The following is a 288,358-nucleotide window of genomic DNA, read 5'->3' as shown; positions in this document are numbered from 1 at the left end:
TGGCTGTTTGTAGATAAGGCCCCTTTTGACACTTGCAGAGCAGGTCCTAACATGCTGATACCTCTGAAAGCTTTCCTAAGTGTACATGCTCCTTTATGGGACTTAACTGAATTGTTTTTGACTAACCTATTTTGAGTCAGACTGTACATGCTGACCTAGCAACTCCTTTACCTTTTGGCATAATCAAAGAATTTAAGTTTTTTTTAACACTAGCTCTATTTCAAAAACCTAAATTTTACTGAGGTAAGTGCTAGGCAGCCTAGTTGTGTGTGTGTGTGTGTGTGTGTGTTTAATAATTTCTTTCCTAGTCAAAGCTTCTTCTCACTGGACAGTGAGAAGCTCTGTCCAGAGCTTCTGGAAGCTCCCAGAATGAGCTGGAAACTAGGACATGTTGAATGGAAGAGAAGCAGAGTGTGCAATCACTGGGCTCATTCTCTGATGTACATGAAGACACCTCAGTTTAATCAGCTGAAGCGCCCATTAGTTAATGAAGAATTTGAGTGTTCTGAAGAGCTGAAGGCAAGACAAGGCTGGGGCAGGGGCCTGGTTTTACTTATTCATCACTCAACAAATATTTGCTGTCTGTCTAATGACTGGGAATACCAATAGGAGTCAGGCAGTCATGATGTATTGAGGAAGACAGACAAAAATCAACAATATGCCAGGTGCTATGAAAGAGCCACGGTTTGCATGTTAAGGGGCCTGGGCTGGACTGGGAGTACCGCACACGCCAGGTCCCAGAGACTGAGAAGAGAGGCAGGCACATTTGGAGAGCCTCCCCACCCACCACCATCTGGTGGTTAAAACGCAAATAAAACATCTTTAATTTAAAACTTAGCATTTGAATACGTTGCAGACTTGACGTCCTTGAGTTTGAAATGTAAAGAATATGTGCTCAGAGATGGAGTTTTTCCTGCTGATTCAGAGGAAGCCAGCTCTGAGCCCCACGACAGCTTTTGATCTAGGGAGTAATCACTGTCTGTTTTCTCTGTAATCACAGAGAATTTCAGCAAAGCCTTTCCTGAAACAACCATAACCAATTTTTTTTTTTTTCAAAAATACTCCCTGCATTTCATGTTCTCTGTTTAGGTAATCTGCATAGAGTTTTTATATAAAAAAAACCTTGTAAAATAACTATTTTATCTATTTTACAGAAAAGAAAATAGAGATATAGGGAAGTTAACAATAACTTAGTTACTCAGCAAGGTTTGGAATAAGGATTTTGGTCTGTGACATACTGCCTGTTTATAAATCCTTGCTCTTAGTCATATTAAATCTGCAAAGATTACAATGTTAGTCTAATTTATCAGTGCCTAAGATCTTCCTGAATGATGTCTCTATGTGGCTTCTAAAGTACTTTAAAATTCTTATCTCTAAGTTTTTAAGAATAAGACATGTAAATAATTTTTTTTAAGGAAATGAACAAGAGGTTAAGTTCTAACTCAGTAGGATGAGTTTTTATTCTGATTTTTTTTTTTTTAATACCAAAATGTGTTATTCTCTTAGACTGCAGAGGGACTTTCCAAAGGGGAAAAAAAAGTGACTTACATAATATTCAACTTCTCTTCCAATCCTAAGATTCTTTTATTTTGGTAAGAAAATTTGACATTTCTGTCACTGATGTGAACCAAGGGTGGACACTGTTGCATAAGTGTGATTGTCTCAGCCGAACACATTCTTGACTGAGACAGTCCAGGGGAGAAATTCCTTCTGAGGACCACACCCCAAATATTGCCTTGAATTTAGAAGCATACCCATCCATTTTCTCCACAGGTCGTGTAGAGGTTAGTGTGCATTTCTTGGTTTCTAATGTTCTGCTGTAAGGATCTGATTTAAAAGTTCATTTCCTTACACACCAGGAACAGTGTTTATAGGTCAGGCTCCCAGACTGTGAAATCCTTGAACTCTCTAGGAAATATCCTGAGCAAGTGATTTAACTTCTGGCTCCCCAGGTCTTGAATGGGGCCTTTGGAAAATATGGAACACAGAGAAAGCTCATTTCTCCAACAGCTCATTTTATTTCTAGACTGAGGAGCATAGCTGAGAATCGTGATAACTTTTGCCAGTTGTCTTGCTTCTTGCTTACTACATTCTTTCACTGCTTCTGCACAGCACCACTGAATCCTGAGTTTATCTGCTTCCTCTGCTCCCATGCTCCAGAGAATAAACCCTCTGGTAAAGCCATAACACCTGGCAGATCTCGGCCACTACAGACAATTGGTCTCCAGTCTGAGCTAGGTGCTCAGAGATTCCTGTCAATCCTTTTACTTTTTCAGAGTTGCCTCCCTCTCCCCTTCCTTTAATGATTTCCCAGAACCTCACCAGACTCCTTCTGATCCATTTTAATGCTCTCTTCCCCTGTTTCCAAAGATGACCTTGCTGTCACTACTCTGACGACCTTTAGGTCCCAAGTAAGCTATCAACTACCAGCTAGGAGCTCACATGCTCCCTCCATCCACATCTATACCGGCTTGCATGTACTGTTTTCTTATCTCAGAGGATGGCTTGCTTCCTCTCAAGTCCAAGTCCTCTCGGCCACTAACCTAAGTCAGTGACCTAAATCAATGACCCTTCGGCCACTTGGAACTCTCTGGATTTTATTCCTACAGTCATTGCCCCACCCTCCTCTTTCTCCACTCTTTCCTTCTCCACAAGTTTCTAAAAATGTAAACTGGCTTTGAGGCCATTTCCCTCTGGAACCATCATCAAATCTCTCTTTTCTTTGAGAATTCAAAATTCTCAAAGGAGTAGGCTGGACCCCTAACTTGGCTTTCCTATCTCATACAGGATCTGGCTTCGGAACTCACCATTCATTAACTGCTCTCACTAAGGTCACCAAAAATGACCTCATAACCCAAATGCAATTGACCCTTCTTAGTCTTTATCTCCAAGGCTCTGTATGTTGCACTTAGCAAAGCTGACCATGCTTTCTTTCTTAAAACACTCTATATATTTCCTCCATTTCTCCAACACTATGTCCTTCCAGTTCTCTCCATCCCAGCCTGGTTCTACTTCTCTTCTACATGGGCTCCCCTCTCTCTACCACCACTTAAAGGTTTGTTGAACGCAGGATTGGTGTTCATTAAGAGTGACGATTTTTGAGTTAACTTGTCTCTTACTGTTTGTGTGTCCATAGATTCTTAACCCCTCTGTGCCCCAGTTTCCTCGTCTTTTAAAATGGGATTGATAATATTTCTCATTTATCTGAGAGTTAAGTCAGATAACACATGCAAAGTCCTTAGTGTGAATTTTTCCTTTCAAAGAGAAAGTTCAATTGTTATGAGATAACTTAATTATATAAATAAGCATTCTGAAATAAAATATTAGATTTCTAGTTTTCAGTAGTGGCTCACCAACATCTTATCATGTTTTAGGTTATTCTGACTGTAAATGTCCTAGGAATTATTTGAAAAATGAAAAATAAAAAGTGCTTTTCTGAATTTGTCATGACAGCCAATTCAAATTTTTAACTGTTGAAGAACATCTAGCAAGATTAGGGCATCTAAGACTGTTTTAAAATAACTAGATTCTTGTTTTGATAACTACCAAAGACTTCTTTTTTTAAAAAAATAACTGTGTTAAAGCTAAAAAGAAAATTCAAAAACATACAAAATACATTGTAATTTTTGAATTGCTCACAAAATTTTTATTCAGCTGTCCTTATAATTAAAGTGAACTAATATTTGATTTAAAAAAAGGTAAGTTCAAACTTTATTTCTGATAAGTTAATGCAATTTCCAGAGACATGTTGACTTCTGTATACAAATAGGATAATTATATATAACTGAACTAAATTGATTCAAAGCAATTTATTTCTAGACTTATGTGTGGAGGTTATCATAAATTAGGGCAAGTTAGTAGATATTTATTTGGTTATTCTAGAAAATAAAAACCAATGTCAATATTTTAGATTTCTGATATACATTTTCCTCCCAAATCCCAACCTATTTTTGATCATAAGTTTACAGACTCTTCTGAAGGTGCATTAATCCTTTAGAATGTTAAGATATTGTTCAGTGAATCTTTAAATTCACTAAAAAGTGAGTATTTTGGTTCTGTAAATTTTGTGATTTGAGTATCAGTTCAATTTGACTAGGCAAAGCATTACATATTTTAGGTACTATGCACATTTTAGTCTTGTTTGGGTGACCAGTTTTCTTGATTTGCCCAAAGACTGTCCTGGTTTTAGCACTGCAAACACCTTGTCCTGAGAAATTCCTTAGTTCCAGAAAACCAGGACAACTGACCAGCCTAGGCTCAGTGAATCTACCAAGGAGCCTGACCAGAATTCTCTCCTTGTTTCAAATTAAAAAAAAAAAAGCAAAAATAAAACCATGCTCTTTGTCAATTTGTGTGTCCTTAATTAGAAATATTTAAAGACATTGATTTCATGTTGTGGGGAGCTTAGAAAGATTTATTTATATGGTTTATTTCATGTCTTTTTTTTCTTATAACCTGCAATTTGATGTTAAAAGTAAACATTCTCAGATTAAAATGGATTGAGTTGAGTCTACCTTTTGAGCATCAGATGTCTAAATAGGTTCCATGTCTGTATCTAGAGCCTTTTCATCTTTACCATCCACTCAGTACTTAGAATTTAGGATTAAAGACTGTGAATATATTTGTATATGGTTATACAGGGCTGTAGTAATATGAGAGTGGGCTTCTCAGGTAGTTCAGTGGTAAGGAATCCGCCTGCCAACAGGGGAGACTCAGATTCAATCCCTGGGTCAGGAAGATCCCCTGGAGAAGGAAATGGCAACCCACTCCAGTATTCTTGCCTGAAAAATCCCATGGACAGAGAAGCCTGGCAGGCTACAGTCCATGGGGTCGCAAAAGTATCAGACACGACTTAATGACTAAACAATAACAACAGTATGAGAGAAGATTCAACTCAGCTTTTTACGGGAGATGATTCACATTCACCTTCTTACAGCTCACTGACCCACTGTGAGGTGCATCTTTTACTCCCTCTGTAGGAGGAGACAGAAAACTGCATCAGTTTCTAGGATATCCCCCCTTTCAGGAGAAGCAATGAAAACAGGCAGCAAGGCAGGGCCATTTAGTGACTTCCTCCAGCCATCTCTGTTTCATGGTGCAATTTAAGGTGGATGAATGGTTCACTCTGGGCTCTAGGCCAACTAACCGGCCCTGGAGAAAATCATTCTCACACCCACGCTTGACACACACACACACCCTTCGATTCTCTTTCCTGCCCAGCAGCCCCCCAAATAAAATCCTTCTACTGGAGGAGGCAGCCGGTTCTTTCATTGCAGTCTCTGGGCTACAAGAACCAAAGAGCAAAATGGATGTTTTGCTCTGAGAACTGGCACTGAACAGAAGGAAGGAAATGACTACTCCAATTCAAGCGTGTTTTACTCGCAGGAGAAGTGGGGACACAGGAGGCACAAAATTGGCTGAGGAATCAGTGGGAAAGTCATAAATTTTGTCTCTTATCCCAGCAGCTAAGATTCTCCCTTTATAGTGCCACCCACTTCTTTTTCTCTTTAAAAGCGTTTGGATAATGAACAGTCACTTTCTAAATTCTTAAGTTCAAAAATCTCTCAGTGGAGGAAGAAAAAGGAGTTTTGAGTAGATCTCGAAAGTCTGGATGTATCCCTTCAGAACATGCTCAGAAATTTTAAGATTCACACACACCTGGTGAATACACTGTCCTAACCTAAAGAAACTGGCAGCAAACAAATCTACAGTTTCTTACCTCTTTGTTACTTTATTTTGATACTTTGTTTTAAAAGGTCAACTCATAGTTTCTATTTGTTTTAAAGAATCGCCTATCATTGAAAGAGACAATGAGCAGTAAACACTACTGTGATCCACTTATAAAAACAATGATCCAGTTTGACCTGAACCTAAAGATGAAGACTCAGTTAGATCCAGATGGGGGGCTGTCTTCAGTCTCCTGGCATGGACTTATCAAAATGTCGGCTTAAACAAAAAGTTGTTGTTATTGGTGGTGGTGGTGGGCTGTTCTACAATCAGGATATTTAAGAGATATAACAAATAGAATGTAGATCCTTATGCCTTGATTCTTGATTGCGATAATGATACTGTCACTAAAGGAGAATTCCTTTGTTCTTAAGAGCAACATGCTGAAGTATTTTGAGCAAAATGTCTTGATGTCTTCAACTTATTTATTTTTTTCAATCAGTAAAGGCAGAGATGATTGAGAGAGTAGGAGAGATAGAGTGAGAGTGAAAAGAAGGCAAAAAACTCTAGCCTAAATATTGATTTGGAGTTCATATTGAAAAATTCCCTATTGCTTGTTGCTCAGGCCAGGCAAGTCCACAAGTTCACCATTTGGCCTCAGAGTATAAATCTGGCTACTCTGACATCTTATAAAGATCTGTCTTTAGTCTGGCTTCTATTAAAGTTTAAGCTTACAGGAAGAGATTTACTCTCTGAAAAAGTGTGTCAGAGGAATTTCTTACAGATGTCCCTTACAAAGTATTCCAAATTTGTTTCTCTCAATTAATTTTTCAATCAATTTCTATACCCACTTCATTATATTTTTAATTTAATTTGCAAATAAAATGGCATTTGCATTTTCTTGAGTAACTGTCCCTTCAGTTACCACTCATTTCCTTTTCTAGAATCTCAATTATGTTATGATACATGCTGCAATAATTGCATTGTAAGAAGTCATGAACCATGATAATAGGAAGGCTATTCATAAAAATCCCCTCACTATCTACTTACACTAAGGGCTTGATTCTTAAATTTGAAAGAAAAATTCCATGATTGTGTTAGCTAGCGGAGAATCTTTGTGCTTTAATAGGCCCTATAGCCCATGTACATGTGGGCATGTACACATGTGTGGTTTTGGAACATGGTTTTAAAGCAAGTCTTTGGGGCATCTTACTTTAAAAATATCAAAAGTAGTTTGATATAAATTCACATTTTTTAGGACTTCCCTGGTGGCGCAGTGGATAAGAATAGCCTGCCAATGCAGGGGACATGGGTTCGATCCCTGGAAGATTCCACATGCCACTGAACAACTAAGCCTGTGCGTCACAACTACTGAACCCCTGCTCTAGAGCCCTCAAGTTGAAACTACTGAAGCCTGCTTGCCTAGAGCCTGTGCTCAGAAACAAGAGAAGCCACTTCAGTGAGAAGCCCTCACACAACAACTAGAGAGTAGCCCCTATTCTCCGGAACTAGAGAACGCCCTCGCAGCAACAGAGACCCAGTGCCGCCAAAAATAAATAAATAAAATATAGCAGTGTGTACGTGTCAAAAAAATAAATGAAACCTTTAAATACAATTCACAGTTTTTAAAGACTCCTCAGTCACACAGCCTATGGAGTGGCATAGAGTCGGACACAACTAAAACGACTGAGCACATGCATACATACAGTCACAAATTTGACCATTCTGCTCTTTTGCTGGGTCATCATTTTTGAGCATCTGACAATCAGCACCTGGGTCCCAAAAGACCAGTTTTCAGTAGCCTGTTGGCAAGTTGAATAACTTCAAAATTCTGCCCCAATTCTTTGATACCTTTGAAAGATGCACCTCTCTATTGCACAGTCTTTTGCCACTTGCACTTTTTTCTCAAAAAACATCCTGTAATCTATTTCAGCTGGAACTTTAACAGTGCTGTGTTGGGCACTGTGCTGTGCATTGTAAGGAAGAGATGAAGAAGTAAGCTGTGCCCTCCTGGTTTCCAGGGAGAATGGGATTCAGCAGGAATAGAAGACATGTGTATACTCTTACCTCAGCTAGAGTATGGACATCGCATATGCAAGTCACAAACAAAGTATTGTCCTGGCTTCCTTCTTCATTATTCTAGCATAACGAGATGCTCCTTCCTCATGGTTCAATTCCTCCCCGCCCCCCCTCTGTTTCAAGAGTATGGCAGCTGCATAATATGTTGTGGTTATCAGCCCAGAGCATACATTTCTTAAGTCAATTCCTTGACATTCATAAAATACCTTTAGTACCTATCAAAGTTGTGCTATATGGTAGAGTTTTGAAAATTATCATTACCTAAAATGAACGGACGGATGGAGAGGTGGTAAATGTGTGTGTACTAAGTAACTTTAGTCATGTCCAACTCTGTGCGACCCTATGGACTATATTGAAGAAGGAATTCATAGGGCCTGGACTCCATCTCAGGCCTGTCTGTGCTGATCGTGCTAGGCTGCCTCTCCAATGGACTCTGAACTCTGTGCTTAGCGCCTGTGGGAATGACAATGGAAGGATAAGACCCCCTCTGGGCAGGGGAATCTTGAAGATCACATCCAGGTTACTCATTGCCTAAGAGAAAACAGACACTAATTACCCCTGCCATCGGAATGTAACCACAGGCTTATTGATTATTAACTGTTTGAATGATGGGGTTATTGTGCCTTCCTTTGTAAGCCTCAAGGGATTTGGCCTGGTGGGTTTGGACACATACACATGGGGTATAAGAGATTTTCACCAATGCTGGTCGGGGTCCTTGGCTAAGAGGAGACTCTGCCTTGGGCCCACCGGTGTAATAAACTGCACTCCACTATCTGCATTGTGCTTCTGAGTGAGTTTGTTTCCCGGAAAGCATGGCTATAACAATATAGCTTGCCAGGCTCCTCTGTCCATTGGATTCTCCACGTAAGAACACTGGAGTGGGTTGCCGTGCCCTGCTCCAGGAGACCTTTCTGACCCAGGGATGGAACCCACGTCTCATGTCTCCGGAATTGGCAGGTGGGTGCTTTACCACTAGCGCCACCTAGGAAGCATGAGTTGATGAATCATCATCAAAAAAACCCAGATGTCCATAAGATTTTCTGTGATCAGACTGATATAAGTTTCAGGGTTTACAGGCCTTTGCCTTCAATCTCTTACTGATTTTGTTCTGTAAACTCAGGAATAAAATCACCATGATGAGGACAATGAAAAGGAGTTTAGTTGTCTCATTTGTATCTTGTACTATTACTCTTCCCTTGTCATAAATTGTATACCAGAGCAAATCTTCATCTTTACCACCATGACCTTAGAAACTAACTTCTTCACTTCTACTGAGTACTTGCTCAGTTTCTGGCCCAGTTTTATAATTTTCTTATCAGTTCCCCCAAGGACAAACTCTGACCTCAGTCAGTAATTCATTTCTGGGGACACAGAAATCATCTCTGCTAGTTCATAAGGAGATTATAACCCAGTCAGTGCTCATTAGTAAGTGGAAATAAAGACTAGGTTCAGTGGACATACCATTCCCAGTGCTATAGACTTGGAAGAGCTTTTAAACTATAAGGAGCTTTGAGTCTATTGATTACTTGGACAGGAAGAAGAAGGATTAAAACTCACTTTTAAACTGCTTGGGTTAAGTAACATAATTTGTATGATATTGAGACAGCCTAAATTAAATATCAAGAGGTTAAACTATTGAATGACTTATAAATCCTGGTACTTAATACAGTGAGTAGATGGTAAAGTAAATAAAGAAAATGTGCTTTTTCTTAGTTGAGTAAATGTTAAGTAAATGGCAGTAAATATATAAATTCCACTGGTAGTTCTGCCTCTTCTTGGTATAACCATTTCAATGATTAGAGTGGCAACTAAATGCCAAAATGATAGGTGATTTCCATACATTATCTCTAACTCATAGTACTATAAGGTAGATGAGGAAACTGGGTCTTACAGAGGTTAAATAACTTTCCCTGGTCACACAGCTAAGAAGGGGCTCCCAGAAATCAAAGCTAGATCTATCTCAATCCATGAATAAAATATTTACATGGACATAAATCAATAAAATGAATGACATTGACCTAGTCAAGGAATTTAGTTGTAGAAGCTTGACAGTGGTTTGTAGTTACCAGATAAAATCAGATATTCTAGCCTGTGGACCAAGAATGTGCCTGCCATATCAGTGAACAAAGGATGCTGCCATCAAGCCAGCAGTCACAGAAGCCACTCCAGACTATGCATCCTGAGGGGGATTCATGATGGAGGAAAAAAAAGAAGATAGAGGCCCTAGATAGCTAAGGTGCATATCAAAGGGATGATTTCAGTGAGTCCAGACTCTCTTCTCTTACACAGAAAGGTGCTAAATTCTTTAACTTGAGATGTTTGGTTTTCTTTAAGAGTAATCTCTGATGTTCTGACTACCTGTATTTTTTTTTTTTTTTTTTGCAAAAACTCCTCTATGTCCTGGCTTCTCCCATATCTCTTTGGAGCAGTTCCTGGCAGTGATCTGAGAGGCTATTTTCCAGGCTTAAGTCCTCAGAAAATCTGCCAAATAGAACATAATTCTCAACTTTTAGGTTCTCTGTGTGTGTTTTTTCCCAGTCAACAAGCCTTTCCATGGTCTGCCACTCGGGATTTGGCCACCATTTCTCTCCATCTTACTTCAACAATGCTTGCCTTGATGAAAATCGCAATATCAGTTTTATACACCTGAGTGAACTTAAGGATTTTTTTTTTTTTAACTTGTCTCAGGGACACTGGAAGTTTTAGATTTCCTCTAATTGTTAGTAAAATGTTTTAACCATGTTACAAGAATCTCTGATATAAGTTAACAAGAGACGTATTTTGTAGGTCTTCCCTTCACGGGAAATTGAGGAATCTACATAGATCATACCTCTATGAAGCTGATGCTGGCGAGGTGCTCATGATAAAAAGATGAGCAGTAGCTGCTCTTGTCCTCATGGAATGTATAGTCTACCAGGAGAGCTGGATTATCAATGAATATGTGTGTTGTGCTAGAGCTGCATTATCAATGAATATGTGTGTTGTGCTAGTAGCTCATTCATTATCAATGAATATGTGTGTTTGCGACCCATGGACTGTAGCCCACCAGGCTCCTCTGTCCATGGAATTCTCCAGGCGGGAATACTGGAGTGGGTTGCCATTCCCTTCTCCAGGGGATCTTCCCAACCCTGGGATCAAAGCTGGGTCTCCTGTACTGCAGGCAGATTCTTTGCCATCTGAACCACCAGGCAGGCCCTTATAAATGAATAATCATGTTCAATAATTTGATCACTTGGTAGCAGTACATATACAATGTTAATAATTATATACTAGAATAAGTGCTCCAAAGGAAACAAATGAAGTTCAATAAAATAGTTTATCAAAGGCATAAGACTTAAGCCTGGGCTCAGGGGAAGCTTTTCTGGAGAAGTAATGTTTAAAGGAGGGAGGAGCCTTTCAGGCCAAAAGAGCATTTCATCAGTGTGTGCTCTGGCACTGTGGGGAGGGGTTTTGCACATCATAGAACTGAAGGAAGGACCTAGTATGGAGAACAGAGGAGAGTGATGAGAAGTAAGACTAAAGAGGCAGACAGTGTCCAGACACTGAGCAATGCATGCTTTGTGGGCCTGGGTAAGGATTTTGGTCTTTATCTTGGGCACAATAGGGACCCACTGAAGAGTTTTAACCAAGGGGCAGGGAGTGGTGTGTGTGAGTAACAGAAGGACTGGAAGGGGAGCAGAGTAGATGCAGGCTCGCCAAGTAGGAGGCTGTTGTCAGCAGTTGGGGCCAGGGATAAGGGTGGCTCAGCCTGGGGTAACAGCCGAAGTGGTGGGAAGTATGTCTAGCTGTGAGAAGTGAGTGCCTTGGGCAAGCACATGCAGAGAGGAGGGGCAATCAGAGGTTTGGAAAGTTTCTGTCTGAACTTGTCTGAACATGATACTAGCAGGGGTTTAAAATTAGGGGTGCAAATGACATTTTGCTTGGGTTTGCCCTTCCTGGTAGTTATTCAGAAACACGAGATAAATATTTAGATTATGAGAAAGGATAAAAAAACTTCTCTCTTCTATAAACCCATCTCATTCCGAGGGAGAGAGAAATTGATGATTTTATTTAGTCCCTTGAGCAGTGAGGGCTGTGGTGGGTGGGTGCTCACAGTTAGGAGATTGAAGCTTCATCTAACTCTCAGAAACTTGGTTGTTCTGAACTGTCCAATCAGCCTGGAGCAGAAAGGAATGGCTATAACAGCTGAAGCGCAGAATTTGTGCTCAGTTCTCCCATACCTAAGGGACACTCATGCCTTTACACTGTTACCTTTCTTTGAAAAGGGACTTCAGACCATTTCTGAAAGATCTGTAGAGATCTGAAGGCTCAAAAGCAAGTCTTTTTTGTAAAAATTCTTCCAGTAAACTGGTGGCCAAAAACAAAACTGCCCATTCCCTTGATATAATTAACTTAAAAAAAAAAAATCATGCTGGAGCCCTCTCAGTCTTTTGGACTGAGGAACCAGAGGGTAAGAACCAACACAGAACAAAATGACACAGTGGAAGTCCCCTCTCCCTTCTTTTCTAACACCCTTGCTCTTTTCTACATTGAGCTTCTGTGACTCATATTTCTTTTCAGACGCTTGTTTCCTAGGGACTGAATTCTTACTTACCTACTCCAGGAGTCATCCTATGCTGTTATTCTCCCCAGAGTAGTTTTTACAAGGCCCTGCCTAACATGTTAGGAAAAAATCGTATTTGGAATCATGGTATTTCAAGCCCTCTTCTAATGCAGAGTGCTTCTCTGTAGCTAGTCAACTCCTTGCAAAGAAGGTCTTGCCAGGGCTCACTAGTATTAGGTACTAGTTGTGTACTGACCATGCTCTAGCACAGATTATAATCAACTATTACATTGAAATTCACCCAGTAGTCAGTTAGTAGTAGTATTGATGATTTGGTGAATTAAATCTACATATTAAAATTCTACTTGAATTTCAAAATCTCTCCCCCCACTGACCTATGAGAACTGCTGACAATCTCAGCTAACAACCCTATGTGTCACGCTTCAGTATTATGTACTGTCTCCTCTACTTTGACCTCACTACTGCAGAGAAAGGATCAGAAGTTAGGCACCAAGATGGAAAATAGGAGCGGATGGACAAATATAGGCTGTTGAACCTTGAACAGTTAATGCCTGATAATGTTAGAAGAGCAAATAAAACAGACATGCATGAAGATTTTCTTTTTATATGTACATATACATAACTCAGTCGTCTTAGAATTGTATGCTTTCGGATTTGATTTTTTTAAAAAGCCAAAACAGAATGCCTTTTTGCCTGTTCTCTGGGATGCCAAGAAAAGGGATTAGAGATTTTTTAAGTTGATTTCCCCAAGTGAGACAATTTCTTGTCTAATTTTACCCTGCCATTCTTAAAATCATCATCCTATGAATCTCAATGCATTTTAACTGCATAAGTGCACATCTCTTGGTTATATCTTTTTCTAATATTCACAAAACCTCCCGCAAACAAATTGGTTTCCTTGCCATCGAGGTTGGAAGAAAAAATATTTCAGTCTGGGGCTCTAGTTCCCATAGAGACGCGGTAGATGGCAGTGTGCAACGGCAGATTCCCACCTCCCGGCCTTGCAGGGGAAACTGACTGGGAATAGATGGAATCTCTGGACAGGAGTGTTGTTCTTTCCAGCCCAGGCAGAGGAAGAGGTCGTCTTCCTAGGAAACGATTTCTCCACAGAAACTTAGTTTTGCTGAATCAGTAAACTGAAGTTACTTGAAATACTTTGACACCAAAGAATCTTAAGCTTCTTTAATTTAAGCCTGAAAAAAAATCTGCACTTCAAAACTCTTCTTCAATGCAAGGAATAATCTTTCAGTTATATGATGTGCTGACCTAACGGTGCTTGGTTTTTACTAATCCCTGAACAAGATCACTCTGGGCAACATACAGATAAATCCTCTGGACATTTCATAAGCACAAGCTGGATATACTTTGTGATTTGACTTTTCAGCATCCTGGCTGGACTGATTTGAGCATCAGTATATACCTTCAAGGCCATGTTTAATTAGGTGACTGTTCTTTGATTATTTTAAAGCATTTTTATATTTTTGCATAATAGCTCCTGTGAAACTTAGTGATTATTTTCCAATAGCCTAAAATATTTGTAAGAATTAAAATTTTTTATTACAGAAGAGAGGAGTCTGGGATAGTTTTGTTGAAAATTTAAGACTGTGATTACTTCATTAATAAGCAAATAAATCATTTCTAATATGCTTCTCATTTTAAACACTAGCTGGTTACTGGTCAATACCAGTAACGTATTTTTTTTTTAAGAGAATTTCCCTAGAATAGAAGTTTTTAGAGGAAAGGAAAGATATTATGCATAAATTGTGTACAGCACTGTATTACATTGAAATTTAATAATTTAAGTAGATGTGCTCATGCTGTCCCACCCTTTCTTCCTATCTGGATTTGTGCTCTTGAATTGGGAGCTTTGCTGTGACCTCCATTCTGCAGTGAATGTGGTTGCCTGGCTTTTCTCACTTGGACTAATACGCTACATCACATTTCTTTTCCCAGACTTCCTCGTCCATTTAGAGTTCAGACCTGTGTCCAATTACACAGCACCCTGGAACTCCTCGCTTTGGCTTTTCCTGGCCTGACTCACTCTTCTGGCTCCAGTTAGGCTGAACTGCTAGATCTTCTCAAGGTTTGATTCCATTGGCCTTTGGATTCCAGAGTTGTGTTGTCAATTGCAGGAATCTCTTTTCCTCAGTGTCTTTAACATGATCTTTTGGGAGTTGCTTTTCCCCTTCCTTAAATGGTGGTGTTGCCCAGGGTCCTGCCCTAGGCCCTCCTGTCTATTCTTCTAGGCTTTCATTTACATGTCCATGCTAACACCTTCTAGTTCCAAGTCTGCAGAGCCTTCCCTTGAGATTCAGAACTTAGATGCCTCACATCAATAGAGGCACTTAGATGTCCCCCTGCCACCAATGGCAGGGCCATCACAGCAGATAGTAGTACATTATTTGTGGTAGAAGTATAAGTGCATGTATGCTCAATCGTGTCTAACTCTTTGCGACCCCATGGACTGTAGCCCACCACACTCCTCTGTGCATGGATTCTCCAGGCAAGAATACTGGAGTGGGTTGCCATTTCTTCCTTCAGGGGATCTTTCCAATCCAGGAATCAAACTGGCATCTCTTGCATCTCCTGCATTGGTAGGCGAATTCTTTACCACTGCGCCACCTGGGAAGTGGTAGAAGCACATGAATCAATAAAGAAATTCATTACAGACTATCAATCCATAATACTTATTGGACACTTCCTGTGGCAGTCATGGATAATTGGAATTATTTTAGGATGGGAGGAAAGCTTGGTTAGAATATAAAGCTATATCAAGTACCTCCAGTCCATTCACGTAGAATAGATTAGTTGACATTGCTTTCAATGGTCTTTGATGCCATTTTAAGAAATGAGCATTAATAGGTATGAAGATTCTGAAAAGAAGATGTCTAAAAACAGACCAAAATATGCTGTCCTCTGTTATCTATATATAGATGCAGTTTAAAGATATTTGAGTAACCAGTAGTCCGGCACATACCACAGACCATCTTGTCTGCTTAACAATATTATTTACTTTCTCATATATTTGTCTTACTTCCATTAATTGTGCTGTAACATTTGGGGCACCAGCAGTATCCTTCCTACTTGAGGGTCACCTCAGTATTTTAACAATGTGTGTGTCGCACAGATAGCAGATGCTCACTGGATGTTTGTGTGTAAAACTTGGGATGTAGCTGGCTCTTCTGAAGGAGAGTTATTTTGGTTAGTTTATTTGGACTTACCTCATGACGACGGGCAGCACAGCGTGTTATGTTTATAGTAACTGAAACATTTGACTGTATAAGGCATCCTGCGTTGTGTACATAAAACGGGGCAGTCTTTTCTAATTAGTCATTGCCATTTCTTGTCTTGCAATGATCTGAGGAACTCTAATAGAACTGCAAAAAAACTGAGAGCCAATGTCCAAGCAGGAAGGACACTTAGACGTATAGACAAGCCGATAAGTCACACCTATCACTTCAGTTAGATGATAAACTGTCAGAAAAATGAAAAACATGGTAGAAAATATAGCTGGGGTCCAGGGTTTTCAATCCCTGGGTAAAGTCTGATGAGATTGTCAAGATAGCATGGATCCATATAGCTCCAGAAACTAAAAAAAAAGAAAAACTAGGTTAGCACCTATTTTAAATGACCCTCAATTGGATTGGACTGTATGCATAAAATATACCGATTTTAACAGGGTAGAAATTTATTTCTGTCTCCTGTGAAAGACACTGCTGCCTGTTGCATACTAAGTTGTTTCAGTCGTGTCCAACTCTTAGTGACCCTGTGGACTGTAGGCTCATCTGTGCATGGGATTCTCCAGGCAGGAATCCTGGAGTGGGTTGCCTTTCCTCCTCCAGGGGATCCTTAGTCTTTTACGTCTCCTGTATTGGCAGGTGGGTTCTTTACTGCTAGCGCCACCTGGGAAGCCCCATGAAAGACACCAGAGATACTTAATTCAGAGAACTTTAGTAACACACCAGGGTCACACAGTTTGGTGATGGCAAAACTTTAAATTCATCATCTGAGAGGTTCAAATGATAACCGCATCTGCCTTCTGTACTGCAAAGATTTAATACTAGAAAATGTGACATACTTAGAAAAATGCCTGGCAACACAGTAACAGTCCTAAGTGTTAATATTATTAGGGACCTTGGATGAATCAAGAGATCACATCCATAAGTGAAAACTAACGCTGTGATAACTTACTTGTAGGAAGGATGCAGGGTGTTATGAGAGGATATAATCGGGGTTTCTGGAACTTCTCTGGTGGTTCAGTGGTAAGACCCTACACCTCACTGCAGGGGGCACAGTTCCATCCCTGATCTGTGAACTAAAATCCCACATGGCTGGGTGTTGGCCCAGTGGCCGGCTGAAACTGGTTCTAGGCAGAGAGAACTAACCTGTTCTGAATCAGGAGGGAGTATGGGGAAGGACTAAAAGGAGAGTTCGTGGATTCTAGAAGATGAGTCTGGAGAGAGGGGCAGCTTCCAAGGGGACATAGTAGGGATTTTGGTCTGTAACTGAAGAGCAGTCGGCCTGCTTATCCAAAGAGGATGCCTGGAGGGTGATTCCAGGTGGATCCAGCCTTATTCATGAGCCTGATTGTTGGTCTCTGACCTCTGGGAGGCTGGTAAGCCCCTGAGCTGGAGGGGACTGTGGGCAGGGCTCACCTCACTACCTGAATTCCCTGAGGTCCAGGTGGTGCAGCTCTAGGCTTTAGAAGAGATTTGCAGGCTGCTTTCAATAATACGTTGAATGTCAGATAGTTAGGGGAAAAGGAAATTTATTTTGACTTAAGACTTCCTCACCTACACAAAAATATTTCGACAGCCCTAAACCAGAGGAGAAACATATGGATAATCTGAAAACACTTATGTTTGGCTCTAGAAGTTGCAAAGATAAACAGCCCCAGGGGCAGGGTTATGTGTATGTCATTGTTTCTGCAAATTCAGACTGACTCCCTCTGGCCTCTGCAAACTCACACTGACCCTTGCTCAGAGTCTGGGACCTACAGGGTGACAGGAGAGTGAGGCCACTAGGGGTGACTAAGCAATACTTTATTTGAAGGCAGGTGTCTAAGGTCATTGAAAGTTACATGGAGACCCAGACTAGAATTTAGTATTTTTATAGGTAATTTTCTGTAGATAAAGGACTCTGTGGCTAGTTCTTATCCAGATAGGAATAGATCTTGTGAATAAAACACATAAACATTATTCAATTTTTTTCTCAATATTTTTGAAAATAAAATCAGAGGTACAAAAATTAAGAGGTCCTGAATAATACCTGAGTAGAGGTTATATTTTATCAAATATATAACTAAGGAATCTCATCATCCTTGCCTTTTTTTGTAGAGTCTGTCCTTTACAATAAGTGAACATTCTGTATATTCTAAAGTGCCTAAAATATTCTCTTCGTGGAGCTTGCCAGGTCTGCAAAGCCTGGTTCCTTTTGAAGAGGAGAGCATGGGCGCTCCATTAGCAGGCTTTGGTGGCATTAATAATTCAGAGAAGTGTCCTCTGTCTTCTTTCAGATACACAGAAGGGTCCAGTATAATGTATCACAGGGGAACAGGGGAACAGAGAAGCGAGGAGATGAGTCCCACACCAGGGGATGGAAGCTAATTGTGAAAAGCTGCCCCACTACAGCTGCTGCCTTTTGAAAAATATAAACACGGTTTAAGTAAACACATCATCATCTTGTAGGAATGTTAGACAGGCCTGACTATGCCCCCTCCCTCACCAAAGGCTGCGTCTTATCTAACTAGCATATGTGAAAGTCGATTTCTTTTTTAATCAGGAAGCTACGGAAACAAACTCATTTTGTGATTTAATCTTAATTTGTAAGCACTAATGATAATTAAAATTTATTCTAAAAATTAAAAAAAACTTCATGTACATTTTTGATGTGTTGTCATGAGAATATTAAGATATTATAGATAAGTGGTTCCAAATATTTCCAGCACGTGAAAATTTAAAAAATGACATTTTCCCCTGAACTCAGCATTATGGTGGTAATGAAAAATCTAGAATCAAAGTATTTCTGGGGAAGAAATATTTCTTCCAGCATACCAAGCCTCAGAGGCAGCAGTGAGTCAGTGTATAATCAAGCCACATTTGGATCTGGCTGAAAAATGTATGTCAATGAGAGATGATGCTTTTTGTCATAGTTAAACATCTGTTGGGCCTATTAAATGTCAAACTCTGCTGTAGAGAACAACTTGATTTGGCATCATCATCGCAGTTAATAATTGAAATAGAGAGAAAAAGAAAGAACCCTCATCATAATTGGGCAAAGGTATGAAGATGATTCATATTTAAATACATAATATGAATTAGTTCTGAGATTACAGAAGCCACACAAAAAGATGGTTAGGTTCATCATTAGGGTCTTTGGTTGTCAAGAAGCTGAGATTTGGGGTTTCCTCTTAGAGTCATGAAATTTGTTGTAGAGCAATGGTCCTTCAATAATGGCCAGAGGATTCCTGACCATTAGAGTCCCTATTAGGGCATCTAATACTAATTAGGGCAAACTCTTCCCTTTCCAACTAAAATCTGTGGGAAGCCAAATTTTCTTCACATAGTTCAACTAAAACAACATATGACAACAGATTGCAGAGGCAGATATAAGGATTCATCAGTCTTCTGTTAAGCAGGAATTACAGAGGTTTGCAAACAAAACAGTGGCCTTCTTCTCACTAATTACTTTTTTGCTCCAGAGGAAAATGTTATTTTTTATAAAACTGTTATTTATGTTAACATATAGTAGTTTTGTTATCTTAAATGAATTAAATATATTCTTTTAAATTTTCTGTTTTAATTTCTAATGGTGTATATATGCAGAAATAGAATTCACATAAACACAAAGATTTTGAGATTTTGAGGGTACTCAGTCAAGTTTAAGAGTGTGAGAAGTCTTGAGATTAAGATTTTAAAATTTTGAGACCCATGGCTATAGATTTTCAACTCATGAAAGTGAAATCAGTGACCAGATAAATTGCCCATGGCAACAAAAATTCATTGACCTTCCAAATCCTACATTTTATTTTTCATTAATTTTTAAAAATTGCAATATAGTTTATTTACAACATTGTGTTTCAGGTGTACAGCAGAGTGATTCAGTTATATATATGTATATACATGTGTGTGTGTGGATGTGTATTCATATTTGGTGGTGGTGTTCAGTTGCTCAGTCATGTCTGACTCTTTGTGACTCCATGGACTGCAGAATGCCAGGATTCCCTGTCCATCACCAGGGATTGAACCCGTGTCTGCTGCATTGGCAGGAGGATTCTTATCCTCTGTACAACTAGGAAGTGAAGTGAAGTGAAAGTCACTCAGTCATGTCTGACTCTTTGCAATCCCATGTTCTATACAGTCCATGGAATTCTCCAGGCCAGAATATTGGAATTGGTAAGCCATTCCCTTCTCCAGGAGATCTTCCTAACCAAGGGATTGAACCCAGGTCTCCCACACTGTGGGCGGATTCCTTACCAGCTGAGCCATTAGTCCTATATATATATATATAATTTTCTTTTCAGATTATTTTCCATGGTAGGTTATCATCAGTTCAATTCAGTCACTCAGTCGTGTCTGACTGTTTGCGACCCCATGGGCTACAGCATGCCAAGCCTCCCTGTTCATCACCAACTCCTGGAGTTTACTCAAGCTCATGTCCATTGAGTTGGTGATGCCCTCCAACCATCTCATCCTTTGTCATCCCCTTCTCCTCCTGCCTTCAATCTTTCCCAGCATCAGGGTCTTTTCCAAGGAGTCAGTTCTTTGCATCAGGTGGCCAAAGTATTGGAGTTTCAGCTTCAGCATCAGTTCTTCCAATGAATCTTCAGGACTGATTTCCTTTAGGTTTGACTGGTTTGATCTCCTTGCAGTCTAAGGGATGCTCAAGAGTCTTCTCCAATACCACAGTTCAAAAGCATCAATATTTTGGCACTCAGGTTTCTTTATAGTCCAACTCTCACATCCATACATGACTACTAGAAAAACCACAGCTTTGAATAAGTAGAACTTTGACAGCAAAGTAATGTCTCTCCTTTTTATTATGCTGTCTAGGTTGGTCATAGCTTTTATTCCAAGGAGCAAGTGATGGGAATACCAGACCACCTTACCTGCCTCCTGAGGAAAGAAGCAACAGTTAGAACCAGACATGGACCAATGGACTGGTTCCAAATTGTGAAAGGAGTACATCAAAGCTGTATATTGTCACCCTGCTTATTTAACTTATATGCAGAGTACATCACGCAAAATGCCAGGCTGGATGAAGCACAAGCTGGAATCAAGCTTGCTGGGAGAAATATCGATAACCTCAGATATGCAGATGACACCACCCTTATGGCAGAAAGCAAAGAAGAACTAAAGAGCCTCTTGATGAAAGTGAAAGAGGAGAGTGAAAAAGTGGGCTTAAAGCTCAACATTCAGAATATTAAGATCATGGCATCCGGTCCCATCACTTCATGGCAAATAGATGGGGAAACAGTGGAAACAGTGACAGACCTTATTTTCTTGGGCTCCAAAATCACTGCAGATGGTGAAATTAAAAGACACTTGCTCCTTGGAAGATTATTATAAGATATTGGAGAGAGTTCCCTGTTGCTGTTGTTTTAGTTTCTAAACCATGTTCTACTCTTTTGCAATACCATGGACTGTAGCCCACCAGGCTCCTCTATCCTTGACATTTCCCAGGCAAGAATGCTAGAGTGGGTTACTAGTTCATTCTCCACTGGGCTTCCCAAGTGGCTCAATACTTAAGAAAGTGATAAGAAACAAACCTTAACATAAAATCTTCAACTCTCACAGATCTCAGACAAAGAAAAGAGGTTACCTGTGATGCTACTAGGGCTTTCCCGGTCGTCCAATGGTAAAGAGTCTGCCTGCAATGCAGGCGATGCAGGAGGCTCGGTTTTATTCCTGGGCCAAGAAGAGCCCCCAGAGAAGAGGATGGCAGCATTTGCTGGGATAATCCCTTGGATGGAGGAGCCTGGTGGGCTATCGTCCATGGGGTTGCAAAGAGTCAGATACAACTGAGTGACAGAGCATGTGTGCCTGTAGTTCGTGTCTGTTAGTCCCATACTCCTGATTTATCCATCCCCTACTCCCTTTCCTCTTTGGTAACCCTATGTTTGTTTTCTATGTCTATGGGTCTCTTTCTGTTCTGTAAATAAACTCACTTGTATCTTTTTTTTTTTTTTATAGATTCTACATGCAAGCCTTTTCATATGATATTTGTTTTTGTCTGACTTCACTTTGTATGATAATCTCTAGGTCCATCCATGTTGTTGCAAATGGGATTATTTCATTCTTTTTTATGACTGAATAATATTCCATTATATATAGCTTTAGATACACACACACACCACACCATCTTAAAGCAGTCATCTGTTGATGGGCACTTGTGTTGCTTCCAGTCTTGACTATTGTAGATAGTGCTGCTGTGAACACTGGGGTACATGTATCTTTTTGAATCAGAGTTTTCATCTTTTTTGATGATTGTGTCTTAGCTCTCCTTCATTGTGATTTTCGTTGTTCTTTCTACTTCCAGTACAAACACTGCATAATTTGTTGTTTAAACTAGAAAACTCTTAAAGTAAAAGAAGGTTCTGGCAAGGCAACAGGCTTACCTGGCTGCTCTCTCTCTTATCCTGTTTAATAGCTACCCTCCAAGAGTGGAATTGCTGAGTCCAAGGATATGAACATGGTTCTAGATCCTATTCATTAACAGTTGTACCAGAGATGTGATTACAGTAGGCAAGAATTGGTTAGATCTCAGCAGTGCATTTTTGTATTTGATCTCTAAAATGTTTTACTTTTTGAAGTTGAACTCTGAAATTGGATAATCTTATTCAGATGGCAGTAGGTTTGCTAGTTTAGAGGGTAACTGTAGAACTGTGAAATTTGGCATGTGATTTCATGCCATCATCTTGTCCCAGAGGAGTGAGTTCACTTGATTAGGTTTGGAGCTTAGACAATGATCCTGATTGTGGGCGGGGACTATGATTTAGGTACTGTAAAAAGCCAGATTGTCTGAGCTCAAACTCACTTCACCAGGAAGTCTGGAGAGAGCAAAGTGCAGACTTAAGAACTTCAGGGCATCAGCTGCTGCTTCAGTCATGTCCGACTCTGTGCGACCCCATAGACGGCAGCCCACCAGGCTCCTCCGTCCCTGGGATTCTCCAGGCAAGAACACTGGAGTGGGTTGCCATTTCCTTCTCCAATGCATGAAAGTGAAAAGTGAAAGTGAAGTCGCTCAGTTGTGTCCGACTCCTAGCAACCCCATGGACTGCAGCCTACCAGGCTGCTCCGTCCATGGGATTTTCCAGGCAAGAGTACTGGAGTGGGTGGCCATTGCCTTCTCCTCCGGGCGTCAGCTGAAAGCCTCTAAATCAGTGTAAACAATCACTTCTGCTGGGTTGTTTTCACTATACCGTTTCTCTGTCATTGGCTGTACTTACCTTTTGAATACCCAAGAATAGAGTTGCATAATTGAGGAAATTCCATACTGTTTTCTGTAGTGGCTACACTAGTTTACATTCCCACCAACAGTATACATGGTGTACCAACAGTACACACCCTTTTCTCCATATCCTCACCAGCATTTGTTGTTTGTAGGTTGTTTGTTTGATTTGTCTGTTTATCACAGTAGGTACTTGTTCATTATCTATTTTAAATGTAGCAGTGTGTACTTGTCAATCCCAAAGCCTCAATCTATTACCCTAACCCCCAATAACCATAAATTCATTCTCTAAGTCTGTGAGCCTGCTTTATAAATAAGTTTGTTTGTATCATTTTTTTAAGATTTTGCATGAAAGCAATATCATATGATTATTTGTCTTTCTCTGATTTCATTTAATATGATAATCTCCAGGTCCATCCATGTTGCTTCAAATGGCATTTCATTTTTTTTTTTTAATGGCTAAGTAACAGTACATTGTGTTTATGTACCACATCTTCTTTATCCATTCATCTGTTAATGGATATTTAGGTTGCTTCCATGTCTTGGTTATTGTAAATAGTGCTGCAATAAACATTGGGGTGCATGTATGTTTTTGAATTATGGTTTTCTCCAGCTGTATGCCCAGGAGTGAAATTGCTGGATCATATAGTAGTTCTATTTTTTTTTTTTTTTAGCGAACCCCAATACTGTTCTCCACAGAGACTGTACTATGTTTGTAGACTTTTTTGATGATTGCCATTTGAACAGGATCCTTGAGTTCAATCCCTGGGTCAGGAAGATCCCCTGGAGGAGGGCATGACAACCCACTCCAGTGTTCTTGCCTGGGAAATCCCATGAACAGGGGAGCCTGGCAGACTACAGTCCACAGGGTCGCAAAGAATCAGACACAACTGAAGTGACTGAGCACCCACACATGAGGGATATTGTGGTTTTGATTTGCATTTCTCTGATGAGTAGGTATGTTGCGCATATTTTCATGTTGCTGTTGGTCACTTTTATATCTTCTTTAGAAAAATATCTATTCAGATTCTCTACCTGTTTTTAAAATTAGATTTTTTAAATTGTATGAGTTCTTTGTATGTTTTGGATGTTAACCCAAATATATAAACCAGTTATATATATGTGTATGTGTGTGTGTGTGTGTGTATGTAAACTGTTATATATATAACCCAGATATATAAAATGCTCTCTCCCATTCAGTATGTACCCCCTTTTTTATGGTTGCATTTAGGTATGGAAATTCTTTTTTTTCAACTGCAAGTGACTTTCAAAGGAATGCTGTTTAGGGGTGAAGACTGCACCCCTGATTCCTCCAAAGACCCAATGGAGTGAAAAAAAAAAAAAGACCCAGCTGAGCTCAGCTCCCATGGAGAGAAGCTGCAGTCAGAGCAGACAAGACTTCACCCAGAAGTCTCCAGAAAATGTAAGCTTTCCCCCATGAAAAAACAATGTCCTCTGTCCTATTTCTCTTTCTTGTGATCACTTAAATTTTGGATAGTTTTCCTTATGGACAGTGCCTTTGCTATGATTCTCTGGTGGTTTAGTGTTATTTTCATGTATAAAGTATAGAAAGATTTATATTATTTAATTTTTGCATTGGATTTAGGTATATCCTGATTACTGAAGAGCTGATCATGTACTGAAGGCTCCTGATCACCCCCAGAAGATAATAAAGGGCCATTTTGGCTCAGTTCTCCTGAAAAGTGAGCCTTAGAGACCATGTCCCCCCATCTGCAAGAGGAAGCAGTCTGTCCAGTCTGTCAGGAGATTTACCTCAACCCCATTGCTCTCTCCTGTGCCCACACTTTCTGCTTTCATTGCACGCAAACTTGGATGGGAGAACAGAAGGATCTGAAATTGATCTTTCCTGTATGCCGAGTTGTCACTGAGAATCCTCTTTTGGAGGCATGGAATATTAGAGAACTGATTCTTCTCATGGCCCAACATGGTTCCCAGTTGGAAGAAGGTCTGCATAGGAATAATGAGTACCTGAAGTTCTGAGAGGATGTAACTCTGGACTCAGACACCACCAACCCCTTCCTTGTCTTCTCTGAGGACCTAAGGAGTGTCCAGTGTGGGAAGATCTGCCAAAACCTGATGGAAGATCCCCAGAGATTTCTACAGGCGTTGTGTCCTGGACACTCCATGTTTCTCCTCTGGCTGCCATTACTGGAGGTAGAAGTGGGGAAGAGTAATGAGTGGGCTCTGGGAATCTGCAAAAAATCGGTCGACAGGAAGAGGAAGAGTGATTTCTCCTCTGAACATGGCTTCTGGGTCATCAGCATGAAGGCTGGGACAATATATACCTGCTCCGTCCCAGAAATCAGAATTCCTGCAAGCCCTTGCCTTAGCTGAGTCAGAATTTTTCTAGACATTGAGTTGGAAGAAATCAAGTTTTTTGATATTGGCCATGATGCCCTCATCTATATCAACAGTAATATTTCCTGTTTGGAGCCTTTGTGTCCATTCTTTTGTCCTGAGTTGCCCAGAGAAGGCGGTAATGCTGCCCTCCTGACCATCTGTCCATCAGAAGTTCATCCCTTTCTAGACTCCTCCAGTGAGATGAATGAGATCTTCCATGTTAAAAACATCAGAATGACCAAAGAAGAGGCAATTTGGTAGACTTTGTTGATAGGCAATTTTTTTTTTTTATTTGGGGTTGTATTTTGTAATATACCCTTGACGCTAAATAATTTTGGGACTTCAGAAGGGTGTTATTAGGCACTTTAAAGCCTCAGATTTTTAGCCTTTACTTGGGGATAATTCTGTTTCTCAGTCAAATATCTGTGATGATCAGAGACTGCACTGTACATTTATTTTGTAGTATATACAATGGGGAGTTGTAGATTATAAATTAAATTATCACATTCTGTGGAGAGAAACAGTGTCTTTTTCATTATTTAATACCTTTACTATAGTAAAATTTCTGATAATGATAACTGTCTTGGGAAAAAGAATGAGACGCCAGGATGAGATGTTTTGACATGAAATTCAAATGTGAGAGACAAAGGTACTGGGAAAGAAAGAAATTTTTCTTTTTTACTTTCTTGAAAAACAGAACCTTTCACTGAGGTAGATATCACTAGTGGTGATTCATGTTTGTTCTAATGCATGCTGTGTGCTCAGTCATGTCTGACTCTGTGACCCACTGGACCGTAGCCCTCCAGCCTCCTCTGTCCATGGGATTTTCCTGGCAAGAATACTGGAGAGGGTTGCCATTTCCTCCTCTATGGGATCTTCCTGACCCAGAGATCAAATCTGTGTCTTTTGTGTCTCCTACATTGCAGGTGGATTCTTTACCACTGAGTCACAAGTGCAGCCCTTTTTTTCTAATTGGAATGCTCAAAATAATTGGTGTATTGGGTGGTTGTCAAAGTGGTATGGTATATATGATGGCCAAAGAGGTGCCAATAGGGTCAGTCAGAGAGTATCAAGTTTTGTAACCAAGCAGGACCCCATGGGCCTTTCTGGGACAAACCCCTCCCCTATATCATTTGCTTTAGCTCCTCTCTGAAGTGTGTAGATAGTAGTATCTGATGCACATTTCCAGAGTTGCTTTATGGATGCTAAAATCCCTAACAAATGGAAGAAGTTAACTCCTTGATGACCATGAACGTATAGCCCCCAGGCCTGCTATTACCTAAGGATTGATAATGTTAATCCCAGCGACCCTACCCTCTTATCTCACCATCAACCAATCAGAATTGTGCAGGAGCTGATCACAAGCCCTGGGATGCTCCTTCCTCACCTGGCCTTTAAAAATGCTTTACTGAAACCCACTGGGGCTTCTGGTATTTTGACATTAGCTGTTCTGGGCTCCTTGCTTGATGTTCTGCTATAAATACTGCACGTTCCTTCTCCACAGCCCTGTCAGTGGATTGCCTTTACTACACATGGGTGGGCAGACCCAAGGTTGGTCCAGTAACAGTTTCTCTAAGATTATGAACTTTCTGGAATCGATTATGTAAGGAGAGAAATGACTGTTTAGAATGTTGAGTCCTCACACATCCAATCTGAAGTTTGTACCCCTCCCTCTCCACGACACCCACACTGTCCTAGCCTGCAGTTTCCCACACCCCAGTCTTAAATGCTCATGATGGCTCCTTTTCAAACCATTCAGGTGCTTTCAGGTTGTTGTATTTTTAAAATTTTACTGAGTCAGCCACTTCCAAGGTCACTTCTGTCCTAGAAGAGCTGGGTTGGGACATATTCTGGACTCTGCCTTTGACTTCTTTTCCAAAGAGACCCAGAGACCCAGAATTGTTGTAGGAAGAGGGTCCATTCCAGGGACTGAGAGTGGGCTCTTGTCTAACACTTGGAAATGAATTATCTGAAAAGACACAAGTACTGACAAAACAAAAGACTTTACTGTACTGAATAGAGTACACTGGTACAGTAACCTTATTTCAAGCCCAGGATGTCCTGAAGCAAGCATAAAAGCAGCAGCGGTATAGCTGGTACTGCTGAGAAGTGCCAGGTAAGAATGATGGAACTTGCTATGCAACACAAGGAGCTTACTAATGATGAAATTGGAGACTCAGAGAAATGATGAGAGACAAGAGGAGGAAGAAGTAACTGAAGAGCCAATGAGATTCCTGATGCAGGAAGCAGAAACGGGAAGAGGATTTTCCTTATTTGAGGAGGCACTATTGGTTTTTGGTCCACAGGACTGGAACGCAGGACAGTACATGAAAGTTGTAGCAGCCGTTCAGAGTGCAATCCAGTGCTACCATGTCATCTATAACAAGAAAATAAGAGATCTACTACCCAGACATCACTGGATTGGTGTTTGTTTTTTTTTTTTTCTCCCCAAGAGGGTAGATAGAATTGAATCCAGCAAGGAACCAGGTCCTGTGCCATCAACGTCAGGAGTGAGTGAAATTTCAGCTTGCTCTGCATTTCCTGTTGCTGATGATCCTTTAGCTCTACCATCTCCCGCCTCTACCTCCTCCAGTCAGTAACTCTTTTCGCCTGTTCCCTCGATGCCAGCCCCTGTATGCCAGCTATTGTACTGTACTACTGAATTTTTCAGGGTACTTTACTGTAAGATGAAAAATGTTTTCTTATTTTTTGCATGTTCATTTTTTATGTATTATTTGTGTGAAAAGTATTTTAAACCTATTACAGAATAGTACTATATAGCCTCTTATGTTAGCTTGTTGGACTTCCCGACAAATTGGACTTAACAAACGCATTCTCAGAAAGGAACTCATTCCTATGTAGGGAATTTACTGTATTGGAAAGGGGTGGCGGCCGGGAGGAGAGTGGCAGGATGAGGGAACCCAGGAGAACTGCTCTGCCACATGGCTTACAGACTCAGGTTTTATGGTAATAGGGTCAGTTTCCGGGTTGTCTCTGGCCAGTCATCTTGTCTGGCCCATATTTGATCTGACTCAGGGTCCTTCCTGGTAGCTCTAGCATCTCTCAGCCAAGACGGATTCCAGTGCAAAGGTTTCTAGGAGATTGGTAGGACAATATTATGGGCTGGCATCTCCTTCCTCCTCTTGGTCCCTCCTGAATTCTCCCGGTTAATTTCAGTGGCAGCAACATGTTCTTAATCAGGAACTCCTATTGTGAGACAACTCCTGCAATTGGTTATCATTGTGTCTGGCCAAGGTGGGCAATTTTGGTAAATGGTTCCCTAACAGAATTGTCACTTTGTGTTTCTTTCTAGTTCCACTGGGAGTGAGGAACACCTCAGTTTGGGTGTTCTGTTGCTGTTGTTATTGATCCCTGTGATTTTATTTCAGGGGTCTCTTTGCCCTTCTCTGACATGGAGCATGGGTGGGGACCACCCCAATCCACCTTAACAGGTGTTTGTAATATTGAAACAAAAGTTTTCTGAGATAATAACTATGATGGGTGATACACTATAATTTTATTTTATTATATTATATTAGAAAAAATGCTGGCCTCACACTAAATTTTATTTCACAACTCACCAATAGGTTAGAACTACTATTTGAAAATCTGGGAAAGTCCCTGGCTATTCATGTCTTTGAGTGCTAAAGAGATGGCAGCCCCAGTTTGCTAGGACTAGAGGTTCTCTCTAGGACCATTTGCTTTAAGGCAGCAGTCCCCAACCATTTTTTTGCACCAGGGACTGGTTTCATGGAAGAAAATTTTTCCGTGGACTGAGAAGAGAGGGGAGAGGTCTGGGGATGACTCAAACACATTACATTTATTGTGCACTTTATGTCTAATCTAATGTCACCATTGATCTTACAGGAGGTACCAGTGCACAACTGGGAGGTTGGGGACCCTTGTTTTGAGGGGCTTTCTAGCTCTTCTTGAGGGGCATTTAAGTTCCAAGCTTTCTTTCATCTCAGCTAAAGGAACTGAGTGATTTTTTTTTTCTTCTCATCGAACATTCAGGGAAAATGCCAGTGGCCCATGATTAGCCTGTTTCTTTTCTCCTATCTGAATCACTGTGGCCCAAGGGAAATGATGGGGCTGGGTCACATGCTCATTCTGTTGCCAACTGGTATTTATCCTTAGCAAAATATTTCACATTTCCAGCTCTTCAGTATGTTTATTGCTACACCTCTAATCGCAGCCTCACACTTAGCCCATCTGGATGGTTGTGACAGCCTCCTAACTTCTTGCTCCACTCCTGCCTTTCCATAGTTCACTTCCATTTGGGCACCAGAACAATTCTTTTAAACTATCCATCAGGTCATTCCTGTTTTAAACCCTGCAAGGACTAATAGGTCAGTGAGAACAAATTCTCTCAGATGCCCTCTCCAAGAGCACTAGCTTTCTTTCTGCCAGAGCCAGCTTCCTGGTGTTCAAACCTTATTTTTGTTACTTTCAGTTATGTGATTTTTGGACAAGTTATCTAACTTCCTAACTTCTTCATGCCTCAGTTTCCTAATTAGTAAAGAGGGATTAATAAGAAACCCAGGTTTCAGGATTATTGTGATGGTTAAATGAGATAATTCACCCCGATTGTTTAGCCCTGGGCCTTTCTTGTAAATTGTGCTGTTTGTAGCCAATTAGAAAGGAGTACGTCAAGGCTGTATATTGTCACCCTGCTTATTTAACTTATATGCAGAGTACATCATGAGAAATGCTGAGCTGGAAGAAGCACAAGCTGGAATCAAGATTGCTGGGAGAAATATCAATAACCTCAGATATGCAGATGACATTACCCTTATGGCAGAGAGTGAGGAGGAACTAAAAAGCCTCTTGATGAAAGTGAAAGAGGAGAGTGATAAAGTTAGCTTAAAGCTTAACATTCAGAAAACTAAGATCATGGCATCTGGTCCCATCACCTCATGGGAAATAGATGGGGAAACAGTGGAAACAGTGGTGACTTTATTTTTCTGGGCTCCAAAATCACTGCAGATGGTGACTGTAGCCATGAAATTAAAAGACGCTTACTCCTTGGAAGGAAAGTTATGACCAACCTAGATAGCATATTAAAAAGCAGAGACATTACTTTGCCAGCAAAGGTCTGTCTGTTTTTTCCAAAGGCTATGGTTTTTCCAGTGGTCATGTATGGATGTGAGAGTTGGACTGTGAAGAAAGCTGAGCACCGAAGAATTGATGCTTTGGAACTGTGGTGTTGGAGAAGACTCTTGAGAGTCCCTTGGACTGCAAGGAGGTCCAACCAGTCCATCCTAAAGGAGATCAGTCCTGGGTGTTCATTGGAAGGACTGATGCTGAAGCTGAAACTCCAGTACTTTGGCCACCTCATGCGAAGAGTTGACTTATTGGAAAAGACCCTGATGCTGGGAGGGATTGGGGGCAGGAGGAGAAGGGGATGACAGAGGATGAGATGGTTGGATGGCATCATGGACTCAATGGACGTGAGCTTGAGTAAACTCCGGGAGTTGGTGATGGACAGGGAGGCCTGGCGTGCTGCAATTCATGGGGTCGCAAAGAGTCAGACACGACTGAGTGACTGAACTGAAGGGCAGAGGTGGAGTCAGTTTGGGAAATAGAACTCTAGTTGCCTCAAAAAGCAGTAGTACTATGAGGATAATTACAAGTCTAAATCTAATGATAATTCTAGGATAATATCAATCAATTATTATTGCATCTCCCATCTCCCCTCCAACAGCCCTCCTCAAATTTCAGCTTTCTAGCCCTCAGTCCATACATCACCTTCTGGGAACCCTTAATAAAATACCTCCCCAAAAAAGCTTTGCTGAAATCATATCCTCTACTCTTCCCCTCCCCCCCACCCTCATTTTCCTCTGCCTCTCCTATACTATTTCTTCAAGGAATACATTGTATAAATATAATGTTCCTTCCACCACATTTTCTTGAACTATACTGATGAAGTACCAAGCTCAGTCTGCCTCAATTAGCATAAATGACTAAAGCTGCATGCTAGGTGGGGAAGAAGAGCTAGAAAAGGCCAAGGAGATGGAGGGAAAGAAGTGTGAGGGGTGGGCTGAGCTCCATCCAAGTGAGGTGTAGGAGAACTCAATCCTCCCCATCTGAGTCAGAACAGAGAAAAACTTAACACTATCTTCAGTTTCTATTTGGAAAGAAGACTGGTCCCCCAGCATTCCTAGAATGAGGTTGATTTGCACAGCTTTATTTGGCCATAAAGGCCCAGATAATGTAAGTGGCTGGAACAATGGTTCTCAGTTCAGTTCAGTTCAGTCACTCAGTTGTGTCCAACTCTTTGTGACCCCATGAACTGCAGCACGCCAGGCCTCCCTGTCCATCACCAACTCCTGGAGTCCACCCAAACCCATGTCCATTGAGTCGGTGATGCCATCCAACCATCTCATCCTCTGTCATCCCCTTCTCCTCCTGCCTTCAATCTTTCCCAGCATCAGGGTCTTTTCCAATGAGTCAGCTCTTTGCATCAGGTGGCCAAAGTATTGGAGTTTCAGTTTCAGCATCAGTCCTTCCAATGAACACCCAGGACTGATCTCCTTTAGGATGGACTGGTTGGATCTCTTTGCAGTCCAAGGGACTCTCAAGAGTCTTCTCCACACCATAGTTCAAAAGAATCAATTCTCTGGCGCTCAGCTTTCTTCACAGTCCAACTCTCACATCCATACACGACCACTGGAAAAACCACAGCCTTGACTAGACGGACCTTTGTTGCCAAAGTAATGTCTCTGCTTTTTAATATGCTATCTAGGTTGGTCATAACTTTCCTTCCAAGGAGTAAGTGTCTTTTAATTTCATGGCTGCAGTCACCATCTGCAGTGATTTTGGAGCCCAGAAAAATAAAGTCAGCCACTGTTTCCATTGTTTCCCCATCTATTTGCCATGAAATGATTGGACCGGATGCCATGATCTTAGTTTTCTGAATGTTGAGCTTTAAGCAAACCTTTTCACTCTCCTCTTTCACTTTCGTCAAGAGGCTTTTTAGTTCCTCTTCACTTTCCGCCAGAAGGGTGGTGTCATCTGCATAGCTGAGGTTATTGATATTTCTCCCGGCAATCTTGATTCCAGTTTGTGCTTCCTCTAGCCCAGTGTTTCTCATGATGTACTCTGCATATAAGTTAAATAAGCAGGGTGACAATATACACTTTTTTATCTATTTGGAATCAGTCTGTTGTTCCATGTCCAGTTCTAACTGTTGCTTCCTGACCTGCATACAGGTTTCTCAAGAGGCAGGTCAGGTGGTCTGGTATTCCCATCTCCTTCAGAATTTTCCACAGTTTATTGTGATCCACACAGTCAAAAGCTTTGGCATAGTCAATAAAGCAGAAATAGATGTTGTTCTGGAACTCTTGCTTTTTCGATGATCTGGCGGATATTGGCAATTTGATCTCTGGTTCCTCTGCCTTTTCTAAAGCCAGCTTGAACATCTGGAAGTTTACGGTTCACGTATTGCTGAAGCCTGGCTTGGAGAATTTTAAGCATTACTTTACTAGTCTGTGAGGTGAGTGCTATTGGTGGTAGTTTGAGCATTCTTTGGGATTGCCTTTCTTAGGGATTGGAATGAAAACTGACCTTTTCCAGTCCTGTGGCCACTGCTGAGTTTTCCAAAGGTTCTCAGTCTTGGCCTCTCCTTACAGCCATGTGATGAGCTGGAATGGTTAGGGGAACCACTGACTGAAACCCCCACCCTGGCCAGGCACCACAGTAGCCATTTGCAAGAGTTATAAGATCCTGGTAAGGAACATGGAACTAACAAGCCACCTTCAACCAGAAGAAATCAGGAAAGGTCAAAAGGAGACAGGAGAGTCCAGTCCATATGTCCTCCCAGAATCCTTTTCACTGGAATCCATCTTGGCTGAGCAGTGCGCACATCAGGAAGGACCCTGAGTCAGATGGTTGGCCAGAGACAACCCTGAAACTAATCCCATCACCATAAAACCCAAGACTGAAAGCCATGTGGCAGAGCAGTCCTCCTGGGTTCCCTTACCCTCTTGATCTCCACCTGGGTACCCCTTCCCAATAAAGTTTCTTTCTTTGTCAGCACGTGTGTCTCCTTGGACACTTCATTCCTGAGTGATAAGAGCCCAGTCTCTGAGCAGTGGAAAGAGTCCCCTTCCTGCAACAGGATTAGATCAGTGTGTTAACAAAACTCAGATAACATTATGAACATTCTAACCCACCACTGACCCTCTTCGTGTTGATCACACTGTTTTCATCAATTATAATATCTCGATAATAACCCAAAATGTGCATAAAAATAACTGTTCACCATAATGACCCAAGCCTGTGTTCTTCTTAATTGGTTTTAGGACTTTCTGTAATAAAAAGACTCTTGTTCAAGCCCTGCTGCACCAGCTGTTTTCCATAGAAAACAATTAGGAAAAGCAGTGAGATTTTTGGGCTTCCCAGGTGGCGCAGTGGTAAAGAATCTGCCTGCCAATGCAGGAGACACAGGAGATGAGCGTTTGATCCCTGGATCAGGAAGATCTCCTGGGGGAGGAAACGGCAACCCATTCCAATATTCTTGCCTGGAGAATCCCGTGGACAGAGGAGCCTGGCAGGCTACAGTCCATGGGGTTGGAAAGAGTTGGACACGGTTTAGCGACTGAGCACGCAGTGAGTGTTCCTGCTTCTTACGAGGTGACTGTCTCTGGACAGCCCACACACGCTGGCTTAGAGTTCAGTGAGTGCTGTTCTTTGTCATTCATAGATGGTGGATTCCGCCCAGGCTCTAACACGTATGTAACTTCCTCATGGCACACTTCTAAGAACCTTTCTTAAGAAACTGCTGGCTTTCCTTCTTTGCTCACTTTTTGGTCTCTGCTTTCATCCTGCTGCTCTCCTCTCTTGGACCAAAGTGGTAAGGGGCTGCCTCAGGGTCAGAGAGAAAGAAGCCCGTGCCCATGAAGTGTGCAGGGAGCCCTGCTGGCTACAGAGCCTCTCTGCTTGCTTTGCGACGTCACCTCTGGCTTGATGTGGTACAGAAATAAACAGCTTTCCATTTTTAGGCCTGTGTTCTGATGTGATTTCTTTTGAATTATGATTCCTACTCATCCTGTGTGGAACATATGGGATCTATGATATATTGAGTAGTTCAAAACCAAGTCACACAGTGGCCAATGTGAACTTCCATGCTGGTTGTTTAGTCTTAGAGGGATAAACTAAAAATATTACTTTATTTTGTAAAAGGCTTATTTATTTTTGGCTATATCGACTCTTCATTGGTGCAGGCTTTCTCTAGTTGCAATGAGTGGGGACTACTCTTTCTTGTGGTGTGTAGGAGTCTCACTGAAGTGGCTTCTCATGTTACCGAGCACAGGATCTAGGGCATAGGGGGCTTCAGTGGTTCTGGTGCTCGGGCTTATTTGCCTTGCAGAATGTGGAATCTTCCCAGACCAGGGATCGAACCTGTGTCCCCTGCATTGGCAGGCAGATTCTTAACCATTGGACCACTGGGGAGGCCCCTAAAAATATTACTTTAGATAAAAATTTGATGGGTGATGTACATTCCTGGAACAGAAGGAGCCACTGATAGAGTCAAGACCCCCTTTCTTGGGGCTAACATTTACTCCAAGAGGCCGCTGAACAGAGTGCGTTGAAAGCGGTTTTCTGGAAGACCCAATCCCACCCAGCTGAGAACCAGTCCCATCCGATGCTGGTGAAAGCTTATCTGTGGGAGCCCAGGGTGACTTCCTGCTCACACTTGTCCTAAGACACATTTCTGAACCAAAGACCACTGCTTGTGCTAAGATGCCTCTTTCCTGACTTCTCCTTGGAGTGGCTTGTTACCCTACTTTCGATACTTGGACCCGTGTTGTGTGTGTGGGCAAATTGTGTGCAATAAACCAGGTGATTCCTGAATTGGATGTGGCTGCATTTCCTTTAGGGCTTCCCCGGTGGCCCAGTGCTAAAGAATCCATCTGCAAGTCAGGAGATGTGGGTTCAATCCCTGGTTCAGAAAGATCCCCTGGAGGAAGGCATGGCGATGCACTCCAGTATTCTTGCCTGGAGAATCCCATGGACAGAGGAGCCTGGTGGGCTACAGTCCATAGGGTTACAGAGTGGGCAGGACTGAAGCGACTCAGTATGCATGCACACACGTGTTTCCTTTAACTCCAATCCCAGGATTCTCAATTGGCCTCACTTCTGCATCTGGAGACAAACATGCTCTCATTTCTGTGTTCTTGCAGCTCCTTTATTCCTGACTCATACTATGGGGTGCCAAGGTCTTGTGACCTGGTGGTGATTGATTCATGGGCATTGTCTAGAGGACCCCTTTCCCAAGTGCCTGTCCTGAGACCTGTGGAGCAGCCCCAAATGCTCGTGTCTACTTTGTCCTGTCTTCCCTTGCACCAGGATTTTTCAGGCTCACAATCTGCCCTTAGCTTCCTTCTTCTCTTTTCTGACCAGCTTCAGTAACTGAAAGACAATGTGTAAAGTGTTCCTCAGCTTCCTCTTTTAATGGAAAATTCCAAACATGTACAAATATAGAGGGCAGAGTAATGATTCTTCATGTCCTTATCACTCAGTTTCAACAATTACCAGCAAATGTCCAAATCCTCACTGGATCTAAGAGCCAATCTCACTTATCACTTTGTGTGAGATAAATCTCTAAATTTATTAGAGATACTCTGTAAGTATCTCTAAATGAAAAGCACTCAAGAAAATCATGATACCATTATCATATATAAAATGTCAATCATTCCTTAATATCATCAAACATCCAATCAATGTTCGCATTCTCCCTCTGACTCAGCTCTGAGAGTTTCACTTTAAGTAGTGCCAGATATCCTGAGCTGCCTAAACTATGGAGTCCCTGTACTTTCTGTATCAAGGTTTCCAACCTCAAAACAAGAAGGCACTTTTTTCTATTTTTTTTTTGTTGTTGTTGTTTGTTTTTTTTAAGATATTGAAGAGAAAGTCAGGACCTTCCTTACCAACTCCACCCTCTGCCCTGCCCCAACCACCGTGTCAATCTAAAGCTTGCAAGGGGCACCTGGGATCCTGTCACAGTGACTGAAATGTAGCTTCAGGGGGATCTGTGATTTTAAAAGTTCCAAATTCTGAATTTGTATCCCCTAGAGGTAGTTTCTTTTCTTTATTTAAAACATTTTTGGCTGCGCTGCTCAAGCATACAGGTATTTCTCCAACCAGGGATGGAACCTGTGTCTCTGCATTGGAAGCATGGTGTCCTAGACACTGGAGTACTAGCCACTGGACCACTGGGGAATTCCCTACAAGAGGTATTTTTTTCATATTCTGACACTTGTTACCTTTTTAAAAATCAGAGAATAAAAGCACACAGTACAGTATTCAAAGAGGTGCAGAGTAAAATTTTCTCATGACGCTCTTTTCCCCACTTACCTCATTCTCTCCACAAACAGCTTTGGTCACCAATTACTTAGGGACTTATCTACAGGTCTTATAAATGTACACATATATATTCTACAAAAATGTTCATTTAGTATGTACTTTTCTTTGTACCTTGCTTTTTTCACTTGAGAGTAGTTATGGAGATTTACTTTATGTAGTCTTTTCCCAGGACTCAGATAATGAGGGCTTCTTGTACTGTGTATATCAACTTAGCCAATTTCTGAAAACAGTTTTCAATCATATTTGTAACACTGCCTTAAATTTTTTCTAGGAAGTCACTAGCCTTTCTCACAACAAAATGCATGGCACTGTGACTACGATCAAAAAACCGTTAGAATGTCTAATTACTACAAAATACCAACGGAAACAGACGGACCTCAGGCCCTATCTTTCAAGTAAGAAATATTTTTAAAGCATGGATTATTGGATATAATAAAAACAATGTTTTGGTAAGCCCCTAGAAGAGGCTGAAGTGCCAGGTTTATTAAAGGACATGATTGTGGGCTCAGGTAATTCTCTGGAGACCTAAATGAAGGGCAAGAAACAGGAAGTTGACAGTAATTTCTTAGGGAAAAAAAGATGATGATGCTTCACTCTACTGGACTCTGAGGATCCAGTTTGTGGCCAAAGGAGGAAGCCCAGTATAGGGCAATGTTGGTGATCCTGAGCGAGGCTAAGTAGAATCAGAATGAGAGTGCAAATCTATCCTTAAAGATGTTGATGTTTTTTAAGACTTGGCTTGAGTGGAGAGTCCACAAAACAGGCAGAGTAGGAGGTAGCCTTTGACTTGTAAGTAATTAGCTTAGATCCAGATATTCCAGATAGCCTTAGAGGAGGAATTTTGAATTAATCTATGAAGATTGTTTTAAAGGTGTATCTATTCACTGTTTGTATCTGCAAGCTAATGAACTAAAAAGAATATAACTGAGATTCTTTTCCCTGATTAAAACAGACCAGAATCTTGGAAAGCTAATAATATCTTTACTGTTAGTAATATATTGTTATTTAGTCATACATTTTATTGCATATGAAACATATATCTTTTCTTCTTCAGATATAGCACTTAATAAACCCATTGGTTGCATTCTTGAAGGGAAAAAAAACCCCAAATTCTGGTTTTAGAAATCACAAGCAGATCTTATCAAATATCTGTCTGCTCTATCAGAAGCACAAACACTTCTCATCAAGACTTTTTAAGTTCAAAATGAGTTATATTTCCTTAATGTTACAAATTGAGGCAGATCAAGTACATAAACCCTTACCAATGGTTGCCATATATTTTTAAAAACATTTATTTGTTCATAAATGCTGAAGCTCCATTTTAGCTTATTATTTTTCTTTGATGAAAATGGCAGAGATGATGAACCAGTGACATATGAACTTCACAAAGCATGGCAGAGTTTTAAAAAAATAAAGTGGCTTGTCCCATTTGTCTAGATTATTTTCTAAACATCCACTCATATTCTCTCATGCCAGTGTAGTTTTGCTTTAAATGAGTGTCTGTTGGAGAGCAAGTGGGAGTGGCTGTAAATGGGATTATGGAAGGCATGTTCCCCGAAGAGAATTGGTGGATCAGGAGGGTTGGTGGGGGTGTTGTGGGAGGGTACCTGGGCTGGAAGAAGGTCAGGACTAATGAAGAAAGAGAACCCTAGGTAGACAGGAGAAGGTGGTAATTTATTGATACATGCTGATTAATATAAAGTTCTTTACTTATCCATGAAAAAGTGAAGGTGATACTGTCAGTCTCTTAGTAGTGTCTGACTTTTTTCGACCTCATGTAGCCTGCCAGGCTTCTCTGTGCATGGAATTCTTCAGGCAAAAATACTGGATTGGGTAGGTAGCCATTCCCTTCTCCAGGGGATCTTCCCAACCCAGGGATCAAATCCGGGTGTCCTGCATTGCAGGAGGATTCTTTAATGTCTGAGCCACAAGTGTTTTGTTTATCCATAAGCAAAACCAACTTTTGCATTCCAGTCCCCTATAATGAAAAGAACATCCTTTTTGGGTGTTAGTTCCAGAAGGTCTTGTGGGTCTTCATAGAACCATTCAACTTCAGCTTCTTCAGCATTACTGGTCAGGGCATAGATGTGGATTACTGTGACATTGAATGGTTTGCCTTGGAAATGAACAGAGATCATTCTGTCGTTTTTGAGATTTCATCCAAGTACTGCATTTCGGATTCTTTTGTTGACTATGATGGCTACTCCATTTCTTCTAAAGGATTCTTGCCCACAGTAGTAGATATAATGGTCATCTGAGTTAAATTCACCCATTCCAGTCCATTTTAGTTTGCTGATCCCTAAAATGTCAACATTCACTCTTGCCATCTCCTATTTGACCACTTCCAATTTGCCTTGATTCATGGACCTAATATTCCAGGTTCCTATGCAATTTTGCTCTTTACAGCATTGGACTTTGCTTCTATCACCAGTCACATCCACAGCTGGATGTTGTTTTTGCTTTGGCTCCATCCCTTCATTCTTTCTGGAGTTATTTCTCCACTGATATCCAGTAGCATATTGGGTACTTACCAACCTGGAGAGTTCATCACTCAGTGTCCTATTGTTTGCCTTTCCATACTGTTCATGGGGTTCTCAAGGCAAGAATACCGAAGTGGTTTGCCATTCTCTTCTCCAGTGGACCACATTTTGTCAGAACTCTCCACCATGACCCATCCATTTTGGGTGGCCCTACACGGGTGGCTCATATGAGTCTTGGGTGGCTTATAGTTTCATTGAATTAGACAAGGCTGTGGTCCTTGTAATCGAATTGGTTAGATTCCTGTGATTATGGTTTTCAGTCTGTCTGCCCTCTGATGGAAAAGGATTAGAGGATTATGGAAGCTTCCTGATGGGAGAGACTGAGGGGGAAACTGGGCCTTGCTCTGATGGGTGGGGTTGTGCTCAGTAAATCTTTAGTCCAATTTTCTGTTGGAAATCAAGATGTTCTAGAACTAACACCCCAAAAAGGATTTCCTTTTCATTATAGGAGTGGAATGCAAAAGTAGGAAATCAAGAAACACCTGGACTAACAGGCAAATTTGGCCTTGGAGTACAGAATTAAGCAGGGCAAAGGCTAATAGAGTTTTGCCAAGAGAACGCACTGGTCGTAGCAAACACCCTCTTCCAACAACACAAGAGAAGACTCTACACATGGACGTCACCAGATGGTCAATACCAAAATCAGATTGATTATATTCTTTGAAGCAAAAGATGGAGAAGCTCTATATAGTCAGCAAAAACAAGACTAGGAGCTGACTGTGGCTCAGATCATGAACTCCTTATTGCCAAATTCACACTTAAATTGAAGAAAGTAGGGAAAACCACTAGACCATTCAGGTATGACCTAAATCAAATCCCTTATGATTATACAGTGGAAGTGAGAAATGGATTTAAGGGACTAGATCTGATAGAGTGCCTGAAGAACTATGGACAGAGGTTGGTGACATTGTACAGGAAACAGGGATCTAGACCATCCCAAAGAAGAAGAAATGCAAAAAAGCAAAATGGTTGTCTGAGGAGGCCTTACAAATAGCTGTGAAAAGGAGAGAAGTGAAAAGCAAAGGAGAAAAGGAACGATATACCCATCTGAATGCACAGTTCCAAAGAACAGCAAGGAGAGATAAGAAAGCCTTCCTCAGTAATCAGTGCAAAGAAATAGAGGAAAACAATAGACTGGGAAAGACTAGAGATCTCTTCAAGAAAATTAGAGATACCAAGGGAACATTTCATGCAAAAATGGGCTCAATAAAGGACAGAAATGGTATGGACGTAACAGAAGCAGAAGATATTAAGAAGAGGTGGCAAGAATACACAGGAGAACTGTACAAAAAAGATCTTCATGACTCAGACAATCACAATGGTGTGATCACTCACCTAGAGCCAGACATACTGGAATGTGAAGTCAAGTGGGCCATAGGAAGCATCACTACAAACAAAGCTAGTGGATGTGATAGAATTCCAGTTGAGCTATTTCAAATCCTGAAAGATGATGCTGTGAAAGTGCTGCACTCAATATGCCAGCAAATGTGGAAAACTCAGCAGTGGCCACAGGACTGGAAAAGGTCAGTTTTCATTCCAACCTCAAAGAAAGTCAATGCCAAAGAATGCTCAAACTACCACACAATTTCACTCATCTCACACACTAGTAAAGTAATGCTCAAAATTCTCCAAGCCAGGCTTCAACAGTACGTAAACCGTGAACTTCCAGATATTCAAGCTGGATTTAGAAAAGGCAGAGGAACCAGAGATCAAACTGCCAACATCTGCCGGATCATCGAAAAAGCAAGAGAGTTCCAGAAAAACATCTATTTCTGCTTTATTTACTATGCCAAAGCCTTTGAATGTGTGGATCACAATAAACTGTGGAAAATTCTGAATGAGATGGGAATACCAGACCATCTGACCTTGAGAAACCTGTATGCAGGTCAGGAAGCAACAGTTAGAACTGGACATGGAACAACAGACTGGTTCCAAATAGGAAAAGGAGTATGTCAAGGCTGTATATTGTCACCCTGCTTATTTAACTTATATGCAGAGTACATCATGAGAAACGCTGGGCTGGAAGAAGCCCAAGCTAAAATCAAGATTGCCAGGAGAAATATCAATAACCTCAGATATGCAGATGACACCACCTTTATGGCAGAAAGTGAAGAAGAACTAAAGAGCCTCTTGATAAAAGTGAAAGAGGAGAATGAAAAGTTGGCTTAAAACTCAGCATTCAGAAAACTAAGATCATGGCATTTGGTCCCATCACTTCATGACAAATAGATGGGGAAACAATGGAAACACTGGCTGATTTATTTTTTTGGACTCCAAAATCACTGCAGATGGTGACTGTTGCCATGGAATTAAAAGACACTTGCTCTTGGAAGAAAAGTTATGAGCAACCTAGATAGCATATGAAAAAGCAGAGACATTACTTTGCCAACAAAGGTCTGTCTAGTCAAGGCTATGGTTTTTCCAGTGGTCATATATGGATGTGAGAGTTGTACTATAAAGAAAGCTGAGTGCCGAAGAATTGATGCTATTGAACTGTGGTGTTGGAGAAGACTCTTGAGAGTCCTTTGGACTGCAAGGAGATCCAGCCAGGCATCCTAAAGGAGATCAGTCCTGGGTGTTCATTGGAAGGACTGATATTGAAGGTGAAACTCCAGTACTTTAGCCACCTGATGGGAAGAACTGACTCATTTGAAATGACTGGGAAAGATTGAAGGTGGGAGGAGAAGGGGACGACAGAGGATCAGATCAGATGGTTGGATGGCATCACTGATTCAATGGACATGAATTTGAGTAAACTCCGGCAGTTGGTGATGGACAGGGAAGCCTGGTGTGCTGCAGTCCATGGGGTTGCAAAGAGTTGGACACAACTGAGTGACTCAGCTGAACCGAATAATACTTTTATTTTAATAACTAGGAAACTGAGGCAGAAAGAGGTTAAATAAGTTGCCTTGTTGTTGTTTATTCACTAAGTTGTGTCTGACTTTTTGTGACCCCCTTGGCTATATAGCATGCCACACCCCTCTGTCCATGGGATTTTCCAGGTTAGAATACAGAAGTGGGGTGCTATTTCCTCCTCCAGGGGATCTTCCTGACCCAAGAATTGAACTCAAATTCCTGTGTCTCCTGCACTGGCAGTTGGATTCTTTCCCACTGAGCCACTAGGGAAGCAATAAGTTGCCTTGCCTTAATTAGTCTCTTTTCTTCAAAAAGGACCAAAATAGACTCTGGAGCCAAATGGTTGGGTTCAGAGACAGTAATCTTAAATACAGATGTGGGCCCACATGGTGGCCGTTTCCTTCCCCCAGCTCTTGGTTAGCATCTCTAGCTGATGAGGACATTCCCACTTTCCAAGTCCTGACACAGAGTTCCAGGAACCCATTAACATTTAATTAAGTGAAGCATTCAGGGTGCAAGCTATATCCCTCTAGCTTTTGAAGCATCATAATCAGGAAGAGGCTGCTGGTTGCTATCACTACTATTTCACATTGTTACCCAAGTAGAGGCCAAATAACTGAATTATAAGCAGGTCTGTGTGGGGTGCCGCTTGTCCCAGTTCTCGGAGCCACGTGTGCTTCTTTTCCTAATGCGTGCTTCTGGGTTGGTGATATTGTTGGGGGAGTGTTTAATTTCCTCGGTTCTGTCTTGCTGCAGCAAAAATTTGAAGTGATGGATGGACCAGTGTTATAGCTCTGTTTTATTGTCAAGCAAAGGAAAATACTCCTCAAGGCGTGAGGCTGGGCCAACCCAAAAGACTCGAAGAGAAGAGAAGCCCCCAGCTCAATATTGGCTCCTCTTTTTATGTTTTTTTCTCCTCCCCCAGGCCTGCCATATGTAAATTGGGCTAGCCAGGAGGGCTGTTTGATTTACCTGAGGTCCTCACACTGGTCCTCGGACCTTCCTTTGTTCTATTTTCGAGGACTTTTCCCTTCTTTGTCTTTTAGCCACCGCAATTTTGGACTGCTTTTTCCTATTCTAACTACCTAACAATATCATGATGTTGATATTTATTTATTTATTTTTTTTTGGAGACTCTGTTAAGCATTTATCAGCACAGCACTAATTATAAGCTAGTAATAAAGCTAACTATTGAAAAGAGATTAAAACTGTCATAACTTAGAGAACATATGATTTCATATATTGAAAACCTTAGGGAAGAAAAAGCTTCTCAAAATTAAGGAGATTAAAAAAATATATACAGGCCAGACTACTGATCCAGGCTTTGGAGACAGACCGTGCCTCCTTTGTTGCTGACTGAATTTACAAATAGAAAGTTTGGAAAAGACAGCATTGATGATTTCTGTATTATGGAGAAGACCAATCCATATCAAGAAAGGGAAAAAAAGCCAGTGTCTAGTGAGATGGTTGGATGGAATCACCAACTTGATGGACATGAGTTTGAGCAAGCTCCGGGAGTTGCTGATGGGCAGGGAAGCCTGGCATGCTGCCGTCCATGGGGTCGCAAAGAGTCAGACACGACTGAGCCACTGAACTGGGTGAGCGAGAGAAGTGGGAAGCAGTTATCCTGCTGGTTTCAAGTACCTGGTTCAGAGACCCAGGGCTGACTGCATCTCAGTTTAGTTTGCTCGTGGTGCTGTCATGAGATGCTACCATGTCCTTCCTCTAAGCTCCACTTTTTGTCTAAGACACTTCAGTTTGGGGTTTCTTTCATTTCATTTCTAAACCAGATTGCCTAATGAAATAACCTGTTGTTGTTGTTAGTTGCTGGATAGAGTCCGAATCTTTGTGACCCTATAGGCTTCAGCCCTCCAGGCGCCTCTGGCCATGGGATTTCCCAGGCAAGAATACTGGAGTGTGTTGTCATTTCCTTCTCCAGGGGATTTTCCCGACCCAGGGACTGAACTTGTGTCTCTTGCTTGGCAGGCAGATTCTTTACCCCTGAGCCAACAAGGAAGCCAGTAAAATCAAACGTTCTTATGTAATCGATGAAGAAAAACCTCTGTGTTCCCCACACTCTTTTTGCTGAGACAATTAACATTTTGCATAAGAAGACTTTACCTGTCTGAGATCAATATGGCTCTTCTAACACCCTCAGTGCAGACTATTTCCCCAAGTTTTCTGGCATTGTGTATCTCAGTGTTATATACAATTATTGATTTGTGGTGAGAAGGTTTACCAATGAACTTGGGGGACAATGCTCTGATGCTAAAAAGGGACCTGGTTTTAAAAAATACAGATACCGTGTAGTGATGATAAGTGACTGGCTGCTAGCCGATCACTCTTCATCAGCACTTGGCTGGAAATAGTGAGATTTCTCCTTTCTGGTTCTCGTTTCATTGTTGGCAAATTATACCTTCCCCTCCCCCACCATAAGCGCAGGTCTGTGACATCAGAGAATTTCTTCCCCACACCTCGCTTCTTGGTCCTGTATCTAAATATATCTCAGGTGCATACAAAGGCTTCTGGTTCAAGTTCATGGGCCCAGAGCACATGTTACCTTCTCTTGGAAAGATGAGAGGGAAATACCAAAAGGTGGAATATGTAAGAAATTTGAGAATGTGGAGCTGGAAACTGATGAAATAAAATTTATATTTTATAGCAAGGCAAGAAAAATTTAAACAAAAATTTTCTCTGCTCCTTTGGCCCTCTCCCCTCCCCTTTATTGTGTACCATGCATGTGCATTAACCAGACCTCCTTAGAAGATAATCTTCTTTCTTAATCTTATTAAGGGTCATGAGGGTTATAATTTCAGATTGGCTCAAGTGAAACTTTTCAATTCTTTCTTAGATCTGCTGTTGACCGATTTTGTCAACATATGCATGGTGGTGGTGTTCAGTTGCTCAGTCATGTCGGATGCTGCAACCCCATGGACTGCAGCGTGCCAAGCTTCCCTGTCTTTCAACAACTCCTGGAGTTTGCTCAAACTCAAGTCCATTGAGTTTGTGTGTGGTGTAGCCAGCAGGAGATCAGAGATAGCCACCAGAAGACCCCTGATGTCTACTCCCAACTTGCATTCAGGACCAGCACAGTCCCATTGAGTCCCTAGCTGCTTAGTACTCTCAAATGTTCTGGAGAGTTCTCCTGATATCTGGATATGTTTTTTTTTTTTTGGATCTCATTGTTTTTAAGTGATGATTCTAAAATTTTTATCCAAGAAGTTTTCATTTAAGACTTGGAGTTTTGAGGGGCACTGGTGCATTTGCTAGGCAGGGACCTAGGGGAATTTGGGCAGGAGGGCCGGGGAAACATAAATGGCTGGGTTTTTGTTAAATTTGCCTCAAATTGAAAAAGTAAGTTGACAAATGGTCTAAAAACTATTGCTAGTGAAATGAGAGACTAGATTATTCACTCTAAAGAACAAGGGGCATTTGCTCCTTCGGGCCACAAGGTATTCTCAGGTGACTGAGAACCTACGCAATTATCTGAGGATCAATCCTCCTAACATGTAGTGGTTTTTTTTAAAAAAAATTTTATTGAAATGTAGTTGGTTTACAATGTTGTGTTTATTTCTGCTGTATAGCAAAGTAACACAGTTATACCTATACAGTCTTTTCATACTCCTTTCCATAATGGTTTATCACAGGCTATTGAATATATTACCTGTGCTCTACAATAGTACCTTGTTTATCCATCCTATATATAATAGTTTGCATCTGCTAGCCCCAAACTCCCAATCCTTCCCTCCCCTACCCTCTATTTCCTTTGGCTACCATGAATCTGTTCTCTACATCTGTAAGACTATTTCTGTTTCATAGATATGATCATTTGTGTCATGTTTTAGATTCCACATATAAGTGATACCGTATGTTATTTGTCTCTCTCTCTAATTTACTTCACTTGGTATGATAATCTCTAGGTGTATCCATGTTGCAGCAAATGACATTATTTCATTCTTTTCAATGGCTAAGTAATTATTCTGTTGTGTATATATATGTGTGTGTGTATACACACACACACACACACACATGTATGTGTATATATAAACACCCTTTCTTTATCCATTCATCTGCTGATGGGCATTGTTTGTTTCCATGTCTTGGCTATTGTAAGTAGTGCTGCTATGAACATAGGGGTGCATGCATCTTTTTGAATTATAGTTTTGTGTGGGTACATGCCTGGGAGTGGGATTGCAGGATTATATGGCAACTCCATTTTTAGTTTTTTGAGGAACCGCTGTACATTTTCCATAGTGGCTGCACCAACTTACACTCCCACCAATAGTGGGAGGGTTTTCTCCACACACTCTCTAGCATTTATTGTTTATAGACTTTTTGATGACAGCCATTCTGACTAGTGTAAGGTGGCACCTGGTTGTATTTTGATTTGCATTTCTGTAATAATTTAGCAATGATGAGCATTTTTTCATGTGCCTATTGGCCATCTGTATGTTTTCTTTGGAAACATGTCTATTTAGGTCTTCTGTTCATTTTTGATTGGGTTATTTGTTTTGTTTTTTGTTAATGACTTGTAAGAGCTGTCAGTATATTTTAGGAATTAAGCCCTTGTCAGTCACATCATTTGCAAATATTTTCTCCTAATCCATAGAATATCTTCTTGTTTTGTTTATGGTTTTCTTTGCTGTGCAAAAACTTATGTTTGCTTGGGTCCTATTTATTTTTGCTTTTATTTCTATTGCCATGGGAGACTGACCTAAGAAAGCAAGATATAACTTCTGACAGAGAATGTTTTGCCTATGTTCTCTTCTAGGAGTTTTATGGTATCTTGTCCTATGTTTAAGTCTTTAAGCCATTTTGGGTTATTTTTTGTATATGGTGTGAGGGTGTGTTCTAGCTTCACTGATTTACATGTGGCTATCCAGTTTTCCCAATACCACTTGCCAAAGATGTGCAGTGGTTCTAGAGGGGAATCCCACTACAACTATTCAGCAAATACTGCTTGCTGTTCCAGGAATGCAGGAGGTAAGGCCTGATCATCCAGTGCTCTGAGTCACAGGGAGTTTAGACTGTTGGAAGGAGAAACTGAGCCATGTAAGAGATTTGAACCGACCCAAGTATAACTCCTTGGGCAGCTAGACTCAGAAGCAGCACATGTGTGATCTACCACCAGATCATACCTCATATCTGAATTAGACTACCAAATTAATCATGGGAAATTGTGCCTCAAAGGCCAAACATCTCCTGGACAAAAAGCCACCTATGGGGATACCAACTAGGTTTATGTATGCTTGTATGTGCTTACTTAGTTGGGAATGAAAGAAAATCCCACCCTGAAATGGCCAAGATAGGCCTTTTTGGAATTCAAAAACTGATTTTTGCGTGTACAGTTAAAGCCAGCAGGAGGTAAATTCCTACTGTGTCAGTCAGCCTCCTGGATCCCTGTCTGTAGGGTCTACTTGAAATAAGAGTGGAAAGAGTGTTTTCTCTTTTCTAAAATTAGGCCAGCAGGAGAAAATATTTGTAGGGCAAGCTTCTTGGATCCTCTGAATTGGAAAGACTTCTAAATTGTGGAAAATTTTTGGAGAGCTCTCATCTTTTTTTTGTTCTTTGTTTTAATGTGCATTTATTTGTCAGTGATGCTGAATTTTTCATGTATTTTTAAATTGCAGTACAGTTGATGTACAATATTATACAGGTTTCAGGTGTACAACATAGTGATTCACAATTTTTAAAGGTTATATTCCACTTATAGTTTTTATAAGATGCTGGTTATATTCCCTGTGTTATACGATATATCTTTATAGCTTATTTATTTTATACATAGTAGTTTATGAGTATATTTTATTACCTCAAAATTAGTTATCTGGCCATTCACAACTGCAATGCAGTCTGGAAGGTGTGCACTTCAGCTTTTCAGTCGGTGCTTAATGAAAGACAATAAAGGATGCCATTGACAAAATTTAGGAATAAGTGATACTTCAGGAGAGGATCTATAAAATATTTAGGACTAAAAATTAATATCTTTGTAATAAGAGGGTAAATTCCTATAAGGAACAAGAAAAGAAACAAAAAAAATGTCAAGGATTATGATTGAGCTACCTTAATAGTTAAAAATACACTGATGAGATATTAACCTCCCACCAATAATAAAATACAAATTAAAAATCTGAGATACTGTTTAGAGAAGAGAAAATACAGATATGCATGCATGTTAAGTCACTTTGGTCATGTCTGACTCTTTGCGACCTGGTGAACTGTAGCCCACCAGGCTCCTCTGTCCATGGGATTCTCCAGGCAAGAATACTGGAGTGGGTTGCCATTTCCTCCTCCAAGGGATCTTCCTGACCTAGGGATCGAACCCACATCTCTGATATCTCCTGTGTTGGCAGGCAGGTTCTTTACCACTAGCGCCACCTGGGGAACTCCAAAAAACACATCTTCCTTGATGTGAACTCAGGCCTTGGAGATGAAAGCACTGCATCCTAGCCACTAGACCACCAGGGGACTGTGCAAAATATAGATGGATGGGTATCAGATGCTGATGAGGATGTGGGGAGGTGGGAAGCTTCAGCACTGCAGGGGGTCATGTAGTCTGTACGGTCACTTTGAAAGCAATAAAATGATAACTTCATGGAATTAAGTATTTACTGTATAGTAATTCTATAGTATTAATATACTTCAAGAGACTCTTGAGAGTCCCTTGGACTGCAAGGAAATCAAACCAGTCAATCCTAAAGGATATCAGTACTGAATATTCATTGGAAGGATGCTGAAGCTGAAGCTCCAATACTTTGGCCACCTGATGCAAAGAACTGACTCACTGGAAAAGACCCTGATGCTGGGAAGGATTGAAGGCAGGAGGAGAAGGGAGTGACAGAGGATGGTTGGATGGCATCACCAACTCAGTGAACATGAGTTTGAGTAAGCTCCGGGAGTTGGTGATGGACAGGGAAGCCTGGCGTGATGTAGTCCATGGGGTTGCAAAGAGTCAGACATGACTGAGCGACTGAACTGAATACTATAGTAAGTTAGTAATAGTAGTAATTACTATATAGACTTTCAACAGTAGGAAACCCTCATAAGAGTGTACCATGAGATTTTTATGAAGATGTTTAACACAGCATTATTTGTGGTAGCCAAAAAAGCAGGGACTGATTAAGTCAAATTATTGACCTATACACATCAGTCACAAGGAATCGCCCAAGTAGATGTTTAGCCACATGGATTAATCTCTAAAAAATAAGTTCTGTAATCCTACACTGTTATGTAACTTAAACATACCCAAACAATAATATTTTTTTAAAGATTCTCACCCGTACATATACAAATAAAAATACTGAAGTTGGATTGAAAGTACAAATATTTAATATTTTAGGCTGGGAGCATATGGAAGGGGAGGGGAAGTAGATTATATGGGATGAAGGGGATAAACCTCTAAAATAAAATAAAGAATAAATGAAGATAATGTGTCATGAGTTGATAGTATGATAAATCCCATTCTGCATGTCTGACATCTCTAAAATAAACCAGTTACTCTTGAGAAAGAGGAAGGTTTGACAACTTAAGATCTGGTTTGCTGGGAGCCAGGAGGTGGGTAGGTGTGGAGCAGTCTGCCACAGATTACCTCCCCTTCTGTCTTTCAGCAGTCAGGTGCATCCATGTGCATTCCTCACTGGCCTCTACAAGCATCTGCATTAAGGCCTCTACTCTACAGAACTTTGTTCCAGATGCGGCTCTCAGGAGCAGGAGACCTCGTGGCTACAGACCAGTTATGTAAGCATAACACGGTAAGTTAGTTTATCTTAAAAGTTCTTGCTTTGGTGATGAGTTCCTCCTGGGCTGAGAATCCCAAAGACAAGCAGCTCAAAAGATGTTACATGCTCTGAAGTCAATATTCTCCCTAGGAAGGATCCCTCAGAAGATCTAGACAGAGGGATGATTTTAAGCAAGGTCCATAAAGAAACTTTTACGAGTGCACCCATCATTAGTAATTCAGGTAAGAGACCTGTGAGGAGCATGGACCAGGTGAGCATCTTATCATCTCTGACTCTTCTATTCCTTGGAAATGGTCAGATTTTCAGTTCCTGATTAAAGTTTCCAATGTAGTTTGCTGAAAATATGCCAATGCATTCTAAATCCTGCAGGTTTTTGTCAGAAAACAGCAGTTTTTCCATCCATGACTTTCCTTGATTACTAAGGATGTTCTATATTCAAATAGCTGATTACTTGAGACAGTCTTTAAAAATTAACATCCTTTGGTATGAAGTACAGAGATAACTCAAAAGCTTAATATAAAAAAAGAGATACTCTTTGTATAGAGTTTGTAACCTATGGATGAAAGAACAAATTTATCTACTACATTCATAACTGATATGTAACAGGTACAAAAAATTAAGAAAACTGTAATAAAATGTCCTATTTCAGGTGAAAGTAAAGTCAAAGGAAACCCCAACCCCTCCATACACTGGTCACCTGTACAGAATATTTATTTCATCCCCAAGGGTAGTGCTGGTAAGAAAAGTGATGTGAGTGGACTTCATTTTATTGAATTGCTTCTTTGTTAACAGAGACCAACAGCCAAGGGACATTTTGCCAGAGAGTGTTAACAGAATTTTCTATCCTGCATTTGATAATGTAGGAAAAATCAACCAGAACTGGACCTGTGCTTAGTTATGTGTAGATCTGGGCACATTAGGAGTTTCTACCATTTTAGAGAAACCAGTTTTTGTATTTAACCCCATTTACTACCATCAGAGTACCTACACTAGAGATCAACGTGCATTGCAGATAAAATCCACTGCTTTGACAATCCTGGTGAACACTAGTTAGTCCACATAGGTAGCTGGAGTACTGACTTTGAAAGTCTACTCCTGAGCTACTAAAATAAATGATACAGCTTCTAATAGTTTGTAGTTGCTGCCAACGGTGATATGAATGGTGAAAAATGCGGTGTAGGACTAGATTACAGTACTTTGTACTATCTTTCTCCAAAATGCACTAGGTCTCGTTGAGGGTGGCCACTGCTAAACATGGAATAAGTAAAGCAAGTTAGGTCTGGAAATTTTGATTGATGGGGAAACAGTGATAGTTTCAGAGATTTCTAGAGTTAATATTGAGAGGGGAAAAGAGACCAGCCCTACAGAAGCAAATAAGTCAGTTACTACCATGAAGTGAAACAGGTTGAGTTTGTACAGAAATTTCGGTTTCATACTCCTAGGGGGAGAAAAAAAGAGTAACATTGAGTGTGCTGACAGACTGTGGGAAGATGTTGTATTAAACACATAAATTTCAGTTGAGGAAAAGATAATATACTAAATGATATTATGAGCATTAAACAAAAGTGCTATTGAGAAATGTCCATTTGTATTTCCTTAATAATGAGTATCAGCAATCTCAGCTGCCCAGATTACATGTTTGTCTCTACCCAACTCTCTCTATGGAAGGCTGTGTGGTGTCACAGGCAGACCAATCTGATGGTAGGTATCTCCTCCACTCTTGGTAGCTGTGTGATCTGTCTATATTGTAAGACATACAGTTAAAAGCTCACCCTATTGATTGATCACTGACAACTAAGACTGCTTTTGAGTTAGCAAACTGTAGCAGCTGCCCTGCTCTGATACACAGCAGCAGACAGACAAGGGCAACTATTGAAAAAGGCTGAGCTCTGGTGGTCAGGCAGGACTGCTGCTCAGGTTACATCTCTCCTACCTGGTTACTGATCTGAGATTCATCTCTACTCCTTCATCTTTTCCCGGAAGTGGGGATTGTATGTGTGTATGTGTGCAGGTGATGTCAGTAAATCATGGTATATGTGGTGCCTGTCACATTTATCCTGAGGTTGCCAGCTCTTAGATTAAAAATTACCCTGCCATTGGACTAAGGTAGGTAGTTGTTGCTACTTCCCCACTGGCCACTCGACCCACTAAATGCAAATCGTCTGTTTTGTTTTTTGAGATCCCTAATACTGACTGCTTAATTTAGGAGGCCCATTTGAATGAGTTTGGAGGATTGGGGTAGATTGCTTTTAATATCACTAATTTGAGTCATCCTCAATGAATTGGAAGGAGTGCACACTCTAGTGGACATTTTCAGAACTGGAATAGCCTGTCTGTATAAAACAGGTCAGGATTGGGTCAGTTCACGTGGGCAGCATTACACACTCTTGGCACCCTTTCATCTGTAAGTTAGTGGTTTCTGCCTTTGCGGTAACAAAAGGAGTCTGAAAGCTTAACCACAGGACCTGAAGAATGCAATGACTGGTAGAGGCGGGCATGCACGTGTGTGTGTGTGTGTGTGTGTGTGTGTGTGTGTAGGGGTGGTAGAGGGTTTGCTGCTTCACTCCACTGCAATTTGTGAAATGTTCGGGAGCCAGTTGCGGAGGTGGGCAGTTTGGAGAGAGAGAAAAGTGAGTCACAGTGTTTGGTTATCATGGCATTAAAGATGCAAGAAAAACTGATTGTGAAGGTAGAAAGATTCTCCTAATTCTTATTTTATTAAAATCTCTTGGTTCATTGAGAATTTCTCAAAAATGTGACATTAGAAGTACTAGAATATAAAGTTTTCCCAGTAATAGTATTTCTCTTGAATTGTCACAGTGTTTTTTAACTTATTTAATGTCATAGTAAGTAAATATATATATATATAACTTTTCATTGTTAGCATGAATTTTATCATTCTTTATATTATACAACATCAGTTGTCAATGCAAATATAAGACCATTTAACTTGTATGCAGAATCCCTGAAATTCCATAATTTGTATTTCATACAGGCATATGTAATTTGCTCTTAACAGATGACATGAAAAAAAATAACTAAATTTTATTTTACTTCTTGATAAATGCAAAATATGGGCTATTCTATCTTTACCTTTTCCCCCTTAACTTCCATGTTATCATTTTCAGCGTAAGTGGTTGGTTAATACAGGGAATTTACACAAATAAGAAAGGGCACGACAGGGTTTCTCAGTTTTTAATGTTTCTCAGGCCACCATTGCCTTCTTTCTGAGCTGAGAATGGAACGGGGCAGTGGCCTTCTGGGATTGTCAACACCTCCACTTACTCGGTCACGGATACAACATGCTTGCCCTGCTGGACTCCGACCACTGCGGGTCCACTGGAACATTTCACTTGTGGGGATGGAGAATGCCATCTGTGAACAGGGCAGCTGGAAATGGTCTATGTGCAGACTGCATGCATCTGTGCTCACCCTCCACTGTCCTCTCGGACTTCACTGACGAAACCAAAGTATGAAGATAATGGTATTAAGAATTAGAGATGGTGACACCAGAGCATTACGCCAAGCACAGAGCTCTTCTGAGCATGGCAAGCTGTGTGATTGTACTGGCCACCCATCCATGAAGTCAGTCCTGCGTACAGCAGACCATTTATTCAGATGACACCCTAAGATTTACACAGTTTCTCCCTAGAGTAGCAGACCTTTCAGGACATGGTGCTTAGTCAAGGGGAACCTGGGACAAAATATCAATACCACCCTTAGACTAGCTCCTTTATCCCAATAGGATTTGCTATTGTTGCCACCATCATCATCATTTTTCATAGTTTCCTTGTTTCTGTTCTTTTTATTTTGGAACTCCTATTAGTCACATACTAGATCTTCTGTACCGAGTCTCTGATTTTATTACCTTTGTTTATTTTAAATACAACTTTCTTGGAGAATTCTTAAAATATTATTTTGATTCTTCTATTAATATTTAAAAAAATTATTTTCTTTATTTTTGGCTGTGCTGGGTCTTTGCTGCTGTACAGATTTTTCTCAACTTGCAGCAAGTAGGGGTTACTCTCTAGTTGTGAAGCACACAGCTCTTGTGGCTTCTCTTGTTGTGGAGCACAGGTTCTAGGGCTTGTAGGCTTCAATAGTTGCAGCTCCTGGGCTCCAGAGCACAGGCTCAGTAATTGTGGCTCACAGGCTTAGTTGCCCCATGGCATGTGGGATCTTCTTGGATCAGGGATCAAATCTATGTCTCCTGCATTGGCAGGTGGGTTTTTTTTTTTTTTTTAATCACTGAGCCACCAGGGAAGCCCTCTTTTATTAATATTATTTATTGTGATTATCACATCATGTCAAAGATTTCTATCTTAGTCTCATATGGATACAACTGGTTTCATTGACACAGGATAATTTCTTATATTGCTATGTTATAAGGTATGGTTAAAAGGTGGACCCGAAACCAGACGATTTATACTCAAATCCCAGCTCTGTTATTTACTGGTTGTGTAAACCTGGACAAATTACTAAATTTTCTCATCTGTAAAATGGGCTAAAACCTTCATCAAAGGATTGTTCAATGAGTTAAAAGCGCTTAGAACAGTGCTTGACCCAAAGCAAATCCCTCCATTAGCATCTGCCATGCCACTCTTATTATCTGTCTGAGGTTGTTAATCACAGGATTAATTTTTTTTTTTCCTTTCCCTTTCTTTTCTTCCTCTGGCTTCCTTTTGTTTAATTTGATGCTCGTCTCAGACATTTGAAGAGTTCCTCAGATCTGATGATCCTGGGCTCTCTGTGCATAGTGAAGAGTGAGTCACTAGAAAGTGGATTGGAAGTTGCGTATGTGTGCGTCAAGGTTCTGACTACTGGGGTTCACTGTAGGATTCACAGATTGTTGAAACTGCCTTTTTGTCAGAGGATGCCAAAAACCCACTCTGTGGGTGTCTTCTGTCTCAGGCTGTTCAGTTTCTTCAGAGAAGAATTCTGCTCACGGTAAAAGGCTTTAGAGTCTGACAGTTCAATATGTATATTTTCATTAATCTCTGTTTCAGTCTTACACTTTGCCATAGTCATTGCCTCCCTCAGTCTAGACCCATGTTGCTTAGGTTTCCTCGAAGAATAAATCTTCCAGCTTTTCTGGGGGAATTACTAAGGGGTTACCTGTTCTGCTTGATTGGAGAAGAGAGCTGGCAAATCCAGTAACTCCCTGTTTAGATTGTCATTAAATCCATCTATGTTCCATTTTGCACCTAAACTTACCTGGCATCTCACCCATGAATCTTTTGTGGGTGCTGTAGTGTGTTTGTTCATTTCCTGTCTGTATTCTCTCTTTATAAGCTCTTAAAAGTTTTTCAACTCTGCTAAGTCAGTTTCTACCACTCCATCCATTTTTCCATCCTTGAAAATTTTATTAAAATCTTTCCTCTGCAGTTGTTTGGTCTTTGATTTGCTTTGCCTTTTGGTTTCTATCTTTTTATCTCCCTTAACTATCACTTTAGTAGGGTTAAAGGAGAAAGAGGAGACTAAGGTTAATTTGCCATGTTTAACTAAACTGAGATGGTTGGATGGCATCACCGACTCAATGGACATGAGTCTGAGTAAACTCCAGAAGTTGGTGATGGACAGGGAGGCCTGGCATGCTGCAGTCCATGGGGTTGCAAAGAGTCGCCCGTGACTGAGCAACTGAACTGAACTGAACTGAATGAATTTTAAAAATACTTATTTGTTTATTTGGCTGCCGTGAGTCGTAGTTGCAACAAGCAGGATCCTTTGTTTCAGCATGAGGACTTTAGTGTGGTACAAGGCTCAATAATTGTGGTGTGCAGGCTTCAGAGCATAGGCTTAATTTGCTCCACTGCATATGGGATCTTTAGTTTCCAGGTATATGGGATCTTAGTTTCTGGACTAGGGATCAAACCCATGTCCTCTGAATTGTAAGGTGGGTTCTTAACCAGTGGACCACTAGGGAAGTCCCTGAAATGAATTTTTTAATAGAAGGTTTTTATTGTGTGTGTGTGTTTGTATTTTTCTTGTAGTAGGTATATAGGAAGTGCCAAGGAATCAGATATTGCTAAGAATGCTGGGTCTTCTGGAATATACCCATTCCATTTTTCCTTTTGGCTTGCTACTTTGGAGTGAGACAGAGTTTGTGGCAATTTATCAAATTGTATTGTTACCTGAAGTTCAGAGGCCTCAGATTACTGAGTCCATGGAGAATTATCATTTTTTTTTTTTTTGGTTGAGCCCCTGCAATGCATGTGGGATCTTAGTTCCCTGACCACGGAGCAAATCCACAGCCCCTGCAGTAGAGGCACTGGAAGCAGAGAGACTTAACCATTGGACTGCCAGGGAAGTCCTCCAGAATAATCTTTCTTTGGCAAAGCTGTATTGTCTGTCCCTTTGTTTCCTGTCAACTTTCAGATGAGTCAGGTTGTCTGTGCCTCGATTTGATGAATGCTGAAAGGAGTACCCAACATCCTGTGACAGTGATGACAGCATTTCCCACCATGTTGCCCAAGGCTCAAGCCTCGGTAATTACTTGGTCTGAATCCAAGAGATAACAGATAGTAGTTTAACCGATTGCTTCACAGCCTTCAAAAGGTATGCCTATTAATGAAAGTGTACATATCAAATTGTTGGATTGGAAAGCTCTGACTTTCAAAAAGATACTCTCTCCCACCCTACTTGGTCAACATTTAAGGTTCTGTCCCTATAGGAACCAGACTCTTTTGGTTGTAAGTTGCCGTGTGTATGTGTGTGTGTGTGTGTGTATGCATGCATGCATGCATGCTCTTACCTTAGTCATGTCCGACTCTTTGTGACTGCATGAACTGTAGCCCTCCAGGCTCCTCTGTCCATGGGGTTCTCCAGCCAAGAATACTGGAGTGGGTTGCCATGCCCTCCTCCAGGGGATCTTCGTGACCCAGGGATGGAACCCATGTCACTTAAGTCTCTTGCATTGGCAGGTGGGTTCTTTACCACTGAACCACCAGGGAAGTCCCCAGGGAAGTCTAAGTAACCATAATCAGGCTTAAAATCACCTCCCAAGATCCATGGAAGAATTGAACAACCAAATTTCAGAGAAGTAGCTGGTTCTCACAAGCCCCCTGTGCCCATGGATTTGAATGCCATCAGGATGTAATGTTTCTCATCTCTGATGAGAGACAGAGAGTTGAATATAAGCCATAAATAGTCCATGAATTTTCCATATTAAATTTTCCACTGACACTAAAGACTGACCTACTTTCTCAGTTTCAGTCCAAAAAAATCCCCAAGGAGGAATTTACCTGGCCCAGCTTGAATGAGTATCATCTGGTCTAGTCAACTGGGGCCCTGGAGTGAAGTCAGGTAAGAGCGTCATCTCCCAAGGGGCCATGTGGATGGGGTCTTTGTGGTTACAGAGGCACATCCTTGGAAAAGTAAGAGCTGGGGCAACAAGAGAATAGCTTAGACATTCACCACAAACTAACCTTGAGTTTTGAGCAGAATTTTCTCTTAGTTCAAAATGCATGTAATACTGTGCTCCATATATAAATCAACTTAAAGATTAGAGGCAAAGGGAACTTGTCATTTCAATTTCAAACCCTTAACTCTTTTTTAGTCTGAAATAACCCACTTATAACAACAAGGCTAATAGCTCACTTTAAGATCAGAAATCTGACAGCACTTATTGACTTTGACACTCTCCATAGGAAAACTCTTGGAGTATCCACGACATGAATTATAAGCAGGAGAATCAAGAATATCGCAACAAAAAATACTTTTATCATAATAGACCTCAATAAATATTTTGGATATTGGTGGTAGTGAAATGTCCAGCCTGGAATTAGAATCAATTCCCTGGTGGCTCAGATGGTAAAGCGGCTGCCTACAACGCGGGAAACCCGGGTTCGATCCCTGGGTCAGGAAGGTCCCCTGGAGAAGGAAATGGCAACCCACTCCAGTATTCTTGCCTGTAAAATCCCATGGACGGAGGATCCTGTTAGGCTATAGTCCACGGGGTCGCAAAGAGTCGGACACAACTGGGCGACTTCATTTCACTTCAGCCACCAATTACTTTGCCGACAAAAGTCCGTCTGGTCAAATCTATGGTTTTTCCAGTAGTCATGTATTGATGTAAGAGTTGGACTATAAAGAAAGCTGAATGCTGAAGAATTGATGCTTTTGAACTGTGGTGTTGGAGAAAACTTTTGAGAGTCACTTGGACTCAAGAAGAACAAACCAGTCCATCCTAAAGGAAATCAGTCCTGAATATTCATTGGAAGGACTGATGCTGAAGCTGAAACTCCAATACTTTGGCCACCTGATGCAAAGAACTGACTCCTTGGAAAAGACCCTGATGCTAGGAAAGATTGAAGGTAGGAGGAGAAGGGGACGACAGAGGATGAGATGGTTGGATGGCATCACCAACTTGATGGACATGAATTTGAGTAAACGCTGGGAGCTGGTGATGGACAGGGAGGTCTAGCATGCTACAGTGCATGGGGTCACAAAGAGTCAGACACGACTGAGTGACTGAACTGAACTGAGCAATCAAATAAGGCACCAAAGTGATTTTTAACAATCTGATATATATATATAATATACAATATATGTAATATATGTATAATTATATACAATAAAATTGTGTAAGTTGGAAGTATACATATGTGTATATATGTGTGTATGTACATGTATACACACATATAAATTATACATATTAGAATGATTTAATAAAATTACATAAATTGAAAGGGAATATTGGTCCATTTTTTTTCAGCATGTACAATTCATCAGAGGTAGTTATCAACGTCTTTCAAAGGACTTGACACAAACTTGAATTTGACATAAAACTGAAACCTTCCATCAGTTTGTTACCACTCTGTGACATTTACATTCTGCTTGTTTAAAAATTCAAGAATTCCACTTTACATTTGAGGGCTTGTTTTAATTAAACCCTAAGACTGAATTATACTTCCCTGCAATCTGAATATATGGAGATTGAATTATTTATTTTGTGTATCTGAGCAGATACCAGAGACCTAATTTACTGCTGGTAATGATATTCAATCATAGATTAGCACTCTGAATATGCAAAATTTAAACACATGTTAGTAATTGTTGAAAGTCTCTTGAGACTGATTTTAAAAAGTAAGAAAGCATATTTTGAGTTGAAAAATGCAAGTTTTAAAAACGCCAATGTAGAACAGTCATAACTGTACCCTGCTGTTATAATTGCCTCTACTTCAAAATTCCAGGAACTCTAACCCCAGCTGTAACCATCATGACTATGGGGGCTTTCTAGGACAGACCTCTCCCCCATATTTTCTGCTTTAGCTTCTCTCTAAAGTGCCTAGATAACAGTATCTGATGCACTTTATGTGAGGTGTTTTACAGATGCTAAAACCACCACCAAATGGAAGAAATTAAGTACTCGACCATGAGGATGCAGCCCCTAGACCTACTGGCACCTAAGGGTTGATAATGTTAACTCCTATGACCCCACTTTGTTAACCTCACCATCAACCAATTCGATGAGCTGAGTAGAGAGCTGATCACACACCCTGGGATGCCACCCTTCACCTAGCCTTTAAGAGTGTTTTGCTGAAACCCATGGGGAGTTCAGGTGTTTTGAGAACTAGCTGTTCTGGACTCTGCTTGGTGATAAATGCTGCATTTCCCTTCACCACAGCCTGGCGTCAGTACATCAACTTCACTGTGCCCCGGTGAGCGAGCTCAAATTTGATTTGCTAACATGACTATAGAGAGTTGTTTGATGATTTCAAATAATTTCACCTATGCGTAAAGTATAATAATTTGTTGCAGAATTAGGTACATTATTTTAAAAATTTTATTTTGAGACATTCTTCTTAGTATGATGCATTAGTATTCTCTTTTTTTTGGAATGCATGTATATTTATGTAGATTGGATTGTATATTTGTCTAATATAAATGGAGATGATAGAGTCATTAAGATTTTCATTTCAATTCACACTAAAATCACTGAAATCTGAAACATTCAGGGATGAAAGAGAAGGTGGATATGAAAATACAAACATGTGAAGATGTACCTTCTCCCTATTGCAGCATAAAGTTAGTGGCTTTCTAGTGACCAAGGAAAGAAAGGAGAGATTAAGAGAGAGGGTGGGAGTACTGCACTTTGCCTTCCTGAGTGATATGTAAGCTATGTTAAAGCTGACGGACTTCAAATAAAGTAAAAACACACCAGACTGTGGAGGGAGAATTCCAGAGGGAACGACCTGGAAGGGATAAGTAACGTGAGCAGGTATATTAAAGAATTATTGACAACGATTTGCTAGTGTCCCTATCCTTAGCCAACTGTATGGGTATAGAAAAAACTAGGCTAGATGAGGCAGAGTGTGGATTAACCCATGTACTAAAGGTGTGAAAATATACTATTATCCTATGTTGTGAGTGCTGGATGCTCAAGGCCATTTAATTGGTTTTCCGAATTAAGTTTTAGGAGTGGGTATTATCAGATATTTGACACAAGTAGATGTACAAGACAAGATGCCTTAGAGTATTTCCTGTGCCCCAAGTTTGTGGTGACAGAGAGTGACTGAGGATATGGAAGATTTGGTAATGACAGTGAACCTTGATGGTATATAGGTATTTGGCATGGTTTTGGGGACAAAGAATTGATGCTTTCAAATTGTGGTGCTGGAGAAGACTTTTGAGAGTCCCTTGGACTGCAAGGAGGTCAAACCAGTCAATTCTAAAGGAGATCAACCCTGAATATTCATTGGAAGAAATGATGCTGAAGCTAAAGCTCCAATACTTTGGTCACCTGATGTGAAGAGTTGACTCACTGGAAAAGACCCTGATGCTGGGAAAGATTAAAGGCAAAAAAATTGAGCAACAGAGGATGAGATGGTTAGATAGTACCACTGATTCAATGGACGTGAGTTTGTGCAAACTCTGGGAGATAGTGGAAGACAGAGGAACCTGGTGTGCTGCAGTTCATGGGGTCTCAAAGAGTTGGATACGATTTAACAACTGACAACAATGGCTTTGAAGGAGCCCAAGCAACACCTTCTTAAGGGAGTAAATGTCCTATATCAGTGAAATATGTGAGCTGAATATCAGCAGGAATAAGCACTCTCTTGAAGATTTTTACTCTCATCACTGACCTTGTTCTACCAAGTTCTATCAGGGGACTACACCATTTTTAGAGTTTAATGGGTGATAGAAGTGATATGTAAATAGCTATGTCCAGATTTCCAAGCTTCTCTATCTGATTTGACTCAAAGTTAAATGCAGATGGAGTCCCTGCTGCAGGACTGGGGCCTTAGGTGACCCCAAACAATGAAGGAGGTGAAAGACGACCAACTCAGAGACTTGAGGTCCAAAATAAGAACATGCTATGGTGAATCAGCCACTCCTCCAGGGAAAAAAAGGCACCTCAGACTTGACCTTGATGGTGTTTTCCTGGTATCACACACCTCTGGCTGAGTTGGCGAGTGGCCATGAGGCTTCAGTGGCAGAATGCTCCTGGTTGCCCCAGAACCTCCAGCAGAGGACAAGACTGGAACAACCTGGCTCTATTGTTTCATCTTCACCTCACCAGGAACTCAGGGATATTCAGCAGGATCTCACCATTTTGCTTCCCTCTGATTCCATTCAATTCCTTTTGACTATGCTGGATGGGCCTTAGTGCCTACTTGTAATGAGAATGGGGTGGTCTATACCTAACCTCTGCCAAAGGAGCAGGGGAATATTTATCAATCATCAAGACATTACTAAAGCAGATTTAACAGTCTCTCCTACTACCTCCAAACCACCACCCTGCCATTCAAAAAGAGAAAAGGAGAACAAGAAAGGGGAACAAAAGCAAAGAGGGAGGCTTGCATTGTTTACATCGTATGTGTGTAGAAACAAATTTTAATAAAGTATTTGATTTCACTGCACAGAAAACTAGAACTGTCAATCAGTTTATTGTAAGAATGTGTGAAGAATATCATTATTAAGGCCAATGGAACCGACTGAGAAAATAATTAGGCATTTATGTAAATTGGATTGCCACTCAAACATACGAGACTGAAAGAAATTAGGAATATCGTTTATGCCCCTGTTCACTGCCAGCTCTTTTGCTTTGGAACACAAAATCCATTTAAAACCTAGTTTTCCCTCTTTCTACTTGGGGCAACTTGTACCAACATTTAGGGGTTAATTAGTAAAAAAAGTCACTTGGAGGTATATGATAACCCTATTAAGCAACATAAGCCTATAAATCCCTTTAGTCCCCTGCAGTTCCAAACCCTATACCCCATCATTCATGGTCCCATCATTATTTCCCTTCTTTATAAACTTTTCCTCCATTTCTGCACTTCTCACTGTCTCAAAACATGATTATCATACATTTTCAATTGCTAATTATATGCTGATGGGAAGGTGGAAACCATTCAAACAGTATATTAAAGAGCAGAGACATTACTTAGCCAACAAAGGTCCATCTAGTCAAGGCTATGGTTTTCCCAGTGGTCATGTATGGATGTGAGAGTTGGACTATAAAGAAAGCTGAGTGCTGAAGAATTGATGCTTTTGAACTGTGGTGTTGGAGAAGACTCTTGAGAGTCCCTTGGGCTGCAAGGAGATCCAACCAGTCCATCCTAAAGGAGATCAGTCCTGGGTGTTCACTGGAAGGACTGATGTCGAAGCTGAAACTCCAATACTCTGGCCACCTGATGCGAAGAGCTGACTCACGTGAAAAGACCCTGATACTGGTAAAGATTGAGGGCAGGATGATAAGGGGATGGCAGAGGATGAGATGGTTGGGTGGCATCACTGACTCAATGGACATGAGTTTGAATAAATTCCGGGAGTTGGTGATGGACAGGGAGGCCTGGCGTGCTGCAGTCTATGGGGTTGCAAAGAGCTGGACATGACTGAGCGACTGAACTGAACTGAGTTAAAATATTTATTTGTAAGAATCTGAGACTTTCTCTAATGATGGAGATTTATTACAAGGTTACCTGTGTGGCAGTAAGAGAGATGGGGCCTCACAAGACTATAACAGCCAGGTCACAGGAAAGAAATGGGAGCTGAGCTTCATCCATGATTTACAGAGCTCATCCTAGAAGGAAGGGTCCTTTAGGATTCAAGACAGCTCTGGGGAACAAGTATTATTTCATGGCCACTCATTGACAGTTCTTTAATTTTCTGTTGAGTTCCCTCTGATTTTACTATTCTGCTTAATTACCATTCTCGCTACTCTACTTGTATCTTTACTCCTTGGTGTACTTGCTGCTTATTCAGTGATTCTGTGTGTGTGCATCGCTTCACTCGTGTCCAACTCTTTGCAACCCCATGGGCTGTAGCCCGCCAGGCAGCTGTCTGTGGGATTCTCCAAGCAAAAAAATACTGCAGTGGGTTGCCATTTCCTCCTCCAGGGGATCTTGCCAACCCGGGGATCGAGCCCACATCTCCTGCATCTCCTGCATTGCAGGCGGATTCTCTACCCACTGAGCCACCTGGGAAGCCCCATTCAGTGTTTCTGCTTACTTATAATTTGGCTTCTTTATGACTCATCTGCTTTATGTCTGCTTTTGGTGCTTTAAATGCCCATATACTAGCTATAACGCTTTCTATATTTCACACAAAATTTCCGGTACAATACTTTGATTGGGATAGTTAATCACCATGATTACCATTGGGCAGAGGCTTCAGATGGGCTGATCTGTTATGAGGTCCAAACAGCTCTAGCTGATGTGCAGGATTACTCGGGTAGAGAACAGAGTCGACAGGGGGAAGAAATCCCAGGACTGTTGCCTCAGCAGATCGGATGCTCGGTGCTCTCCTTTGTAAGGCTGTTAGAATCACAGGCACCGTTACTCACCAGTTTATATTTGTAGAAGTCAGATTTTAGCTAGAAATTTGTACAGGTAAAATTCCTTATAACAAAAACCTTCATATGAATATTCTCAGACTTAAAAAAGATTATAGTGCATTGATAATTATGTGGCTTAATAAAAGCTAATTAGATTCACAGCAGATTTGATCTCTCCTCCCTCCCTTCCTCCCTACCTGCCTTGCTTCCTTCCTTCCTTTTCTTTCCTCTCTTCCTTTCCTCCCTTATTTATTTTTGTCTCTTTGGGCCTTAATTTAGAATTAACTTCATAAATGTTGTATATAGTTGTGAATTGGTTGTTCATTATATTTATTATTATTTTTTTTTTATCCTTAAAGTCACTCATTGCAGCCAAGAACCTGCACAGAGCTAACTGATCTCTATTAAATTTTCTAAGCCAAGGCTACCACCATAGTTCTTTGTTGATGGCTGTTAAATGATGGTTCAATTTTAAAGTATTCAAGACATGTCTAGAAGGGTCATTCTCTATTTTTTGTATGAAAAAAATTCTCCACTTTCTGTATGAAAAAAAATCCAGCATTCTAACAACACAATTTAATAATTTTTTTTAAAGTAAAAAAGGAACATATTTGAAAATATTTTTAAATATAAAGTTTTATATTTGTCTTACATTTGTCTATCCTGCCTATCTAATTATATACCACTTATAATCTCTACTTTTAAAAATTGTAGCCAGTTAAACATGGGTTGAAATTACAGATTTACTGATTATTGTCTATATTTTTAGCAAAGTATTAGATTAGTGTTCCAAAGCTCTATTTGTAAAATCAGGATAATAAATTTATAAACCTGGATTGGGTAGAGAGGGAGGTGGGAGGGGGGATCAGGATGGGGAATACATGTAAATCCATGGCTGATTCATGTCAATGTATGACAAAACCCACTACAATATTGTAAAGTAATTAGCCTCCAACTAATAAAAATAAATGAAAAAAAGACAAAATCAGATTGCATTATACATTAAACATGAAAATCACCAAAGACAGTATTCTGGTTCATTACAGAAATTATTCTTTTCTGCCATAACACAACCATTTTATTTTTGCACACACTTATTGTGGGCTCTGCCTCCTCCACAGCTGGGAGAGCACATGATTTATTATCAAGAAGAGAACATTCTGAGAGTTAAAGTGACTGCTATTGATTTAGTCCAAGAGACTGTATGTGAAATGGGACTGTCAGCAACCTGTGTGTGTAGTTACCCTATTCATGCTCTCCTTGTTGGTTTGGGTTTGGAGCCCAGGTAGTTTTTCAAGTCTTCAGAAATCACAGATTTTTATTCCCTTGGAATCTTGGCAATAATTTTTCTTCACTCTTCTTTAACCTTTTTATATCCTCACCTCCTGATTTCCATCATCAATCAGTATGATGATCTACTCTTAATTCCTTACCATTCATGTGAACTCATCCATCTTTCAGAATAAGCACCTTCACTCAAGTATTTGAAGTGACATTGGAGAAAAACTCAAGACCGTAAGTGAGAAGTGGCTTCTTCACTACTTGCCCAATAAACCTCTTCTCCCCCTAACACTAAGAAAAAGAAAATCTCAAAAAAGGAAAGTGAGTCTAAATTATTTAGTTTGCATGAGTATGAATCTAATTTTATAGAAACCATAGATTGAATCTATAATTTTTATAATATGTGACATTGCTACTTAGAAAACATATTAGACTATATTCAGTTGAAGGATGGGAGATGTTATTTTCTCATTTTGGGGGAAAATACTTTGTAAATAATATTCTACAAAAGATAAGAAGCCCATCTACCATATTTCTTTTTTCTCTCTAAAGGCTTCTAATATTTGAAAAATTGATAGCATTTTGTGACTATAAAATTGACAAGAAGAAGGAATAAATAAAACATTCTTACCAAAAATAGTTTATCATCATATATTCAAATTTTTCTTCAAACTGGAAAACTGGGTAGAGTTCCAAATCATGGGCTGTATGAAATGAGATACATGGTATGTGTTTTCTAAGAATGCTTAGGTCATCTCTGAAAGCCATAGTTTTATAAATTAATTAAAAGGGAAGAATCCTTTTTCAATATTTTTACCAGGGTAGAAAGTAAATATTGAAATGTGAATTAAATCGGAATTCTTCTATTTGACCAAGTTTCAAGTTACCCAGTGATGGACTTTTACTTAAAGATGATACAGTTAATTTCACCAGCAAAAAAGATAGTCTAAGACTGAAGCCCCGTGTCCCCTTCTGCTGCAGTTTTACCAGAACTAAAGGTCAGTAAGGCAACCAGACAATATTGCTGAGAGCCTTCTATGAGCAAGGCACTGTGATTAATTCAGGAAAGAAATAAAGTCTTTTAGAAGAAACTCACTAAAATAATTCTGTGTATTTATTGAAAGATTTGTATATGTGAAGGTCATACTTCCTGGTTTAACTTAATAGTTATTTCCAGGTGTGTCACAAAAACCAAACTAGGATATTTATGAATTCTTACCTTGGGCCATTGGGTTCAGCAAAAGAAGACGTAGAGGTGTCCTAAAAAGGAGATGATTGCCTGTCACCCAGGAATGTGTGGAAGAAGTGAAATATTTTCCTTCCCAGGTGGTGCTAGTGGTAAAGAACCCGCCCAGCAAAGCAGGAGACGTAAGAGACATGGGTTTGATCTCTGGTTTGGGAAGATCCTCTGGAGAAGGAAATGGCAACCCACTCCAGTATTCTTGCCTGGAGAGTCCCACGGACAGAGGAGCCTGGCAGGCTACCGTCCACAGGGTTGCAAAGAGTCGGACATGACTGAAGTGACTTAGCATAACCCACATCAAACTTAATATCTCTTGTATCTGATGTGTGTCACAGGCCTTAGAACTTCGGGCTAATTTGCCTAACTAATTCACACATTGTGAAAGGAAGTCAAACATGTAGAAATACTCTTTTATAATAGACACTGCTACTTAAAAACTCCAGTGCGCCTCATTTTAAAAAGGACCTGCTGAGATTCTTTTGAAGTGTGATTATTATTATTCAATTGAAAATGCTCTTAAGTTTTTATGAATTTGTAAAATGATTTATCAGCCTTGTCTATGGACTGCTCCAGATGTTGCTCTCCAGGCTGTAATTTTTATGAGTCTACTTTATAGGTCAAAGAACTGTGAGTCTGGGTGACTAGTTTCAGCCTCAAGTCTAGAGAGGTGATACTTAATCATTTAGAAGGGCAGAAAAGCAATGAAATGACCATTTGAAAGTTTTGCATTTTAATAAGTGTATGAGATATAAATACAGGTGACAACTAGCCCAGGGCACCTATGAACTAGGCATATTTCCTTAAAGGTCTTTCATCTTTTCTTACTTAAAAAAAAAAACAAAAAAGAACCCCAATAAGGCAATAAGCAATGTCTTGTGATTGAACTTTAACTTGAGGCTCCACTGCATCTTCTTATTTCCAGTTTAACCTAAGAAGTAGGCTTCCATCCTGAGGCTCTGATGCCTGGGGGAAGTGAGATGTAGAGCCTTCTAAGCAACAGGAATAAAAGCTGAGTCATGGATTCAGTTTGAATTAATCCATCGATCCATTCATCCAGCAAACAGTGAAAGAACACTCACAGGGCATTGGGACCCTGCTCCTGCCCTCCAGTAGTGAACATTCCTTCAGCTGGAGGGAGAAGGTGACAGGGGACCCCAGTGACGGTAAAGAGAAATGGCAGGAAAGTATTAAAGAGAGGCAGCAGGACTTTTGGAAGACCATCTAGGTACTTTCCACTGTAAAATAAGCAGGTCTGGGTAGAGGTTAAACCATGGATTTTGGAGTCAGATGTGAGTTTGAATTTTCCTTCCTTAACTTCCAATGCCCATGACCTTGTTCAGGTTATTTAGCTTCCACTATTTATTACATAGCGGAGAAGGCAATGGCACCCCACTCCAGTACTCTTGCCTGGAAAATCCCATGGATGGAGGAGCCTGGTGGGCTGCAGTCCATGGGATCACTAAGAGTTGGACATGACTGAGCGACTTCACTTTCACTTTTCACTTTCATGCATTGGAGAAGGAAATGGCAACCCACTCCAGTGTTCTTGCCCGGAGAATCCCAGGGATGGGGGAGTCTGGTGGGCTGCCGTCTATGGGGTCGCACAGAGTCGGACGCGACTGAAGCGACTTAGCAGCAGCAGCATTTATTTCATAGGGGCTTCCGTGGTGACTCAGACGGTAAAGAATCTGCCTGAAACTTGGGAGACCTGGGTTCGATTCCTGAGTTGGGAAGATCCCCTGGAGGAGAGCATGGCAACCCACTCCAATATTTTTGCCTGGAGAATGCCCCTGGACAGAGGAGCCTGGTGGGCTACAGGGCTTGCAAAGAGTCGGACAGAACTGAAAGACTCACTTGGACATAATGATAATGACTTTGTAAGGTTCAGGTGGTGATCAGTGTTATCCTGAAGGACTTCAAAGCTCTGCATGTTAAGAGTTGTTAAGAGGTAACTGTTAATTTTATAGTTTTACTTAAGACTGCTCAGTGGTTTGGATTATTTCTTGACTGGGGCTAAGAATTGGATTCAGGGTGATTTCCCTCACTAGTTTGCCCATAGCAGCTCTTGAGAGTCCACTGTGAAGTTTCAGGAATTTTACGAGCCATTCGTTAAACACAGTCATCTTTGAAACTGGCCATGGTGGAAGTATTTACAAGATGAAAATCAGCGAATGCCACAGGTCAGAGCTCCCCGATGTCCTTGATTTATCAGCATATGATTGCAAGTGAATTTCAATCCTAGTAGATCTATGGGGCTCTGGGTGGTGGTGGGAGCTGGGGCATAGGGTGAAGTGGGGAGAGAGCCTCCATATAATTTAGGTTTTTAAGTCCTGTCCTGAGGGAATATACCAGGGTCAAAGGTGAGGCCAGAATGAGATGGAAAATGTGGGAGAATAAGCCTTCTCTTCATTTAAACTTTTATGTAAGGCTTTGAAAGCACTGTTTAAATGTCATCGTTATTGGTACATTCTGGAGTTGAAAATCACAGCCCCAGAACAGCCCAAATGTTTGTTCCTTGATAGCAGCTGTTTTTAATATAATTGAAAGGAGTGGTGCACACATGTAGTAATAATATTTATAAACACTTCTTCTCTGCTAGCCAGATCCCTGCAGTAAATAAGAGTGTTCAGCGTGCCCACGTAGCACTCTGGTCAGTCTCCCTCCTGTCTGCTTTTTGAGTTATAGCAGAAGGATCTTTAATAGTTATGAAGTATTTAAAATCCAGCCTCACTCTTATTATGGAGAAAGTATTTCTAATACCCCGCCTGATTGCTGCTGCTTGAATTTAATCTTGTTTCTTCTCTCTTTACCTTGATTAGAGATGGGGAATAACGGGGCAGTCACCTCCTTGTTTTATTGAAGCTAGTGATGCTGCATTTAAACCCCCTCAAATCCAGACTACCTTTAGTCTTTTAAAATTTCTCCCTTAGTACTGTTATGTGAACTTTTCAACTACCTAGATTTACCTTCTGTAGTCTTTGAGTATTTTTTTTTTCTTTCTCTATTTCTTCCCTGGATAATTCCTATCACTTCTCCAACCTAAGTCCTGCATTTGGGGCCCCTCCCACCCATATATTCATGCAGTAGAGCCCCATGTGATGGATCACTGGCCCACTGATTCTCTTCTGCTGTGCATAGCCCTGCTCATTTCTGATGAACCTCCATGTACCTCTGAGGTTAGGAGCTAGGCTGTATATTTATAGCTTCTTTATTTAATTAGTCTTCTTGGTTTTGCAGCTTGCAGCTATTGAGTTCCAAACCTTAGTGACCAATGATGTGTTAAGCCATTGAAAGTCTCTTAATTTTCTCCCTGAGTGAACCTGGCACTCCAAAGTTTAGAGTTATTAATGGTTGCTCTGTAAACTACTAAACCGTGCTTACTTGGCAAAGAAGACATTTGTGGGACAGGGTAAACACACTGTTAACATTTCAAGGACTGGGTTTTCTACTTGCTGACAGCTGAGTGCCAGTGAAATTGGAGATAAGGTGGAAAACTGCCAAAAAGCGTTTTCCCAATCTTAAAGGGAAGAATCTCTCCACACCCATCCTTAGATCGTTCTGTCTGATGCTTTTTGCACGACTTAACCTTTCTGGAATGTAGAGAAAGCCCCTGGGAAAAGAGAGGAGACCCTTAAATTAACTGACATTGCTTCTGCTATTTGGTTAGATAGGCATTAAAAACTAAAATTAAGTTTAAATAAAGACAAAGGTAACATTCAATATTTAGCAACCATATAACACTGGTACCAATCCATCAGAACAGCTGTTGGCTTAAAAATCCTGGAGTCCTCCTGCTGTGAAATCTCTTAAATTGTTGGAACATTCAGATGGCTAGGAGTTTACGGAGTGTGGCCTAGGATGGCAGTGGCAGTAAAGGGGTGCACTTGAACCGGGAACGAAGCATTTCAGTATTTAACATCTGTTCTGCCTGTGCTTCTGCATAGCAGCTCAGTATCAAATCTGGTTAAAAACATAAGCTAAGTCACATTGCTTGCTCATCTAAGTTATACGTTGATTGATACATGCTGCTTGTAAATTCAAATTTCCTTGAATGCAAATTTTTGCTCTCTACCTTTTTTCTCTTTTGTCAACATGTGTTTGATTTCTCACCACCATTACTATTTATTTTTATTCTTTAAACAATGACTCATGTACATATACACATGAGAACAGGAAAACTACATCATTGATGATCGTAATGAACTCTTCAGATTTCTTTTAGTTTTGATGTAATTATTTAAATCACTGAACATATTTCCATATTAAGGGAGCAAAAATATTTGTTAAAAGACATGGTAAGAGGTAGTATTGATAGGCTTACTCTAATATATCAGATTATTGTTTGACTGTTTTAAAAGAGACCAAATAATGGTGATTAAGTAAGATAGAAGTTTTTTTATTGTCATATGCGTGGGATATGAGGGTGTTCTACATGAAGTACCCAAGGGACCAAAGTCCTTTTTATCTTGTTACTCTGTCTCTTCCTAAGACATTGCCCTTGTTTGTGTGGCTGAAGACTGCTCATGCACTCATTGTCTATGCTGCAATTTTTTATCCACAGTAAAGAGGAAGGGGAGGTGTCTTTGTCTGTTCCAGCTGCTATAACAAAATACCACAGACGGGGTGGCTTATAAATTGAAATGTATTGCTCACAATTCTGGAGGCTGGAATTCCCAGATCATGGTGCCAGGCATGACTCTCTTCTGGGTCCCAGATATCTTATTGTATGCTCACATGGCAGAAGGGGCCAGGGGGCTGGAGGAGGCTCTTTTGTAACAGCACTAACCCCCAAAGAATACAAATGAACTTATTCACAAAACAGAAGCAATCTCACAGACATAGAAAGCAAACTTATGGTTACCAAAGGGAAACGGGTGTGGGGGTAAATTAGGAGTATGAGATTAACAGATACACACTACCATATATAAATAGACAAACAGCAAAGATTTACTGTGTACCACAGAAAACTATATTCAATACCTTCCAATAACTTATAAAGGAAAATAATAAAAAAGAATATATAAATATATATAGATTATGTGCGTATATATATATATATATACATATACACATATTTGTGTGTATGTGTATGTATGGATGTGAGAGTTGGACTGCGAAGAAAGCTGAGTGCCGAGAAATTGATGCTTTTGGACTATGGTGTTGGAGAAGACTCTTGAGAGTCCCTTGGACTGCAAGGAGATCCAACTAGTCCATCCTAAAGGAGGTCAGTCCTGGGTGTTCATTGGAAGGACTGATGCTGAAGCTGAAACTCCAGTACTTTGGCCACCTCATGCGAAGAGTTGACTCATTGGAAAAGACCCTGATGCTGGGAGGGATTGAGGGCAGGAGGAGAAGGGGACGACAGAGGATGAGATGGCTGGATGGCACTCACCTACTTGATGGGCATGAGTTTGAGTAAACTCCGGGAGTTTGTGATGGACCGGGAGGCCTGGCGTGCTGCGATTCATGGGGTTGCAAAGAGTCGGACACGACTGAGCGACTGAACTGAACTGAATATACTGAATATATATATATATATATCTGAATCACTTTGTTGTACACCTGAAACTAACACAATATTGTGAATCAACTATACGTCGCTTAAAATAATAAATTAAAAGAACACTAATCTCATTCATAAGAACTCCATCCTCATGACCTAATCACCTCCCAAAGACCTTCCTTCTAACACCATCGCATTAGGATTCAACATGTGAATTTGGCATTAGGAATCAGCATGTGAAGTTTGGGGGGACACAGCCTTCAGACCATAGCAGGAAGGTCAGCAATGACTTTGAAGACCCACACTCAGAAGTTATACACACTGCTTTTTCTCCTAATCCATTGGCTATAGCTTAGTCACCTGGCTGTGTCTAGCTGCATGGGAGTGAGGGAAAATAGTCATATTTGAGCAGCTATATATGCAGCTAAGACTCAAGGGGTTCTGGATTCTGGGGGACAATTAGTAGTATCTATCACATTTATGAAAACACATTTACTACTATCCTGGTCCATTGCTACTTGTAAAGGCATCTGATATAATACATGGAATCCCTTTTCCTCCTGCCTTCAATCTTTCCCAGCTTCAGGATCTTTTCCAATGAGTCACTTGTCCGCATCAGGTGGCCAAAGTATTGGAGTTTCAGCTTCAGCATCAGTCCTTCCAATGAATATTCAGGACTGAGTTCCTTTAGGATGGACTGGTTTGATCTCCTTGCAGTATGCTTATCTACTTTTAAATTTTTCAATAGTTTTCTTTTCCAAACAGACATTGAATTCATTATCTTTTCTTATTAGATATCCTCTGACATTCTGTGGTTCCATGTTATTGTATGGGTTCCCTTTTTGAGTTCTGGCAGTTATTTGCTATAATATTTTGTTCCTGATGAGGCTGTGGGGGTTAAAATATAAAATATATATAAAAATAATAAGATCTTGCACAACTGCTGCTTTACTCAAGACAGGGGTATTTGACAAACTTGTGGAATTTTAAAAGAAGGCACATTCCACATAGTTTACCTCTGAGATGTATATTCACTAGTGGGACCAATTGTGTATTGTTACTTACTTAAAATATCTAACAGATACTACTGAGACCCTTGTATACAGTGGTGACAACCATGGACCATCCCCTTCTAATTTCTAATGTATGCATCCTTTTTACATCTCTATTTTAAGAATTCTGTGTCTTGTGTGTCTTTCACTGAAGCCTATCTCAAGTCTCTACTGGAATTACATCAAGTATAGAAGACCAAACGAGGCGGATATTAGGGAGAGTCTCTCTTTAACTTCCTTGTTCAATATCCTCAATCAGTCACAAGCCCTGAGTTAACAGAAAGAATTGCAAACCTTTTCTCCAGCTTTCCCCCTGGTTTGATTCTTGCTGTCTCTGAATCTTGGTGTGTTCATTTGTCAAATAAAGTTAAGATTGCATCTTTTTTTAAAAAATTTAATTATTATTTTTTATTTATTATTTTTTTTCCATTTATTTTTATTAGTTGGAGGCTAATTACTTTATAATATTGTAGTGGTTTTTGCCATACATTGACATGAATCAGCCATGGATTTACATGTGTTCCCCATTCTGAACCCCCCTCCCACCTCCCTCCCCATCCCATCCCTCTGGGTCATCCCAGTGCACCAGCCCCGAGCACTTGTCTCCTGCATCCAATCTGGACTGGCGATCTGTTTCACACTTGATAATATACATGTTTCGATGCTGTTCTCTCAGATCATCCAACCCTCGCCTTCTCTCATAGAGTCCAGAAGTCTGTTCTATACATCTGTGTCTCTTTTTCTGTCTTGCATATAGGATTATCGTTACCATCTTTCTAAATTCCATATATATGTGTTAGTATACTGTATTGGTGTTTATCTTTCTGGTTTACTTCACTCTGTATAATGGGCTCCAGTTTTATCCATCTCATTAAAGTTGATTCAAATGTATTCTTTTTAATAGCTGAGTAATATTCCATGGTGTATATGTACCACAGCTTCCTTATCCATTCGTCTGCTGATGGGCATCTAGGTTGCTTCCATGTCCTGGCTCTTATAAACAGTGCTGCGATGAACATTGGGGTGCACGTGTCTCTTTCAGATCTGGTTTCCTTGGTATGTATGCCCAGGAGTGGGATTGCTGGGTCATATGGCAGTTCTATTTCCAGTTTTTTAAGGAATCTCCACACTGTTCTCCATAGTGACTATACTAGTTTGCATTCCCACCAATGGTGTAAGAGGGTTCCCTTTTCTCCACACCCTGTCCAGCATTTATTGCTTGTAGACTTTTGGATAGCAGCCATTCTGACTGGCATGTAATGGTACCTCATTGAGGTTTTGATTTGCATTTCTCTAATAATGAGTGATGTTGAGCATCTTTTCATGTGTTTGTTAGCCATGTGTATGTCTTCTTTGGAGAAATGTCTGTTTAGATCTTTGGCCCATTTTTTGATTGGGTCATTTATTTTTCTGGAATTGAGCTTCAGGAGTTGCTTGTATATTTTTGAGATTAATCCTTTGTCTGTTTCTTCATTTGCTATTATTTTCTCCCACTCTGAAGGCTGTCTTTTCACCTTGCTTATAGCATCTTGTGTGACAGCCTCAGATGAAGTCAAGAGTTACTGTCCATAAATACAATGACATGCTTCTTCACTAGAAAGTGTCTCCAACCTGGAGGATTAAAAAAAAAAAAAAAAAACAACCTAGGAGGTTAAAAAGAGAAGAGCCAGGCAGATGAAGTAAGAAGAGACCACTCAGCAATTTTAAAATTGGACGTACATTCCAGGCATGGAAAAGGTTACAGACTTGATCTCAGAATGAACATTTATCTTCCTGTAGAACTCAAGGCACACAGGAGAGGTGTGAGAAATGTTATTGTGTCTATAAGGGGATATATATTCTGTCACTTTCAGGCAGAGCTTGATGTTGATACCTAGAAAATTTGCAGAATGTATTATTGAATATTGGGTTTACAAGAACTTAGAATGGTGTTCATGACTTCTGGATCAAGATAGCTAGTTGAGACACAGATTTCCCTCTTCTACCTTCCCAACTTGTACTGAAATTAAAGAAAAAAAATGTAAGAAAAAAAGACAGGTTTCTGAGAGTGCTGAAGAAACAGATGCTAGGAAAAGACAGAAATATAGAGAAGGTTGCTATAGATTCAAGGGCTGTCTTTTTCCATGAGATTTTCATAGGGATACAAGCTTGAAATCAGCAAGGGTAAGGACAGGAAGTGGGGTAGAGATCTAGTAGTAACATTAATTAGAGGAATTTAAAAGAGTTGCACCAGTCATCTGCTCCCTCCCCACCCGCCCCAGTCATCTGTTTTCTGTGTACAAAATGCCTGCCTATTATGTTTCTTTCCTGGATAAAACCCGAGAGAATAGCACCTTCCAAAAAAAGTGGGTGGGTGTTTGTGTGTGTGTCAGGGGGAATGAAGTTTAACATAAACTTTGGAGTCAAATAGAAGAGATGGCATTTGGTAACTTCACAGACATTCACCATGGATAGAGAAGAGAAAAAAGAATATAAGGAAGCCAGTGACACACAGGAGTAAAATAACCGAAAGTACTCTATTTCCCAGAATAAAGTCTTCCTTATGTTCTTTCCAACTGTAATGGAAGCCATCACACTGCAGCATTTCTGCTTATTCATTTGCAAAGCTGTAGAATTAACATCTCACTGAGAGGAGCCTTCCCATCAAAAGTAATTTTTGAAACTCTCGAGGAATTCTATTGCACCTCCTATATGTCGTGAACTGAATAGTGTCCAGCCACCCTCCAATTCATATTTTGAAGTCCTAACCCTGAGAACCTCAGAATGTAACTGTATTTGGAGACAGAGTCTTTGAATTAAGTTAAAATGAGGTCATTATGGCGAGCCTGAATTCAATATGACTAGTGACCCAAGAGGAGGAAATTTGGAGACCTAAAACTGGAGTGAAGATGATGCGAAGATACAGCATGAAGGTAGTCAGTTGCAAACCAAGGATAGAGGCCTCAAAATCAACTTCAAGGACTTCCCTGGGGGTCCAGTGGTTAAGAAGTCACCTGCCAATGCAGGGGAACAGGTTCAATCCCTGGTCTGGGAAGATCCCTCATGCAGAGGGGCGAATAAACCTTGCACCACTACCGAGCCCATGTGCCCTAGCGACTGTCCTCTGCAATGAGGGAAGCCACAGCAAGGAGAAGCCCCACACAATGAAGAGTGGCTCTAGCTTGCTGCAACTAGAGAAAGTCTGCCGAACATAGCAACGAAGACCCAGTGCAGCCAAAAATAAATAAATATTTAAAAAAACCCAACTTCCAACTTCTATCCTTGGCAGATATTGCTTTAGTCAAGTGATCAAAGTATCATTAACGAGAGACCAATATCAACCCCTCCTGCAATCTCCCACCACCATATGCAAAGTACTAAGAAAAATAGAACGATTCTTTCTGAAAGTGTTTAATCCATATTCAATTGTGAGGACAATTCAGACAAATCCATATCAAGCAGCATTCAGCAAAACCATTGATATAAGGAAATATCAACATGAGGCAATAACACTGAGGCAATAACTATTCTTGATGAAAGAGGATTAAAGGGTCAGTGAAACGAAATCTAGTATGTGGTCTTTGACAGAGTTCTGGGTCATTATCAGGATAGTAAAGGTTATTGGATATGGCTCATATAATAGATAATGTTATTAACATTTCCTGGTGATAACTGCATTTGTTTATTATAGGATAATGTCTTTGTTCTTAGCTGATACAATCTGAAGTATTTGATATAAAGGGTATTGATGTTTGTTAGTAATTCTTAAAAGGCTCCAGCTATAAGATATATATATGTATACACACATATAAACATACATAAGTGTGTGTATATGTGTATGCATATAAATAGATATAAAACAAACGTGATGAAATTTTAATAATTAGTAAATCTGGGTGAAGTGTATAAATGGTATTTCTTACGGTATTCTCGCAGCTTTTCTGGAGGTTTGAAAATGTTTAACATAAAATTGAGGGAAGGTTTAAAAGCTAACTCTTGGTGTAATTAGAGTGTTTAGTTGCTTAGTCATGTACGACTGTTTGCAATCCCATGGACTATAGCCTGCTAGCCTCCTCTGTCCATGGGGTTCTCCAGGCAAGAATACTGGAGTGGATTGCCATTCCCTTCTCCAGGGGATTTTCCTGACCTAGGGGTTGAACTTGGGTCTCCCACATTGCAGGCAGATTCTTTACTGTCTGAGGTACCAGGCAAACCCAACTCTTGGTGTAAAGGGAATAGAAAAAATTAGCTTTTTTTTTTTCCTATGGCAAAAATAGTAGCTTGATACTTTCAGTTTAATTAAACAAAATGAAGCACTGGTTTGATAGTAAGGCCAAGAAGGATCCTAGTGTTACTTGTACTACAAATGCTGCTTGCTGGTGGTATATTCAAAGGCAGGTTGCTTAAATTTCTGATTTACAAAATGGAGATAACCATAGTACTTACCTATAATGGAGGCAGGTTGGCTGCCTAACCAGTATCCATTCTTAAATACTTTTTAAAAGAATAGTAAATTTGATGACATTGGCAATGTACTACATTTTGGAGCACACTTTGCCAGGTGGTCATGTCTTGGATCAAGAGATGTGAATGGGAGTTGCTTAATAACGGCCTTGACAGGTGGTACATTTAGCCAACTGGTAATTTTTTGCCTTTGCTCTTTCCTCTTCCTCTTGTTCCTTCCAAGGAGATGCATGCAATGGTTGGAGCTCTGGGGTATCTTGTGAAAATGAGGTTGTAGGCTATATCTGCACCTGAAAGGAGATGGGTTGTTGGAGCCTGGTGAAGCTTCTCCACCAGCCTGGCATCACCTACCTTGGGACTCTTGTTAGACGCAAAGACACACCATTTTTTAGTAAAGTCAACCTTGTTTTGATTTTCTAACAAGTGCAGCCAAAAGCTTATTTACATACTATCTTATAGTGTTATGAAGATTGCTTTGGTAATAGATCTAAAATGCATTGTACTATTCTTAGCACACATAAAGAAGCCTGAGAGACATCTGGCCACTATTACATCATCAGTTTCATATAAAGGAGTGTCCTTTCCCATTGACCTAGAGAGGGAATGGATGTTTCCTTCTCTCCAAAGCTTCCCTGTTAAAATATTCCTCTTAAGCTCAGGGAATACATATCAGTTCAGAGTTTTTCAGATATCTAGTCTATTTAAACATAATTCTGGAAATGATTAGCATAATCAGCCCCATATTTAAAATGAAGATATTAAACAGGTTTCTTGAACTGATGCAACTAAATCATTTTTAGTGAATAATTGCTGTTAAAAGAGTCAGAATGATTTACAATGTTATAAAACTGTGCTTGCTTCGGCAGCATATATACTAAAATGTTATAAAAGTGATTATCAAGTATGCTAGGTAAAGCAAAATATATATAAAATTTTGTATATATGTGATATATGGACTCAATAAATAAAAACTTAAATAATTGCAATGTTTGCAAAACCTGGCAAACTGGTTGAATAAATAGCATAATGTATGAAAAGGCAATTCTAGATATTTCTTTTTCAATAAAATGGTAAATCAACATATACATGCTTAACTTGATTTTGAATGAAATAAAGACTAGCATGGTTGAATTCCAAAGCCAGAAATTATCTTTAAAAACCCACATACTATTTCTTGAACATAAAGAATAGCCAGTTTCCTGTTTAACTTAGTAAGATGTTATTTACTTAACATGTGTTACTGACATGTTACTTGGACTGTTACTTACTTAAGCAGCATAGTTACATATGTAGTAAGATGTTATCCATAACTGGCTATAATATATCTCATAGAGTAATTCTTTCATGTTCCTATTCAGAGACTGGCTGTGGGAATAAGAATCTATGTATTTAACAGGGTGTTGTGTGACTAGAAAACAAAATGCCTGGTGGAGATGAAGTAGAATTCCTCTTAAGTTTCTAACACTTTATTAGTGAAATCTTCGTAGCACACAGATATCACATCAATTTTTAAACTGTGGAATCTGAGGATCCATTCCAAAACGTATAACACTTTCACTTGTGCACATAATGAAAATTCATAACTGAACCAAAGAATTAAAGGGAAAACAAATGTATACTGAATGCCAAGGAAGGGCCATGCCCTGCACACATTTATCTTTTCACTCTGCATAGTAACCCTATGGGGTGGTATGATTATTCCCATTTGTTTGGTTGGGAGAACTATATCAATCAGGGTTTTAGCAGGAAGCAGATTGGACCCTTGCAGCAGGATAAATAGACTCTTTATGAAAGTCCTCAGGGTGAGGAACCCACAGAGGGTAGTGAAGTCTTCTAAGGCTGGTCATTAAAGAGCTATTCCCACACTCAGACTCAAAGGACAAGGGGAGGAAGTGGGAGTAGGCACTGGAATCTGGAAGGAGATTGATGGAGCATGATGCCTTGAGAGATGTTGGGACCTTTTAATTAAATGACAGGGTTGACTGGAGGGACTCTGCAGAAAGGGAGCTGGAGAGTGAATACTGAACCTGGTTTCCTCCTGCCAGTTTTCTGCCAGGGGCCACATACTTGAGCTTAATGAGAAGCCAGTGGGCAAGGTCATCTGATGACATTGTCCCTGGAGGTCAGCCTCCTGTGAAAGAGAATGGAGTGGAGGAGTGGGTAGTACATCTGGGTAAACAAGAAGAAGGTGTCCAGCTCAGGAACTGAAGCTCAAAGAGGTTAGGCTCTGTCAGAAGTCATACATTTGTAAGTCTTCATAAGACTTCAGTTGGAAATCAGCTCTGACTTTAAAGCTTTATTCTTCCCTTTATACCAAGTGCCAGCTCCTATCATTTTGAAGACAAAGAGTGTAGTTACATTTTTAATGTCTTATCTAGTCATTATGTTTCTCAATAGAAAGTGATATAAAGCCTTAATATGTCTATGTGGATGCATCTATTTCTTTCATAAACTATCACAAGAAGAAAAGAATGCAAAAGACCATGGTTTATATTACTTTGAAAATATTCCACACAGGCAAGGAACAGGTAAATTTTCTGTGGATATAAGTAGCAGAAGTCCAGATAATTGACACATGGAACAATTATTTCATTCTCTCAATCATTTATTTGATTATCCTTTATTGCATGAGTCTCTAGAATCATTAAAATTCGAGAAGGGTTGCAGACCAGTGTCTTCAGAAGAAGGTTATCATTATTAGTTTGTTAAGGTCCCAACCAGTAATAGGGAATATATATTTTCTCTTTTTTTTCTTTGCATCTTGAAAAATGGTTTCAAAATGCCCAAAAGAAAAACCAAGTTTTTGAAAAGTAATAAAATTGCAAGTCAGAGGATAATTTTTCTTCTTTATGAGCATCCATCAATATCACTGATAACTTCAGTGAAACTGAAATAAAATGCTCACTATTTGCAGGAACCATTTAAAAATGGATCTCATTTTTACAAACTTCCATCAGACAAAGGACTTTTCCTAAAACACCACCGGAGCCATGGTCTGGAAATATGAGAATACAATCATGGTTCTGTTCTTCTAGGACACTGAAAGTTATATTTAATTAATAGAGTGATTGAGGGTACAGCTGCTGATTTTGTTAAATAATTTCCTAAGTGAATCATTTAACCTCTTAAAGGACTGACCTGTTTTTTTTTTTATTCCCAGAGTTTATAGTTCACCACTGATTATTTCTTAAAGAATTGGTTGATACAAACAGTGATAGCATTAGAAATAACACTATTCCAAATGTAAAACCCAACTAACTATTTATAACTAAAATTTCATTCCAGTTAATGTTAAATTCTGTATGTTATTCAACAAGAGTGACTAAGAATCAGTTTAACAAAGAATGAGAATAATTTTTGAAATTAGTAGAATATTTGTAAAAAAGAAAAAAAGAATATTTGTACACCTAGCAGTGGCCACAGGACTGGAAAAGATCAGTTTTCATTCCAATCCCAAAGAAAGGCAATGCCAAAGAATGCTCAAACTACTGCACGGTTGCACTCATCTCACGTGCTAGTAAAGTAATGCTCAAAATTCTTCAAGCCAGGCTTCAACAGTATGTGAACCATGAACTTCCAGATGCTCAATCTGGATTTAGAAAAGGCAAAGGAACCAGAGGTCAAATTGCCAACATCCACTGGACCATAGAAAAAGCAAGAGAGTTCTAGAAAAACATCTACTTTTGTTTTATTGACTACACCAAAGCCTTTGACTGTGTGGATCACAACAAACTGTGGAAAATTCTTCAAGAGATGGGAATACCAGACCACCTGACCTGCCTCCTGAGAAATCTATATGCAGATCAAGAAGCAACAGTTATAACTGGACATGGAACAATAGACTGGTTCCAAATCGGGAAAGGAGTATGTCAAGACTGTATATTGTCACCCTGCTTATTTAACTTATATGCAGAGTACATCATGCAAAATGCTGGGCTGGAAGAAGCACAAGCTGGAATCAAGATTGCTGGGAGAAATATGAATAACCTCAGATATGCAGATGACACCACCCTTATGACAGAAAGCAAAGAAGAACCAAAGACCTTCTTGATGACAGTGAAAAAGTTGGCTTAAAGGTCAACATTCAGAAAACTAAGATCATGGCATCCGGTCCCATCCCTTCACGGCAAATAGATGGGGAAACAATGGAAACAGTGACAGACTTTTTTTGGGGGGGTGGGGGGTTGCTCCAAAATCACTGCAGATGTTGACTGCAGCCATGAAATTAAAAGACACTTGCTCTTTGGAAGAAGAGCTTCAACCTTTTTCCAAGCTTTTCTTGGAAGAAAAGCTATGACCAACCTAGATAGCATATTAAAAAGCAGAGACATTACCAACAAAGGTCCATCTAGTCAAAGCTATGGTTTTTCAAGTGGTCATGTATGGGTGTGAGAGTTGGACTATAAAGAAAGTTGAGCAGTGGAGAATTGATGCTTTTGAACTGTGGTGTTGGATAAGACTCTTGAGAGTCTCTTTGACTGCAGGGAGATCCAACCAGTCCCTCCTAAAGGAGATCAGTCCTGGGTGTTCATTGGAAGGACTGATGTTGAAGCTGAAACTCCAATACTTCAGCCACCTGATGTGAAGAACTGACTCCTTGGAAAAGACCCTGATGCTGGGAAAGATTGAAAGCGGGAGGATAAGGGGATGACAGAGGATGAGATGGCTGGATGGCATCACCGACTCGATGGACATGAGTTTGAGCAAGCTCCGGGAGTTGGTGATGGACAGGGAGGTCTGGCGTGCTGCAGTCCATGGGGTCACAAAGAGTCAGACCTGACTGAGTGATTGAACTGAACTGAAAATGCTAGTAACATGGACCTGCTGACATCTCTCTGCAAACCCTTCTGTTTTATTCAAGCAATTCAGCTAAATTGTATTCATGGATTTTAGTTAAAGTTGACTCTAACTGAGATTCAATAAAAGTATTAATTTATATATCCATTGTAATTGCTCATAAGAGACAAGTTATAGATAATTTGAGTACATAGAGACTCACAAAGAATCTTTTACATAGTGTATTATATTTTAACCTTAGTATCATTTTTTGGTTGGATGGAAAGAAAGGGAAAAAAAAATGTGTTTCTCTGAACAAGGGACTTTAGTGTCTGTTTTTATTTACTAAATATTAAGAATCTGCATAAGCAGAATCCTTAATATGTAGACTTGAGGCATTGGCTTGCCTGGGTTCAAACCTCAGCTCTACTACTTACAGTGGTGTAATAATAGTACCTACTCCACTGGTATCTGTGAAGAGTAAGCAAGTTAAGGGTTTCTCAAGTGGCTCAATTGTAAAGAGTCACCTGCTAAGGCAGGGGATGTGGGTTCAATACCTGGGTCAGGAAGATCCCCTGGAGAAGGAAATGGCAATTCACTCCAGTATTCTTGCCTGGGAAATCCTATGGGCAGAGGAGCCTGGCAGGCTACAGTCCATGGGGTCGCAAAAGGATCAGACATGACTTAATGATGAAACAACAAAGTGAGTCAGTGTCTGTGGAGCCCTTAAAATAGAGTCTGTTACATAAGAGGCTTTTAGTAACTTTCACAGTTACATGATAGGTGGTTAATGGCACTCCATTGCTCATACTTCTGGTATGGGCATACCATTGTCATGCTCCTTTTTAATATTGCCGTTGGTATACTTCTTATGGACTTCCCTGGAGGCTCAGACAGTGAACATCTGCCTGCAGTGAAGGAGACCTGGGTTTGATCCCTGGGTGGTGAGGATACCCTTGAGGAGGGAATGGCTACCCACTCCAGCATTCTCGCCTGGAGAATTCCGTGGATGGAGGAGCCAGAGTTTTATTCCTAAGCTTATACAAAAAAATTATCACAAGGAAGTTAACATTTTAACTTACAGTTGTGTATTGCTGTTGTTTTCATAATTGAAGAATAGAGAAATTGGAAAGGTTTCCAAGAAATTGGAAATAGAGAGGGTTGGAAGGGGAAAGAAGATGAGAGAATATGGTTTTGCAGCTAAGAAACCTGTTTTATTCTGAGTTTGGCCATTAATTAACTGTATCATCTTTGGGAAAATCACTTAATCTCTTGGGTCTCCACTCCATTAATTATGAAATGGACATAATGATACCCTTGACATAATGCATATGCTCCTACTTAATGTGATCTTTTCATTGAAGACCATTTACATCCACTTTTTGTATCTCTAAGTGCCTAGAAACATTTAATCCCTTTCTTAGACTTTGGATTGTCTAGAGAGTAGCAAACTTCCTGTTACATTCCTGTCTTTTAGGCCATATGAGTAGAGAACCTGAAGAGGGCCTCAGAGAAAGAGGCCTGGAGAATCATTTTTATTGCAACTAGGAAAGTGTTAGACTGTTCTGATGTGTGACATGAAGGGGCTATCTAGCCAGGCATAGCGACCTCGCAGGCAGACCCTGCTTGGTTAACCTTGCTGGACACAGTCCCTGCTCACTTCATTAGCCCAGAGTTCATTCTGATCTGGGAGTCCCATGCCAAGAACACAGTTCATTCCCCTTCTGATTCAAAACACCTGGACTCCTTTGGCCAGAGGCCACATCCTGGGGCTGGCTCATCTCCGAGTGGCGACCTGGGTCTTGCCTAAGCCTTCACTACAGCAGCAAACACACCACAAGGAAAGATTAATTTTTGTGGAATGAGGCCAAGTAAAGCAAACATAACTGAGAATCTAAAATATTAAAAACCTATTAGCTGGGACAATGAGGAGCCCACATTAGCCCTGAAGTAAGAAACGTGCCCAATTAGAGAAGCAAGAGCTATTAAGAGCAATCTGAGCTAGTAGGAATGAGAGCAAGATTCCTTGCAAGGAAAAGTGATTGTAGCAGCAGCATTGCCAGAGCTTAGTTAGGTGAATAAAAACACCCATTTTGTTTCCATGTGGATACTTTTCTATTGATGCTGTTCCTATGACCATAACGATAGATGAAACAACCCCATCCCGAGGGTTTCAGCTGCAACTGTAGGGCTGTGAGATGTGTGCATTGACTTAACTTTCTGAAGACATAGACAATCAAAGAGAGGAAGTGTGAACATGGATTTGTTAGTACCTGTAGGTTTTCACCTGGATATCTATCTGTCTTTATAACTTGCTATGTGTACAGAACTTATAGCATGATTATTTTCTAGTTTGTGTTCTGTTAATTCATCCTTGAGCTCTTCACTACTGCTCTCTTTTGCCTGCCTCCCATCGCAGGTTTTCTTGTCCCCTCCATATACTAGAGAGGAAAAGCAAAAACAGGTGGTGGCATTCCAGTTAGTGTGGTAGCTCTGCCAAAGCTTCATCACAGGTTCTCTTCAGCTGTTGAGTTTTTCTCTCTGTCTGTCTCTCTCTTTTTTTTTTTTTGACCATGCATGCCATGTGGCTGGTGCGATCTTAGTTCCCTGACCAGGGATCAAACTGAGGCCCTGGCAGTGAAATCACTGAGTCTTCACCCTTTACTGCCAGAGGATTCCCTCAATGAGTATTTTCTTGAGTGCCCTTTTGTCAGGCATGGTGCTGGGAACTGCAGAGACAAATGGGTCTTCATTTTAACTGAACGGTATATAAGGACCTTTGTCACACCTCGGGGTTGCCTACCTGGCTTCTCATAAACACTGTTCCTCACTCAAACAAGGACAGAGTGCCCACACTAGCCTTAGTTCAGTTCAGTCGCTCAGTCATGTCCAACTCTTTGCAACCCCATGAATCGCAGCACGCTAGGCCTCCCTGTCCAGCACCAACTCCTGGAGTCTATGCAAACCCATGTCCATCGAGTCGGTGACGCCATCCAGCCATTTCATCCTTTGTCGTCCCCTCTTCCTCCCGCCCCCAATCCTTCCCAGCATTAGGGTCTTTTCCAATGAGTCAGCTCTTTGCATGAGGTGGCCAAAATACTGGAGTTTCAGCTTCAGCATCAGTCCTTCCAATGAACACCCAGGACTGACCTCCTTTAGGATGGACTGGTTGGCTCTCCTTGCAGTCCAAGGGACTCTCAAGAGTCTTCTCCAACATCACAGATCAAAAGCATCAATTTTTCGGCGCTCAGCTTTCTTCACAGTCCAACTCTCACATCCATACATGAGCACTGGAAAAACCATAGCCTTGACTAGACGGACCTTTGTTGGCAAAATAATGTCTCTGCTTTTTAATATGCTATCTAGGTTGGTCATAACTTTCCTTCCAATGAGTAAGCGTCTTTTAATTTCATGGCTGCAGTCACCATCTGCAGTGATTTTGGAGCCCCAAAAAATAAAGTCTGACACTGTTTCCACTGTTTCCCCATCTATTTCCCATGAAGTGATGGGACAAGATGCCATGATCATAGTTTTCTGAGTGTTAAGCTTTAAGCCAACTTTTTCACTTTCTTCCTTCACTTTCATCAAGAGGCTTTTTAGTTCCTCTTCACTTTCTGCCATAAGGGTAGTGTCATCTGCATATCTGAGGTTATTGATATTTCTCCCAGCAATCTTGATTCCAGCTTGTTCTTCTTCCAGCCCAGCATTTCTCATGATGTACTCTGCATATAAGTCAAATAAGCAGGGTGACAATATACAGCCTTGATGTACTCTTTTTCCTATCTGGAACCAGTCTGTTGTTCCATGTCCAGTTCTAACTGTTGCTTCCTGACCTGCATACAGGTTTCTCAAGAGACAGGTTAGATGGTCTGGTATTCCCATCTCTTTCAGACTTTTCCACAGTTTATTGTGATCCACAGTCAAAGGCTTTGGCATAGTCAATAAAGCAGAAAACTAGCCCTAATGTAACTTCTAATGTAGTTATTTGTTAGTTGTACTGATGGTACAACTATAGAAGAAGAAATAGAGGAAGATAATGACTCAAATACAATTTCTTTTTGTTTTTGTTTAGTTCACGAAGTCACGTCCAACTCATTTTGTGACCCCATAGACAGTAGATTGCTAGGTTCCTCTGTCCATGGGATTTTCCAGGCAAGAATACTGGAGTTGGTTGCCATTTCCTTCTCCAGGGGATCTTCCTGACCTAGGAATCAAACACCCATCTCCTGCACTGGCAGGCAGATTCTTTACCACTGAGCCACCTGGGAAGCCTATGATTTCTTTAGCATTTGTAATAGATTTAGTTTTCTATAAAAATTGACTGCTGATATTACCCTTTTCATCACAAAGATATTATAAAACTTTCCAAGAAGATGTTGTTCTCCTTTATCAGAAGCATGACAAACCACAAATATATGGCTAGGACACAGAGCAACTAATGAAAGAAATGTAAAAGAAATATTTTATAATATAGAGGGAAAGAAGTAAATGTTTACTATAACCTCAGATATGCAGATAACACCACCCTTATAGCAGAAAGTGAAGAACTAAAGAGCCTCTTGATAAAAGTGAAAGAGGAGAGTGAAAAAGTTGGCTTAAAGCTCAACGTTCAGAAAACTAAGATCATGGCATCCAGTCCCATCACTTCATGGCAAATAGATGGGGTAACAGTGGAAACAGTGGCTGATTTTATTTTTTTGGGCTCCAAAGTCATTGCATATGGTTACTGCAGCCATGAAAGTAAAAGACGCTTACCCCTTGGAAGGAAAGTTATGACCAACCTAGACAGCATATTAAAAAGCAGAGACATTACTTTGCCAACCAAGGTCCATCTAGTCAAAGCTATGGTTTTCCAGTGCTCATGTATGGATGTGAGAGTTGGACTATAAAGAAAGCTGAGCGCCGAAGAATTGATGCTTTTGAACTGTGGTGTTGGAGAAGACTCTTGAGAGTCCCTTGGACTGCAAGGAGATCCAGCCAGTCCATCCTAAAGGAGGTCAGTCCTGGGTGTTCATTGGGAGGACTGATGTTGAAGCTGAAACTCCAATCCTTAGGCCACATGATATGAAGAGCTGACTCATTGGAAAAGACCCTAATGCTGGGAAAAATTGAGGGCAGGAGGAGAAGGGGAAGACAGAGGATGAGATGGTTGGATGGCATTACTGACTCAATGAACATGGGTTTGGGTAGGCTCCAGGAGTTAGTGATGGACAGGGAGGCCTAGCGTGCTGCAGTTCATAGGGCTGCAAAAAGTCGGAGACGACTGAGCTACTGAACTGAACTGAATCAAGTTTCAGGTACAGTTCTTTATACGATGTTCTTCTGTGGGTGGATAAGTGTCAGGCTTCTGTGGTGGTTAATATATGGTTCTGTACCAGTTGTAAATATTAATAACTGCTGCCCTGAGCTCCTTGAGTATGTCCTTCCATTTCCATTTGTAGGCATATCATCCCACCCAAATTTGTTGAAATACCACCCCAGTTCACTTCCCACTGACAATAGGGAAGGCAAGTCTCAGAGGGTTACAGTGACTTGCTGGGGGGTGGGGGGGCAAAGATAACTAGAGGCCGGGCTCAACTGTAAGTCCAGATACGGCTCCAAGCCTTTCTCATTAAGCACACTACCTCTTGCAGCAGTGGAGTGGGGGCCACAGAGATGCAAGGCAAGTCACAGAGCACTCACTTTCCTTTGGCTGGCTGTTTTCTCATCAGTGTGGCATGTGCGTGCATGCTAAGCTGCTCTGTCATGTCTGACTCTTTGTGACCTGATGGACTGTAGCCTGCCAGGCTCCTCCATTCATGGAATTCTCCAGGCAAGAATACTGGAGCAGGTTGCCATGGCCTCCTCCAGGGGATCTTCCCAACCCAGGGATCGAACCTGCGTCTAAGTCTCCAGCATTGGTAAGCAGGATCTTTACCACTAGTGCCACCTGGGAAGCACTGAAAGTGGCACAGCAGCTATTAATTCTGAGGATTTAACCGGAGCCTCTTCACATGTAAGGAGCATGCATCGAACGAGCGACTACAGGAAGCAAGGATGCACCTGAGAAGGAAGTGCTATGTAGAAAATACAGCAACAGTTCCAATAACAAATGTGCACTGCTTTCCTAACAGGCAGTTGCATGCATGCAAAAAGGTAAATTTTGTTTAATAGCAAAATTATGGAAACTAAATGCCCATCAATAGGGAGTGGTTGAAAAATCCATTAAAGGACCTCCCAAGAGTGAAATATTTTTCAGCTCTGAAAAAAGATGGGGTAGATCTATGTGATACGAAAATGTGTCCAATAGAAAGTAAATGTGTGGTGTGCTCTGCTACGCTTAGGTGCTCAGTCATGTCTGACTCTTTGCGACCCCATGGACTGTAGCCCACCAGGCTCCTCTGTCCCTGGGGATTCTCCAGGCAAGAATAGTGGAGTGGGCTGCCATGTCCTCCTCCAGGGAATCGTCCCAACCCAGGGATCAAGCCCAGATCTCCTGCAGCTCCTGCAGATTCTTTACTGCTGAGTCACCAGGGAAGCCCATGACTGTCATAGGATTCAGCTGTTTCACTCTTAAATATTTAACCAGGAGAAATGAAAGTGTATGTCCATTCAAAGACAAAAATATTTATTGCAGTTTCATTTCAAATTGTCAAAAACAGGAGAGAACTCAAATGTCTAGAAATAAGTAAATGGATGCTGTATCCATGTAATAGAATACTACACATCAATAAAAAGCAGTGAACTATACAACAAGCCCGAATCTCAAAATAATTATGTTGTGTGAAAGAAACCAAAGAAATCACATACCATATGATTTCATTTATGTAAAAGTCTAGAAATTGAAAACTAGTCTGTAGTGACAGAAGAGACTAGTTGCTGCTTTGGGAGGAGGAGGGGCAGAGAAAGGAGGAAATGCAAAGAGGCTAAAGGTAACTTTTAGTAAGGGAATGAGCATTGTCATTGTCTTTGTTTTGATGATGGTTTGACTAGTATGCACATGTTTAAAAACTCATAAAATTGTATACTGTGTGTAGTTAGTTGTATGCCAATTATATTTAAATAAAGCTGTTTTAAAAAGAAAACAGCAGAATTTAAGAGAACTCTAAACTGTCTTTTGGCAGAGAAGTAGACCACTGCTTACTTTTCTCAGTAAATTTGTAAATATAAAGTGGGAGTGAAAGGTGGGGCTGGAGGGCTAGCAAATATTTTTGAAGTCTTTTTATTTTTTTTATATTTTTATTAGTTGGAGGCTAATTACTTCACAACATTTCAGTGAGTTTTGTCATACATTGATATGAATCAGCCATAGATTTACACGTATTCCCCATCCCGATCCCCCCTCCCACCTCCCTCTCCACCCGATTCCTCTGGGTCTTCCCAGTGCACCAGGCCCGAGCACTTGTCTCATGCATCCAATCTGGACTGGCGATCTGTTTCACACTTGATAATATACATGTTTCGATGCTGTTCTCTCAGATCATCCCACCCTCGCCTTCTCTCATAGAGTCCAGAAGTCTGTTCTATACATCTGTGTCTCTTTTTCTGTCTTGCATATAGGATTATCGTTACCATCTTTCTAAATTCCATATATATGTGTTAGTATACTGTATTGGTGTTTATCTTTCTGGTTTACTTCACTCTGTATAATGGGCTCCAGTTTTATCCATCTCATTAAAGTTGATTCAAATGTATTCTTTTTAATAGCTGAGTAATATTCCATGGTGTATATGTACCACAGCTTCCTTATCCATTCGTCTGCTGATGGGCATCTAGGTTGCTTCCATGTCCTGGCTCTTATAAACAGTGCTGCGATGAACATTGGGGTGCACGTGTCTCTTTCAGATCTGGTTTCCTTGGTATGTATGCCCAGGAGTGGGATTGCTGGGTCATATGGCAGTTCTATTTCCAGTTTTTTAAGGAATCTCCACACTGTTCTCCATAGTGACTATACTAGTTTGCATTCCCACCAATGGTGTAAGAGGGTTCCCTTTTCTCCACACCCTGTCCAGCATTTATTGCTTGTAGACTTTTGGATAGCAGCCATTCTGACTGGCATGTAATGGTACCTCATTGAGGTTTTGATTTGCATTTCTCTAATAATGAGTGATGTTGAGCATCTTTTCATGTGTTTGTTAGCCATCTGTATGTCTTCCTTGGGGAAATGTCTGTTTAGTTCTTTGGCCCATTTTTTGATTGGGTCATTTATTTTTCTGGAATTGAGCTTCAGGAGTTGCTTGTATATTTTTGAGATTAATCCTTTGTCTGTTTCTTCATTTGCTATTATTTTCTCCCAATCTGAGGGCTGTCTTTTCACCTTACTTATAGTTTCCTTTGTAGTGCAAAAGCTTTTAAGTTTCATTAGGTCCCATTTGTTTATTTTTGCTTTTATTTCCAATATTCTGGGAGGTGGGTCATAGAGGATCTTGCTGTGATTTATGTCAGAGAGTGTTTTGCCTATGTTCTCCTCTAGGAGTTTTATAGTTTCTGGTCTTACATTTAGATCTTTAGATGCAAAAATCCTTAACAAAATTCTAGCAAACAGAATCCAACAACATATTAAAAAAATCATACACCATGACCAAGTGGGCTTTATCCCAGGAATGCAAGGATTCTTTAATATCCACAAATCAATCAATGTAATACACCACATATACAAATTGAAAGATAAAAACCATATGATTATCTCAATAGATGCAGAGAAAGCCTTTGACAAAATTCAACACTCATTTATGATTAAAACTCTCCAAAAAGCAGGAATAGAAGGAACATACCTCAACATAATAAAAGCTATATATGACAAACCCACAGCAAGCATCACCCTCAATGGTGAAAAATTGAAAGCATTTCCCCTGAAATCAGGAACAAGACAAGGGTGCCCACTCTCACCACTACTATTCAACATAGTGTTGGAAGTTTTGGCCACGGCAATCAGAGCAGAAAAAGAAGTAAAAGGAATCCAGATAGGAAAAGAAGAAGTGAAACTCTCACTGTTTGCAGATGACATGATCCTCTACATAGAAAACCCTAAAGACTCTACCAGAAAATTACTAGAGCTAATCAATGAATATAGTAAAGTTGCAGGATATAAAATTAACACACAGAAATCCCTTGCATTCCTATATACTAACAATGAAAAAACAGAAAGAGAACTTAAGGAAACAATACCATTCACCATTGCAACAAAAAGAATAAAATACTTAGGAGTATATCTACCTAAAGAAACAAAAGACCTATACATAGAAAACTATAAAACACTGATGAAAGAAATCAAAGAGGACACAAATAGATGGAGAAACATACCGTGTTCATGGATTGGAAGAATCAATATTGTCAAAATGGCTATTCTACCCAAAGCAATCTATAGATTCAATGCAATCCCTATCAAGCTACCCACGGTATTTTTCACAGAACTAGACCAAAGAATTTCACAATTTGTATGGAAATACAAAAAACCTCAAATAGCCAAAATAATCTTGAGAAAGAAGAATGGAACTGGAGGAATCAACCTGCCTGACTTCAGACTCTACTACAAAGCCACAGTCATCAAGACAGTATGGTACTGGCACAAAGACAGAAATATAGATCAATGGAACAGAATAGAAAGCCCAGAGATAAATCCACGAACCTATGGACACCTTACCTTTGACAAAGGAGGCAAGGATATACAATGGAAAAAAGACAACCTCTTTAACAAGTGGTGCTGGGATAACTGGTCAACCACTTGTAAAAGAATGAAACTAGAACACTTTCTAACACCATACACAAAAATAAACTCAAAATGGATTAAAGATCTAAATATAAGACCAGAAGTCTTTTAGAGATTTGAATCTGAGTATGTCCTGAAACAAAGAAGAATCTGAATGGGTATTAAAGATCCCAATTATTTTATGAAAATCCTACCTTTGCCCTTACTGATAACAACTTTGAGTAAATGCCTGAGAACATTCTGCTTGTAATTGGATAATTAAAAGAATACTCTGAGTTTGTATTTGAGGAAAGATGTGTTTGGCCACTTGGAGAAGGCAATGGCACCCCACTCCAGTACTCTTGCCTGGAAAATCCCATGGATGGAGGAGCCTGGTGGGCTGCAGTCCATGGGGTCGCTACGAGTTGGACACGACTGAGCGACTTCACTTTCACTTTTCACTTTCACACATTGGAGAAGGAAATGGCAACTCACTCCAGTGTTCTTGCCTTGAGAATCCCAGGGACGGGGGAGCCTGGTGGGCTGCCATCTATGGGGTCGCACAGGGCCGGACACGACTGAAATGACTTAGCAGCAGCAGCAGCAGCAGCAGCAGCAGTGTTTGACCACTAATGGTCAGATTGGCAATTGGATCTCTCAGGATATTTTAAAGATTATTTATTATTTGATTTCTTTAATTTTCATAAATACAGAATAGGAGTTGTCAGTAGCACACTTTCCTCTTCATAAGATTGCATTTCATCATACTTTTTTTTGGTAAGATTCCTTAATGTCTTACCACCAACTGAGACAGATGGTGTCTTAGAGCTTTGGTTGGAATAGTTCAATCATTTGTTTTTCTCAAACACAATGTTAATGAGCTTTGCTGAGAGAAGAGCTCCCCAACATATGAGGCTCTCAAAGCATCAAGCAGAAAACAGCTCTACATCAATTTTTTTCCAACAAATTTTAGAGAGAAAAGAAAGTGTTTCTTTCCCATGTTACTCCTCCTATTCCTCTGGATCATGCCCTGGGACATACATGAATTCATTCCAACTCCTGTGGCATCAGAGACCTGAAACAGGTGCTAATGGCAGAGGTGATGGTTTCATCCCACGTGGAATATAGCCTTGGCAAATAACAAAAGTCAATGGGGCTTCAGTAGCAGTGATATTCTACCCTTCATTTCTGAGAGTTTCCTTAATGGGATCCCATACAGAAAACTGCATTCAAGGTCATAATGTAAGGCTGGGAGCAGTGGATAGAATTTATACAGGTCACAGGACTCATAAATATGACGGTTAAGCAATGCTGATTTCTTTCGCATTTATCTCCAGAGATAATCTGTAATCTGATAATCTGTAGAAAACAAATTAATTTATGAGAAGTTCATCACTGGCTACCAGCAAGTCATTTTCACAGCTTTTAACATAGCCGAATGGCTTCCGAATGCTCCTTGTTAAGCAGCTCAGTTCTCAACAGGAGGGGATTGTTGCTCACACCTTGCAGCCAAGGCATACAGCTTTCTCAGCGACCTTGTAACCAGTTCAAATGGGGAAGTACCTTCAGGTGAAATTTGCAAGGAAGAGGAAATTCCTTGATGCATAAAATCCACCTTTATAGGGATTACTAATACGTTGAGAAGCTCTTCGTCACAGTCCCACTTTTTCAAAAATAACTGTGCTCTTGCTGCCCTGGAAGACTCTGAGACACTTAATCCAGGCATGCAGCCTAGTGCTAGCGCTTTTCAGTTCCAGCTCAGAGTCCTGTCATCAAGGCTAGCTTCTGGGTGTAAGTAGCTGCAAGGAACTGGCTCTAGGGTGCAATAGGTCAGAATTATAATAGATAATGAGAGTATAATATACAAGAAGAATGGGGGAGTAGGAAGAGGTATGAAGAAGGGATCAAATTTGGCCTCTGGGGATATCTGTAACAAGAGGAGGATTTCCCACTCTGGGACTGAGCATGGAACCTTGTCACTTTGTGGGAATGGGGCAGTGTTATTGTAACAAAAGATATTTTCTTCCCAAAGAATTTCCTCCCACTTGTCATGTCCTAAAAAATAATTTATACATATGCTTTAAGACATACAGAACATTATTTTCATATATACTTGCCATAAATCCTCATAGCTAGGTTGTATTAAGTGCCATTGCTATCCTAATTTGGGTTTCTCAGGTGGCGCTGGTAAAGAACCCCCTAAAAAGCAGAATGGTGATTTGAGAATGGAAGGCTCCCCATTTTCACAACTGAAGGCTAAAAACAACAGCTACAACAATACCAACAAACTAGCCTGCTAATGCAGGAGACTTAAAGAGACAAGGGTTTGAGCCCTGGGTTGGGAAGATCCCTGGAGGAGGCAACCCACTACAGTGTTCTTGCCTGGGAAATCCCATGAATAGAGGAACCTGGGGGCTACAGTTCATAGGATAGCAAAGAGCCGGACGTGACTGAAGCAACTTGGCGAGCATACATACACACATGCACTTTATCCTAATTTGCATAGGAGAGTTCCAGATTGTTATATTAAGTCAGGGTACATGACTAGAGAGTGGCAGAGCATAAACTTGAGTCTGTGTTCTGATGTCAATCTCAATTATTCTGTTAGTTGTTTGGTTTAACAACATCCTGGAGAGATAGATTCACTTATAGAACTTATTACAGAAATCAGATGCTAAGTAATAAGGTTCATCCTAAGAAGAAGTGTAGCAGGATGATAAAGTAACTGGGTTGTTGTTTTGCTATTCAGTCCCTAAGTTGGGTCTGACTCTTTGCCACTTCATGGTCTGCAGCACACCAGGTTTCCCTGTCCTTCATTATCTCCCAGAATTTGCTGAAACTCAGGTCCATTGAGTTGGTGATGCTACCTATCTCATCCTCTGCCACCCTCTTCCCTTTTCCCTCTATCTTTCCCAGCTTCAGGGTCTTTTCCAATGAGTTGGCTCTTTGCATCAGGTGGCCAAAGTATCAGAGCTTCAGCTTTAGCATCAGTCCTTCCTATGCATATTTAGGGTTGATATCCTTTAGGACTGACTGGGTTGATCTCCTTGCTCTCCAAAGGACTCTCAAGAGTCTTATCTAGCACCACAATTAGGAAACATCAGTTCTTTAGTGCTCAGCCTTCTTTATGGTCCAACTCTCGCATACGTCCATGACTCCTGGAAAAATCATAGTTTTGACTATTTGGAACTTTGTCGGCAAAGTGATATCTCTGCCTTTTAATATACTGGCTATATTTGTCATAGTTATCCTCCCAAGGAGCAAATGTCTTAATTTCATGGCTACAGTCACAATCCACAGTGATTTTGGAGCCCAAGAAAATAAAATCTGTCACTGCTTCCACTTCTTCCCCTTCTATTTGGCATGAAGTGATGGAACCAGGTGCCATGATCTTAGTTTTCTGAATGTTTCAAGCCAGCCTTTTCACTCCCCTCTTTCACCCTGCTGGAGTTCAAATCCAAGTTCTATCAACTCACAACTGTGTGATCTTAGGCAATATTCTTAAACCTTAGTAATGTTATTTATTTCAGGGAGTTACAGTAAGAGTTAATGAGTTAACAAGCATAAAGCACTTAGAACACTGCCTGGCATCTTCTAAAGGCTCGCTATTAGTTCTCACCACAGCAGCAAACACCATTGTTACCATAATTGATGCTTATTATTAGAGTAACTGAAAGCATTTATTACATTTCTTCCAGCTCTGTGGGAATAAAAATTAGGTCTGAATGGCATGCTTTTATGTTGATTTGAATCCTGCCAGGAATATATTAGGCACTGGAGAGCTGCATTACTCTGGTAAACTCTTATTTCCAGTCTCAGCCAATACTTAAAAACCAGGAAATGTATGTTCATTTTCTAATGTATCTTATTTACATCTCCCAACCTTATATTTAGGGATTACTGGACTCATTCATACTCTTCTGAGTTCGATACTACTTGAGATGACAGATTGCAGGTATGAATACTCAATTCTAGAGATACACATATATAACTTCCCTACTGGTACTTTCCCCCTCTGTTTATCTTCTGTCTTTCTTGGGGTTCAGTCCTTGAATGTCTCTTCTCTAGCTTCATCTGCTTCCTGATAGTTCTCATCTAGTCACATGGCTTTAAATGTCAATGCTTTGCTAATAATCCCCAAATTTATATCCAGGCTGGACTAACTCCAGACTTTTATGTACAACTGCCTATTCCATATCACCTCTTAGAAGTCCCATAGATGTCTGAACTTAACATAAGTCCAGTCCCTCCCAATCATCACTTCCAAACCTGCTGAACCTTTAGTTTCTCTATTTGATGATGACGTCTCCCGTCTTCTGATTATTCAGACCCCAAATCTTGGAGTCTCCTGTGTCTCCTCTCTCTCCAGGATGTTAAGAAATCCTATTGATTTTGTCCTTGAAATCTCTTCAGAATCTGACTGCTTTTCAGTACCTCTGTTACCATCACCCCTGTCTGAACCAGCACGGTCTCATGTGGATTCTCACAAGCCCCTGCTAGTAGGTCTCCATTATTCTACCCTTGTTTTCCTACAGCTGATTTTCAACACAGCAGCTGTAATGACGCTTTTAAAATTGAAGTTGTATTATGTCACTCCTCTGCTCAAAACCCTGAAGTCGCTTAGCGATTCAACATGATTTGGTTTTCTATTACTCCTCTGGTTGTCTCTTCTACTCTCCCTTCTTGGTCGTGTCTTTATGTTTTCTTACAGGTGCCTAGGGGTGGCCTGTGTTCCCCTGATTCCTGGACCTTTGCTCTCCTGCTTCTGAAACACTCTTGCCTTGGGCCCCTGCTTAGCTAACTCCCTCCCCTCTGTAAGTGAAGATGCCTAAATATCACCTTTCCAAGAGGCCTGACCACTCTTATTAATTCTGCATCAGCTCCCCTCCCCGCCTCTGTCCCTCCAGATCTCCCTCACCCTGTTCCACATTTTCTTTTTCCATTTTCTAGGTCTCTAGGTCCACAGTCCCATCCAAAACCCTTGAGATGGTGCTTTTCAGCATTTAGCCTTTTTCAGAGTTTAGTAGAGAATGCCACATAGATGCCATACATTACATTTCATGCATAGCTGAGTTCTGTGATCAAATACAATAATATTTCTGAAGCAAAACACAGAAGTAAGCTTATTAACTGGAATAAAGACTACACATAGTCATTCAGTTCAGATCAAGTTTACTGACAAACTCAGGAAAAACTTTAGGTTTTTAGACCTATTTAGATTTGTTTCTCAATGAAGGGGTTATAGACTTGTATACTGGTGGTGTTTTTTTCTCACCACTGGACGGTGAGCTCCATGAGGGCCATGTTCATTGTTTTTAGCCCACTGACTTTTCCCAGGTGCTGAGAGCAGTGCGTGGCATATAATATATGTGCAGTGTACGTGTTGCTTAAATTAAGGAATGGTCTCACAAAACTCTTCTCTTCCTTCTTTCCAGATTAACCAGTCAGTCATTGTTTGTTGAACTTATATGTATGCCTTTCCATCTAGACTTTTCCCTTCTTTGATTCTTGAATGCCTATCCTTGTACTCTTTTTATTCAAGGAGTCCTGTCTCTCACAGTTTAGGGTTAATCACACCCCTATAGAGTCCCCCTGGCTACATAGTTTGTGATGACTTTTCCCTATCAAATACTGTAGCAATTGTTTTTGTTTTATTTTACTAATGTAGCATTTGTATCCAATAGGTATGTGCCTCATTTCTTTTATTAATGATTTTTTAAAACATGAAATCTCATTACTCCAAATAAATAGAAAATTCCTTGAGTAGAAATGTTATGTTTCCATCAGCACTAGGAGGGCATTTTTTACAGCTCTTATTTTATGTAATAGACTTACCGTTTAACAAATTATTACATTTTGCCATTTTTGTATGAGACACTATTCTAGATTCTGGGACTATAATGAATTATTAGATATACTCCTTATCTGAAATCACTTTATTTACTGACTGCTGGGGCAAAAAAGAAGAAAATAGTTCACTACAATTGAATTGATTGGTGTAGCTGAGTTGGTTAGGACTGTGGGCATTTAGCCCAATCTTGGAGGACCAGGGATCATCCTGAAGAGCGTGGCAACTAAGATGAGACACACAAATTATAATTTATCCAAAGGAGGAAGGCAATGGAAAAAAATGTTTCAAGCAGAGAAGATTACATGTTCAAAGACCTGGAAATGAGAGCAAGGGGGGTAAGTCATTTTGTAAGGCACATTTGGATACATTAAAGGCATTTAGTGTATGTTTCTGCCTGTAACTGGGTGGAAACAGGTCCCTTTTTGGGCTTTCCTGGTAGCTCAGTCACCAAAGAAACTGCCTGCAGTGGAGGAGACCCACGTTCAATCCCCAGGTCAGAAAGATCCCCTGGAGAAGGAAATGGCAACCCACTCTAGTATTCTTGCCTGGAAAATCCTATGGACAGAGGAGCTTAGTGGGCTACAGTCCATGGGGTCACAAGAGTCAGACAGGACTTAGCTACTAAACCACCACCACCAAAGGCATTTTAGCGGTCTGATATACAGGTTGCAAGGGTGGTGTTATAATGTATTGAAAGATAATACTGATCTCAGAGGGAGGTAGAAGCCAGATCATGAAGGATATTATACATTTTGCTAAGGAATTTAGCCTTATTGTAAGAGAAGTGGTGAATTATTCAGGCATTTTAAGCTGGGGTCTACGATGTGCTCAGATCTATATTTTTGAAAGATGACTCTAGCTGCATCGTGAAGAAAGGATCGGAGAAGGCAAGGCTGGAAACAGAGACCAGCCTTTTAACTTTTCCAGGATTTGTGGCAGTGCCTTTTTGAAGAGCTTGGTAAATGGATGTGCTTGCTGTTGATTTCTGGTAGGATGAAAAATAAATCTTAATGATTATGCTGAGGAGAAATACGGTAACACAATTTATTAACTAAAATGTATTGGCTTTTGTTTTATGATCTTTGGGAAATGAATTTCCCCCAAATACAAGAAAAATGTACTTGTGAAATATGTGAGTGGCAGGTATGTGTTCTGCAGAACAGGATGTGATGTGGGCTGAGCCATCCCTCTGAGAGCGGACATCACTCCCAAGGGCAGGGAAAGGATGGATCAGACATGCGACAGAAAGACTGATAGTGACACATGGGGTGTGAGCTCTGTGAGAGTGAAGAGCCCGCTGCACCCCACACTCTACCCTCATGAAAGCAGCCTTCACAGACCCTTAAGAAAATGAATCTGTTCAACAGATGCCTTCGGCCTGTCACTTGCAGACAAGGCTTCTTTTCTAAAACCCTTCTCAGAAAGGTTGATAACGGTTAAGTCTGGTGAAAGGAATAATTTGTCAAACTAATTTATTATCGTCCGAGCACTCTGAATAATACAGGACTCTAGGGGATGGAAGGCAGTCAGCTCCTGGCGTTAGTGCCTCACCTCCCGCAGACCCGGGCCTCTGTTTGCTTATTTGTTTTTGGCTTTGCTACATGCATGAGGCTAACATTGTTCCCAGTTCTGTGGTTCTGTGACTAATAGTCCATTCTTTGTTCATTTTGAAAATGAGAAAATGTGAGCCCATGTGTGGGAATGCTAGGTTTCCAACAGGACTCACTAGGGAAAACTGGATCTGGAAGTGAAAGCTATCAATAAAACGGGAACTGGATCGGTGGGTCTACTGTTTGGCTGTGAATAATCGGTAGGAGCCACAGGGAAAGGATAACCCACATCAGGCTTTAAAGGTAGCCATTTATGCCTTTCTGTTCCTGCAGAAGAGCTAGAAACTCAAAGCCAAACCACCAAGCACTGTCCAAGAACTTTTATTTTCTGCCTTTATAAAATAAGAAAAAAAGCTCCTAGCCAAAATAAAAGAGGGGAGGGGGAGGGAGCAATTTAGCATTAACTCAATGGGAAAATTATTACCATTCCAAAAATAATGGTCATTTTTCAAGAGAAAGTGTTAAAATTCCTATTTCTAGTGTAATGGATATCAGGCTGCGCATTTCTAAAAGAATCATTTCCCCAGTTATGGTAATAGTTGCATTTGTTAAGCTATTACAAAGGAAAAAAGAAAGGAAGGAAGAAAGAAAATAAGGAAGGGAGAAAGAGAGAGGGTAAAAGACCCCCAGGGGTCCTGTTTTTAGGTCCTGGGCTGTGACATTGCACCACACCAGCACTCAGCCCCTTTTGTTGGCCTTGGTTTTCTAATGTGCATCTCATCTCCTTCATATTAACATTTCAGGATTAAAAAAATGAAAGTTCCACTGAAGGCACTGCAGGAGAATTTAACAATTCCAGAAATTAGAAGAAAACCTAAACAAAACAATTTCCTAATAGTCAAGGCAATACATATCATGACAATGAACATAAAGGAATTCTTACAGTGTGACAGAAAGAGATAGGGGCTCTGAATCTGCTACTTATTTCTATAATTTTAGAGAAATATCCTACTTCCTATCATACTTTCTTAGCCAGATGAGAAGATTGGAGTAGATGATGTCTATGTCCTTTTACATATCTAAAATTCTATATATTAAACGGACACATGTAAATTTAGACAGTAGATATTTTTAGTGCCAGGTTTGGGGGATAAGATCCTTACTTTTGCATAACTCACATTATGCTACAAGTGGTTCTCACTTGTCTAAAATGAGTAGCATTTGTTTCTGAAACACATTAACATAGTCAATGCAAAGGCTTTGCAGTGAAGTACAAAAGGGAGGGTGTTAGTCACTCAGTCGTGTTGGACTGTTTGTGACCCCTCAGACCATAGCCCACCAGGCTCCTCTGTCCATGGAATTTTCCAGGCAAAAATACTGGAGTGGGTTGCCATTTACTTCTCCAAGGGATCTTCCCAACCCAGGGTTTGAACCTGGGTCTCCCACATTGCAGGCAGGCTCTTTACTGTCTGAGTGACCAGGGAAGATAAGGCACATTGATATGAGGTGGTAAGTATTCATTCAGCCTGTGCTGTTGACCTGCTGGGGACGGAGTGTTAGAGTAACTCAACAGATATTAGTTTGTAGAGGCCTGTTTATGCATGCATAAACGTACTCTTTAATTTGCCATGAATTCTTCCAATGCTGAATTGTACCCCCAACCATTCCTTCTACACATGAATGTATTTTCAGCACAAAAATTCATTGAATTCAATCCTGGGTGGTCAAGCGCTTGATGAGATGATTCAGTAAGAACAATTTTATGTACTTTCCTCCTGGTTCCTATCGGGAGTGCTAACACAGGTGGATAAGGGTGTTCTTATCTTAAACTCACAATAACTTCACCATACTGATCAAAGTCTTTATCCCATCCTTCAATTTTTAGAATGTTCTGACTTTCATGAAATGTCACTGGGCAATATTTTTTTTTTCTGAAAATCTTTTTCTGGGAAACTGCCTAGTACTCCATGTTACTTTTCTTCAAAAAGTCCACTTCATATGATACTCCAGGCCTTTGGACTTTTCAACATTCCTTAGCCAGATGTTCAACAGCAAGTATTTTCTCAGCTGGGAAAAGGAAGAAAAAAAAACCAAACAGTGAAACTTGTCAACAGCGGTGGGAATTATCAGTATCAATGAACACTTATTTTTTACTTTGGCATGAGAGATTGGCAGAAATATTTGAAATATGAATCTAGGTCCTATCCCTAATATACCTTAATAAATTCCAGCTCTGCGGTACCAAACGAAAACTGATACTGGAAACTACAGAGCATGCAAAAATATGGAACATATTCAGAAGTTATTACTATTCATTCTACTTCCAATCATAGGTTCACTGAACCTCTATGTGATAAATGAAACTTCAGGATATGTTTGCATTGACATTTATGAGTTTCAATAATAAATGACCTGATTTTTTTGGAGAGGCGTTCCCCAGGGGGCTTAAAGGTAACCGAAATATCTTTGGCCCAGAATACTTCTTAAGTAGCTTTGAAGCCAGAAAGTTTAATTGAATTTGAAAACCCACTTAGGAACAAAAATCTAAAGGCACTTTGGGCATTGAATTATGGGACTAAGTCAAATATTTCAAAAATATTTAACTTCAAATGAAATTTTCACTCATTTGGCTGGTTAATTAAATATGATTTTTTCCCCCTGAATTTCCCTGAGAAGGACAGAACTCTTTGAATGCATGGTATTAAAAAGAATACTAAATAAATTGGAACACAAGAGGCCTTTGGTTTGGGACAACTTTGTGAAGCAACAGTGTTCTATCAAGGAAAGAAATATATCACTTCCTTTGATCTGGTTTCTTGAAGTTACCGAGGGCCTTTTTTGCTCTCTCCAAGTCTGGATGGTCACTTATTCTCCAGGGAGAGTGATTTGGAAAGGAAACACAGTGTGCTCTGCTGTTTTCTCCCAAGGTCCTCAGACTAAAGTATTCTTAAGTAAGATTTATCAAAGCAGGACCATTTTAACTCAGGATCTTAGAATTTAGACTTGAGCTTTTTCAGCATGGAATCTCTTCAAACCTGGTTCATCATATGGAAAAAGCTCATCCTTAGTGACAAGTTATCTTGTAATTAAAAACTAAGCTTTTAAGATACAGCAATCAAAATCAGCATACCAGGGCATTATGAGTCATCATTCATTTCTCTCAAAAAGTTCCTTCATTTGAAATTTTGGCGCTTTAATTTTGAGAATATGGCATTGGAGTGTATACTGACAGGTTAGTTGAAAGTTGAATGTTAAAAATATAGATCTTGGAAAATTTTTTGTGTCTAGTTGAAAGAGCAGTCTCAACCTATAAAATAACAATATCACTATGCATGTGTGCTAGGTTATTTCAGTCGTGTCTGACTCTTTGTGATCCTATGGGCTGTAGTCCACCAGGCTTCTCTGTCCAAGGGATTCACCAGGCAAGAATACTGGAAGAGGTTGCCATTTCCTCCTCCAGGGTATCCTCCTCACCCAGGGATGAACCCACGTCTCTTATGCTTCCTGCATTGGCAGGTGAGTTCTGTACAACTAGCGCCACCTGGGAAGCCCAGTATCACTATGGACTTATTTTTTTTCCACTGTGATCTTATTTTGGGGATGATAAAACCTTCAAGAATCTTCTCTTTAGTTAAATAAACATGACTTTTTAAATATGAAGGTTAGAAACAACTAATCCTGTCTTGAATCAACAGGATTGATGCTATTCAACTTGCAAGGTATAGGGAAAAACAGACCAGCAAGTCACCTGCCTGGTCAAATTGTTCTTAAGGTAAAAACTGAATGTAGGAAATAACTACTTTTCTATTTCCATCGTATCTCTCTTCCTCAGTAGGGGGGAGTTGCTTTCATTATTGTTTTATATTTATTTCTCAATACCCATAGAATTTACATAACTTAAGTGGAAAAGGCAGGCTTTTTTTTTTTTTGGAAAGAAATTGGCAAAATATTTGGGAACTTTTCATGATTATATCAGCCACTCTCGAAGTAACTCTAATGTCTGCAACTTGATTGAAAAGGAACTTTTCAACCCAAACTGAAGCACCTAAAATCAGTAAAGCTGGATCAGAGCAACCTTTTATAATACTTTGATATTATCATTGAACTGGAAGGTATTCAATTCACGCATCAATAATTGAACATTCATTTGCAGTCCACATAAAACTAAAGCCTAATGCCTTATTAGAGAGGCCTCTGAACCATTTTCCAAACACCTTTCAACTTCAGAATTGGTCCAAATGCAAGAAGCCAAAAGTACGGAGTGTCCTGCCAGAAAAATCTCTTTGCATTTCTGTTACTGAAAACCTCTAGCCTTAAAACAAAGAAATCTTCTGAGGGAAATTGTAGAGGACTTACCACCCAAATACTGGACCAAATAAATGAGCCTAAGATAATATTTTGAGTGAGGATTATTTGCCTACCAGCAATTACAAACATCTCCATTTACTCAAGGTGATGGAGAACTGATAATGTAGAGCTAAAAATACATCAAATATACAGAACATATATAGATGCTGTATATGTATATGTTATAGTATATAACACATATAATATAAAATAGAGCTACATACAATTATTACTGACCGTTTCTCCTAATATTACCTGCTCTCAAACTATAACTGTTTACAAAGTTGCCCAGTTACTAGCATCACTTAGCTGTCATTCAAAAATGCAGGTCTTTCCTTTCTTCTCATTTCTTTCCTGAGAGTTTCTGATTTAATAGCATTGGAGAGGGTCCCAAAACCATGTTTTAAAAAAATCTCAGAGTAGTTCTGAAGAGAAACCAAATTTCGTATCTCTTCACTTAGGCCACTTGTTAGTTTGGGGCCTCTGCTTGTTCAGAGGGTAATAAAGTGAAATAATAAAGAAATACTGAAAACAGTACCAAATACCAGGATGGGTTGCTTTAAGACTAATCCCTAGTATTTGCAATTATATTTGTAGGTGTTTCCAATGTAGACAAAAGAAGAACCCAAAATGGTTATAGTTACACTGAATGAGGAATCTGTTCCTAGAGCTGTTGTCAATAGAATTCAATCTTAAAAGAAGCTGGAAATTTCTTCTTAGAGAAACATGTCAGACATATAAATTGAATTCCAGTATTCTTGCCTGGAGAATCCCTATGGACAGAGGAGCTTGGTGAGCTACAGTCCATAGAGTTGCAAAGAGTTGTCGGACACGACTGATGCAACTTACCACATACACACGCGTATAAATTGAAAGTTGTCTATTAGGAAATAGCAGAGATCAGGGTTCAGCTTGTTAAAAGAGCATGGAATTCAGGTGTCCTGGAGGACAAGGTATCAAATGCTAGAACTGCAACTTTCTTATATCTTTTATTTCCTCATGAAATTCTATTTTTTTATTACAAAAGTAAAATTTGAAAAATAGGAGGTATCATTAAAAAATTAGAAAATAGAAAAACATCAAAAAGAAAATGTCACTCTACTCATAATCACTCCATATTTTCTGATATTTTCTTTCTGTTTTAAAACATGTATATCTATATTTCTATATTGAAATGCAGATAGGCATTTACAAAATTTTAAGGCCAAAAATTGTGCGAGTTTATCTAGTTAACACCATTGCTGAATAAAATGTTTCAACTGGAACAATGACCCAATTAAGTTAGATGATAGAGTAGCTGATGTTTACAAGTTGCTTGTAAGAGGCACTGTGCCCTTATCACATGTTAATATAAAGCTCTAACTCTTCAGAATAGTGATGTAGGTACTCTATGATTTCCCATTTTATTGTTGAAGAGAGGACGTGCAGAGGGTTTGAGCGATTTTGCTCCTACAATGTAGCAGAAGCAGGATTCTAGGCCTGCTGAAGAGTCATTGCTTTTAACATCCATGGAAAGCCTATGAGATGAGAGAGGGCAGAGGGTGGCTAAGGGCTTGCAATTCCCTGAGATGCTTCTCTGCGCCTGTCTTTCTGTTTTATTATTAACAAACATTTACGTGGTGGAAAATTAATTAAGAAATCCTGAGGTTCATTGGAGATATGCTGTGATGCTACAAAACCAGCTTTCGGAATCACTGATCTCAGTGTTTCTATCAGGCTGAATTTTGGCCTCAGCTTTTATTCCTTAAACATGACAGAGGAGAAAAAAAGAATTTCACGAATAGCTAACAAGTTTTACCTGTGGCAGATTTCATCTCCGTTTACTCAGTAAAATGGCTCTGATTTTTCTCTTTAGATCTGAAAAATGACTTTAAAAGATTCCTGCAAAATTCTGCAAGGCAAATTTCTAAATTCATGTCAACAAGAAAATATCTTTTTTTTTTTTTTTTCCAGATTAACAGTTGGATACTTGGTTCTGAAAAACAGTCGGGTTTAATTTAGGCTGTAAATTAAGACAAGAGAAATTTCAGAACCAATAGAGTTAGCTATTTTCGGACAGTCTTCTTGGCTTTTGTGCTCAGTTGCTCTTTGCTAACACAAAGCTCGCTCTCTCCCTAGGTAATCAGCCATCTTAATTGCTCAAGCTTCCACTGAAGGATATCTGAAATGACCAGACCCTAGAGGGGCAGAGTCATTATGAAGAATGTTTATTGCTCTTCTTATGTCCTCATTGTTCAGTGGCACAAAGAAGCATCTCTACATTTTAGTATCATGTAATCAGCATCAAATTATTTTCTCTGGAAACCTTGACCCTATTACTATTAAATCACATGCAGACTGTTAAATGATTTACAAGCTGCCCAGCTTAGCTTCATAGTTTGCATCTCTCTGGTGATTGCATTTTCATTTTATAACAGCAAACTTCTCACAGGTCAAAGAAACCATCCTCTAGGGAGGTCAAATTCTCTTTCACTTCACATTCAGTTTAATGAAACAGGATAGGAAAGCATTGTTTCTGAAGCGTCATTCCCAGTGCTTGGTAACATGGCAGCCCTGTACTCTTGAGGGGTGGAAACCTCTAAGCTGACATCTGGTGTTGGATGATTTCAGACACACAAAGGAAACCCACTTGTTCTGAGGCTGCTGTGGAGGCAGCTGGTCTGCAGAGTTAAACAAGAACATAAAGATCACACTTGCCCAACTTCTGAATTAAAAAGAAAAGAAAGAAAAAGAAGTTGGAGGGGGGACATCTGCTTAGCATCTGTTGTTAGAAACTTTGTCTTATGAACTTCAGACTCTGTGTTCCTAGAAGTGCCAGTTTACCAGGTGATAGTGCTAAGACCAGGATAATATGAAATAAAGATAATAAGGGAAAATGAAGTAATAACAGAGGGAAACTTGTCCCTTTCCAGGTAAAACCTTGCCCATCTAAGATACAGATCCAGTTTTGTTTTTGGGTATGTATCAACACATCTGGCTTCATAAACCCTTGTTTTAGTCTCAGGTTCCTCTCCAATAGTCTTTTCCATATCCTCAGCACATAGTTTTCCCTACTTTCAATACCTTGCAGAGTTCTTCGTACGTAGCTGTTCAATAAAGGACTTCGGAAAGACACCTAATCCATTAAAATTTGTCAAATACTTCAGAGAAACTTTGATGTTCTCTTAGATCTCTTTCCATTTTTTTTTTTTTATGGAAAATTTCCAACAATCTGCAGTTTATATTGCATTTGAAAAAAAAAAAAACTTTGTTTACTTTTATGTATTTTATTATAGAATATTTCAAACATAAATGGTAGAGAACAGTTTAATGAATACCCACAAACCCACGAGCAAGCTTTAAAACAAGTTAGTGTTTGCCATATTTGTTTTAGATATATTTTTAGAAAGAAGCAAAAACATTTCATAAACTGTTGAAACCCCTACTCCTTTATGAGTCTGCTTCCCTTCCTGCCTCCTTCCCTTCTGCAGAGGGTGCTTCTACACAGAAGTTGGTGTATATCATTCTCATGAATGACTCATCAATATATACTTACTCCTTTTACTATACAAGTTATATATATTTTACCATTTCATTTAACTGTGTGTGTGTATATATATATATATATATATATATATATATATATATGAGACAAATATTTTACTAAGTATATATTTATTTATAAAATCACTGGTATACTATACACTTTTCAAATTTTCTTTTTTTCATTCAATGTTATATTTTTCAAAATTTTTTCATGCTTCTTCACCTATTAAAAAGTTAAAGATCACCTATTAAATAGTAAAAGCTTCTCCAACTCTGGAAAATAAGTTTTTTTTTTTTTAATATTCAGTCTATCATGAACCATATATCTAATTAAATATAATAAAAAAGGATTATTAGAAAAATGTGATAAAACAAAGATATGTTAAAATGCAATTTCCACATTTAACAGATAAAAATTACCCTGAGATGCTATGAAAGTTTCTTTAGAGAACAAATAGTGAGTAGTAGCAAATAGTTGGCCAACTGACACTTGTGGAGTGTAATTCATCCTGCCTGCTGTGGGGATTGCATTGTGACTTTTTTGCAGAGTACGGTATGGATGGGGGTGGGAGGGCATGAAGGAGGAACTTTACGCTAGTGAAATCTGACACGTGCCAGCACAGCTGATCGAGGACAACATCCTCTGTGATGTCATGTTGATAGCATGTGTCCTTGATATGATGTGATAAGGACACTTTACCTTTGTTATCTTTCTTCTCAAAACACATAACCACACTACACCATGGGGGAGAAAAAAAAGTGGAAATACCCAAAAGAGGGACATTCCAAAAACCTGACCAGCAATCCTCAAAACTGTCAAGGTCGTAAAAACAAGAAAAGCTTGACAAACTGTCACAGTCTAGAGCAGCTTAATGAGACGTGACGACTAAATGTAATGTGGTATCCTGATGGGATCCTGGGACAGAAAAGGGATAGTAGATACAAACCAAGGAAATTCAAATAAAGTGTAAGTGAAAGTGAAGTCGATCAGTCATGTCCGACTCTTTGCGATCCCACGGGCTGTCGCCCACCAGGCTCCTCCATCCGTGGGATTTTCCAGACAAGAATACTGGAGCGGGTTGCCATTTCCTTCTCCAGTGGATCTTCCTGACCCAGGGATTGAACCCGGGTCTCCTGCATTGCAGGTGGACTCTTTACCGTCTGAGCCACAGGGAAGTTGTGACTGATAAACACAGTAATATAAGATAGTAACCATAGGGAAAACTCAGTCACCACACGCAGAAAGTCTCTGTAAATCTAAAACTATTCTAAAACAAAACATTAATTTTTTAAAAAGGCTTTTGAGAAAGTTTAATATAACCAGGGAAATAAGCACTTATGTAAATGTGTCTAGGAAATGAAACAAAACAATAGACCATAGACCTAAGCCTTTATTTTGGGATTTTCTATTCTGATTCATGATTTATATGTTTCCTAATGCAATACCACACTATCTTAATTATGTAGTTTTATAGAGAGTTGTGTAGTCAGGTAATGGAAGTCCTCCAACTCTGTTCCTTTTTGAAGTTTTTTTTTCTTGGTATTTCAGGTCTTTTGCTTTGCCAATTATTTTTGGATCACGGTCAATTATTTTCAAAAAAGACTATAATAATTTTTTAATAGAGATTACATTAAATAGATGTCAATTTGGGGAGACTTGACATCTTAAAAATATTGAGTCTTATAATCCATGAATATAGAATGGGTTTCTGTTTTGTTACAGATCTTCTTTAATTGCTTTCAGTAATCTTTTTAGATATACATGTATAGGTCTTTCACTTCTTTTATTAAATTTATCCCTTAATATTTCTTTCTGATGTTATTGGGAATAAAATTGTTTTCTTAGTCTCAATTTTTGATTGTTTTTTGCTAGTATTATGAAGCAATTGCATTTTTAGTTTTGATTTTTGCATCCTGTGGCCTTTCAAACTTGTTTACTGATTCTAGGTTTTGCCTTACACTTTTGAGGTTCCTTAAGTGTAAGGTCCGATGCTGTAAAGAGCAATATTGCATAGGAACCTGGAATGTTAGGTCCATGAATCAAGGCAAATTGGAAGTGGTCAAACAGGAGATGGCAAGAGTGAATGTCGACATTCTAGGAATCAGCGGACTAAAATGGAATGGAATGGGTGAATTTAACTCAGATGACCATTATATCTACTACTGTGGGCAGGAATCCCTTAGAAGAACTGGAGTAGCCATGATAGTCAACAAAAGAGTCTGAAATGCAGTACTTGGATGCAATCTCAAAAACGACAGAATGATCTCTGTTCATTTCCAAGGCAAACGATTCAATGTTACAGTAATCCAAGCCTATGGCCCAACCAGTAACGCTGAAGAAGCTGAAGTTGAATGGTTCTATGAAGACCTACAAGACCTTTTAGAACTAACACCCAAAAAAGACGTCCTTTTCATTATAGGGAACTGGAATGCAAAAGTAGGAAGTCAAGAAACACCTGGAATAACAGGCAAGTTTGGCCTTGGAGTATGGAATGAAGCAGGGCAAAGGCTAATAGAGTTTTGCCAAGAGGACACACTGGTCATAGTAAATACTCTCTTCCAACAACACATGAGAAGACTCTACACATGGACATCACCAGATGGTCAACACCAAAATCAGATTGATTATAATCTTTGCAGCCAAAGATGGAGAAGCTCTATACAGTCAGCAAAAACAAGACCGGGAGCTGACTGTGGCTCAGATCATGAACTCTGGCCAAATTCAGACTTAAACTGAAAAAAGTAGGGATAACCACTAGACCATTCAGGTATGACCTAAATCAAATCCCTTATGAATATACAGTGGAAGTGAGAAATAGATTTAAGGGACTAGATCTGATAGAGAGCCTGATGAACGATGGAGGGAGGTTCGTGACATTGTACAGGAGATAGGGATCAAGACCATCCCCATGGAAAAGAAATGCAAAAAGGCAAAATGGTTGTCTGAGGAGGCCTTACAAATAGCTGTGAAATGAAGAGAAGCTAAAAGCAAAGGAGAAAAGGAAAGATATTCCCATTTGAATGCAGAGTTTCAAAGAATAGCCAGGAGAGATAAGAAAGCCTTCCTCAGCGATCAATGCAAAGAAATAGAGGAAAACAACAGAATGGGAAAGACGAGAGGTCTCTTCAAGAAAATTAGAGATACCAAGGGAACATTTCATGCAAAAATGGGCTCAATAAAGGACAGAAATGGTATGGACCTAACAGAAGCAGAAGATATTAAGAAGAGGTGGCAGGAATACACAGAAGAACAGTACAAAAAAGACCTTCACGACCCAGATAATCACAATGGTGGATCACTCACCTAAACCAGACATCTTGGAATGTGAAGTCAAATGGGCCTTAGAAAGCATCACTACGAACAAAGCTAGTGGATGTGATAGAATTCCAGTTGAGCTATTTCAAATCCTGAAAGATGATGCTGTGAAAGTGCTGCACTCAATATGCCAGCAAATTTGGAAAACTCAGCAGTGGCCACAGGACTAGAAAAGGTCAGTTTTCATTCCAATGCCTAAGAAAGGCAATCCCAAAGAATGCTCAATCTACTGCACAGTTGCACTCATCTCACAGGCTAGTAAAGTAATGCTCAAAATTCTCCAAGCCAGGCTTCAACAATACATGAACCGAGAACTTCCAGATGTTCAAGCTTTTTTTAGAAAAGGCAGAGGAACCAGAGATCAAATTGCCAATATCCGCCAGATCATCGAAAAAGCAAGAGAGTTCCAGAAAAACATCTATCTCTGCTTTATTGACTATGCCAAAGCCTTCGACTGTGTGATCACAATAAACTGTGGAAAATTCTGAAGGAGATGGGAATACCAGACCACCTGACCTGCCTCTTGAGAAACCTGTATGCAGGTCAGGAAGCAACAGTTAGAACTGGACATAGAACAACAGACTGGTTCCAAATAGGAAAAGGAGTACGTCAAGGCTGTATATTGTCACCCTGCTTATTTAACTTATATGCAGAGTACATCATGAGAAATGCTGGGCTGGAAGAAGCACAAGCTGGAATCAAGATTACCAGGAGAAATATCAATAATCTTAGATGTGCAGATGACACCACCCTTATGGCAGAAAGTGAAGAGGAACTAAAAAGCCTCTTGATGAAAGTGAAAGAGGAGAGAAAAAAGTTGGCTTAAGGCTCAACATTCAGAAAACTAAGATCATGGCATCTGGTTCCATCACCTCATGGGAAATAGATGGGGAAATAGTGGAAACAGTGTCAGACTTTATTTTTTGGGGCTCCAAAATCACTGCAGATGGTGATCGCAGCCATGAAATTAAAAGACGCTTACTCCTTGGAAGGAAAGTTATGACCAGCCTAGACAGCATATTAAAAAGCAGAGACATTACTTTGCCAACAAAGGTCCATCTGGTCAAGGCTATGGTTTTTCCAGTGGTCATGTATGGATGTGAGAGTTGGACTTGAAGAAAGCTGAGCACTGAAAAATTGATGCTTTTGAGCTGTGGTGTTGGAGAAGACTCTTGAGAGTCCCTTGGACTGCAAGGAGATCCAACCAGTCCATCCTAAAGGAGATCAGTCCTGGGTGTTCATTGGAAGGACTGATGCTGAAGCGCCAATACTTTGGCCACCTCATGTGAAGAGTTGACTCATTGGAAAAGACCCTGATGCTGGGAGGGATTGGGGGCAGGAGGAGAAGGGGATGGCAGAGGATGAGATGACTGGATGGCATCACCGACTCGATGGGCATGACTTTGAGTAAACTCCAGGAGTTGGTGATGGACAGGGAGGCCTGGCGTGCTGCGATTCATGGGGTCGCAAAGAGTCGGACACGACTGAGCGAGTGAATGGAACTGAACTGAACTGAAGAGTTTCTACACATAGGATCATATTATTTGGATTAAATGAAGACAGTTTTATTTCTTTTATTCCCTGATATATGTTTTTAATTTATTTTTCTGGTCTGATTGAACTGTCTAGAACCTCTACACAGTATTGAATAGACGTGACAAGAGCAAGCATCTTCTTTTTGTTCCTGATCTAAGAGTGAAATCATTCAAACATTCATTATTAAGAATGGTCAGCTTTTCCTGGTGCCCTTTGTAAGACTGAGAACATTCCCTCCTATTACTAATTTGTTGAGAGTATTTTTTAAATTTTAAGTGGGTATTGGGTTTTTCTTTTCAAAAGCTTTTCTGATTCTGTGCTTTATTCCACTGATATTGTGTATTACACTATTTGACGTTTAGGATGTTAAAGCAATTTTGTGTTTTTTGGGAAAATCTCATTTGGACATGGTATATAATCCTTTTGCTATGTTGATTAGATTTGCTAATATTTTATAAAGGATTTTTGTATCTATATTCATTTAGGATATTTGTTTATAGTTTTCTGACCTCCAGATGAATTGGAAGTTTCTTCCTTCTTTGAAAGAGTGTGATGGATTGGTATCATTTTTTCTTTAAATGTTAGGTAGAATGCATACTGAAGTCGCCTGGATCTGTTCTTTTCTTTGTGGGAAGTTTTTTAATTACTAATTTAATTCCTTTACTTGTTATAGCTTTATACAGATTTTCCACTTCTTGTTATGTCTCTCTTGGTAATAAATATATTTGTATAAATGTGTTCATATAATCTAAGTTGTTTAATTTGTTAACATAAAGTAGATTGCAATATTTTCTTACAGTTATTTAAGTTTCTGTTGGAGAATTACTAATGCCCCCTCATTCATCCCTAATTTTATTGATTTGTGTCATCTCTCTTTTTTGCCTTTGTCAGTTTTTTGCCTATGTATCTTTATCAATTTTTGTTGACTTTTCAAAGAACAAATTTTGGTTCCATTGATTTTCTATGTTGGTTTTCTGTTTTATTATTCATTGACTTCAGCACTAATCTTTTAATTTGGGTTTGATTAGCCCTTCTTGTTTCTTGAAATGGAAGCTTAATCATTTTACATCTTTATTTCTTTCTAATGTAAGTGTTCAGAGCACTCAGTTTCCCTCTGAGCACTACTTTTCCTGTATTTCCAAGTTTGAATATGTTATGTTTTCTTTTTCAAGTAATTAAAGATATTATCTTATTTTCATTGTGCTTTCTTATTTGATCTTTGGGTTATTTATAAATGTGTTCATTTGCAAATGTTTGAGATCTCTCAAAATTTTTTCTGCTGTTAGTTTCTAGTTTAATTTTATTTTGTTCAGAGAACATACTTCATATGACTTCAGTTCTTTTAAATTTATTGAGACATTTTATGTCCTAGACTTATGGTGTATTTTGGGAAATGTTCTGTTTGTCCTTGAAAAGAATGTGTATTCTGCTGCTTTGGGGTAGAGTATTGTAAAAATATCAGGTCAAGTTTATTGAGTTGTTCAAATCTTCTCTAACAGTATTGATTTTCTGCCCAGTTGTTCTGTCAGTTGCTGGACATAGAGTATTGAAATCTCTATGATTATTGAACTGTCAATTTCTCCTTTCAGTTTTGTCTATATTTGGCTTATGTATTTTGAGGCTCTAATATTAGGCATGTACACATTTATAACTTCCACATATAGTGACCTTTGTATCAAGAAGTGTCCTTCTTTGTCACTAGTAATATTTCTTGTCTTAACCTCTATTTTCCATGATATTAGTGTAGCCATTCCAGCATTTTTAAGACTATTATATGTAGGGTAGATTTTTTTCACCTTTTTACTTTTTTTTTTTGTTTGTTTTGTTTTATTTTTTTTTTCTTCTTTCTTTCTTTCTTTCTTTCTTTATTTATTTTTTTATTTTTTCCCAGTGGGTTTTGTCATACATTGATATGAATCAGCCATGGATTTCCGTATCTCTTTTTTTTTTTGGAGGATAATTGCTTTACAATATTGTGTTAGTTTCTGCTGTAGGACAATGTGAATCAGCTATAAGTATACATATATCCTTTGCTTCTTGAGTCTCCCTCCCAGCCTTTCTCCCACCCCACCCCGCTAGGTCATCATAGAGCACTGAAGTGAACTCTTGTGTTGTATGGCAGATTCCCACTAGTGATCAATTTCACACATGATAGTGTATATATGTCAGCGCTACTTGCTCAATGCATCCCACTTTCTCAAATTATGTCTCAATTTGTTGTTTTTCATTGGTCAATTTTTTATGGTTCTGCAATATTTGTTTGTAACAACTTTGTTTTATGCTTTTTTTTTTTTTTGGTGGGAGAGAGGATTTTCCAGTGTCTTCATGCTGCCACCACCAGAAAGCTTTCTGTTTTACAAAAAAAAAAAAAAGCTTCCTGTAAAGAAGTTAAATAATACATAGAAGAGTAAAGAATAAAAATCAATTCCTCTGTATTTCAATTGTAACTACTATTGACCTGTGTGAATACTTTTTCATACTCTTAATACATTACCATGTTATTTTAACTTAAGAGAACCATACATTATGTTACCAAGTCCAAGCTCCCTCTGCTCACCATAGGATAGGCCAATGAATCCGAGAAAAGAGGTGTTGAGGCAAGGAAGAGACTTTTATCTGGGAGCCAGCAGACTGAGAAGATGGCAGGCTAGCGCCTCAAAATAACCATCTTATTGGGGTTTCGATGCCAGAATCTTTTATAGATTAGAGATGAGGGAAGGTAAGGAAGCCAAGTAAAAAGGTCATTAATCCTGCAAACCAGAGAAGGCAATGGCAACCCACTCCAGTGCCCTTGCCTGGAAAATCCCATGGATGGAGGAGCCTGGTGGGCTGCCGTCTATGGGGTCGCACAGAAGTCGGACACGACTGAAGCGACTTAGCAGCAGCAGCAAACTTGCAAACATCTCCTAGAATGGCAAACCTTAGGCAGGGGATGTGTTAATTTCTTCCTTCCTGCCATCCAGAGGTGGAAGTCAGGCAGTGGGGCGGGATTCTCTGAGGCAAACCATTCTGTATGATAATAACAAAAGCAACGAAAAGCATGTCAAAAAAACAGTTCCAACATGGAGTCAGAATTGGCTTCCTCCCTGCAGCAATTACAGAATGTTTTAGGAACTGTGTTTTTTGTTTTTTTTTCATTCACCAAGATAGGGGGTATTTCAGTATCAGTGTGAATAGATTTACATCATCCTTTTTAATGCCTGCACAGAATTCCATTTTATGACACAGTTTTCCTATAATTTATTATGCAGTCCCTCACTGAGGAGTTTTAAAATGGCTTCTTTTCTTTCTCATTTTACAAGCAATAGTGTGATAAATGTATATCTTTGCACATTTGTCTAGGTATCTTAGAATAAACTTCTATAGGAAATACTGTCAGTAATCACAGTGTGATCATTCTGACTTTGAGGATATTTTGTTACCCTCCAATTTATACCCCTCCCATCAATGTATATGGATAGCTATTTCATAAAATTCATAAGCTCATTTTTTTTAATGTTTCCCAGCCTAATGATTGGCATTGATAATTTATTCTTGCTTTTGTTTGTGTTTATTTGATTACTAATGCTTCCTAGTGGTTCAGATGGTAAAGAATGTGCCTGCAATGCAGGAGACCTGGGTTTGATCCCTGGGTTGGGAAGATCTTCTGGAGAAGGAAATGGCAACCTACACCAGGATTCTTGCCTGGAGAATTCCATGGACAGAGGAGCCTGGTGGGCTACAGTCCATGGGGTCACAAAGAGTCAGACATGACTGAGCAACTAACAATGCTATTGAACATTTTTTGTTTCTATTGAATATTTCTTTTTCTGTATGAATGTCCCATTTTCTGTTCTTTGCCCATTTGTTTTATGTTGGTATTATTTTTTGTTAGGACTCTTTCTCACTTGCCATGTCTTTATCTATTTCCCTTTCCCATTTTTTTCATGTCTTCAACTTTATATTTCTTCATTTTTTGGCCTTTAAAAAATATTTTTCTAGCAGAGCACAGGCTATGTAGTCCAAATGCTGTGGTTCTAATTTTAACTGGCCAATTATAAGCTATGTGATTATAGAAAATAAGCGACTCCATGCCTCAGTGTCCTCAGGTGTAAATTGTGAGTAATGCTAACATCTACCTTTTGGGCTTTGCTGGTGGCTCAGATGGTAAAGAATCTGCCGGCCATGCAGGAGACAAGGGTTGGATCCTTGGATTGGGAAGATCCCTTGGAGGAGGACATGGCCACCCACTCCAGTATTCTTGCCTGGAGAATCCCATGGACAGAGGAGACTGGCGGGCTACAGTTCATGGGGTCTCAAGGGGTCAAACACGACCGAGCGGCTGAACATATAGCATAGCACCTCATAGACATTATGTGAATGTTAAGTGTTACAATAATTGTAAAACATTTAGAATACTGCCTATAAATTATTAATGAGTCTCAGCTATGATTATTGCTATGTAATAAAATCTAGAATTTTTTTCTGATAATCTGGCTTTCACAGGCAGGCTTTGCCTAAAATTTTGTGATCTAAATGTGCTTATGAAGGGAGGAGGGGCAAGGTAGGGATATGGGGTTAAGAGACACAAACTACTACATATGACATAAAAACAACAAAGACATATTGTACAGCACAAGGAAATATAGTCATTATTTTGTAATAACTTTAAAGAGAGTATATCCATAAAACATTGAAACTCTATATTGTGTACTTGAAACTAATATAATATTATAAATTAGCTATACTTCAATAAAAAAAAACCTCAGAAATGTGTGCTTGGACACTCTAAGGTTTTAGATGTGTTTACTCATACTTTGTTCCAGTGTTAACATTTATACACTTATGTAGTCAATTTATTTGTATTTATTTTGGTCAGTGAGATGTGTATCAGAAGTTTACTTTTTTCCAAATGAATGACCATTTTGTTCATAATTTATCTTATGAAATAATTACCAAATAATATAAGAATTTTTTGCATAGTATATTTTATCTTAGTAATTTGAAATGCTTGCTTTGTTTTTTTTCTTTTTATTTTATATTGAAATACAGTTAATTAACAACGTTGTGATAGTTTCAGGTGTGCGGCAGAGTGACCCAGTTTTACATATACGTGTGTCTGTTATTTTTCAAATCCTTTTCCCATTTAGGTTATTACAGGATATTGAACAGAGTCCTCTGTGCTATGTAGTAGGTCCTTGTTGGTTATCCATTTTATCTATTTATTTTTAGATGTTTTATTTTGTGTTGGGGGTATAGGGATTAACAGTGTTATGATAGTTTCAGGAGAACAGTGAAGGGACTTGGTCATACATATGCATGTATCCATTCTCCCCCAAACGTATCTTCCATCCATGCTGCTACATAACACTGAGCAGAGTTCCATGTGCTATACAGTAGGCCTTGTTCATTATTCATTTTAAATATAACAGTGTGTACATGTTATACATTCCAAATTCCCTAACTATTCCTTCACCTGATCCTTCCCCCAGCGGCCATAAGTTCAGTCTCTAAGCCTGTGGGTCTGTTTCTGTTTTGTAAATAAGTTCATTTGTGTCATTTCTTTTTAGATTCCGCATATAAGGGATGTCATTCATTATTTCTCCTTCTTTATAAGACTTACTTCACTCAGAATGACAATCACTAGGTCCATCCATGTTGCTGTAAATGGCATTATTTCATTCTTTTTTAATGGCTCCATTGTATATATCATCTTCAAAATTATGATAATATCAATGCTTATCTCAGCACAAGAGATAGTTGCCTGAAAATTTATATGCTAATTATTTAGAAAAGTTGCTTCATGTATAAATGTTTTGATGCATATTAGAAGCTATTTTAATCATTATTGTGAAAGAATAGTTTTATATCTAGACTGATGGACTAGGACAATAAGACCCTCCAGTGAATTATACTCCTGTGTCCATGCCCCTTTGCAATGTCAATTTCTTAGCCCTCATCAAGAATTGGAGTCTGTTTTCCCACCTCTTAGATTTGAATAGGGCTGCATCTTGCTTTGACCAATAGTACAGTAGAAGGGACCTTATATGATTTGTATGCCTGGATCCTGAGAGGTCTTAAAATGTCTACATTCACCCCATTAGTAAATTTGGATAGAATACTTGAGGTGCCTTGGGTGACTGTCTTGGATAACCACTAGACCCATGAGTGAAGGCACTTTGGACCATCCATTCCCAGTAAAGCTCTCAATCCCGGAAACTGCTTGAGTGACCCCAAGTGAGATTAGAAGAAAAACTCTCCAGTGGGGTGCAGCCCAAACTGCAAATCTGTGAGCCAATAAATGTTATTTTATGTCTCAGTTTTATTCCTTTGAAATGTCACAGTAGGTAACTCTGACTATAGTTTCTCATTTTATTTTAAAATTAAATAATTACTTCCAACTCTCAAATGGGACTATGCATTCTTCAAGAATATTTTACTCTCATTTCTATAATTTCTGTTTGAATCTATACTTCAATTATCATTCTGGCAGCACAAATGTCTATGAAGATATAGAAAAAGACGAAAAGTCACAATAATACTTAAAAAGAAAATTGACAAATTTTTGGATGATCTGTGAACATTTTTCATACTAATTAAATAGGGGATAGATCTATATTTAGAGCAATTGGTGGCTCACCCATTCTTCTCCCCAGCCATCCTGGTCATTTGAAACTAAACGACAACCAGCCCTGCTGCCAGTCATTACACCCTCGCTGCCCCATCAGATAGAAAGCTGGTATCAGTACCAAATGATCATTCTTTTGCCCAGAAATTTCTCAGTTTTTATTTGCAATATAAATTTAGGTTGATTACAAAAGATGAATACAAACCTCAAATGCTTTAGGAAATACACCAGAATAAAATATGATAATCAGCACTTTCAGCTATTATTTTCATGAGGCCAAGTCTTTTAATCATGCTTCACTATTATGTATAAGAGATGCTCTGAAAAGCAAGATTTTAAGTATTTTCCCATATAGATTTTATTCTGTGCTATGCGCCTTAGTTGGCATGTGACAACTGCCAAAATATAAAAAATATTTTATTTCAGAGTTTAGGAAAAATGATAACAAGCTTCAGGAAGTCAAGAAGAAAATTAAGACCAACACATAAATGAGTTGGTGTGGCAACTTTTTCTATATCTTCATAGACATTTGTGTTGCCAGAATGATAATTGAAGTATAGATTCAAACAGAAATTATAGAAATGAGAGTAAAATATTCTCGAAGAATGCAAAGTTCCAGTTGAGAGATAGAAGTAATTATTTAATTTTAAAATAAAGTGGGAAATTAAAGTCTGAGTACCTACTGTGGCATTTCAAAGGAATAAAACCGAGGCTCAAAATAACACATAAATGAGTTGGTGTGGTAAAGAAAAACCTTTACCATGGAGTTAGTAGTAAAGAACCTGCCTGCCAATCCAGGAGAAGTAAAGAGACATGGGTTTGATCCCTGGGTCAGGGAAGATCCACTTGAGGAGCAAATGGCAACCCACTCCAGTATTCTTGCCTGGAGAATCCCATTGTCTGGGGAGCCCAGTGGGCTACAGTCCATGTGGTTGCAGAGTCGGACATGACTGAAGTGAGTTAGCACACAGCACACATAAGCTTGGAACTTTCCATAAAGTAGTTTTGAAATAAAGACAATCAGGAAGACGGACCTCCAGCATACCTAAAAACAAACAAACAAAAACCTAGGCGATAAACACAATTATTAATGACAAATCGTTTGGCAACAGCTACAGAAAAGATGCCCTAGTAATTCAACCATAGGTTATGGTGTTTTGAACTTCTGTGTTGGATAAAAAAAGAAAGTAAATTGGCTGGAATTAAATCCCCCAAACTGAGAATTTCTCAGTTCTCCAATTTTCAGTTAATACAATCATCTTGTATCTGTTGTTGTGTAGTCACTCAGTTGTGTCCGACTCTTTGCAGCCCCATGGACTGCAGCACACCAGGCTTCCCTTTCCTTCACCATCTCCCAGAGTGTGCTCAAACTCATGTTCATTAAGTCGGTGATGCCATCCAACCATCTCATCCTCTGTCGTCCCCTTCTTCTCCTACCTTCAATCTTTCCGAGCATCAGGGTCTTTTCTAATGAATCAGTTCTTCACATCAGGTGGTCAGAGTATTGGAGCTTTAGCTTCAGCATCAGTCCTTCCAATGAATATTCAGGATTGATTTCCTTTAGGATTGACCAGTTTGATTTCCTGAAAGTGTAGTCCAAGGAACTCTTGAGAGTCTTCTCCGACACCACAGTTCAAAAAGATCAATTCTTTGGTGCTCTTGTATAGGGAAATATTATTTTCTATTTCTATTGTATAGAAATCTCTATACAAGATATCTTGTACAGTGAAATATTTAAAATAGTGAATTTAGTCCTGCTCTTTATGACAGGCTTGATGTTTCTGATTATTTTTCTAGATGTCAATCATGAGAAAGTTCTTTTTGTAATTTATCTGTGAAAGTATCATCCCATATTCTTCTAGATGGAGATGAGATGATAATGTGTTTTTTCTAATCTCATCAAGAAAAATCTTTAGGGGACCATAAAATAATTAGATGGTTTAATTTGATTTTCTGCCAAAGATGCTTTTCCCAGCATCAAATTGCACACCATTCTCTCTGTTTGTTTAACATACTAAGAGAGTTCAGCAGTAGGATAGGGGTCAGGACAACTACTCCAGCCTATAGAACCTCTATGCCTTCCTTTCCCACCCCTCCAACAATTTTCATGGTCCATGAATCAATCCTAACTTATAACATGGCCTGACCCCTAGTCCCCTAGGGGTATGTGTGTGTGTATGAAAGTGTTTATAATGGACGTGTATGTATATCTAAACCAGTGCACAAGAACTCAGAAGAATTTCTCTTGCAATTTAAATTTGTATAGCATTTTATTATTTGCAAAGTACATTAACATCAACCATCTCGTTTTACAGTTTCCTACCTGGAATGTATTTTGAGGAAGTAATTGCCTCACACTTTAGAGAAATGACTGTGAACGGGACAGGCTTAAGTGACATATCCAAGGTTACAGGGAAAAGGAAGAGCAGAGGTGGGCCACCTCAATCTCTTTACCCAATGGAGTGCTGGCCCAGAGACAGCAAACGGTTTCATGATACCCAATGGGTGAAACTGAAGAATGATACTCCTCTCTTTACTATTTTTTCGTAGAAGTACATTTTTTTCAGAAACATGTGCAGTGTAACCTGGGTAGCATTATATAGAAATATGTAAGGATTAAATTTACTACTATCTAGCATATTTTTTTATTATTTATTTTTAATGAGTATTAAAAATTATTTTTTAATGAGTACTTATTAGTACATTAAGTACACTAAGTACATTATTATTTTTAATGAGTACTAATACCCATTAAAAATAAGGTTCTTAAATGCCATTGTCTTAGGCAATTTTGAGAGAGTTCCAGTATAGTACACTGCATTCTTTCCTACTAAACACACACACATACTATACTCACACACACAACATATACACATTATATAGTGTATCAGAAGTTAATGAATATTAATCAATAATTAAGCTGTTTCAGCTTAACTATTCAAAGAAATACCTAATTTAGTTCAAAGTAAAAATATCAGAATTAGTGTTGCCCCCTACCCATAACACACCATTGTTTTTTTCATAGAAAAGCATTTGGATTTTGATACTTTAAATGTTTTTTGAAAATGTTGATAAACACAAGCTGTACTTGGAGCTGGGTGACAGACATGCTTTCAACAAATGGATTTTTTATTCGAGAATGGACTTTTTCCAAAAACCATTCAATCTCAGGCCTTTTGCTGCAGGTAGGTTTCAAGGGAATGCACGAAAAAGAGGAAGGGCCCCATTACCCATGGGATATTGTAGTTTCTTTAAAGTCAGGCTGCTCTTACTTCCTGTGAAGTTCATAAAGTCCTGCTCCCTTTGCTTAATCATCCAGAATGAAACCTGCTGAACAGATTTTCTTCTGCTTCCTTGCTGCTCCGACACTGCCTCCGGCCAGGCTTGTCAGGAATATTAAGGATGGCTTTACTGGCCAGAACTCTCTTCCAAACTGCAAAGGAAAATTCCTTTTAATTCTGTGGAAAGGTTTCTCTCCTGCTTCAAATTCAACATAAAAATGTGTTGCTGCTCCTGGCAGTGCCATCTGCTTGATGGCAGAGGGCTCTGGGATGCCCAAGAGCACTATCTGTTGCTTCTGTGCCCTGGGAAATGAAGGCATTTTTAATGTCAGCAGTGGTGCCCTGGCTGAGTCGCACAAGAATGACCCGTTGCTGGAGGTGATGTCTCTTATTATCTTGTTACCAAATTAAATCATATGGACCCTGCTTGGGCTCTAGCCCAATGGGCAAGATGAGGACATGGTAATTAGATAAGCCCCCTTTGGCCAGGGCAAGGTAACAATGTGTACCAATCTTGAACATCAGATGTTTTTCTACTTCAGGGCTGGTAGGGCAAAATCAGCAAGAGCTTGGGGTCCAGGGAGGTCTGCAAGGCTGCTCTGGGTGAGGAGAAGACTTGCTCTCACTGCCACCAGATGGATGTCTCCTTCCTGCCTCAGTGCACCTGTCCCCTTTGCCATCTTATAGATGAACAGTCACAGGTGATGAAAGAGTTGATAGAAACATGTACATACAACTTTTAGACAAATCATTGGTCACATACGTAGGAATGATTTCATCTTCTGTGTGGGTTGGATGTAAAACACCTTTTTAATTTTAACCACTATTGTGAGCCAGCCTTGTGGAAGTGGGAGAGAGCCATCTGCTCCGGAAAGGTGACACATAATGAAGCTCCCTTTGGCCAACACTGATTGGGGCAGAATTGCATGGTGATCATGACAGCTTGGAGATCGGGAAAACTGAGTCTGCATAGAAACTCTCCCCCTTACTATCACTGTAACCTCAGATAATTATTTAACCTCTTTTATATCTTTGTCCCTTTATCTGCGAAGTGAAGATAATCATATCTGCTTCACAGAGTTCTTGTGAGGATTAGGTAAGAAAATGTATACACAGTACTGTGCCTTGCACATAATAAGTGTTCAATAAATGGTTGCTATGACAAGAACTTGGGCACAAGCAAGATTTATTTATTACTGATTTAAGAGCTCATTTTTAAAAACATTCCTGAAACCTTTGTTATTTGCTATAAAACTTAATATAGACACTAATAATGTGAACATTTCTGTCTTATAATGTTACTCAGAGTTACTATGGGACTTTCCAACCCTCCATTTCTTTCTTCTTTCCTAGTTCCAAGCTTCTGCATGTTTTCCTAAATCCCACCAAACCATGACTACTTCACTTTGAGAAAGGGTCCATTTGCAATCCTACTCAGCGTCTCAAGGTTCTGATCTCTGAAAACTTGACTTTCTACATCCCCTTTGCCAATTGTTTTCTTTTTTAAATTAATGGAATAGTTGACTGTGCTGGGTGACTTGCTGCACATAGACTTTCTCTAGTTGCGGTGAGCAGGGCTATTCTTTAGTTTCAATTCACGGCCTTCTCATTGTGGTGGTTTCTCTTCGGACTACAGGCTCTAGAGTTCCTGGGCTTCAGTCGTTGTGGCCTGCGGGCCAGTTGCAGCTCGTGGACTCTAGAGCACAGGCTCAGTAGCTGTGGCTCACGGGCTTAGTTGCCCCATGGCCTGTGGAATCCTCCCAGTCCAGGGATTGAAACCAAGTCCCCTGCATTGGCAGGAGGGTTCTTAACCACTAGACCACCAGGGAAGTCCCAATTATTTTCTAAGTAGATGTGGCCAATGGGTGACAAACCTGGGAAATTGGAGGAGTAGGGGAGGGAAGACCAGTTACTTCTTTGCCATCTCCCTGGGCTTCGGGTTGCATTTCTAGCATAATCGGAGTCTCCATAATTCCATCTCTTTCTAGCCATCCTCTCTGTGGTCACAGTGTCCACTGGGCAGATTTCTGCCACAGCCTCGGCTCCCATCTGAACCTCGACTCCATGAGTGACTGCTCCTCTGTGGATTTGGCCTCTGTCTGGATGCTCTGTATTCAGACCTTTGGTAGCATCACCTCCTTTGTCTCTGCAGCTCTAGAATAACTTTTCTCTCTGGGTATTGACACTAAACTCTGAGTATCCTCACCATTCCCTCAGTGTCTCTAGCTCTTATTCCTTTGTAACTAGTGTCCTATGTTAATAACCTCTATTGGACTACTTGGTGTGGTTTCTCCTCCTGACTAGACCTGACTGAGTCAATCATGGTGATTCCACAGCTGTTTTGTAAGCAACTAACCTAGTGGAGAAATTTGATTTTTAGTTGAGCTTTGTATCTGAGAGGACATTTACAAAAATGGGTATTGAACTATGACTCAATTCTTTTTTTTTATTCAAGAAAGCTAAAATTCCTGCTCTAAACTTTGGTGACTAACTGATTTTGTCAGCAAATAGCTATATAGTAGAGATTCTGTGCTTGAGACTTATAGGTAAAAAAGTACAATGAAGTTCAACACATAGCTGCATGCCCACAGAAAGGGGGAAAGACTTTATTTTCTTCATTCTTACTGTTAGTGCCATAGTTCCTGACATTTAGGAGTTTGAAGTAGAAGTAGTTTCAAGTTTATCCTAAATAAGAGAGCTTAGAATTATGAACTAAACCTAAAATTTATGTATTAAGATTTTATATATTTTTGTATATTTTGTACATACGATGTATGTATTTTTTTTTCCATTTTTTAAACTCTTAATTTTATATTGGAGTATAACTGATTAATGGGCTTCTCAGGTGGCACTAGTAGCAAAGAATTCACTTGCCAGTGCAGGGAGTATGGATTTGATCCCTGTATCGGGAAGATCCCCTGGAGAGGGAAATGGAAACCCACTCCAGTATTCTTGCTTGGAAAATTCCATGGACAGAGGAACCTGGTGGGCTACAGTCCATGGGGCTGCAAAGAACTGGACACAACTGAGTAACTGAGCACCATAGCCAATTAACAATGTTGTCATAGCTGCAGGTGGATAGGAACTCAGCCATTCATATGCATGGAAAGAAGGTTTATTTTTCCTCTGTCCTTCATTCATATAGTTCCTCCAAATCAAATAAAGAAAAGAAAGAATAAACAAAAGAAAATTCCTGCTAATCAAATATAAAAAAAAATAACTAATAGTAGCAAACAAATTTTCTGCTTAGTTGCAGGGAATTTCATAAAATAATTCTGATATTTCAAACCTGTTGCTTAAGTCAGTGCAAAAGAATCAAACTTATGGCTTCCTTCACTTTATAGATCACTTGTAATTTGAGGGGAAAATAGCTGCCCAAAGGAAAAAAGGAGGCTTGAATTCTGAAGTTTAGGAAAATTGTATTAACTAAACATCTCAAATAAAACAAAACCAGATTCTCTTAGGCAATCAGAGGGCCACATACATAAGCTTTCGTCTTTGTGCACATGGGCTGCATTCAATAGGAAAGAGAACATGGAGTTGTCAAAGTGTCCTGAGACATATGTCTTTGTTTAATTTCTTGAATTGATTCTTTTCTGTTTCCCATACTTATTGGAAAAATATCATCATTCCATCAGGGTTATGGAACTTATCTAAAGTTGTGAAATATCTGCTCTGATGGCTTTATATGACCACTATGTTAATGTAAATAAATAAATGTATTCAGTCAATATTTCAGGCAAATGTGCACTAAAGTAAGCTAAGAATTATCTTAGTTGGCACACCTGGTGCTTAGTAATTATTAAAAAATATCAGAGTTTACCAACAATAATGAAACTCTAATTTTTTAAAAAAGTTATTGAGGAAGGAAACATACACTAATGTGAGCATTTCTTAGAACTGTCTATAAAAGTAACATACCCATAAAAGTAAGTCAATTAGGAAAACAAAAATGTAGTGTTTTAATGACACAGAAAGAGTTTGTAAAGGAAACTGGATCCAGGACTTACATACCTTTGGATTCCATCATTATAAAAATGTAATATAGTAATGGAAACATATATTTAAAGATTGATGCAATTATAGAGGAAACTAGAAAGCATCATATGAGAAAAAGAAAATTAATGCAATGCTTATTTATTTATTTATTCAAAGGACTATATTTAAAATCTGTTTTAGATTTAAAGAAAAACTGAGCAGAAAATACAGAAAATTCCCAGATACCCCCTTTTACCCTGAATGTAGTTTCCTTTAATTATTAATGTTTTGCATTGGTGTGGAGCATTTGCTACCATTGATAAGCCTATATTCACACATTATTATTAACTGAAGTTTATAGTTACATCAGAGTTCACTGTTTGCATTATGTATTCTATGGGTTTTGGCAAATGTATAATGACACTTATTCACTGTCACGTATCATTCCGAATAGTTTCACTGCCCTGAAAATTCTCTGTGCTCCGCTTAGTCATCCCATCTTCCCTTCTACAAGCCCCTGGCAACCACTGATCTTTATGTTGTTTCCACAGTTTCATCTTTTCAAGAATGTCATAGAGTTGAAATCATATAGCATGCAGACTTTTCAAATTGAATTATTTCACTTAACAACATGCATTTAAGGTTCCTCCACATCTTCCCATGGCTTGATAGCTCATTTATTTTTATTGCTGAATAACATCTTGTCATACAGATGTGCCATGAATTATTTATCCATTCATATTGAAGGACATTTGGTTGCTTCCAAGTCTTGGCAATTATGAACAATGCTGCTATAAACATTTATGTGCAGATTTTTGTCTGGACGTAAGTTTATAACTTATTTGGATACTTCTGGGAATTTTAACTTTTATGACAAGTTTATGGAAAATATGCCATAAAATTTATGTTAGTTGATTTAAAGATATTAACTGAACTGACAAATTTCTATAATATATACATACAAATTTACCTAAAGAAGAATTCGAAGATCTAGATAGTATTATAATAACTAATAATTGTATCAGTAACCAAAGATATTCCCACTAAGAAAATTCTAATCACAGATTCTCTACCAATATGTTCAAGGGGTGTTCACAGAACAAATATTTCAATCTTAATTATACTATTCCAGGGTGCTAAATTTTTTTTTTATGAAGCTAGTGTAATTTCAATACCAACATGTAACAAAGCTAGTAAGGAAACAAAACATGGGAAAATTTTATTTATGAATTTATGAAGCAAGGATACAAAAATCATAAATAGTATGCTTACAAAGATAATTTAGAACATGTATAAAGCATACTAGTATAATCTACAATGACAAATTTGGGTTTGTTTATGGAAGATAAGCTTGTATTAATGTTAAAATGTATCTTAATATAATTTGCCATACTACAAGATTAAAGAAGATCACAAAATTACCTCACCAATTGCAGAAAAAGCACTCAATAAAATGTAGTCTTCACTGATGTTGATGTTCTTGGCAAATTAGAACCAGAAGGGAATTACCTGAACTGACTCAAAATCAACAGCAAATCTTATATAGAGTGAGGAGAAAAAACTGATAGCTCTACTTCTGAGTTTGCAAAAAAGACCAAGATTCTAAGTACTAACTTTTTATTCAATATTTTACCAGTGTCTCTAGACAGTGTTATCACCAGAAAAAGAAATATGTTTAATGACCTAAAAGAACAAAAATATAAAAGGTTATTTGCAAATCATATAATTGTGTACAAGAAATAGCCATAGTACCTACAAGTAAATTACTCGAATTTAAGAGGAAAGCAAAGTTGCTAAATGAAGTCTATATAGTAAAATTATTATGTTCCTATTCTGTCTTAGTCACTCTGTCTTGTCTGACTCTGCAACCCTATGGACTGTAGCCCACCAGGCTCCTCTGTCCATGGGGATTCTCCAGGCAAGAATACTGGAGTGGGTTGCCATACCCTCCTCCAGGAATTACATTTCTATGCAACAGTAATAAATAGTAAGACTACAAACAAAAGCTGGCTTAAAACTCAACATTCAATAAACAAAGATTATGGCATCTGGTCCCATCACTTCATGGCAAATAGATGGGGAAACAATGGAAACAGTGACAGACTATTTTTTTGGGCTCCAAGATCACTGCAGATGGTGACTGCAGCCATGAAATTAAAAGACACTTGCTCCTTGGAAGAAAAGCTATGACAAAACTAGACAACATATTAAAAAGCAGAGACATCACTATGCCAACAAAGGTCTGTGTAGTCAAAGCTATGGTTTTTCCAGTGGTCATGTATGGATGTGAGAGTTGGACTATAAAGAAAACTGAGTGCTGAAGAATTAATGCTTTTGAACTGTGCTGTTGGAGAAGACTCTTGAGAGTCCCTTGGACTGCAAGGAGATCCAACCAGTCCATCCTAAAGGAAATCAGTCTTGAATATTCATTGGAAGGCTTGATACTGAAGCTGAAGCTCTAATCCTTTGGCCACCTGATGCAAAGAACTGACTCATTGGAAAAGATCCTGATGCTGGGAAAGATTGAAGGCAGGAGGAGAAAGGGATGACAGAGAATGAGATGGTTGGATGGCATCACTGACTCAATGGCCATGAGTTTGAACAAGCCCCGGGAGTTGGTGACGGACAGGGAAGTCTGGCGTGCTGCAGTCCATGGGGTCGCAAAGACTCAAATATGACTGAGCAACCAAACTGAACTGACAAACAAAAAATTTAAAGATATTATTTGTACTAGCACCAAGCATACAAATTGTATAAAACACATTTAGCACAATATGTTCAAGAACTCTATGAGGAGATTTAAAATATAAGTGAAAGATATTCAACAATACCTAAATAAGTGAAAAAATAAGTTACATTAATTATCTTTAAGTGATTATAGATTCGGTGCAATCCTAGTTCAAAATCATAGCATGGTTTTTCCATAAAAATTGACAAGCTAATTTAAAAATGTTATATGTAAATTCAAGAGACCATATAGATACAGTCTTAAAAAGACTTGCCCTTCTGTATATTGAGACTTATTGCCTGGGTATATATGTATAAAAATATGGAAACACTGTGTTGTGCACCAGGGGCTAATTTAGTGTCATAAGTCAATTACACTTCAACAAACAAGCAAAGAAACTGATAGAAAAAGAAATAAGATTTGTGACTACTATAGGTGAAGGGGTAGGAAGAAGGGAAATTAGATTTAAAAAGATTTATTACAAAGCTATATTAATTAAGACAATGTGGCATGGATGTAGATAGACAGACTAATGAAAATGGAGAGCCCCAAAGCAGATGCACACACATATAGACATGTATGACAGGGATGGCATGGAAGTTTAGTGGAGGATGAACAATATTTTCCATAAATTCTATTCAGGCCACATGTATTTATATGAACAACACATCAAAATCCTCATTTATATCATACACAAAATACAGCCTGGGTGAAAGGCAAAATTATTAACACATGAAAATATCTTCATGATGTCAGGGTACAGAATAATCTATATCTTTAACTTCATGTTGGTGTAGTAAAAAAGAGAAAAATATAATAGTAGACAGTCAACAATATTTATTGACTTGACCAGGACATTTCTTTATGTGTCAAGATGTAGCCACTATTTTGTACACTTTAGTCTTCTTTCCTTGCGTGAGTGTGTGCTAAGTCGCTTTAGTCATGTCTGACATTTGTGACCCCATGGGCTGTAGCGCTCCAGCCTCCTCTGTCCATGGGATTCTCCAAGCAAGAATACTGGAGTGGGTTGCCATTTCCTCCTGCAGGGGAATCTTCCTGACCCAGGGATCGAAACTGTGGCTCTTATGTCTCCTGCATTGGCAGGTGGGTTCATTACCGTGAGCGCCACCTAAAATACAAAACACGGGACTTCGCTGGTGGCACCGTGGTTAAGAATCCACTTGCCAATGCAGGGGACATGGGTTCGATCCTTGGTCTGGGAAGATCCCACATGCTGTGGAGAAACTAAGCCCCTGCACTGCAACTATGGAGCCTGAATGCTACAACTACTGAAGCCCACGCAGCTAGAGCCACGCTCTGCAACAAGAGAAGCCACTGAAATGTAATCCCGCACCCCACAACAGACTAGTCCTTACTCATGGCAACTGGAGAAAACTCGAGCAAAGCAGTGAAGACCCACTGTGGCCAAAAATAAAAAAAAATACATAAATACCATTAAAAAATTATTAAAAGAAAACAATACAAAACACTTCAAATGTGAAACAGTATACCAGTGATATCTTTGTAGCATTTAATTATAAGAAATACAAAATTTGCAAAAATGCCTTTTTATATGCATTGTAGTAAACTTAGAGTATTCAAATATCTAATAGACTTTTTTCTTTTTCCTGAGATCTAATTGATTTGCAATTATAATTATATAATTATTTTGATTACAATTATTACAATTATATAAACTTCAAGTGTTAAACAGTGATTCAAAATTTTTAAAGGTTATACTCCATTTATAATTATTGTATAATACTGACTACATTCCCTGTGTTATACAATATATCCTTGTAACTTATTTATTTTATACCTAGTAGTCTGTACCTCTTAATCCCCCAACCCTATTTTTCCCTTCTTCACTTGCCTCTCCCTACTGGTAACCACAAGCTTGTTCTCTATCTGTGAGTCTGTTGCTTTTTTGTTATATTCACTAGTTTTAGTTTTTAGATTTCATGTATAAGTGACATTATATAGTATTTGTCTTTCTCTCTCTGCCTTATTTCACTGAGCATAAACAAATACCTAATAGACTTTAGACATTCTTTGCCATTTACACAATATAACTGTTTCTATTTTGTTATTCAAATAATACCAGAAGGTTGACATCTTATTTCTAAAATGTTAAAAGAAAAATATATGAGAAGAAAGGGAAATAATAAAAATGAGATATATTTGTAGACCTCTGAGAATTGTTTTTCTAAGGAGTAAAACAACAAATGGGACTTACTTGTTTTAAAGACTACCTTTACTTCTAAAAAGCTACTAAAGCTAAAGTTATTTCTTCCAATATAATGTTTTTTCTTCATAAAATATTGGGTTCCATAGCAAACATTTTAGTGAAAACACTTTTTTTATAATGTGTTCAGCTTAATATCGCAAAAGTTGCATTCCTAAGAAACTGTGTTATCAAAAACAATTATTTAACAGAGAGAAGACAGTTAACGGCTAGAAAGTTTCCATCTTGCAATAACAAACTGAATTTTACTATAGGAGTTTCAACAATAATAGTGCTTTTTAAGTATGCACTGAATGTTTGTGTTCCCCCAACATGACTGTGTTTAGATATAAGACCTTTAAGGAGGTGATAAATATTCAATGAGGTGATAAAGGTGGACCCTTAATGCAATAAGGCTGGTTCCCTTATAAAGAAGAGTGAAAGACAGCAGAGTTCACTTGCCCATGTGAAAGAACTGTGAGAAAATTAATTTCTGCCATTTAAGGTACCCTGTCTGTGGTATTTTGTTATGACAGCCTGAGATGATTAATATAAGAGCTAAAAATGCATTGCTGTAAAACCTAAACATCTCTCACTAAATGTGGCATTTATGACTGCCAGTATTTGCTCCATGATAATGGCCATTTCTATCATCAGCAGAAATATGATTAGCATAATTTCTTACAAACATTATTTATTTCATCCTTACTTATTGTTTCATTAGTTTTTGCCATTTAACTAATCAGTCCAAAACTTGGCGAATTAAAAATATATCCATTTATTTTGCTCATAATCTTTAGTTCTGGTTTTAGCTGGGATCCTTAAGAGTTGGCAGTTACCTGAGGGTCAGCAAGGCATATCTGTCTCTGGAGGTGGGTCTGTGGCTAACATTAGCCTATAAGTTTCTCTTATTGGTTTGCATACTTTTATCCCAAGCCTTAAGCTCAGTGTTAGGAAAACTGTGGGAATGTAATAAATACTTGTTGGACAGATGGTATTAAGACAGTGACCCTGGACTGTGAATTGCCAAAAAACATGGAGATCCTTCAGAGAGCTGACCAGGGTCACTCTTCAGGGAAGGTGTTGAGACCACTGGGGAACAAATGGGAATTACATAGAAGGTCTTTGCTAGGAGTTAATCCTTCAAGAAAAACCACCCTGGAGCTGCTGGTAGCAGAACCAGAGATGCCCTGATGGAAGGTTTTGTTGACAGGAATTGCCTTAGTAAAGGCAGGAACTCATTGTTGAAAATCTCCAGTTCATCCCTTGTTGTAGAACACACAGTATGTGTTCAGTCACTAGGCTGTGTCAGACTCTTTGTGACCCCATAGGCTGTATCCCAGCAGGCTCCTCTGTTCATGGGATTTTCCAGGCAAGAATACTAGAGTGGGTTATCATTCCTTTCTCCAGGGGATCTTCCTGACCCAGGGATCAAACCTGCGTCTCCTGTGTCTCCTGCATTGGCAGGTGGATCCTTTACCACTGAGCCACCTGGGAAGCCCTAAATATGTGTTACCTCCTCACTAAGGAGAGTCATATTTTGCCCCTTATAGCAGCACACATGAATTTCTCACACAGTCTAGTCTGTTCTTAATACAGTTATCCTGAAGCTAGGTAAAATGAAATGAAAACACTTTGAGTCAAAACTGTTGTAAACACTGTCAGGACAGTATTTGGGTGATATATGAACTATGATCCAAGAGGATCATAACGAAAGTTTGCAAATTATTTTCTTATACATTATTACAGTGGATGCTTTAAACATCCTTTGTGAGGTGGGTAGGTCAAGTGTTATTGTATTATGATTTCACAGGTACGTAAACAGGCTCAGAGGTTCACAGGTCTTCCTCTATCTTAAGACTGATAATTAGTGAAACTAAGATTCAAAATTCCAGTCCAATTACTTTTCTCAAGGCAATGTTGCAATTCCAAAAGAAAAACTCAGTTGAAAAATAAAGGATGTTTCTCTTAGGTTTTGTTTCAAAGTCTTAAGAAGTGTAGTTGCGGCCCATGGGGAGAAAGTATTTATGTGAAGATATTTGTGTAACTCAACAGTCTATTTGCTAACTTTCTTTAAAACAGACTTTGAAGGCAGACATTTGAGCCATGCTTGCAGAACAATCCTTCAGAATTTATTTTTCACATTCAGCTTAACATCTATTTACAAAAAGGTTTAAGTTGAACTGATGGTAGTAATACGAAATTTTGGCCTGTATTTTCCAAAATTTTTCTCAACTGAAATACATAATAATCTCTGAAAACCTTGCTTTAAACTTGCATTATTTTCTTAAGATCAAAGAAAAATTGGCATTATTTGTTGGCAAAAAAAAGAAAAAAAATGAAGTGACGTTCCAAGCATCAAAGATGTTTTAATTGTTTTAAGAATACAATTACACTATTCATCTGTTTTCCCTTTAGAACCAATGTTCATGCATACCAGCTATGGTAGGTACTGTGCGCTGGATGGGATGCTAAAATATAGTATTAGTTGAAATAAATTGAAATTCCTTCATTAGAGACTAAACACCACCAAGAGAGGAATAAGTTTCCTTTAATCTTTCACATGAAGAGGCAATCTCTTTAAATTCAAGTAAAGAATTTTGCATATTTATTATATTTTTGGATGATGGAACTTACACATGTACAGGCTAAATGTCATTCTTTACAAAGAAAGTGCATAGTAAATATCCACGTCTGCTATTTCCTATAACAAACGACTACTCTAGCAAGCCAAACTCTTTAACAGTACAATTCCTATCTTCTTTTTTCATCCTAATAGTATTCTCTTACATTGATTTGATGCTTCTATAAATGCATAAATCTTGGCATTCAAATGAAGCAGCAAGGAAACTCCTCTCGTCCTTGTCCAATGTAAATTCTCACCCTGCATATTGTGGGTAGGATTACTGATTTCCCCTGGTTTGCTGGGACTTTCCTGGTTACCATGATGGAAATTCTCACCCAAGAAATCCCTTAAGTCTGGGAAAAATAAATGGTTAGTAATTGAAGGGCTGTCAAACATGGACTGTTGGTATTTTGGAGGGCTGATCTTAACAGACTTTTTAATTTACTTTTTAACTTGTATATAATTTCAAATTTTCCAAGCAGTTGAAAGCATGCACGTGTGTGCACACACACATTCCTTTAATCCAGATTAGTAATTGTTTAATTAAACTTTCTATATCATCTATCACCCATCTACCTGCATTTTAGAATAGATGGGAGATATGCCCCTTTACCTCTAATAATTCAGTGATTATTTCCTAAGAATGAGTACAGTCTCTTTATAACCACAGGATATTCAGTATGTTCATTAAAATTCTAAAATTTGGCATTTATGCAAACTCTAATTCATAGTACATATTCAAATTTCATTGAATGTTCCATGATATCCTTTACAGATTTTCCTATACTAGAATCTAATCCAAACTAAATGAATTTCATTTAATTATTATGTCCCGTTAGTTTTTATGTCCTTTTAGTCTTCTTTAGTTTACAACAGTTTTACATTTTTTCCCTGTTTTTCTCATCCTTGAGATTTTTGAAAAGTATAAGTAGGTCTCTTATTGTGTAGAATGTTCCTTAATTTGGATTTGTCTAGTTTCCTCATGATTAGATTCAGGTTATAAAGTATTTAGGAAGGAATATCACTGAAGTGATGCTGTGTCTTTCTCAGTGTATTGTATCAGAAGCTACATGCTGCTGCTGCTGCTAAGTTGCTTCAGTCATGTCCGACTCTGTGTGACCCCATAGACGGCAGCCCACCAGGCTCCCCCATCCCTGGGATTCTCCAAGCAAGAACACTGGAGTGGGTTGCCATTTCCTTCTCCAAAGCACGAGAGTGAAAAGTGAAAGTGAAGTCGCTCAGTCGTGTCCGAAGCTACATAATGGTGGTTTATTCCAATACTGCTGAGGTGGGGAAATGCTTTAGATTTTAATCCTCTAGTTTTAGTAGCTAAGGGATTTTCTAATGCCAGTATTCCATCCATATTAGTTAGCTACTGTTCTATTGTCATTCTGTTGTAAGGAGGGATTTACCACTTGTGTTTTAATTTATAGGAGGCACTCAGTGCTGTATGAAATTTATTGTTGTGATTGTCCTGTGTGTGTGTGTGTGTGTGTGTGTGTGTGTTAGTTGCTCAGTTGTGTCTGATTTTTTGCCAACCCATGGACTATAGCTCACCAGGCTCCTCTGCCCATGGAATTTTCTAGGCAAGAATACTGGAGTGGGTTGTCATTCCCTTCTCCAGGGAATCTTCCCGATCCAGGGACTGAACCCAGGTCTCCTGCATTGGAGGCAGATTCTTTATCATCTGTGCCACCAGGGAAACCTATAAACCACCGGGATTGAGCCACAGGGATTGAGCCAGAAGGATTGTCCTATGTCTAGCTTTATTATTTGATGTACCAGTAGCCCTATGGGGTAACATTTTCTGAAATATGCAGTGATCTCAGGTCCTTGAATCTTCTGAAAACAGAAGCAGAACTCATCTACTTCTTACCTTTTTCCAAAATAAGAGGAATAAGTGTATGATCAGAAAACACTTTTGAAAACTTCAGAGAAGAGACACAATGTACATTCCACAGGAAAATTCTTCCACAGCTCATCAGACAAGTGCATCGCATATCTCCGACAGGCAGCATGTCTTACCAGATGCTGCTTCATACAATACTGCAGAGTTAGAGTTCTTGGGAGAATATAGCTTCCACATCAGCTGCATGCAAGGGTTCTTCTTATTATTTCAAATGTTAATTGCATAGTTTTAAAGAAATGTTAACTGAACAGTTTGTAAGAATCAAAGAGCAAAACATAGCTAGTAACACACAGGTTATATATTTACAATTCCTTTTCTCTTTTTATTTTGTGATTCCTTTTGTTGTGTCATAGCTGATCAGAAGAGAGGCTTACACAGATAAGTCAGTTTGAAGACAATCAGTACTCATTTTGTGAATAAAAGAGTGTTTTTTTCAGAATTGATAAATTGATAGGTGTTTATGATTTACTTCATTTTCCACTGTGTTCTTAGTTGATTGGTTTTATATCCACAGACATGCTTTGCAGGAAGCAGCAGTGAACTGTAATAATTAAGTGACTTGGGTTGAAAAGCCCTTCATTTGGTCTATGTTATGGGTCCTTCCCTGGTGGCTCAGACATTAAGTGTCTGCCTACAATGCGGGAGACCCAGGTTCAATCCCTGGGTTGGGAAGATCTCCTGGAGAAGGAAATGGTAACCCACTCCAGTATTCTTGCCTGGAAAATCACATGGACAGAGACACCTGGTAGGCTACAGTCCATGGGGTCTCAAAGAGTTGGACACGACTGAGTGACTTCACTACTATGGGTCTTTCACCTGTAGGTTGAAATAGAAGAATAAGCCCCTGACTCTTGAGTCCTAAAACTTGGGTCATTTCCTTGGATATGGGCATTTACAAGTAAGCATGAGGTGAAAAGTAATACTTTTAGTAAGAATATTGAGAACAGCTAATTACGCTTAGCTGTAGTATCTGGGAAACTCAACAGTTTGCCTGACTTATCTTTGGCTTTGTCTCAGGGACTACTACACATCCTGGTGCTATTGAGTCTTAGTTAATAGTCACTGCAGTTTTAACTCCTCAATGCAGTAAAATGAAACCATTATTTTCATGACTAGGCTGTAAAAAACACTAAGATAGAAAACGGGATTCATTTCTTCATCAGTAATATAAAGACCAATGAGTTTATTATTTAACTAGATGAGCTCTCTGTTTGCTTTCAGCTCAAAAAATACTATATTTGTAATTATGAAATGCTTAATCATAAGCTTTCATACCTAGCACTTTAGGCTTAAACTAAATTGAGGACAATCCTCTGTCTTTATCTGGAGAGACACTTTATAATAGGGATTTACGGTTCAATTATCTATATGACTTACACAGTTAAAAACTATTTCTTAGGACTTTGAATTTCATTACCATTTCTAGTAGTTTATGGTTACTGTATCTTCACTTTAAAGACATTGTTGGCCATATTTAAGAATCATCTGAAGATAACTCTGGTTAGGAATGTAGACCCCAAACAGTGTTTTATTCCTATAGGAAAATGCCATCTGTTAAGAGTGATTCCCTTTAAGATCTTTAAGATGCAGATTCAAACCTTTTTTTTTTTTTTTTTTTGAACAACCTACATTAGCTCCAGATTGGCCGTGTTCTGTCCCATGACCAACAGGCAGGAATAGAAGTGGAAGCTGTGACTTCACTTACCTTGAAATGAGCTCACGCTGACCTTGCGTCACAGCCAACAATTGCAATGATGCTGCGACCTCCTGACTGCTCCGGTGTCCTGCAGACTGGTCTATCCATCGGTCTGGGAAAAGGGTGGTAAAGAAGGTAGATACCTGAGGACTTGAGGTTCTGTAAAGCATGAACCATGGAGGACCAATAAATGGCAACATGCACAAATGGAACATGCAGGGCGTGGCAAAAGAGAATTGCACCACCCTACACCTGATACTAATTCCAAAAAAGATGTCCTTTTCACTATAGGGAACTGGAATGCAAAAGTAGAAGTCAAGAAACACCTGGAGTAACACGCAAATTTGGCCTTGGAGTACGGAATGAAGCAGGGCAAAGGTTAATAGAGTTCTGCCAAGAGGATGCACTGGTCATAGCAAACACCCTCTTCCAACAACACAAGAGAAGACTCTACACATGGACATCACCAGATGGTCAATACCAAAATCAGATTGATTATATTCTTTGAAGCAAAAGATGGAGAAGCTCTATATAGTCAGCAAAAACAAGACTAGGAGCTGACTGTGGCTCAGATCATGAACTCCTTATTGCCAAATATAGACTTAAACTGAAGAAAGTAGGGAAAACCACTGGACCATTCAGGTATGACCTAAATCAAATCCCTTATGATTATACAGTGGAAGTGAGAAATAGATTTAAGGGACTAGATCTGATAGACAGAGTGCCTGATGAACTATGGATGGAGGTTCATGACATTGTACAGGAGACAGGGATCAAGACCATTCCCATGGAAAAGAAATGCAAAAAGGCAAAATGGTTGTCTGAGGAGGCCTTACAAATAGCTGTGAAATGAAGAGAAGCTAAAAGCAAAGGAGAAAAGGAAAGATATTCCCATTTGAATGCAGAGTTCCAAAGAATAGCCAGGAGAGATAAGAAAGCCTTCCTCAGCGATCAATGCAAAGAAATAGAGGAAAACAACAGAATGGGAAATACTAGAGATCTCTTCAGGATAACTAGAGATACCAAGGGAACATTTCATACAAAGATGGGCTCAATAAAGGACAGAAATGGTATGGACCTAACAGAAGCAGAAGATGTTAAGAAGAGGTGGCAAGAATACACAGAACTGTACAAAAAAGATCTTCATGACCCAGATAATCAACATGGTGTGATCACTCACCTAGAACCAGACATCCTGGAATGTGAAGTCAAGTGGGCCTTAGAAAGCATCACTACGAACAAAGCTAGTGGATGTGATGGAATTCCAGTTGAGCTATTTCAAATCCTAAGAGATGATGCTGTGAAAGTGCTGCACGCAATATGCCAGCAAATATGGAAAACTCAGCAGTGGCCAAAGGACTGGAAAAGGTCAGTTTTCATTCCAATCCCAAAGAAAGGCAATGCCAAAGAATGCTCAAACTACCGCACAATTGCACTCATCTCACACACTAGTAAAGTAATGCTCAAAATTCTCCCAGCCAGGCTTCAGCTGGATCATTGAAAAAGCAAGAGAATTCCAGAAAAACATATATTTCTGCTTTATTGACTATGCCAAAACCTTTGACTGTGTAGATCACAATAAACTGTAGACAATTCTTCAAGAGATGGGCATACCAGACCACCTGACCTGGCTCTTGAGAAACCTGTATGCAGGTCAGGAAGCAAGTTAGAACTTAACATGTAACAAAAGACTGGTTCCAAATAGGAAAAGGAGTATGTCAAGGCTGTATATTTTCACCCTGCTTATTTAACTTATATGCAGAGTACATCATGAGAAACGCTCAGCTGGATGCAGCACAAGCTGGAATCAAGATTGCCGGGAGAAATATCAATAATCTTAGACATGCAGATGACAGCACCCTTATGGCAGAAAGTGAAGATGAACTAAAAAGCCTCTTGATGAAAGTGAAAGAGGAGAGTGAAAAAGTTGGCTTAAAGCTTAACATTCAGAAAACTAAGACCATGGCTTCTGGTCCCGTCACTTCATGGGAAATAGATGGGGAAACAATGGAAACAGTGTCAGACTTTATTTTTTTGGGCTCCAAAATCACTGCAGGTGGTGATTGTAGCCATGAAATTAAAAGATGCTTACTCCTTGGAAGGAAAGTTATGACCAACCTAGATGGCATATTAAAAAGCAGAGACATTACTTTACCATCAAAGGTCCATCTAGTCAAGGCTATGGTTTTTCCAGTGGTCATGTATGGGTGTGAGAGTTGGACTATGAAGAAAGCTGAGTGCTGAAAAATTGATGCTTTTGAACTGTGGTGTTGGAGAAGACTCTTGAGAGTCCCTTGGACTGCAAGGAGATCCAACCAGTCTGTCCTAAAGGAGATCAGTCTTGGGTGTTCATTGGAAGGACTGATGCTGAAGCTGAGGTGGCCAGTACTTTGGCCACCTGATGCGAAGAGTTGACTCATTGGAAAAGACCCTGATGCTGGGAGGGATTGAGGGCAGGAGGAGAAGGGGATGACAGAGGATGAGATGGTTGGATGGCATCACCGACTTGATGGACATTAGTTTGAGTAAACTCTGGGAGTTGGTGATGGACAGGGAGGCCTGGTGTGCTGCTATTCATGGGGTCACAAAGAGTCGGACACGACTGAGTGACTGAAATGAACTGAACTGAACGTCTAATAGTACGTTTGCTTAGAAACTGATCCAGTCTGAAACTTGGGCGCTTCTGACAGATTTCTCTATGAAGCAACTGTAAATATAATCTCTTAACCAAAAAAAAAAAAAAATGCACTGTGTGGTGACTCTGGCACTGTATTCATCCTCTTGTGTGTGTGTGTGTGTGTGTGTGTGTGTGTGTGTGTGTGTGTGTGTGGTGAGTGAGTGTGTGCATGCTCAGTCACTCATTTGTGTCAAACTTCTTGGGACCCCATGGACTGTTGCCTGCCAGGCTCCTCTGTCCATGGGATTCTCCAGGCAAGAATCCTGGAGTGGGTTGCTATTTCCTTCTATAGGGACTCTTTCAAACCCAGGCATCAAACTGGCGTCTTTTATGTATCCTGCATTGGCATGCATGTATGTGTTATTTGCTCAGTCAGCTTGTACTCTTTGTAACCTCATGGACTATAGCCAGCCAAGCTCTTCTGTCATGGGATTTTCCAGGCAAAAATACTGGATTGGGTTGCCATTTCCTGTTCCAGGGGATTTTCCTCACCTGGGGATTGAACCGGCTCTCCCACATGGCAGGCAGACTGCAGGCAGCTTCTTTATCACTAGTGCCACCTGGGAAGCCATTCATCCATTATACCTCAACATACTGAGGTTTACCCACAAAGTGCCTTCCCATGAAAGATTCCATGGGAAAGAAGAAACAGTATGAAAGCAGTAATCTCCAATGTTGAGAGGGAAACAGAAGAAAAAGAGAAAAAAAGTAGTAGAGAAAGACAAAAAATCATCTGAAAGCAAAGGCAAGCAGAGATAAAGATTGCAAAGAAATGGGGACTGGGTGATGGGTAAAAGAAGAAAGATGCTTTGAGGAAGACAACTTGTCAGTTCAGTTCAGTTTAGTTCAGTCGTTCAGTCGTGTCTGACTCTCTGCAACCCTATGAATTGCAGCACGCCAGGCCTCCCTGTCCATCACCAACTCCCGGGGTTTACTCAAACTCATGTCCATCGAGTTGGTGATGCCATCCAGCCATCTCATTTCCTCTGTCGTCCCCTTCTCCTCCTGCCCCCAATCCCTTCCAGCATCAGGGACTTTTCCAATGAGTCAACTCTTCGCATGAGTTGGCCAAAGTACTGGAGTTTCAGCTTCATCATCAGTCCTTCCAATGAACACCCAGGACTGATCTCCTTTAGGACAGACTGGTTGGATCTCCTTGCAGTCCAAGGGACTCTCAAGAGTCTTCTCCAACTTGTATATCATCAGAAACTCACTTTATACTTTTTGAAAACTACTTACCCCAGAACTTTTCTATTTCTAAAATCACCTCTTTTCTTTCCTTCATAATCACTTCTTCTTACTCCTGCCACCTTGTTTTATGGTATCACTTACATACCAGTTTATGTAGATACCACAGAAGAAAAGAAAGATAGCAGGCAAAGGGGAAGGGAACATACTGTGTGTTGGTTACTGTGTAAAACATCTTAATGATAGGTGTATTAGATGTGTTTACATATGAGGAAGAAGCAATTTAAAAAAAAGATAGAAAAGATTCTAACTGGTTAGATTGATGAGGAATGAATCATGCACCTTCTGAAGATTTATAAGGTCTTACTTAACTTTTAGTTTTGCTTATAATCCCAACATTTTATTGGCATCTTTGAGAAGAATGGTGTGTAGCTAGAACCAAGTTGATCTATTTGTGGATAATTATTAATAAAGAAGGCTGAGTGCCAAAGAATTGATGCTTTCAAACTGTGGTGGGAACAGACTCTTGAGAGTCTCTTGAACTGCAAGAAGATCAAATCAATCAATCCTAAAGGAAATCATTGAATATTCATTGAAAGGACTGATGCTGAAGCTTCAATATTTTGGCCACTTAATAGAAAGAACCTCCTCATTGGAAAAGACTCTGATGCTCAGAAAAATTGAGGGCACGAGGAGAAGGGGGCAACAGAGGATGAGATGGTTGGATAGCATCACTAACTCAATGGATGTGAATTTGAGCAAACTCTGAGAGATCGTGAAAGACAGGGAGGCCTGGAGTGCTGCAGTCCATGGGGTCATAAAGAGTCAGACACAACTTAGCAACTGAACAACACTATCAATATGTACACAATTTCTGTTTTAATGGCAAGTAAACAGTGAATTTGTAAAATAGTAAATCCGCCAATAGTAAAAGCCCTAATAAAATAGTCTCTCTCAAATATGCCAAGATAGCTTGAGCACCATACATTGTCCCATATTTTGCCTAATCTGTTTTACATTCTTCACTGGGGACCATTCTATTTCCAGTTCTTTCCTTTATTCTTCCCTCTGTCTCTCCTTCCTCCTTCCTCCCCTTCCTCCTTTCTCTTTTCCCCTCTGTCTCATCATTTCTTCCTCTCTTTTTCTTTCCAGATAATCCTAGTCATCTCTCTTTCTGGTTGAGTCATCACTCTTTACATCATCACTGACATGCTGTACAAGGAGAACATCAGGAAAAGATTAACGCATGAAGTATGATCCCCTGACGTTGTAGTCACACAATGCCTATTTTGAGGAATTGCACAGAAGGTTTGGTCAATGTAACAATGCTCAGAATGTTTTCCTATTCTGGGATAATAAATGTTATATCCAACATTGTGATTCCGAAGTCTAACCTGTGAGAGTAAGTTCCTCATTACATTTTGATCACTGTGGTTACAATGCTTTATTTCTAAATCCGAGTATCCTTCCTTAGGCTATCAGAGATCATAAGAATTGCTTACAAAATCCAGTTGTTAATTCTTCCTCAGGGCTGTTGCACTGGGGCTTATCAAGGAGACACTGGTTTCAATGTGGGGTCAGTTTTGAGTGTGGAGGTAGTTTTTGTTTAACATTCTCCTGGGAAAGTCCCAATCACCCATGGGAAAGGAAATCACAAGTTCGGAAGGTCAGCTATCTCCTGACCTCGGGAAGGAGAGAAGGTGGGTTGGGGAGTGGGTGAGGCCAAAGGAAGAGGATAACAGTGAGCTAAGGTTCTCTTTCCTGTTCCCAACCATAGGTTCTTCATAGAAAATTTACCTTCATACTGTGATGTGTGAGCTTTAAAAATTCAGCAACTCATTTTTAAATTCCTCAGAGAATGGTAAGCAATATATTTCTAGCACCTTAAAACTGACTATACAAGTTTTCATATACATTATTTTATTTTATTCTCAGAAGAATCTTATGAATGATCTTTTATCTCCATTTTTGAGAGAGGAACAAAGACTATGAGAAACTGATGCTCTCAAGTCCACTCAATAAGTCAGCAAGTTTTCATTGGCATCTGCTATGTGTCAGGCATGATGCTAAGTCAGTAAAAGCAGAGCCAGGGTGGAGACAAATATTTTAGAGTTCCCAGTCTCTGATTCTGTCCTGTTCCATGGAGCCTCACTTCCTGATGAGTACAGTTGACAGAACTCTTCCTGGACTTCCAGCTGCATTTCTCTCTTCCTGATTAATATTCTCCCTTCTTGCCTATTAAAATATATTAATAGCCAATGCTTCTTATTTCTGACTGTGTCATTCCACTTATTAGAATGTAAACTCCCTGAGATAGAGAATCATCTTTGCTTTTGTGGGTGTTGATTTTGTTTTATAGCATCCATTGCACAGTGTTACCCACATTAAGTGTGCAATATAGAATCACTATAAGTATATATGTATAAATTTCCATAAATATAATCAGTAGCCTGTGGTAATTATAAAGTAAATCATGATATTTTTCAGGTGAGGAGATGAAAATTAGCTTGAGCTGCTCTTTTCCCAGGCACTTAATTATTTTAATTGATTGACATTCTGTTTCGAAGCATAAATGAAGTAGAAGCAAGATTTGTCACAATATGTGGGACAAATATAATCCTATAAAAATATAGCTAAATTATTTTGAATATTCAGTTTTATAATTTGACCTTGGAAATGTGTGTGTGTGTGTGTGTGTGTGTGTGTGAAGGAAAAGAATGTAATGCTAATGAAATCCAGAAATGGAACAAATGGGAATTGGGGACAGGGAGGTTGCAGCATTTTTTCATCCAAAGCAATCTGAACTCCAAGAGCAAAACTTGATGAGAGTTTAGTTTTTTGAGTGAATTGATGAGCTCACGCTTCCTTTTCGCGTTCCTTTCCAATTTGCACAGCTGAAAAGCATTGTCGATGGAAACACCCTGTTAAGTCAACAATCTGTACACCCTATCTGTTAGTTCTTGTTCCTGAAGTGCCATTTTAACTATTAACCATTTGGAAAAATTAACGTGACATTCCAAACATAGTTGATAAATTTTCTCAGGTTCACACTCAGTTGCAAACACGTTCTGAGTTATATATAATTACTGCACCCGAGGGGATCCTGACAAAAATCCAGGTATTTCCTGTCCACACTCTGTGTCTCAGCCTGTTGTATACTTAGACCCAGGGAGCCTGATTCCAGAACATACTCCAAAAGAATCTGGGATTTGAGAGCCCTAAAATAAAAATTCTGAGTGTGTGTGTGTATGTTTGGTCAGAAAGACAAGAAAAGGAGGGGAAAAGGGAGACAGAAGAAAAAGCCATTATACAAAAATATTTAAAGTAGTGAAATTCTTTATGAAGTACATTGAAAATAAAATTTGAATATTCTGCTGTAGTTGAAATGAATAAACTAGGTCTGTGTACCAGTATGGATAGATTAGATGAAAAATACTGTTGAATAAAAATACAACTTGCACAAAAATATTTAGCGATGGCATTCTTTAGGTAAAAAATACCAAAATTACACATAGATATATATATGTGGTGTAGCATGATTATTTTTTAAAATGACTTGAGTAGTATATATAAATATATGTAAATATATTTATGAATATATAAAAATTGTATGTATAATAAATTACGTATACATAAAAATCTATACATATTTTTCTATATACATAAAAATCTACATATAATAAATTCTGGTTAATGGTTTTCTGGGGACAGGAAGGGTAGAGAACAACTTTGGGGAAAGGTGATTTGAGTTTTAATGTTTTATTTCCTTGAGTGAAGAAAAAGGATTAGTGTCAAATGTGTGGACTAATATTTTAAAATTATGAGTGGTGGTTGACACAATGGCTGTTTTACTATTTTAAATGTATATACATATATGCATATAAATTAACAATGAAAGTGAACTTTTATCCTTTAACATCATTCATATGTTGAGAAAATTTATGATTAATATAAGTTTGGAGGTTTCAGATGTATGTTACAAAAAGGAGTAATTGATCTCATTTTTAAGTGTTCTGATAAGACTTGCAATTTAAGGAGTGATGACTTTTTTATTGAAGAATCCTTGATTTACAGTGTTGTGTTAATTTCTGCTGTACAATAGAGTGATTCAATTATACATACATATATATACATTCCTTTTAATATTTTCTCCATTATAGTTTACATAAGATTTTGAATATAATTCCCTGTGGTATACAGTAGGACTTTGTTGTTTATCCATTCAATATATAATAGTTTGCATCTGCTAGTCCCAAACTCCCAGTCCTTCCCTCCCCGACCCTCACTCCCTGCTTGGCAACCAAAAGTCTGTTCTCTGTCTCTGAGTCTGTTTTTTATTTTGTAGATAAGTTTATTTTATCATATTTTAGATTCCAGATATAAGTGGAGTATATCACATGGTATCGTATGGTATAGTATGGAATATCTTAGATATTTGTCTTTCTCTAGCTGACTGACTTCACTTGGTATGATAATCTCTAGGTCTATCCATGTTGCTTCAGATGGCCTTATTTAATTCTGTTTTATAGTATTCTACCCACTCTCTTCATTCCTTCATCTGCTGATGGACATTTGGGTTGTTTCCATATCTTGGTTATTGTGAATAGTGCTACTTTGAACTTTGGGATGCATGCGTCTTTTTGAATTATAGTTTTGGGAGTGATAATACTTTATTTAAAACTGTTCACCACATTACTTACTACTTTAGGCCCACTGATTATATTAATACTTTACTATTGTATTAAGAAAGATTTTTGGTATTTCACTTGAGTGTTCACTGCCAATGCATTATGGGTGTTTTGTTTGAGTTTTCCATTCCTGACTAAAACTGATAATGCACTATCATATTTCCTTGCACTCACTATCTGTGCAGTTGTGGAATTTGCAATAAATTTAGGCAGAAAAAGAAATCCTTCTTCAAATCTTCTTGTAGGAAGAGTGAGGGTTGGGTCTCATCCTGCCTCCACTGGCTTAGTCCTGGTTTTGGAATTAGTCTGGCATCTTACCCCTGGATGGGCTGCATGAGATGGGATGCTTCATGGTCTTATTTCTCCTTTACTTTTTGTTCCTTGCTTGAGACTTTAATCCCTCAAACTCAGAAGTTTAAAAAAAAGTATTTGTTTTATTTAAAAATACTTTCCTTTTTTAAAAAATGAAAACTAATGGTGAACATAGTGAAAAATAGTACTCTTTCCCCTTGGATCCCATTATCTGCCCCTCTAGTGTTTCTTCTGCAGTCTTATTTGCCTTTTATTGTTCTGTGGTGAGAAAATTACTGTATCCACAGAGAAGACATTTTCTAAGGAAGTGAAATTTTTCTTCTGTGCTTTTCACTTTCTCATTATTTCTCAGTTCTACCCTGTACCCTCTCACCTTTTCTAAGCAAAAAGTCTTGTTCATTGTTGACTTCTATCTTTTGACATCACTGCTATTTGTATTTCTAATAGCACATGCTCTGATGCAGAATCTTCCTCAGTATCCAAGGGAATGATGCTCCTTATAATGGTAAAGAAGTGGGCAATGGGATCAAGTTCCAGGTCACTGACACTGCTCAGAACTGCTACAATCTCACCATACATCTGGATATATCTCTCTCCCTTTGGTCAAAAATTATCTTTAAAGAAGGCACATCAAATTTTACCCTTAGGAATTGAAGATATTTGTTGAAGCTAAGATCTTATTGGATAAGAAAAGGCATTTTAGCTCTGTAGCACTTGCAGTATTACACAAGAAAAGGCACTAGTAGTGCTAGCATTTCAAAAATTTAAAATCCTTTCTTATTTTAAGGTTTTTAAGTTCCTTCATCTTATGACCAGAGGATGAACATTTGTTCATATTGTTAATTGCTTGGCACATGGTGGGCTTCCCTGTAGCTCAGATGGTAAAGAATCTGCATGCAATGCAGGAGACCTGGGTTTGATCCCTGGGTCAAGAAGACCCCTTGGAGAAGGGAATGGCAACCCCCACCAATATTCTTGACTTGAGAATCCCACTGGACAGAAGAACCTGGTGGGCTATAGTCCATGGAGTCACAAAGAGTTGGACATGATTGGGCAACTAACACCATGCTGTGGCACATGTTATAAACAAATTTTATACAAGTTCAACAATTTGATATAAGTAAGAATGATGTATTTTTTAAAAAAGCTGGCAGTTTTCCTGTTTCCATAGATTTTAAAGAAATCTTAGGAAACTTAATGACTTTTGGTAGAAAAATACCCAGTGAGTCAGTTGAAGACGTATTGTATCTAGAGAAAGCCAGTTTTTTGTTGGTCTGTTGCAGACACTATTAACGCTTAAATACTTTGAATGGAACAGAAAACTTTATTACATACTATTTTTGTCTGTGTTAATGTATATGACAGTAAAATAGAAGTAGTTGAATTTTAGTGAAAAAAGTGTCATGATGATTTCAAATGCTTACGGTGGAATGAAAACAAGAGAAAAGTTGATTAAGTTAATTAGCTACGTTTTCAGCTTATATTGAAAATAAATTGCATGTGTTACCTGTCACCCTGCTTCATCTCTGCTCAGTAATGTCCTTTTCTGCACTGACCATCTCCAGAGTCCTTCTAATTATATATAAAGAATAGATCCCTATATAAAATGGTACCTAGATTATCCTCTGCTAGACATTTTTTAAGTTGAAATCATTCTAGTTTCAGAATGTAGGTTGTGGAACGTAATGGTTACCTCTGCATTTCCCAGTGTGTGCTTAGAGCAGTAGAACTGAGAGCAAGTTTGTGAATAAAAGGGCTCTGGGGCCAGTGGAATGCGGGAAATAGTTCAAATCATGTTTTCTCTTGGAAATTCCAAAATGAACTTAAGTATAATCAAAGAACTGAGATCTGGTGTATAAAAACTTGTCTAACTTGTTTAATTACTGATATCTAAAACAGTAGATGCATTAGGTTTAATGGTATGGAGCTAGTGTTCTGAGACCTATCATTTAGGAAGCAGTGGATTAATCAGACTTTGATAAATGAACATTTTGGAAGCTAATTTTTCAGGCTATTTCCTTAATTTGCATTTTGTTTTTTTTCTCTTCAGATTGAGATACCTGAAAGCAGATATCTCAGTCTCAGTGTTTAATAAGCTACCACGTGCAGAAAGGAATCTGAAAGATCAATAATATCATCAAAACTCAGCATTTTTGTTAAAACTTTTCATTAGTGAATTTTTAAAAATTCAGAATAAAAAAAAAAATTCAGAATAACTGTATTTGAAATTTTAAAACTTAATGTTGATCAATATGAAGTACTTACAAAAGAATGCAAGCAATAATTGGAAAGGAATGTATTATAAATTAAAACCTAGGAAATGATTCTAGAAAGAATTGCCTGTTTCTTGAACTAACCCAAGGTGGTAGTGTTGTATAGTTGCTAAATTGTGTCCGACAGTTTTGCGACACCATGGACTATTTAGCCAGCTAGGCTCCTCTGTCCATGGGGTTATCCCAGGCAAGAATACTGGAGTGGGTTGCCATTTCCTTCTCCAGGGGATCTTCCTGATCCAGGGATTGAACTGGTGTCTCCTGCACTGGCAGGCGGATTCTTTACTGCTGAACCACCAGGGAAGCAACAACAACAACATACTTAGGGTTAAAAAGCATTACGAGGAAAGAAGCAAAACTGAAAACATTTAGTTTGGCTTTACTCAAAGTTAGAAGTTTTGTAATTCTAATTTGCCATATCTTAAAGGATAAAGGAACAGTAATATTACAGAGAATAAACTGAAGATTAATAATAGTTTGATAAAGTAGGTAAGTGGATTCTATATCAGTACAAATAGGAAGAAAATAGGGCTTATTAAAAAAAAATTAAAAGGAAAGAGAACAGCAAATAAAGACATACCTAAAATGTTTTAAATCATGGAAAATGTGGTCAGAATCCTTAATTCATCAAGTTCAGAACATGTACAACAGAGCAACTCTCTTTGAATCATGAAGGTTGATATAGTAGTAGGATCAAAGGGGACACTTCACGTAACAATTACAAGAGGCTGAAAATATAAATGAGTTCAAGGGAGATTTTAAGATATTCATGAATAGCCTGTGATTTTAAAGCAATATTGTAGCCACCTCCAATGATTACTGAAAATGAATAATATTTAAATAAGTAAGTTTCATACTGTTGACTTTCTAAGGCAATGAAGTCTTTAAGAGTGTGGCCTCTGGAGTATAACTGCCTAGATTGTCATCACAACCTCTCCACTTATATGTGATGTTTGGACCCTACTAACTTCTCTAATATTATTATCTTCATTTGTAAAATGGAGAAAATAACAGAACCTGTCTGACTGGATTGTTGTAAAGCTCTTAGCACAATGCCAGGTACATAGGAAGGAGATTAAAAGCATTAGCTATTGTGATACTGTTATAAAATGCATGATTGGTGACACTTCACTGAACTTTTAAGGACAAGAAATCCCCAAACCCTCCTCAGAGCTATTCTAAAAGACCAAATATTGAGCGTGGAGGAAACTGGCAAGATCTACCATATTTTTAACTTCTTACATAATATTCCCTATGGTACAATTTTGAAATTATATAACTATTTTGAAGTTTATTATATGTCCAAATCTGCCATCCACATGCTTGATAATATTCTGTGGCCCATAATTTTTGTCATCTCAAGTATTTATTATAAGAAACGTCCCTGAGCATTTTAATTTAACTTTTATTACTTCTTTGCAAATATTTACTTACCTCTGGACTGGAAGAGAATCCTTTGCTTTGCCCCCAGTGATTAAATTCTTTCAATTTTAATTTTGCCTGATGTGATGGAAAAAGAAGAAAGTTGCTTTTTCTTAACTGTTGAAGTTTTCTGAGTGTATTTACTGTAAGTAATGAACTTTAATTACTTCTGCAATTATAGCTTATTTGATTGAATTTTCCACTGACTGCACAAAACATCTGTACTACTGGGACCATGCATAGACTCTGATCTGGGTACAATATGCTGTTAAAATATAGTAACATCTGCAGTCCATTAATTTCTAAAGCAATAGGCAAGTTGGGCTTCCAAATGGGTTCAGCCAAGTTTATACTTAGGAATTCTGTTTCTTTGCTTTCCATATAAGTGGACTGAGACAGCTTATGCTTTCTGCCTTGTTTAATAAAGAAATATAAAATAAACAGTATTTGATTTGATGCTCTATTTTATTCTGACTACATTAACTATCCTCAGAGATGATAGAAGTAACAATGGTCAGAAGACACTCAATTATAATTTTACTGACATCAGAATACTGTTACTGGACTGCTAAGTGATACGAAGATATTTTGCAATAATAGCACTTTTGTGTGGACTTCTTTAAAAACTAAGTCTAAGAATACTTGAAAAGTGGGAGAGGATCCTGAGAAAGTAAGAGTTTTAAATTTTTCCTCAAAGTACAATGAAAGACTGCTATTATCATTACTTTGCTTCTTATTCCTTGCAGAAATATTCTGGTCAATACAGAAATATTTCTCTAATAAAATCTAGAGATCATTTTCTGCATCCTTATGTTTTAGAAAAAGAGGTGAGGCATAAAAATTTCATAGAGAAGGAATAATGTTGACATGAAGAGGCTTAGTGCAGCTGCCAATGAAAGTCATTCATTTCTTAGGTAGGGTTTTAAGCTACCATATTATTTGACCTATGTTTGACTTGCATTTCTCGATCAATAACCAAGGTCACCCCAATTTTCAAAATATAAAATATTATCCATCAAAAGTCTATGTTAGAAAATTAGGGTTGTAGAAATGGTTCATGTTTTTCTGTTTTCCATGCGTCCTTGCCATCCTGGTTGCCTCGTGAGTGGTTTCTGACTATGAGATGTAGTTGGAAGTAAAGGATGCTACTTCCAAGGCTGTTCCATCAGACTTCTCTGTTCCCCTCCCTGGTCAGCCTTGGAGGTCAAGTGCTTTAGATGGCAGAGCTACAAGGCAAGGAGGCTTCTTTACTCACATCAGGCAGACCCATCAATAAAAATAAATGTTTTTAGTTTTAAATTTCTGAGACTTAGGTCTGTTGTAGCACCCATATTAAACATCCCAAGATCATTACTAATTGTAATGTATAACCTTAGTTAAGTAGTTAGGATTGTATCTGTGAGAGTGAATCTTATTTAAGAGGGATTATTCATGAATCTTTGAATAGTTGGCACTTCCTACATTATATATTATGTCTGTTCCTCAGTTCAATAAAATAACAGCATTTGTCCTTACACACATGCATGTGTGTGCATGCTAAGTCACTTCAGTCGTGTCTGACTCTTTGCTACCCCATGAACTGTAGCTCGTCAGGCTCCTCTGTCCATGGGATTCTCCAAGCAAGAGTACTAGAGAGGATTGCCATTTCCTCCTCCAGGGGATCTTCCCAATCCAGGGATTGAACCCGTGTCTCTTATGTCTCCTACATTGGCAGGCAGGTTCCTTACCACTAGCGCCACCTGGGAAGCACTTCCTAAATTATATATTTATATATATATATATAAATTATATATAAATATATAAATTATATATTATGTCTGTTCCTTAGTTCAGTAAGATAGAGCATTTGTACTTACACACACACATACAAATGTATTTTGAAAATAGCCTATTCAGTTGCCAGCTTAGCAGCCCAGAAACAAAAATATCACAACTATTTTTGTGAGGGAGAGAAGAGAGCCTAGGAGTGGGCCCAGGAAGCCCCATTAAAGGATGACCCTGTAAATAAATGGACTGGAGTAAGAACAAGAGAATCGTCAAGCATCAGGAAGGAGGGAAATGTCCTTCTGAGGAGCATTCCCTGAGAGAAGGCTTGCAGGAGTCCAGAGCAGCCATGAAGCCCGGAGGGAAAATTGAGGCCTTGTCATGGTGACTCTGGGACCTGTTGTGTACAAACTGCCCGATTACTATTGAAGGTTCTTTCCTCTCCCCTATCGCAGATGTGGATGGAAACACACTGATGGGGAAGGACTGGGCCTCTTGAGGGAATCTGATGCACTCTCTCTACCACTTTTGTGCATCTTAAATGGGCTTTAAACATCCCAAAATGTCTACAATGTGTTCATTTCCTGTGGTGGATTTACAGTGTGTGACAGGAAATCTATTTCTTTTCCTGTAGATGCTAAATTCATTACCTTGGCACAGAATTCAGGCTCACTCTTTGCACTTGCTGCCATAGCAACCAGTGTCGGGCATTTTTATTTCTTTCTATTTTTTCTCCCCCTGGAAGCAAGGTAGTCACATGTTGCAGCAAGAACTATACTTCATCAAAAAATATTTTAAAGGCTCTTCACACTGTCATACCAAGGTGTCTCTACACTGTCACCTCCGTAAACTACATACTTCATAAATCTATAATCACATTATAGATTACAGCATTCTAAACCAGCAGAGTATAGCATTCTGTAAGATCTCTTCATGAGATCACTTCTTTTTTCTCTTTCTTTCAAATGTATTCTCATCGGTGAGAGGTATTTGAAATAATGGGCGTAATGGATTTTTCTTCCCCATCTAACAAAATGCTTTACAGAGCAGTGATGATCATTGGAGCCAAGTCCTGGACAAGGTACTTATCTTAAATGATATAAATGCTACTATGGCTCTTAATAATGTAATATTATAATTCCACATGTGCTAGAGTGTCATCTGCTTTCTGCCTCAAAAAAGAATGCCATAAATGTTGTCCTGATTTCTAAATGGCAGAGGGAGTAATTATAAGAAGTGAAACAAAGTGAATGATTTCCCCTGCCCTGAGTACTAGTAGGGTTGTTTTGGGGGTGGTGTCTGAAAGAGGAAGAAAGAAAAAAAGCACAACTGGTGTGCTTGCCTGAGTCTTAGAAGGTCTTGTTTTTGAGGGTCCAATGTGCAATATACTTACCATACATCCTGTTGGTAGGGCTTTGGGAATATCTACATCAATTCACAGAGGAAATAACAAACATGGGGCAATTGTAAGACTTCGTCATTATGGGGCTAGTTACCATATAAAAACAATCATCAGATTGTATGTGCTAAGGGTCCCAATCATAAAGCCCAGGTGATTTAATTGGCTCTCACTATTTAATTTAAATGTAGTATCCAGAAACTACTCCGAGGTGGGAGATGCTCAAAGAAGAAAGAGCCAGTAAGTTATTTGTACAAAACAGATATATCCTAAAGACTGAAGAATGGGTGATGGCATATGATCCTTTTTACTTTTTTTTTTATAGCTTTTTCATGTTCTCTTTTACCTTCCTTCTCAACTAAAATATTTTGCCTTATCTATTTTACCTCTATATTCTTAGGTATGAAATAAATCCAGATCTATACAATAAGATATTACTATTGTATATTTCCATTTCTCTCTTTCTCAATTATTTCATTTATTAAACAATATTGTGCTCACTCACTAAATTAGGGTTGAAGTCTTAGTAATGTATTTTATTAAGCAAAGACACCTATGATCCAGATTATGAAAATAATGTTTAAACAGTGGAGCATTTTAAGCTTTGCATTGAAACTGTGTTCAGCTATCCAAGGTTTGCTAAGGGATTGCATGGATTAGGAGGTATTTCTATGAAATGAGTATGAGAAAGAATTTGAACAATAAAAACTGAATATATGGTGATGTAAAACCTATGAAAAGTATGATGAGAGGAAACTCAGAATCAATAAAATGTCAAAGTGTTATAGACCAGGTAGATACAGTAGCAGATGCAAATTGTAATAATTGACACCTCTTCTCAGGCAGCAGGTCTAATGTCTTACAGCTGCAACAGTAAAGATTTATATAACATCCCATCAATTATATGTGCTAGTAGGAAAAGAGTTACACTAGTGAGAGTTGCCTCAGTGGGAAATACTTTGCAGGGGCCTGGGACTTGATGGATGTAACTAAAGGAAGGCTTCAGGGTTGAAAACAGAAGTGGGCAAGGGAGAGGTATTCTGAGACCTGAGAAATGCGAGAACTATGACACTTGTCCCACTTCCTGGGACCAGCTTTGTTTAAGGCAGGGTACTGTGAGAGTAACCCTTCAGGAAGCTGAAAGGAGATGAATCAGTTTTTTGGCCATCTAGGGAATTCTGAATGGATCGAATATCAAGTGACTATACTAGGATAGCAGTTGTGAGATGGTGAGTAAGGGAAAGATACCAGTTATTTTAAGAAAAACAAGTTAGTGGAACTGAATGATTAAATCTAAGACATGTGTGTGTTAGTCACTCAATCATCTCTGACTCTTTGTGACCCCATGGATTGTGGCCCCCCAGGCTCCTCTGTCCATGGGATTCTGCAGGCAAGAATACTGGAGTGGTTTGCCATTTCCTCCTCCAGGGGATCTTCCCAGGAGGAGGGATCGAACCTGGGGATCGAACCCAGGGATCGAACCTGGGTCTCCTGCATTATAGGCAGATTCTTTACCATCTGAGCCACCAGGGAAGTCCATATAATAATTAATTTCAAAATCAATATTTGTAATGAAAGAAAGATATCTATAGTTGCTATTTTTTGTTTTTGTTGAAAAGTACCTCTTTCCCCCTTTCTTTTGGCAATGGCTTTCCTCTTCCCCCAAGAAACTTATTCTCCTTGATTCCAACCCAGAAGTGGCTGCCATGGCATCCTCCCTTCCTTTTCCACACCTAAGGATGGCCACATGACCTACACTTGTCCAGTCAGGGCTCTGCACCTCCTAGCTACAGTTGGTTAAAGGCATAGAAATATAGCCCAAGATAGAAGTTTGCTCTATGTTGTTGGAGTTGTAGAGACGGCACCTCGAGAGCTGCAGGTGGCCCTGTTCCCTGGTAAAGATAAAGCCTGGCAGAAAAAGCTAACAAGCAGTGAGCAACTAAGGTGAGATGTGCATGCACACTTCACACATGGGGAAAGAGATCCAGAGAAGAGAGAACATGAGAGACAGATAATAGCTTTAGCATTTGAATTCTCCATTCCAGTCTCCAAGGTGTGTAAAACTCTCAACTTCTGCATATCTTCATTGAGTCAATGAATTGGCCCAATATCTACTCATTGGACTTCTCTTTATTTTCATAAGGTAGTTTGATTTGGGTTAATGTCATTTGTAACTAGAATCCAAATTAGTGTATTTCTCAATGAGATTAAGAAAGCATTATCAGAAAAATGAAAACATTTTGGTTATTAATTGGAAGTGATACATTTGCAGATATGTCAATCCCATATGAAACTTGTAAACAGCTTATGTTTGGGGCAGTGATTATAAGGTAATACATAGAAGTAAAGGCCTAGATTTTACCACTTTGATCTATTTTAAAAAAATGTCTAGGGTGGAGTGGTGGTGGTGATACAAAAGGTGATATCTAGAAGAAATATATCAGAAATAACTATTAAACATTTCATAAAATTTGTCAATTCCAGAACTAAAATGACTGTGTATTGTTTAACCAAAAAATTGTTATGCTCCAGGAACATATTTAATTATTGCAAATACTTCATAGACTCTCTAATGAGAAATGATTGGGCCAGGAGCCAGGTTAAAGCAGGGGTAAGAACTGTCTGTAAATCTGGTGCTTTCGACAAAGGGAATGTTGGCAAAGTACTGTTTCATCCCTTTTATGTGGCTTGAAGATTTAAATTAGCCTTTCTTTTAGTTTTTAAAGGACTTTAATAAAGATAAAGGTTTTGTTTATGACAATTAAGTGGTCATGCATTGTAGGTCACTGTAACAATACTGAAGCTAAATAATGTTAATTTAAAACTTTGTAATATATGTCTGGAGAATCCCATGGACAGAGAAGCCTGACAGGCTACAGCCTGTAGGGTCGCAAAGAGTCAGACATGACTGAGCAACGAACACTTTCACTTTTTCCATTTATGAGAAGTTTCAGTATGAAACAGTTCTTGAACTGAGTGACAAGAAAGTCTTTAGGATTTGATTTTGATAAGTGAAAATATGATAGGGAAATGATTTAAGAAATCTTGATAACACATTTCAGAGTGATATAATACATTCCAAAATGTTGTTATGTCTTGGCCCTTGGGGCAGTAATCTAGTTTCTAGACAGTTTTTATACCATTTTTACTTAAAAAATTTTACGGGTCCTAACCTGTCATGTTCCAATCGTTTGATATTTTCTAAGTTCATGGGCTAAAAGTAGTGAAAAAAGTTATTATTTATAGGCAAGAAAGTATGTAGATTGTTTAAGGATTTTATTAATTGTGTTACTGCCCATCTTTGGATGATCAAAGAATAATAATGTTGTATACAGAACTGGGATTCAAAACAGAAGATAATAATCACTGATCTATTTGTAGCTTTCATGTTGCGTAAAATACCATCCCCACCAACATAAAGAGTGACTGTCAGTCTCCTCTAGGGGAATATTTTCCTGAGTCTTATCTTCTCAGTCTGAGGAACTTGGTTTAGCTATTTAAAAAAAAAATCTATCTGATAAGTTCAGTTCAGTCACTCAGTCATGTCTGATTACTTGCGACCCCATGGACTGCAGCACGCTAGGCTTCCCTGTCCATTACCAACTCCTGGAGCCTACTCAAACTCATGTCCATCATGTTGGTAATGCCATCCAACCATCTCATCCTTGTACCCTTCTCCTCCTGCCTTCAATCTTTCCCAGCCTCAGCATCAGGGTCTTTTCAAATAAGTCTGTTCTTCGCATCAGGTGGCCAAAGGACTGGAGTTTCAGCTTCAGCATCAGTCCTTCCAATGAATATTCAGGACTGATTTCCTTTAGGATTGACTGGTTGGATCTCCTTGCAGTCTAAGTGCCTCTCAAGAGTCTTCTTCAACACCACAGTTCAAAAGCATCAATTCTTCAGTGCTCAGCTTTCTTTATAGTCCAACTATCAATCCATACATGACCACTGGAAAAACCATAGCTTTGACTAGACAGATCTTTGGTGGCAAAGTAATGTCTCTGCTTTTTAATATGCTGTCTAGGTTGGTCATAGCTTTTCTTCCAAAGAGCAAGTGTCTTTTAATTTCATGACTGTAGTCACCATCTGCAGTGATATTGGAGTCCAAGAAAATAAATCTGTCACTGTTTCCATTGTTTCCCCATCTATTTGCCATGAAGTGATGGGACCAGATGCTATGATCTTCGTTATCTGAATGTTGAATTTTAAGCCAACCTCTGCTAAAAATATCATAATTTAGATACTTAGCTATAACTTAAATTTTTCTTGGTGTTCATCAAGAATCCAAGAGGAAATGTCTATTATACAGCAGTTCTCAAATGTCATCTTGGGACCCCTGAGAGTCCCTGAGATCATTATAGGAGATCTTTGGGGTTCAAAGCCAGTTTCAAAATAATACAAAGATGTTATTTGTATGGATTTACTACAGTAATTGATAAATAAATGCTTTAAAATATTCTCAGTTTCAATATTCTTTGCAGCTGAAGATGGAGAAGCTCTATACAGTCAGCAAAAACAAGACCGGGAGCTGACTGTGGCTCAGATCATGAACTCCTTATTGCAAAATTCAGACTTAAATTGAAAAAAAGTAGGGAAAACCACCAGGCCATTCAGGTATGACCTAAATGAAATCCCTTACGATTATACAGTGGAAGTGACAGATAGATTCAAGGGATTAGAGCTGATAGACAGAGTGCCTGAAGAACTATGGATGGAGGTTCATAACATACAGGAGGCAGGGGTCAAAACCATCCCCAAGAAAAAGAAATGCAATAAGGCAAAATGGTTGTCTGAGAAGGCTTTATAAATACCTGAGAAAAGAAGAGAAGTGAAAGACAAGGATAAAAGGAAATATATTCCCATCTGAAGGTAGAGTTCCAGAGAATAGCAAGGAGAGATGAGAAAGCCTTCCTCAGTTATCAATGCAAAGAAATAGAGGAATACAATAGAATGGGAAAGACCAGAGATCTCTTCAAGAAAATTAGAGATACCAAGGGAACATTTCATGCAAAGATGGGCACAATAAAGGTCAGAAATGGTGTAGATCTAACAGAAGCAGAAGATATTAAGAAGAGGTGGCAAGAATACACAGAAGAACTATACAAAAAAGATCTTCACGACCCAGATAATCAACATGGTGTGATCACTCCCCTAGAGCCAGACATCCTGAAATGTGAAGTCAAGTGGGCCTTAGGAAGTATCACTATGAACAAAGCTAGTGGAGGTGATGGAATTCCAGTTGAGCTACTTCAAATGCTGAAAGATGACACTGTGAAAGTGCTGCACTGAATATGCCAGCAAATTTGGAAAACTCAGCAGTGGCCACAGGACTGGAAAAGGTCAGTTTTCATTCCAATCCCAAAGAAAGGCAATGCCAAAGAATGTTCAAACTGCCACATAACTGCACTCATTTCACACGCTAGCAAAGTAATTCTCAAAACTCTCCAAGCCAGGCTTCACCAGTCTGTGAACTTCCAGATGTTCAAGCTGGAGTTAGAAAAGGCAGAGGAACCAGAGATCAAGTTGCCAACATCCTTTGGATCATTGAAAAAGCAAGAGAGTTCCAGAAAAACATCTACTCTGCTTCATCGACTACACTAAGGCCTTTGTATGGATCACAACAAACTGGGAAATTCTTCAAGAGATGGGACTACCAGACCACCTGACCTGCCTCCTAAGAAATCTGTCTGCAGGTCAAGAAGCAACAGTTAGAACCAAATATGGAACAATGGATTATTTCCAAGCTGGGAAAGGAGTACATCAAGGCTGTACACTCTCACCCTGCTTATTTAACTTATATGCAGAGTACATCATGAGAAATGCTGGGCTGGATGAAGCACAAGCTGGAATCAAGATTGCCGGGAGAAATATCAATAACCTCAGATATGCAGATGACACCACCCTTCTGGCAGAAAGAGAAGAGAAACTAAAGAGCCTCTTGATGAAAGTGAAAGTGGAGAGTGGAAAAGCTGGCTTAAAATTCAGTATTCAAAAATGAAGATCATGGCATCTGACCCCATCATTTCATGGCAAATAGATGGGGAATCAATGAGAACAATGGCAGACTTTATATTTTTGGGCTCCAAAATCACTGCAAATGGTGACTGCAGCCTTGAAATTAAAAGACGCTTGCTCCTCAGGAGGAAAAGGTGATCAGAGAGAACAAGATGTTTGGATGGCATCAGTGACTTGACGGACATGAGTTGAACAAGCTCTGGGAGATGGTGAAGGACAGGGAAGCCTGGCATGCTGCAGTCCATGGTTCTCAAAGTGTCAGACACAACTGAGCAACTGAACAGCAACAAAATAGTGATAGTTGTTATCCACTTACACAAAAGGTCTTGGGAGCGCTCAATAATTTTTAAAAGTATAAAAGTGGTCCTGGGGCTTCCCAGGTGGTGCTAGAGGTAAAGAACCTTCCTACCAATGCTGGAGACCTAAGAGATGTGTGTTTGATCTCTGGGTTGGGAAGATACCCTGGAGAGGGGCATGGCAACCCACTCCATATTCTTTCCTGGAGAAGCCTGTGGACAGAGGAGCCTGGTGGGCTACAGTGCATGGGGTTGCAAAGAGTCAAACACAACTGAGGTGACTGAGCATGCATGAATAAAGGTATCCTAAGACCCATAAACAGGAGAACTGCTGTTACTTTATAAAGTAGTAGAGTACTGTTAGCTGCCAATGTGGAAAAGTGGAGAGTTAAGCACATTGATCAATGTATGATATCTTCTAAGATCAAGAGAAAGGACAGTGTAAACTGAGAATGGTCTCATAGTGGTGAAAATGAGTCATTTTTTAAATTAAACTTTTTGAGGAAGCCCTCACTCCCTGGCCCCTACTAATTTTAGGCATGCCTGTTTTGCATTACATGACATTAAATGGCTGCTTTTTTCACTCTTTGCCCATGTTGTTACATACGGTATATAGAATGTCCACTGAGAAGAATGCTAGGGTGATATTTATAGGACATGGGGATTAGTCTAAGCAGCATCAACTTTGTACATTTTTCCTCGGTCATCTAGGGAAAAATGTAGGTAATAACCTGAAGATGGCAAATAGTTGTATTTAGTTTAGATTATAAAACATGGAGACATTGCCTGCAATACCTATGTAACAATAGAAACGTGGCATTTATGGTTTTTATCCATTCAGGAAATTCATCTGGAACCAATTAGGTGGAAATCCTCAGGAGGAACATATGTAGGAAAACAAACTAAATTCCTTCATATGCTTCTCCCCATAATTGTTTCAGGGCAGAAAATGCTTGAGTGATCACATTCCTACAGATTACTTAGTAGAATGAAATATTTCTCTAATTAATTACAAACCAATAGTGCTCTGAAGATGGAGCACTGGTGGGGGAAGAGTATGCAGAGGAGGGGCAGCAATTGATCCCAGACCCAACCTATGGATTCTTCTTGAGAAGTCAGGTCTTACATTCCATCAGATACAGGGTTAGATGTACATCTAGGCTGGACCTTTTTGTGATGTTAGGAGGACTTCCTGGTGATTAATGCCCAGCATTCCCAAACCTCAAGATTATTTTGTATACTCAAATAGACAATCAACAAAATGATGAGGTCAAAGTATTAAGGTCATGATAAACAAAGAAGGGTTTGGCTCCTTGGGTTAGAAAAAAGAAATGAATATGATAATTGGCAAAACAAGTAATATTTATAGATTAAAACCATATTAATTAATTATTGTGGTGGCGGTGGTTTAGTTGCTAAGTCGTGTCTGACTCTTTGTGACCCCGTGGACTGTAGCCCGCCAGGCTCCTCTGTCCATGGGATTTCTCAGGCAAGATTACTGGAGTGGGTTGCCATTGCTGTTTCCTTCTCCAATTAATTATTGGTACTGCATTAATGTTAAATTGCTGATTTTGGTAATTGTGCTGCAGGAGTCTGGGTGAAGGTAATATGAAAGTTATTTATACTATTTTTATAGCTTTTTACAAGTTTGAAATTATTTAAAATTTAAACAAAAAAGTGTAGGTTAAAAAAATTACGACTATGAGGCAAATACTAATAAGCTGATACTGCAGTAGGGGTTATAATTGAGAATAGAGACTGTGACATCAGAAATCCTGGGGTTGAATTCTAGCTCCACTACCTGCTAACTGCATAACTTTTAAATTAATCTGTAAGTGATTCAGTTTCCTCATCTGTAAAACGGAGAAAGCAAAGCTTCCTACTTTGTAGTGTGGTTGGGTCCATCTAGTCAAGGCTATGGTTTTTCCAGTAGTCATGTATGGATGTGAGAGTTGGACTGTGAAGAAAGCTGAGCACCAGAGAATTGATGCTTTTGAACTGTGGTGTTGGAGAAGACTCTTGAGAGTCCCTCGGACTGCAAGGAGATCCAACCAGTCCATCCTAAAGGAGATCAGTCCTGGGTGTTCACTGGGAGGACTGATGCTGAAGCTAAAACTCCAGTCCTTTGGCCACCTCATGCGAAGAGTTGACTCATTGGAAAAGACCCTGATGCTGGGAGGGATTGGGGGCAGGACGAGAAGGGGATGACAGAGGATGAGATGGCTGGATGGCATCACCGACTCGATGGGCATGAGTTTGAGTAAACTCCAGGAGTTGGTGCTGGACAGGGAGGCCTGGCATGCTGTGATTCATGGGGTTGCAAAGAGTTGGACACGACTGAGCGACTGAACTGAACTGAACTGTGAACACTGAACGAACACTGAGTTCACTGAGTACATTGAGTGTTTAGAAAAATGCTTGATTCAATAAAATGTTTGTTAGAATTATGAAAACTATTTGTACAGCAACAGTTGTTATGTAGGGGATATTAGAATGAAATACAATATCACTATTTCCACTTCTATGTAAGGAACTATATATAAAGCTGTCTAATTATCAGCTGTGCAGGAGCTTAGACAAATTAATGTTCGAGGAAGAAGCAGATAGATATAATGATGTAATGTCTGACGTTGCAACAGGGGAGCAGAGGGGTGGAGAGGTTAGGAGGTCAGGGGGAACCAGGAACGGGACATTTCTAAGAGACCGGAACTTCTGGCAAGGCAGTTTGCTGTCAGCTCAAGACAGTGTATTTCTGAGAAATAGTGATGCTCAAGAGATGAATTCTCACTCAGTATATAGGCTCAAGAGAAGTTTGAGGTTTTTTTCCCCCAGAAATCTTATATTTTACATATGCATCTGCTTTGTACCATCCTGGAGCAGCACCCAGAGGGGAGAATATGGTTAAGATTAGCATTAGAAACCTCAGCATTCCAACACAGCAAGGCCTGCAGGAATAGGGAAAGAGCTTTGAATCACGTAAGACATTAGCTGTAGGAGAATATGCTGTGGGAAAACTGGACCTAGGATCATAAAGTACAGTTGGTCTGGCTCATGTGTACAATTTCCAGCCTGTGGCTTTGCTATTAGGACCAGCTGTGGTACACTGGGCTCACCAAAATTTATATCTGTTAATTTTGCTCATTCTACGAACTCAGTACTTTTCTGAGAAACTTTGACACTAAGCCTCAGGCCATGAAGTTAGTGTAATGAACATTTGACAGAGTATAAGAAATCAGAATATTGAAATCTAATATCGGTTTCAGTGTCTTACCTGGCTCTTTACTTTACCTCAGTGTTAAAATCCTCACCTCTTCTTCAATGATAGCCGACACTAACCACAGCTGTGTTGGCTGGGGACCAACCAGGAGGGAGGGTGTGTGTGTGTGTGTGTGTGTGTGTGTGCAGTCACTCAGTCGTGTCTGACTCTTTGTGGCCCCATGGACTGTAGCCTGCCAGACTCCTCGGTCTATGGAATTTTCCAGGCAAGAATACTGGAGTGAGTTGCCATTTCCTAATCCAGAGTATCTTCTTGACCAAGGAATCGAACCTGTGTCTCTTTGCATTTCCTGCATTGGCAGGCAGATTCTTTACCACTGCGCCACCTGGGAAGAAGCTGGGAATTACTAAATATTTTAAACAAAGGGAGGAACCTCAGGGGAGGTGGAGGGATGCAAGTGGTGGTGTTAACAGAACCCAAACTAAAGACAGAGGGATGGGATGGGGAGGGAGGTGGGAGGGGGGTTCAGGATGGGGAACACATGTAAATCCATGGCTGATTCATGTCAATACATGGCAAAAACCACTACAATGTTGTAAAGTAATTAGCCTCCAACTAATAAAAATAATTGGGGGAAGAAAAAAGAAAAGTCCAGGACCATTAAGGTAGGGAGTGTCTAGCAGGGAGCTGGAACCATGTAAAATGCTGCCTGAGGCATAGAAATAAAGGGAGAAATTCTGTATTTCTCTCCTCCTTTCACCATTAGTTTTCTACCAGTGCCTCAGACTAGGTAAGCATGCCAGAAAACCAGTTGGCAAAGGAGTCTGGAAGAGGTAATGTGCAAGAACAGGGCAGGGGTGCATCTGTGTGCAGACGGGCACCAACCTTCACGAGGTCTCTGCCAGTGCTTGAGCAGTGAACAGCATGGGCCCTGTCCTGGGGGAGGCCTGCCTACCCGGAGCCACACCTTTAATTTTTCTGAGCAGTTCTGTGAAGTGGTTGGTTACTATTATCTCAACTTTACAGATGAGGAAATGGAATCTTGGAGAGGTTCAGGTCTATGTCTGAGGTTGCAGAATCAGAAAGGAACAGAGGCCACCTGGTTTTACAGTTACTCATTGTCCTGTCCTCTGTGCAACCACTTCAAAGCTCACTTTACATTGTGCTGAAACTGTGGACTTTAAAACACTGGAGCTAAAAGAGACAACAGATACAATAGACCAGATTTCATCCCGCCTTCCTTTAATGAGAGGAAAATTGAGGTCTAGAAACACTTGCTTAAAGTCACATATTTGGTACCCAAGTGGGAACAATGAAGTAAAGTTTCCCACTAAGAAATTGGGTAATTATATCAGTCTTTAATATGAATGTCCTCTGTCCTCTTGTTTTCTACACAAAGTCATTGAGGAAACTCAGGATGAGTTGAAAGCTTGGGTGGAAGGCAAGTACCTGGAAGAGGTAAGGGCTATGCATGCTCAGGCACCTGTATTTTCTCTAAAGTAGGGAACTAGACAATCTGCCAAGGTCAAGGGGGAAGGAAGGGTATGGGACATTAGAAGCGTGATCTCGGTCTGAACTGTTTATTGAAGGACTGGAAAGCAGATCCCACTAAGAATGAATGCAGGGCTTGTAATTTGTAATGGAGCATCGAAGACCACCCCGCAACCCCTACCTTCCCCTATACCCCCCACCATCTGAGGGTGGAAGAGGCAATGGGAGATAGCGCTAATCAACGTGGCTCTGCACATCCTTCAGTAGTGCTCACGGTCCTGGAGAAGAAGTAGAGAAGTGGGTGCTTAAACTAATCCATCACTGTCCCATGATCTGGCAGGTGAGGCATGCTGATTAGAGAGCAAGTCAGCTGAGAGCTTCCCTAACATAGGCCAGAGGGAATTGCTGGACTCTGAGAAGGGGAGTAAAGGACAGTCTCTTGGGGTTTAAATTTTGATTTAATGGTAGAAAAATATTGGACGAAGTGCATGAATAGAAGGTTAAGATCAGAGAATGCGATGTTAAGGATTAGGTTTCAGGATCCAGTTCAGTACGGTAGACACTAGTCCCATGCGGCTACTTCAAATAGAGATGTGCTATAAATGTGCAATATGGAGCAGACTTTGAAGACTTAGTATGAAAAAAGGGATGCAAAATATCTCAGTATTTTAAAATATTTAATTAATGTTGAAATAATAATGTTTGGGGCACATTTAGTTAAATATGTTATTAAAATTAATTTTACATGTTACTTTATTTTTTAATGTGGCTACTAGAAGAGTTAAAATTTCTTCATGTGGTTTGCATATTTATGTATTACATATTATATTTCTACTGGATGGTGATGTTGTGGATGTATATTTATATATTCAAGACAGATTTTCAAAATGTGGTTTTAGTTCATTTAATGGCTATATGGAACATATTGAATAATATTTTAAAATAAGTATAAAAATTATGACAGCATAAAATAAATAATAATGCTTAGAATAAATAATATTTTTAATATGTGTTAATAATAATGGTCATTGCTTAATATAATTGATAGAGTTTTCCTAACTTTACACCAAAGTTTTAGTATCAAGTTCACTTGTAGATAGCTTATGTAGTACACAGATTATGAATCACACTCAGAAGTTTGTATTCTTAGTCTTTATTTGTATTAAATAAGTCCTACACTTTCAATCATGAATTTTCAGAATGGAAAGAATTATTTAGTGGCTGTCAAATAGTGCTGAATATTCAGAATGAAGGTATGTCCAAAAATTCAGAGATATTTCTCATGTAAGCTAATTCCAGTGTGGCTAACAAACATTTCTCAATCAAAGTAGAAGTTGAAAAATACATGCGAACAGATTTCTAACCCATTTTTAAGTTGCATTTATCATTGTAAATTATATTTTAATTTTTATAGAATTTGAATGTGGTTTAAAAATAAAACCCTCTCATAAATGATCAAAAGATCTTTGGTAATCCTACCAAGACCACACCATGGGGAAAGATGAGTCTCTTCAACAAATGATGTTGAGAAAACTGGATATCCACATGCAAAAGAGTAAAGTTAGGTCCTTACCTACACAAAAATTAAGTAAGTAGATTAAAGACCTAAATGTAAGAATTGAAACTATAAAACTCCAAGAAGAAAACATAGGACAAATGCTTCATTACATTGGATATGACAGTGTTTGTTTTTGTTTATGACAACAAAAGTATGGACAGCAAAAGTAAACAAATAGGACAATATTAATCTTAAAAACTTTGGCACATTAAAGGAAGCAATCAACATAATGAAAAGACAGCCTAAAAAATGGGGAAATATTTGCAAATTACTTTTGTGATAAGGGATTAATATCCAGAATATATAAAGAATTCCTATAGCTCAACAACAAAAAAATCAAAGGACCCAATTAAAGTACAAGCAAAGGACTTGAATAGATGTTTCTCCAGAGAAAATATACAAATGGTCAAGCCAAGAAAATATACTCAATATCACTAATCATTAGGGAAGTACAAATTAAAATCATGATGAGTTATTATCTCATAACCATCAGGATCAGCTCAGTTCAGTCGCTCAGTTGTGTCCAACTCTTTGTGACCCCGTGGACTGCAGCACCCTAGGCTTCCCTGTCCATCACCAACTCCTGGAGCTTGCTCAGTCTCATGGCCATCGAGTCAGTGATGTCATCCAAACATCTCATACTCTGTCGTCCTCTTCTCTTCTTGCCTTCAACCTTTCCCAGCGTCAGGGTCTTTCCCAATGAGTCAGTTCTTTGCATCAGGTGGCCAAAATATTGGAGTTTCAGCTTCAGCATCAGTCCTTCCAATGAATATTCAGGACTGATTTCCTTTAGGATGGACTGGTTGGATCTCCTTGCAGTCTAAGTGCCTCTCAAGAGTCTTCTCCAACACCATAGTTCAAAAGCATCAATTCTTCAGTGCTCAGCTTTCTTTATAGTCCAACTCTCATATACATACATGACTACTGGAAAAACCATAGCTTTGACTAGATGGACCTTTGTTGGCAAAGTAATGTCTCTGCTTTTTAATATGCTGTCTAGGTTGGTCATAACTTTTCTTCCAAGGAGCAAGCATCTTTTAATTTCATGACTGCAATCACCATCTGCAGTGATTTTGGAGCCCCAAAATATAAAGTCTGTCACTGTTTCCATTGTTTCCCCATCTATTTGCCATGAAGTGATGGGACCAGATGCCAAGATCTTCATTTTTTGAATGTTGAGTTTTTAAGCCAGGTTTTTTACTCTCCTTTTTCACCTTCATCAAGAGGCTTTTTAGTTCTTCTTCACTTTCTTCCATAAGGGTGGTTTCATCTGCATATCTGAGGTTATTGATATTTCTCCCGGCAATCTTGATTCCAGCTTGTGTTTCATCCAGCCTGATATTTCACATGATGTACTCTGCATATAAGTTACATAAGCAAGATGACAACATACAGCCTTGATATACTCCTTTTCCAATTTGAAACCATCAGGATGGCTATCATCGAAAGGTGCCATTAAAAAAACAAGTCTTGGTGGGAATGTGGAGAGATTGAAATTCTTGTGCACTCTTGGTGGAAATGTAAAATGGTGAAGACTGTATGGAAAATAGTATGAAAGTTCTTCAAAAGGTTAAAAAGTTAAAAATACACTTACCATATGATTCAGTGATTCTGCCTTGAGATAGATAGCCAAATAGTTGGCTATCTAATGGCATATCCAATGGCTATCTACTGGGATAGGTAGCCAAGAATTGTCTATCCCATTAATTTATCTAATGGGATAGATAAATCAAAGAAAGCGGTTTTTCAAAGATATTTGCACAACCATGTTTAATGCAGTATTGATCACAATAGTCAAGAGATAGAAGCAACGCAAATGTTCATTGATGAATTAATGAATAAACAAAATGTGGTTTATAGGTATAAAGGGATATTATTCATTCTTGAATAAGAAGGAGCTCCTGGTATATGCAACATGGATGAACTTTGAGTACATTATGCTCATGGAAATAAGCCAGTCACACAATGTGAATGCTATGTGAGTCCACATATATGAGGTACCTAAAGCAGTCAAACTGATTAGAAAGTGGCAGAAAGGAGGAGGGAATGGGGAAGATGTTCAATGGATATAGAATTTCAGTTTTACAAGATGAAAAAATTCTGGAAATCTGTTGTACAAAAATGTGAATATAGTTTACACTATTGAATTGGTCACTTAAAATTGGTTAGGGTGGTAAATTTTGAGTTTTTAAAACCACAATTTTTAAAAAATGTTTATAATATGATATCAACTTCTTCAATGAGTGAGAAAATCATGACAGGTTGGGGAAATATGTAACTTGAAGCAAATGACCTACAAGTACAACAACAGTTCCATCTTTGTAAGAAATCCTTGTAATTTTTTCAAATAATTCTCAACATTAACATGTGTAATTTTTTTATGTTTAAGTGAAAAGTGCAGGTTAATCAAGGTAGAACATTTGAGAAAGCCACTTGAAATAGTTGTGAGCAATATCAGTGTCATTATGAAGTGTTTATGTCTTATTCCTTAGTTCAAAAATAGATGTATCTCTCCCTTTAACAATCAGTAAACTGCTTATATTCACTGCCCGACTGTCTCCTTGGCGGCTTCCTTTGTGGCTCAGTGGTAAAGAGTCTGCCTGCAATGCAGAAGACCTGGTTTCGATTCCTGGGTTGAGAAGATCCCCTGGAGAAGGAAATGGCAACCCACTCCAGTATTCTTGCCTGGAGAATCCCATGGACAGAGCAACCTGGAGGGCTATAGTTCATGGGGTCACAAGAGTTGGACACGACTTAGCGACTAAACCACCAACCACCACCTTCTCCTTAAAGTATTCAAACATCATACACACAGCGATCCTAAGCTTCATGTTTCCTTCAGTACTGAATCTACATAGGAAGTATGGTGTTCATTAGTAAGAGTTCTCCGAGAATGAGTATGTGTACTGAGTGATATGCAGGTGCAATTAGTTTTATTTGTGCAGCAACATGCCATGTTGCCACACACATAGTTGAAATTTGTTGGCATTGGTCTAAATGAACTTCCCCTATCTATATCTGGCTTGTACAATCATTATTATGTACCAAAAATCACATCTCTGTGCAGAACAAATAATCACATAACACTTTGCCCTTGTATATCCCACACATACTTGGATCTAATTCATGTTCTGCATGTTAGTGACATTTATAGAACTGTAAAACAAAATATCAGCACAGTTAATGCAGTGTTAACAACTGCTCTTCTAAATGATGCATCATTGATACTATGCAAAGTACACTGGGTATTTTGTATTCAACTTATTTTGCTTTCTTTCCAAAACGCACACACACACCTGTGATGATTGCCTTATAAACCTCTCAGTAGTAATATGTCTTATACCTGTTTGTGCTATGAAGCATATGACTGAAAATTTCCTTTGTTGTTTTTGTTTCTTCTCTTCCTCTGACAAATTCATCAACTCTATACTGGAAACCATTATTTGTTTCTCATTCTGGAAAAACACTTGGTTTACCAGAGAAGTCACTGTGATTTTTTTTTTTTAAACAATATACAGTACTAAAAGTTTTTATGTCTTTATAATGTTATTTGGTATTGTTTCAACAGAAAATGCACTGAGACTAATTGAGCTCTGGTTCCATACAATTGAATTTTCAGATACTAATTATTATGTAGCCTGTTCTCATTTTGTTCTTTTCTATTTATGTGAAATGATTAGACTTGCAGAGTCACTTGCCTTGCATATAGAGGTTCCCATCAGATGTTATCCTGAAGTTTGGTTCGCTATTGATGACTTGCCTGGATGTAGTCTTTTTTTGCTTACTTTTGTCACTTTTATGCCTTAATTAACAACTTTTAAGTCATTGATCCATTTTTTTTCTAAATTTGAAATATGTTATAGGGTATTAATGACTGCAAAAAATTGATAAATTCTCAAACAGTATATTAGACTGAGATGTCTCTAAACTTGAATACTAGGTAAAAACTATTGACTGTTTCAGTTGCACATTGCCCTCATTAAGCATGCCATGATCTTTAAGGACCTAACAGAATTTCTGGCATTTTTTACTTCAAGCTCCCAAGCCTCCTTTTTCTGAAGGGCCTTCCCCCAGCACTATATTTATTCTCTTATTCCCAGACCTCAAATCCTCACCTCTCTCTTCCACCCTATCATGTTTTATTTTTCCTTTCAGTATACCCTAAAATAGATTTACTTATTATCATTTACTTATAGATGATTCCCCCTGTTTAAAAATGAATCTCCAGGATAGCAAGGACATGTTTATCCTGGGAAAAACAAACAAAATTGCTCTGTTCGGTAGATTAAAAACAACAACAAAAAACTAGGCTTATTCAATTTCATGGCCAAGGAAATGCATGCTTCCAAGAAGTTCTAAGTTGAACACATGAGCAAAGACTGTTATACACACAGGAAAGAATAAATGATTACACAAACACCTGCATGTTTAATCCCAGATGATAGTAATTGATAAAGAACAAGTTTTTGTAATATATTTGAGCCCAAATCATGGACCAAAAGTGGATATGGTAAGTTTCATATCATTATCTTTCCTTGGTGGGGGATGTTTCTCTGACTTTAGCATTTTATGGTTATTGCTGCATCTGCATTAGGTGACTTATACAATATAGGAACTCAAGAAGTCTCTGCTGAATGGGTAAATATTACATTTGGCTACTTGATAATGCATTGCTTCTCTCTTTTGATTTTTATAATTGTTTTATTTCTCCCTTCCTTTACTTCTAAGATCATAAACCCCATGAAAACAGGATATTGTCTGTCTTATTTACTCCTAAATCATCAGTGCCTCCCATAGTGCCTGGCAATTAGTTGATGCATAATGAATATTTATGAACTAAATGAGTGAGATTTGTGAAATTAAAGACAAAATGGTTTCATTATCTTTTGCTTTAAACTGCAACTTATTTGCTGACATCATTGGTAATCATCAAAGACCTCTAGGCCACTTTTTGAGAAACTGGTTAGGATATAACCACGAGAGTGAATTTCTGAAATTTAAAGAAAAGATCACAGGGCAGAGGTTAGTGATATACTAAGATGCGTATCACTGGAGAGGTACAACGTGAGTTAATGTAAGAGTCTTCAGTGACTGTAGGGACTTATATGGAGATTGATAGATGGCAGAAATGAGGACCGAAAGAAGTTGGTTCGCCCAGCTGGAGAGAAACAATGATGTTATGGAGAGAACCTGACTGGGGGTTCCGTTCCCACTCCATTTCAAAAGCTAGATCAGTTATGTAACCAGTTTGAAGCTTACTTTCAAGGAAAGTTACATGGAAATAAATATCACTGCTTCATAGATTGAAGTGAAATCTATGGAAAATAAGCCACTGTCCTCAGACAATGGCTGTCATGTTATTATTTGCTCATAATATATGGGCATTTAAATAAAGGCGCATCCCATCTTTTAAACAAGGGTGAAAGGATAATAGTCTGAAACTATTGGTGGGAATTCAGGAGTATGAACCTCAAAATAAAGGGAGAAGAAAAATGAAAAACTTTTTCAGATGAAAGAGAAAACCATGAAGATGTAGTAGAGGGATTATTCTATGAAGAGAATAAGTTCATGGTAAAATATATTGATAACTGATGGAGGTTCCTTTGGAATCACTGGAACTGATTTTTTTAAAATGGCATCAGTAGAGGAAGGATGAGGAACGGAAGGGGTTGAGATGCATCTGGGGAAAGCTTTGCCAGTCCAGAGGGGCTCAGCCTTGGCAGAGACAGAATCATAGAGTGTGAGAAGCAGTGTATTAGAGTGGACAGTGGAAGTGTGGGTTACACTATGATCCCATTAGCACTTAGGAACACAAATATTTTTACTTCTACAGAGTTTTAACCCCAGTTATACCCCCAAAGGACTAAGAGATAGTTGGTGAATTCAACTTACATTTCAGATCCTGGCCTCCCCTGGCTTCCAAGGGGGCAGGGCTGATGGGAGACCCAAAGCCTTGTTCTGTGAGTTTTCAGAGGGGTCCCAAGGGGAGGATGAGCATGATGAGGAAATCCTTGGCACATTAGTTCTTCAGATCAGGTCAAAGAGGGAGTTAGTCACTGCTTTCTAATATAAGGTAAGTAGCATGAAAAAGTTGAAAGGTACAAAAGCGTTATTTGCATATGACTGGGACTTGAGTATCAACTCTTTCAGGGGTGTAAATTTGGAAAAGTAACAGCTTCCCAGGGGTTCTCTTTTCTCATTTGTAAAATGTGTTTAATAATATCTTCCCAGGTATTTGTGAGTATTAAAATAACATGAGCATGCTGCCTTAGTAATTATGCTGAAGATAGTGAATAAAAAGTTAATTTCTTTCCTGTGCATTTATAAGTTATATCTCACAATTTTGAAAAATGGCTAACAAATATGTATTGGGTATCTGCTAATTGCAGGCTCTATGGACTGCTGGGGACATTATGTGAAAAAGGTAAATGCATAGCCATGGCCCTCAACAGAGTTTATAGACATATGAATATTCTGATCCAGATTTTTGCTATTAAAAGCATCAGGTCATGGTATAGATTTAACACCTGTGCAACCAAGCCTGTATTTTATCATGGCACTTCTACTCAATGCTAATTTGTAACATAATCTGACCTCTCATGAAAGGGCTTTTTTTCTGTGGTAATATGGTATTTCTAGAGCACCGAGGAGAGTTACCCTCCATCTGTCACTTCTTCTTGGTGCTATGACTGTTTTGATCTTTACATTGAGCCATTTATCAGTTCATTTCAGCTGAGTCACTCAGACATGTAGAACTCTTTGCAACCCCATGGACTACAGCACGCCAGGCTTCCCTGTCTATCACCAACTCCTGGAGCTTACTCAAACGCATGTCCATCAATTTGGTGATGCCATCCAACCATCTCATCCTCTGTCATCCCCTTTCTCTCCCACCTTCAATCTTTCCCAGCATCAGGGTGTTTTCCAATGAGTTGGTTCTTTGCATCAGGTGGCCAAAGTATTGGAGTTTCAGCTTCAGCATCAGTCCTTCCAATGAACATCCGGGACTGATTTCCTTTAGGATGGACTGGTTGGATCTCCTTGCAGTCTAAGTGCCTCTCAAGAGTCTTCTCCAACTCCATAGTTCAAAAACATCAATGCTTCGGCACTCAGTTTTCTTTATAGTCCAACTCTCACATGCATACGTGACTACTGGAAAAACCATAGCTTTGACTAGATGGATCTTTGTCGGCAAAGTAATGCCTATGCTTTTTAATATGTTGTCTAAGTTGGTCATAACTTTCCTTCCAAGAAGCAAGCATCTTTTAATTTCATGACTGCAATCACCACCTGCAGTGATTTTGGAGCCCCCCAAAAATAAAGTCTGTCACTGTTTCCATTGTTTCCCCATCTATTTGCCATGAAATGATGGGACTGGATGCCCTGATCTTTGTTTTCTGAATGTTGCACCTTAAGCCAACTTTTTCACTCCCCCCTTTCACTTTCATCAAGAGGCTCTTTAGTTCTTCTTTGCTTTCTGCCATAAGGGTGGTGTCATCTGCGTATCTGAGGTTATTGGTATTTCTCCCGGCAATCTTGATTCCAGCTTGTGCTTCATCCAGTGCAAAATTTCTCATGAGGTACTCTGCAGATGAGTTAAATAAGCAGGGTGACAATATACAGCATTGACATACTCCTTTCCCAATTTGGAACCAGTCTGTTGTTCCATGTCTACTTCTAACTGTTGCTTTCTGCCCCTGCATACAGATTTCTCAGGAGGCAGGTCAGGTTGTCTGGTATTTCCATCTCTTGAAGAATTCTCCACAATTTGTTGTGATCCACCCAGTCAAGGCTTTGGCGTAGTCACTAAAGCAAAAATAGATGTTTTTCTGGAACTCTCTTGCTTTTTCAATGATCCAACGGATGTTGGCAATTTGATCTCTGGCTCCTCTGCCTTTTCTAAATCCACCTTGAACATCTGGAATTCCACAGTTCACTTACTGTTGAAGCCTGGCTTGGAGAATTTTGAGTGTTACTGTACTAGCCTGTGAGATGAGTGCAATTGTGCGGTAGTTTGAGCATTCTTTGGGATTGCCTTTCTTTGGGATTGGAATGAAAACTGACCTTTTCCAGTCCTGTGGCCACTGCTGAGTTTTCCAAATTTGCTGGCATGTTGAGTGCAACACTTTCACAGCATCATCTTTTAGCATTTGAAAGAGCTCAACTGGAATTCCATCACCTCCCCTAGTTTTGCTCATAGTGATGCTTCCTAAGGCCCATTTGACTTCACATTCCTGGATGTCTGGCTCTAGGTGAGTAATCACACCATTGTGATTATCTGGATCATAGAGATCTTTTTTGTATAGTTCTTCTGTGTATTGCCACCTCTTCTTAATATCTTCTCCTTCTGTTAGGTCCATACCATTTCTGTCCTTTATTGTGCCCATCTTTGCATGAAATGTTCCCTTGGTATCTCTAATTTTCTTGAAGAGATCTCTAGTCTTTCCCATTCTATTTTTCCTCTATTTCTTTGCATTGATCATTGAGAAATGCTTTCTTATGTCTCCTTGCTATTCTTTTGAATTCTGCCTTCAGATGGGAATATCTTTCCCTTTTTCCTTTGCCTTTAGCTTCTCTTCCTTTCTCAGCTATTTGTAAGGCCTCCTCAGACAACCATTTTGCCTTTTTGCATTTCTTTTTCTTGGGGATGTCCTTGATCACTGAGCCATTTATAATGAAATGAAAATATTAATCATGATCATTTAAATCATAAATAAGTTTGGCTTTAACATAGTCTTATTCCTTAGGAATAATATACTGTCTTGTGACATGTGAAATACTGTTGTTGGGAGTGAATTAGAATTTCATAATCACAAGTATGAGAAACCACTTCTCTCTGCCTTTGAATGATAAGAGGAGGAAATAAAAGGTTTCTTTCTCCCTCCATGTAAACTTGACTCCCAGGTACAACAACAAAGAAAAAGACATACGAAGGTCCTGTTCCAGTCATCTCATTATTTTATTGTGAAGGCAAGAGACAGTGTAAGCCTCAGGATGACTTCAGCATCTTTATATATCCAAACTGGAAGTTGTTAGACAAATATATATTCCCAGGCAAAGTGATCTTTAATCACTGGAGCACTACTTTATAAGAGAATGTCAGATCTCAGATACACACTCTGATGTGGATCACGTCACAGCTTTACACAAAACACTTAGACAGCATAAACTAGCTTTTCAAAGCTGCCACCTCCCTTCACCCTCCATTTTCACTTCCCATGCTCCCTTCCTCCCTTGGGAAGATGCACACTAGTTCCATTAGCTCTCAGCACCAGCGTCACCATGGAAACTCGCCTCCTTGTCTTCCCCCTCCCCAGTTACCAAGTATAGCTTCTGGACTCAGTGCCAAGACCTCCTCTGTACACCCTCAGCATTCTTTCAATGTTTAGACAAATCTGGTGGAAAACGTTGTTTACATTTTTCCCCCACAGTTCTATAGCTGTATGTTTGGTACAACACATTTCCGTTGGATCTATCCATGTTCTGAAAGAGATTACTACCCCCTTACCCTGTCCATTATAGCTTAAAAAATTGTACTCTTTGATCTGATTTTTAATGCAGTATTAAAGATAACTCAGGATTGAAGACATTCCATCTTTGTAGTGTTTCTTTTACTTTTCATCGTAATACTACATGTGCATAGTTTCTACACCTTTGGAGATCATTTCTGTTTTGTGAAAATTGTACCATTAATGCTTTTTTTCAAAAAAACCTAGGCAGTAATATGGAATATCTCTCATGTCTTTGAAGTTCATTCAAGTACATCTGTGAACCTTAGGTTATTTCAGCCATTATAATTCAGATGTTTAAATAATGTATTGGTGTTCCACATTACTTGAATGTATGGTTAGAGGCCTTACTTAGTACATTTTATGCAGACTTGAATATAATTTAATTAGTTATTCTAACACTCATTTATGCTGACACAAAGAGTTTTGTAGATGTGAAATGACTTTTTCTCCCTTCCCCTGCCTTTAAAATGTCAATTTTGGTTATGTATTTCTCAAACATTAAAAGGTAAGCTCAGCAAGGTATTTATTTATTTAGCATTTTTTATTATAAATAAATCACATCAGCTGTCCCACCATGCTGACATTGCCATTTTTCACTATAAACATTTATATTAAAAAAATATAAAAAGATAGGTCTTCTATTTGGAAAAATTCCCTCTGATAAACAGAAGAGGGAGCAATATTTCCTTCTTTTTGACACAGAATGCTGAGTTGTTTTTTAAATTCCTACTTCACCTTTTTTTTTTCCTAAATGTAAACCTCCTTTGTCATAATCTCTGCTGTTGATTTTCTATTCCTTTCTTTCATTTTCAGGGGGCAGGGATGTCTAGTAGTGGCAGGAGTGGGACCACCCATTTTGATCAAGAGTACAGAGGTTAAATTCTTTCTGGTTTGCTACTTTCTCTTAGGATATAGTTAAATATTAGAAATCTTTGTCTTCTACTGTATATTTTTACTTGCAACAATACTTTAAAAAAATCTATGGCAGCACTTTGCAAAGAGGCCCCGGCATTGTGTGGTCAACTGGAGTGAATGCATGTATTCTCTGGGGCCTGCCCTGGGAGAGACTGTCTCCCCGTTGTTCTCACTGTGAACTGAGTAAGAACCGTGCACATCTGAATAACAGAGTCTTTTCTGCCTGGTGCAATCCTGGATTGTTACAGTCTACAGGCCAGCCATGCTGTCACCGGCACAAATTGATTTAACCATCAATTGCTGTGGTCATTAAAGCTGCTAAAAGTCCTCGCCAAACTGATGAATTGCAACTGAATGTGAAATGAGTCTCTAAGTCCGTTTCCCACCATCTCATATCAAAGGCTATTGTATCCCTGCAAAGTAACGGGTCGGAGGTTCAGGCTGTGGTTCAACAATGGGCCCTGTCAGAGGATAGAGCTCCATTCACTCTGGCAGACCCAATTACAGTTTGCTTTCCATACCTTATTGTATAAAATTTGCATCCAACTAATACATTGAATTATTGGCATACTTTGGGTGTCAAAGGAGTTCACTGAATGGTTTGTCCTTAAAATACATGGAATTCTAAGCATCTGGTGGCTATTGGGTCGTGACAATGAAAGGATTCCCTGGTTTTTCACTGCTTGCAGAAGGACTCATTTTTTTTCTCAGCTCAGATTTAACACTTTATTTATTTATTTTGAGAGGAGCTGTAGGGAAGGAATGGTACTCTTCCTGCCTACAAGAATGTAATTAAAAAATTTAAGTGGTTCACTGTAATCTCTTTGGGACAAAGAGGGTAAAACCAGACTTGGGATAAGTGAGCAAAAGCAGGGTTACACTTTGATCTTTCCTTTTTTTTTTTTTTAAACCTGAAGAAAAGTAGGGAGTGAAATAATAGTAGGGCAAAATTAAAATCACATTTAGGTATAGATATCAATGCCCAGAGAACTTCCATTAAGTCTTTCAGGAAAACACATAGGTTAGATTTTAAGTCATCATGATTAAGCCAGTCAAGAGCTACAAAGCAACTAGGCAAAGAACATGTCGATGCTGACACTAATGATTTCTTTATTTAGTCAATAACTAAGTCTGTCGAGATGAACCATCAGAAAAAATTAAATCCTTCAAGTTCTAATATTGCAATACTGATAGACAATTTCAGGAGATTTCAAGTTTTGCAGCAACATTTGATATGCTTCTGCTGATGCTAGAATTCTTTTTCTTATCAGGTAATAATCTGACTAATGATTTTGAGTCTTGGGTTAAGTATGTCAAATAATTTTATTTATACATGCAGCTTCTTATGGAATTTTCACAAATTCACTTGAGTTTTTTCTTTAATGTTTAGATTAATATTTAAGAGCTGTGTAAAGGGTCCTTGTTTTTAATTTCAAGGTTTTCGTTGTCTGTTCTTTCTCCTTTTCTCTTCCTAAATCTCAAGGTAGTATGATTTTAGCATCTAATGTTTTCCAAGATGTAGAGAGGAAGCTCTCTAGGAGAAACAGGACTTTGGAGATCAAAGGCAGAAAGTTCGATTTTCCTCCTGAAACCCCACACGCTCTGGTTATTTTCTTTCCCAAGCTCATCTTGCCACCAAGTGCTATCAATAGGGCTGAAAAGAGCAGATGTGGAAAACAAAATAAATCTGACTTCATATTGTAATGGGGATTACATGAATACAAAGTTTAGAAGAAAGTGAGCAAAGCCAGCGAGGGCCACAGTGCCATAGAAAAGAGAGAGGAAGGGAAGTTTTGCTTAAAGAATCAGTGCATAGGTCAGAGGTTCAGGCCATTCAGATGTATTAATAATGAGCTGGCAGACAGACCCAGGTTTGTGTTTCCCTAGACTCTATTTACCATAGACTTTGAGTCTCCAGTAACTGTGTGTGGAAATCCATCAGTAAGAACTGTTACATTTTGCCCAAGGTTCCAAATGACCCTTGAAGAAGGTCATTGGATTCTTGTCTCTGAAAGATCTATTGTTCAAGACAAGGGAAAAACACAAGCTCCCTTGGAAAAAAGAAAAAATTCTGACTCCAGATTGCTTAAGCATTGTAAACCAAATGAAATGTCTATGTTTTATGACCCAAAGAACTGTAGAATATTTTAGATGGAATGTGATATGGAAATCAATTCTTTTTACAAGCTTCACTCACAAAACAGCATTAAAAAATCTTGTATTTATTTGTGAGAGAAAAGTAAGACAATACAGTCTCCCCAAATCTTTTAAAGATAATTGGCTTCTGTTTATTTATTCTGGACCAACACTTTATCAATGTTTTTAACATTAATGTGGTTGAAAAATTTCAGCATTCATCATGATTATTAATTTATATCTTGACTTAAGACTTCTTAAGCCCAGATGATATGAGAAAGTCCTACTTTAGTATTATATAAATAACTTTAGATTGCCTAGTACTTATATTGAAATATATGTGCTTATTGAAAATACTTACTGGGATAGTATAGCACAAGAACTTTGTAAAGCCTTACATGAGTTTTTAGCTTTTAAGTTAACATAAAATTAAAAATAATAATTTTACCTGAATATACATTTTAAGACATCTTTAAGAGGCCTTTAATAAGAATTTTTCATTATTTCCTTCCACTAGATTCAGGAGAACAGCAAGCCTGCCTACTTTCTGAATACTCATGTGCGGTATGTGTAATTGATACTTGATAAGCATGTGTTGAGTGAATAAATACAGTCTCACAGTACTGCTATAAGATACTCATGATCAGTGTCTCAGTCATATCCAACTCTTTGTAACCCCATACAGTAGCCTGCCAGGCTCTTCTGTCCATGGAATTTTCCAGGAAAGAATACTGGAATGGGTTATCATTTCTTCCTCTATGGGATTTTCCCAACTCAAGAATCTAACCTGCATCTCCTGCATTGGAAAGAAAATTCTTAACCCCTGAGCCACCTGAGAAGCCCCCAGCTAAAAGATAGACAGTACTTTTAAAACTAACCATGCATTTGGTGGGCACTTTCAATTTGAAGACTAGTGTCTTTCTTCATGGGGAATTCTCTTCTGTATTTTGTTGTTGTTGTTGTTGAGTTTCTTCACATATTTCCTCTGTTGGGAAAATCTAATAGATTTGGACCTTCTGAACTGATTCTCTAAATCTCTCTCAAATTTTCATTTTATGCTTGTATATATTATTTTGGCCAGGGGGTAAATTCTTAAGAGACTCTACCTTCAGTATGAGGACTGTTGAGTGGGGAGAAGCATGGGTTTCTCTGGTTTTCAGTCAGTTCAGTTACTCAGTCATGTCTGATTCTTTGTGACCCCATAGGCTGCAGCATGCCAGGATTCACTATCCATCACCAATGCCCGGAGTTTACTCAAACTCATGTCCATCGAGTCAGTGACGCCATCCAACCATCTCATCCTCTGTCGTCGCCTTCTCCTCCTGCCTCCAATCGCCACTGTCTCCCGTACAATGTCACAAACCTCCATCCATAGTTCTTCAGGCACTCTGTTGTTCAGATCTAATCTCTTGAATCTATTTGTCAATCCCACTGTATAATCATAAGGAATTTGATTTAGGTCATACCTGAATGGTCTAGTGGTTTTCCCTACTTTCTTCAATTTAAGTCTGAATTTGGCAATAAGGAGTTCATGATCTGAGCCACAGTCAGCTCCTGGTCTTGTTTTTGCTGACTGTATAGAGCTTCTCCATCTTTGGCTGCAAAGAATATAATCAGTCTGATTTCAGTGTTGACCATCTGGTGATGTCCATGTGTAGAGTCTTCTCTCGTGTTGTTGGAAGAGGGTGTTTGCTATGAGCAGTGTGTTCTTTTGGCAAAACTCTGTTAGCCTTTGACCTGCTTCATTCTGTACTCCAAGGCCAAGTTTGCCTGTTACTCCAGGTATCTCTTGACTTCCTACTTTGGCATTCCAGTCACCTATAATGAACATGACATCTTTTGGGGGGTGTTAGTTCTAGAAGGTCTTGTAGGTCTTCAGAGAACCAATCAACTTCAGCTTCCTCAGTGTTACTGGTTGGGGCATAGATTGGATTACTGTGACACTGAATGGTTTGCCTTGAAAGGAACAGAGATCATTCTGTCATTATTAAGATTGCATCCAAGTACTGCATTTCGGACTCCTTTGTTGACCATGATGGCTACTCCATTTCTTCTAAAGGATTCTTGCCCACAGTAGTGGATATAATGGTCATCTGAGTTAAATTCACCCATTCCAGTCTATTTCAGTTCGCTTATTTAACTTATATGTGGAGTACATCATGAGAAATGCTGGACTGGATGAAACACAAGCTGGAATCAAGATTGCTGGGAGAAATATCAGTAACCTCAGATATGCAGATGACACCACCCTTATGGCAGAAAGTGAAGAACTAAAGAGCCTATTGATGAAATTGAAAGAGGAGAGTGAAAAAGTTGGCTTAAAGCTCAACATTCAGAAAACGAAGATCATGGCATCTGTTCCCATCACTTCATGGCAAATAGATGGGAAATAGTGGAAACAGTGACAAACTTTATTTTGGGGGGCTCCAAAATCACTGAAGATGGTGACTGCAGCCATGAAATTAAAATACACTTGCTGCTTGGAAGGAAAGTTATGACCAACCTAGACAGCATATTAAAAAAGCAGAGACATTACTTTGACAACAAAGGTCCATCTAGTCAAGGCCATGGTTTTCCTGGTAGTCATGTATGGATGTGAGAGTTGAACTGTAAAGAAAGCTGAGTGCCAAAGAATTGATGATTTTGAACTGTGGTGTTGGAGAAGACTCTTGAGAGTCCCTTGGACTGCAAGGAGATCCAACCAGTCCATCCTAAAGAAAATCAGTCCTGAATATTCATTGAAAGGACTCATGCTGAAGCTGAAACTCCAATACTATGGCCACCTTATGTGAAGAACTGACTCATTGGAAAGGACCCTGATGCTGGGAAAGATTAAAGGTGGGAGGAGAAGGGGACGACAGAGGATGAGATGTTTGGATGGCATCACCAACTCAATGGACATGAGTTTGAATGGACTCTGGGAGTTAGTGATGGACAGGGAAGCCTGGCAGTGCTGTAGTCCATGGGGTCATAAAGAACCAGACACAACTGAGCAATTGAACTGAACTGAACTGAAGACTTCCTTTCTGGTCATGGCCTGCTGTTACCTGTCCTTCCTGATATTATGGGCACAATTAAGGGGTCACACATTGGGGTTAAAATGAATATAGCTTTTAGTCTGCTTTTCTGCATTAACACCACAAGTAGGGGTTCCATAAGAATTCAGGTAAACACAGAGAAAAGTTTTTTGGTTTGGAGATATTTGACTATAAGTTGGAGATATTTGGAGAGAAGGCTGGGCATAGAAGGGTACGGTGACCAAACTAAATTGTTTCTCATCCTGCAGAAAGTATAGGTCAGTCACCATGGAAGGGGGCCAAGTTGTCTCAAGAGCCTGTGCTTTAAACATTAGATTTTAGAGAAGAATCTATCTCAAAGCTATTCAAGAGCAATGGGAACTTGTGAGTGCAGTGCAGCTTTGACTGTACTTGGAATTAGGTCATATTTCTGAGATCAAGGTTATGTCTTCTGTAAGTATTCCTTTATTTCACATGCCATCTGCAAACTCTGGGGTGCCTCGGTCATCTGAACTTCTGACCAATTGGCTACACATTGGAAGGTTTCTATTACCCCCTTAGGTTTGATAGTTCACCAGAATAATGCGTGGAACTCAGGAAAGTACTGAACTTATCATTAGAGTTTTTCTATCAAGTAAGGACAAGCCATGAGAAGAGATGCATAGAACTGGGTCTGGTAGGGTTCTAAATGCTCTGTGTCCTGAGGATGCACTATATTCCTGGCATATTAATACATTTCACCAGGATAAAAACTCATCAGAGCTCAGATATCCAGAGTTTTTATTGGGATTTCCCTATATAGGTAAGATTGAATCCGTGGTTGTGTGACTGAACTGTTTCCAGCATCCTTCTCCTTCCCAGAGACTGGGCTGCATCAAAGTTCCAATCTCCAATCAGAGTTGGTCTTTCTGCCCTGATGAGTCCCTATCCTGAAATTATCCAGGGGCCTACAATGAATCACTTCATTAGCATAAACTCAGATGCCAGGGACCACCATTATCACCCAAGAAATTACAAGGGTTTAAAGGCTCCCTCCCAGAACCAGGAACAAGTAGGGGATCCCTGTAGCTGGTAAAGAATCCACCTGCAATGCAGGAGAGCCCAGTTCAATTCCTGGGTTGGGAAGTTCTGCTGGAGAAGGGATAGACTACCCACTCCACTCCAGTATTCTTGGGCTTCCCTGGGAGCTCAGCTGGTAAAGAATCCATCTGCAATGCAGGAGACTTGGGTTCAATCCCTGGGTTGGGAAGATCCCCTGGAGGAGAAAACAGCTACCCACTCCAATATTCTAGCCTGAAGAATTCCATGGACTGTGTAGTCCACGGGGGTTGAAAAGAGTTGGACACTACTAAGCCTAAACGACTTTCGAGTCACCCAGAACCAGGAGCAAAGACCAACCAGATTCTTTATGTAATGCTTAGGTTACATTAGAGAATAGGGTAACAATAAGCACATTATCTTCTGGGGTGTCTCAGAAGACTGTTCTCTCAATTTCTCATTGCTGTTCCTATACACTTTCCACTTAGCTTCTTGGTTAGAGAGGGATGATCTAGTTGCTCTGACTTTCCGGCATGCCTTCCTTCCTGGGCTGATGTGTACTGATGTTTCTTTTTCCTCTGGTTTCACCCTGTTGTCTGAACCTGACAGCCCCCTGAGCTGAGGGCAGGGATGGACGCAATGGCAGCTCATCTCCGTTTACTCCACACAGAGTGGGTTGAATTTCTCACTTCTCTTCCCCTTTCCTCATTCAGTCCTTGGGGAAAGAAATCCAATGAGCTCTCACAACCCGGCCATTCTCTATCAGAAACTGATCCGTCTGCTAATTTTTGACCAGCTGTACGTTGCCAGTGATCAGTGAGCAACTGGACACCCACCTCCAATCTTTTTGCTCCGTTTAAGACCCCTTTCACATCACAGTGCTTTGTTTATCTTAAGGGAAATGGTTAAGAGAAAGTTCTTTGTGGTAGTTTGGAGTCTTATACAGCATGGTTGTTCTACATGGTCTCTACTGTTGACTGACACTGCAATGGTGGACATGGCTAGATGGGTTGGGCTTCTGTCTCTTTAAAGAAACTTGCCAAACTAGGTGTATCATAACCAACTCAGTTCTTAAGTTGATCCCCACTTGTATTAACCTCATCTGGACTTTTATTGGTGAGAAAAAGGCATTGAGAATAATTGTACACATGGAGAATTCTTTGGAAATCTAAACTGACAGAAGGTTGACCATTAATGGATTGTTTTTTCCCCCTAAAAGACTTTATTATAAGAGACATTCTAGTATTTTTTAAGTGGCTCTGATATTTTTTAAGACATTATGAAATTCTAGGACTCAGTTTTATTATAATTAAAAGAGTTCTTATCAGAAGGAAAATTATTTTTTCTTTTTCTTTTATTTTGTATCTTCATGCAATGACACATGTTCACAAAACTTACTGTGGTTATCACTTCATGATGTATATAAGTCAAATCATTGTGCTGTACATCTTGAACTGATACAGTGCTTTATGTCAATCATATGTCAATAAAATTGGAAGAAAGAAATATTTTAAAAACTGAGGCGATGATTACATTGAGGGTTTTCATTGTGATATATTCTATTTTCTTCTCAGTCCATATTATGGGATACTTTCCTTGTTACTTGTTCTTTTCTATATAGAAGATACAAAATCTGAATTTCAGTAGCCCTCTAAACTATCACAGGATCTAGAGGTTTTTTTGTTTGTTGTTTTGGGAAGAGCAGTTTAGCTGGAAGACCTGATGAGTTCTCAGGAGCAATGATTTGGGGAGGAGGCTATCCAGCTTCCCCACAGGACTATCTTCATTGTCCTGATTCAGTCCGACTCTTGAGTCAGAGGCCTGTTCAGGGTACAGTCTGCCTCTGCAGAGCTGGGCTGCTCTGTCCTGACAGGCAGGGTAACAGAAGCATTAATGCCAGCGCTTCTTAAGCTATTAGCTTAAACGTGCAAATGAAAGAAAAGAAATTCAATATTGAACAAAGGAATACAATATCTAACTAGAAAAAAAGTACAGCAAAACATTTGTTGTTGTTTGAGAGACAGATTCTCCCCTAGCAAAGTTAGTGGGAGTGAGGCCCTTGCTTCCAACTAGTTTTGACTTCCGGCTTTCAGAACTGTGAAAGAGTAACTTTCGGTTGTTTTAAGCCACCCAGTTCGTGGTGATTTGTTTCAGAAGCCACAGGAAATTATTGTACCTCCGTGCCCTCATACGTAAGGATAGCCTCCCTGCTTGGTGCTCCCAGGGTCCCTGTTCTTGTTTTTCATAACCTGTATCACACTGGATTGAAACGGTGTGTTAGAAGTTAGACTTCCCTTCTAGAATGCAAGTTTATGAGGGCAGGGACGTGGCCTTTCTTGTCTTCTGTGACTTCCCCAGGGCCTTCCATATAGAAGGTGCTCAATAAATTTCAATGCAATGGATGATTAAATGAGCTAGTATTGAGAATTTCTTGGCTGGGACGGTTGTTAAATATGCTAGGCTTTGAAAACACACTAAGGAAGTTATCATTATAGGAGACATACTCAGTTCTCTGAAATAAATATCTGAGGTCTTGTCTGAAGACCATAAAAAGCTTTATTTTATTTAGCAGTAGCACTCAGAATTGATTTGCTCTGGGCATTTTAGAATTTAGGAACAGCTACACTATGCTGTGTGGGCTTCCCAGGTGGCTCAGTGGTAAAGAATCCATCTGCCAATGTAGGAGACCCAGGAGACGTTGTTTTGATTCCCGGGTTGGGAAGATCCACTGGAGCAGGAAATGGCAACCCATTCCAGTATTCTAACCTGGAGAATCCCATGGACAGTGGAGCCTGGTGAGCTACAGTCCGTGGGGTTTCAAGGGTCAGACAGGACTTAGTGACTAAACAACAACAGCGGAAACACTACGCTGTAGGTCCGCTGTGGTCACACGCCTCAAGTTCCTAGCGAGGAGAAATTTAGTAAGGGCTATATTTGAAGGCTGAGAACCTCTAGCAAATCCATGGTTGGAGGGTCACAGGCATGGAAAACTGAGGCTCTTTCCTCTACGTGATCCTTACGTTGACAAAAGGGTGTTATACCTGACGGAAAGAGACCAAGTGTAGCTGAGAAAAGGCAGAGTCAGCTGATCTGTTAGCCAAGTTAGCCTCCTAGAAAGGAACAGTCCACATACTACGTAAAAAGCATGTCTCTTCATTTAAAAGGCAGCTTAAGATTAACCAAGGATGAGTTTAATACAAGGATAGAAAAGGATTACAACATATTGCTGGACGATACAGAATTGCTGCCTAGAAAATGGACTGTCCTCTGTTACCAAGGAAAAATACAAAAACATCAACTCTTAATCAACATAGTGAGAATTAAGTTAGGAGTTAGAAAAAGAACATATAATTAAGTTCATACTTACTTGATTTGTTTAAATCATATTATATCTATTTCTGTTTTAAAGATTTTTAGAAAACAAAATTATAACCTTTTTTCAAATAACAATACGTACTCTTTTCATATATTCAGAAAATATAGAAAAGCATAAAAAAGAAAGCAAAAATAACCTTTAATCTCACCTCAAAGGATAAATGCTATTCACAAAATATTTATATATAAATACATGTTTTTAACAATAGAGTCATGTGCTTCTTTGTAGTTTATTATTTTTACTTGCTATATCCTAGATTTTCTGTAGATCATCAGAGATAACTATGCATCATTATTTTAATGGTTTTCTTTTATTTCATCACATGTCTGTTCCATAATGCTTTTTGACAAATGCTGTTGTTTTCTTTATAATCACTACAATGTTTGTGACCCCATGGACTATACAGTCCATGGAATTCTCCAGGCCAGAATACTGGAGTGGGTAGCTTTTCCCTTCTCCAGGGTATCTTCCCAATCCAGGGATAGAACCCAGGTCTCCCTCATTGCAGGCGGATTCTTTACCAGCTGAGTCACAAGGGAAGCTTATAATCACTACAATGTTTTTATTTTTGTCATTGACAACATGATACTGTGATAAGATAATTACTTCAGCTTCCTTAAATATTACTTAGGTATACATTAAAAATGTATGCTTACATTTTAAAAATGTAGCACATTAAATAAGTTCTCTGTAAATACTGTCGTTGTTTAGTCACTAATTTGTGTTCAATTCCTTTGTGATCCCATGGACTATAGCCCACCAGGCTCTTCTATTCATGGGATTTCTCAGGCAAGAATGCTGGAGTGGATTGCTGTTTCCTTCTTCAGGGGATCTTCCTGACCCAGGGATCAAGCCCACATCTCCTACATTGGCACCTACACCAGGGAAGCCTGTCTGTAAATATAACTCCTTCTCAATATTTTCCTCCCTTTTTTCATTACAGAAATAACTTCACCTACAAAGTCATAAATAAAAATATGAACTCTTACTGCCTAAAAGTATATACAGTTTTGGAACTAGACCAGAGTGTTCTCCTTATGATTTTATAAATCACTGAATGCAGTATTTGCAGTGTTGCATCAAATAAATGACTTATCACCAAAAGTTGTTATTGTCTCACAACCAGTTCTTCCAGTGATAGACCTTCCAGTGTACCAGTAAAGGTGCCTTGAGTTTAAAAAGTTAAAATTGTCAAAAGACTAGATTTTTAAAAACTAGTACTAGAGATGGTTGCTATTTAAATGTTATTATCTTATTAAAATTACTTCAGTTTGTCTAAAGAACAAAACATGCTGCTATCATTTAAATGGAAGCTAACAAAGTCTAAAATAAAATCAGATTAAATTTGTATTAGTCTTGGGAAAAGTATTCCATTTAGTTTTAAACATAAATATTGTTTGGCGCTTAATGATGTAAACCAGATCATTTTTTTAGTGTTCTTTGGAAACTTAGATTTTAGAAGTAATGCCATGGTTTAGCTTAGTATTATTTGTCACTTGAATCAATTAAATTTAATGAGAATATTAATTGAGAAGGTTTCTAAGTTTTATGCTTTGTAAATTATGGTCCAAAAATAATGCAAATAAAACATTTCTAAATATTATTTTACTTTTATTACATAAAAATAATTTTAGTGCTTACCTAACACATCTTGAGTGGTTATCTAGTAAATCACTAAGCAGAAGGTGTCATTCAACAAATATGTTATTATTTTCTGAAGGAATACAGATTTCCAGTCATGGAACAAAAACTGAATAATCAAGTGTTCTGTATCAGGAATTATAAGTATGCCTTTCTAAGATCATTTTTGTGTGTCATTATTTTTACCCTGAAAGTTTTAACTAATGAAGGTGATGATTCAAAATAAATTTTAGAAAATTTAGGAGAGTATTGACTCTGTTCTTGTAACAGAATCTCAATGGACTGTTTTTTTTTTTTCAAGACTAATACAAGTTTAATCTGGTTTTATTTTAGACTTTGTCCAAATTGCTGTTCTTAAAATGATCAGTCTCTGTAATTCTAATCATCCTATTCTTGGCTTCTACTCTTTACCCACAGACACATGTGCCTGGGATTCAAGCCTACTTATTGCCTAAGGCCAAACAAAGATATTTATCAGGTCCTTTCTTTTCCAGTTTTATGGCTTGAAAGATGATCTTTTTCTACTGCTAAAATATAGGAAGACTCAGTGACTGATTAGGTAGATGCTGTTGTATACAATACTCTTTAAATGAGAAAGTCCAAGACAGGGTACCAAGGAAAAAACTTGAATTATATTAAAAGAGAATAAAATATTAAAGATGTGTATACTCCTAAAGGAACCCTTGAGTAGAAAAAAGAAATATTCTTGGAAAACTTATAAAAGTACTCAAGCACAGGAAAAACAAAATTTAAAGTAAGAAATGGCTCAGTGATAAAGAATCCCCCTGCCATTGCATGAGACTTGGATCAGGAAGGTCCCCTGGAGAAGGAAATGGCAACCCACTCCAGTATTCTTGCCTGGGATAACCCCATGGACAGTGGAGCCTGCTGGGCTATAGTCCATGGGATCACAGAAAAGTCAGACATGACTTAGTGACTAAACAACAAATGATTTTGTTACAGTTGAGGATTTGTTAAAAAGAGAGAAAAAACAACTTCTATTTGAATTTTTCTAATTTGGTTCCATTTGCAAAGTCTGTTGTAATACACTAGTTGGAATTACTGGTTAATATTTTCATTTGGTTGTATTAACATAGAAGTCTATTCTTGATTTATGTAAAGATATCAGCTTAAAAGAAAAAAGAGGAAAAAATGAAGCATATTATTTACTTACCAAGTTAAAGCCTGTAACAAGTTTGAGAATTCAGACCAGAAATAAGTTCTTATTGTAATATTACCTCAAGGTCATAATGTCTAATACTATATAAAATATCTATGAGAAAATAAGCAGGATTTATTGTAGGCATCCTCAAGCTATAAATTATTAATACATTTTATTTCATCTTATTTTAAAATGTTTTGGTATTGCAGAGTCCATGAACATAGTTGACAGAGCAGCTTTCTCTTAATGTTTACCTGCAATCATGATGGGAATATTTTAGATTGGTAATAAATGTCACATAGACAAGTCTCTATGAAGATGCTTGCAGAATAATATGCAGTGAGGTTGCCACTTGGACTGAATCTTTAAGATACTACAATTCCCATGTGGTGTTACCTATCAGATAACATTAGTGTTCCCATAACTAGGAAAAGGTTTTTATGTTATAAATAAATAACCACACTCAGGAAAACATCAAATGGTCTCCCCAGACCTTTCCATTTCTGGTTCATCAACAAAAGGCAGCTAGAAAATTGACCTCATTTCATTTTTAGTTTTAGAGCACTAATACAATCACATTGAAATGTTTAGAAACATAAAATCCATGGGAGTGTATACTTGTTAATAAGGCATGTTTTAAAGAAGGTAAATAGTTTTTTTTTTAAAGATTTTTCTTCTGGTTTTGAGATGTTAAATGATACATAGCACTGTAAAAGTTTAAAGTAGACAACATAATGATAAGACTTACATTTATCTTGAGATGATAATCACAGTAAAATTAATGACCATCCTCTGTCTTATATAGATACAAATTAAATAAATAGAAAACATTTTTTCCTTGTGGTGGGAACTCAGGATTTACTCTCAACAACTTTGGTGTATAACATACAACAGTGTTAATTACATTTATCATGTTGTACATTACATCCCAAACAAGACACTTTTATCAAATGATGCAGAACATCAATGGGGTCAAATGTATTGCCAAGATACCAAATTGGTCTTCTCTTGTCTTTAGGTGGGAAATAGCAGGAGGCATTTTTCTGTGGATAGAGGTTCCTATATTATTATTATTTTTTTGCTACCTATTAGTCATCAAGTCCCTCTTCCCTCTTAGTTATATTATCTTGGTGTTCATTCAGAAGTCTAATTCTTGCCATGCAACACAGAAACTTCAGAGGAATTCTATCCCTTCCCTAATTTTATGAGTGGACCTAATTGGCTGAAAAGTAATCCATATTCCCTTCCATAGTAAGTAAGTCAAAAGGTCAAGCTTTGGCTGTTCAACAACTGGCATTTCCCTTGACCAGAGAAACTGATCCCTGACTGATCATGTGACTCAATTCAGGCAGAGGGACAGAAGGGAAGGTTTCCCTGGGCTTGGAAGTTTCTTCATTCTTAAGAGAGAGGCACCAGAAGAGGAACTTTCTTTTCCTCTAAGTGCCATCCTCTGTAGACATAAAGTCTGGGACACCACACCCACTTCCCTACTTCGAGGGAAATCAGCCTGGGGATGGTCCAACATAGAAAGGTGGACTAAGTTGGGAGAAAACAAAGAAACTGAACAAGAACCACTAAGTTAAGGTAACTGAAAGCCTCTTTCTAGATTTCCAATTATATGAGCCATTGAATTCTCTGTTCCTGGGGTTCTCAAGGCAAGAATAATGAAGAGGTTTGCCATTCCCTTCTCCAGTGGACCACATTTGGTCAGAACTCTTCACCATGAACTCCTTATTGCCAAATTCAGACTTAAGTTGAAGAAACTACAGAAGCCACTAGACCATTCAGGTATGACCTAAATCAAATCCCTTACCATTATACAGTGGAGTGACAAATAGATTCAAGGGATTAGATCTTGTAGACAGAGTGTCTGAAGAACTATGGACAGAGGTTCGTGACATTGTACAAGAGGCAGGGATCAAAACTATCCCCAAGAAAAAGAAATGCAAAAAAGGCAAAATGGTTGTCTGAGGAAGCCTTACAAATAGCTGAGAAAAGAAGAGAAGCGAAAGGCAAAGGAAAAAAGGAAAGATATATCCATTTGAATGCAGACTTCCAAAGAATAGCAAGGAGAGATAAGATAGCCTTCCTTAGTGATCAATGCAAAGAAATAGAGGAAAACAATAGAATGGGAAAGACTGGAGATGCCTTCAAGAAAATTAGAGATATCAGGGAATATTTCATGCAGTGATGGGCACAATAAAGGACAGAAATTGTACGGACCTAACAGAAACAGAAGATATTAGGAAAAGGTGGCAAGAATAAACAGAAGAACTATACAAAAAAGATCTTCTTGACCCAGATAATCTCAATGGTGTGATCACTCACCAAGAGCCAGACATTCTGGAATGTGAATTCAAGTGGGCCTTAAGAAGCACCCTATGAACAAAGCTAATGGAGGTGATGGAATTCCAGTTGAGCTATTTCAAATCCTAAAAGATGATGCTGTGAAAGTGCTGCATGCAATATGCCAGCAAATTTGGAAAACTCAGCAGTGGCCACAGGACTGGAAGTTTTCATTCCAATCCCAAAGAAAGGCAATGCCAAGGAATGCTCAAACTACCACACATTTGCACTCATCTCACACGCTAGCAAGGTAATGCTCAAAATTCTCCAAGCCAGGCTTCAACAGTATGTGAACCATGAACTTCCAGATGTTCAAGCTGGCTTTAGAAAAGGCAGAGGAACCAGAGATCAAATTGCCAACATCCGCTGGATCATTGAAAAAGCAAGAGAGTTTCAGAAAAACATCTATTTCTGCTTTACTGACTATGCCAAAGCCTTTGACTGTGTGGATCACAACAAACTATGGAAAATTCTGAAAGAGATGGGAATACCAGACGCCCTGACCTGCCTCCTGAGATATCTTTATGCAGGTCAGGAAGCAACAGTTAGAACTGGACATGGAACAACAGGCTGGTTCCAAATTGGGAAAGAATACATCAGGGCTGTATATTGTCACGCAGCTTATTTAACTTCTTTGCAGAGTACATCATGAGAAACTGGGCTGGAGGAAGCACAAGCTGAAATCAAGATTGCCAAGAGAAATATCAGTAACCTCAGATACGCAGATGACACCACCCTTATGGCAGAAAGTGAAGAACTAAAGAGCCTCTTGATGAAAGTGAAAGAGGAGAGTGAAAAAACTGACTTAAAACTCAACATTCAGAAAAGTAAGATCATGGCATCTGGTACCATCACTTCATGGCAAATAGATGGGCAAACAATGGAAACAGTGACAGACTTAATTTTCTTGGGCTCCAAAATTACTGCTGATGGTGACTGCAGCCATGAAATTAAAACATTCTTGCTCCTTGAAAGAAAAGTTATGACCAACCTAGACAACATATTAAAATGCAGAGACATCACTTTGCCAACAAAGGTCCATCTAGTCAAAGCTATGGTTTTTCTAGTAGTCATGTATGGATGTGAGAGTTGGACTATAAAGAAACCTGAGAGTCAAATAATTGATGCTTTCGAACTGTGGTATTGGAGAAAACTCTTGAGAGTCCCTTGGACTGCAAGGAGATCCAACCAGTCCATCCTAAAAGAGATCAGTCCTGAATATTCATTGGAAGGGCTGATGTTGAAGATGAAACTCCAGTTGTTTGCCCAACTGATGTGAAGACCTGACTCATTGGAAAAGACCCAATGCTGGGGAAGATCAAAGGCAGGAGGGGAAGGGGACAACAGAGGATGAGATGGTTGGATGGCTTCATTGACTCAATGGACATAAGTTTGAGTTAACTTTGGGAATTGGTGATGGACAGGGAAGCCTGGTGTGCTGCATTCCATGAGTTCGCAGAGTCAGAGACGACTGTGTGAATGAACTGAACTGAACTGAATTCATTACTTTTAAGCCACTTAATTGGGTTTAACATTATGTGTAGACAAAACCTCTGTATAGAACTTTCTTTTTTTGTCCTACAGCATGGTACATTACTTTTTTTCTTTTTTTGATCCTAGAACATGGTGTCTTCTTCAGATGTTTTAAGTCATATGCTTTCTGAAGATTCTTTCCAAATGTGAACAGATAATTGTATAAAAGTTTCAGAATTTTTTTCTCCCCCAGGTGGTACAATAGACTGAAAAATTTACATGTGGTTGTTTTCACAACTGTTATAGATTCATGAAAGAAAGCCAGCCTTCAGCTTTTTTATGTAGAATATAATCAACAGATTCATTTGTTTCCTTATTACATGATCTTAATAAATCTTGGACACTCATTTGTCACATTCTCTATAGAAAAATCACATGTAAAAAAGTCCCTAAATAGTGCCTAGTTCATAGTAGGAACTCAAGGATTACTTTTGAGTGCATGAATGACTGACTGAATGAAGGTATTAATAACATATATACAACCACAGTCCAGCAACCTGAAAGAGTAATGTTGATATCTTTATAGTTTATCTTTTTAAAGGGACTGATTTTGGGGTTTATACAACCATATATGTATGGTTTTATTTGGACTATACACAACACTTCCCTGAAATCATATCCTTTCCATGAAGTTTCCTGCAAGGGACAGTAGCTAGAAATACCTCTGATTTTCTCATGTTTATGAAATGATGACTCATTTCCTTCCTTTTTCCTTTCCTGCCCTCCACATACCCTATGTCACATTATACCACTTTCTGGCCACAAGTAGCCATTGAGATTTGTGCTCCTGACCCCTGATATATTCAATTTCTAAGATGGCTAGGAAAACAGGTGACTCCATGTTCAAAGGCACAAAGGGGTCTTTGCTTCATGCTGATTACTTTCTTATGTGAAATTCTCATGGGGCATTGCTGGTGAATACAGCCCTCAATTTCATCTCAGCATTCCACATATTTGAGATCTTTCTCATTGAGTGGATATTTGTTTAGATCACCTTGGGACTCCTTTTACTTAGAGCACATTCCCTTTCTTTCTTTCTCCGTCTAACTGAACCTGATTCCTTTTGGGGACTCTGGAGATTGTGCCATGATCAGAGTATGACCTTCAGATTTCCGTGTTCAAACCTTAGGGCTGAGAGAGGGGAAAAACATGGAGATTTAAGCTTCTCTGTTCCAAGGTTGACTTCTTTGGTTATAGTAGGAAAATATGCTTTGGATCAATTAGATAGTACATTTATGTCTTTGTCACTACAAAAATAAAGTTGGGGCAAGTTCCAGTTTTATCCTAAGCACGTTGGAATCTGAAAAAATTCTAGGAGGTAAGAGGACAAAGGCAGTAATCTAGCACTGTACTACTATACCATTCATATGAGAATCAAATTTATGGATAATCTTCTACAAAGATTGGGGTACTTTCTTATCTCCAGGGACTGAGACCTACTTGTTGGCTTTCTATCTTTAAGGTAAATACTCGTATTACTTTTTTTCCTAAAAATACCATGGTGTCTCAAACCTGGTTTCCATTTATCAGTCTTTCTTCATGATATCTGATGAAATTACTTCCATTTCCCTGTCCTCTAATTGACTTTGTTATCAATGAGAATTTTAGGACCTATTTAGGGTGACCATGCTGTTTAATACTGTTTACTAGTTTCTATCTGTAAATTATCCTTATATGAACTTCTGAGCCTCTGGGTCTCTTTCCACTGTTTTGGAGCAGCGAGTCTTGCTGGTATAGTTCAACTCTTACTGTGAACAGGGTATGTATCCTAGTCCTTGAAATTTTGACAGTGTCCTCCATTTGGGACAGTGAGATGATCCTACTCAGAAACACTTGTTTTTAGGACTTTGAATCTATATAAACTCTCAGTGCATGGCCTTTCACATAAATGGCAGCCTATCTTTGTCTTTACATTTATGCAACTCTGAACTGTTTCTATGACATGTTATAACACGGTTCAAGTTTTTTTCTCTTGCACTGCTCTAGTTTGTGGTTGCATTTAGTTAGTTTATAGCAGAAGATTCAAGCCCTCTTAATTTAAGACTCTGGGTTGTGACTAATCCTGGGGATCCAGTTTAGCTGGTGGAGTTGTGGGTGGATGGCTTTAACATAATGAGCAAATCAGAAGTTAACCTCTTCCTACCACCCAGTTGCTATAGAAACCAGGTAGCTATGGAGGATGGGGGAACGATTAGACATAATTTCAGTTTGTGATTCTATGGGGAATTTTCTATAAATTTCCTATACTTGGTAAACTCACATACCATTGCCTAAGTTTGGTTCTCTGGTAAGTGCTACATTTCCAACAGCATTCCTCAAAAGTTGAAATCCCAGTTTCAGTGATATCGCTATGATATTCCTTTGAATTGCTGCTGTTATTGCAATAACCACTTTGAGTGGGGGCTTACTGGCTCTGTCTTTTGTTCAGTTATCCCAGCAGTTTGACATATTCTTGGGCAGTGTGATCAGTTTAATTCATTACTTGTAAACCATGGCTGTCCAATACCACTCCAAACCAACTGAATCTTTGAAGATAGGTTTTTGATATACTTCTAATTTATTTATTTATTTTTTGAGTTTCTCGGATAATTCCAATGTCCAATCAAGTTTGAGAACACCTATTTTAATTTAACGTATAGAAGAGTGAAGGAGGACATGGCAACCCACTCCATTATTCCTGCCTGGAGAATCTCCATGGACAGAGGAGCCTGGCTGGCTACAGTCCACAGGGTCGCAAAGAGTCGGACACGACTGAGTGACTAAGCACAGCACAGAGTGAAGGAATTTAGGAGCAAAATCCTTGACAACTTCCACCTCCCACTCCATTATAACAGGTTTATACACTCAATTCTGCCTTAAATAAATCTAGGACTGACTGGCTGAAATTGTATATAAAGAAGAAAAAGATGGCAAATGGAATGTATAATGTTAATCACTGCAACTGGTTTTCTTCAAAGGGGCTGCCTGTGGTTGTACATACTGTAACCTACAGGAAGTTCCCCAGATTTTTTTGTTTTTTTTCTAAATGTGATTTCAAAGTTTCATCTTCACAGAAAGCGCAAAGAAAACAAATTCTGTACTCTCTCTCTCTCATTTATTCCTCCTCTAATTGTGTTCCTCTCCTCTCCCCCTCTCTCCAGTTGTCTAGCTCTGCCAGATGCCCTATGAGTCCTGGGAGGACTGCATGAATACATGCCTTCTGACTCACAGAGCCGTGGAAATGTAGAGTCTGTTCTTTGTGTGTGTGGTATTAGATTCTGTGGGACATTTTCAGTGAGTGGAACTCTCTTGCTTCTATTGATTTGCTTCTTCTACTTTCCACACAATTTTGAGGAATCAGTGTGCCCCTAAGCATTTCCGGTGAGAGTATGAACACTTCTCACTCCAAAAGGTGTGAGTTCTTTTGTCCAGGTCCTCTCTGAGGACTGAGTGGAAGCTAAAGGAACCCCACATCTCTCCAAGGCCTCAAAAGCTTTGCTGTTGTGTTCAGTGAAAAGATGAGAGAAAAACTGTGGTATATACTGGGGCGATAGAGCAAAACAGCGTGAGAGCGTAATAAATTTTAAGATATACAATTTATACCCAAAGAACAATTTGCTGATACTTCTATATGGGTTAGGGTTGCTAGATTTAGAGGGAAAAAGTACAGGACATCCAGTTAAATTTGAATTCCAGATAAATAATGTCTATTTCTCAGTATGAAGCCAAATTAAAATAAAATAGTATGAGTATAGAATTCTGACAACTTGAACTATCAGGAAAATACTCCAGTCAAATAAATGGTCAAATAAATGTATTTTTACATTCATTTTTCATTTTTCTGACATTCAGTTTAACTGGGCATTCTGTATTTTCATAACTAGGCAACCCTGAAGTTTAGATAGTGGTTTAGTCACTAAATCATGTCTGACTCTTGTGACCCCATGGACTGTAGCCTGCCAGGCTCCTCTGTCCATGGGATTCTCCAGACTAGCATACTGGAGTGAGTTGCCATTTCCTTCTCCAGAGGATCTTCCCAACCCAGGAATCGAACCCAGGTCTCCTGCATTGCAGGCAGATTATTTAACAACTGAGCTATGAGGGAAGTTACATAAATTCTCTTCTGAAAATTTGTTTCACAATTTTCCCCAGGGTTGTTCTCTTAAAAGTTTATGATGAAAAAAAAAAAAAAAAAAAAAGGTTTATGATGATACGTGCCCTCTATCTCAGAAATTCTCAAAGTGTGATCCTTGGGAACTCATTAGAAATGTAAATTCTCAGATTCCACCTCAGACCTATTGAAAACCTTATTCAGCATTTTTGTTTTGATAAGCCCTTCAGGCGCTTTAATGCACACTCAAATTTGAGAACTATGGATCTGTCTCAACCCAGGTTGCCTTACTACCAGTATAACTAATGTTTACAAATCTGTATCCCCAAAGAAGCCAAATTAAAATAAAATAGTATGACTGTGGAATTCTGACAACTTGAACTATCAGGAAAATACTCTCAGTGCTTGGTCAAGTAAATCATATAATAGAATCAACTTCTAATGACTAAAAATTCTGTTTTTAAAAAATATAACACACCACAAATTTGGCACCCAGCAACTGAGCAGAACTGCTTTGTTATAACCATCATTATCATTCTATGTGTGTACCATTAACATTCTCTGCTGAGAATAACCCACACCATGGACTTATCTCCAAAAGGCAGTGCTTAATAGTGAACTATCACAGAACATATTTAACTCTAATATACACTTTGCCTGAATGAATAAGACCTTTTAGGACCCTTCCTTTTAATATCTAAGTTCCAGGAAGACGCACCATAGCTAGCTCCAAGTTATGATTTCATTTTCATAAGGAAAAACATGAATCACTGAAAATACACATACTAGTTTAAATAAAATGCTGACTTCAATAAAGTGAGTTTTTCATGAGAGTATGTCAAAATTATATAACATGGAACTGATTGGGTTTTTTTTCCTTAATTGTTTTTATAAGACAAGTACCATGGGCAACTCAGAGATGCACTGAATTCTGGGGAATCAAGGGAGTCTATAATTTGGGTCGATGTTTAAATTAAATTTTATAAAAATATCTCCCTTTGTGGGGGTACAGACCAATGTGAAGAGTGGTTTCAACTAGGCTGGAAATAATGTGTTCAGAATTAGACCAAGTGACAGCTTTCTTTTGGAAGTCATCATGAGTTTGAGAAAGGACACTGGAACTTACATTGCTATAATTCAGATGATAAGAACAAGCAAGTTTCTTAGTTTGAACAAAATATTTTTACTATCTAGTTCATTAACAAATTATTAATATAAATAAGATTATTGGAGAAGATGTTAGTTAGTTGCCATTTCACTTTTTAGGGAACTTTTTGAGCCCTTAGACCAGCATAGTTTATGTTCTTGGATAAAATATGGATACCAGTTAGTTGATCCAAGAGGTTTTGTGAAATCTGATGTGGTTCCAGCAGGACTATGTCTATGGCTTCTAGGATATCCAGACTTTCTGAGCAGAAGTAGGCCCACTAAATGAGAGCCAAACTGGACCAAAAAGGGGCTGGTTTGGGAATGGCATCAATTTTTGGAATTTTCATTGTCATTGAATTGAACTTCATGAAATTGCATTCAACTAATGCGTCAACCCTATTCTATCTCCTCTCATATCCAGTGTGATGCTATAAACCAGAAGCTATGACATTATTTGGATGGGTACTGGCTTGAATGGCTAAATCATTTTTAGGTGGTAGAATAGCCAAGTGGGCCCTTCCTGCAAAAAAACTGGATTGTCTCAAAATGCTTTCTATTGCTTTAAAAATATATAAATATTTGGAGTCATTGGAGTTTATTTTCTTCATGGACTCTTCTATCCATAATTATTTTCATATTGCAAAATAGTTCTTTTACCCAAGTGTGCATTATTCCATATATCTCTGAGTTGGAATCCTAGGGAAGGAAGGGCTTACTGCTTTAAATGTGCAATGACTTTCATAACATAATGCTAGAGATTGAACACTTTGATATCAAATTAAAAAAATCCTGTTTCCATATATATAGTCAGAGTTTTTCCCAAAGTCACATTCTTGGAATTAATATGACTTCAATGTGATTATAGATTAAAAATAATTAAAATCAGAACTGTGAGTTAACATAATTTCCTTAAGTAATACTTAAGGCTATGTATTTTGGAGAGAGTCCTCTAACTGGCATTAGAGATAATTACTAAAGACAAGGGATTAGTACCATTAGAAGAAAACACACACAAGTTCACAGTCATATCTTGAAGTTTTGGAGTTAAGTTCAATTTCCATAAAGATGAGAATCAGTTAAGTTTGAATATGAGTGTATAACATTAAAACAATCTGATTATTTTAAGGAAGGGGTTTAATTACAAAGTCATGTTTATAAATTTGGTTTTTCATTTATTTATTTTTGCCAGTTCTTTCACCATCCAAGTATATTTTTCATATTGGGGAAACCTAAACTCTAATCTCTATCCTCCAAAGAGTTTTGCTAATCTTTCATCTAAAGATTGGGGAAAAGAAAATGAAGTAATGTTTATTTGGGTCTAACATGTGCAGGTAATTTGAGAATACTTTATTTAATGTAAAGGTTTTATATAACAGCACTATTGGCTCTGAGAATGGAAGTGGACACTGATTTCTACACTTAAACATCAATATGATTAGGCTTTTTGCTAGTTATATTTTCTTTGGTTTTGCTGAATACACTGTATATTTCATTGTTGTAGAATTCCTTTTTTGTGTTAGGACAACATATGCTATGATTTAAAAAAAAGTATATATATCCAGTGGTTAATGTTATGTTTCCAAAATAGACTTGTAACCCTGATTTTGTCAAGAATTGCACATATGGTGCACATCTACCCTGATTTCTTGGACAATGAGAGGGATGCATGGCCATAGGCAGTTGTAGTGTTGCCAGGACTGTAAGGAACTTATGGTGAAATCTTGCATTGATTATCAGAATTGATGTCTCTGGCTTTCAATTTTCCTGAATTTAGGATTTTTATGCAATATATCTATACCAATCTTTCAAAAGTATCAGAGGATTCCTGAGATTTTTCTTGGCCTCATCTCTATAAAAATTTCAGTAACTCTATATGTTGGCTGTATTCATTTTATATGTCAGTTTTCCGAACTTTGCCATTAGGTTTCTTTTTCAGTGGGTGGCTATTGCCTAGATTAAAATATTTTATTATTAAAATAGGGTAACTTTATGTCAATAATTCTTAAAAGGCTTCATACTCTCAGCATACAAAAACTCAATTCATTTTAGGTTGTGTGTTCATAACCATCCAGTTAGCCTAATCAAACACAAAGGTCAGTCAGAAATTATTTTAGAAGAGGTTTATTTGATTACAAGTAACCATAATCTACTTGAGTTACTTTAGGAAAAAAATGCGGATTTATTGTTAGGATATTAAACTATCTCCTAGAACCCAAGGGCAGAAAGTGCTATCAAGTCTCAGGAAAGATGATACAGGAAACCATAGAGTTGTCAGCATTTAAGGCACTTATTGTTTTAATCTCTTTCCCACTGAGACCATATGGTTTCTCGCTTGTTTTTCCATGAAAAGCTAGTTCTTTCTCCAATTCTCTGCAGAATGGTTCTCTGTGCTTTTTTGTGTGTATATAGCAGACACATCTGGTTTCACATCTCTGTAGCTCATTAAAACGCTATTTCCACACAAATGTGCAAAATTATTAGGAATTACTAGGTGTGGGAAGAATGCATTAATATGCACAGTTTTAAATAGAGCTCCATGATAGATTTTTATTACCATCATAGAGAAGACATTTTTAAGTTTACAGAAGATGAAATTTGTGATGAAAATGTTAGAAGTAGTGGTGAGTATGATGAAATCAGCCACATTTCTTGAGACAGATGTGAGGACAAAATGAATGAACCAGCCTGAATCTTATTTATTGTCATAAAACACCAAGTAAAAAGTAATAATTCTGACAAATGTGATAAAAATTATTTGAAATGTGAATGTTTACTACTGGTAACAGAGTGAACATATTCCATTATGTTTGAGGACACTTACATTCTGAGGACACTCAAATTCTGAGGAAACTCAAACTCAAGTGCAGCTTTGAAATAAACAATGCACAGTAGGAAAAAAATCTATGGAATTTTTTCTTAGCAAAGTAAAAGGACAGACAAGTTTCCTGATCAGTCATGTATAGCACGACCAGGATGAAAATGGAAAATCCATAGCAGCCTTATTTATAGTGCTCGTGTGTGCTCAGTCGTGTCCAGTTCATGAGTGGTAGCCCACCAGGCTCCTCTGTCCATGGGATTTTTCTGGAAGAATACTGGGGTGGGTTGTCATTTCCTCCTCCAAGGGATCTTCCCCACCTAGGGATCAAACTTGAATCTTGTGTGTCAGCTGCATTGGCAGGCACATTCTTTACTACTGAACCATCAGGGAAGCCCTCATTTATAGAGTAACACACAAGGAAAGGCAAGAACTACTAACTCTGATAGGCTAAAAATTCAATAAAAATTAGAAATAAAACATCTGTCCTGTTATCCTGTCATAGCTTTAATTTTTTGTGTGTGTGTGAGAGTGAGACTGTAGATTATTAAAAACTAGCATAATCCTTAAAGGCAATTATTTAAAATTGCTGTTTGATTTCCATTTACAAATATTATTTGTAAGATATTCATCAAAACTTCTTGAAAATAAATGTTGGAAAAGATTATGATCTGGGATTTTATAAAATGGCACAGATTGTGGTAGCATTACTGTAATGGCCCCAAATAAGCTTTTATGCCAGAAAGTTGTTGCAGACTGAGAGATACAACAGTCTGTGCTGTATGAACAGCCTTATATGTAATATTTTTCTTTCAAACAGAAGTGAAAACAAGGACATCCATTAAAATGTGTTGTTTTGCTAAACTCGACAATTCATGCAACTGAAGAAGATAATTTTAACCCAGTAGTGAGTTTGCGGTGAACTACAATGTACAATGTAGACAGTGAGTGATTTGAATCTTTTGCTCAGAGATGTTTCTCTGGATTCAAGTAGGTATACCCAGAACAAAACACAAACACCACTCCCAATTGTAAGCTCAAGGGAGCTCCTCTTCTTTGAAAAACTAGGGAGGATTTCAAGAGCACTTATTGAGGCTGTTAAATTTATCAGCCATGATAATTAGGCCTATGGGCCTAATTGGACTTGGACTTCTTTCTCAGAATGAAATAACTATGGTTAGTGTTTTCTCAGAAAGTCCTCTTTTTTCTATATAGGTTGTCTGAGGGACTTCAAATTTTCCTGGAGGAATGAGATCTTACGAGTGTCTTGCTTTACAAATTATAATACCCTGAGATTTATTTTCTTTTATGAACAACCAAATATCTATCTTTTCAAAAGATGAGATTTTATCAATAATTACAATGGCAGGTGTGATTGCAATAATCACAGAACTAGATCAGTGAAGTATCTACCTTTATCAAGATGAGCTGAATGTCTGTGATTATTTCTGAACACCTTGGTTATAAAGTTATCCAGAGGCACTATACTAAAGAATAGTTGTTTTAGACACTCCCGAGAAGTACTAAGAAACACCTGACAAACTTTCTAATAATTTTTCCTAAGAAGACTGTATTCATGAGTGATTAAAAAGTAGATTTTGTTTTCACCATTTTTTTAAACCCAAACTTGAGACAGTCAGAGGAAATTCAAGATATTGTTTAAGTTTGTTGAATGACAGTCACACAGTTTTCATTAGGAATGATTTCTCACTGTCCTACTGTATCAGAAAAGTCAGTTAAATACCTCCTACAGTTTTAGAACACACACATGAGATGAAATTCTCAATGATAAGTCATAACTAAAAATGAGTTTGTCATATTGATTTTATTTTCATCTTAAATTAAATCATATCAAGCTGTTACCCTTTCATTCTTGACTAATCTTGTTTTATTCTTATCATTGAGGAAATTATTTTGAATTGTTTTAAATTAATTAGATTCAGTATTACATGTGTTTATTTTATGCTTCAATTTCTATTTGATAACATCCTTTATTTTCATCTTATTTTTTTTTTTTGGTTATAGTATATTTATAACAAGTAATAGTGATTTTTCAGTCCTGTAGCAGTAGTTTTGTTATAAAATAAAGATATTAAAGGTAACTTCATTGATAGAAAACTGTAAGCAGATACCACTCATGTGCTGATATGACAAAATCATGAAGCTAAAAATATAAAATACTGAAGTTTTAAAAACATTGGTGAAGATTTTTAATTTGTGAATATTTTCTGACTGCCAGATTTATCTGATGTAACAATTTGGGAGAAATGACAAGAACTTTGGAATTAGACAGGTGGTGGCTCAAATCTCAGTACAGCCAGAGACTGGCAGTGTTTATCTCGGCAAGTAACTTAGATCATATTAGCCTCAGTTTTTCCATTTGTAAAATGATAATTATTTTCAAGAGGGTTGCTGTGATAATTAGAATTAACCTACCAGGCTCTTCTGTCCATGGAGTTCTCCAGGGAAGAACACTGGAGTGGGTAGCCATTCCCTTCTTCAGAGGATCTTCCCAACCCATGGATTGAACCCAGGTCTCCTGAATTGCAGACAGATTCTTTACCGTCTGAGCCACTAGGGAAGCCCATATGTTAAAGTACCCTGGTTCAATAAGTGATAGCTATTTTTCAGGCAGCTAAGAAAACTTAAGTGTATTTTTAACAAATTTAATATGTTTGGCCTCTATATATTTACTTTATAAAAATTGAAGCTTAGTTGATTTACAATGTTGTGTTCATATCTACTCCACAGCGAAGTATACTTACATTCTTTTTTATATTCCTTTTCATTATGTTGTATCACAGGATATTGAATATAACCCCCCATATATTCACTTTTTAATGTCAGAATTAGCAAAATTAAAGACTAGCTTTAAGATCCCTAGATTTTAGAAAGGCTTTAGAATGAGATAGATGAGTCTACTATCATAAAAAAAATGTTAGGATAGTGGAAAGTGAATATGGTCTTAAGAGTGTTCTCCCATAGGACTTAAAATAGATGTAATATCTAGGTTAGCTGTGATAATCAATTGCAGATAAACTAAAATCTTGGATTGAACCAAGAAATGGAAACCAAGAGCTTGACATTCAATCTTAACTCTGAAATTGAACTTTGGTTTCCAATGTCACAGTGATTTCAAAGAGGTTCTTTGTTTCTGTGTCTGAAGGAGGTAGTAACTCACAGGAGCATCATGCAATTTCTTCTTTTCTGTTTCAGCACTAACCGTGTCCCCACTCCCCCCTTCAGGGTCTTGTACAAATAAAGAACACTTGACAATCACTGTAGAATTCTAGTAGAAGCAACAACAAAGCCTTTCACTTCTGTAACCCAGGCTTTGGTTCCACCATGAAATTTAAAGAAACGCATATTTATTCTGTTTGGATATTTATAACATAAATGTTATAAACCTTGAGCTTGTGGAAGAGGCCCCAGTGACAGTCACATTATACTTGTTATTTCTTAGGTGACATTTTTACAGTCCTAAATTTTATGGGAATACTCTATTCTGTAGTGTGGGCTTGATATTACTGATGACAGCTTCCAGGCCAGGTTACATTCTTTATTCATCTAACAAACATTTATTTGGCCTGAACTCTTGGGTATCAAGTGACTGTACCACTGGCCCTGAATTGAATCTGCCTGTGATATGTGAGGTGAGGCAGCTAATTAGACCAGTGACCACAGGAGATGGGATCCATGTGGGTGGCCTCTGCTTAGCTCTCTCTGGCTTTGTCTTGACACCAGGCTGGCCTTTTGTCCTAGAGCCTGTGAGTCACCAGGGCTGACTGCCAGATTCCTCTGAGGACCAGTCTTTCCTCATTAGAAGCAACACCAGGGCGATCACCCACCTGAGGATATGGTTATGTCACCCCTTAAGGCTTCACTTACTAGAAATCCCACATAAAGTGACTGAGTTCCAGGCATGGTGCTAAGACAGCCCTAGCTCTTTCTCAGAAAACACAATGTAGAGAATAAAATGTTTTAAAGGCACCACCTAAAATGCAGGAGAGTATTATAGGTGAAGGATTTTTGTGAGGTGATGGTGACTTCATCTTTCTCATACAGCAAGCTTTTTGTAAATCACCTTGAAAATCTGTTTTTATATTTGACTCTCAGCTGCTCAGAGTATCTTCTTTCTCTCTCCTCTCTCTGAACAATCTCTAAAAGCTGTTTTTTTCCTTTTCTGCTGTCCCAAGCAACCTCACTTTCCTCTCAGCTCACTTACACTTCTCAGCAAGTGTGGCATAGTTGGCAGCTGATCTAGGACTCTTTTTTGTTTTTAAGCACATGGAAGCCTCTTCCCACCATAAGTACTGTGATTGGGTCATACTTGATGCCCTAGGAAGACCGACAGGGACAGGTAAATAACTCCCCAGAAGGAAGTGAGATGTTGTTATTTAGTCACTAAGTCATGTTCAACTCTGTGACCCCCATGGACTTAGCCTGCCAATCTCCTCTCTGAGGGATTTCCTAGGCATTCAAGAATACTGGAGTGGGTTGCCATTTCCTTCTCTACGGGATCTTCCTGACCCCCTCATCTTCCTGATTAACCCTCATCTCTTGCTTGGCAGGAGGATTCTTTACTACTGAGTCACCAGGGAAGCCAAGAAAGTGAGTAAGCAAGAATAAGCACATGATCAAAACACACCAGTCATTCCTTATGAGTAGAGTTAACAGTGACAATGTGAGGGCATCATACTTGGTGATCTTAGAGAGACAGACCTCTGTGAAGACCTGCCATACTAGAGAAACTGTGTGACCTTATCTTCAAAACTTTCAGAACCATTAAAGAACCTGAAGAAACAAAAGGGTACATCATGAGGTTTGGGGTTTAGAATGATTATGAGGGTTTAGTGTTGAGAAGGGACTGGACCTGTGGAGATAAAGACCAGAGGCTCTTTTTTATTTTGTTTTCTCTTTTTGTGTGTTTGTTTGCCTTTGTTTTAGCATATAATAACACATTTTTCTCCAAAATTATTCTCAAGTTCGTAGGTTTTGGTTTGTGTATATCTGTATTCATTCATTCAACAAATATTTGTTAAATGCTTACTAAATGCCTGATACTATCTTAGGTTCTGGGGGTGCCTCTCTGTCCCTAACCATCTCCTGGAGTTTGCCCAAGTTCATGTCCATTGAATCAGTGATGTCATCCAACCATCTCATCCTCTTCTCCTTCTGCCTTTAATTGTTCCCACAATTAGGGTCTTTTCCAACGAGTTGGTTCTTTCATCAGGTGGCCGGAGTATTGGAGCTTTAGCTTCAGCATCGGTCCTTCCAGTGAATATTCACGGTTGATTTCTTTTAGGATTGACTGGTTTGATCTCCTTGCAGTCCAAGAGACTCTCAAGAGTCATCTCCAGCACTACTTTGAAAGCATCAATTCTTCGGCGCTCAGCCTTCCTTATGGTTCAACTCTCAGATCTGTACATGACTACTGGAAAGAACATAGCTTTGACTATACAGACCTTTGTTGGCATAGTGATGTCTTTTTTCTTTTTTTAATAAACTGTCTAAATTTTACATTTATTGGCATGCTGACTGTCAAAAGTATCTCTATATTTTAGTTTGATAGGGAGGGAATATGTAGAATAGATATGACTAGTATTTACATGTAATAACTGGGTAACAAGCAACCCCTCCCCTCTCAAATCTTAGTAACTTCTAAAAAACATTTGTGCTTTTGCTCAGGCAACACATTAGTGGCTATAGGTCAGCAGCCATGAATCTGATCCTTGTGTCTTTTCTTTCTGGGACTCAGACTGAAGGAATCAGTGTTATCGGGAAGTGGGAAATGAGCACACACCCTCAGTTCAGTTCAGTTCAGTCACTCAGTCATGTCCGACTCTCTGCGACCCCATGAACCGCAGCACGCCAGGCCTCCCAGTCCATCACCAACTCCCGGAGTTTACCCAAACTCATGTCCATTGAGTCACTGATGCCATCTAACCATCTCATCCTCTGTCATCCCCTTCTCCTCCTGCCTTCAATCTTTCCCAGCATCAGGGTTTTTCAAATGAGTCAGCTCTTCGCCTCAGGTGGCCAAAGTATTGGAGTTTCAGCGTCAGCATCAATCCTTCCAATGAACATCCAGGACTGATCTCCTTTATGATGGACTGGTTGGATCTCCTTGCAGTCCAAGGGACTCTCAAGAGTCTTCGCCAACACCACAGTTCAAAAGCATCAATTCTTCTGCGCTCAGCTTTCTTTATAGTCCAACTCTCACATCCATACATGACTACTGGAAAACCATAGCTTTGAATAGATGGACCTTTGCTGACAAAGCACTCTAGCTGAATCAAAATTCCCCCTGAAGCTTCTGCTCAGAACTGGTGCATGGCCACTTTTGCTTACATTCCAGTGCCCTAAGCAAGTCACATGTCTACAGGAGGCACTATGGGCCATAAACATAGAAGGGGTAAATCTTTGGAGACAAGATTAAGGAATAACACAGGTAACACTTAATGTTTGGCATATGGCAAATTCTTTTTAAGTGTTGTATGCTCAGTTGCTCAGTAATGTCTGACTCTCTGAAGCCCCATGAACTGTGGCCCACCAGGATCCTCCATCTGTGGAATTTCCCAGGCAAGAATACTGGAGTGGGTTGCTGTTTCCTACTCCAGGGGATCTTGCTGACCCAGGGATCAAACCCGGGTCTCCTGTGTCTCCTGCATCAGCAGGTGGATTCTTTACCACTAGTGCTACTTAGGAAATCTTATTATTATAAATAATAATAATTATTATTTTTCTCTGTACATAGCATGAAGATTCCCATCTCTGTGTCAGTGTTACTACCTACTTTATCTTTCCTCTATCCAAGCAGTAGAAAACTGCTGAGCCTATAACTAAGCCTGTTGAATGGTGTCCCCGTAAATTAGGACCTTAACATCAACTGGATCCCTAGTGATTCTCAACATTTTCCTTTTTCCTGCTTTAGTTTCTACTTCCACTCCCCTCAATGTCTATTTCAGACCTTTCCCATTTTCTCCCAGGTTACCAGAAAACCTTTTCCACGTGTCCCAGTGCAGATAAGTTGCCCACTTGACAAATATAAATGGGAAAAATTGAGCCCAGTAGGTGGGATCTCCTTGACATTTCTTGGCTTGTCCAACCAACCTATGAATTTGGCAAAGCGCATTTTCATCCTTATTGCCCTTCAAGTGGGCACCAATGGTTAGATGTGTTTTTCTATTCAAGGCCAACTTCTCCATCTGTGTTCTTCATATGCAGATATATGTACCTGTATGTATGTGTATATAGATATATATATATATATATACACACACAATTATATACATATACACATATATATTTCTGCCTTCTTTTACATATGATCATTTAACCTTCCCCTATTTTCTCCTGTGTTTTCACCATTTTCCCTTATTCTTTTCCTAAAGGATATTTGAAACATTTCATATTCACCTTCATAACTCTCTTACCACACAGTATCATACTGTGGATATGATAAGTGTTTCATACGTATTTGTTGGATGAATGCACAGTAACCCCTATAAGCTTCTAGTCGTCAGCAGTATCTTCTCAGGGTCATGCTACTTGCTGCCACCCCTCCCTCTAGCCTTAAATTCTGTACATCAAGTTGACACCGTGAATGGATTTGGTCTGCTATGCCACTGATAAACCAGTTAAGATCTATATAGCAGTTACTGTGTCACAGATCCCATTCTGAGTACTTTACATATGTTAACAAATCTGATCTTTGTAACAACTCTGTGAAGTAGGTTTACTATTATCCCTAGTTTATACCCCAGGAAATGCAGAGACTGATGGGTTATTAATATACAGGTGCTATGCTCTTTTCTATATGAGTATGTCAAGAAATAAAAGAAAATATAAACAGATAGACATAAATATAAATCTAATCTGGTGCTGGCTAGTAAACAGTCAAACCTTAGGGTTGTCTCCTGGATTTTTCCTGAGAGTAACTGAAGAAGTCTGTAATTAGTAGCCTGAAGGAGCCAGAAGTTAGTAGAAATTATCACTTAGCTGGTTATGTTCCTCAGAATATAAATGAAATACCCTTCCCCGTGCATCCTCGTTGGCTCCTGATGAAGCTTAAGTGTGTAACTCTCCTGCGCTACTCATTCTGCCCTTGCCACAGCAACTGAAGAATGCTATTCTCTGCTTTTGGAGGTACCTTCAGTTCAGTTGAGTTCAGTCATTCAGTGGTGTCTGACTCTTTGAGACCCCCATGGACTGCAGCATGCCAGGCCTCCCTGTCCATTGTCAACTCCCGGAGTTTACTCAGACTCATGTCCATTGAGTCGGTGATGCCATCCAACCATCTCATCCTCTGTCATCCCCTTCTCCTCCTGCCCTCAATCTTTCCCAGCATCACGGCCTTTTCCAATGAGTTAGTTCTTCGCATCAGGTGGCCAAAGGATTGGGGTTTCAGCGTCAGCATCAGTCCTTCCATGAAATCATGACTGATTTCCTTTAGGATGGACTGGTTGGATCTCTTTGCAGTCCAAGGGACTCTCAAGAGTCTTCTCCAACACCACAGTTCAAAAGCATCAATTCTTTGGCACTCATCTTTCTTTATAGTCCTGTTCTCACATCCATACATGACTACTGGAAAAACCTAGCTTTGACTAGACAGACTTTTGTTGGCAAAGCAATGTCTCTGCTTTTTAATATGCTGTCTAGGTTGGTCATAACTTTTCTTCCAAGGAGCAAGTGTCTTTTAATTTCATGACTGCAGTCACCATCTTTTTTTGAAAAAGGTAGTGAATCACATTTTTTAAAAAGCAAGTGGTCCACATGAGAAGCTAACATTTTTGAGTTTCTTGAGACTTAATGAATAGATACCAATTTTTTTCCTAGCAAAATCCTGTCCATTTTAAACATACCTTATTATGTACATAATATTGAAAGCTGAAAAACCAGGTTTTTATGAACCTAGAATTATACCAAATATGGAGTCCTAAAATGTGTAACTTATTTATGATGTTTCTATCATTTTGAAAGGAGTGGTATTTGTCTGAAAATTTACTCTTACAATCTTCACATTTTAGGGAAAAGTCATATATATTTCCTCTGCCATTTTCAAGCATCTTTCCTTCTTTGCTTAGGTATTTTTAAGAAAAGATTCTGTAGAGTATTAATAAATTTTAAAGTTGGGACAAATCATAGATGAAATATTATTGCTTTAATCAGCAGCCTCTTTCAATTGCAAATGACACAGATACATTCCAGGATTGATTATGCAAAGTGAAATGTATTTGAGTACCTCACAGAACCCACCGGTAAGAACTCGGCAGCTTGGTGAGATGGGAAAGTCCAATCAGACAATGCCTGGATGCCCTCTATCACTCAGCTCCATTTCTTTGCTCTTTGGCTCTGTGCTTCTCTCTCACTGCAGATCAGTGTCATGGCAGAATGTGGGTAATGACGGTATCTAAATGTTATGGCATGGAACAACAGACTGGTTCAAAATTGGGAAAGGAGTACATCAAGACTGTATATTGTCACTGGGCTTAATTTAACTTATATGCAGAATATACTATACAAAATGCCAGGCTGGATGAAGCACAAACTGGAATCAAGGATGCCAGGAGAAATATCTATAACCTCAGATATGCAGATGACACCACCTTGTGTCAGAAAGCAAAGAGGAACTAAAGAGGTTCTTGATAAAGGTGAAAGAGGAGAGTAAAAAAAAAAACTGGCTTAAAACTCAGCATTCAAAAAATGAAGATCATGGCATCCTTTCCCATCACTTCATGGCAAATAGATGGGGAAACAATGGAAACAGTGACAGACTTTATTTTCTTGGGCTCCAAAATCACTGCAGGTGGTGACTTTAGCCTTGAAATTAAAAGACACTTGCTCCTTGGAAGAAAAGTTATGACCAACCTAGACAGCATATTAAAAAGCAGAGACATTACTTTGCCAACAAAGGTCTGTGTAGTCAAAGCTATGGTTTTTCCAGTAGTCATGTATGGATGTGAGAACTGGACTATAAAGAAAGATGAGTGCCAAAGAATTGATGCTTTTGAACTGTGGTGTTGGAGTCAAGGGACTTTTGAGAGTCCCTTGGACTGCAAAGAGATCCAACCAGTCCATCCTAAAGGAAATCAGTCATGATTATTCATTGGAAGGACTGATGCTGAAGCTGAAACTCCAATCCTTTGGCCACCTGATGTGAAGAACTGTCACTGGAAAAGACCCTGATGCTGGTAAAGATTGAAGGCAGGAGGAGAAGAGGATGACAAAGGATGAGATGGCTGGATGGCATCACTGACTCAATGGACATGAATTTGAGCAAGCTCCAGGAGATGGTGAAGGACAGGGAAGCTTGGTGTGCTGCAGTCCATAGAGTGGCAAAGGGTCAGACAAAACTGAGCAACTGAACAACAAAAAATGTTACTGCCAAAGTCAATAGAGAGATACTGTGCTAACTCTTTTTCCTCAATCTAAACCAAATAAATAACAAAGAAACAAAATAAAAAAGAGGAAAGGGACTACTCATTGGTCCAGTTTGGGTCAAATGCTACTCAAAGAACAGTCAGTACTGGCCCGGAGCCAGTGTCATATAGCAACTTATGATTTATTTGCAGTAGGATCCAGCACTTCCTCCTTTTTGAGGGTCATCCTTCACTTGACTTCCTGGACACCATTTTCCCTCTATCCTGTCTTTATTTTTCTGAAAGCCTGTGCTCAGTCTCATTGCCTGTTAAAGCTCTGTGGAGAACAGACAAGCACATTAAGCCCCTTCCTCATAAGAATTGCCTGGAGTCATTGAATATAGCCCAGGTCAGAATCAAAGAGAGAAACAGGTGTACAGCTTGGCTGTACACCAAGGTAAGTCTGTTTCATCCTAGCAGTTTGCGTCCTGTGTAAGCAGCTCTTTGCAGGCAACTGCCTTCAGCAGGAAGCCCCTTCAGTTACAGTGTAGCTTGTAACTGATTTTTAAACCAGGCACCCCCATGCGCTGCTCATCTCCAGCCCAGGCACACCTTTCACATCTTTTAATCACATAATACTTTGCCTAACTTGCCTGTGCACAGTGGGGAAAGGTGATGACTCTTACCCTCTATCTCATTGATTAACTGGGATTACTTCTTTTCCTCCCTCAAAACTTTTGTGGCTGAGCAAAATCTTCAGAGGTGGTTTTGGGGAGACATTTAATCCCCTATATTCCCAGATTGCCAGCATTCTGATTAAAGGCACCTTTCCTTTCTATCCACATTTGTATTTTTTTTTTTTAGGATTTTAAAAAATTTATTTATTTATTGTTATGTTGGGTTTTCATTGCTACTCTTGGGCTTCTCTTCACTGCAGTGCATGGACTTACTGCATTGACTTCTCTTGTTGCAGAGCACAGGCTCTAGGTACATGAGCTTTGGTAGTTGTAGCACTTGAGCTCAGTAGTTGCAGCTCACAGGCTCTTGCTCTGTGGCATGTGGAATCTTCCTGGACTAGGAATTTGAACGCATGTCCCCTGTATTGGCAGGCAGATTCTTATTCACCATACCACCAGGGAAATCTTATATCTGTAAGTATTGATTTGATAAGCTGCAAGCAGTGAGGTCCAATTCATTTGATAACACTTACATTGTCAAAGTTAGACCCCTGCCCATCTTAAAGCAAAATCTTCTCCATTAAGAAATTCTTCCTGTACTCAAAGAACTTCTCGTCACTCTTCATATTTTTATTTTTAAATTCATATGTTATATATATATGTAATTAGGTATATGTGTGTGTACACATAAATAATATGTATTAAACTAGGTTTTCTGTGATTTTCTAGGAAATTGTGCAATATAAAAAGAAAGATGAAGCTAAACAACTAGAAACAAAAAATGAAGCCCAGTAGAAATAAAGAAATTCAAGAAATGGAAAAGAACTTAAAGCAAAGCAAAAAAAAAAAAAAAAAAAGAGAGAGAGAGAGAAAAGTCCAACATACATATACCCTGATTATTAGAATCAGAGAGAATTAAGAGGATATAACCATGATAAAAGAAAAAAGAACAACATGAACAACATACTATGAAAAAAGACTTTTAGGGATCAAGATGAGCTATTAGCAACTTAAAAATGTGTTTTCCAAGAACACAATTTAAAAATAAGTAAAAGATTATATTTGGAAAATCAATTAGAATGTGGTACAAAAATTTTAAAAAAATATAAGAAGTGTAGAATCTCAACCTAGGACCCAGTATCTGAGTAGTAGAAGTAAAATAAAAGCAGAGTGAAGAACTCAAGAGAGAGGAAGCTATAAAAGAAACAATACAAAGACATTTTTCAGAGTGCAAAAAGATGTATCATAAATTTTGTCAAAAGGGCCAATATGTGACTGAGCATAATAGCCCCAAAAGATCCATATCTAGACACATCAATATAAAATTTTAGTACCTCAAGGGTAAAAATAAGATATTTTAAAAATTTTAGTGAGGAAAAAGCAGTTAAGCTAGAAAGCAATGACAGATTGGTCTGAGACTTTTGATTTGCATTATGGTGATAGAAAATAGAGGAATGAAATACCCCACTCACAACTATGGATAGATCAACTAAACAGAAAATTAACAAGGAAACACAAACCTTAAATGACACAATGGACCAGCTAGACCTAATTGATATCTATAGGACATTTCACCCCAAAACAATCAACTTCATCTTTTTCTCAAGTGCACACGGAACATTCTCCAGAATAGATCACATCCTGGGCCATAAATCTGGTCTTGGAAAATTCAAAAAAATTGAAATCATTCCAGTCATCTTTTCTGACCACAGTGCAGTAAGATTAGATCTCAATTACAGGAAAAAAATTGTTAAAACTTCAAACATATGGAGGCTAAATAACACGCTTCTGAATAACCAACAAATCATAGAAGAAATCAAAAAAGAAATCAAAATATGTATAGAAATGAATGAAAATGAACACACAACAACCCAAAACCTATGGGACACTGTAAAAGCAGTGCTAAGGGGAAGGTTCATAGCATTACAGGCTTACATCAAGAAACAAGAAAAAAACCAAATAAATAACCTAACTCTACACCTAAAGCAATTAGAGAAGGAAGAAATGAAGAACCCCAGAGTTAGCAGAAGGAAAGAAATCTTAAAAATCAGGGCAGAAATAAATGCAAAAGAGACTAAAGAGACCATAGCAAAAATCAACAAAGCTAAAAGCTGGTTTTTTGAAAAAATAAACAAAATTGACAAACCATTAGCAAGACTCATTAAGAAACAAAGAGAGAAGAACCAAATTAACAAAATTAGAAATGAAAATGGAGAGATCACAACAGACAACACTGAAATACAAAGGATCATAAGAGACTACTACCAGCAGCTCTATGCCAATAAAATGGACAACTTGGATGAAATGGACAAATTCTTAGAAAAGTATAACTTTCCAAAACTGAACCAGGAAGAAATAGAAGATCTTAACAGACCCATCACAAGCAAGGAAATCGAAACTGTCATCAAAAATCTTCCAGCAAACAAAAGCCCAGGACCAGATGGCTTCACAGCTGAATTCTACCAAAAATTTAGAGAAGAGCTAACACCTATCTTACTCAAACTCTTCCAGAAAATTGCAGATGAAGGTAAGCTTCCAAACTCATTCTATGAGGCCACCATCACCCTAATTCCAAAACCAGACAAAGATGCCACAAAAAAAGAAAACTACAGGCCAATATCACTGATGAACATAGATGCAAAAATCCTTAACAAAATTCTAGCAAACAGAATCCAACAACATATTAAAAAAATCATACACCATGACCAAGTGGGCTTTATCCCAGGAATGCAAGGATTCTTTAATATCCGCAAATCAATCAATGTAATACACCACATTAACAAATTGAAAGATAAAAACCATATGATTATCTCAATAGATGCAGAGAAAGCCTTTGACAAAATTCAACACTCATTTATGATTAAAACTCTCCAAAAAGCAGGAATAGAAGGAACATACCTCAACATAATAAAAGCTATATATGACAAACCCACAGCAAGCATCACCCTCAATGGTGAAAAATTGAAGGCATTTCCCCTGAAGTCAGGAACAAGACAAGGGTGCCCACTCTCACCACTACTATTCAACATAGTGTTGGAAGTTCTGGCCACAGCAATCAGAGCAGAAAAAGAAGTAAAAGGAATCCAGATAGGAAAAGAAGAAGTAAAACTCTCACTGTTTGCAGATGACATGATCCTCTATATAGAAAACCCTAAAGACTCTACCAGAAAATTACTAGAGCTAATCAATGAATATAGTAAAGTTGCAGGATATAAAATTAACACACAGAAATCCCTTGCATTCCTATATACTAACAATGAAAAAACAGAAAGAGAAATTAAGGAAACAATACCATTCACCATTGCAACAAAAAGAATAAAATACTTAGGAGTATATCTACCTAAAGAAACAAAGGACCTATACATAGAAAACTATAAAACACTGATGAAAGAAATCAAAGAGGACACAAACAGATGGAGAAACATACCGTGTTCCTGGATTGGAAGAATCAATATTGTCAAAATGGCTATTCTACCCAAAGCAGTCTATAGATTCAATGCAATCCCTATCAAGCTACCAAGGGTATTTTTCACAGAACTAGACCAAAGAATTTCACAATTTGTATGGAAATACAAAAAACCGCGAATAGCCAAAATAATCTTGAGAAAGAAGAATGGAACGGGAGGAATCAACCTGCCTGACTTCAGACTCTACTACAAAGCCACAGTCATCAAGACAGTATGGTACTGGCACAAAGACAGAAATATAGATCAATGGAACAGAATAGAAAGCCCAGAGATAAATCCACGAACCTATGGACACCTTACCTTTGACAAAGGAGGCAAGGATATACAATGGAAAAAAGACAGCCTCTTTAACAAGTGGTGCTGGGAAAACTGGTCAACCACTTGTAAAAGAATGAAACTAGAACACTTTCTAACACCATACACAAAAATAAACTCAAAATGGATTAAAGATCTAAATGTAAGACCAGAAACTATAAAACTCCTAGAGGAGAACATAGGCAAAACACTCTCCGACATAAATCACAGCAAGATCCTCTATGACCCACCTCCCAGAATATTGGAAATAAAAGCAAAACTAAACAAATGGGACCTAATGAAACTTAAAAGCTTTTGCACTACAAAGGAAACTATAAGCAAGGTGAAAAGACAGCCCTCAGATTGGGAGAAAATAATAGCAAATGAAGAAACAGACAAAGGATTAATCTCAAAAATATACAAGCAACTCCTGAAGCTCAATTCCAGAAAAATAAATGACCCAATCAAAAAATGGGCCAAAGAACTAAACAGACATTTCTCCAAAGAAGACATACAGATGGCTAACAAACACATGAAAAGATGCTCAACATCACTCATTATTAGAGAAATGCAAATCAAAACCACAATGAGGTACCATTACACGCCAGTCAGGATGGCTGCTATCCAAAAGTCTACAAGCAATAAATGCTGGAGAGGGTGTGGAGAAAAGGGAACCCTCTTACACTGTTGGTGGGAATGCAAACTAGTACAGCCGCTATGGAAAACAGTGTGGAGATTTCTTAAAAAACTGGAAATAGACCTGCCATATGACCCAGCAATCCCACTTCTGGGCATACACACTGAGGAAACCAGATCTGAAAGAGACACGTGCACCCCAATGTTCATCGCAGCACTGTTTATAATAGCCAGGACATGGAAGCAACCTAGATGCCCATCAGCAGATGAATGGATAAGGAAGCTGTGGTACATATACACCATGGAATATTACTCAGCCATTAAAAAGAATTCATTTGAACCAGTCCTAATGAGATGGATGAAGCTGGAGCCCATTATACAGAGTGAAGTAAGCCAGAAAGATAAAGAACATTACAGCATACTAACACATATATATGGAATTTAGAAAGGTGATAACGATAACCCTATATGCAAAACAGAAAAAGAGACACAGAAATACAGAACAGACTTTTGAACTCTGTGGGAGAATGTGAGGGTGGGATATTTCAAAAGAACAGCATGTATACTATCTATGGTGAAACAGATCACCAGCCCATGTGGGATGCATGAGACAAGTGCTCCGGCCTGGTGCACTGGGAAGACCCAGAGGAATCGGGTGGAGAGGGAGGTGGGAGGGGGGATCGGGATTGGGAATACATGTAAATCCATGGCTGATTCATATCAATGTATGACAAAACCCACTGGAAAAAAAAAAAAAAAAAAAAAAAAAAAAAAAGAAAATAGAGGAATGATACCGTCACAATCTCAGACTGAAGACAAATCCTTTCCCATCTGGAATCCTAAACTTAGCTAGAATGCTATTCAAGTGTGATGGCAGAGTATAGCCATTATCTGAATAAGAAAATTAATATGTCAGATACCCTTTCTTCAGAAATCTCCTGAGGAGGTACATTAACAAAATAATGGTGTTAACTAAGAAAAAGAATGACTCAGGAAACAGTTTCTACATCAGAAAGCAATAAAAGATAAGGAGAACCAGCATTAGTGGCTTATGGCAGCCTAGAGAGCTAGCACTCAAGATTGGAGAAGGGTGGAGGTGGTGGCAAAGAGGTCTCTGAGGAAAAGAATGAGACTTTAAAGCATTAACAGTAGGATGGAGAACTTGGGAAAAAATGTAGGCATAAAAGTTTATAATCAGCCCTTCCCTAGTTTAAGTATGGAATAATTAGGGGCAGAGACTAAGCAGTGAGGAAAATAGTTCTCAATGGGCTGAAATCTAGATATCTAATGCTAATTTATATGGTCAAATTAGACCAATAATGAAACTAACATCATGTTGCACCAACCACTTTTTGAGGAATGGCTCTCAGTTTTATACCAGGATTGATTCCAGAAGCATACATAGTCTCTTTCCCTGAGGAAATTACAATCTGGTAGAAAATCAAGATACAAATGAGTTAATATGGTTTGCTTCCAAAATTTAGAGGCAACCTCATGTGGAGCAGGGCTTGGCCTATGAACCACACGTTTAGAGCACATTTGTAGAGCTGGGAGGACACCCCTGTGGCAGGTCAAAACTTATGAACTAAGTTCTCTCTCTTTGGCCACTCCTGTCCTCAATCTAAAGCAATGTAGGCATGGAATAAAAACTGATGTACATCTCTTCTTGTCCCTGGAAATCTCATTTTACATTCAATACCAAGTTTAACTGCCCTGACTGCAACAAATGCATTTCTTCTTCCAGGGTCTTCATCAATCTAGTTGCTGGAAAAGCACAGTTTAGGTCTGAGTCCAGCACTCTATCTCATGGGGCACCCGTTTGGCTCCCTATAAAGAGAAATGTTCCTCTGACAGTTCAGACTGCTTTATCCTAGCTCAGTGTCTCTGTTCGTTCAGTTCCCATGTGATTTCTGTTTATGATATAGACTGATTGTCCTTTAACATATATCTTTGCATTCTTTGTTCTTCTCTCTTTTCTTGACTTGGTCTGCTTCTCTACACTGACATGCTTTCGGCCTGTACTATTTGTTTCTCTTTCTTATTTTGTCCAGCCTCTTTAGCTTTATTTTATCTTTCCCTTCTCTGTCCTGCCGTGTTTTTCATCCATTTATTCAGAAATATTAGGCACTGCAGTAGGAATGAGGATAAAAAGTGAAATGGTTCTTATTCTTAAATATTTCACATTCTTTTGGGGACAATGAAGTGGAAGAGTGGATGACTCATAAGCTAGAAACAAGATTTCTGGGAGAAATATCTACAGCCTCAGATATAAAGATCATATCACCCTAATGGCAGAAAGTGAATAGGAACTTAAGAGCCTCTTGATGAGGGTGAGAGAGGAGAGTGAAACTGTTGGCTTGAAACTCTACATTAAAAAAACTAAGATCGTGGCTAAGACTATTCAATATCACAGTAATCTAAGTCTATGCCCCAAGCAGTAATGCTGAAAAGCTGAAATTGAATGGTTCTATGAAGACCTACAAGACCTCCTAGAACTAACACCCAAAAAAGATGTCCTTTTCATCATAGGGAAATGGAATGCAAAAGTAGGAAGTCAAGAGATACCTGGAGTAACAGGTAATTTGGCCTTGGAATACACAATGAAGCAGGTTAAAGGCTAACAGAGTTTTGCTAAAAGAATGCGGTGGTCATGGCAAACACCCTCTTCCAATGACACAAGGGAAGACTCTACACATGGACATCACCAGATGGTCAATACCACAATCAGATTGATTATATTTTTTTCAGCCAAAGATGGAGAAGCTTTATAGAGTCAGCAAAAACAAGATTGGGAGCTGACTATGCCTCAGATCATGAACTCCTTGTTGCCAAATTCAGACTTAAATTGAAGAAAGTAGGGAAAACCACAAGACCATTCAGGTATGACCTAAATCAAATCCCTTATGATTATACAGTGGAAGTGACAAATAGATTCAAGGGACTAGGTATGATAGACAGAGTGCCTGAAGAACCAAGGATGAAGGTTCATGACACTGTAGAGGAGGCAGTGATCAAGACCATCCCCAAGAAAAAGAAATGCAAAAAGCAAAATGGCTGTCTGAGGAGGCCTTACAAATAGCTGTGAAAAGAAGAGAAGCTAAAGGCAAAGGAGAAAAGGAAACATATAATTATTTGAATGCAGAGTTCCAAAGAATAGCAAGGAGAGATAAGATAGCCTTCCTCAGTGATCAACGCAAAGAAATAGAGGAAAACAATAGAATGGGAAAGACTAGAGATCTCTTCAAATAAATTAGAGATACCAAGGGAACGTTTCATTCAAAGATGGGCTCAGTAAAGGACAGAAATTGTATGGACCTAACGGATGCAGAAGATATTAAGAAGAGGTGGAAAGAATACATAAACCTATATGAAAAAGATCTTCACAACCCAGATAATCATGATGATATGATCACTCACCTAGAGCCAGACATCCTGGAATGTGAAGTCAAGTGGGCCTCAGGAAGCATCACTACAAACAAAGCTAGTGGAGGTGATAGAATTCCAGTTGAGCTATTTCAAATCCTAAAGGATGATGCTGTGAAAGTGCTGCACTCAATATGCTAGCAAATTTGGAAAACTCAGCAGTGGCCACAGGACTGGAAAAGGTCAGTTTTCATTCCAATTCCAAAGAAAGGTAATCCCAAATAATGTTCAAACTACCACATGATTACAACTCATCTCACATGCCAGCAAAGTAATGCTCAAAATTCTCCAAGCCAGGCTTAAGCAATATGTGGACCATAAACTTCCAGATGTTCAAACTGGATTTAGAAAAGGCAGAGAAACCAGAAATCAAATTCCCAGCATCTGTTGGATCATTAAAAAAACAAGAGAGTTCCAGAAAAACATCTATATCTGCTTTATTGATTACACCAAAGCCTTTGACTGTGTGGATCACAAAAAAACTGTGGAAAATTCTTCAAGAGATGGGAATACCAGACCACCTGACCTGTCTCCTGAGAAATCTGTATGGAGGTCAGGAAGCAACAGTTAGAACTGGACATGGAACAACAGACTGGTTCCAAATCGGGAAAGGAGTAAGTCAAGGCTGTATATTGTCACCCTGCTTATTTGACTCATCTGCAGAGTACATTATGAGAAATGCTGGACTAGATGAAGCACAAGCTGGAATCAAGATTGCTGGGAGAAATATCAATAACCTCAGATACATAGCTGACACCACCATTATGGCCAAAAGCAAACAGGAATTAAAGAGGCTCTTGATGAAAGTGAAACAGGAGAGTGAAAAAGTTGGCTTAAAGCTCACATTCAAAACACTAAAATCATGGCATCTTGTCCCATCACTCCACGGCAAACAGATGGTGAAACAACGGAAACAGTGACAGACTTTATTTCCTTGGACTTCAAAATCACTGCAGATGGTGACTGAAGCCATGAAATTAAAAGACTCTTGCTCCTTGGAAGAAAAGCTATAACAAACCTAGCATATGAAAAAGCAGAGACATTACTTGTCAATAAATGTCCATGTAGTCAAAGCTATGGTTTTTCCAGTAGTCATGTATGGATGTGAGAGTTGGACTATAAAGAAAGCTGAGCACCAAAGAATTGATGCTTTTGAACTGTGGTGTTGAAGAAGACTCTTGAGAGTCCCTTGGACTGCAAGGAGATCCAACCAGTCCATCCTAAAGTAGATCAGTCCTGAATATTCACTGGAAGGACTGATGTTGAAGCTGAAACTCCAATCCTTTGGACACTTGATGCGAAGAACTGACTCTTTGGAAAAGTCCCTGATGCTGGGAAAGACCGAAGGCAGGAAGGGAAGGGAATGACAGAGGATGAAATGGTTGGATGGCATCACTGACTTGATGGACATGAGTTTGAGTAAGCCGGGTTTGGTGATGGACAGGGAAGCCTGGCGTGCAACAATCCATGAGGTCGCAAAGAGTTGGATACCACTAAGTGACTGAACTGAACTGAAGATCATGGCATCCAGTCCTATTACTTCATGGCAAATATAAGGGGGAATAGTGGAAGTAGTGGCAGATTTTTTGGGAGGGGTGCTCCAAAATTACTTTGGATAGTGACTTGCAATCATGAAATTAAAAGATACTTGCTCTTTGGAAGGAGAGGTATTACAAACCTTGGCAGTGTATGAAAAAGCAGAGACATCAGTTTCTGACAAAATTCCGTATAGTCAAAGCTATGGTTTTTCCATTAGTCATGTATCGATATGAGAGTTGGATCATATGGAAAGCTGAGCACCAAAGAATTGATGCTTTCAAACTGTGTTGTTGAAGACTCTTGAGAGTCCTTTGGACTGCAAGGAGATCACACCAGTGAATCCTAAAGCAAATCAAGTCTTAATATTCATTTGGAGGGTTAATGCTGAAGCTGAAGCTCCAATCCTTTGGCTACCAGATGTGAAGAGCTGACTCATTGGAAAAGACCTTGATGCTATGCAAGGTTGAAGCAAAAGGAGGAGGCTGCAGAAGATGAGATGGGTGGATAGCATCACGGACTCAATGGACATGAATTTGAGCAAACTCTAGGAAATAGTGGAGGACAGAGGAGCCTGGCAGAGACCATGGTGTAGCAAATCATTGGACACGACTTAGCGACTGAACAGCAACAGCAGAGTGAAAGAGTAGAAGGTGTAAGGCCTTGAAATCAAGGTACAGTAAAAATGTTTTGGAAATGCATAGGTCTTAGTACAAGAATGGCACAAATCAGTTTTTCCTAAGATGCATGGATAAAGCTTTACAGAGGAAGTACAAAGTGAGGTGGATTTTGAGGGATAAGTAAGAATTTAATAAAACTAAGTTAAGAAGATAAGACTAAGAAGGGAAAGGCATTCTAGGTGAAGGGAATAGAATATGTGAAGTTGTACAATGGGCTACTCCATATCGGTGGTTCCCTCTGTATTTGATTCTTCTCTTCTTGGGAAATTACCAGGACCACCAGCATCAGTACCTCCACTGTTGTGTGGTGGAGTCAGAAGTTTTCTGAACAGCTGTTATATTGGGTGGGATAGCTTACATCACGGAGAAGGCAATGGCACCCCACTCCAGTACTCTTGCCTGGAAAATCCCATGGATGGAGGAGCCTGGTAGGCTGTGGTCCATGGGGTCGCTAAGAGTCGGACACAACTGAGTGACCTTACTTTCACTTTTCACTTTCACGCATTGGAGAAGGAAATGGCAACCCACTCCAGTGTTCTTGCCTGGAGAATCCCAGGGACGGAGGAGTCTGGTGGGCTGCCATCTGTGGGGTCGCACAGAGTCGGACATGACTGAAGTGATTTAGCAGCAGCAGCTTACATCAACTCTCATGGGAACTCCCCCTTCTTCATCATCTTCTTCCAGAACTTTTCAGGGTACCATTTTATTCCCAATATTGGCAATTGGTAAACAAACTTGCATTAAAAATGTGAAATTTGTAAATGAACTCATCTTTTCAAACATTAAGCAGATTATTTATAATGAAAGACATTAGAGGGGTTTTTAAGCCTACATTTTGAGAGGTTCAAACAACAGTGTTTGAGGGCAGCTTACCAAATGCATTAGAGAAAGTCATTTGGAAACCTCTTTACTGCTTTCAGAAACAAGAGAATTGAACTTCTCTTTTGCAGCCAATTCTCTGCAGCCACACACACACACAAATAAAGGTTTACTAACACTCTTTCTCCTGAGAACACTATCTCCTATGAGCGGTGCCAACAGCTGAAAGCGTCGAGCCTGCCCTCGCACTGTGAGAACACAGCTCTCTCCCAGGGTCTGCCCAGATGCTCATTAAAATCCAATGAGTACCCCACAAGGATGTGTTGTTTAGTCCAACATCATAGCTTTCAGAGAGAAAAGAATTTCAACTCGGTGTGTGTGGGAAGATGAACAAAGTCGAATGCTACAGTAACTGGGTCAAATTAACTCTTTGAACAGGAGCTACGAGCAAATGAATGACTGCTGACCACACACAGCCATTGAAAGTGTCATAGCTTAACTTCTGCCCTAGGGAACACCTGTTCTTCCCCAAGCTCAACAGAACTCATTTTTTCCTTCTTTTTTTTTTTTTTAACACCTTCCATCGCTGTAGCTTTTCCCTTTTACTCTTCTTTCCCCATCTCAGTAACTGATCGATGTTTTACTCCTTTCAGATTGGCCTCTCTGGAATATCTCACAGACCTAGTCAACATGTTTACTGCTTTCCCAACTATTGTACCCATAAACGGTAACCACTTCTCCCCAGACTCATATCACACACATGGGAAAAAGCCACTTGCCCAATATTCTTGTCAACAACACACATTACAAGCAGAATGCTTTGTTGTTTTGCACAGCAGAAGTCCTGGGGAGATGGGTAGTGAGGAGAGCACCAAAAATAGTCCCCATTTTTAAGGAGCTTAAAATTCATTTGGCTATCACAAAGAACACTTTTATAAAGCTTAACTGTGTGAGGAAAATGTTTATTTCTCCTAAAGAACTGGTGTGTTTTCTTTTGTCATATATTGGAAATTATAGTATTTAGAATCTTTCCCTTGTTTACTTTTGCTGCCAGAATGCAGAGCACCAAAAGTAACATTCACAGACTGTAATTACATCAGCTCTAATTGCTTCCTTTCCTTTGTATGGCCTTGACTTCATATGCTTATTACCAATGGATAGATATTATTGTGAGGTTAATCTCCTCTTAAGCTATTTTTTGGAGTGATTTAGGGTATAAATAACTAGACAAAGATCTTTCACCCTGACTTAAAGCTGTGAAAGGCATGCCCACTAAGTTTGTACATACGAAGAGGCTAGACAAGAAGGCTGCGGTATTTAAGATGAGGCTGGAGAGAGAAGGGGAATTTATTCCATGGATTTCCAGGGAACTGGAACCCTGAGAGAAGGAATTAGAGTGGCATGAAGTCCAGGTCACACAGCAGATGGTGGGCTTTGAGGAGTGTCAGTGGGTAAAGAGTTCCGTGGCCAGAGTTGGAGAGTTGCATGGAATGAATTCTAGGGGACTCTGGGCCGGAAGTGAATTCTTGGGAGAGAGGCAGTGAGATTTTTAGTACTGGCCTTAAGTGTAATGTTTTGAGGAAAGGGGAGATGGTTTTAATAATGATTTTAGAAGTATTCCTATAAAATGCTTTTACTTCAAGGTTCTTGGGGTCATACTGATGGCCAGGCATCCAGGTGGCAAGGAGTCTGTTTAACTTTGTGATGTTAACAGTGCATGGATTGTGGAGACAACTAGAAGGCCAGGCTGGAGCTGTTACAGGGAACACTAATAGAGAAAACAACATGTTGTCTGGAGTTCAGGTTCAAACTCCAAGTGAAAAACTAAGGGTTTTGGTAGATACAGGAAAAAAATTGAACATGAGTTAACAGGAGTTGAAAGTATGATATAGGTTTCAAAGAACAGGGGTTATTAGGCAACATGCTCAGAGGGTAGCCGCGGAAGACAGAAAAGGTGGTAGTCCTAGGTGCGTGCATGCTAAGTTGCTTTAGTTGTGTCCGACTCTTTGCGACCCCAAGGACTGTAGCCTGCCAGATTTCTCTGTCCCCGGGATTTTCCAGGAAACATACTGGGGTGGGTTCCCATGCCCTCCCCCAGGGGATCTTCCCAACCGAGGGATCAAACCTGAGTCTCCTGTATTGTAGGTGGATTCTTTAGCCCTGAGCCACCTAGAAGCCCAGTCTTAGATGAGCTGCATTCAATTCTAAACACAAAAAGTGAACAGTACTTTTTGTAAGGAACACATAGAGCATGGAGTGGCTAGACAGGAAAGTGACTAAAAATGATGTTACACAGGAATGGTTAAGCAGCTGTACACTTTTAACCCAAAGAAGAAAAATAGGACATGGAAGTTAAGATGATTATTTTCAGATATTTGAAGATAAACAGTATGGCTGCAGGGAAGGAGCCTGTGATTTAAAGCCAGAGAAACAGTGATCTCTGACCTGCTGCTCACTTGCAGGGGACTCACAGGGGATGTGATCTGACCAGTGCTGCCTCAGCAACACCCCTGGGCTTGATGGTGAATGGAGAACAAGCACCTTGGGCAGCATAGGATTATTAGCATGCCCTTAATGAAGGGGAATTCATTTCCTATGATGGAGAGGATAAGGGAGTGCAATATACACATTCTCTGTAGTTCCAAAGTGTTAGGTCTAAAATCAATACATATTAGCAATAAGAAGACAGACTTTGGCTCCCTTAAAAAGGTAAGATATGTACTTTTGAAGAGAAAAATAAACTTTCTCACCGGTGTTTTTGTTTCTCAGCCCAGACAGTGTTCAAACCTATACTTTCTGATCCCAATCTACTCTAAGGAATAGGTGATGTCAGAGGATGTATTGTGAGACTTTTGCAGGTACCAAGGACTCTTTTGGCCTTCTCTTAGAGATTAGAGATGGTGAAGATGGAGAAAAAATGGAATTCTTATGTGTATGTAGAAAAAGGTGACCAAAGTCAGAGGAAAGAAAATAAAATGTATTCCTCCATCAATCTTTATGTACACATAAGGAAATGGAGGCAAATTTTAAATAGGATAATTTGAAGAAAGTTTTGATGAAAATTCCATTTACAGAGTCAACTGAGGAATAATTACCATCTAGCATTAAGAACCGGAGAAGGCACTCCAGTACTCTTGCCTGGAAAAATCCCATGGACGGAGCAGCCTGATAGGCTGCAGTCCATGCGATTGCTAAGGGTCGGACACGACTGAGCGACTTCACTTTCACTTTTCACTTTCATGCATTGGAGAAGGAAATGGCAAACCACTCCAGTGTTCTTGCCTGGAGAATCCCAGGGATGGGGGAGCCTGGTAGGGTGCCGTCTGTGGGGTCACACAGAGTCGGACACGACTGAAGTGACTTAGCAGCAGCAGCAGCAGCATTAAGAACAGCAAAGAACAACCTAAAGTGGAATGAGAGCCTCAGGGTAAGATCATCTTGACAGGAGCAGGGCTAATTGGTGAAGTGATACTGACAGCTCTGGGAGAGCTGGCATGGACGGTACCAAGAGAAGATGCACTCTGAGCTCTCTCCTCCCCCCGTCTCCTTGGGCTTTCCGTTGGCCAAAGACAAGTGAAAGCTAGAGGGCAAGGGAGCGTGTTGATGTTTTCTAAACGGGTCATCCTTCTAAGCAGGGAGAAACATACACCTTATTACCAGTGAGAGATGTTTAAATAGAAAGATATAATCCTTTTTTTTTTCATGCCTTCTAAAATTCTGTTATTGAGGTATTCCAGCTAGAAACAAGGAGTGGAATCTATCCTGATAAAAGGAAAGTTGTCTTTGTGTTTATCCCCATTTCCTCACCTCTGTTTACTTTCTTCTCTTGAACCAACTACTACCATCTATTCTACCACTGTCCTCAGAACTCTGTGGATCTGCTAGTGGGCCACTGCAGCTGATGCAGGTTGACAGTTGTTTCTGAGAATTTCTTATGGAGCCAGGGTGGGCATCTCCCTTTAGAGTTGGATAGTCATAGGGTACTGTTTTGTCTTTCTGATCTGTTAAAACTGTGTCCCTGTATCCAGAAGAGATTCCTGGAAGTTGTTCAGTTCCTGAGCCTTGGTACTCTCTCCTCATTTGTCATTGCCACTCATTCATTTATTCATTAATTCATTCTGTTAAAATAGATTGAGACTTTGCAATGTGTACACACTGGGATGCCATGGGAAAAACACCAGTCATGGTCTTTAACTTAATGCAACTGACTTTATTAAACTAAAAATATTAAAATGTCATAAAAGTTTTTAAAATTTCAGTGTACTCCAACACTCTTTTTTATAAAATTAAGAGATATAAACTTTCATTTCAGATCAAATATTCTAGTTTTAATCATGGAAAATGTACCCCTGTAGCCATTTGAAAGACAAAAGGAAGAACTAGAGTTGAATATTTCTGTGTCTGTGATCAAACAAAAGTTTAAAATGCATATTTTCTAAGAAACAGTCATTGATAGCTCATAGTTTTCTTTAGTTTGATGATATTGACAAGTATAGAATATATATTTAATTGAAGTGCCATAGAAATTGAGTTATTAGAATATTTTGTAAATAAAAGCCAGCTTACTGGAAGGGGAAGAAACTGTTTTAAGGATGTTAGCAAGGATGCTCACCTTCTTCAAAATATATAGAAAAGTTAAAATCAATTTTATTTAAGTGAATTGGAGTTTAGATCTATTTACATTGTTCAAGTATGAAAGTAATATAAGCTGTCTTCCATAAGTTAAACACCAATATGTGTTAATAATGATTATTTTTGAAAATCTATTTAGAATTCTTGAAGAAACTATGATTTTGCTTAAGGTAATTGTAAAACTTATAAGAAATATATTCTTCATAAATATTCAAATAAAAGAAATACATAATAAATATTTTTAGGTTCTTGTGCATGATTTTGAGACAGTTCTCCCTCTAATATGAAATGCGTAGCAAAAATAGTTTAGTGTTGGACAACTGGCAGTTCTCATAGATTTTGTCTATAAATTTACTCAGAATTATGTATAAACTCTATAAAATTAGGATGGGTCTTCAGGACTTAACAAATCCAGTCACCTTTCATAGGTCAAAAAGCTTAATTTCCATCTATGTAAACATAGAAAAGATACTCTCCAGAAGCCACCTACCTTTAATCCTTATATATAAAAATCTTCCTTTTAAAATTTTGATTCCTAGCAGGTATGTGAGGCTGAGTTGACCTTGACTTTTTATGTTCAGCTATGAATCATGGGATTATTACCATTGTCTCTCATTTCCACCTAAGTTGTACTATCTGGAATTTTGGGGGTTAATCTGACACCAGGAGTCCTCCCCACAATCTTAATGCAATTGTTTCTGAATGTAGAATCTGTAAATTTTTTGGAGAAAAGAAAATTTCTCCTACAGAAACCAAATGACATCAAATGACAATAGACATATATATTATAGACTAATATTTTCCAAAAGATCTGAATGACCTCCAGGAAATTCTTTAATATATCATCTTTGAGAACTAAATTTTTTTTTTTTTTGCTTTCATTCAATATTTGTCTACAAAAGGCTTAGTATAAGTCATTTCTCAATCATTTAAGTAACTGCCTTACAGTGAAGTACTGCTATGCAATTTTAGTTTTCTTATTTACATTTGATCTAAAATTGAATTTGCCAAGTGAGGTTTGCTAATGTTGGTACCATAATCACAGTTTGAAAAAAATGAATTATGTGGACCTTGTTTGTGTACATATCACTTATGTAACATTACCTCTAACTCTGGTGGTAAATAAGCAATGAAGTAGTTTCTGTACCCAGTTCCATCAGTAATTAAATTGCACATTAATTAATTTGAGTATTTATTTGGTCAGGGCTGGGGTTAGATGAAGGGATACTGCAATAAACATGGGAGTTTATTCTACAGTAGGAGTCAGGAAAAGGGTCAGAAAGTAAACAACTAAATAAATAAGAACATAAAGGCACAAAACCAAGGAAGTGCAAGTTAGTAAGTCTTAATACAAAATTTAATGGAACCACATGACAACCTTATCTTCATATGACACTTTTAAGAGTTATTACAGGGCACTAAAATAAAACTTGCTTTAGCAGATAGGTAACTGGCAGAATTTTAGTTAAATCTGGAGTCTGATAATCACGAACCCACTACAGAACCTTAAAGTCATGAATGTAATTTTGTAAAGCATGCTAACGTGAATAGGCATTCATTCTCTACATTAGTATAATTGAAGTGGAAACAGGGAAACATTTTATAAATACAGAAACAGACCTGAGGCTACATTTCACTAATGGTAGTCCCAACTTCTGCTATCTGTTTTAGTACATCAGTATCATCTGTCTCATTGAATTAATGTTTTAATTGTGTTGGATTTTTAGTTAGTTTATATTTAATTTGTAATTTTGATTTTATAGTTGTACACTCTAAGTGTAAGATGTTTGCATATTGTCCTGTAAATATCTATGAGTTAATATCATTTATGTAGAAACTGATGTTAGTTTCTTTAATAAGAAATATTTAATAAAATATTGATAGCATTTGGTGTTGTTAAGGTTGTGGGATAACACTTCCATAGATTGAAGAAAAAATGAGTTGCTATAAATTTTTAGAACAGTCTGACAGAGCTATTGATATTCAAAGGGTTTTCATCATTCAGCTCACTTTTGGGAACCTATTCATTAGAAATAAAAGCATCTACATGTGTGGATTTATGTATAAAGATGATAATTGCAGCATTTCTGGTAATACCTCAAATCAAACTCTCAAAAATTAGCAAATCAAGTTCAGCAATGTATAAAATAAAAGAAATAGTTCATGAAGAACTGAGCCATATCCCAGGATTTTAAGGTTCATGGTCTTATTTCACTTTATTCTTTCATGAGTGTACAGTAAAATCTTCCAGAGACTATGTAATGTGTAATGACATAACAGTCCTGATGGCTAATACTATTTGTGCTTATGTGTTCTTGTGTTTTAGTTTATAATAAGGAAAAACTGATAAATATAACTCTCATACATAAAAGCTTTCTGAGGTCCTCAATTTTTCTTACCATAATATTTTATTGTTTTTTAAATTTAAAAATAACATCCAGAATTCTCTAATCATTTTTATTGCTAGTATTTGTGAATCTAAAGCTTCTGTTTTCTTTCAATCAATTGACTTTTAGTGACTTAGCTTCCTTTTTGGATTTTCTGATTAAAAATATTCTTTAAAATATATTTATTAGAAAATATTTCAAACATATTTATAAGTAGAGATAATAATATAACAGAGATGCTGATGTCAACAGCTCACTTCTAATAAATGTTGTCCAAGTTTACTTCAGGTCTCTTTTTAATCAACTTTATATTTTAGAACACTTTTTGATTTACAGAAAAATTGAGAATATAGTACAGAGAGTTGTTTCCATGTGCTCTGCACCAGTTCCCCTAATTATTGTCATTTTTCATTAGTATGGTGTATTTGTCACAATTAATAAACCAATACTGATATATTACTCTTATGTGTAGTTTGTATTTTATTCAGATTTTCTTAGTTTTTTTTTTTTTTAATTTAACCTAATATGCTGTTCTTTTTTGTTTGTCTGTTTTTGTTCTAGATCCCATCCAGGATACCACATTTCATTTAGCTTTTGTTTCTTATTATGCTCCTCTTTTTTGGGGGAGCGGGGCATGCCATATGTCATGCAGGATCCCAGTTCCAGCCCAGGGAAGGAACTCCATGCTCCCTGCAGTGGAAGCATGGAGTCCTAACCCATGGATGGGATTTTTCTCATTGTGCTCCTCTTGGCTGTGATAGTTTCTCCGACATTCCTATGTTTTGGTGACCAGGAGGATTTGAAGAGTACTAGTGGTAGATTTTGAAGGACTCTCTTCTACTGGAATTTGTCTAATGTTTTATTCATGACTAGACTGGAGTTGCATGTTTTTGAGACAAAGACCAGAGAGATGAAGTGTCATTTTTATCTCATCATATCAAAGTACTTACTATCTGATTTATCACCTGTGATGCTGACCTTTATCACCTGGCTCAGGTGGTACTTGCTGTTTCTCTGATGCAAATCATTCCTTCCTTCCCCAACTTGGCACACTGCAGTCTTTGGAAGAAAGTCAATACATGCAGCTCACATTTAAAGTCATCCCCTCCTTAAAGGCAGAGTATCTGCATAAATTATTTAGAATTCCTCTGTACAGCAGACTTGTCCCTTCTCTACCTATTTATTTATATCAGTACAACTCATGGATACTTGTTTTACATGGTGAGTTATAATTGCTTTCTGCTTTATCTGTTTCATTGCTTAAATTCTTCCAAATTTGGCCAGTGAGCAATCTTTCTGTTGGCTCCTATGCACCTCTGACACATGTCTATCAGTGCGGGATTATTTTCCACTCCCTTACTTTCTGGCATTACAAGATGCTCCAGGCTTGTTTTGTGTATTTCTTGCCTCAGTCTTAGAATCAGCCATTTCTTCAGGGATACCTGGTTCTTTTTTATTGAAAATAGTGTTAGGAACCAAGATCTGAACACTAGATGATCCATAACTTTTTAGAGTTTTAAAGAGTTCAGAGACTAAAAGTTTTTGAACTGTTTGTCTCTATTGGAAAAATCACTTAAAATTATGAATAATTAACCTATATGGATGTAAGGGAGGAAGCAGTGTATTGAAAACGGCACAGAGTTGGGCTTGAGTCTAAGCTCTATGCCTTAGGTACAGTGTAACCTTGTATAATTTACCACCTCTTCTGACTAATTCCTCAAGCTCACACCAACTTGACAAATAAGCTTTCTCTTCTTTGTAATTTTCTGAAATAATAATAATTTTATGACAAATATCAAGCAGAAAATCATATATATGTATATTTTTTAAATAAAATACTTCTACCTTAATGACATTTCTTGATTTATAGTAATTATTTACTCAGGCACTGTGAGTAATTTTAACTCATTATATCATTTAATTGTTGCAACAACACTATGAAGTTTGTACTATACTTATTCCTGTTTTAGTGGTAATTAAACTGAGGCTCAGATGGGTTAAATTCAAGTATAAAAATCCTAACAGTGTGGCAGGTACATATCTGGTTCTAATTAATGTTATTTCTCTTGTCTTCTTTCAAACATGTAACAAACAGTTGTTAGAGCTAACTTTTGACCAGTCTCACAGGGCAGAGAACTGCTTACCATATCTCTATCTTACCCTTACCTGGTTGTCTTACAGAGACAGGCATGCTGTGGACTTATTTAGTGAGTCCCCTGGCTATAGGACATTTGCTTCTTGCCAGAGTTAAAGTGGCCCATATAAGCAGTTTTCTCGAGCGGGTGCAACAAGGATATAAGTAACAACAACCACCAAAATAACAACAGAATAGTAGCTGAGATTCTACACTGTGTCAGCTACTGTGCTAAATATTTAATATTCATCATCATTTTACATTGTCATCACCCATTTGTCATGTCTTAACTACTTTTTTAGGTAAGAAAAGTGGAGCTCAGAGTGATTAATTTTATTTGCCAAAGTGATGCAAATTGTAAGTGGCAGAGCCAGTGTTTGAAGCCAGGACTGTGTGCTTTCCAAACCCATTTACTTAGCATTATACAAGGAAGAACAGCAGTTGCTGGCAAGGGAAGGTCACTCAGGGCATTTTTCAGAACCCAGTAACAGTAACAAGCTTCCTTGAAGTTCTAGAGCTGCAAAGATTTTGTGCAGTGCAGATGAGGAGTAGGGCTTGTGAGAGCTATAGAAAGATTGATGAAGGCTTTATGCTCCAAGTCTGAACCTTGTGCAACTGTAGACAGATGTGCTGAAAAGCATCAACAGTAGGCACAGAAGTTCTGAAGCAGGGAAGCAGAGATCGATGGGCATAGGAAAGGGGACCCGTGTGTGACTCAGAAATAGGATGAGGGCGAATTTAGTAGGGTGAAGGCAGACATTCCTGGCAAAGGGCATCATCATTTTCATAATGAGGAGATATTAGACCCTAACGCTTGACTTACACTCTCTTTTATGTGTAGTTTGGATATTGTGGCAGGCAGTATTTTTTTTTTTTAAAGACCCTGTGGTGGTTAATTTTGTGTGTCAACTTGACTGGACCTTGGGTACCCAGACATTTGGTTGAACCTTATTCTGGGTGTGTCTTTGGTGGGGGAGGTGTGCTTCTATATTCTTCTCAAGTTATGAGAGAAGGCCTCCATCAGAGCCATTCAGTGAACTTGCTATCTTACTGAAGTGAGAAATCTGGGAGATTAAGAGATTGCTGGCTAGCTTCTTTGATGGCTGAGTGAAAAGGGTTTGATGCCAGGATAAGACTGAACTGCCCTCTGGCCTTTTGTTGGGGGCAAAGGATGTTTATTTCTTGTGGGCTTAGAGGTGGGTTAAGTGAGGACAACAGACCTGTTCTATAGATCTTTTTAATTCTTTTCAAGTATGCTGCATGAAAGAATGATGGAGCATCTGTTTTTATAAGTCATCAATGCATGAAGGGGTGAGGGATGAACACTTGCCCAGAGGAAAATGAATCACCCATACATGGGGATGTTCCCAGGGGTCTCAGAAGAGTTCACAAGGTCCACATCAGCTTTATGCCCCTGCCTGGCTGTGAGTGCTCAGAGTCATCTTCATGTAAACAGCCATTCAGAAATGCCCTGCTCCTCTGACACAGGCCCATCCTCTCCCTCAATCTCCACTCCAACCCAAGAGCGGTGAGGAAACTTGCTCAGCTAAATGGGACAAAGACTAGAAGGTGGGAGAAGTGAAAACAGACTCTCTCCTCTGCCCTTCCACCTACAGAAGACCTTAGTTGAGGGAGAAAAGACAATTTAAATAATTTGAAGCTTTGATTATGAAATATGATTAGATATTTTCTAATTTCTAAATTGAAATTCAGTAGATACTATATCAGTAATTATTAAGAAACTATTATGTGGCCTTAGGCACTGTTGTAGATTCTGGGGCTATAAGTAAAAAACAGAGAAAAGCCCTTTCCCTTATGGAACTAGCTTTCTAACAGAGAGATGTAGACAAAAAGTAAATGAATTGAGTTAAATTTGTGCTTCTCAGATGGTGACCTGTGTCGTGGAAGGAACAGAGCAGGAAAGGAGTAGGGAGCTTCGGGTGAGGGTGAGTAGGTGAAACGTCTCTGTCATTCATCCACTGGTAAGAACAAGTCACCAGGCCATGCCTGATGCAAGATGCAGGAGAAGAAAACATGGATTTCACAGAACAATATGCATTGTAGGCCCACAGAAAGCTTCTTGTGGGAAGCAAATAGATAATTACAGTCAACTATTGGGACATATTGGTGGCTCAGTGCTAAAGAATCCGCCTGCCAATTCAGGAGACACAGATTCGATCCCTCAGTTGGGAAGATCCCTTGGAGAAGGAAATGGCAATCCATTCCAGTGTTCTTGCCTGGGAAATCCCATGGAGAGAGGAGCCTGGCAAGCTACAGTTCATGGCATAGCTAAAGAGTCAGACACGACTGAGCGACTTAACAATCCTTTGAGCTGTAAGGCTGACAAATTGCTTTAAGCAATACTGCCTGATGGATCTACTTCTGTTATGTGAACAATATGCTATACATAATTATTTCAAGTACTAGAATGGAGGACAAAAAAATTAACAAAGGCTTGATTGCTGGAGTAGAATCGTTATGAATACCTTTTTCTCTTGTATTCCCTTTTTTCTTATATGATGAAAATAAGAAAAATATAGTTCAAAATAAATAAAGCAAAATATTTGCTTGAGTTAATGTTTGCTATATTTTTATAGAATGTCACCAAAGTAGCAGAAATGTTTCATTTTAAATCAAAAATATAACTTATCTAAAAATATGTCCCAAAGTTCTTATTTATTGAATAATTTATCTGGAAGTGAAAGGTATTTGTAATATTTAGTATACTTAAGGAGCTAATTAAAGAATTATAAACATAACATATCTTATTTTGTTTTAATACCAGATTACATAGATATCATCTGATATCTATCTGATAGATATCATGCTGATAGATATCATTTACTTCAAGGAAAACAAGAGAACTATTTGGAATTGAAATGAAGACTAAATCCACATAAACAACATATACAGGAAGTGTAAAATTGTACTTTGAGTGCTATGTATGCAGTTAGTATACCATTTTTGAACAATTGAACATCCATTTTGTCCCCAGTATTTGTTGATTAGTTGACCGATAAATTCCATTAACCAAGATCAGTACAACTAAAAGTTTCCCGGGTTTGAAAACATAGAATATTCTCTTACATATAAGTGAGACTTAGCCCCAGAGTAGACTATCCTTAGAAGGTAAAACTGATGAAAACTATATGAACAGAGGAGCCTGGTGGGCTACAGTTCATGCAGTTGCAAAGAGTCAGACAGGACTGAGTAACTAACATACTTTTTTAAATTAAAGTGAATCAAGAGGATATAGGGTTATAGTTATAATTATTGAAATTACAGAAAATACATGACTCAGCACAAGCTCACCTCTGTACTGTTAGGAATGCTTTAATCAAATTTAAAATAGGTGGCAACTCTTAAATCTATTTTCTTTGTCTTTTAAAGAGAGATTATCATCTCTCTAAAACAACTCTAGGGATTAACTTGATACTCATTTATTCCTTCAGTTCAGTTCAGTTCAGTAACTCAGTTGTGTCTGACTCTGCAATCCCCTGAACTGCAGTACGCCGGGCCTCCCTATCTACCACCAACTCCTGGAATCCACCCAAACCCATGTCCATTGAGTTGGTGATGCTATCCAACCATCCCATCCTCTGTCACCCCCTTCTCCTCCTGCCCTCAATCTTTCCCAACATCAGGGTCTTTTCAAATGAGTCAGCTCTTCTCATCAGGTGGCCAAAGTATTGGAGTTTCAGTTTCAATATCAGTCCTTCCAATGAATATTCAGGACTAATTTCCTTCAGGATGGATTGGTTGGATCTCCTTGCAGTCCAAGGGACTCTCAAGAGTCTTCTCCAACACCACAGTTCAAAAGCATCAATTCTTTGTTGCTCAGCTTTCTTTATAGTCCAACTCTCACATCCATACATAACTACTGGAAAAACCATAGCCTTGACTAGACAGACCTTTGTTGGCAAAGTAATGTCTCTGTTTTTTAATATGCTGTCTAGGTTGTCTAAGTTCCTTCATTTAGATTTTTTAAATCTTTTTTTTTGTTTGTTTGTGTGTGTCATAGAAGCTTCAGATTAAAAAGTATGTACCAGCATCAGTTTTAGATTTCAAAGTAATAGTAATAAACCATTTGATAGAGTTGAAGGTATTCTATACTTTTCTGTGATCCCACTCACTCTCCTTTTTGCCCAGATGTAACCTCCACTCTGAATTTGGTCTTTATTATTTACATCATGTCTTTTACAACACTTCTACTTATATACACATGCTAAGTAGCTTCAGTCATGTCTGACTCTTTGTGACCCTATGGACTATAGCCCGCCAGTCTCATCTGTCTGTGGGATTTTTCCAGGCAAGAATACTGGAGTGGGTTGCCATTTCCTCCTCCAGGGTATCTTCCCAACCCAGGGATTGAACCTGAGTGTCCCACATTGCAGGCAGGTTCTTTACCGTCTGAACCAATACATACACCCATAAAATATACATTACTGTCTGGATATTTTAAAACTTTAAATAAATAGTATTATAGTGTATGGTTATATATGCACCTTTTTCTCCTCTGTACACTATTTTCAGTATCTTTTTCTTGATGACTTCAATGATCATATTTCATGAATATTCATTACCATATAACATTCCTTTGTGAACATGCAAAATATAGTTAACCATTTCCTATTGATTGCTACTTAGATTATTTCCAATTTTTCTTTCTAAATAATGCTAAATAAATGTTCTAGTATGGCTCTCTTAGTGAAAATATGGGAGAGTATTATTAGGGTATGTACTTTGATGAGGAATTATTGGTAAATTGTCCTGCAGCAGTTAATGTTGACCTTCCTAGGAGCAGTGCCTGTGAAATTCAATTGCTTCAACATTAGATACTGTCAGAATTTTAAATTCTTACAAATTAGTAGGAGAGAAATGATGTTATACTTTTTTAAAATTTGCATCTTATGATTGCTAATGAATTTGAACATTTTTCTTATGGTCATTGGTAGTTTCAGTTTCTTCCTCTGTGAGCTGAGTATTCATAACATTTACTCATTTGTTTATTTGATTGCCTTTTCTTAATGATCCATGGAAGTTATTTATAAATTTCACTTTCTCAATTATATGTACATCAAGTATATTCTCTCAGCTTGTGGTTTCTCTTTCAATTTTATTTAGTGTCTTCTGTCATCTAGAAGTTTCATCCAAGGTCTTAAAAAATATTCTCATGTTGAGTCTTCTAAAATGTTAAGGTTATTCTTTTGAATTTAGATCATGAATCAATAGATTGTTGTGTACAATGTAATATATATATATATCTTTTCCACGTACTCATTTGTCTCAGTACCTTATACTGGATGGAAAATATTTCCAGTGATTTATAGCGTGGCCTCTGCTGTTTATCAGGATGCCTATGCCTGTGGATTGTTTCTGGCTCATTATGTCCCAGGCTGGGAGGTTCAGAAGCAGTGCTGAGATAGAGTTTGGTGTGCAGGGTATTTATTAGGGGTTGGCATCTATGAAGGAGAAAAGGAGGTAGAATTGGGCAGATGAGAAGTCAACCTGTGATACATGGTGTGAAATAAAATCCATATTTTATGGCAAGAAAAGGAAAATCTAAGCATAAATATTTTTTCCTGCCCTTTGGCTTCCTCTCTCCCCTCCACTGTGCTTTGTGTATCTGCGTTATGCATCAATCAAACCCGCCCATCCGTGGAAATACCTGTTCAACCACAACTGCGTTCTCCTAGCACCAACTAGACAACTACTTAAAAAATATCATTCCTTCTTAATCTTGTAAGGGGCCACAATGACCCATGACCCACTCCTTGCTAGAATGTATGAACTACCAATAATACATTATTCGATGTAGAGCCTGCTGTCTGAAAAACCTATGTAACTGTGCTTTGACCTCTGATGGGTGGAACAGTTCTCAGAGCTTTCTTGAGAGGCTGTTCCCGGGTTGGAGTTCTCAATTTGGCTGGAATAAAATTTCCCATTTCTTTCTGAGACCAACTGATTAACAGCTAGAAAAGACTCAGCCAGCCCTACAGAAAACTCTGGATATAACAAGCCCTAAAAATTGTACCCTGGTGGGTGAAAAGCTCTGGCCTTTATACCCCCTCCACAGTTGGTCCTTGGATTGGGGTTGCTCTGGGAGGGTGTGCCACAGGGAAGGCAGCCCTCTGCCCAGGCAAACCCTGAAGGATCTGATCCCAGAAGCCAGCTGCACACACTGTTAGCACCAGCTCAAAGAAGACCTTTCCAAAAGACATGGACCTGAAGAGCACCTTCTAGTCCATCACATCATTCTGTACTGTGTATTATTCTGTCTTTATGTTAAAAATTATTCTTTAGTAGTATATTTTACATCCCTATACCTGGCAAGTCTTCAAACCCTATTGCCTTTCAAACCCTCAACACTTTTTTTTCTATTTTGAGGTTTGTATACAAAGTTCCAAGAAAAGCTATAGATTTTTATTGAAATTGTATAGAACAAATAACTCAGAATGAAATGAGGTCTTTATAATATTTTCTTGTGATAAAATATATAATACAGGATATATAATTAATTTATAGTTTATTTTATGATCTTTATAAAGTTTCACACTTTTTCATGAATTTTCACATTTTATATTAAACCAGTCAATTCTTATTTATCTTAGGGTTTTTGTAGTTATTTTAAATGGGATTTTTCTCTTTTGCTGTTTCTAAAGATCTATTACTTAGATATAGGAAGACCCTTGGTTTTATTATGTTCATTCTGGAAACAGTGTTGAACTTCATTCTAATGATTTGTCTATAGATTTTTTCGTATTTTCTATGTAAACAATCATCATCTTCAAGGTAAACAGGGTTTTTTTTTTTTTTTGCCTAATATCATCTTTCAATACTTACACTTTTAATTTCTTTTTATTGTGTCCTTGCAGTAGTAAAATTTGCAGTATAATGTTGAATGAAAGTATTTGCAGTATAATATTGAACAAATCATTTTTTTTAATTTTTGTTTTTTAAATTAACTTATTTATTTAATTGGAGGCTAATTACTTTACAATATTGTGGTGGTTTTGCCATACATTGACATGAATCACCCACGGGTGTACAGGTGTCCCCCCATCCTGAACCCCCCTCCCTTCCTCCCTCCCTATCCCATCCCTCTGGGTTGTCCCAGAGCACCAGTTTTCAATGCCCTGCTTCATGCATCAAACTTGCACTAGTCATCTATTTTACATATGGTAATATACATGTTTCAATGTTATTCTCTCATATTATCCCACCCTCGCCTTCTCCCACATAGTCCAAAAGTCTGTTCTTTACATCTGTGTCTCTTTTGCTGTCTTGAATATAGGGTTGTTGTTATTGTCTTTCTAAATTCTACATATATGCATTAATGTACTGCATTGGTGTTTTTCTTTTTGACTTACTTCACTCTGTATTATTGGCTCCAGTTTCATCCACCTCATTAGAACTGACTCAAAACAAATGCGTTCTTTTTTTTTTTTAATAGCTGAGTAATATTCCATTGTGTATTTGTACCACAACTTCCTTATCCATTCATCTGCCAGTGGACATCTGGGTTGCTTCCATGTCCTAGCTATTGTAAACAGTGCTGCAATGAACATTGGGGTACATGTGTCTCTTTCAATTCTGGTTTCCTTGTGTGTGTGCCCAACAGTGGGATTACTGGGTCATATGGCAGTTCTATGTCCAGTTTTTTCAGGAATCTCCACACTGTTCTCCATAGTGGCTGTACTAGTTTGCATTCCCACTAGCAGTGTAGGAGGGTTCCCTTTTCTCCACACTCTCTGCAGGATTTATTATTTGTAGACTTTTTGATAGCAGCCATTCTGACCTGTGTGAGCTGGTACCTCACAGTGGTTTTGATCTGCATCTCTCTGATAATGAGTGATATTGAGCATCTTTTCATCTGCCTGTTAGCCATCTGTATATCTTCTTTGGAGAAATGTCTGTTTAGTTCTTTGGCCCATATTTTGATTGGGTCGTTAATTTTTCTGGTATTGAGCTACATGAGCCACTTGTATATTTTGGAGATTAATTCTTTGTCAGTTCTTTTTTTTGCTATTATTTTTTCCCATTCCGAAGGCTGCCTTTTCATCTTGTTTATAGTTTCCTTCATTGTGCAAAAGATTTTAAGTTTAATTAGATCCCATTTGTGTATTTTTGTTTTTAATTTCCAATACTCTGGGAGGTGGGTCATAGAGGATCTTTCTGTGATTTATGAGAGAGAGTGTTCCCCCTATGTTTTCCTCTCAGAGTTTTATAGTTTCTGGTCTTACATTTAGATCTTTAATCCATTTTGAGTTTATTTTTGTGTATGGTGTTAGAAAGTGATCTAATCTAGTTTCATTCTTTTACAGGTGGTTGACAAGTTTTCCCAGCACCACTTGTTAAAGAGATTGTCTTCCCCATTGTATATTTTTGCCTCCTTTATCAAAGATAAAGTGCCCATAGGTGTGTGGATTGATCTCTGGGCTTTCTATTTTGTCCCACTGATCTATATTTCTGTCTTTGCACCAGTACCATATTGTCTTGATGATTGTAGCTTTGTAGTAGAGTCTGAAGTCAGGCAGGCTGATCCCTCCAGTTCCATTCTTCTATCTCAAGATTGCTATGGCTATTGGAGGTTTTTTGTATTTCCATACAAATTGTGAAATTATTTGTTCTAGTTCTGTGAAAAATGCCATTGATAGTTTGATAGGGATTGCATTGAATCTATAGATTGCTTTGGGTAGTATAGTCATTTTGACAATATTGATTCTTCCAATTCATGAGCATGGTATATTTCTCCATCTATTTGTGTCATCTTTGATTTCTTTCTTCAGTGTTTTATAGTTTTCTGTATATAGGTCTTTTGTTTCTTTAGGTAAATTTATTCTTTAGGTAAATTCTTAACTATCTTATTCTTTTCATTGCAATGGTGAATAGGATTGTTTCCTTAATTTCTCTTTCTGTTTTCTCATTGTTAGTGTATAGGAATGCAAGGTATTTCTGTGTATTAATTTTATATCCTGCAACTTTACTATATTCATTGATTAGCTCTAGTAATTTTCTGGTGGTGTCTTTAGTATTTTCTATGTAGAGGATCATGTCATCTACAAACAGTGAGAGTTTCACTTCTTTTCCAATCTGGACTCCTTTTATTTCTTTTTCTTTTCTGATTACTGTGGCTAGGACTTCCACAACTATGTTAAATAGTAGTGGTGAGAGTGGGCACCCTTGCCTCATTCCTGATTTTAGGGAAAATGCTTTCAGTTTTTTGCCAATGAGGATAATGTTTGCTGTCCTTTTGTCATATATGGCTTTTATTATGTTGAGGTATGTTCCTCCTATGCCTGCTTTCTGGAGAGTTTTTATCATAAATGGGTGTTGAATTTTGTCAAAGACTTTCTCTGCATCTGTTGAGATAGTCATGTGGTTTTTATCTTTCAATTTGTTAATATGGTGTATCATATGGATTGATTTGCAAATATTGAAGAATCTTTGCATCCCTGGGATAAAGCCCACTTGGTCATGATGTATGCTATTTTTAATTTGTTGTTGGATTCTGTTTTCTAAAATTTTGTTGAGGATTTTTGCTTTTATGTTCATCAGTGATATTGGCCTGTAGTTTTCTTTTTTTGTGGTATCTTTGTCTGGATTTGGTAATAGGGTGATTGTGGCCTCATAGAATGAGTTTGGGAGTTTACCTTCTGCAGTTTTCTGGAAGAGTTTGAGTAGGATAGGTGTTAGCTCTTTTCTAAATCTTTGGTAGAATTCACCTGTGAAGCCTTCTGTTCCTGGGCTTTTGTTTGTTGGAAGATTTTTGATAACACTTTTGGTTTCCATGCTTGTGATGGGTCTGTTAAGATTTTTCTCTTTTGCTGTTTCTAAATTTCTATTACTAAGATATAGGAAGACGCTTGGTTTTATTATGTTCATTCTGGAAACAGTGTTGAGTTTCTTTCTAATGATTTATGTATAGATTCTTTCATATTTTCTATGTAAACAATCATCATCTTCAAGGTAAAAAGCATTTTTTTTTTGCTTAATATCATCTTTCAATTCTTATGCTTTTAATTTCTTTTTATTGTGTCCTTGTAGTAGCTAAAAATTGCAGTATAATGTTGAATGAAAGTATTGGTTGGTTTCTCATTTTAAAAGGAATGATTTTAAAATTTATTCATTACATTTACTTTGAATTTCCTGGCAGCTCAGCAGTTAGGACTTGGCACTTTCACTGCCTAGGCTTATGTTCCGTCCCTGTTCTGGAAACTAAGACCTGCAAACCAAAAGGCACAGCCCTTAGGCTTTTCATAGGTAATTTTTATCTCCTCTAGTCTCAGCCTCTTCAGGTTTTTTCCATGAATGAAGGTTGAGTAGCACTGTAGGCTTATAAACATTTTCTGAGATGAATTTTTTTCTTTTCCCATTTTAATGCTATGTTCTATGTTATTAGATTTTTTTCATGTTGCATGTTCTTTTGTTCCTGGGTTAAAGCCAGGTTGCTTATGATTCATCTTTCCTTGTATATATTTTATATTAGAGTTTAATGTAGTATTGTGCTGTGTGCTTAGTCGCTCTTTACATGTGTTCAAAAGTGAGGTTGGTCTGTAAATTTTGCTTTATACTCTTTCTCTCTGATTTTAGTTTCAGGTTATTCTAGTCCTTTATATAAAATGAAGCACTTCACTCATCTGCAACATTCTTTGAAACAATTTGTTGTGATAGGAAATATTTTTCTTTGCTAGTTTGTCAAAATAAATCCTTCATAGAAACAGTGGGAGCCTGGGAATTTGGGGATGAGTGAGATCACTGAGGGTAAGATTTGTAATGCTCAATTAATTAATTGATAATTAATCAAATTCATAATTAAACATATTAATGAAAATTCATATGTTTTGTGTCATCATATATCAATATATGTAGATATTTATTTATATTAGGTAGTTTTCTTTTTTATATAAACCAATTTTATTGAATCAATTATTTTCTTACTTATTAATTTTTACTCATTTTAATTTAGATCTTTTGCTTTGTTCTTTATGTTATCTCTATTGTTGTTTTACTAGCTGCTTGTCTGAAATACTTGAAACCATTTAAAATTTTTTACTTAATTAAAAAATATTCAAAGCTATACTAGTTCTGTTAGGACTGCTTTCAGTATAATCATTAAGTTTATGGGTTGGCCTTTAATTTCAATTTTAAATACTTTTTCATGACAAATATGATTTGACCTTAATTAGACAAGTTATTTAGACTTGCATATTTAAGTTACCAGTCATATGTGATTTTAAAAAGAACTATCATAAGTTACCGGTGTTATATACTGAATTTAGTGGTAATTGAGAAGAAATATCAGTACAATCATGCACTTAATGACATAGAATTATGAATTAGGTAAAGATTTATATGTTAACTAAATTACCCTCTTTATTATGTGATAATATAACAGTCAGTCATGAACAGTGCTGTGCTTGATAAGATGATAGTTTTCCAGGAGGAAAGTCCTGTTAAGAATGTGAGGACTAGGGCATAAACTCTCGGTGTTTCCAAAATATTAGAAATCTATTTGGTCTCAATTTTTTAAACATTTGAATTAGACAGTCAGTCCTGTTTAACTGTCTCATAGTTCAGTGTTTAATGATCTCAATACCTCCATGCAAAGAGGAAATATACATGTTTATCCATTGTAGATAAGATGGAAAGGAAAAATAAGTTTCTACAAATTATTATGACAAGTTCAGTAAGTTAATATCATTTATCAAAGAAATAAGTTGCTGTCTGGATGCTGCACATCTGCAAAGATCTATGCCCAAACATCTACAAATTAGATACATTTTGTATATTTTCTAAACTTAAATTTCAGACTTTATCCAGATTTTATCAGTTTTTCTACCAACATCCTTTTTCTCTTCCAGGATCCAGTCCATGGAAGTTTCTGTGTCTCCTTAGTCTCCTCCAACTGGTGATAGTTTCTCAGTTTTGCCTTGCTTTTAATTCAAAATTAATTAATTAATTATGATAATTTTAATAATTTTGAGAAATATTGCATAATATTTTCTCAAGTTAGACTGGATTTATGCAGGAGACTGCTTTTCTTTTCTTCTTCTTTTTTTTTTTTAAATCAAAAGAAATCCATGAATAGAAAAAAACATCATGGCATCAGAGTCCATTTTTTTAAATTAGAAAGTAATTTAAATTAAATTATCATTTTACTGTGTAAATTGTTAGATTGGATAGTAATGAAGAATTGAAGATGAGATTTGAAAATTCAGTGTCATTTGCTTCATTTTGGATTAAAGCTAGAAAAAATCCTAAAAAATCTTGTGAATTTGATTTCTCTACTACTAATATTAAAACAAAACATGTGAAGCATTTATAGGTACATTATTTTCTTTGAGGAATATTTTTTCCAATATGTTTTAAACTAAGTAAGTTAATATACAAGAAACAAATCCATTTGTCACATCACAAACTTCAAATATTTATCTATATACCTTGATATCATTCAAAATGTTTAAGGAGAAATCATGATTTCACTAGTAACCACAGAATTTCAGAAAGTTACTAATGTAGCAGTGATTCTGTATTTTAATTGCCTATATGCAAACTTTCAAAGATGTATAATTTTTGAAATTATTTTATTTTTCTTATATTGTGTTCATTCTGATTATATTTATTAAAATGCAGTTTTATGTTTATGCCATAAAAATTTGCATGTATTTTACATGTCCTTGGATGTTTTTTGTTTACTTATTATTCATCATTTTTATTTTATTTTATAAAAGTATCAGATAGTGGAAAAAAATGATTCTTTACCAAAATTAGTTTGAGAAGCACCGGTCTAGACTGTATCTTATCTGTTGCATTTAAAAAATTTGAAAAGCTTTATTTTTACTTTCAAGATTTTTCATATCTGCTTGTTCTTGTTACATTTGCTTTTTCTTAAAGATTTCAGCCCTACTTTAAAAGAGGTTTTAATTTTATTTTCTCTTTAAGTATCTAATATTAATATATTAGATATTTTAATATATATTAAATATTATATATAATTTATATTATATATTATTTATTTATTATTTATATTATATATAAATAATATATATTAAATATATATAAATTAGATAATATTAATATATATTAATTTTAAGGTACTTTCTCAGACTTTTGATAAAGGTAATTTGATTTGAATTTGTAAATTCATGATCTGCTTGTTGATTTTTAAAAAAATTCTTAGCATTAGATATTTTGGAAAATTGTTTTCAAGTCTTATTTTGAGTAGAAAATTTCCTGTGTGCTTGCTTTTTATTTTGTATGTGTTTGTTCATTCTTTCTCAATGAATGTTTTTCTGTCTTTGAGTTTTGTAGTTGTATCCCTTCAACTTCCCTAGCTACTGATCCAGAATCAGGTCCTAGAAGTACATCTGGGATCCTCCACCACCGTGGATAATGGGATTATGAAGATCTTATCAAACAAATACACAGCTTGGTTCAACTCCTGATTTTATGCTTTTTGTGTCTTCTTGGGTCAGCATACTACTAAAACCACAGCAGATTATTTCAAGTGACACCAGTGGTCCTGACTTCAAGCAGATGTGACTAACTTTTCTAGCCCTTCTATCTCCCATCCATGAAGAACACTTCTGAACTTTTCTATCCCAGGGGAACCAAATGCCTGGTCCCAAACACCTACTCCTGAATGCGGGGCCAAACTGGCCTCTCTGCTTTCTGTTCTGCTTATCATTTTAGGTTTTGTTCTATTTTGAAAATGGGCAGTGTTGTGTGTCTGGAATTCCTATTTCATACCATCATCGCTATGACAAGAACAAGCAAAATTCAACCAAATTCTGAATCAATAGATCCATTTTGACAAGAAGTCTTCATTGTTTCTCATTGCAAATGTTTTATTAGGAAAGTAAAAGGTCAACTTTCATAGGCCAGCATTTAATATGTTTTTAATATTTCTTTAGTCATACAGATACTGTCACTAGTGCTACCTGATTCAGAGTTTCATTATTTGGTCTGTGATGATTAATTTAAATATTAAAAAAAAACTTACACCAGACAATGAAATTAAATGCACTAAAGCCTGACCCCAAATTCTATTTCACAACAGGCTCTCACACTCTCAATGACTAAAATAATGTAATATGAAAAAAGCCATGGCATCACAGGAATTTGTTATCTTAATTCCTCTTAGTCACATCAGAAAAGTAGCAATATATATCCTCCCTTTTTATGATTAAATTTGCTTTCAGTTGTTACTAATCTTTCCTTACTGACATGTATCATCATTTTTTCCCCAACATTTTTCTGCCTATTTTCATGCTGTGATATGAAGTTTGTGGTGCATGTCAAAACCTAAAGTTGCTTAAAATAGAGTTGGATAGCTAGAATTTTTCTGTGAATGAGTTATATTGCTACTAAAATGATATTTTCCTTTTTAAATATTAGCCAGTCTCAAGGTGATACATTCATTATCTTTGTTTTATGATCTACAAGATAGCTTTGCCTGGTAAAGTCTCTCAAATATATTTCTTATCTACCTTTCAGTACACTTCAGAATACTTCAGTGATTCTGTGTATTAAGTATATTCAGAATAGTTCAGTGGTTCTCCTTTTCACGTGGAGACCTCATAGCCCCTGCGCTTGCTGACCTCCTATTACCCCATTTTCTCACCCTTCCCTCCCCTCAACCAGTCCTCCAACTCTATCACCATTTCACCCTGGTTTTTCTTCACAAGCCCATCTCAGCCTTGTCCCACTCCAGCAGAGGCTCTTTCAGGTTCTTACCCTTCTCTTTGCTCTTCTCTGAGTTTGTTCTTGTTATAATGTAATTTAACCTTGACTCTGATTCTATAGGGTGATTCACATCCTTGGACTTCCATTGCCCTTTTTTCAATCATGCTGTTTCCCCCTTCTATGAGCTTTTAATTATATTTCCTTTTATATTCTTGTGTTAATTTCACCAGGATTAACTGCATGCATGCTTGACTTATTAGAGCCAAATATTTTTAAAATTGCCTTTATCATTTGCTTTTATCAATAACTCCCTTTATTCTTCCACCTTTTCTGTTATCGTTTTCATGTATTTCATTTCTTCATTGATTATAATTTGCACAATAGAACATTATCATTGTTTTATGTTATAAATACTTGTTTGATTTACACATGCATTTGAATTCTTTATTAATCTTATTCTTTGTAAATGTTTTACCCTTTCCTTTGGGATTGTTTATCTTTGCCTGGAGAATTCTCTTTATTATTTATGTCTTAGGCTGTTGCCTGGTGATGCTTTTTCTTAGTTTTTCTTTTTTTTTGTATGACAAAATGTCACTATTTTCTCTTTACTTTTGTAGGGTATTTTTGCTAACTCTATAATTCTAGACTATGAGCTAACTTTCTTTCAGAGCGTAAGAGATCCTGTTCATTGTGTTCTGCCCTCCAGTATTTCTGTTGAGAAAATGACCATCAGCAATATTGTTGCTCCTTTAACAGTAACGTGTCTCTATATTATGCCTACTTTTAAGATGTTCACCTTATCCGTTGATCAGTTTTTAAGGTGATGAACCAGCAGCATCTTTCCTGAATCTGTGACATAATTTTTTTTTTTAACTGATTTTGGAAAATTCTTTGTCAATATCTCTCCCCAAATTGCTTCTTCCCCATTATCTCTATCCTCAACTTCTGGGCCCTCAATCACATGTATGTTAAACTGTTCTACTTTCTCCTCTATTGGGGTCACCAAAGTACAGTTCCAGGACTAAGATGTGCTCACCACATCTGTTTCTAAATGAAGGTTGTTGGAAGACAGCCACACCCATGTGTTTATGTGTTGTCTATGCTGCTTTTAGGCTACAACTGAGGAGCTGAGTAGTTGTGACAAAATAAAACCTAAAAAGAAAAATTTGACAAACCCTGTCTCCTAATACTGTTTAGCATATTTGTGGGTGTTTTCTACTTTTTTTTTTTTTTGCTTTTGTGCCCTCCAGTCTGGATATATTGGCCTATCTTTCAGTACACTAATCCTCTGATCTTTTCTGCTGTGTCTAATCTATTGCTGAATCCATCTATTGAGTTCTTAGATTCATTTATTATATTTTTCAGCTTGGGAATTTCCATGTAATTCTTTTTTATATATTTTTGATTTCTGATAAAATGTTCCATTTTGTAATTTTTGTTGAACATATTAATCACAATCATTTTAAATTTCATATATTGTAAGTCAATATCTGGTATTATAATATGTATGAAACTATTTCTATTTTCTGTTTTTTCTCTTGGCTTTCATTTATTCTGCTTTGACTCAAGGCAGTTTTTCTTCAAATGCAGATAATGGTAGTTGGAAAAGTGTAGAGATACTCAGACTGGTTAAAATGATCTTCATTGACAGAGAAGTTTCTGCTTGGTGGAAAAGATTACTTCAATCCAGAATGGCATTAAGCTGGTTGGAAACTGGTCTTCAGACTTCTGTTAGAGTTGGTCCATTTTTAGGTAATCCTTATCTTATAGTGTAGTTCTTCCAAATGTCCTAGTTTGGTGCCTGGGGTATATACCCTTTCCTTCTTTGTGTATACTGAAATGAATGTGTTGTCTCCTCAACTTCATGAAATTTCCAGTAGTACTGCTCAGCCTCGCATTCTTTCAGCAGCCACTTTCTGATCAGGTTTTCAGTCTATCCAACTATTGACAAATTATCATAGAAGACAAGGCTGCATAATATTAGCTGTCTCCAATGAGCATCCTTTTCCTCTGTGACCCTTGTCTGCTTAAGTCCTATTTGACTTAGTAGGTTTCTGGTGGCTTCTAGTAGATTTTTTTCATATATGTGTAAATATTGTGACCAGCTTTTCTAGACATTCTTGGAAGGGTGGAGAGACGGTCTGTAGCAAAGCACTATTGCTCTCAATGAGCGAATTCCTATTATTTTTAATGCCGTTTTCCTCTGTCGCTTATTTCAGTGGATTTGGAACATTAGATTTCTGTCTTTGGCCACCTCTTCTGGAAGAAAATCACATTAGGGTAGGTTTTTTCCCTCTGTGACTCTGTTTTGTATTGTTTGCCTGTGGGGGACATCTGTTCTGGAAAGAAGCCACACCACAGTTTGTTGATTTGTTTTAGCCTTAAAGGAATTCCTGTTGCCTGATTTTGTTTGTTTTGGCTACCTGCCCCACGGCCTGCCTTTACCTTGCCAAATTAGGGATTTTATATACAGTTCTTCTGAGATGCCTCCATTTATTTCTCCAACATCCCCCTTTCCATATTTGGGGGAGTTTCGAGTCATTTAGGTTTCCCTCCTTCTACATTGAACCATGAACTCTATATCATGAAGCAAGTCCTCAGAGTTCATGGCACCCATATACCATTTTCCCCCACTTCCACTGGTCATACAGCTTTCTCTCTGATACCCGCATAGCTTTCTTCTCGACATACTGTAGATCCTTTGCTCAAATGTTGGTTTCTAAGTGAAGCTCTGCCTGATAACTTCATTTAAAATAGCAAGTGTTCTTCCCACAGACAACCAATCCCCTACTCTATTTATGATAATACTTATCATCATCTGGCTTGCTATAAATTTATCTACCCATTTATTATCTATCTACCTCTCCTCTTCCCAATTGTTATATCACTAGTACCTGGAAGGTTGTCAGGCACATAGTAGATGCTCATTAAATATTTGCTGAATGAATGAAGGGTAACATCTGAAAAATTAAATGCATATATTTCAAACTACTATATTTTAAACAATCAGTGAGAAAAATCAATTAATTTCAGGGATCACTGTCCTTCCTGGTCTGATGTTCAGTGTCTTGAAAACTGTTGTTTCATATAGTTTTCCATTTTATGATTGTTCCAGGTGGGAGATTAAGTTGATTGCCTATTACTTCATCTGGGTCATAAGAAGGATTCCATGCTTTATTATTTATTTATTATTTGTTTCTCTTCATACAAATATGAGCTCCCCTTTTTTTTTTTGTGGTTAACACTTGAAATACATTTACTAATTAAGACAACCACTTTTACTTTTATTTGCACTTATTTTCTGCGGCATTTATTCCCGGGCCATAAGTTTTTGTTTCTTCAGTTTCTTCTGGGATATCTTTTTCTTCTGTGCAACCTCCTCTTCTGGTTTAGGAACAACCTGTTCTTTTTCAGTAAGGATCATCTCAATGTGGCAGGGAGAGCTCATGTAGGGGTTGATCCGACCGTGAGCTCTGTAAGTCCTGCGCCGCATCTTGGGGGCTTTGTTCACTTGGATGTGCTCAATGACCAGAGAATCTACATCTAAGCCCTTAAGCTCAGCATTACTCTCTACAAATATGAGCTCCATGAAGGTAGAGGATTTTGCTGTTTGATTTCATGCTGATTCCTTAGGACCTGGAACAGCGCCCACATATAGCAGAGACACCATAAATATTTGTTGGATGATAAATGTTTATTTATTTATTTATTTATTTTTTCCCTTTATTTATTTATTTATTTTTTCAGTGGGTTTTGTCATACATTGATATGAATCAGCCATAGATTTACACGTATTCCCCATCCCCATCCCCCCTCCCACCTCCCTCTCCACCCGATTCCTCTGGGTCTTGCCAGTGCACCAGGCCCGAGCACTTGTCTCATGCATCCCACCTGGGCTGGTGATCTGTTTCACCATAGATAATATACATGCTGTTCTTTTGAAACATCCCACCCTCACCTTCTCCCACAGAGTTCAAAAGTCTGTTCTGTACTTCTGTGTCTCTTTTCCTGTTTTGCATATAGAACATTTCTTATTTCTTCCATGTCTGTGAAATTAAATATAGGTTAATATTCAATATATTTCTGACTGTATCACAAATATGACATTTTTATGACTTTTCTATAGTCTTATTCTTCCATCAAGATCTGTCACAAATGACTTGTTTTCATATATATTCTCTGTAACCTATTTTGTGTAATGTCCAGTTATCTGGCCACTGGTAAGATTTTTCTTTGGTACAGCCCTGAGCATATGACAGATTTATGTACTGAATCTAATTTGCATGTGAATATATTAATCTTATGTGACAGCAATGGCTTTAATCTTGTAACCCTCTTTCTCCTGGGCTAGGTGATTAGAAAGGGAATTAAGGAGACTTTATTTCCATCATATTGCCAGGACTAAATTGAATGGGACTTGCCAGTATCTTAGAGCCATCACTGTGAAATCTTTGCACGGAGGGATTTATGTTAAAAAACCTAAAATGGAAGAGAGAGCAATCGTTATTTTGGTACTAAAAAACAGTGTGAAATTCCTTACTGCTACTGGATACTTAGTTTATATAGTTGAACCTGAAATATAAAATGTAACAGTCACCTCACTTATGAAGTCTGTAAGAGTCAGTTGTAATCTCTTCATTTGGAAACTTCATTCAACATGTTAGTACAAGTCCATTTAGACAGCATTATTATATCACCGTCCTGTAGCCACACTAGATGAGTAAGCGGCACTCCAATTGTCAAGGCTTCAGTTTTACTGCTAGAAACTATATAAGTATAAAACTAAGAATCAGGAAACCTTCAACACATACTAAATTTATAGACATTTCCCACATGAATGTTGATTTTGAAAAAAAAAACACAATAATTTAGGTAATTCATTAAATCAGTGCTTACCTACATACAAGAGTTATGTTTGCTGAAGGACTCTTCTGGATCCTGTGCAAGACAAAATAGATCGCTTTGAAAGGGAACACGCTACTTTGGAACATTAGACATATGCTTTGGGGTTTGGGAGACATGAAGCTTGGCAAGTTACTTCATAACTCAGGCCTGGAGCTGCCTCTTTAAATGCGTGGCTAGTCCTTATTTTTAGATAACATATTGCTTTTTCAGAAAATAAATTTTAGGTTTCATTCTTTTTCGGATGCTGAGCTCTGGTTTCATGATGTTGATTATGAAATGGGTGACCTTAAAATTGTCTTCTGCATGTTGCCTAAGCCAGGATGCCAGCTGGATAACAGGAGGGTTGTGATTGCCTGGTGGTGAGGTGGTGAGGGTAGGCCTGGTGGTGCCTGGTAGTGGAAAATGGGAAACTAAGACCCTCCCTGATGCAAGAGAAGATGTAGACTGCAAAGATGGTCTGATCCTGACATTTACACCTGCAGGGGACAGCATACACACACTCTGGAGTCTACTGGTAGGGAGCACATCCTCCTGATGCATTATTGGCTATTTTGCCCAGCTTTCAGTAAAGCATTTCATTTTTTTAGGGTTCTTATCTAGGTAATGAAGGATTCTTAGGCATTTGATGATAGTGTATTAAGCATTTATACTACTTAAATTACTTCTAGATAACAAAAATCTTTGTTTAGAGACAATAAGGTCTTAAGACATTGTCTGGAGTATATCCATTTTATATGAGAATAAGGTAAAATAAATTGCCCAAGACTATAGAGTTTATAAAGAACATGGAGTTTATTCATGTACATTGTCCCACTTAGTCTTCTTAGCATCTCTGTGAGGCAAACAGTGAAGTTGGCCTAATTAGCATTTTACTGGAGAGAATATTTTGTTTCACATATTTCATTGCCTAGCATGAGGGGCAAAATCAGTTCTTAAATCCAGAGCTTTCAACTCTCGCTGCAGTACTCTGTGGCCTGGCTTGTACCCATATGCAGGATGTTAATAAATACTGGCCTATCTAAGCTTCCTACTGTTGTTACTAAGCCATTACTTTCCTTTCCTTGAATGAAACTTGATGCATCAACTCACAAGATGTTTGTACTGTTGCCCCATATCTCTTGTTACTGTAATCAACAAACTCACTCTTATCAACAAGCCAAACCAACAAATAATTATTGGAAAATTACTGTTTTCTTTCCTATCCTAATTTCTATTATCATTCTTTGTAAATGAAGTATCCATACAGATGGCACTACTGTCATCTCATTTGTTCTTGACCTTTAACCCTTCAACTTTTTAACCTGTTCTGACCACATACTGGATATTAGTTAACAGTAGGAAGTCTCTGAAATTTCATGATGAGATTGGGTGCATTCAAGGTGGTATTGCTGTAGACAGAAATCTCTGAAATCTTAGAGGGAGAGTGATGCCAGACAAGAATGGAAAGTGCAGGTGCAAGATGATCAAGGTCAGCATAGGTCATGTTACCGATTTTGGACTTATCCATAATGCGATAGAAAGTCATTAAGCTGTTTTAAGTAGCAAAATTATAAAGTCAGATTTGCATTTTGAAAAAATCACATTGCTGTCTGGAGAACAAATTGGAGAGATACAAGAGGGAATTCAGAAACCCAATTGGGGAGTTATTAAAACCGATGCTAGTAGTTTGGATTTGGGTGATGATGGTGGGACTGGAGAGATTTTTAGATGATAGAATCAACAGGACATGGTCATTGGTTAAATACAGGACTTGAGATAGAGAAAAGAATTAATAGAAACATGAGTATTAGGGCTTAAGATACCACAGTTGATTGTGGAACCATTTACTGAGCTGAAGGGACTGGGAAAGGTTGTGTTGGGGTAAGGGTGAGGGACAGATGGAAAAGATAGTAAATTTAGGATTTGGTATATTGAGTTGTGGTAATTTGGAAAAATCTGAGTCCTGCAGTGGTTAAGGCACATGAGACTGTTGTTCAGAAGAGATGACGAGAAGAAAAGGAGAACCAAGAAGATACTGCATCTCAGATGCTGAGGGTGGAGCAAGTGGATGTGGTAGAATGAGCCCAGCTGTGAAGTACAGATCCATTGGGTGTTGCAACGTGGAAGACAGGGATGTTTTAGTTTGAGTTCTTTCAATAGACTGGTGGAGGTGGAATCGAGAATTAAGTGGGTTGAGGAATGAAGGTAATATGAGAAAATGGAGGTAGTGATTGCAAATATATTTTTTTAAGAAGTCAATAATGTAAGTATTAATACAAAACCTGAAGCCTTAAAACTGCTCCTTTCATTTCCTGGATAAAATCAGTCACCAAAAACTGGCTGTTTTAACTTTTTTCAGATGTATCCCCACCATCTCCAACAGACTCCCTTCACCCAGGCTCTCTTAATTTTTACATGGGTCTCTTTACTTTGACCCCTCCTTTAGTACATAGTTCAACAGCCACCAGAATGATCTTTATAAAATTCAGATACTACTCAAAACTCTTGTATGTCTCCACTAACCCTGACTGATGACTATTTATCTGTCTCTCTAGCCTGATCCCATGCCACCCCTGACATACCCCATGTTCTAGCTACAGCACACTACATAAGCTTTCTTACTTAGAGTATTCTGCTTGCTTGGCACATGCTGTTTATTTCTGAGAATGCCTTTTAATCCTTCCCTTTCCACATCACTGGGCAGATTCCCCCCTCATTCATCAAAATTCAGCTCAGATTTCACCTCCTCCAGGAAGCCTTCTTGGCTTAACCCCACAATCTACATTAGATGCTGCCAATGCACATGGTGTGCTCATCACTTTTAATAAGAACTCTTTGCTTATTTGGATTTCATGAGTTTACCTCCAGGACCTTGTACAGAATTAAGACTCATTGGTATCAGCATACTGATTGATCAGCACGTTGATATGTGCTGAAAGAATAAACATATGCTTTGGAGACAAAGGTAAAGCAATGCAGATGACTTATCACTCACCCTCCGCCCTGCTCATCTTATTAATTTATGCATTTACTTGTCTAGTTTTAAATTCAGGTGAATTGAAAGACAGGATAATTGGTCTTTATGTATCAGATAAATAAATTAGTGTTTCCAGGAATACTGATACGTGCATTCCAAAGTAATTTTTATGAGGAGTGAAAATACAGGTTTCATCTTGGGCAGAGTTTGTAAATCAATTAAGGTAAGATCCAAAAGTAAGTATGAGGATTTTTATTCTCTGCTGTCTTTTTTTCATAAATGTTGAAGATTTTTCTAGACATTTATATTTTAAAATCCTATTAAAACAATGAGGCTTGGCAATTAGTTCTGTCCAGGATTAATTTCATGCAGGAATATACATCTGTAGGTTTAATTTTACGGATATATACATACACACATACCTAGCTTAGTGGTTCCTTTGTAATTAAATAGATTATGTAGGCAATGTGAGGACTCGTGAATACGTCTCCAGTTGTTACCATGGAAACAGAATTTTTAGAGTTGCTCTGTAGAATGGTGTGATGCTGATTAAAGAGTTTAAGCACTTCATTTTAAAATTAGTCGAAAGAGTCAGCTAGGAAGAAGCTTCATCTTGCTGGGTGGGTGGGGCCACCCATGCCAGGGGGCCACCCATGCCAGGCTGCCACAGCCATGATCTAAGGAGGTCAGAAGGTGATTTATGACCTGGTGGCTCTGGTGATCCTTGCCAAAAGGTTACTAGTTATGAACTTAGCAGTTGAGAAATGCAATTATGTAGTGCTCTGCAGCTGTGAGTGCTCTGCTCAAAAGGCTCAAGGAGGATAATATCTTGGCATTTTACATCCTGACATGAACTTCATAACCATTAAGAGCAAATGCTTGGGAAATTAATGGCTGTTGGATCTTTATTAACTTGCAGTGAAATATAATATTGCTTTCATTAAACTGTATCAGTGAAAAATTATGGTGAAAAAAATGTAATCTGAATGACAGTAAAGCTGTGAGAAAGCCTAGGGCTGCTTATTTGATTACCATGGCAACTGTGATAATACACGTGCACACATGCACATGCACACACACACACACACACACACACACACACACACACACCCCATCAGTGTTTTCTGGTTAGAAAATTTCAAAGTATAAATATATTTGCTAACTAATTTCAAATTCATACTTTTTAAAGGAAGGTGTTATTTTTAACCTTCCTCTAAAACTGAAATTTTAGACTTTTCTTACGAAGACAGATGCAAAGTGACTGCAGGACAATTAGAATTCAAAATAGTCTGAAAAACTTTTCTGTAGCCGATTCCCACCCCCTTACCTCTGAAAACCTTCCCTTTGCTCTCTTCAGTTTCTTAAGAATATAGCAGTGTGTAATTTATGAAAATTGCCATATTTGTTGCTATGAATCAAAGAAGTGATACTTGACAAACCATTTAAAGAGAAGCTAATTCTTCATAGTTTTCATCTTCACAGTTTGTCATAGTTTTATTTTCATGGCTTTAAGGATCCTGAAAACCGTGTTTCACAGAACGTCCCGGGGTACAAGTGTATAATACCCATTTCTTCAAACATGGGTGGAAAGGTCAAATCAATCAGGATTTTTTTCTATCTAATATTTCACTGCTGAACCAAGCTGTCTGTCAAAAAACAAACAAAATGATATACATATGAGTATTTATAAGTGAATATAGACCGAATACATTCATGCTGAGGCCTTTGCCAGCGGTAGGGTAGGTTGAACTGCATACAGCTGGAAATATACTGAGCTGAATCCATGCATTTATTTAAACTGTTTATGTAGATACTACTATTTCTGTGGTGCGTGGCAGTCATGCCAAGTGGAAGCAGTCTTGCATACAGACACAATTCATATGCACACACATTCCTTTACTCCATGACCCCATGAATGATGAAAACTATGGTTCTTGTGTTGAAATGAAAAATGTTTTGGTTCTAAGATCTTTCAATCACATGTACTTTATGGTTGATTGATTAATTTTAATGATGAGAAAAAAATTTTAAAAATCTATAGTTTCTCTTTTTTTTTTTTTGCCTTACTCTGCTCAAGAGCTTGATGTTTTCTAATTAGAGATCAATAAAAGCATTGATTTTAATCTTCTTTGAATAAATGAAAAAGAGCTACTCCTTATTTTTGTCCTACCTTTAATCTGCATTTATTGTCACTAGAAATTTTATTTTGCAAATCCTTTTCCAGTGGGAAGCACCTGCTTGTTTCAAGATAATTTGTTTCATTTTCTCCTCTTCCTCCTCCAGGTCTCCCTATCTCCCATTTCATCAACCTCAACAGCACCCGGTTTCAAATGTCAAGGTAGGGACATGCTTCCTGCAGGTGTCTCTGGCCACACCTTAGGTAGTATCTTTTCTTAGAGCAGAGGAGATTTCCATTATCTTCATGGGAAGTTCACGTTTAAGAATATGTGAATACAATACGCTTATCAACTAGCTCTTTCCACCGAAAGCAGAGCCAGGCTGCATTCTCAGTTTATTTTGTGTGGCTTTTACCAAAAAACTTATTTGAGCCTCAATTTAATGATTTAATATCTAGTAGTGACACTAATATTCATTGACCTGGGTTGTTGATACAGTTGGACACAGATATATATGTGCCTGATTAAACAAATACTTGTTTCTATCTTTATAGTTTTTTGAGTTCTTTTTCTTTGTTTCTGTAATCAAACAGTATAGCCCTTATTTTTTTCCCATGCTAAGATTCCAGTAAATGTAGGTACAGTAGACTTGGCATGGCAGCTCAAGCCAGATAGCATCTATTTTTTTATGCACTGCTCTGCTTCGTGATTAGTATCTTGTCTCAAAGCCACATAGCTATTCTCTAATTCTAGACATCCCTGTCCTTTGAAGGGAGAGAGAGGAGGGAGATGCAAAAAAGTAGCATCTAGTTGCATCTGTCCCCCATTATTTACATGTTTTTATTTTGAGAGAAATTCAAGCCCACCAAATAGTTGCAAGTACAGTACAAAAATCTTATTTTCCCTCAGAACCATTGTAGAGTAAGTTGCTAATATGATGCCCAACCACCCTTGAAAACTTTAGTATGTATTTCCTACAAAGAGGACTTCGTTCTACATACCCAGTACCTGACCATCAAAAAAATTAATGCTGATACATTACTACCATCTAATTGTCAGACTCCATTAGAGTTTACCAGTTGTACCAACAACATTCTTTATAGCTCAAGGGCCCAGTCCAACATCACATACTATATTGAGTTGTCATGCCTTGTAAGTCTCCTCCAGTGTGGAGCGGTTCCTCAGTCTGTCCTTGAGTTTTATGATGCTGGCATTTTTGAAGATTACAGGCCTGTTATTTTGTAGAAGAGCTCTCAATTTGACTTTGATGTTTCCTTATGATTAGATTCAGGTTATACATTTTTGATAGCAATACCCTGGAAGTGTTTTATGTATTTTTGATCCATTCCATTATAGTGACAGTAGTGATATTCAGGCTGATGAACTTGTTCAGAGTGGTATCTGCCAAGCTTCCCTGCCATGAAGTTACTCTTTTTTCCTTGGCAGTTAGTTTGAGATCATGTACATATCCCACTTATTGTCAAATTTAAATGTATTTATTTATATAAGTGTAGATTTCTATTTAATCCAATGGGCTGTTGTCCATTATTATTATTAGTCAATGCTCAAAGCATCCTATATTTGACTAGTGGAAACCCGTTCAAGTTGGCTTCTGTGTGTGACCTCTGATGTAACCCCATTGTTCTTCGAGCACTTCTCTACTTTTTCTACTTTCTGGAAAAAATAGATGTTCTGAAACTATCTTGTACTTTTCTGCCCAAGCTGTGGCATCGACAGTTTCTCCAACAAACTGTGGTTCTTTTCAATATAAATGTTGTTTAGAAACTTAGATGCGATCATTAAGTGTGCTTTGTTACTTGGAAATGACTGTTCGCAGCATTTCTCAGGGACCAATTAGATAATTGTTGTAGAAAGACTGTGTCCCCGACAAATTCATATTTTGAATACTATCTCCCAGCGTGATGATATTAAGAGGTTGGGTTTTGGGAGGTAAGATTAGATTAGATGGTATCATGAAGATGGAACCTTCATGAAAGGAATTGAAGCCCATATAAAAGTCATGACAGGCTTCGCTGGTGGCTCAGACGGTAAAGAATCTGCCTGCAATGCAGGAGATGCAGGTTCACTCGCTGGGTTGGGATGATCCCATGGAGAAGGAAATGACAATCCACTCCAGTAATCTTGCTTGGAAAGTCCCAAGGACAGAGAAGCCTGGTGGGCTACAGTTCATGGGGTCTCAAAGAGTCAGACATGACTGAGTGACTAACACGTTTCTTTCTGTAAAGGTCATGACAGGATTTGCTTCTTCTCTGTGCTCTCTGCCACATGAAGATACCGCAAGAAATTAGCAGTCAGCAACCTCGAAGTTTCTAACCAGAACATAACCATTCTGGCATCCTGATCTTGGACTTCTGACTTCTAGAACTGTGAGGAATATGATTTCTGTTGTTTATAAGCCACTTAATCTGTGGTACTTCGTTGAAGCAGCCTGACTTGACTGAGATAATAGTACATATATATATGTGTACCTGTGGATATATACATTTATGCACATTTACACATATCTACCTCTGTGTGTGTGTGTGTGTGTGTGTGTATACACCTACACATTCACATCAGTGCTTCCAGTTTCAAACCAAAGCCACAAGATTTATTCTAGTTTTCTTTCTTTCCAAAATTTTAGCCCCCATCTCCAACAGTGAGACACTTGATTCCCATCACGCTTACCATATTTTCTTATGGATCAACCTCCCTGTGTGTAACTAATCTTAGACCATACTGACCCCCCGCTCCACACACACACACAGAAGCTCTCCTAACCCTGTTCATCGTGGATACCCCACATAGGGCCACTCTCCCTCTGACACCCTGTGCCAGCTTGCCCCTCGGGGTGAGTTTCCATCTCCCTCAAAATCTGATATCCTGATTAGGGTCTCCCATGTTCTGCCCTACCTAATAAATTAAACTGTTTTGGAAGGGGAGGAAAGGGAAGCAAAGAGAGGAGAAGAAGAGAAAGGGAACGAGAGCAGGAAGAGGAAGAAGGTGCTTCACTATTTCCGCTGTTTTATTTCTCTGCTTCCCCTCTCAAGAGCTTGCCCTGCTTTGTATTCCTTGCCTGTGTCACAGGCATCTTTTATCTTCATTAATCTTATGTTTTTACAAAATTGAAAGCCTCTGTTTCTCTGCCACTGTTTTTCTTTGATCATGTTTTTTTCTACTCAAATTCTATTCAAATTGTGATTAGTTTGAGAAAACCCTGATAAAGGTGGATGATTCATAATATTTCCCAAGTGCAGCTCATCCTCACCTCCATATTCATTCTCATAAACTTGACCAAATAAGTTAACAGGCCAAAGACTTATAAATAGATTAATTGATTAAAATTATAAAAAGGCATTTTGACTACTCAGAACATGTTTAGGCTACTTAGACTCCTAAATAGAGAGAGCTGAGAGAACACTTGTTTACTCCCTTATAAGAAACTTTTTTGAGTGGGACATGGGCACTATTAGAAAAGTTATTGTGTAGAGACAAATTATCATCACTTTTAGCATAGTCCTGTCGGTTCTGAATATAGTCTGTCTCTAAGACACATTGCATTCATTTAGAGGAAGATCCTCACTGGTAATTTCAAATCAGGGAAATGTGGAAATTTTTACAAGGAAGAATCATTGAATCTGTTGGTAACAAGATAGGAGAGCTTTAGATCAGATTTGAGACAAGGAGGAATAAACTTTGTCCAGAGGCAGCCTGGTTCAAGGAGGTCAGCCACATTCCTTGGGGGTGATGTCGGCCTTCTAGGAACACTCATACCTAGTTGGCCTGTTCTGACAATATTAAAGGAAACCAAAAACAAAACAAAACAAAAAAAGAGAGAGAAGGAAGAAACTTTGAGGTTGGACTGGGATTTAAACGTGATCAGCTAACCCTTGGGTGCTGTTCGTGTTGTGGCAGTGGGAACAAACACGCCCCAGGGCCCGACCTAGGGGAAGAATTGAGGCCACTTGTTCAGTCCTTCAGGCTTTGGTAAAGGTGATCCCTCAGAAACTCTTTGTATACTTTAAGTCACAAAGTTGAGAATTTTGTTTTATAAATGAAGCCACTTCTGTATTATTTCCACGATCATCCACAGATATTTAAATGCAAGAGACGAGCATGTGCACACATTAAAAATGTGAGAATTGAGGGGAAGGAAGATATCCTTCCTCTAGAAACCTGGCAAGCTGGAACCTACCCTAGGGTGTTTGCATGAGCGGCTCTTCAGCCTGAAAGCTGTTCCCCAGAGCTTCTTTCTCCTGACTGACTCCTTGCTGCTCACGCCTCAGATTAAATGCCCCCTCTTCAGTGAAACCTCTCTGATTGCCTAAACTGAAGCCCTTTGCTGTCTCTCTAACATAGCACATTTATATATTTCCACCTTAGCACTTATCACTTTATTATATACTCTTTCATAGTCATTTATTTTCTGTCTACTTCCACCCACTTGACTGTAAGTACCAAGAGAGGGAAGATCTTGACTGTCCCGTTCACTATTATGTTACCAGTATCTCAAATGTCTGGCGTGTCAATATATAATCAATAACTACATTTTTAAAGAACAAATAACAGCAAAGCAAGTGACTAAATAGGTGCATCCTTTTGAGTTGAATCACATCAGACATAAGAGAAAATAGCTAGGATGTAAAATGAGCTAAAGTAGTTGCTTAAACACATCTTAGCAAACTAGTTGTTATAATTTTTCACATTGACCATAACAGGCGGCTCTCTAATTGAACAGGGTTCAGTCAGGAAGGCTCTGTCTGAACAGGCCACCCAAGATGGCTGTTCTGCTTTCTGTACATCTGCTGCTCGACCAGCACCAGCTTCATCTCCATCCTCTCACATGACTGACCTTCCTACATACTTGCACTTGCCGGTGACCCGGCTGGTGACTGTTCTAACCTTTAGAATAGAACACCTCCACCTGACAGCTTTTCAAAGGGGCGGTGAGGAGCGTCCCGGCCAGTTTCCCTGGTAACCCACGAGCCAACCGGTGGTCAATTCCCCCTATAAATGGTAACTGTCCCCCTCCCCGCCAGCAAACGCTGCCGCCATGTTCCGCTCTCTCCGCCCTCTGCTGCACACAGTGGAGTGTCCCTCCAGGATCTTGCTTCAGACGTGTAAGTTTCCCATCCATGAAGCCACTGATGTCTCTTTTGCTGACTCTGGGCTTTATTCCTGGTCTTGAAACTGTGGGGTGCAGCCCAGGGGACCCAGGAAACTCCCGTGAGCACCGAAATGTTGGGAAATAAGGATGAGGAATGGAAAGCTGTGGGGGCGTCCACTAGTGTTTGGGCCCTGCAAGTTCCAGAGGTGATCCCTAAAGTTGCTAGGGAATCCCGGGGTGGCTGTCCACTAGTATGTGGGGCCCTGGGGTGGCTGTCCTTGATGAGTGGGGGAACAAAGAGCTCATAGACACCCCTAGGGCTACTGAGGAGATGTTGGCCACTATTACAGGGGGGAAAGTGGCTGCAGCTGTGGGTTGGCTGTTTTTGTATTAAGGCCATGGGGGCTGAGCTAATAGATGAAGCAAATGTTGACATGAATGATTTTTGTTCTGAAAATGAGGCATGTGAATGTGAGTGAATGATAGCTATTATTATTGTCTATTATTGTTATTGTTTGTTCAGTTATTTAGAAACTGAAAAAAAAAAATCCCTGAAAATTTCCTCAATGGGATTCTTCCTATTCTATAACTGGTTTTTGTATATGCTTGTCTTAGGAAGTTAGCTTTCTAGAAGGAATTGGTATGGCTACTCTGCTGCCTTCAAGATGTAAGGGACCTACCTGGGCTCTCAGGAACTTTAACCCCTGAGAATGTAGGCAAAAAAGAGGTCTTTTTAAGCTCTAGTAGGAAACTGAGAGATCTCTGTCTATATATGTACATGTATGTCTATGTATATGATGCTTCTCTGCCTCCAGATGGTGTTGCCAAGATTAGTTTGCGGATGAGCTATAATTGGTGTAAAAGAAATTAAGCACTTATATAAATTCTCAGAAATACAAAAGAGAGTTTTTAAAGAGTTAAGATTATAACCACTCATAATTCTAATCATTGTAACCAAGTTTCTTTATTGATTACATTGTGATCAGGTATTTAACTCTGCCTTTTAAAGTCTTGGCATTCATAGACAATTGCTGTTGTACTCTGATGCTTTTGTAAAAAGTGCTTCATCATTAAGGACATTCATAGAAAGGACTTTTTTTCAAGTATGGGTCTCTGATAAATTTCGGATCATACTGCTGAACTGGGTAAGAAATTAGAGGATCCTAATGAAAAACCTTCAGTTCAGTTCAGTTCAGTCACTCGGTCGTGTCTGACTCTTTGTGACCCCATGGACTGCTGCACAGCCAGGCCACCCTGTCCATCACCAACTCCCGGAGTTTACTCAGACTCATGTCGATTGAGTTGATGATACCATCCAACCATCTCATCTTCTGTCAAACCCTTCTGCTCCTGCCTTCAATCCTTCCCATCATCAGGGTTTTTTCAAATGAGACAGCTCTTCGCATCAGGTGGCCAAAGTATTGGAGTTTCAGCTTCAATATAAGTCCTTCCAATGAATATTCAGGACTGATCTCCTTTAGGATGGACTGGTTGGATCTCCTTGCAGTCCAAGGGACTCTCAAGAGTCTTCTCCAACACCACAGATCAAAAGCATCAATTTTTTGGCACTCAGCTTTCTTTATAGTCCAACTCTCCCATCCATTCATGACTACTGGAAAAACCGTAGCCTTGACTAGATGGACTTTTGCTGGCAGAGTAATGTCTCTGCTTTTTAATATGCTGTCTAGGTTGGTCATAGCTTTCCTTCCAAGGAGTAAGCATCTTTTAATTTCATGGCTGCAGTCACCATCTGCAGTGATTTTGGAGCTCCCCAAAAATAAAGTCTGTCACTGTTTCCACTGTTTCCCCATCTGTTTGCCATTAAGTGATGGGACCAGATGCCCTGATCTTACTTTTCTGAATGTTGAGCTTTAAGCCAAGCTTTCACTCTCCTCTCTTACTTTCCTCAGGAGGCTCTTTAGTTCTTCATTTTCTGCCATAAGGGTGGTATCATCTGCCTATCTGAGTTATTGATATTTCTCCCGGCAGTCTTGATTCCAGCTTGTGCTTCAACCAGCCCAGCATTTCTCATGATGTACTCTGCATAGAAGTTAAATAAGCAGGGTGACAATATACAGCCTTGACGTACTCCTTTCCCAATTTGGAACCAGTCTGTTGTTCATGTCCAGTTCTAACTGTTGCTTCCTGACCTGCATACAGATTTCTCAGGAGGCAGGTCAGGGGGTCTGATGTTCCCATCTCTTGAAGAATTTTCCACAGTTTGTTGTGATCCACACAGTCAAAGGCTTTGGCATAGTCAATAAAGCAGAAATAGATATTTTTCTGGAACTCTTGCTTTTTTGATGATCCAGCAGATGTTGGCAATTTGATCTCTGGTTCCTCTGCCTTTTCTAAATCCAGCTTGAACATCTGGAAGTTCACGGTTCACATACTGTTGAAACCTGACTTGGAGAATTTTGAGCATTACTTTACTAGCGTGTGAGATGAGTGCAATTATGCAATAGTTTGAGCATTCTTTGACATTGTCTTTCTTAGGGATTGGAATGAAAACTTTTCCAGTCCTGTGTTCACTGCTCTGTTTCCAAATTTGCTTGCATACTGAGTGCAGCACTTTCACGGCATCATCTTTTAGGATTTGAAAGAGCGCAACTGAAATTCCATCTCTTCCACTAGCTTTGTTCTTCCTAAGGGCCACTTGACTTCACATTTCAGGCTCTAGGTGAGTGATCACACCATCGTGATTATCTGGGTTGTGAAGGTCTTTTTTATACAGTTCTTCTGTGTATCCTTGCCACCTCTTCTTAATATCTTCTGCTTTTGTTAGGTTCATACCATTTCTGTCCTTTATTGAGCCCATCTTTGCATGAAATGTTCCCTTGCTATCTCTAATTTTCTTGAAGAGATCTCTAGACATAGGAAAACCTTATCGCATCCTAAAAAGTTAACAAAAGCATTGGTTACTAAATGAACTGTAAAAATGGTTATAATTTTGTCTGGAATATTACTGGTTTTGATCAGTGTTTTGCCAGAAACAAGGGAACTCTTCCTATCAAGTTGGTTATGACTTAAAGCAATTTGGTAAACTACACCTGTGGGTAAAACTGAAGCATTTTTCTTTTCTCTCTGCTTGGTCCCTCCAGAAATTGGAGACTTGCATTCTGAGCAGCCTTAACAGGTAAATGGGAAAGACTGTCTCCTGGCAGGAGTTGGGATCTCAGTATTTTGAGGACTTCTAGGAGAAAGAAATCCACTGAGGGATGGCAAGCCTTTAACATGGATTTCCTGGCTTTGGGAATTCAGTCTGAGATTGCTTCTGAGGAGTTCTGCTATAGCCAGTTTGGAGGAGCCTATATGGTCAATTGACCGGACTTCTTTTGCAAACAGATTTGTCTCAATTTGGCTGTGTTCAGTGGAGGGTAATTTTCAAAAGAAAAATAATATGTTTTAGTGGATATTAAATTTGAGTTCTGCTAATTGAAGTCTGTATTTACGAACATTTTTGTGTCAGTCATACTTTTATCCTGATGTTCAGGATGAAAGGAGAATTCTCTAGTGAAGTTGTCACAGAGCACAAATACTCACGATGTGTAACACTGCTTGCTTTAAGTCTACTGCTAAAAATATTTGTGTAGCAATTCAGTGTAACTGATAAAATGTACAGCCTCTGAAATGTTTCCCAATCAGCATACCTCTGAACTTGTTCATGTTATCTGATCACTTTCCCTGCAATGTGTATACCTAGATAAATACAAAGAATGCCTCACATAAAGGGACATGATCTGCACCTAGGGCTGGAGGGGTGCACTCACCCTGGCTTCAAGGGACATGTACTTTGGCCTATCAAAAGGTTTACAATCAAAAAGAGAAATGATGGAAAAATTTTCACATGTGGAGGTATGGGAAAATAATTCTGGTTTACCCAGGGTTTAACTTAAACTCTACTGACCAGAGTAGCCTGCTTTGTGGCCTACTGAACATGCACTATACATCTCCTTTGGCTATTGAGGAGAGGGATTCTAGAAAGTTCAACTGGAGCTGTGGTTTAGATTATTAACATGATTTTAGACACATTCTTGTATTACTAAAAACTTGAGTTTTTTGAACTATGTTGCAGACAGACAGATGTCATATTATCTTGGGATGGTGTTACTGCTTGTATTTTGCTTAATAGTAATGATCTCCCCTGTGTTGTGCCTGTTAGATGTCTTACATTTCGTCCTAGCCTGAGCAGAGGAAATCTATTTGAGGACTGAGTGGCAGCAATGTCCTCACTGTGAAATGAGTCTAATTGCTGGATGAAATTAAAGGACGCTTACTACTTGGAAGGAAAATTATGACCAACCTAAACAACATATTAAAAAGCAGAGACATTGCTTTGTCAAGAAAGGTCCATCCAGTCAAGGCTTTGGTTTTTCCAGTAGTCATGTATGGATATGACAGTAGGACTATAAAGAAAGCTGAGCACCAAAAATTTGATGCTTTTGAACTGTGGTATTGGAAAAGACTCTTGAGAGTCCCTTGGACTGCAAGGAGATCCAACCAGTCCATCCTAAAGGAAATCAGTCCTGGGTGTCCATTGGAGGGACTGATGTTGAAGCTGAAACTCCAATATTTTGGCTACCTGATGCAAAGAGTTGACTCATTTGAAAAGACCGTGATGTTAGGAAAGATTGAAGGCAGGAGGACAAGGGGATGACAGAGGGTGAGATGGTTAGATGGCATCACTGACTCAATGGACATGAGTTTGGGTAAACTCCGGGAGTTAGTGATGGACAGGGAGGCCTAGCGTGCTGCAGTTTATGGGGTTGCAAAGAGTCGGACATGACTGAGCAACTGAACTGAACTGACAGCAAGATGGCACGGTTTCCCTCCTCTGGACTTCCATGAAAAATTGACTTGGTTAATGTGACTGTGTGGAGGCAACTGACAACAAGGGGAAAGAACTCTCACCATTTCCTGTCCCACATGCCAGTACACCAGATAGGCCCATGCTGCTGAATGTTTCTGTCCAACTGATTGCCCATGAGTCCCTGGGTTATGCTGTGTGGAACGGAATAGGTCAGCTTCTGGACACACATGTTCAACTAGTGGTATTAACTCTTTTTTTTTTGGGAAAGATCTAATGGGTCCACCCCTAGTGGAACTCAATATAACATGGTGTGGCAGACAGGTATTGTGACTGCTGACTCCTGGCTAGGCCACCAGGATGTTTTAAAGCTGGGACCTCCCTCTTCTCATAGTCATGGCTCTGTGAAAACAAGGAATGGCCTTACCTTCTTTATAATGGGACAGGACACTGCTGCACTGCCTCCCTCTCCACTGACCTAGTAAGTGCTTGGCTCCAAAATTTCCTGACATCCTGGTTAGTGACTGTTCTTAGTATATGAGTTATCTTACTTTTGATACACTTTGGCTGCTGCTGTCTGTATTATATTTGTGGTATCTGGTTGTAGTGACCCCTCCCTAGATATCTGACCCCAGGGATACCATAGAAGAGAGCTGAACTCAGATTATGAGGGTGGTGCAGGGGGTATGTAGGGGTGGAGTGAATGATCAGGCCATCCAGGATGGCTGTTATCTTGCTTTCTGTACATCCCCTGCTCAACCAGGACCTACTTCACTTCTGTCTACTCACATGGCTGACCTTTCTATATACTTCCCTGAACTCAGCTGGTAATTATTCTTACCTTTAGATCAGAACATCTCCACTTTGATAGCTTTTCAAAGGGGCAGTGAGGAGCGTGCCCCTCGCTAGTTTCCCTGGTAACCCATCAGCCAATCTGTTCTCAATTCTCCCTGTAACCTCTCCCCCAACCCTCCCGGGAGCAAAAGCTGCTGCCATATCCTGCCTTCTGTCTACTGCAGTTAGTGGGATGTTGCTCTGGGACCTTGTTGTAGAAATGTAAGCTCCCCTATTTATGAAGCAATTAATGTCTCTGTCTCTGGCCTTTTTGGTCTTGAAGCTGGGTCAGTGGGGTATGGCCCAAGAGGCTCCTAGGAGCTAAATAATTTTCAATTTTGTTAAATGTCCTGTAGACACTTAGTATGTCTAAGATGCTCTCTACATAATGCATTGTCGCTTGTTCTCTCAGCACTTGTGAAACACTGTTTGCTAGGCCCCACTAAGACACAGGGGATACATTGGTGAACTAGAGAGCATTTACTGCCCTCCAAGAAAACAGTCCAATGTCTGGAGTCAAGAGGTGGATGAGTGCTGAGATACTGCCAAATAGAGAGTGCTGTGGGGTTGTACTGGAAGGCTTAAAAGGTCATGAAGTCTTTGGTGAGAATGTAAAATCTAAGACAAATAAATTTTTAGGAAGGCTACCAGTTAGCTAATCAAACAGGATGATGATGAAAAGGGCCTGTGATCCAAATTTGTACAAAAAGAGGTGAAAGATTCCAAAGTCACTTAGAGACACTTAAGAGATTTGTAAATTTGAGCAGAAGACCATGAGAGAATGCAATGAGCAAACTTTACTTGTCCCAGTGATTGTCCTGGGGCTCTGTTACACAGGCTTTTGTTCATCACTGCATTTTCCAATGCAGTGAGTCGACTTTTCTTACTGCAATGAAAAATAAATTCTTGGTGTCACATAACCTATAAAGAAAGACAAAGTAAGTTCACTTGAGAATGCTGTTCAGTTCAGCTCACGCTCAGTTGTGCCCGATTATTTGCAACCCTATGACTGCAGCACGCCAGGCCTCCCTGTCCATCACCAACTCCTGGAGTTTACTCAGACTCATGTCCATTGAGTCGGTGATGCCATCCAACTATCTTATCCTCTGTCATCCCCTTCTTCTCCTGCCTTCAATCTTTCCCAGCATCAGAGTCTTTTCAAATAAGTCAGTTCTTCGTATCAGGTGGCCAAAGTATTGGAGTTTCAGCTTCAATATAAGTCCTTCCAATGAATATTCAGGACTGATTTCCTTTAGGATGGACTGGTTGGATCTCCTTGTAGTCCAAGGGGCTGTCAAGAGTCTTCTCCAACACCACAGTTCAAAAGCATCAATTTTTTGGCACTCATCTTTCTTTATAGTCCAACTCTCATGTTCATACATGACAACTGGAAAAACCATAGCCTTGACTAGACAGACTTTTGTTGGCAAAGTAATGTCTCTGCTTTTTAATATGCTGTCTAGGTTGGTCATAATTTTTCTTCCAAAGAGCAAGCGTCTTTTAATCATGGCTGCAGTCACCATCTGCAGTGATTTTGGAACCCCCCCAAATAAAGTCTATCACTGTTTCCACTGTTTCCCCATCTATTTGCCATCAAGTGATGGGGCCAGATGCCATAATCTCCATTTTCTGATGTTGAGTTGTAAGCCAACTTTTTCACTCTCCACTTTCACTTTCATCAAGTGGCTCTTTAGTTCTTCTTCACTTTCTGCCTTAAGGGTGGTGTCATCTGCATATCTGAGGTTATTGATATTTCTCCTGGCAATCTTGATTCCAGCTTGTGCTTCATCCAGCCCAGCGTTTCTCATGATGTACTCTGCATAGAAGTTAAATAAGCAGGGTGACAATATACAGCCTTGACGTACTCCTTTCCTGATTTGGAATCAGTGTGTTGTCCCATGTCCAGTTCTAACTTGCTTCCTGACCTGCATATAGATTACTCAGGAGGGAGATCAGGGGGTCTGGTATTCCCATCTCTTGAAGAATTTTCCACAGTTTGTTGTGATCCACATAGTCAAAGGCTTTGGCATAGTCAGTAAAGCAGAAATAGATGTTTTTTCTGGAACTATTGCTTTTTCGATGATCCAGCGGATATTGGCAATTTGATCTCTGGTTTCTCTGCCTTTTCTAAATCCAGCTTGAACATTTGGAAGTTCACAGTTTACGTACTGTTGAAGCCTGGCTTGGAGAATTTTGAGCATTACTTTACTAGCATGTGAGATGAGTGCAATTGTGTGGTAGTTTGAGCATTCTTTGGCATTGCTTTTCTTAGGGATTGGAATGAAAACTGACCTTTTCCAGTCCTGTGTCCACTGCTATGTTTTCCAAATATACTTGCATATTGAGTGCAGCACTTTCACAGCATCATCTCAGGATTTGAAATAGCTCAGCTGGAATTCTATCACCTCCACTAGCTTTGTTCATAGTGATGCTTCCTAAAGCTTGTGACTTCACTTGACTCCACATTTCAGGATGTCTGGCTCTAGGTGAGTGATCATACCATCATGATTATCTGGGTTGTGAAGATCATTTTTGTATAGTTCTTCTGTATATCGTTGCCACCTCTTCTTAATATCTTCTGCTTCTGTTAGGTATATAACACTTCTGTCCTTTATTGAGCCCATCTTTGCATGAAATGTTCCCTTGGTATCTCTAATTTTCTTGAAGAGTTCTCTAGTGTTTCCCATTCTATTGTTTTCCTCTATTTCTTTGCACTGATCACTGAGGAAGGCTTTCTTATTTCTCCTTGCTGTTCTTTGAAACTCTGCATTCACATGGGTATATCTTTCCTTTTCTCCTTTGCTTTTTGCTTCTCTTCTTTTCACAGCTATTTGTAAGGCCTCCTCAGACAGCCATTTTGCCTTTTTGCATTTCTTTTCCTTGTGGATGGTCTTGATCCCCATCTCCTATACAATGTCACGAACCTCCATTTGTAGTTCTTCAGGCATGCTGTCTATCAGAAATAATCCCTTGAATCTATTTTTCTCTTCCACTGTATAATCGTAAGGGATTTGATTTAGGTCATACCTGAATGGTCTAGTGGTTTTTCCTACTTTCTTCAATTTAAGTCTGAATTTTGCAATAAGGAGTTCATGATCTATGCCACAGTCATCTCCTGGTCTTGTTTTTGATGACTGTATAGAGCTTCTCCATCTTTGTCTGCAAAGAATATAATTGATCTGATTCGGTGTTGACCATCTGGTGATGTCCATGTGTAGAGTCTTCTCTTGTGTTGTTGGACGAGGGTGTTTGCTATGAGCAGTGTGTTCTCTTGGCAAAACTCTGTTAGCCTTTGACCTGCTTCATTCTGTACTCCAAGGCCAATGTGATTTAGGAAAACACCTAATTTAGAAAATCTTCCTATTTTAATCACTGGGTGTTGTCTGCTTTCTGCCAGGCGCTGTGGTTGATGCTGAATGTAGGGTGGAGTACAAAACAGGATACACACAGCTGTGGTTTTGAAAGCGCTGCTGGAAGCATCTTTGACAAGGACTGTAGCATTGTTCTGAGGAGCATTGACTGCAATAGCAGGGCTTTACAGGCAGTAACCAATCAACAAGAATTAGGCAAAAGAGACATTGTAGATGCCAAGCGGTGGCTGTGGCATAAAGCTTGGGGACCACATATGATGCCCCTTAAGTGCTTCTCAGAAATATTTGATTTTGTCATAGGTGACTTTGTAATGGAAATGGCTGAGGTTCTTTGTAGGGAGAAACAAGAATAGATGCATTACTATTGATGTTAAGGTGACTTCACATCTATAGGTTAGTAAGGCCAGGTGGTCCATGGATCATTCTTGTGACCAGGTTGTGATGAATCCTGTCAGTTTTGTGTACCATGACACCACAGGTGAGGATAGCACTAGTGTCAGGCTTTCCATCACAGGCACACTTGCTGGGACCTGCTGAAGGTTACCAGTGTAGTAATTTTCCTTGGTGGAGTTGAGTGTTCATACTCTGAGTTGCAGTAGGTAGACAGCTCCCCTCTAGGGTAGCAAAGAAAGTGAAGCGTGGATGACTCAGCTGATCCATTCATGATTGTGAAGTTTTTTCATGAGACATTAAAGGTTCATATGCACAATTTTGAAACATTAAAGTGAAATAAGAGTGAACCAGAGTTTGTAAAACATGCAAATGTTCATGATAGTATCTTCCTTTTTCTTGAAAGTCTAGAAGGAAAGACTGTTTCTAATCTAGAATTTAAAACTTGAAACATATTGAAGCATGCTGGAGCAGCCCCAGACTGTTTCTAATCTAGAATTTAAAACTTGAAACATATTGAAGCATGCTGGAGCAGCCCCAGGGGGTATTTTGCAAGTTTTACTTTACAAACTTTTAAGAAAAATTATATGGCAGGATAGAAAACTTCTGATGAAGAGAGCTATTAGCTTTATTTTACTTGATTGTTTAAATTAAAATCAATTTACTTAGGGGTCTATTATTTAAAGCCTGTCAGTTTGAGCTTACTTGTCATACATCTTTCTCTCTTTTGCTGAAAAGTTCATTGAAAATAAGTTAATTAATTTTAACAAGTGTTGTATGCTTTTAGGAATTGGGGGAAAAAAACCTACTTTAATTAAATGAAAATACTATTATTATTGCACCTGTAATCATTTCAGTAATGGGAAAATGGTGTTTCTTCAAACTCCTGCTGAGATTTGTGCAGGTGTTTTTGTATTTGCTATAAATCTGTGCCCACACAAAGTTCACTGTTTGCAGAAAAATAAATCATCTCATTCAGGTGGCAGTGACCTTTGACTCAGGAATATTTCTCGCTTCTTTTTCCAAAATCAAAGCAATGCCTGAGTTTCCATTGCCATATGCTGTCTTTCTCAGCTATTGAAGTGCTTATTATATATATTGAGTCCTTTTCCTCCTGTTATCTCAGAGACCTGATATGATCTGGAGCATGGCAATGTTCTCCACCTTATGTAAAACCACAGATAGGTTGCTTTAGATAGCCAGTGGGGGATGGCTTATTCTGAAGTCAAGAGGAGCCATCAAGCAGGCCTCTGGCAGATCTTGCTTTCATAGAATATTTTCATTGAAATAAACTTGGATTTTTCTTCTCTAAGGCTTATAATCACTTTGGCCTTTGATTAAAGTCTTCTCCAGTGAGGGGAAATGTTTCTATTTTATGCATATTTATGTAGATATTTTTTCTTTACCTGTATCTATTGTTTCTTTCTTACAAATTTAGCATTCTAAGGATAGGAGCACTTGCTTTTCTAACTTGGTGGAGGGGGAGGGGCAGTCAGTGAATGTCTATGATTGTTGTTTCTAAATATTTGGATTTCAGGGTGTGAGAACTGAATTCTGGTTTCTGCTTGGCCAGTTATTTGCTTGCAACTTGAGGAAAGCCCTTAGATTTCCTTGAGAAGTCCAAGCTCCTACTTATAAATTGATGGGATTGGAAAGATACTAAAGGAAAGTACAAATATACTTTGAAGTATATTTGAAAGTGTAAAGTGAAAGTATAAAATAATTTACTGAGCTATGAAAACTTGGAACTATCAAGACTGAGAAACCAGGTAATAAGTAGATAAAATAATTTCCTTTATACCTGGGGATCTGATTACAAAGAAACAGCCTTAACTGAGCAACAACACCTATTTCAGCCTCCCCATGGGCAACACCAAGTAGGGCCATTCTGTCTATTCTGAAAACAACACACTGTACTCTTCTGCTACTGGAATGTTCAAGGGAAACTCTGTGTAACGATCTAGAAACATGGTGAGGTAAAAATGTTAAAAATTAGATATTTAAACATTTTCATTATCCATTTATCTGTTGATGGATACTTAGGTTGCTCTTTATCTTGGCTATTGTGAATAATACTGCTGTGAGCTATGGGGTACATGCAGCTTTTTAAATTAGTGTTAAACATATTATTAATTTTTAATTTTATTGTGGAATAACCAGGTGATTTTTTTATTGAGGTACAATTGACAAACAATATTGAATCACTATGATATACACCTTAAACTAATTATTTATACAAATTTCAAAATTGTTACCACAGTATCTCTAGTTACCACTTGTCATCTTACAAAGTTACTACAATATCATTGACTATATTATCTATATTGTACATTATATCCCTATGACTTGTTTATTTAGTAACTAGAAGTTTTTGCTTCTTAATTTCCTTCACATAACTTTGCCTGTATCTTAACTTGCCTCCCCTCTGGCAAGCACCAAGTTGTTTTCTGTATCTCTGAGTCTTTTTTTGTTTTAATTTGTTCATTTGTTTTGCTTTTTAGATTCCATATATACATGACCTCACATAGTAATTGTCTTTCTCTTCTGACTTATTTCACTGGTTAATACCTTTTACGTCCTTCTACGTTCTAAGATTCTTTGTAGTTCTGTGAAAAATGCCATTGGTATTTTAATAGGAATTGCATTGAATCTCTAGATTGCTTGAGTAGTATGGTCATTATAACAATATTCTTCCAATCTGTGAGGGTGGTATTTCTTTCCATTTGTTTGTATCAACTTCAATTTCTTTCATCAATGTCTAGATTTCAGTGTACAGTTCTTTTGCTTCCTTGGTTAAATTTATTCCTAGGTATCTTATTCTTTTTTGATATAATTGTAAATGGGATTGTTTTGTTAATACATCTTTCTACAGAAATGTAATAGATTTCTGGATATTGATTTTGTGTCCTGCAACTTTACTGAATTAATTTATTGGTTTTAATGTTTTTTTTTTTTTTGGGGTGTGTGTGTGTGTGTGTGTGTGTGTGTGTGTGAAGGGTCTTTCAGTTCAGTTCAGTCGCTCAGCCATGTCCAACTCTTTGCGACCCCATGAATCGCAGCGCACCAGGCATCCCTGTTCATCACCAACTCCCGGAGTTCACTCAAACCCATGTCCATCGAGTCGGTGATGCCATCCAGCCATCTCATCCTCTGTCGTCCCCTTCTCCTCCTGCCCCGTCTCTCCCAGCATCAGGGTATTTTCCAATGAGTCAGCTCTTCGCATCAGGTGGCCGAAGTATAGGGTTTTTTATATATAGTATCATATTGTCTGCAATTTGGATGCCTTTTAATTCTTGTCTCATTTCTGTGACTAGAACTTTTAACACCACATTGGGTTGAAAATGAGAGTGAGCATCCTTGTTTTGTTTCTGGTCTTAAGAGGAAAAACTTTCAGCCTTTCATCGTTGAGTATGATGTTAGCTGTAGGTTTGTCATAGGTGGCTTTTATTTTGTTGAGGAATGTTCCCTTTTTACACACTTCAGAGTTTTTATCAAATAAATGTTGATTTTGTCAAATAGTGTTTCATTGGGATGATTATATGATTTTTCCCTTTCATTTTGTTAATGTCATGTACCACACTGATTGATTTGAAAGTGTTGAATCATCCCAGCATCCCTAGAATAAATACTTGATGATACTTGTGATGATACTTGTGAGAGTTCTATGTGTCCTTTAGAAAGAAATTGTCACTTGTCTTTTTAAGATGCTAGGTTTGAGGTATGTCCATTAGATCTACTTTAAAAGCCATCATCATATTTATGTCTTCTGTTTCTTACTAATTTGTATCCACTTGAACCATCGTTGACTGTGAGAAGTGAACTCAAATTTCCTATTGTTAGTGTATTTCTGTTTCTCCTTGTATTTTTCCCTTTTTTCCCCTTCATGTATACTAATGCAGTGTTATTTGGTACAGATGTATTCATGCTCTTAGATTTTCCTGTGGTTTGAAACTCAAGTCTTATCTTCTTCATCTTGTTTAATGCCTTCCGCCTCAGAAATCAATCTAATCTAATGCTAAAATCACAACCTCTGATATTTACTTACATTTGTCTAGTATGTCTTTTCGATTTCTTATTTTTCAATCTTTCTAAGTAATTTACTTCATTTGCTCTATAATGACATAAGAAATTCATTTCTAAGTAACATTGCTTTGGCTAACTACTTATGTATAACACATAGTTGAGCTTTTTCTTTTACTATCTATCATTTTTTATATAAAAAAGTGGCTTGGTTTTAGCTCTGTTATCATAGTTTATGTTATGCTGTTTTCCTAGCTTGTGTGTGTGGTGGGGGGAATAAATGAAAAAAATAACTTTGGAACTTATGTTTTTGCCTGATGATTATAATGATTTAATTTTTATTTTTAGTCATGAATATTGATTTCCTACTGAAATGCTGCTGAACAATAATAAAATTGATATATTTAAAGTTTCTTTCTCTTCTCCCATCCTTTACCCAGACATTTTCATTAATTCATATATTTATTTATTTATTTATTTTTTCTCTTTTTTTTTTTTTTTTTGTGGGTTTTGTCATACATTGATAGAAATCAGCCATAGATTTACACGTAATCCCCATCCCGATCCCCCCTCCCACCTCCCTCTCCACCCGATTCCTCTGGGTCTTCCCAGTCCACCAGGCCCGAGCACTTGTCTCATGCATCCCACCTGGGCTGGTGATCTGTTTCACCATAGACAGTATACATGCTGTTCTTTTGAAACATCCCACCCTCACCTTCTCCCACAGAGTTCAAAAGTCTGTTCTGTATTTCTGTGTCTCTTTTTTTGTTTTGCATATAGGGTTATCATTACCATCTTTCTAAATTCCATATATATATGTTAGTATGCTGTAATGTTCTTTATCTTTCTGGCTTACTTCACTCTGTATAAGGGGCTCCAGTTTCATCCATCTCATTAGGACTGATTCAAATGAATTCTTTTTAATGGCTGAGTAATATTCCATGGTGTATATGTACCACAGCTTCCTTATCCATTCATCTGCTGATGGGCATCTAGGTTGCTTCCATGTCCTGGCTATTATAAACAGTGCTGCGATGAACATTGGGGTGCACGTGTCTCTTTCAGATCTGGTTTCCTCAGTGTGTATGCCCAGAAGTATCGAAACTGTCATCAAAAATCTTCCAGCAAACAAAAGCCCAGGACCAGATGGCTTCACAGCTGAATTCTACCAAAAATTTAGAGAAGAGCTAACACCTATCTTACTCAAACTCTTCCAGAAAATTGCAGATGAAGGTAAGCTTCCAAACTCATTCTATGAGGCCACCATCACCCTAATTCCAAAACCAGACAAAGATGCCACAAAAAAAGAAAACTACAGGCCAATATCACTGATGAACATAGATGCAAAAATCCTTAACAAAATTCTAGCAAACAGAATCCAACAACATATTAAAAAAATCATACACCATGACCAAGTGGGCTTTATCCCAGGAATGCAAGGATTCTTTAATATCTGCAAATCAATCAATGTAATACACCACATTAACAAATTGAAAGATAAAATAATTCATATATTTAAAATTTATTTCCTATTTTAAATATAACTATTGCTTTTTAATAATTCAAATCTATTGATCTTTAATGTACAAGAGTAGGGAATCACCATACTTATTACCTCCTATCTTCTTATTCCTTCCCTTTCTGACTTTTGTCAGCTGTTTTATTTCTACTCTGTCAGGGCTTATACTATTTATGTTCTGTTCTATCATCATAATCACCATATTTATTAGGGGAACTTCCCTGGTGGCTCAGATGGTAAAACGTCTACCCGCAATGCGGGAGACCTGGGTTCAACCCCTGGGTCAGGAAGATCCCCTGGAGAAGGAAATGGCAACCCGCTCCAGTACTCTTGCCTGGAAAATCCCGTATATGTAGGAGCCTGGTAGGCTACAGTCCATGGGGTCGCAAAGAATCAGACACGACTGGGTGACTTCACTAATCCTAGAGTTAAGTGATTTCAGCATTCAGTATCACTCCTCTTTACAGTTGTTTATCAAACAGTTTTTCATTGATTGAAGTGTGTTTTCCAGTACTTTCTTAAAGAGGGTTCATGGAATCTATAATCCATGAAAGTGAAAGTCATTTACTTATGTCCTACTCTTTGCAACCCCATGGACTCTACAGTCCATGGAATTCTCCAGGACAGAATACTGCAGTAAGTAGCTGTTCCCTTCTCCAGGAGATCTTCCCAACCCAGAGATATGGAACCCAGGTTTCCTACATTGCAGGCAGATTTTTTTCCCAGCTGAGCCATCAGAAGCAATAATCCATGAGCACTTACTTACTTAAATATGCTTTCTTTTGTCTTTATTTTTAAACAATTTTTCTGGGCATAAAATTATTGGGTTTTATTTTCTTGTTGACTTTGCAAGACTTTACTCAACTTTCTTTAAAGTTTACTCTATGTCGGAGAAACTGGACACCAGTCATTCTGGCAGTGTTTTCCCCATACCGTAATCTTATGCCTATTCAACCAAAAGATTCTTTTATTATCTGTGACATATAGTAAATATACTAAGATATGTCCTGGTACTGATCATTCTAAATTCCTGGGATATAGTGCACACTTTCAGTCTTTAGATTTAACTACTTTTATTATTTTTGGAATGTTTTCTTAAAATATATATTTAAATTATTTTGTTCCATTATTTAGGACTCCAGCTATTAGATTTTTTCTTTTTTGTACTTCTTTGACCTGTAGTTCATGTTTAACATTTTAACTGTATTTCATTTTAAAACTTGACTTCATTTCCTTTTCTTCATTTTACTCAAATCCAGGCCTCTATCTTTTTCTGTGTTGTCAGTAATAACTCTCTTTTTGATGTAGATTCCAGTGGGGCCTCTTTTCTTTGATGGATTTGTTGTTCTCCTCAAGTTTTTAATGAGTTCAGCCAGGTTACACATTATAGTTCTACATAGTCTCATCATATTTGCCTGATATCTGATAGTTCTATGTTTCTTTTATTATAGAAGTGACTGTTTCAGTAACTTTTTAAAATTTAATTTTATAGTTACATGCTTATGAACAAGTTTTTAATTTCTATATTAACATTAGTAACTTTTAAAAGTTAATATTCATTATTTGCTATAAGTATTTTCCTGTTTCTTTTTCTTCCTTTTGGTTTTAGCATTCAGCTTTGGTTCTTATTGAGGAACCAATTTGAAATAAGGTTTATACTTTTGTATAGCCATTTACAAGAACAGGGCCATCTCATGGGTAAAAAGAAATTTTATTTACAAGAACAGTTATTAGTGCACTATTTTTCAGTTTACTCCTCACTATTCAAGTAAAAGTAGCAGCTATAGGGTTACTAACTTTACTGTATTTTCCTCTCTGATCGTTTTTGCAATGTGGACTTTTAGTGTTTTCCTGTTAGTCTCTTAACTCATAATCTTTTCTTAATCAAACCAGATGTTTGGAGGCTCTCAACAGTAGCTTGCACACTTGTTTTCCATGTGGCCCAAAAAATGTTAATTGGTTTTGCATATAATAGTTTTAGAACATGGTTGCACATTCTTTGACACTTCACTCATCACGTCTTTAGAGTTTAGGGTTCCAAAAGTTAAGTCTAGTTAGGCTTATGACTGTTTCAACTAATAGAGTACAGTGATAAATGATGCTCTGTGACTTTTGGGGGTAGGTCATAAAAGGTCACTTCTGCCTTGTTTACTAGGACACTTGGCTCTGAGAACGTTGAAATAAAATATAAGAAGTCCAAGTATTCTGTGGTTACCAGTGGAGGGACCACATGAGACAGAAGTGTGGACAGTTCCAGTTGACCTCAGTATTTCAGTCCTTCCCACAGGGGCACCAGACAGAAGAGTGAAACTATTTCAGACACTTCAGTCAGCTGATCCACCCGGTGGTTACAACCAAATGACCTCTGTGAAGGCCAGATGGAACAGAAGTGTGATTCAGCTGAAGACTTGTTCAAATTGTTGCCACAATTTCATGAGATACAGTAAAATGATTGTGGCTTTAAGCTGCTGATCTTATCTGGAGTGAATATCTTTGTGCTGTTGACTTGGAGAAGTGCAGTGGGCCTGATTTTTATTAGATATGTAACTCTAGGTCTCCTTGAATTGTGTTTTTTTGTACTACTTTAGACATTCAGAGCTTCTGGGAGCCACTTTCCTATTATTTGTAGTGAGGTTTTAGCAATCCCATGGTTTTAATAAAAGTGGAGTTTCTCTTTTTATTCTTATTTTTGCTTTTGGGTAATTGTCAAAGAAGGGAAAATCTACATTTACTCTATGAGGTTGAAACTGAAAGTCTCAACCAACCTATTTTATAGAAAACAGAACTGTGACTAAGAGTTCTAAATAGTATGAGATTTCTAATAGAATGTTTCTATATACCAGAGCTAATAATGAGAAATCTCAAGTCCAGAATGTGAAGTGACTTTTCTAAAGACATAAAATTAATATTAAATGTAATAAAATGTCCAAATTCCTGATCCTTGTTTCTTTGCTTTTGTTCATTATGCTTTAGACACTATAAAATGTCATAGTTGTAAGAATGCCAGATATAATATTTGGAATTTATAAAAATAATTTGCTTTCTCAAGTATGAAGCCAAAATACAATAGGAAAGGAAACCCATAGCTCCTGGGAGAGAATAACTTTGCACAGCATATTTATTTTCTCATTTAAGGCAGAAAGGAAGAGGTAAAAGTAGGTACTGCAGTGACTAAATCTAAAAGTGATACAGAGAGAAGCAGAGAGAAACTGGTCTTGATGGCTTCCTTGTCTTTGAAATAAGATCAAAATTGTCCATTGGGAGTGGGAGTAAGGAGTGAGACATGAAATAGGGATTTGAAGAGAAGAGTGAATTTAGAGAAGCAGTAGTCCTGGGGTCTGGGAGGGTGATCTGACCAGGAATCTGTGAAGAACCCCTGGATGCAACCAATGGTTTGGGTGAAATTGAGGATGGATGGTATTGATTAAAAATATAGTCACAACCTGAAAGTAGAGAGTTATTTTATTCAGTGGGAATATTTAAGACTCTGAGCCTGGGAGACAGCATCTCAGTAGCTCTGACAAAACTGCTCGGAAGAGGTGTGAGTGGGAGTCAGGCTATATACAAGTTTGCAACAGAGGGAGCAGGTGGTCTGGACATCAAAGATCAGATATCGAGTTAAGAAATTTAGTGTTCTATGTATGGGAAGATCAAGCCTCTGGGCTCACTGAATTCATTCCTTTCATTTGCACCTCAGCTATCTGGGGCCAAATCCTGTTTCCTTGTTCACGTTAAGGAGTGGCAGGTGTGGCAGATGGCTGCTGCTTGCATTCTTCCTAGCTCCTCAGCAATCATTGTAGGAGGCAGAGGCAGCTGCTGGATTGCAGTTTTGGGAGCCCTCACTCACATTTGGAGGCCAGAAATCGATGATGACTGTGACATTTGTTTATTGATAGGGCAGGATATATTTTCATTTCACAGTGGTTACCTGTATTCTACATCAGCTTTCATATAACTTGAGATCCTGAATTTGCCTTTGAATCGTGATATATTTAGATATAACCCGTTTGCCACTGAGTCCTGTCAGTCTTACAAATTATTTCTCAAACATTCCTTTGTCATCCTTTTCCAAGGATCTCAAAATAAGAATCCATGTTTGTAGGAATCATTCCGATTATTCCAATATACATATTGAAAAATGCTTAAGTGTATTCTCAGATTATATACCAGTTCACGGGCCTGGTACACTGGGAAGACCCAGAGGGATCGGGTAGAGAGGGAGGTGGGAGGGGGGATCGGGATGGGGAATACATGTAAATCCATGGCTGATTCATGTCAATGTATGACAAAACCCATTACAATATTGTAAAGTAATTAGCCTCCAACTAATAAAAATAAATGAAAAAAAAAGAAAAAAAAAGAACAGAAGGACACTCAAATATGCTAAGGCTCAAAGCTATATGCCCAATTTTAGTATTTGAGAAGAAAAATTTGAAGTTAGAATTTGAGCAGATCTGTTTGAGGTCCTTTTCTTTCAGAGCTGCTTGTTCCATAGACTATAGTTTAGGGCAAATTACTTAACCTCTCCAGTTACTTAGTCTGCAAAATTAATTGACTCATCTCTTTGTTGTAAAGATGAAATAAAAAAATGCATCTAAAATATCTAACAAGATGCTGAGATGGTAAGATACATACATATGTATATATCATATATATGAATCTACATATTTCTTTATATATATATTTTATCTCTCTCTCTCTCTCTCTCTCTATATATATATATATATATATATATAAAATCAGTTCAGTTCAGTTGCTCAGTCGTGTCTGACTCTTTGTGACCCCATGGACTGCAGCACACCAGGCTTCCCTGTCCATCACCAGCTCCTGGAGCTTACTCAAACTCATGTCTATCGAGGCAGTGATGCCATCCAACCATCTCATCCTCTGTCATCCTCTTCTCCTCCTGCCTTCAATCTTTCCCAGCATCAGGGTCTTTTCCAAAGAGTCAACTCTTTGCATCAAGTGGCCAAAGTATTGGAGTTTCAGCTTCAGCATCAGTCCTTCCAATGAGTATTCAGGACTGATTTCCTTTAGGATGGACTGGTTGAATCTCCTTGCAGTCCAAGGGACTCTCAAGAGTCTTCTCCAACACCACAGTTCAAAAGCAGCAATTCTTCGGTGCTCAGCTTACTTTAAACAAACTTATTTTAAATATGACTAAAATAAATGCTTCAGTTAACTGAGACATGAACCAAAATTACCAGCTAAAAGAAGGGAAAATTATGGTGTAAAAAGACTTGCAGTGAGTATTGAAATCATAAACAAGGAATGAAGGGTAAAAAAGCTAAAATGCAGCTACAAGAGAGAAAGCAAACCCTTCTCTGAAGTCACAGATGCAGACATTAGTCTTTCATTGCAACCTTTCATCCTTTTTTTCTGAAAGGTGCAATTATTCCTGCTATTCAACCCTTCTGTCTTACCAAAACAATTTCATTTTCTCCCTGTATATTATCATTGAGTCATTGAGGGCTTACTCGGGTGTGTCCAACTCTGTGACCCAGTTGGACTACAGCCTACAAGGCTCCTCTGTCCACAGAACTTTCCAGAAAGAATGCTGGATTGAGTTGCTATTGCCTACTCCAAGGGGTCTTCCTGACCCAGGGATCAAACTTGTGTCTCCTGCATTGGCAGGCAAATTATTTATCACTGAACCATCTGGGTCCATGTATTATCCATTAGGTATTTGCTACCATGTCTTGTCTTTTCTATGTCATTACTTTCATTATACTTTTTTTTTTTTTTTATAAATTACCGCCTTCTTGGGACTATGTAAAACTGTTTTACTCTATTGTCTTTCTATCTTGGCCCCTTAGCAAAAACACCAAACTGGATTGATGAATATAGTTATTAATTTCCATTGGTATTTCCAGGAGTTGTAGCTGCATGCTACTGGAGAAAATGTATAAACAAACCAATTGATTCCTCTATTAATCTAATTTTATTTAGGTCTTAATGCCTACAAGATACTCTTGTGATACTACTTTAGTCAGCTTCTTTTCCCTTTCGGCACAGAAAGGCACATTTAAACATTTCTCCTCAAGCCTTTGGTTTCATTCTTTTCTTAATCTCTCTCAAACACTTTATTTCTCTCTTACTTTACTTAGAAAATAGATGAGAACATCCTCTTTACACCATAAATATAAATCTTTTGACTTCCACAATTATCCTTTCCTTCCTTGGCCAAATCTCAGGGGGGTTCTAATCATCTACTTCAGGGTCTGTCCCCTTTCTAGTCTCTCATTTAAATTCCTTTCATATCCTTTGAGCGTAAATGTGCACAAGGCTTCCATCTTAAAAGAAACAAACAAAATCTCCACCTTTCCTTGGTAGGCTTTTATTGATTCCATTTCTGAAGTTCACCTTCCTCCCACTCTTCAGTCTGGCTGCTGAATCCACCATTTTACAGAGACAACTTTAGACACTGTAACCCCTAAATCCATGTCACCATATCCCCAGGAGAATGGTTGAACATTTTTCATACTAAGTTTCTCAGCAAGATTTAACACAGATAAACAAATATGACCTCAGTCATATTACAAGCCTCTCCCCTTGTAATTCATGTTAGCAAGTTCTGCTGATTTTCCCCTTGCTGACTAGTTTTTGATTTATCCTCATTCCTTCAATATTGTCATTTCTCCAGGCTGGGTCCTAAGCTTTCTGTACCTCTCCATAGGTGATATAATCCATAATCATGGGTTCAGTGATTGATTATATGCCAACCACTCTCATTTCTTATTTTCTAGTCCAGGCCTTTCCAACAACGCACTTCATTTGAGTATTCACTGGTTTCTCAGTCCAACTTTTCCAAAGTGAAATTCAATTTTTTCTTCTGCCTTTTCCTATTCCAGTACCTATCATCTCATCTGTGTCACTACTGTGGCAGGAGGCAGAACTCGAAGATGTCCCCACTCAGGTGTAATGCCTTGTATATCCCCTAGGATTGTGAGCATGAGGGGTTGTACTCCCACGGTTGAGTTATGTTATATGGCACAGTTGACTTTAAGTAAGGGAGATTATCCAGATGGTCCTAACCTCACTACCCAAGCCGCTTAAAAGCAGAGAAGAAAGCATGAGAGGGATTCGACACATCATCACTGACTTGAACATAGGATTCGTGACAAGGACTGTGGATGTCCTCTAGGAGCTGAGAGCTGCACACAGAACAATGACCAGCCAGGATAAAAGACTTCAGTCTTACAACCTCCAGGAACTGATTTACCAGTAAGAATGAGCTTAGAAGAGTATAGCCATATTCAAACAAGAATTCAGCTTAGCCATTACCTTGATTTCAGCCTTGCGATGTTTTAAGAAGAGATTACAGCCATGCCATGCCTGGTTTCTAATCTACAGAACCGTGAATGAATAAGTGTATATTGTTTTAAGCCAATAAATTTTTGATGATTTGTTGTGCAGCAGTAGAAAAGCCAAACAAACAAAACAACAACAACAACAAAAACTATTTGAATCTTGAGGGTCAAAGAATTCCAGAAATAATTTTTATTTTATTTCCTCTAACTTGACATGGATTTGATCCCTGGGTCCAGAAGATCCCCTGGAGGAGGGTATGGGAACCCATTCCAGTATTCTTGCCTGAAGAATCCCATGGACAGAGGAGCCTGGTAGGCTACAGTCCATAGTGCTGCACAGAGTCAGACATGACTGAGTTGACTTAGCATGCATGAATCCTCAAGCTCAGTTCATGAGTCTTATAGATTGTTTATAATTTGAATCCACTCACTTTTGTTTATCCCCCTGCTACCATCCTAGTCTGTCATTACTTTCTCTTGGATGCCTGAAACACACTCCTTATTTGTTGCTCCCAGTTCATATCTGCCTCAATTTAATCCATTCTTCACAAACCACTGATCACATTATGCTCTGCTCGCTGTCTTCATCTCACTGCTAGCAAGATAGTGTTGGTTACATTCTAAATATTTCACTGATCTGAGAAGCACTGTATATTACATCCCCTGTTGTTCCATCTAGTATCACCTTTTATCGCCATGTATATTACATCCCCTGTTGTTCCATCTAGTATCACCTTTATCGCCATGTTCTTTCACTGCCTGCACTGCTGCCTCGAATGCTTTATTCCAACTTCTAACTCCTGGTGCTGTTTTCACCGTCAAGCTCAGATAGTGAGCTGCTTTCTTCTATGAACCTTCTCCCACCTCTACCCTTGTCTAGCTAATTCATGGTCATTCCCACATCTTAGGCTACATATCTCCTCATCAGGACAGCTTTCCTAATGTCCCAGGATTAACGAACCTTCTGAATTTATTGTTTAGCGTTTGTGATACTAAGTACACTAAATACTGCTTTCTTTTCAGTTCACCAGAACTCAGTAAAAGGCATTGTTAGTGAATATTTCTATATGTTACTTTAAGAGAAATAATTAAAATAAGTTGATAGATAACTGTAACCCATTTTAGAAGGAACCATATACTTCTCATATCTATTATTTTAGGATGAGAATTGGACTACATAGATTTTTCTCATCACAGCTCCTTGAGTCATAGGAATGCACTCCAACCATGTTATATTCATCTATGTATTTCATAACAATTTAATATTTTAAATGATCTATTACTTCTGTTTGAGGTAATCATCCTTTATATTTTCTTCAGAGCCAATATTCTTTATCTGTTACTTCATAGGCCCTGCAATATTACAAAAATCTGCTGGAAGTCTTCTTTAGTTCCAAATGTGTACTTCATAATCCACATGGGAAACATTCAAAATGTGAACTTGGTTGTTCACCAGAAACAATAGTAAGTGGTGCCAAATTGAAATAGAAACAAACAATACATCCTATGTCAGTATTGCATGTGGAAAGAGCAGAGGGAAATTATATACCTCTCAAAGTTAATAACAAACCTTATATTTTTGGAAGTAACAAGACCACTAATAATCATACCATTGCACAGAGCGCAACTGAGAAACAGATGTTTTTAAGTGAACATGCCTTATAGCTAAATTTACTAATAATATGTATATTAAAACATACCCTTGCTCCTCATTTTTTGCTTTTCCAGACTGCGTAGATCCTGTTTTTATAGCTGTCATTATGATTCAGAGAATAAATATGCAAATGCCCTAATGCTTATTATGATCATTTGATGCTGACTTTTTGGAGTTACTTGAGATGCACCTTGGTATGCAATTAATGCAGTGTGCATGGAGATAAATTTGACACCAGTTATGTTGTTGTTCAGTTGTGTCCGACTCTGTGACCCCATGGACTGCAGCACTGGTCAGGCTTCCATGTTCTTCACCATTTCCTGGAGTTGGTCAAACTCATATCCATTGAGTAAGTGACACCACCCAGCTATCTTATCTGCCTGTCACCCCCTTCTCCTCCTGCCTTCAATCTTTCCCATCATCAGGGTCTCTTTTAATTATGAAAATTTTTGTATTTTTAGTAGATCTTCAACCATGTTTTATCTGTATCTCATAGTTTTTGTAAAAGTTAGTAATATTTCTATTTTACTTAACTTTATTTTTTGCACTCATTTTTTAAAGCACACTGCTCTCACAGATAACAGAAAGCTCTTTGGATCTGTATACTATGTAAAAATTTGAACATGCATATGGGAAATAACTAAATTAAAATATTATATTATAATTCAATTAAGAAACATGAAGAACTTTCTAATGTATTTTTAAGTCATTATCCTTTGGTCGTGCCAGAGGAAATGTTTAAAGATTGGTATAAATTAGGAAGTAGTGCAATCAGCCTGCACCCTGGAAACATCTGCTGAACTTATTCCAAGAAGTTAGGGATGCCATGTCTGTACTCCTTTCAACATCTGAATTGTTAAAATTTCTGTGGAGTAAGAGTCGCTGGACCAATTGAAAGTTTATTAAAGACTGCTGCTTTATTTGGATGAACTCCTACTCAGAGAGTTGTTTCATTTGAAAATGTTGAATGAGGTCAAATAGAGGAACACTGCTATTGGAAGAAACATAAGTCAATCTGTTCTTTGACAAATATTCTTTGTAAAGTTTTTTATAAATGTAAATGTGATGGTTAAAGTATGTGCTTTTACATAGGCAATTGGGAATACTTTCCACATTTCTTGAAAGAAGTTTTGAAAGTTGAGGGACAGGTTTTAAATCTAACCGAAAGATTATAATGAGATTAATCATCTGCCGAGGGCTGTGAAGTTCACTGAGTGTGTCTCACCAGGGGATGACTGGAATGTAAGCCCACATTTGCAGATGGTCTTGTGGTTACATGAATCTCATTTGGGCAGCTAGATCAGGAAGGCAGTGGTAAATCAGATTCAAAACCTGCAAATATGCTTGTCCTGGTTATGCATGGATTATCAAAGCCCTGGAAAGAGCAGAACAAGACTTTTTCATTATCATCTTGTGCAGTTTTTCTGTGCAGACTGGTCATGCTGACATACTCTATCACTCACTGATTTTTTTTTTTTTTTTACTATCTCACAATTAATTTGAGAAGGCTGACAAAGTTTTGAGAAAACCCTATAGTCTATTTCTATCCTGTATTTTGCTAGCAGTAATTTTATGTTCTTTATATTTATCTGAACTCAAAAGTGTATAAAGTTGTACTTCAACCCAAATTTTAATTTTCACAATTAAAGTTAGCAGTGTTTTCTGCAGTAAAGCATTATATTTCTACTTATACCTAAATTTCTGGGCTTCTACTTTAAAACACTAAGTAGTTTAGTTTATTGAAGTTTCAAACTACATTTGTATGTCTTTATAATTTAATTTTCTAAGTTTTATTTACTTGGTTCTGATCATGTAGTACAAAATAAAGAAATGTAAAGGAATGAAATGGATTACTTTGCCAACAAAGGTCCATCTAGTCAAAGCTATGGTTTTTCCAGTGGTCATGTATGGATGTGAAAGTTGGACTATAAAGAAAGCTGAGCATTGAAGAATTGATGCTTTTAAACTGTGGTGCTGGAGAAGACTCTTGAGAGTCCCTTGGACTGCAAGGAGATCCAACCAGTCCATCCTAAAGGAAATCAGTCCTGAATATTCATCGGAAGAACTGATGCTGAAGCTGAAACTCCAATTCTTTGGCCACCTGATGCAAAGAACTGACTCATTGGAATTCAGACCCTAATGCTGGGAAAGATTGAAGGCAGGATGAGAAGAGGATGACAAAAGATGCGATGGTTGGATGGCATCACTGCCTCAATGGACATGAGTTTGAGTAAGCTCCAGGAGTTGGTGATGGACAGGGAAGCCTTGTGTGCTGCAGTCCATGGGGTCGCAAAGAGTTGGACATGACTGAGTGACTGAACTGAAGTACCTGTTAATACTTAACACTAAGTACCTCACACACCTCACAATTCAGTTCGCACAACTGAGCGACTGAACTGAATTGAACTGAAAGGAATGAAATGATAACAACTGTCAGCAATTAATGGAGGCTCAGCACTAACCCTGAATATTTTCAAGTGGATATATTAACAGATTTCAGATCCTTAAAAATTAAGTGGCAAATGGCTAAATAGTCCTCAAATTAGAACTTATAATAGCTTTGATAGCCTCTATTAATTCTTTATTTAATCAGTGTGGGGTTAGATGGCTATGAACTAATTTTTTATAAGTTTATTGGTCACTTGTACAATTTGTTACAAAACAGACTAACACTATTCCTTTTGCTTCTATACCATGAAAGAAGTAGCCACAGGACCCAGTTAGTCAACTAAAGAAAAAGCTAATATACATGTTGATGAATTATAAGAGCAGTTGTACATTTCATTTAATTACATTTAACTTAATTTAATTAATTACATTTAATTTAATTGATAAATGTAGTTTAATTAATTATATTTACATTTAATTGCTTTAGATAAATAATGGATAGTATTCTCCCTTTGAAGACTTTAAATTTTAGTCAAATTGAAATAAGTAGTTGTATAGATTTTGGAGTATACTGTTTGTGCTGTAAGAAGGTCCTGGTACACTAACAGCATTTATTTTCAAACAATATTAACAGTTTCATGGTGCAGAACACTTAATAGATTTTTTATAAGTCAGGTTTGTGGAGGTATAGTTTACCTAGTAAAATTGACTTCTTTAGATTCATGGTAGTGTTCATTTTGACGAATGCAGAGAGTCCATGTACCATCATCACAATCAGGATGCAGATCTTTGCCATAATTCCAGGGGGTTCGTACCTGCCCTGTTGTAGAGTCATCTTCCCCTGTGTCTGCTGGCAACCACTGGACTTTTGTCTCTTCTAACAGTTTCCCCTTGTGAGAATGCCGAGTAAAATGGAACTATAGAACATGGGGCATTTTGAGTCTGGTTGCTTTCATTTAACATAATACATTAAAGATTTATCCATGTTATTCATGTATCTGTGGCTTATTCACTTTTCTTGCTGAGTAGTATTACATTATAAAGATGTATCGCAAAACGTTTATCTATTTACTAGTTGATGGACATACAGACTGTTTCCAGTTTATGGCAATTCTGAATAAAATTTATAAATATTAATATGCAAGGTTTTTTGTGATTATGTTTTTATTTCCCTTGCAGAATACCTAGGAGAGGGAATGTTGGGTTGTATGGAGTGATTGCTTAACTTTATAAAAATCTCTCAAACTGTTTTAAAAAATACCTGTGCCATCTTGTGTTTCCATCAGCAGTGTAAGAGTGATCTAGTTCCTCTCCTTTATCAAGATTTAATGTCATTAAAAAAATTTTTGTCATTCTAGTAGGTGTGTGTATCTAGTTGTGATTTTATTTGTCATTCCTCAAATGACTAGTGATGTCAAGTATCAAAGTGTGTAATTGTCATCTTTGTATCTTTTTTGGTGACAGGTCTGGTCAGAGTTTTGGCTAAAATTTTTATAAGGAAAGAGTTGCTTACCTTAATGTTATTGAGGTTTAAGAGTTCTTCATTTAACCTGGATTCTAGTCCTCTATCAGATGTATTTTCTGCAAATACTTTATCTTAGTCTATGTTTATCTTATCATTTTCCAAAAAAATGTCTGAAAGAATGGACATTTTAAATTTCGATGAAAACAGTTTTAA

The 288,358-nt window shown here is 38.5% G+C and overlaps 1 protein-coding gene and 1 pseudogene across 1 annotated transcript; one reads left to right on the top strand and one right to left on the bottom strand.

The window, feature by feature from the left end:
- The first annotated feature begins 24,478 nt into the window (after positions 1–24,478).
- RFPL4B (ret finger protein like 4B) lies at positions 24,479–25,381 on the top strand. The gene is given in 4 exon segments (XM_043890149.1): positions 24,479–24,505; positions 24,764–24,880; positions 24,882–24,930; positions 24,933–25,381. Coding segments are annotated over 4 exon segments (642 nt in total).
- Positions 25,382–121,407: 96,026 nt separating this feature from the next.
- Positions 121,408–260,417, bottom strand: LOC122685383 (annotated as a pseudogene).
- Positions 260,418–288,358: the final 27,941 nt, after the last annotated feature.

The sequence above is a fragment of the Cervus elaphus genome, chromosome 28 (genome assembly GCF_910594005.1).
Source record: "Cervus elaphus chromosome 28, mCerEla1.1, whole genome shotgun sequence".
In the NCBI taxonomy this organism is placed as follows: domain Eukaryota; kingdom Metazoa; phylum Chordata; class Mammalia; order Artiodactyla; family Cervidae; genus Cervus; species Cervus elaphus.
This window is presented reverse-complemented; position numbering and strand designations above follow the sequence as displayed.